The sequence below is a fragment of the Xiphias gladius genome, chromosome 22 (assembly GCF_016859285.1).
Source record: "Xiphias gladius isolate SHS-SW01 ecotype Sanya breed wild chromosome 22, ASM1685928v1, whole genome shotgun sequence".
Taxonomy (NCBI): Eukaryota; Metazoa; Chordata; class Actinopteri; order Istiophoriformes; family Xiphiidae; genus Xiphias; species Xiphias gladius.
In genome coordinates, this window is record NC_053421.1 from 25632571 (window position 1) to 25920928 (window position 288358).

Here is a 288358-nt window from a genome sequence, read left to right on the forward strand (position 1 = left end):
CTGATTATTTTCAAAGTGCCTTCTGCCAAGTTATATTTGTGACCTTTTATTCCCTTATGTTTAAAAATAATAATAATAATAATTCAGTGGTTTTAACTGTTAATATATCCTGGTTATTATAATAATATAATCATTCTTACATCCGGCAACACTCTTCAAATGTGCATAATCCAAAACTTAAATCGCTGTTTTTTCCATTTTTCCTTCAACTTCCTTCAACTAATTTCAACAACAATGTTGTAAAACAATAACAGTGGATTCGGGTGTATAAAGGCCTCAAGCCTGGGTGGTAATAAGCCGTGTCAGAGGTCTTGGCTTCTTTGTACTTTTAACATCCCACCCAGCTCGGTTTAAAAAATTAACCGTAGCCAGTGGCGGTAATGAAATGAGTACATCTACTAAAGAACCGTACCTAAGTACAATTTTGAGCTGGTTGTTCTCTACCTGAGTATTTCCATCTCTGTCATACACTTCTACGCCACTACATTTCCGAGGCAAATACTTTATACTCCGCTGCACTTATTTGACAGCTGTAATTGACAGTTCCAGATGAAGATTTTACATACAACACATAAATTGTATAAACTCCTAAAAAAAAACCACACACACTGTTAAGGATTAAACCAGAAATTCCCCAAACTTTTTGGCCGTTGACGCTAAAATGATCCAACGTAGCTAAAATTAGAGAAAGATGGCGCACTTTTATTTTTTGCTACTTTAGGCGGGCTACATTTTGCCGATGGTAGTTATGTGCTTTTTACTCAAACAGGGTTCTGAACGGAGGACTCTTCCTGTGGTGGAGTATTTTTTCATGGAGGATTTTACAACTGAAACGATCGGAATAACTCGACCGCCGCCGCCACCACCACTGGCCGGAGGCCATTTAACCGGATTTAACCGATTTAAAACACGAGAAACGAGAAAGGCCGCCACCTGTTTTTCCGGAAGTGGTGCATCACCGTCTGTCCCTTCGGCGACGGGACGAAACGAACGATTCTCGACCGCGCTTTACGTGCAGCTCGCGCGCCGCGACACGAGTCGTCTTTAATGACTCGGGTCGTGACGCGACGCGACGCGACGCGACGCGACAGAAATCGCGCCTCGCGGCACCTTCGATAATAACGCGGAGGGACGCTGCGACGCCGGTGCGCCCGCTCCGGACGCGTGTGGAAACGGCCGCAACACGTCCGGATAAAAACGACGCCTGACTCACTGCAGTGTGCGGACACGAAGCAGCGTTTGCCCCCCCCCAAATGAGCGGAGAAAAAAAGGGGTGGGGGAGCGGAAACAAAAAGGCTCCTTAGATCCCCCTCATCGTTACACGGACGGCAGCTCTGGCTGAAGGACGGGCCCGGCTGGTGCCGTACGCGTGTGTACACACAGCTGCTTTTTCAGCCCGGCGCATCGAGCAGGAAACGGCGGCGACGTCATCCCCCCCCCCCCCCCCCCACCCCGGCCGTAATTGGACGGATGCTCGGCACGCGTCGCGGTCAAATGTTTGTCTCGTGCGAACAGAGCGACGCCTTCGTACGCGTACACGAGCGCCGACCGTGCCGCGCGTCGCCCCGTCGGTTGGTCTGCCGCCCCCCCCCCCCGTGCAGACCGGTTTAGGTGGCTTAAGGCCAGGGGACAATATGGTTCCGGTAAGTTTTTATCGAAATGCTGTAGGTTAAATGAAATGTTTCGGGCTCCTCGGCAGATAGTAATCATATAATCAGGACTGGTTTAACCTGCTAGGTGGCCTCGTATGCCTCGGAGCCAAAATCGGCTCTTTGGCCCCTTTCGACCCCCCCACCTCTCACCTTCTGGCCCCTCTGCGCTTTGGACATGTGTTTCCTGTCACGTCCAAGTTCCCAATCGTAGAAAGCAGACCGTTTTAATTAACAATGGATCAAAACACGGTGTATGTGAAAAGGTGTCACTTGCAACGAAGAGCGCAGCGAATTATCGCCCGGCGCTGCAGCTCCCCCCTCAGCTCTGAGGAGAGTTTTGGCGTCTTTCAGCTCTTTGTTTTGGTTTTATGGCCCACAACTTGTTTTTTTTTTTTTTTTTTTCTCTTCCCCATATTATCCTATGTTTCCATGACAATAAAACAAACAAACAAAAAAATGCACTCCTAACCATGTCACGAGAAAAAAATGAAAGAGAAGATTAAAACAAAGAAATAAAATTCCAGACAGTCGCTATCGCCATTTAGGAGAAGAGAAAAAATAAGGGAAATACTGCTAAGACACTAAACACTCTGCAAAAGGAGGAATAGCCACTGTGCAGTGAGAAGACTCACGATGAGGCCTCAGTCTTACTGTTTCGTTTCATTCTTACCGCTCTCGCGGCGTCGTTGTCGGCTGGAGCAAGGGGGCTGCTGTCGGCGAGGGAGCTCTAACGATCCTTCGTATGCTGCCAGCCCAGCACAGTCCCCGAGAGACAAAGTTGGTGACCCGGCGGTGAACGCAGCGTGGCAGGTGGCGGCTAAAGAGACCGGAGGGACTTACATCGGTCGGGGGGGAACGAGACTGCAAATGAATGGGGATGTAGCGCCGTGTCTGCTGGGTGTGTTAACGAGCATCAGTTTACCTACACTTTGCTAAGTTTAAAAGGTAATGTCAGTATTGTGTTTGCAGCCTGCAAGACTGCCCCCCCCCCCTTTTTAAAAAGGAAAAAGAAAGAAAAAGAGAAAAATCAATCGATGCATAATGCACACAGCAAACAGGGCACAGATTCAGTATTTGCCCAGACACCCAGGAAGCAACCGGTGAGCAAACCCCAGGTTCTCTTGTGTGTGACTTCGGGTCTTAAAGCCAGATTTTGATGCACGGGTTCCCCTCTACAGGACGGGGTCTCCAGATTTTGTGAAAATGGAGCCACATAGTCGATATTGTGCCTTAGCATCCTCAAATTCCTAAACAAAGTTAATTAAATCACATACAACCAGCTGACACGAATTCAACTTGAGGCTTTTGGGGAATCAGTCTGGGGCAGTTTCCTACTTTGCCCGGTTGGTAATCCGGCCTTGAGTAATTATATATAATTTCAATGTGCTTCAGCACATGGTGTTCAAATCTTTGTCTCTGATGTGATGGTTACAGACTGGAAAAAATGTTTTGCCTTTTTTTTTTTTTTTAACCACATATATAATTTAAGAGTTTACCGATGACAAAAAAAAATCTAAATAGTTTTTGCTTCTCTTTTGCAGATCATGTTTTTCACCCCGTGTTTACGAGAGCACTGGTGTAAACAAACGCAGGAAGCGTCAGCGAACAGGAATCTCTAGTGTTGTGGGTTGCCTTTTTGTTTAAATCCGGATCACTGATTGTGCCTTTGAAGCAGACTTACTGTCAGGTTCCATGTGATTTCAACATGTTTCCGCTCTTCCTTTTTTTTTTTTTCTGTCCGCTCCATGATTTTCCTCAGTATTTCTCTTTGGCACATTACATACTGTAATTTTCCGGCGCTTTTCACAGATGCCCCTGCAGTCTGGAAAACACATGATGTGAGCTCTTTGGCTCCATTTTCTGTGTCATGTCACTTTGATTGTTAGATCTCTTTTACAGCCGACACATGTTGCTACTGACATTCAAGACGCTATGATTGACATTTGTAGAATTATTTATTGTTGGTTAAGTCCTTCACCGTGAGTTTATTCCTGTTGTCTTGTCTGGTGGTGGAAGAAATATTCAAATCCTTTACTTAGGTAAAGGTTAAGTAACATTAAGTAAAAATAATAATATCAATGTAAAAACACTCAATTACAAGTAAAAATAATGCTTATTTCCACTATTTTCTATACTAATAGGTAGGCTAATATATAACAACTTGTCATATATCATAACTTTGTCTTACGTTTTGTGTCAAAAGTCCTAATCAGCTCCAAAACAAATAAATATAGCTCTCACATAAATGTAATGAAGTACGATATTTCCCTCTGAAATTTAGCAGAGTAGTAGTACAGGTACGAGTACCTCAAATTTTTCCTTACATATCTTACCGAAGTAAATAATACGTCGATTTATAGACCTTTCAAGCAAGGTGCAAAGTTGGGGACGACAAGGTATAAGCAGCATGTAAGACACGGTAGAAAACAGTCATCAGTTGACAAAAAAATGTAGGTAAACACCGTATAGAGGACGTATATAAAGGGAAAACTCTCAGTGAAAGAAATAAAATGTTTACAGTACAAAAGCAGAAATGTATTATAAAAAAGGCCATCTTACAATAAGAGAGAAAAAATGTTATTTCTTCACATTCTGTTGATAATCTGTTAATTTTTGAATGTTTTAAACTAAAAATACTTACATATATATACCCCATTAAGAAGAAAAGAGCAAAATGCAAATATACAAGCCTTAGAAAATTCCTTTTAGAGCGAAACATCGTATGACAGGAATCGTATTGGAGGCAAATGCACAGCCACGAAGTTATCTGCTTTAGATTTCCTTGTGTTAAACGTGTACCTGCCTACTTCCCCTCTCTCCGCAGCCTTCACAGGCCAGTCACCCTGCACGTGAAACATTTACCAGTGTTTCGTTGTGTGTTCGTCCAAAGGGTGGCAGTACAACATAAAGGAAGGGCAGTGCACCTTAATAGTCTCCTCTGCTGTTTGGGGCCCCCGAGCTTTCATCTGCTGGCTTCAGTTCATTTCATCACGCTATACCGGAGCTGATCTAATAGCATGTACATTTTGTTGTCACCTAAAGGGAAATTCTTGTCATGCTCCAAATTGATGTACCTGTTTGTAGCCTTGGACAGTATTTGTGCTGCACAGTCACAGGCAGTGTGGGAGCAGCATACGGCTCAGACGGTTTTACCCAACAAGCCCAGCGAGGTACATTTAAACAGTAGATAACGGATTCATATTTGGAAAGTGTGTTGTACATAGACCATAATTTGATTATCACCAAGGGAACATTGAACCCTTTGATCCTTGAACACCTTGAGGTCAGTCTCTGCACAATACAGTTCATTTTCATCCTCGATTCAATATGTAAACAAGCATGTTGTGTTTGTTGGGTTATTTTGCCTCTTCGGTATCATAATACCATCTGATTTCCCAGAGGAAGTCCTCCGGCGTGCCTCGGTGCCCTTCCAAACCCTGACCCCTGACACCATCCCAAGGCTTTTGATATGAGCAGATAGACACGTGGAGAGGATGTAAATCTCCGTGAAGACTGGCGTCCTTCACCCCATCTGATCCTCCTCCTGCACTTACCCACCTTATCTTCAGGTCCATGATGGTATCGAAGCAACTTGAGTCCACTTAAATAAGACAGGCAAACAATCAGGGCCTTAATTTAAGTGATTCTGTCGGGGGTTTAACTCAATCAGGACAGAGTCCGAGAAATTCCTCTCCCGATATTGATCAGGGACGTGCGTCGCTATTGATTTTCTCTGACATTTCTGTACTCCAACACATTCGTGAGATTTTTCTTTTGTACTTATGAGCCATTTCTTTCATATTCCACCGTCAGCAACTGTTCGAGAGCTGCTGTCAGAATGCCCAGCAAACTGAGTCTCCCCTTTTCTGGGACGCAGTCTAAACCAGACTTGAGCGTGCCCTCGTTGTGGGGGTTTGCAACCCCCCGAGAGGGCCTGACCTGACCCCAAAAATTGCTCAATTGACTTTTTCCGTCCGCAGTTATGTGTGGCGATGGGGAACCATGACATTTACATTCGCACTACTCCAATATGATCCCTTGCTCGGCGCGAGTTTCTGACACAGACCATAGCTCAAAACAGGTCACAGGATCAAAAGTGTCTCTTGCCCGAAGGAAACACTGAGTCGATCCTTTCCATTTCTGCACCAAACGGTGTTTTCTCCCTCCCCCTCTCTCATTTTCTCTCTCTCTTCTCTCTCACCAGTAACTTGCTGGAACACATTTAGATCCTGAGTAGAACTCCTCAGTGCCCACTCATCACTCTGCGTGGTGTTTGAAGATTACTACGCTCAGAGACATCCTCACTGGGCATCCAGGCAGCTTAGAGGCCAAAATCCATAATCCCTTACCCTTCATGGGAATTCTCCATGCACTTCAACATGCTGAAATACAGCCCTGCTGCAGCAGCCGCTCATGGTCGAGGAACTGCTGCAGCCGGAGGCCGAGATAGATGGATGACATGTCTCAATGAATGTGGGAGAAGCGGAGGAAGTTAGATTTAAAAATAAGTTATATACCTGAGATAGCTTTCTGCCCAGAAACCTAATATGAAGGGATGCCTCTTGCAAGTTATTTTTATTTCTATATTATGCGCACTACCTCAGTCAGTCCGCATGCACTGGTAACTGTTTTATGTGTACCAGAACAGCCCAGAAGACATTATTTACTGAAAATGTGGGTAATGTGGTGGGACTCGGCAGCTGCACAGCCTTTCCACTAGTCGTCTCAATAAAGAATTTCCTCTGAGGCTTCGGTGCCTTATTAAAAAGCATAAATAAGTGTAGTTCCTTGATTTAGTAATCTGCATGAACAAGTAATTTGTAAAGTTCAGCCTTTATAGCTGAAGGGCCAGTGGGGTTTAATTTTTCCTCCTCCAGGCTACACTCTGATGCTTTGTTAGTCTGCTGTGCTAAAACCCTTGTAATAGCTCGGGGAGTTGATCTTGCAGCAAACAAGAGTCGTAAAAATAATCTAATTTTCACATTTGATATTTTATCATTATGAAACTGTTTCTTGACCGTAGACCCTCCCCACTTCGTTTTCCTTGAAATACACGCAAAAGTACGGGGGCGACCTGAGAGAGAAAATCCGAGCCGGTTTTAGTTCAACATCAGGTAGCGGGATCACATATGTTGAACCAGTGGTCTCTAACTCTCTGCACCATCTGCTGACACATTTTTTGATTAGCACTAAGCCCAAGTGGTCAACAGGGATTTTTACATTTTTTGACTTTTTTTTTTTCCATGGCAGCTTGCAAGGACATCTCAGTTCCCCAGACTCCATATGTTTTGTCCACAACATGTCGAGCTCTAACTTGGACAAAATGTCAGCACAAATGCCCTTGGTGAGCGAGGAGCTGGACCGTTACCAGGCACCACTGGCCTAACCTGTATCAGAGCGTTGCAGTTGTCTCTCCCTGCTGTTTGGCATGCTCCGTGGCACCGAGCGCTGAGGGCAGAGCGTGTCACCGAGCTGGCACCGGCCTGAACTCGTTCAAGGTTACTCTTTGATTTAATGGTGATACATTTTTTAAAACGGCATCATCCCTCTCTCTCTTGCCACCGCGCCTAGTCCATCTCTGTCACAAACACTGGCTGTGCGTCTCACCTTTAGCAGTGGAAGCACCGGGAGAGGTTGTTTAAGATATAAATCAATGGCTAATGAAGCCCCGGCTCCTGTGCAAGTTGGCCCTGATTGTTTTACCTGCCGGCTTGTTTTAAAGGCAGGACAGCGAAGGAAAACGGTACTATATATTTAGACTATGACACGGGAAAACGGTCCAGTCCTCAAGTAGAGAGCTCCTTGTGTGGGCACCAACAATTAACACTGACTTCAGTGCGTTGTTGTTTTGATACCTAACCATGTTCTGTGGTAAAATGTAAAACCTTAGGGATTTTTTCTCTGCCCTTCCAAAGATGATGGAGAAAAGGTTTTTCTTCATTCCGTCTTTGTCTTGTATAAATAGTATCACCTAGCTCCATAGGTAGTGATGTTTTTGACAAGTTGAAATGTGGTAATTACCACCTCCCCCTGCTGTTTTTTTCAGGAAATATACACTGACAGCATTGTGTACCATAAAAATAGATCATCAACCAGTTGCTTTTTTTCTCTGAGGTGCAGTTGCTCGCGAACGGGTCTAATTGTCGGGGGTTAGCATCGGTGCACATGTGCAGACAGACATTTTCAGCTGATCAGACACACATTTAACTTTTTTTTTTTTTTTTTCTTAACTGAAATTAAATCTGAGCTATTCAGGCATGAGAACATCGGCATTTGTGTTGTGTGGCAGCCTGTTATGGATGGAGATGAGGATTTCAGATAGCTAAAAAAAAAGAAAAAGTGATAAATCAGAGGATAGAAAAAGGCCATATTCATGATCCATGTAATCCTCTTATATCGCATGTCATTTTGAAAAAACAAAACAAAACACATTTGCCATCAATACTTCTGTGTCTGGTTTGATAAAGCTACCTCTTACAATAATTGGGCAACTGCATACGAGAAACTTGATGAGCACAGATCATTTTAACAATTACAACTAAGATGCTATAGTCAGTGGAGGGACACGTATGTGCTGCTGGGATGATTTTTAAAAAAAAAACCCATTTGCAGCTCTTTTGATCAGCTGTATCGAGGAAAGAATCAGCTTTCACTATTTTTGTAAATTAAATTCTTTAATTTAATCATTATAGTGACATTGCAATGCATCTCTTCTCTCAGATAATGAGGACATGAAGATTTGAAGGACGTTGCTCAAAACAACCCACCTATTTCTCAGATTTCCGCCTTTATGTCCTGTAAAGCTGATAAAATCCCACATTAACTTTTCGAATCATCCTTTTCACGAAACATAAAGTATAAATCCTGTCAGAAATTCAGCCTGCCCGTTGCTCTTGAAAGGATAAACCATAGACTGTATATAAAGTTACAGGGGATAGCACCAGATACCCTTGTATTCTGACTGACACGGGGCTGGAACTCTTCGTATGTTTTAATTATTATTTGCTTCATTATTTAGTCTATAAGAGGCCAGAAAATATTGAAAAATGCCCATCACAATTTCCCATAGCCCCTGGTGACATGTTAAAACTGCTTGTTTTGTCCAAAAAAACAGTTGATAAACCAAAGATAATAAATTTACAAGGATGTAAAACAGAAAGGTGCAAATTTTCACATTTGAGATGCTGAAACCCTACAATGTTTAACAACTGTTCCTGATAAATGCCTTTTTGTACATATGTGCATTGCATATCTGTCCGTCCTGGAAGAGGGATCCTTCCTCTGTTGCTTTTCCTGAGGTTTGTTCTGTTTTTTTTTTGTTTTTTTTTAACCCTTCTTTACCTTATTTGAATGGAGGGTCTGAGTATAGTTGGTGTTGTCTTCTAAGAAAATTGTAAAGCCCTCGGAAGAAAATTTACATTCCGCAAACTCTACTACTAATACTGCCACTACTATCAACTATAAGTTGACTTGAGCTGACTGATGTTGAAACAATTGACCACGGACGGAAAATTAAAGATTTTGATAGTTTGTGGGTCAAAATGGGTTAATTTAAGTAATGTATTTAGCAAAATGCCAAGCATTTACTTGTTCGAGCTTGTCAAATACCAGACATTTCTGATTTTCCCTGCTTTATATCATTATGAATTGAATATCTTTGTATTCTGGACTGTTGGTCGGACAAAACAAGCAATCTGAAGACGTCTCCGTGGGCTCTGAGAACTTGTGATTGGCATTTTTCACAATTACCTGATGTTTTTTGGACTAAACAATTTAGTGATTAATGAAAAAATAATCAGCTAATTAATTGATAATGAAATGAGCTGTTAGTTGCAGCCTTATAAACGATTCACTGACGATCAGTATCCTTGCCAATTAATATTCTTTCAATTGATTAATAGCTTAATTGGCTTTTTGTTTCAGCACTAGATTGATATACTGACAGATAGTATAATCAAAATCAATCCAATCAAATCAAAATTGATTCAGTGATTGGGTCTGTACGATGCAGACGGAATGATGGGTTAAGTTTTCCCAGTACCCATGGGTAGAAAACCATTGGGTCACCAATCAAAACTGAGACGATGGGTTGTTTTGATCCAGTGTTAGTCTTGTTTTTTTTATGTTGCTTCTGCGTTATTTACCCAAAATAAAATGTGGGTCCTTTGACCCAGTGTTAGACAAAAGTTTTACCTTAAAATTGTCCCAAATGAATTGTTAGATGTAGAAGAGGTAGAGTAGAATATGACAGTTCATAACTATGGTAATTAATATTTTATACAGCCTTTGTAAATAACCCAACTTTAGTATAAAAAATAACACCGACACTAAAGATTCTCTACTCACAGGTCTTAGATAAAGTTGAGCCATTGTTGTGTCTGTGCTATAGTGACTCAATCCCTGTATCTTTAGCAGTTGCACTCATTACTATTTCCTGTGATGTTGGGCTTCTGTGACTTCAGCAATCTGAGAATTTCACCTCAGAATTCAATTTCGGATTAAATCTGAGAATATACAATTCATTACAATGAACCCGTTACATTCATTGTAAATTTATAAGAGCGGTCCTGATGCTCCGCACGCAAGAGTGTGAAAATCCTCACGGTGGAAAAAAAGGCAGAGCAGCCGTGAAAACGACTCTTGTCTTCATATAATGTGGTAAACGGGGGAGACATTTGGTGTTGAGAGCAGCCGAGACATCCAGCTGGCAGATATTTGAAAGCAGCCTAAATTTCTTTCAGATTCATGGTGAGCTGAGTAGCATTAGATCATAGATGTGCAAACAGCAAAATGGGAGAATTAGACAGTCAGCCATTATCCAGTGGAGTAAGAATTGGCAGCGTGACGACGCTAAACATCCATTAGAGCAGTTGGCTGCAGTACACAGGTGACCTCTGTTTCAGTCTTTCAGAGACCTTTTGTTAAAAGCCTCCCAATATTTTTTTAATTTCCACACCCCTCGGAAGAAAAATCTGTATACCAAATGCAAAATAAGAAGCGGGACAGAATTAAATAGAGCGTAAACTTAATTTCATGTTGCCACAATTCATTCGATTCATATGGGCTTAATAGTATTGTTCATTTTCCTGCATATTTAGAGGCGAAGTGTTCGTACCTGGTTATGTCTAGGGGGCATTAAGTCTGACTAATGAAATGACTCTGTCCTCTGTGGTGTTTTAATCTATTCACTGCGAAAGTAATTGACAAGCCCACAGTATGTGTATTAGGATAGCTCCAGCACCAAAGGACAGCTGTCACTAAAGCAATTAAAATGACAAAGGTTAATTAATTCTCTCCAGTTTTTACCTGATATGAGACATTCACAATGAGTGAGTTTTCATTTCCAGAGGAGTAATAGTGTTTTGAGGAGAGTAATTTATTTGTGATAAAAAAAAAAAAAAACAAAAAAAAACACCGGCCATTGTCTGATAGAACCTTTAATATGTCAATACCTCACACAAAACTGTGCCTCAGGACAGCTTCAGCCCCAGATTTGAAATAAATTCTGCAGCAGGACATGATCTGAAATGACAATTGGTTGTTGTTTTTTAAAGTACGATACCTATTATTTCTTCCGTAGTAGCCATACAAAATGGGATTTTTTTTATAAATGAGGCATGTGAGGATGTCGCACACTTAAACATTTCATTTGAACCAACGTCTGCAAGTGGAAAAATGAAGCTCTACATCGTCCCCGTGGCTGGGGGTCAAGCGGAAGAAAACCAAGACGCAAATAATTACTATGCCTACCACCTCTGACACCACGAGAACAGAACCCAAGAACTTTCTAATCCACCTAAATGTCAAAGCAATGTTCGCAGCACTCCCTCTGTGTGAATCTCCACAGGCTGCCAAAAGGCCAGTGGTTAGTCATCTGTTTACTCCTGCAGCTGCTGGGTGTCATTGGGACTCTGAAGGAGAAATCCCATGATTCTCTCTGCCATTTCTGACAGCTCCCGCCCAGACCACATTAATCAGGGATTGTGGGTGAGCTAGGGGATGGGCGGCAGGCATGGATGGCTCCGGCCCAGGACAACTGAACCGAGGGAGAAGATCTGGGCCCGAAGATAACTTAGACGTCCAGACACTGCTGGTTTGTAATGCTATCGGTTTCATTCATACACAGAGAGCTTGTTAAATAGACGGCACTCAAAGGAAAAAGGCTAGTTTGTCGCTTTGGAATTAACATATTTTAAGAAATACTGGCTTTAAAGAAGAGTCAAATAAGCCCCCAACCTCTCCCAGTTGTGCAAATTATTCTCCAAGAAAGAGATTAGCTGAATTGAGGTTATTAGATATTTGAGATTGTTTTGAATTTAATTTCTGCCGAAACATGATTGACAGGCCATTCAAAATGGGAACTAAAACTACAGTAAAAAAACTGAAGTAGTAATAGTAAAATTTCCAGATGCTACGGATGCTCCAGTACGTTCACCAGCTGGTCTAATCTGCGGCCGCTACGAACAACGCCGGTGAGACCCGTGAGACGGAACCAAAGCTGTAAAGCTGTGGGCCATGAAACCAAAACAATGAGCCGAAAGAGGCTAAAACCCTCCGTAGAGCTCGGGGAACTGAAGAGTCGGGCACTAACTCTCTTTGATCGTCACAACAAGTGACACCTTTCACATCACAAGCAGTCATTTGATACATTGTTAATGTTAAAATATTGATTAGGGCAGCTTTAAGTTATATTTGTGAATACATCTGCATAATGTATCGTTATGCGGGCCTTGAACAGTACATATTATAATACGTTGCATTTACCCTCAGACGACATCAGTCAGGGAACAGATCCATCTCTTAGCAGCTCTCACACCGAATGTGTTTTCTCTTGTAAGATTATGTGCATAATGAGGCTACATTGTCTCGGCAAAGTGCTGCCTTAATTCTTTGAAGCTGAACAAACTGTCCCTGGCACATTCGGTGCGGGTGGAGAGATATCAAAGTCACTTTATTGAGATGAAAGAACCGGTCCAAAACAGCAATCTGAGACATTAGTCATTACTTTTTCTCGGTGACAGAAACACGCTCTCAATTTACGAGTCAGGTGCTTCCAGTGATTTCTGCCAGCCTTGTTCCTCCACATCATAAATTCCTCCACTCCTTTATGCTCACTCATCCCACAGGCAAACCCCTATTCTCTGGCCCGCCTTGTCAGAAAATACACCCCATGTTGGCATATTGGATGTCGTCCAGGCTGCCATTAGCAGTTACTGTGTTGCGTATACTATAGCGTACAATATTAAAGAGCTCTGAATTTAAATAGACAGCAGTGATTGCGCCCCTAGGTGCACATTTGTACTTTTTTACAGGTTTTCTATCGGCACTTTAATTCATTCTTTCTGTGGTGTTGACTCTGCAGAGCTCCCACTTACACTGTGTTCATTTCCTCTAAATGCTTCATGTGGAGACACTGGCTCCCAATTTATGTAATGAAGGTTTAATAGCCAATTGGAACATCCAATATCATTAACAGCCAGTGTTAGTCTCATCCAGAATTTGCCTTTTTTTTTTTTTTTTTTTGATAACCAGAGGTGCAAATGTTTGATAGGTGGAATGTGTGATTAGCACCTGCTGTTCAATGTACATGTACAAGTCCTGTCTCCTCTGGAGCAAAAAAACAAAAAAAAAACCAAAACAAAACACATTTTACCACATTTTATCACGGTGTTTGTTCTCTTTCAACCGTTGTTAAACGAACTTCAGGAAATCAGTATCTCTATAAATTCCATGTTTTCCTCTTTCACCTCTTTTAATATATATATATTTTTAAACATTTCAAAGAATTATGACCTTGTTTTTTTTTCTCAATACCGTGCGCTTTTTCTATATAAATGATTATTCCAGCGTGTACAGATAGTTATTTTTGGATAATGTGGGGCCACCGTGGCTCTGACACTTCTTACTACTGGCTGCCTGTCACGTTAGTCATGCAGCAGTTGACATTTATTACACGGGACTTGTAAGTTCACAAAAATAAGAGCAGTGTCTAAATGTCTCAAATGGAAACGCAGGACTGACAAAACAGCAGAATTAGAGCAGTGTGTAATGTTTGATTTTTTTTAAAGAAGCAGTGCAGACAAAGTGATCTGTATCTCTGTCACCGTTTGTGTCTTCTGCAAGTTTTTTATTTATTTATTGCGACATTTACTTGCTTATGTTTGATCTGACGGGAGCCTTCCATTGGTTTCATTTCCTGTGCGCCACCCGTGGCCTTAAAACTGCTATCACATACCAGCATTAAAATAGAAGTAACTTTTTTTCTCTTTGTCTCCTGTAACAGTCGTGACTTGATGAAGATTATTTTTGACAGCTGCAATAACATGAAAATATAGATGGACGTTGTTCAGTTGTTTATCATATTTGGTTCATGCATGGACATGGACGAGATTCCAACAACAATATCAGAGGGGTATATTCACTCTAACAATCACACTGCAGAAAACAACACCACTCAAAATATGTTTGCTTTTTCCATTATGCCCTCTAATGCATACTGACAGATTCTTCTTATTTGCATTGACATTTACGTGTTTGCAATGACTACCAGAGAATGATTGGAAAAGACAGAAAGCATGATTGAGAAGGAAATACAATATCAACATAAACAACGAAATTAGCAGGAGAAAACATTAATTAAATTGTATTCTGGTCTTTGTGTGGAATCCACAATATTTACATAAATATAATCAGTACATTTTTACAGTTGGCTTGAGAATTTCCTTTCGATGTAAGCAGCTATGCATATAATATGAGTATTGCAAGCCTATAAATGCTTCCCTAAATGCTCTCGTAACGACCTCAGGGAAGGTCTGTTCATTGGAGCAATATCAGTCTTGCGACAAGGATATGTTAGCTGTAATAATGCCTGTAAACATTTCAGGTTTGAAGTGTCTTGACTCCATTTTCGTTCAAATAATCTGACATCGCTCAGGACCCGACAGCCTGTCTGTATGTCTTTTTTTTTAAATTTTTTTTTTATATGTTTTTCCTCGTCTGGCTACACGATCACCCAGTGGGGAGGTAGGGGGTGTCACTGTGGTAGTTGTAGTCTGGACACACCTTCTGCACCAGCTTGTAGTCGGTGCTGTAGAAGGTGATGAAGATGCAGATGACTTTGAAGGGCTTGGAGCACAGCCAGGACACGTGGCTCTGGGTCTGCTCCTGCGGGCAGCTCTGCGAGGGGTCGTGGGCACACAGTGAGTTCCTGGTGCCCTTCTCCACCTTCTCGTACTCCACCCTGCAGTTGAACAGCTTGGTGTCCTTGGTCTCAAGAGCCGTCTGCTGCTGCTGCTGGTGGTGATGGTGGTGGTACTGCTGGTGCTGCTGGTGGACCTGGAACTCCACAGCCTTGGTCGGAGGAACAAGTCCCACAGACACGTTGCCCTGACCGGTCGAGTTATGGCGGAAGTAGACGCTGAATGTCCCGTTACCGTGATCAACGATTTTACCAGTGATCAGAAGGTTGAGCTTCACAGTCTTGATGTTAGAATGAAAGTCGCCCCAACCGAACATCTTCTTGAACTTGCCGGTCTTGACGATGGGCCTCCTTTTTGTCCTGGATCGAGGGTCGCGGGGGTTTGAAGCGTTGTAAAGCCAGTTCCACTGCTCCTGTTTAGAGAAGGAGTCTGCCTCATCATAGTTCAGGTCCAGAGAGGTGAAGTTGTCTTTGCCATAGAGTGTCTGGGACAGCAGACGGCTGATTGAGAAGGCCTTGCTGCTTTCGGTCCAGTAGGTCTTCACTTTGGATTTTGAACTCTCCCTTAAGTTCGAATTTCCTGAACTTGGGGAATTGGCACTGGTAACCTGGAAGAAAAAAACAAACAAAGAAACAAACAAAAAAAATTGTGAAAATTTGCCAAATTTTTCAACTGGAAAACACTCAAGCTGCACAATACTCTAAATGCATCAAAGTACATGCGGTGACAGACAATCATGCAGATTAGCTGATGGTTGCCATATTTTTTGGAGCTTGTATAAATTTTGTCTGGGAACATTAGAGCATGGTATAAGGATGAAATGTGCATGTCTGTCAGAGGTATGCCCATGTGAATTGGACTGTCCTCCAAAATAAAAAATCACAGCGTCAGTCATTTCAGCACACTGCCAAAAAACGACATATGTTTACGTTCAAGTGACATTAGGGCAGTTTATCTCAAATAGGCCATGCTTCCAAGAATTCGGCAATCAAGTTTGTCGATACACTGTTTGTGTGTGGAGATTGGGTGGTGGATGTTGGTGGATACGGCTATAGCACGTCCAACTTTCACGCCAGATATCAGAGAAGTGTCTTGTAGCAGTCCAACTATTAATGTTGGTTGTATTGTGTTAGGTTTCGTTAGTTTATTTGCCGGAACAATGACTTTTCCCTTACGTTAACCATACTGTAGTTGCTGTGCAAGGACGTTGTAGAAAATAAGGAAATAAACGAACATTTTCATTGAACGTAATCTGAGTTTTTGCAGAATTGTACAACGTCAGTGTTCTGTCTGGTATTAGTGTTTGGTGAACATGTGCTTGCTTAGTGTTTCCTCAAAATCTGACGAAATCCTTCTAAGTAGCAAACAGGACCAATCTCCGTAGTAACGAAAAAACCAAAAAAATCAGATTTATCCATCCACAAGCATGTTAGCACCGATAACAAACGGTGTTAATGTTGTACCTAAGTCTTACAGTGTGTGAAACGTCTTGTGCGGGGGTGTCCTAATTAAGATTAAGGGTATTCCTGCCATACATCGAGATGAATGAAGCCCTTTTTGGGTGCAGACGTGATGCAACGGCAGACTATTACCTGCTGAATGTGCCCTGAATGGATGATTGATGATTCATTCTGAGTCTCTCCTCTGACAATCACACAGATGAGAGAGCGAAGACACCCCGCACACCCCACCGAGGCCTGTGACAGCGATGTCCAAACCCCGGCTGAGGAACGTGACAGCAGATCTATCTGGTCGACGCGTTCACATTTTGTACCTTCACCCTGCGATCGATACTCTGAAAATAAGGTCTTCTCTCATTCAGAAAGTTCCCTGAATGACATTGTAGTACTGTAGGCCAGAGTGTGAGAGGAGCTCTCACTGTGGAAGCCGTTGCCGGAGTTGTGATCTTTCCCTGACGCGCGCGTTCATTTTATGCACTTGGCTTCAGAGTGGAGGATTTTGAAAAGATGGCCTCCAGCTGTTTTGAAGAGACCTCGGTGATGAATTACCAGATGTGAACAAACCGTTAGTGGCGTTGTGGAGACTTTGGCTTAGTAGCTCTCTGAATAGAGGAAGATAGCCTGAGCCTTCTTTAGAGGCAACGTATGATACACGGTGATTGCAGCGTTTCAAACTGATAAAAAAGTTTTGAAATAGCAAGATCTTTGCAGCCAGTTGCTTTTGTAAAAGAAAAGGAAGCTGCAGGACCTTCAAAGGGGAATGTTTGCAGTGACAAGGTGAAGAGAAATATGAATTTCAGCAGTTTCCTTGTGCAGTGGGGCAGTTAAACTGTATTAATGAACACCTCTTTTGCCTTCCATTGCTGGAAACAAAAGTCTATCATGTTGCCTCTCTGGTGATGTATTGTAAAAAGATAAAGTGGGTGAGAGGATGAGGGCGGCTTCCTGTTCAGGATTTATTGGCGCCATTATAGTCAAACATAAAGCTCCTTAGGATGTAAAAGTTCAGTGAAATAGTATCTTATAGACTGTCAGCCAAGGAGCTATAAAGTCGATTATGACATTATATTTCAGTCATTTTTTTTTTTCTTTTTTTTTTTTTGGTTGAAGAATATTTCACGTTTGGTCATGTTCCAGTTATTTCTGTGAAAAGTGTGAAAAATGACAATGGTACAAATGAATGCATTTTATAGGTTAATACAGCAGCTGAGTTAAGTTGATGGGGGCAGAGCTTTAAGTCCTCCTATTCCCACACAGATGTGTAAGTATTCCTTAATTTATTTGTTAACATTTCCAACTCCTCCCCTGGGCGACAATAACTGTTGTGCTGGACAGATAAGGAACGAAAAATATAGTAAAACACAGCTGTAATGATATAAAATAAGTCTTCATAGGAGAAGTGATAATTGCTGACAAATACTGTGCATTAATAAACACTTAAAATGTGCTCATAGCTGCTTTACAGCAACATTATAGAGTGTTATAAACCATTTCTTAAGATGTTTGTGTACTGCTGATAAATGCTAAAGAGGGGGGCTTAAAGTGTTACAGTTGCTGCTGACAAAGCATTAAGATAACATCACATTTTCACACACTTTGTATGTCACAAGGTGAAAAATTATGTTGAGGAAAAACTGATGAACTTCTTTCCAAATGCAAGTATAGGGTTTGGTCAAATGGATTTCTAACACTTGATCCTTTGCAATTTTGAATGTGAATTCAATCTAAGATGTTTCCAGTGACTCTAGAAGAATAAATCGTCTCTAAACGACCTTTGACCGGTAATGCAAACTCTAAGCCCCATTTATTTTTCATTATTTTGTCTATTCTGACTTGTTCAAGGACTGTAGTCTCTAGTGAGACGATGAAATATCACTTTCGTGGTGCGGTAATTACCGATGCTTCTCAGTAACTGGGTTTCAATCTCAGCGGAGTCCTGAAACCAGATCAAGGGATGTTAGGAAACTGCTTTGGGCTTCGACAAGTGTCTGTCAGGCTAATATAAGTGACAGCGTACCGCATGTGTGGATACAGCATTTTAAGGTGTAAATGGGGGGAAATGTTTCCTAAACAGCACAGATCCAAGCGAGTTTAAGAGAGATACTGGTTCAAGTTTTATCATTTTGTCCACTGAGAAATTAGACTGCCTACAACACCATGCTTTGGAAAAGCGGCGTGAGTTTCTGCAACTTCATGTGATGACTCATTTTGTAAGAGGAGGTGTCAGTGGAATCAAATTTTTTAGAGGGGGATTTCTTCACTATTTTCCTTCCAAGATTATCAAAATTACACAGCACATCTGAAGTGCGTGCCCAGTCATCGTCAGACCTAATTCCTTGTTGTGGCAACTCGCTCTGTTGTCACCGGCGCTATGCATGGTCCCCAAACTGTGACATGCAATTAGCTTTCATCTAAAGCACCTGACAGTCTCTGGATTAGAGCACTCGGAGGCACATTCACAGAGACCCCACTTCACGGATTAGAGCCCAACCTGTAATCCAGCCCGGGGAGATTAGGCAGATCAGAGGCAGTCCTGACTAAAGCAATGTTTATATCCAGAACACCCCGACTGACTGCACCAACACTCAGTGGGCCAAGATTTACCTCTCGCTGGCTTCAAAAACATGCAAGCGAGGCACAAAGAGAGAGTGCTAGTGTTAGATGCATTAATGCGTCTGAAAGAGATACTGCAGAGAGAGAAGATGGAAAGAGCTGTTGGATAAAGGACCAGGGAAAAAACAAAACAAACATGCCAGCGTAAAAGGTCAACAGTCACACTTTGATAACTTTGGGTGTAACAGATATTGGATTGTCAATATTGGATTTTATTAAATATCAAGTAAGGGACAAACGTTATTGTTGACAGGTAAAGGTGAATTCTGCTTTGCATTTGATTGGCTTGATTTAATAATGAGGTATTTTATGAGTTTGATTGGATTTCAGTAGTCGTCTTTAAAACGGCATCACCCAATGTTTTTGGTTGGGATGTGACCTTAAAAGGAAGCAGCAGCTGCCACTTGCGACCATTCGTCACAGGTTGTGCGCGTCCGTGAATCGTGAGCGGTTCAACCAAAGAGTGAATCTCCCATCTAATCTTCTCAGATTGTTCCATTTTAAATACTTTCTACTGACCAGTACACGTAAAACAATCCGGCATTTCACGAGAAGAAAGCAAAGATTAGAGAAAAAAATGATAAGATTAAATACATTTTCTCATTAATAGTCTACCCAAAGAAGGGGTCCGCACCCTGCGGTCGGAGACTACCACCTTAAGGAATCTTACCAGAGGTTTCAGCCCATTTACTATAAATCATGAATACTTTGTAAAATATTATCAGTAATGTAAAAGTCAGAAAAACGTTTTGCACACTGAACAGATAGCTCTCAATAAATTTAATTTAACAGAGCAATATCTTTGTCATGCAACATTTAAAGCCGAAATGATTAGTCAGTTAATCATAAAAAATCTATCTGAAACTATTTAGAATAATTGATTAATTGTTAAAATCGTTTTCCGGGTTTTTCTTTTTTGTCCTATGTCATAGTAACTTAAATATGTTTGGGTTTTGGACTGTTGGTTGGTCAGTCAACTCGAACTTTAAGAAACTGCGATGGGCATTTTTCACCATTTTCTGACATTTTATAGACCAAACAGTTCATCTATTAATCAAGAAAATAATCTGCAGATCAATCAATAATGAAAATAATTGTTAGAGGTATGTCTGATTTAGACATAAATAAACCCATCACTCAGGTGGTTGTGAGTCGGTGTTCCTGGCTGAACCTGTTATTCCCTAAGGGGACAAAGTAAAGTAAGATTTACAATAAAAGATGGAAAAGATATAGAAAAAAAAATGAAGTTGTAAGATGTAGAATCTACTACATCACAACAATTTGGTAAAATACAATACATGGATCATAAATTAACCAACAAAGAAACAATTATCAGAGAAGCTACTACATAGAAAAAAAGGAAATCAATAATAAAATAATAATACATATCTACAGTAATTATGTGCCCAAAAAAAGGGTTTGAATAGAAATAGAAAGTACAAACTAGCAGTTGGCCTGAATTAATATTAATGTCTGCAACAAAGAAATAAAGCAAAAAAGAGGATACATCATGTTCACTGCTGGGAGAAACATAAATTATTCAAAAAGGAAACAATTAGCTTTCATAGAAACTCCTGCACAAAAGAAATAGTAAGGCAGCTATTTATTTCCATTCATTTCTCCATATGAAAAAACTCTTGAAGGATAAGTTTGGCGATATTCTACATTTTTCCTGCCGTCAACATTTGCCAAACAACCAGTGGGTCAGTCCTGCTGACAAGTGTTGACTCTGCAGCCAAAGTCAGATCTATCTTATTCCCCTGTTCCATAGACCTCCGTCGCTAAAACACTGAAATGAACCGCGGTGTCGCACTGGGTGACATGTTCCATCAATGCCGCGAACGTGGGCACATACGCCGTCCTGCTGCTGTAAATACTCACCTGTGCTCCAAATGCATATTAATCCGCAACTGAAAAAATGGCTCCCAACAAATGCACTTTGAGACAACAGCTGCTAGTAACTACAGTGCCCAGGTGGTTTTAGGAAATTATGTAGCCTTAAAAAAAAAACAAAAAAAAAAAAGAAGAAGAAAGTACATGTTTTTGAGCTGGTTTTAAGGATTTACATCTTTAGTAGCAACCAATGAACTTGGGGCTGAGAGCCGCAGACACAAGTTTTGAGAGACAGACTAACACATTGTTGGGTTTTTTTTTTTCTCCAGGGGATTTGTTGACAATGAGAAATAAAGAATAACACCAGCCTTCCCCTTTAAAACCTGCTTGAGTTGTGTAATCCCTCACAGTGGATGTTAAGTCTGACGGGCACTCTAATACATCCCCAAAGTCAAGCAAGTTTCCAGGGTCTGCTGATAGATTTTCCGCTCGTCCAGGAACAAAAGGAAAACCAATGGCTGCCGCTCCAAAAATCCCAAACTTTCTACTCCGCGTTTGAAAATTGTCAGCGAAAATGTGACATTTACACAATTTTCTAGTTTGGGAACTATAACGCACAAATGAACGGGTGTAGCCGTTACAGGAGCGGCTGATCCCCGTGTCATTTCATTAGTTGGGTCCTGAAAACGTATTTTCTAAATCAGCTTTTACCGTGAGCGATGGGATCCTCTGTGAGGTTCAAACAAATTTTGGGGATATCACGTGAGAGGTTGCCTGTGTTCCTCGCTTTCCTCTCACTGGTTTAAGATGGGCCGGGCTCACTCAGTGTAACGTGACGTCAAGGACTTCCGCACTCCTGCATCAGTCAGGATTTAGCGACATTTGCACCAAAACGTAACGACAGTCGTTGGGCTGTGCGCTCATGGTGCCTCTGTCCAAATTATACCCACGCAATCCCGAAGAAGCAGACTAGATGAGTTTTAAGTGTCAAACTATTAATAAGTAATAACTACATGTAAGGATGAGCTTTAACCTTGATGGTTGCATATTTGACAATGAATATATAGTGTTTTGCAAGATGAAATAGTTATGATTTGAAGCCATATTTTCGGGGGCTTTATATGATATTACATTAAAGTAAAATATATTTTTGATCAGCAGCGTTTAATGGGTACTCCAGTGATGTAGTATTGCACTTCTTCATACGTCTGGGGACTCACGAAGCGGCAGAGGCTGAGATATCCTGATTTTTTTATTTTATTTTTTTGAATCCATAGCATCGGTGGAGCCAATGCGTTTACCCAGAAACAGACAAAGGCACCTTTTTGTTCGACCCTGACAACCGTTCTTTCAGACTCCATGCGTGCAGTTTGTGACACAGACTCTGTCAAAGCCTTGTGCAAATGCAGTCGTATAAAAACTTAATTCACAGTATATATTAAATGTAGGTGGTTTTTTTTTTTATTGAAAGATATTCAAACATATCTTCCAATCATATTTAGAGGCTTTCATTTGAATGGCTCAGAGTTTTCCAACTTTTTCGACCTGCGGTTTGTTATGCAAGCGTCTCCCACCCCCAAACCCCATTTAACTGTCTGTTAATATTGTTCCCAAGTTTGGTTTGTGAGGCAAAGATCCCTTGACAAGATAACACAAACGGCGTCGGTATGCAGAAGTCCTTTAGGAAACCACTCTCAGATTGCCAGATGCGGCAGGCGGGCAGGCTGTTGGACGAACCTAAATGCTATCTGCTCTTGGCGAGGCTGTGATAAGGCGCAGGCGTCCGCTCTTTGAAACAGGAAGATAAACAACCCCGGCTTCCCTCGGGAGCTCGAGGGATATTCTATGGGCTGGTCCTCCGAAACAGCCAACAAATTCCACCTTTAATAGAACCACCGGAGGAGCCAGATGACTCGGCGGTGGGCCGCACACAAAACCGTGCGAGGAAGAATGAGAGTGTGTGTCACTTTTCATTTACCTGAATGCTGCGGCCGCTGTGACGGCTGCGCGGGGAGGACTGGTGAATGCGACGCTTCTCGTTTAACAGAGTAAGAATAGAGTGGGACCGGGCTGACGGCAGATTCCGGCTGCCACTTTGCAATCTTGATTGGGTGCCGCGTGTTCAGAGTTCGGCTGCAACATTCAGAAGTGAATAGAGTTGTTGTCCTGTAATAGTTTTCGTGCGCAGACACCGCACCGCACCGCAACCTGTGGAAAGGAGTTGTGTGGACTTATTTAGTTTTTAAATTTTTAGGCATTACACCGATGCTCTTATCCGGAGAGGCTTAAAGTGTGAGGAGCTATTAGAGTTTGGATCCCGGGCATGTGGCTGTTGTGGGATCAAACCTGCGACCTCTGGGCTATAAGACAGCCACCGACCTCTGGCCTCATCTCCCGGTAAAAGCTTATTTTAATCTAATTCTCCGCTTTCGGTAGCCATGAAACTTCTATCAGAAGACTCTCAGCAAGAAGAGTTCAAGAGGAAAAGGAGAAATATATCGCTTTATGAAATATCATCAATTTAGAGCCACCTTCCCGTGTTTGAAAGAAAGGTGGTTTAAGAGCCCTTAGCGTGTTGATGCCGTCTTTTAGAGTATCTTCCGTCCGAGCACTCGGGCTATGATCGTCACACTCATTTACAGTGAGCTTGTCTCGCCTGGTGAGGTCCCCCCTGTAGTTGAGCTGATGGATCAACCACGGGGGCATTTCGACGCCAGCTAAGAGTTTAGGTCTGCATTCTCCCAGTGGTATCAAAGTGTTACCTGAGGGGGGTCAGAGATGACGACAAATCAGAAAGTGTGTCAAGACATCACAGGAAGCTGTGGATGGAGCCGAGTCCTATCACTGAGAGGCCGGGGCACAATTATTACCATGACTTCTGAGGAGGATAAGTGCTGTATGTGGACAGACTGCGGGATATTAGAGCGGGGCAGTTTTGAAGAAGGAGGAGGAGGAGGAAGAGGAGGGGGGGGGGAGAAAAAAAACCCCTAGCCACCAGTTTTCCAACTTACCCAGAGGAAAAATGCATAATCATATTATTTCACACACGACTTGGTTCAAAGGCGGCCAAAATAAGTTTGTGCGGTTCCCATGGGTCTGTCAATCTGTTGAAGGAGCTGCAGGCGAAAGCTTAGGATGCAGCGAGTACGAAACAATTATGATCATCCCATTAAAGCATAGCAAAGCAATTTGGCAGCCCAGTCTGGGAAAAAAAAAAAAAAACACTCCCATCAAGTGATGCTCTGAGATCAGCTCGCACTACTGTGATGCTCTCGTGCTTATAACTCACATCTTTAACGATTAATGTTTGTCTCTATATTGTGACAATATGGGAGTCCGTGGTAGTTAATGTTACCGCTTCGGAAATCGAAGAATCCTCTTGTCCTTTCAGAGCAGGAGGAAGGGGTTCGTAAAGTTTAAAAAAAAAAAAAAAAAAAAAGGTGGTGGGGGGGGGTGAAACGATTAGTGTGCTTAGTCAGCTGTGAAATTGAGTTTATGGTTTTCGAGACGGTGAATTCAATTCGATAATGGGTATTAAGTTGTAGAGAATAATTAATAGTAATTGACTTCTTTCCATCACTATGCAAATTAAACACAGATAACACCACAGGAGCTTTTTAAGGCCAGTCAAGTTTGTGGGGATTAAGTTTATGGAATTTTTGTTGGAGAGAGGAGTGGCTCCTGTTCTGCTTTGATTGCTTTGTTGACAGATTTATCAGTGGGTGAGGGGTTACTGTCTCTCCGAGGATTAAAGGAATTGGGTTGTCACAAACTGTCAGGGCATTGAGTTAGAAGCATCCTGGTATGTTTGTCATAATGGGCTCAGGCTGTTCGCCGCCGCGCTGTCAAATGTATTCTTATTGAACTGCATCTGGAAATGCGAGAACGGAGGGGGAAAATTGCAAAGGAAGGATTGGATTGATAGCGTTGAAGGGGAAACATCCAGCGGGCGTGTGTGTGTGTGTGTGTGTGTGCGCGGGTGGATTTGTCAAGATGCGGATTTGGATTTGGGAAGCTCGCGTTCACACTAACGTTCGTTAATTCACGAAGATGGGAATGAATCATTAGATGGAGCAGTTAAAAATCCGGTGCGTGGATGTTAAATTTATCATCATAGGCTTCCAATTTAAGGAAAACAGTGCAAAAAATGCCTTTAACTCTACTATAACAGGTAGAATGACCCCGAGAAAGGAAGAAAAACGACACCAGAACGACACCATGCTTGACATTATTCCAGATGTCCACATTATCAGACTGCAACTAACAAGATCTTAAAATGATGCATTTCTGCTTGTTTGCACATCGTGAGGTCTTTGCACCGCCTGAAACTCACTTGTCAAAATGTCTCTTTGCAGACACTCCTTGACATTCCTGCCCCTAGATGAGGGCACACGTTAATCACAGAAAACATAGAGATATTAGAGGATGAGAAAATAAAGAAAGGTCAAATCGAAATGACATTTAACTCACCAGGGAGACGACTGACAGCAGCGCGGCGGCCCACAGACATGTGGTCTTCATGCCTCTTTGTGGAGTGTCTCCCCTCATGTCAAACTGTCCTTGATCTTCTCAACAGCCCCCCAAAAAAAAAAAAAAAGGTGGTGGGGGGTGAAACGATTAGTGTGCTTAGTCAGCTGTGAAATTGAGTTTATGGTTTTCGAGACGGTGAATTCAATTCGATAATGGGTATTAAGTTGTAGAGAATAATTAATAGTAATTGACTTCTTTCCATCACTATGCAAATTAAACACAGATAACACCACAGGAGCTTTTTAAGGCCAGTCAAGTTTGTGGGGATTAAGTTTATGGAATTTTTGTTGGAGAGAGGAGTGGCTCCTGTTCTGCTTTGATTGCTTTGTTGACAGATTTATCAGTGGGTGAGGGGTTACTGTCTCTCCGAGGATTAAAGGAATTGGGTTGTCACAAACTGTCAGGGCATTGAGTTAGAAGCATCCTGGTATGTTTGTCATAATGGGCTCAGGCTGTTCGCCGCCGCGCTGTCAAATGTATTCTTATTGAACTGCATCTGGAAATGCGAGAACGGAGGGGGAAAATTGCAAAGGAAGGATTGGATTGATAGCGTTGAAGGGGAAACATCCAGCGGGCGTGTGTGTGTGTGTGTGTGCACGGGTGGATTTGTCAAGATGCGGATTTGGATTTGGGAAGCTCGCGTTCACACTAACGTTCGTTAATTCACGAAGATGGGAATGAATCATTAGATCATAGGCTTCGAATTTAAGGAAAACAGTGCAAAAAATGCCTTTAACTCTACTATAACAGGTAGAATGACCCCGAGAAAGGAAGAAAAACGACACCAGAACGACACCATGCTTGACATTATTCCAGATGTCCACATTATCAGACTGCAACTAACAAGATCTTAAAATGATGCATTTCTGCTTGTTTGCACATCGTGAGGTCTTTGCACCGCCTGAAACTCACTTGTCAAAATGTCTCTTTGCAGACACTCCTTGACATTCCTGCCCCTAGATGAGTGCACACGTTAATCACAGAAAACGTAGAGATATTAGAGGATGAGAAAATAAAGAAAGGTCAAATCGAAATGACATTTAACTCACCAGGGAGACGACTGACAGCAGCGCGGCGGCGGCCCACAGACATGTGGTCTTCATGCCTCTTTGTGGAGTGTCTCCCCTCATGTCAAACTGTCCTTGATCTTCTCAACAGCCCCCCCCCCCAAAAAAAAAAAAAAAAAAAAAAGAAAAAGAAAAAGAAAAAAAAATCTCCTCTTGGCTGAAGCGGTATCAGCTGCCGAACTTGAGGAGAAATAAAGAGTGGGCAAGGCGGTCCTGAGGCGAGAGAGCAGGGACCGGTCCTCTCAGGCTCATTCAGGAGGGTCAGATGTCTGATGCTTAGGACGGTTCAAGTGACCACCGGGGTGCTTGTGGAGGCGGCGTTTTGGAGGCGCTGTGGCGAGAACGGAGGTGTTTGTAGATCTGACTGTCAGTGTGGAGGGATCTTTTATATAGTGCGCTCCGAGGTTGAGGAGGAGGAGGGGGGGAGTGGAGAGAGAAATAGAGTGAGTGAGGAAGGGGGAGGGAGACAGGAGAAAGGGGGGAGCAGAGAAGGAGGTCCACATTATAGACTTTTTAGAGGCAACTTTTCTTTTAACCACGTCAGGGCCTGACATCTAGTGGCCGTCAGCTGCAGTGGCTTTGCTTTTTTTTTAGTTTTTTTTGAGATACATTAGATTTATGTACATTTGGTTTATTCAAGTGTTAAAAAAGCATATTACAAGACTGTTGGTGCTTGTTATTGACATATTGACATGTTGCAGCTTATTCTCATCATGTCTATGAATTACATCAGTCGCAACCTGTGGAAGTAAGTCACCTGTCATTAAAAAAAATTTAAAGGCTATTTAAGTTTTTATACCTCATGACATATCTAATATATTTTATGTTTATTTTTTCTTGAAAACAGATTTGAGTGTAAATTTTTTACGACACAAACAAAAATAAACTACTTTAATAATTTCTTTCAATACTTTCAGACATTTTTTGGTTTTTCTATTTTACCAAAACCAACAACCAAAAGTGCAGAATGCAAACTTCAAATACAATCTGCCCGACAGCGAGATACAAGAAGAAAATGTCATCCTCTTTATCTCTAAAGCAGTGTATTCTGTATGTTGTGCCCCAATCAGGTCGCAAGCCTTTAATAATAACATCAATAACATATAAAATAATAATATTATGATGCCGATAAACGCTTATTCTCATCATGTTCATGAATTACTCATCACTGATAACATGAAAATGAGTGACCTGAAATTACAAAAATTATTTTTAGGTTTTCATGCCAAATACAGTTTTCTTTTTCTGTGAAAATCGGATTCAAGTGTAAAGTTTTTTGCCACACAAACAAAAAACAAACAAACAAATTTCCTTCAAAACTTAGAGTTTTTATTTTTTTTTAACCAACAATTGAGCAGGCAAACTCCAAAACCCTTTACGTCCAACAAAGCCACTCGACAGCATCTTGTGCCCGACGCTCCCTGTCCGGTAAACGCCCACGTTTCTAAAGCTCCACGGCCACAGTTTGTAACGCAGGCTTTCCATTTGGTCTTCAACAGTCTTCAATCCCAAGCCGTGACTGCTCAGGTGTCGTCACTTTCGAGTAGTACAGTGACTAGTAAACTGTAAGATCAGTGGAGCGCCCCTTTAAAAAAAAACAACAAAAAGCTCAAAAAACGACCTAATCAACTCATGATCTACACATACAAATTTAATGCGTCAGATTAATCTTAGTTTTTAATCGTAGTGGAAATTTTTCGGAAGGAAACCTTAGATTAAAGGATGGGTCCACAATTTTTTAAAGTCTGCCTTGTATCGGCAGTTGAGCGCGAACCGGTTTTTACCCGTCGTAATCATTCCCCCCGTTCGTACCGGTCATGAGAAGATGTGGCGCGCTAACACGCTCCCGGCTGACGTGGCGCGGAGCGGTCCTCGTTCCGGAGCTGAAGCGAGGCCTCAGCGGTCTGAGTTGATGGAATCTAGCGGGAATCTTCCAAAGTTATAGGCTTTTTCAGTGCAAAAACTCCTTCTGCCCTTTCCCACAGAGAATGTTTCCGCGTTGAGCTGCAGTGGGACGACAGTCGCGCAGAGGGAATCTTGCACCGCACCACACAGTAGCTTGGAAGCTCCCCAGCTGCCTTGATTGACTCAGACTGCGGAAGCCTCAAACCGGCTCCAGATGAACCTTTTGAAGACATTTTTGCGCAGAACGAGGACTGTGGATTTCCTCTCTCCCACTGGACGTCTATAAGGAAGAGCTCTGTTAAATTCCACTTTGAACAGGAGGAACGTTTACAGCAAGTGAAACCTATTTCGGTGTAATGACGAGCACGTGACTGTTGCTTTAAGTCAGCCTTTAAAAATTTGTGGAGCTCACCTTTAAATGGTTAAAGCCACTGACTGTTATTGTAAGTGCAGACCGAGCTGCATTTAAGGACTCACTTTGGTCTTTGAAGCATCGTAGTTAGTTGTTACAATCCATTTCCTCTGCTATTCCACCTTACAGGATAAGTCCGGTAATATTCTTTATTTTTCCTATCGTCACCAAATCTCAAGAAAAGATCCAAACCGACAATGAACTGATCCTGCTAACACAGTGTTGCCCGCGTATCCAAAGCCTCATATACCCTGTGTAAACTCCTCTGTGCCATAGAGCTCCATTGTTGCCCCAAAAACTGTTAAACTGTCCTGCCGTCGCTGGATGTGGGATATTTGCTAGCTTACACCAAACGTGTATTAATCCACAGCTGAAAATAGTCCCGAACGGATGCATGTTTGAGTAACTTTGGCTGAAAACCACAGTGCTCAGCTGTGTTAGAAATTTAATGAGCCTTAAAATAAAAAACAAATAAACTATATTTGTGAGCCGTTTTTTACAGGTATATGTTTTCAGTAGGAACAAAACGACTTTTGGCTGAGAACCACAGACGGGGTAGGGAAGTTGAAAAATACTGAATAGAGCTACAACGATTTATTGGCTGTTAATATCTTACTGCAGATATATTAGTGTTTATGGCGTAAAATAGTCCGGTCACGATTCCTCAAAAAACAAATCTGATCAAGATTTTTTATGTTTAAAAAGTTACTACTGGTCGATATATAGCTGGGATTTCTTGGTAACGCTTCATTTTATAGGTCCGTAAATTTTCAAATTAATCTCCTAAAATGATTTCTGGAAAGAGCCATATAATTTGGTATTAATTATTGGTCAAATATAAAGTGATCGGTTGGTGCACTTCCAGTTATTTCTAAATGCTACGCTTAGCACAACCTTGGGACGTTTATTCAGAGGATAGCAGGTGAGCTCATCATGGAAAGTGTGAAATGTGTCTGCAAACAAACAGACAACTCAGCAGAAATGCAGGATAAAGTTTCCAATAGTAAACAAAATGAGTAAGAAAATACTCACTGATGTTTAAATGGAGCATTTTCTTTCATGGAAATCCATCAACTAAGTCTCAGAACCTTGTCTCCGTTTTTCCCGCTGTTAGTTCCAAAGTACATGGTTCTTTCAAGAAGTTATTAGTAAATAATGGACCTGTAAATGAAGCATTACCAATTTCTCGGTGTGTCCAAATATCGATACCGGCGTTGGTTTCCGAAGTCGAACAAATTCTTGGTTCTGCTCTTCTCGTGGGATCGGTTGACGAAAAGAAAAATGCATAAGAAGAAACCAGCCTTACCCGTTGATGTTCTGTTCTACAGCGAACATATGACAGTAGACAGAAATGACTTCAGACTTCATGACTTTACCACTGTGTGTTCACAACCATGTCCTCGTTTATTTTCAGAAGACTTCCCATACATATAAACAACCTGTACAAAACAGCTGAGCCTTCCTCTTTTTCTGCATCTTTTTTCATTCCTTTTTTTTTTTTTTTTTTCCACAACATACAACTTGCATCATGATAACAACAATCAGCAATATCATACACCCACTTTGCATTAGTCAAACTAAACATTTTCTGTCGAATACAAAATAAATGTCCACGTACTTTGATTTGTTTTTTTTTCCAAAAAAATAAAAAAATCGGTTATTTATAAATCCCACAACAAAAAAAAGTAAACATTCTCCACACCAGTTTTGCTTTTACGTTGAACTCAGCGGAAGCGCCTTCTCTTGTTGTTAATATGTTGTATATTTTTTGTTTGTACAGATATTTTAATTTTTTTTTTTTAATATTTCACCTCATGTAGTATGGCTGAAAAACAATAGAGGACCTATGATACAGTTACTACATGAAAAAGTTTTTAAAAACTCAGAATCGTACTTTCCTCAAAAGAAAAGCAAGTTTAGTCTTTCTATGTCTATATGTACGGCAGAGTATAATGTATGCTGGATGCCCCATTCAAGTACTGAAAACTGTGTTACAGGACTGTTAGTATTTCGTTATTGTCAGTAAGGCAGAAATGACATTTGCATGATGTGAACGGATTCATTTATTGGTCTTTCTTTTTCTTTAATCACTGCAAAATTTCAGCTGTTCCACAATGTGTTCCTGTAGGTAAAATAAAAAAAAAAAGTAAAAAACTCCAAATGAATCTGAACTTTTATGGTTAAAAAGAACTTTAAAGCAGGCGGTTCATTAAAGGAAGTCACCTGCTGATATAGCAGTTAAATCTTCAGTTGCATCTGGGCAGAAATACAGTGATAACACCAGACAAAATCTACAAACCACAAAAGGTACTTTACTACAACTAAAAAAATCAGCTGTGAGAAATAAAATCTATACATATTATATTTACTTGGGATTCACACCTGTTTTGTAGAATGTGACACCTCTAAACATCTTTTTCGTTTTCCTTTGAATGTTGTCTCGCGCCGACCTTAGCTGTTCCTCCGCTGCACGTTTTTTTTTTTTTTTGTCTGTGGAAGAGGCAGTGTTTTATGGCAATAGAAGGTAGAAGTCACATGTGCATATCATGCTGCACTAATATAGTGCAATGTAGTGCCTGAAACAAAGCAAGGGTGGAGGCAGGCAGGCAGTAGTTTCCATGAGCAACTGATTGCAGGCTACTCCTTCCATCAGCATCGTACAGATCAGTTCATCGCACAAACGCGGGCCTGTGTGCCTCTGAATCGAGCGAAAAGAAGTAAAAAAAAAGAAAGAAAGAAAGAAGAGAAGAAATGCCTCCCTTTTGTTCGAGACGTTAAAAGAGATTTGAGTCAAAACCCAGTTGAGGATTGAGAAAAAGGAATCCAAACCTTTTTATGGAGATTTTCCTATCCCTCCTCCTCTTCCCTGCTGTGACTTTTGGCAACGTACGAATCGTTAGAGCATCCTAAGCCTCCAGCTACTCAGCATTTTTAGGGACAAGCAGGGAAAAGCGCGGGGGAAGAGTTGGAGCTCGTGCTGCCGCGTTCAGAGACAGCAGGAGAGGGCTGGGCCTGTCTTCTGCACCCAGCCTTTCCTGCATCTGAAACGAGTCTGTCTCTTTGCAGAGACGTGGACTCTAGGGGGGCGACAACAACAACAACAACAACAACAACAACAGAAAAAGGCATTTAATTGAACACGGTGGGGGTCACAAAGGCTCGTGGAAGAGAAAATATAAAAAAAACAGAACAAAAACAAAAGGGGGACTGAGTAGAGCTCTACTGGAAATGCTGAAACCCCACCAGTGTCTCTGCTAAGAGGATTTTCTGTAATTTCTCCGCTCGCTGACGTGTCCGTTCACGCTGTAAAACATCCATGTCCTTCGCTGTAATGGCATGATGAAGTGGGTTTCTATGACAGGTGAGTGCTCGGTGAAGCGTCTCCCGGAGGACTACATGTCCGTGTCCCCGTCGTAGGCGAGAGTCAGAGGTTTTAGTCGGTTGTTTTGTTGCCTCTGTCTCTGAGGTCTCTTTGGCTTTTTGCTGTGTGGAAAAAAAAAAGATTGAAACAGTGTCAGAGGGGCACTGGAAACATTCTCCAAAAAACTAGCCTAGCCTTGAACTACCGCACTAGCCACGCAATTACGTATGACGGCGGTCGTAATGGGAAACAAAATGCAGGTGGCAAGGTCCACGTCACATGTGGTTTTCTGTTGATAACTTATTGGCTCCCAATTCCGTTTGGTTGGTTCCAGCTTTATTTGGACACATCTAGATACATTCTCCATCCTAAATATATACTTTCTATCCAAGACTCTGCTCTGACCTGCTGTTAAAACCGGGTTTTGATTGAAACGTCTGCTTCGTTGAAGTACGCGATAACTCTAGAGACTATCACACTTAAAAGCTTTTTAATGGCGAAACTTCCCACTGGCCCCCGTCCCCAAGGAAATGATGACCTCCACAAATAAATCACCAACCTTTTAAAAGAATAAGGCTGTCGTCATTCTACGTTTTTCTTATCGTCAACAAATCTCATGAAAAGACCAAACTAAAGTTTGTGTCCACCTCTCTACCCTGTCTGCCTCTCAGCTTTAAGCTCATCGGTTTCCCACTGAAGACGTAAATGTTTAACAACAGGTCACAAATTTATACTTTCGTTTTTAAAGTAGGCTACATAATTCCCTAAAAAAGCTGAACACTGTAGTTTTTAGCAGAAATTACTCCAACAGGCGTAATTGGTGCCTTTTTTTGGGGGGGGCTGTGGGTTAATACACATTTAGTGACGGCAGGACGGTTTATGTGGGGAAAAAAAAAATCTGATCTTTGCGGAGCGATGAGGAGATTGTAAACTTCCTCAAATGAAAACATGAAACAAACATAAACCAGACATTTCCATGATGTTTTCTCCATTGCTTTTCACTGTTTGAGGTTTGAGTGGGGCTCTTTTGATTGCATCACCTTGTGGCGTCCTCTTCTTCTGCGAAGGTTTAATGGCACTCGATGGGGAGAATTAGCAAAACACGCCATTTATCCCAATGAATCAACTCCCAGCATTTGCATAATGGTAATGGATGGAAAAATGAATTCATTTAGATATTGTTTTTGCCAATTTCCTCGAAATTTGTTTAAAATTGTACAAAATTTGGATGGAAACCTAACTACTGTCACTCAGTGCGAACTATGTGGCCCATTGTTTTTAATAGCTATGGACAACAATTAAGCTCTATGCAACAGACAAATAAGCTATATCTGGGTTTGGATACACAGACAACATTTGTATGAAGGATCAGGTCCTTCAGGGTTTTGGTCTTTTCATAGCTTTGTGGACCATAAACAAAAATACAGATAATCACAAGACTCATCGCTTAAGAAATAGTCAGTCGGCTGTTTTGAAAAATAATCAGAACAACCAACTGACCTTGAGACTCCACAAACTACTTTAGCAAATGAAGAAGAAAAACAAAAATGGCCAATTTCTCTATTAAATATAAATCTACACAGACTGACTCTAATCTGTATAGGGAGAAATCTGTCCAGAGTCTAGACCACGATCACTGCAGAGAGGGTACTAAAAGTGTAGAAGCAGACTGATCTACATTAACCATACTAGTTGACAGGTTTCACACAAACATGGTTTGTTTTCAGGGAAAAAAAAAAAAGGTTTCGCTAGATCTGAAAGCATTAAAGGTATTAGTCGGTTAATTTGCATGCAAACTCTGCGCACATGCCAGACGTTTTATACTTTGCCTCCGGGGGGGGGGGGCACCTTTAGAGGAAGACGGACTGATTTCTACCTTTCTACTTTGCACTCTGAGCTATCAGTGCTGCCTTAAATGCAAGATCACAGATTCACGTCTCAAAGTAAAAAGCTGCATAATGTGAGCAATATTCAGAAATATAGTATTTTAGACCCTCTAGAGAACGGCAATAAAGAGAGTAAACGACAGTAAAGCTAATATTTAGCTGTGTTTTCTCTTGTATTATCAAATCAGAATTATCTCAATGCTGTAACAATGTCTTCAGCTACTTATCCGAGCAGGACAGTCCAATTAAACATGAAAACATGAAAAACTTTTCCCCAAACTTCCTCCCAAAGCCAGAGAACAGAGACATGTGTAGTAATGGTCTCTGGGGACTTGAGATGCTTAAACAAGAGCGTTTCAGAAAGTTTCTCTAGATGGTTTCTGTGATGAGGGAGCTGACAAAATCGCAACAGCTTAAACATGAAACGTGAGCACATTCAAACAAACAGCTAAAAAAAAAAAAACGTGATTTCTGCCACAAGAATCAGCATGGCTCTTTCATCTGTGGCTTTGGCAAAGTTATTCATGTTCACACATATCGCCTGGAAAACCACTCAGGCTGCAACTAATGATCGTTTTCGTAAGCAGTCAATCTGCCGATTGTTTTCTTGTCTAATCAATGAATTGTTTTGTCCATAAAATTTCAGAAAATAGTTCTAAAGGCCTATCGCAATTCCCCAGAACTGAAAGTGACATATTGTACACAGCTTGTTTTGTCCAAACGAAAGTCCAAAACCTACACACATAAAGTTTAATGTCAGAGAAGTCAAGAAAAGCAGCAAATGCTCAGTATTTTGGCTTAGAAAAAAAACGATTAAAAAAACAGCTGCTGATTAATGTTGATCGGCTGATACTTTAGGCTCTGAGTTTTCCTACAGATACTAAAGTATAGCTCCAAATCCAATTCAGGCCACTTTTATACACTATGTTTGTTCAAAGCTGAACACAGAGAAATGACATCAATACATGTAATGGGGGGAAAAAGGATAATGAGCTCTTATTATGAAAGGACATGACATGGGAGGGGAATGTGTTGCCCTACTTCCTCTTTCGGCCACCAGAGGGCAGTGTGAGCTCATGCTAGTGAAGCACAATCAAGGAGAGACCTCAGTGTCTGCGGATTTAGATTTGATTTGTGGTATAAAAACAGCTCCCTGCAGTAATATTCATGTATTTCCTTTATCTCATCATCTCCATGAGTCTGTTATAGATCTGTTGAGACGTCTGTACTTTCTACCACGGCTTTAGCAACGCTGTAAATCACATTTGCATCGACCCACGGACAGTTTAAGTAAGCCGACGCACTGAGCACGTACCAGCACAATGTCAGCGCGAGTGGGTACGTTTGGACCAACACTGTGTCACTGCGCCCTCGTCCGGAGACACCGGCGTCACTTTCCACAGGCTGACGCTCCGGGTGGCAGAAAGTGTTGCCAAGGGACATGCTATGCTAATATGCTAATTCCCCATGTTTACACCTCCTCGTGAAAAGGGACCCGTCACTGATCGTTTTGCTCACGTGTGGCACAAATAAGACGTATTTTATAATGTGTGACAGGGAACTATGATACGGACGTTTTTTGGGCTGCATCTAATGATTATTTTCATTATCGATTGATCCGCAGACCATATCAAAAAATAGCGGCAAGTGCCCGTTGTAATGTAGGTGAAGTCTTCAAATGTCTTGCTGAATCCAACTAACAGTCCAAAACCCAAAGATATAAAGTTCACAATTATCTATGATTAAAAAAAAAAAAAAAACAAAACATCAAATTCTGCCATTTGAGAAACGGCAACCAGCGAATGTTTGGCATTTGTGTTTTGAAAAAACAAAATACCCAAAACAACTATTTGTTTATCGCAATAGTTGCCAATTCATTTTCTGTCGATGAATTGACTCCTCGCTGCAGCTCTAATATTTTCAGATCTCTGTCAGAACACATTTACCGCGTTCATGTGTCAAACATAAATATGGTAAAAAAAATAGTTATTTGCCAGTTGGAATTTCCTGTGAACAAACTGAGAGTAACTTTTACCTGAACTTGTACATCGGTCTTGAGTTTTGTTGTAACATAAAGCGGCTCCACAAACACTTGAATAAAATAAAGCCTAAATGTTCGCTGTCAATCGGGAAATATCTGTTCCAACAGTAGGAATCTGACCAAGCATTTAATGCCAGTCTGTGGTGCTGCTGGGTTTTTGATACTCCCGGCTGCGGGTACGTTTTGGTCAGCGGGGGCGGAGAGTAACTAATTACACGTACTTAAGTGAAGTAGTGGTACATGACTTGAGCATTTCCATTTTTACATTACTTTATATTTCTACTTCACTACATTTGAGAGGAAAATAGGAAACCCGATCAGTTCAGAAAATACGAGGCATTGTTATGTATATATAAACTACCCAAACAGTGTAAAAAGTAGTTAAAATGTTTTCTACCTCAACCAGCTACTACATGTAAATGCCATGTACTTATATTAATGTGTCCGATACTTAATGTATAATTACTCGCTCAAAGGACTCATTCTCTATAACGAGTACTTCTACTTTTGATATGTAAAAAATTTGAATGCAGGACTTTTACTTGAAATGGAGTATTTCATTTTTGGGAAATACACTTAGTTGCTCTCTCGCCTAGATGTAATTGAGAAGATGATTAGGAAAGTTTATCATAAAGAGTGGAAGCAGAGTATTTTTTTTTTTTTTCCCCAATGGATTTATAAAACAAGATACCACGTGTTAATTAGTGAACTTTAGAGGTGTTGATTGTTCTATTTTTGAAGAGAGCCAGGCCAGCTGTTTCCCCCTGTTTACCGAGCTAAGAGTCTAGACACTTAAGTGGTATCGATCTCCTCCTCCAAACATATCTCTAAATGTCGACTGATGATGTCCTCAAGTATAAAAAAACCTCAGTACCTCCTCCGCCGCTGTTGGTCGGTACTCAGAGAGTCTTGTTACACCAGCTCTAAACACATCACTGAAAGTAATAAGCATTTGTGCCCTGTTTGCGTCCAATTATGATGATGATTTGGCCGTGAGCGCTGCAAGGACTCTGCCACCACAGAGATTTTTGTACGTGTGGGTTGTTTAAAGCATACATCAAACTGCCGTGGCGTCCCCACATTAAGCAGATATGAGTCGATTTTAAAAGCAGGTATAAACAGGAGGTGAAATACTCAGAAATGGGCAAATCTCAACTAAAGATCGAAGATCTTTCATCTAAACAGGTGTAAAATCATCAGGTAAACGCCATCTATTCGGTCTACAAGCTCTACAAAAATCTACCAGGACTAAACAAAGTCAAAAGTATTCCTGGGTGGTTTGTCCTCACCTGCACCGGCCCCTTCACTCAGCTAGTCAGGCAGAACATGTGACACTTTTCAGAGAGGTCACAGGGAAAGGTCAAGGACTGCAGGTGCTTATACTGGAGGATGTGTCGGGGGTGGGGGTGTGGGGGGGGGGCTGGGGTCAGGGGCGAAACCCTCCGCATCCTCATTAGCTGCTGCTGCTGCTTTGAGCCAGCTCTTGGCAATCGGGACAGGTGTAAATCATCTCATGTGCATTTTGGCCCATCCAGACTGCTGTCCCGTTGGCGTCAGACTCTTGGGCTTTAAGAGAGCGATGCACCCTGGCACAGTAGCTGCTGCTCTCACATGGGGGTGACATGAAGGAAGCGGAAGAGAAATAAAAAAAAAGACAGAACAAAAACTGTGACGTGAGGGAGGGGATGCTTGACTCAAAGCGGACGGGGGAAAATAAGGAGGGGATCGGTTTCATGAATGAGGACGATGATAAATGGGAGAGATTAAATTGGTCAACTCACCAAGCTAGGTATATCATAGACACTATGAATATGAGGAGCACAAAGGCTCCGGCTGCTACACCATACACCCACATCTTCAGCTTCCCATCTGTGGAGGAGGAGGCTTGTCAGTTTGTCCATTTACACTTCAACGTGGCACCGAACAGCCATTAAGAACTGAAACAATTCATTCTGTGAAAGCTTCAGAAAACTTCAACACATTTTTTTTTCCTTTGGTAGCACTTTATAATAATAATAATAATAATACAGCCCCTGATTTACAGTGTAATTTCATTGTATGAATCCAGTACCAAGGAAATACTCACCGGTTCCTAATGGTACTTGAATGAAGGTACAGTGGAGTAAAACAAGACCACGGGGAACACGGGGGGTAACCGGGCATTTTCGAGAAAGCAGAAATACATTTTACCAGAAGGTACCCAGTATTTATTCATTTTTGTAAATACTGGGTACCATTAAGGCTGGTCCGCGTTCTCCTCTATAACAACTACTGTGGTATGCAAAAGTTTAAAATGAAAAAATTGAAGAATTTAACGGATTGTGGCATGTACAGAAGTTCGGGCCCCCTACTAAGTCAGCACATAGTGCCCCCCGTTTGCGAACTGTTAAGCACCCGGGTGGAAATGTTATGCTTTGGGTCTGTGTGGCAGCCAATGGCACAGGAAACGCTGGACGGCAAAACAGTTGCAGATTAATCGCCAATTGACAATAAGACGTTACACCATGATTATTTTTTCCAGACTTCAGTTTTGTTTCCCAGAAGTGTAGCTACTTAGTATTTACAAAAACGCTTAAGAGTATAATGTATTTCAACTTTGCTCTAAAATTGCCAGATTGTTACTCCTTTGTTCCACATACTTTTGTTTCCTTCCACTGTACCTACAGTTAAGAACCCATCAGTATTTTATCGGTACTTGATTCATACAATGAAATTACACTGGGCTGTATTATAAACTGTTTCCATTGTATTCTTTCTTTCTCAAAAGGCAAAAACATGTTTCAAATCTTATTGCAACTCAGTCTATTATAGCAGAGAGTGTGCAGGGAAAAAGAAGAAGAAAAAAAAAAGCCAACATTTGGAAGATAAACGATACAAGGGTTGCTGGAAGTGTTTGCTCCTGACAGACGTTAACTCAATCTGTTCTGCACGCTTGCATCCTAAATGTTTATTTTGCTGTCATGCACCATCAGTCACACCGCTCTGTGCTGACGCGGTTTTCTCAAATGTTAATGTACCGGCAGTTCGGAGAAGGCGGCCACGTTCATACATGCATCTCTTGCATTGGTGAAAACATGCCTGATGCAATTATCGGTCAGTTTTATGTCATGCACGGTTGTGAGTACAAACATGTTAAACCTAACGTTAACACTACCTGTCAACACTATGTCCACCTGACACAACCTGAAAGTAAAGCCCAGTCTGCCGCTGACATGTGGAAACCGCGCAGCTTTAGGTTGTAACTTCACCTCAAGGATTACATGGAGCTCTGCAGGTTGAGAAAATTCTACAAACTCTGGGCTTTTCTGAAAACCTTTTCAGTACAGATAAACTTAAAAAGACAGAGTGGGCACTCAAATAACACGGAGGCTGTTTTTCTTATCCAGAAGTGCAAGTGGAAATATTTTAAATACAAGTTCCCAGCTTAAAACTTTCACATACACGTGATTTCAGGTGGGAGCTTTGGAAATGATGTGTGATGTTTTACTGACCTTTGCACTCTTTATCTTGAGAGAATGACTGTTCTATCACCAAGTAATTGCATCTTTCTCGTCAATAAAGACCCGATTTACGGTCATCACTGGGTGGTTGTTTTATTTCTACTTTTTTTGGTGTAATATAAACCATCCATGTCTGTATCCATCTGACTTGCTTCACATTTCTGACTCGGGAGCATTCTCATGTGGTGGTTTTTGTAATTACGACTTGACAACTGGAAAATAAGAGCTTCTGAAGAGTACATTAAGGCAGGGTTAGTTCCCCCGAACATGACAGTTAAGAGATTAAATGTTTTCACTTGACAGCAACAAAATGATTCTTCAATTTTTGTGAATACTGTGAAAACAAGCTAAAAAAAAACTAGTGTGGATTTAAACTAAGCATAAAGAGTGGTATGTGGTCAGACCTGGTCCGTAGGGCTGCAGGTACCAGGTCCGCCCGGTGCGTCCCGGCTGGATGGTGCTGGGCAGGGTGGGGTTAATGGCACGGCTGGTCTTCACATCGCCCTTCTTGTCACCCGCCGTGGGGATCTCCAGGACTGGGATGGGGGCGCACTGGTCCAGCTGCCCGGTGGGCGACAGCACCTCTGTGAAGCCCTCCTCGCACATGCAAATGCCAGCCTGCAGGGGGCAGCGCACAATCATGATTGAGCCGCGGCTACAGTACAGAACAAGGAAGTGTTGAGCAGGGTCAGAATGGAAGAGAAATAACCTGTGGGGGGGGAGCTTTTGGAAGAGGCTCTGGACTTTAGTACAGTGGGTTGGCCGTTACTACTGTTTGGTCACATGTCCAATCCCCTGTAAGTCCCCAGGAGCTGTGTGTGCTGTTGACATGTCTCTACCTTATTCATTCAATCTAGATAAAAGCTTCCATGTCTATCAGCTTCCATGAAAACCAAAACCATTAGGAGCATGTTGGTGACCTGTTGGCCTCATTCCCATATACTGTATTTTCTACTAATACCTGTTTCCAATTCAGCTAGAAATCTAGACAGTATTAACCTGCACTGTATTATCCACAATAGGTTGGCTGGCCACGAATGCTATTTTAAGTGACGCCTTGCGCACAAAGTTACGCACAGTTACCTTAAATCTCCTCTCTAAGTCTGATCTGCAAAAGAGCAGCACCGCCGGAGCCGCTGGGGATTAAATGCCTTGCTCAAGAGCAACAGTAGTAATGAAGGAGAGGCCGGGGGGGGGGCCTTCAGGGACTTCCCAGCCTACAACCGGCTGCCAGTTTATTGGGTACCCCCAGCTGAAGCTAATGCAGTCTAACAGAATTTTCAGTTTTTGCTGAAATTGCTCTGGAGAAGCCTATAGTCAATGATGTAAGTGGGATGGACAAAATATTAGAAACATCTGTCAGTAGAACACAATATAGTTCGACAGCAACGCAAACTGATCATACGGTTGAACTGTATGATCATTTTGAGTTGTATTAGACTGCATTAGTTTGAGCTGGGCGTTCCTAATAAACTGGCAACCGAATGTAGATTTATCTCCCTGGTCCGGGGATTTAACCAGTGACCTCGGAGGTCTTAAGGCCACGTCTCATCAGATCGTTCTGACCTCCTTCCTCTGTGGTTAGAAAGTCTGTTGGCACCGCCATACGACACGGCTGATAACCAGCTTTTATTGCTGAATCCAGACTTGTTTTTAAAAAACATACCAGGCATTGAAATGGATCAACTTTGAGATTTACCAGCTGCCGTATCTGCTGGACAAAAACGTATTTGCCTTAGTTGGATGCAGCACAGCTGAGTGACACTACGGAGAAATGGGTTTTACATCTCCATGCTGCCATTATTTCGTTCCCTGCTGCATTCAAATTCAATTCTGGCAGCAGAGTGTCACATAGAGTACAGAGGCTGCCATTCATCCACAGGACGTGTGCTTTCAGGTTTATGTCTTTTTTGTTGTTGTTGTTGTTGTTTTTTTTTTTTTAAATTTGTTTTTTTTTTATGATTCTCTTACTGAGTTTTCATTGTGCATTTTTGTCACCAAACCAAATTTTCTCCACGGTATTTTCTTTTTGTTGTTTTTCATTGTCACTTAAACTGGTTATGTGAGAACAAGGAGACGCTTACCTCGCTGCAGAAAGACTTTGGCATGAGACAGGGAGGGTCACAGGAGCTGTTGTCCATTGGAGGGTTCATAGGAGGACAACCTCCTGTGGGTAAATAGGCAATCAAACCAAATAGGTTACACGTTTTTAAAGGAAAACAGTGAACGTCAGTATCATCTGCGGATCCTCTGCTCTCTGTTGCTAAATACTGCTGTTGTTTCAAGTAAGAGGACTGACATTTTCATATCTTTAAAGTTACATCTGTGTTTTATTACGCAGCTTGTACATTCATCCATTTTTGCCTCAAAGAAGTGTATCTATAAGTCAGTACAGCTGATGTAGCCAGGTTTATATTTGAAACTACTGAGTAACCACGTGTTCATGTTTTATGCAGCGCTGAATAGCTGTATGGGCTGCCATCGCCCACCACCCTCGCTTCTTATAGAAATAAGTCCCCCTAGTTTTTCAATTTTTTAACAGTGTGTTATACTTTTGACATATTTAATCTAAATTTTACCACCGACATAAAACTGCCACCAACGGTTTAGACTTACCGTTGAGCTATAGTTGTGCTTCTCACTTTAAACCGAATATCTTGGGTTTCTGTAGCGCTGCTCAGGCAAAACGAGCAATCTCAGTATGGCGACGTGGTCTTTGGGAAGTTGTGAGGGTAATTTTTTACTATTACATTGACCAAAGTGATTAATCGATTATTCAAGAAAATATCAGGCAGAATAATAAGTAAAGTAATCCACTTATTGAAAAGAAAAAAAGCAAACATTAAAAGAAAAAGTCTATTTAAGCATAATTTTTTGTGGCAGAAATATGTTTTTTCGGCTTTTCTATCCTGTTAAACATCTTGTGTCCCACCAGATTTATTTAATGACCCGCTGTTGGGTTCTCGGCCTGAGTTTGGTAACCCCTGATACAGATGGTATGTCTCCTGGACCTAACAAGTTAGTCGACCAAAAGAAAAGTCTTCCAAAAATGGTGTAAATGTGCTACTGTATGGTGCGAGCGCCACTGTAAGACTACGAGTTCCTTACCGGTGACGTTGAGTCCATCGGAGCGCTGACACCAGATAGAAGGGCGGGTGGAGTTCGGACGAATGCTGCTGAACCATTTGTACTCGTAACATTCGCCCCCTGAAAGCAAGATAAAAAAACAACCAAGAGCTATAAAGACTGTACAGTGGGAACCTGCAGTAAGAGACCATTAATCATACGAATGATGGATTAATAAAGCAGCTGCTAAATTATGGTTGTATAATAGGCTGCTGTCATATAATTTCACTATCAGTGTCTTCACAGAAGGGTCCAGTTCAATGTTTTAATTTTCAGTAAGAGCTTTTGCTTAATGACTTTCTATCAGTGCTATTACGACTTTATCAATATCTCCATCAGCTCAGTAAATGACCATATTTCCCTACAGAGTCATCATCAGTATAGCCCATTCGACTACCCCAAATGAACAATTTAACCTTGAACAAAGGAAAGCTCTATTCTCCACGGGCCTGGGCACAGTATCACTGCTCCAGTCGATGGCACAGCTCTATCTGCAGCTTTCACAGGAACCATTTGTCTGCGGCTGAGGCAACTTCTCCCTTTATGTTTTGCACTTTTCTCATTTCTTGGTACAGCTGAGGTTGTTTTTCAGATGTGTTGAGTTATCATTGAATCCCTCACTTCAGTCGGGACTACCCACAATCTTTTACAAGCAGATTGGAGTTTCACTACTATAAATACATTTCTCAGAGGAGGAGCTGTTCTGGAAACAGATATAATGTTCGTAGTTGTTTTAAACCCCCCCCCTCCCTTTACAGAGACTCTCAGTCTCTGTACAGAAACTCTTAGTCTCTGTAGGGGCTAAAAGACGAATCAGCCGATTTTCTCGCCCGTTACCTGAAAAATGAGTCATTGTAAGCATGTTGTTGTAAGCCTATACAGCACTTTTATACCAAAATGGTTCACAATGTGCCTGTCACACACACTAACACACAGCAACGGTGGTAGAGCTGCCACGATGCGAGGCCTAGACATCCGGAGGGGTTCAGTGTCTCGCTCAAGGACACCTGGACTGGAGAAGTCAGGGATGAAATGACCCGTTCTACCATTTGAGCTACTGGGCTAGCTACTTGGCTAACCGGCTGAGCTTCAAACATCATGATTCCGTGGTCACGAGTGAAAGCGAAAAGTCATTCTGCCATTCATACGTCGGCGTACAGTTTGAGCTCTTAGCCAAGCGAGCGTCGCGGCTCTGGGGGCAGTAACATCAGTCTGTTGGTCCCTCGGTCCACTGCTTTAGACTCGAATCTCCACAACTGTTGGACGGGTTGCCATGAAATTTGGTGCAGACATTCATGTTCCCACAGAATGACTTCTAACGATCGTCCTTCTCATCTAGCGCCATCATCGGGTCAAAATTTCCATTTGATTCCAACAGTTTGATTAATTGACAAGAGACCTGCACAACTAATCACATTCCCACCAGCTTCAGCTGTATTTTACTGTGTTAAATGCTGATTAGCAAATGTCAGCATGCTAACAGGCCAAACTAAGATGGAGAACATGCTAAAGATTATATTTGTTCGACATCAGCGTGTTTCACCGTCATTAAGAGCATGTTAGCATGCTGATGTTAGCATTTAGTTCAAAGCACCGCCGTGGCCAACTACAGCCTCACAGAGCTGCTATCATGCCTGGGGGGTCTAGGTCTTATTAAAAAAAGCAAGGCCCGCCCTATTGTCGGACCCTCACCTTGACTTGACTGGAATGTACCTCGATGATCCATGGTGCGTACAAAAGTCATTTTTGACCTAGTTTCTTATATAATAAATCTCACAGGGTAAGTCTGGGCTATAAAACACTGGCCCCTGGTCAATACCCACTCCCCTTTCTGACCCCCCTCCACCTCTCCACCTTTCTTTTCTTTTTATTTTTTTTTTGTGTAGTCCCTTATTCTTATTATACGTGTACTCACAGGTCTTTACATAAACCAATAGCATAACATCTGCTTCCAGAGCATCTGTGCTCAAAATAACAAAGCTGGGTCCCAATGCTATATGATATACCAGTACTACTGCATGTGAAACCGATTTTGTATTACAAGGAAATGATGATATTGAGTATGCCAAGAGATGTCGATCCCACCTGCATTAATTTTTTGCCACCTTGGCAGCATTATCATTTTTTTAGTTGTGCTTCCTGATGAAGGAATGTTTCTCCAATAGTCACTGTTCTTTAAGCTCTGCTTTGGTCTTAACAAATATTGATTAGTGCAGCTTTCAACTACTGCCAGTCTCAAATTTGAAAACTTCAAAAACAGCAAGAAGAGTGTTTCATTAAGGATTTACTTTTATGTCCCTGAAGCTGTTAGGCAACTGTCTACAATTTTTATATTTCTTTCAGCTGTGAGCAGCTCTGTTATTGCTTTTTTTCGGGTTGTACTTAAGTAAAACAGTGGAGTTTGCAGACCAAAAATCTAGCAATTTTAGTCTGTGTGCTGTCGTTTTTTATTTTTTCATTGTGAATGTACTGTAGACACAGAGCATGGTAAGAGTTAGTAAATTGTGCAACTGGGACACAGCTTTTGTTTTGTTTTTCTCAAGCGAGCCTCATGACAAACCGATCCCTCCCTCCTTGCCCAACCTCCCTGTCTCCATCGCCGCCCTCCCTCTTCCCCTGCCTCCACTCCCTCGTCCTCCTCCGCCTTCGCTGGTCTCGGTTGGGCCACTCCTCCCCCCTGTGGCTTGAGTGATGCTGTGAAACCAGGTCAGGGTGGAGAAGACTGCTCTGGGCCTGTGTACAGTAGCCAGGGCAGGCGGAGAGGAAGAGTGGGAGGCAAGGGAGAGAGGAGGGGTTGGGTGGTGGTGGCCGCTCTACTGACTGAGCCTATGGCTACTGCATAGTTGATTAATGTCCCTGGGGAGCTGTAGAGATCGCCACAGTAAATGAGCGTGGGGGCATTCTCCGTTTGGAGACCTGACTCAAGATTTGCATCTGGGAGAGCGCCAATTGACCCGATGTACAGAGGGAAAAACAGAGTGATAGTAGCAGTGTAGCGCTTTAGTTTCTCTCTGTCATGTTTTGGACTGGGTACCAAGGTGGCTCGGTGGTTTGCCCTGTCTCCGCGTCGCAAGAAAAAAATCTTCATCTGATTCCTGTCACCGATCCCTTCTCTCCAACCTCAACACGTTTTCCTCTCTTTGGTTTTTCCCCTCGTGTTCCTGGTTTTCTCCGACAGTCCAGACGCACAAGTTCCAGGTGGATAGAAGCTATTACCTTGAATGTACGTGTCTTTCTGTGTTAGCCCTCTGATGCACTGGAAAGCAGTCCATCGTGTTTCCCTGGCTTCCACCCAATACAAACTGAGACTGAAGCTGAGCTTCTGTTCATTTTTCAAATTTTCTGCCTGTGAGATAGTTGAATCTGTCACTCACCGGTGCAGGGCTGAGATTCCCACGTCTGGTCCGGACAGAGCTGCAGGTTTTCGGGCTCCTGAGCCAAAACAGCTCGCGAACGGACCTGAACCGAACCAAAGTCCACGCCTGCCCCCTTGACGCAGATGCTCACGCATGAGCTCCAGTCTGACCACTCCATCAGGTAGCATTCACCTGCAGCAGAGAAGAGACAGAATTATCAGACGATCAAAACGTCTCAACCGAAGCGATACTGGATCACAGTGACATTACACCCGTCATACGTGTCAAATGACAGTAATGAGCGTTTTCTATTGAAAAATGTTAAAGGTTGATTTTCCGAATAATCAATTAGTCAATCAACAGAAAAAAAGCCTCCAAACTATTTTGACAGTCGACTTACTGTTCCAATTATTTTTCAAGCAAAAATAGTGAAACATTTCCAGTTTCTCCAGTGTGAGGATTTACAGCTTTTCTCTGTTTTAAATCACAGTAAACCGAATATCTTCGGGTTTCAGACATCACCTTAGACTCTCACAAAATCCTATTGTTCAATTAGCCAATAAAATCTAATAAGTACTCGGCAGATTAATGGATAATGAAAATAATTGTTCGTTTCAGCTCTATTTAGAAGCAGTCCCAATATAGAGAGGTTATTCTATACGAACTTTGTTTTCAACATATGAGTTTATGATTTACAAAACAACAAAAAACTAATTTTATTCTGAATAATAATAAGGCAATTTCTCTATGAAAATTAATTTTAAATTGATGAATAAATAAATAAAATTGTGCAAACACCAAAGTTGTCACTTAAATTGAACTAAAAGGCAAAAATATGTAATTTTAACTGAACGAGAATTAACACTCAATTACCGTAACACATAAAAATGAACTGCAATAGCAACCAAGGGTGATTCTTAAACACTGAAAAGTCTAAAGGCCTAACATCGCAGCCACAGGGTCAAGTTTGTTAGTAGGTAGAAAATCAATTAGTAGTACAACCAAACTAATGTTTTCTGAATGTTCTAAATAAAGAGGCTAAAAATTAAACAACAACAGAGAAATTATATTACTTCACTCTGTCAAACAGGTACGTGTTTAGTCTGGAATTTTTGAAAGAACTGACCAATGATCTGCTTGCTCTTGCCTTGAGCCATATCACAATTTTTTTTAAATTTCCTGTAAGTCAGCATGCAGCCTCCGGGAGGGTGGTCCTTCCGGCTCTGGACTTTAAGACTAAAACGTGACCAGGTTTTTGCCATCAGGGGCCCTTCTGCTGTTGAAACCTGCCTGACCAGCTCTGGCTGACAGGATTAGCATTATCTCAGAATTCACATCTAGATTTACTAGATTAGATGTATTTTATTGCATTTTCTCTGTTACTTTATTTCCATCCTCTTATCTCTTCTGCTACCTTCTTGTTTTTACTCATTTTCATTGCTTTTATTTGACTGTTAAACAAGTGTTTATGCAATGCAAAAAAATCTGTATCGCAGCTTTAGTGTGGGTGTCCCCGGTAGAAATCAGATCTTCGACTCTGGCAGTATTAAATCAATGTTTTATGGAAGTTTTTATTGGATTTTAATAGCTGCAACCCACAGAAGACAATCCACAAATGTGTTCCATGATTCACAAATGTCCACGAACGTGTATTTTTTTATTTGTGTTGTGTGAAGCCGTATCCACAAAAATATGGCCTGACGTGCAAAATATACATAACTTACTCTGTAAAAACCTTTTTTAATTTCACAGAAAAAATGATAAAGGTTTTACAAATGTAAAATGGACGGACAGACGGAAAACATAGTGCCTCCGGCCACGGCTGTCGCCGGCGCGGAGGCAATGTGGTGGATAGTGAAATATTTGCGAATCACGGCCACATCTGTGGGTCGGGTTACAACTATTAAAGTCCAATAAAAACCTTCATCATGTTTTACCAATTTATCTATGGATGAGAGCAGTTAAATTTGGGTGAGACTTTAAGGTAGGCAACAGAGATGCATACAGACTATGGATTTACATATCGTGTCATATGATGGTTGAGATGCTTTGAAGAGCTTCAGGAGGAGAAAGGTGTAAGTTCGAGATGCAGGGTGGGTTGGTTTTGATCACAGCTGACAGCTGCAACTCGTCAAACAGCAGGGGAAATAGAACACAGGTCAAGGGTTGTGCAGTGCATGAAAGTGTGTGTGATCGTGTGTGCGTGCACGTGTGTGGATGCGACCTGCCAGAATTCCCAAGCTGTCCCCGTCCCTGCGCAAACAGCCCTTGAATTCCCTCCCAAATCACACCACACTCTACCTCCCTGCACAGAAAGCAGTCTGGGCTTCTGATTGCTGTTTGATACTTCAGTGCTCCTGCAGTTTGGCAAAACGGGTTGGACCGACTTGTTATCTAGGGCAGTGTTTCTCAGTGTTTTCCATCTCAGGGACCAGCGGACATGGGATGAGTTTTTCCTTTTTTCTTTTTTTTGCCTCCAAAATGAGATATATGCCTTCGGAAACACATGCCACACACTGTTATGATATAAAGTGAATTCAAACTGTGGTACTTTTAAACGAGTTATGGGCTGAAGAAAGGATAACATTCTTCATCATCTATATTTTAGAGATATTAAATGATGAACGATCAACGATGAACCAAAATAGATACATGGCACTTTGAAAATGAACTCCACATTTGTATTTCTTCTTTTGGCAGAAGTAAGGAACAATAATTCCCCCCTCAGGGACTGCTAACACTGAAAATACCAGATTTCTATTTAAGAGGCACTGTGTGAAAATACACTGTTGTTATCAGGCTGAATCATACAGTAAACTGTGGGTTCAGTCTTCCATCTTTTCTTATATAAATGTTGTAGATATGCCCTATTTCCCCAAAGCAGACACTTCCGTTCGTATCTGTATGTGCAGCACAATGTCGAGGCTGCATCTTCGCTATATGAACAGCGATGTTGTGGTCGTGGGAGGGGCAGTAAAGTGCCGGAGCTGCAGAACTGACTGGACAACTAGAGTCGAGCAGCTGTTGGGCAGAGCTCACTTGTCTGATCTGCTCTGTGCCGCAAGGCTCCATCAAACCCGGCAACTGACAAGCCTCCATCACAAAACCTGACAACAACTCATCAAGCCCAGCCTCTGAAGTGACAATCCCATCTGAGATTTTTTTTTTTTTCCTTTCAGGAGGGGGTTGACATCCTCGGTGCTAAGATGATATTGTGCTGTTTTTGTGCTGCAGTGCTGAGATACCACTTGTCAACCAAAGTTTCATCCATAGGCTGCGCCTTCTGCCTTACATTTAGTATTGACGAAGGCTTCAGTAACCACAATGATTCCTCCGGTTATTGGTAAATACCCATTTTTTCTGCTCCAAGTGCTGCTACAAGTGCTGCTGGAAAGGATCCATCACTGTTAATACTCAATACTGGCTATTAAAACAACACTATAAAAAGTTTAAAGTGAGTTATGTATGTCCTAAAACTGTGTTCTCAACTACTTGCAAAACTATTTTCCCCTCTTCTTCATAATTCATTGTTATATCCAACCTGAAAATATTTAAAACATTTTTTCCCCATTTCCTTTTTTTTCCAGTCTGTTATTTGAGATAAATTATCCTATTTGCTGCAAAATATGATCTTAAATACGATGTTCTTTCATTATTCTTGTTCATTCATGCTGACATAAACACCTTAGCTATGGCCAAGAGCGGACTTGATTTACCAAGGCACAAAAAAAATGTCTCTTTTTGAACCTAAATCAAAGGTTGACCTGGAGCACAGACAGTGTCCAGAGAGGTGGACAATGTATCTTTTTTTTTTTTTTGTGGAGTTTAACATGGCCGCTTCCTGTCTCATCTGCTCGCAGAGCAGTGTTATACACACTGTGAGGAAGATGCGACGGAAAAACAAGTTTCTCGGCCTTGGATTGTTTATAGTTGGACATTTTTTTTGTTGAAACACTGAAGTATGTTTTCCGTTAAGTCTGTGAGTGGGCCGCAGGTAATTTGAATTTGAGATCCCTGCCCTAAATTATTGTTATTCAAATGTAAGAGTTTTAAAAGCAGTGTGAACAAGTAAAAATGGAGCTGCTAACAAACACTGGTTAAATTATTTGGGAAATTAACCAGTACTGTAATGGCTTGCATGGTAAATAAGGACAAAGTACATTCCCACAGCACTCAGGCCATCATTACAACAATAAATGTAATCATCAATCTGCTGTTCTGAATTTCTCACTTATTACTTCTAACTGCTCCTACTTTGCCATTTTTTTGAGCGGTGTGTTGTGGAAGATTTTTCTACAAAAGACTGAACACAATTCAACACAATTAAACACCGACCGGGTTAAAGTGAAATATATTGTAAGTTACAATATAGGAGACAAACAAACCTTATCACAAGAAGTCGAAGGAGAGTCTCTCAACAGAAAGATTTTTAAAATCATCTTTATAGTGTTTCTTGAGACAAAGAACTTAGTCCCAATTGGACATCTTTACTTCAACCCAAACACATCATCCAATAAGATAGAAACATATATAATGTTCACGCGCTGCCCATGCACTGGCTATAAATTAAACCTCAGACAGGCTGTAATGCGACAGGCTGCTCCATAGGCAGGCCCACCTGGACTCATAAAACATCTGTCTGAGTTCCCTGGGAGAGACCTTGAAACTCGCATAGGAGCATCACCGGAAGTGGATAAATGATAAACCAACTTTTCCTTCACAGCTGTTAAGCTACTGTGAGCGAAACACAACGCTTCCTGCAGGTATGTCCCATTAAAAGCCTACCAGGTAAGGAAAGGACAGTGGAAAAACCAAAAAAATGGCAAAGTACAACAGAGTGGAATCCATCAGTGAGTGTAAATGGATTTCTGTTAAAGAGAGAAACAGAGTGGTGTGTTTGACATTGTTATATTGTTGTACTGGTTATGATACTGCTGTGGAAATGTGTGTTATCCTGAATTTATCCAGACAACATATAAATATGTAAAAGTTGAGTCTGATGTGAAAATATACCTATAAATCGGGGAAAATAAGGAATAAAGGCCCAGTTATCTCTGCAGTTGAGGTAAATAAAGAATTTAAGTTCAGACGAATCACTGCTATCATTAATCAGTGACAAAAAGCACCCAAAAAGGTAATCATATGAAAATGTTATGGATTGTGACTGTAAAGAGGACATATTATGCTCATTTTCAAGTTCATACCTTTATCTGGGAGTCCTACTAGAACAGGGGTACATGCTTTAATGTATAAAAAACACATTATTTCTCTCATACTGTACATTTCTGCACCCCCCCCATCGGAACACTCCGTTTCTCCTTTTGGCCCCCCTCCATTAAAGCCAAGCGTGCTCTGATTGGTCAGTTTCCACAGGTCTGAGCAGGCACCGTCTCTGTGCCAGGCAGAGCCTGCCGGTGTTTGGAAGTGGGAGAACCACTGTTAGTGGGTTTAGCTGCCCTTCGAATGTTTTACAACATTAACCGCATCCAAATCAAAAACGTCACCACTGCACACGTTCGGGCAGGAATCTGAACATCTCAGCATCTGAAAAATGCATTTTCCATAATATGTCCCCTTTAAAGCCAGTTCACTGGTCTCCTCAGTCTGAGGAGTGATGTTTTGGAAGGTGTAGGATGGAGGGAGATGACACCTGGAAGTCAACTGAAGGGAAAGTCTGATACGCTCCTGATTTTAAGATTCTTTTTGTTTTATGTGAAGAAAGTAGAAGTTAAATTAAATCTGCCAGACTGTTCGGTTAGTTTGCTCACCAGATTGCAATAAACCTTAATAGGGCTTATAGTAATTAAATAAAACTGCGCGTCTGTGCCGTGTGATACTTTTGCAGGATTCGCTTTGTATGGTCATGTGTCAGGTAAATCACAACAGATGTCCAGCTCAGCGTAAAGACTGTGCCGAGACCTAATCACTCACCGAAATAAAAAAGTCATCCTGTGCAGGTCGATCCCGGAATCCCACTGCCAGTTTAGAGGGTTTGTTACCCACTGGGGCTACCCATGCTGAAAATGTGTGCACACATGGCACACTAACAAGCTCTGGGTGGAAGTATCGACCAAATGGCGCAAGGCATCCGTCTAGTTTTAGGTTTTTGTTCTACACTTAAACTGAGCCTGCTTAACAATCATGCATGTATAGTTTAGGTGGCACATATTACATAAGCCTTTAAAAAATCTTGTAACAAAAAAACAAAAAAACAAAACAGTGCAACCTAGAAGTACAGTCAATTCACTATTCACTAAAACCCTCCCCTGAACAGTGACTGTCCAATTATCTTTTAGCTGTAACTGGTACCTTTTAGCTGTAACTGGTCACAGTAGGCCTGTGACATCGTCTTGTTTTTCCAGTCGCCTTTCAAAAGCCAAAAACACAACAGCGAAAATATAAGGAATGTATTAAATAGTGTGTATATCCGGCTAAATAACTTACTACCTACAGAAGTAATGCTAACATAGTGTTATTTCCACAGTCAAGGAGCGTTTAATTAGCTAATGCTGGGTTACAGGTCACGTTGGGAAGCGATCTTTACGGGACTGGAACAACGACTGTGTGGTTTTTCCCCCACTGAGTGAGAGCTGGTCTTGGATGCTACCATATCAAGGTTTAGGCTGACGCCAGAAGCTGCATCCTGCCGTATTGGATCTGGGGAATTTCACACTTCAGCAACTCCAGCCACCGTTACACAAGATAGTGTTACATTTGCCAACCGCCTTGGCTGGTTGTAATCCTGAAAGTCTTTGCTCTTGAAACGTTAAAAGTGAAACGATGCTGTTTGAAAACACGAACAAGCAGCTAAACGGGTTTATGGGAAAACAAGATAACAGCCTGATCTTATATTTCGCCTTAATATACCAGGACTAACTAGCTCTACACCGCAATATCAGAACAATGCTTCTTCTTTATGTCTTCCACATGGATCATTTCACTGGTGAAGTTGCTGGCTTTTTTTTACCGGGACCTGTTAGCCTTAGCTTTGGTCATGATCCTCCTTTTAAGGAGGATCATACATTATAGACCAATTGTTTTAGACCAATTCACGTGGCTACAGTTACTGACTTCCACGCGAGCCGTGTCTGTAATCAACACTGAGAAATGCTCCTTCAGTCTGGTCTCTTAACCATACGGGAGGTGAATGAATGCCACAAATCTACACTTAATTGTCATTTGCAGCACAGCGGATTGTTTTTCAATGCGGTTGTGTCTCAGTTTACCATCTTGTCTTTTTTAAAAGCACTTATTATTTGTCATCTCACCCACACATATTCCAGATTTCACCCCTTTTTTGTGTTATTTTATCTCGGCCTCTCTGTACGTGTGTGTGTGTGTTGTAGCCACTTCGCTTCTTTGTTTCTTCACTGTAAAAAATTGAATAAATTGATTGTAGGGGTCACAGCTTTCATTTGAATTCGCCTCAGTCTATTTCACTGAAAGAGTACGTGGTCCAAATAGTCTGTGCATTTCAAATTTAACAAAATATTTTCTGACAGCAGTGCCTCTGGCTTCGTCGGGAGCTTCACAAACACGACTAACAATGTTCGCTGGTGGGAGGCCTGCCAGGGATCGTCTTTTGACTGCTACACTGGTGAAAACCTCAGTGTGGTTTACTCTCTTCATGTGGGACTCCTCCCTGTGAGGTGAAAAGTAGAGGCTGCAGACTCATGCATTTTCTCAGCTGCTTTGTGGTAAGAACCGGGGATAGATATCAAGTCAACTGGGAGAAAATGTGGAAAAACTGGAGCTAAAAGGACCAAAATATGAGACGCAACTCTGCAAGTAGACTACAGTGGAACATCTATCATGATTTAGACTACTTACTACTCTACTCTGGCAGAAGAGAGAAGAGTGCTCTCTGAGTTGCTGCAGGGAATGAGATATGGAAGCCACCAGTAAATTTAATTCACATAAAACAGCCCCAGTTATACAAAACATCTGCCATAATGTAGTCCATTTATTCTGCCTTCAGGTAAGCTCCTACCTCTGATTTTAGAGGTCATGAACAGATACTGAGTGGTACTGGCCAGAGATAATACAATCTACCCTGGAACAAAAGTGTTTTAAAACCGCTTTGTGATATAAATCAAACTGCTGAAAAGTGTCGACTGTGTTATGTATTGCAGAGTGACTTCTTTGTTCTCCTGGTTCAACTTGAAAGCTGCTCTACAATGCAAAATAAATTTGCATCGGGTCTTTTTGCTAATACCTTTGTTTAATTCAGAAGGATGACACCAACCCAGGAGCGGAGGTAAACAACACCCAGTCAGCAGCATTGCAATGAAACAGTCCCCCACCTCCAGCTAAAAGGTTACCCAGTGTATCACTGCCATTGTTTACTATTGTTTGTGTGGCAGACATAGTAGTCTGGGTATTTTTTATTGTTTAAAGCTGAGAAAATTATTTAATTATTATTTTTTTTTTTTGCGTAAACATACCAAATCCCAATCGCAGCTGAATCTTATCAGCTTCGACTCACAGTGTATCATGTCATTACAAATGTATCTGCATCGTATTCGTATCGGATCGTGGACCATGCATCTAAATACGAACTGAATCATCGGAGTGGGAGAGATACACGTCCCTAATGCAGACATACCTGCCAGACCTATGACAATGATGCACAGATTGTGAAAACATCCTTACTATAATACTGCTTCTACTCTATCCAGTGTTTGGACCTCACTTTGCAGGGTTGCTCATGCAGCACACGAGGCTCCGAATGTCAATTTTGAGCCCTCTCACCTGGGCAGGGAAGGGTACAGGCTTCTTTCAGCCTGATCTGCTTGTCTCCGTCGACGGCAAGCTCCAGGGCGCCGCACAGCTCCTCGTCCACCAGGCTGCGCTCGCCGTCGCCGGAGCCGTCCGACACGAAGCAGGACAGGTTTCTGTAGCGCATGCCGTGTCCACACACCACGCTCTGACGGGCCAGGAACACCATAGAGGAAGAGGATGAGTTACCATAGTCAGGGAGAGAGGTCACATGAACCTACAGCAACTTGGGGACAGATGATTACTGGTTAATTATAGCCTTGGCCGGAAGTTGTATCTATAGTCATTTTAATAGCTAAGCCAAAGTCATATTAAGGTTCCAAAGTGACGCTGCTCGAGTGGCTTCTACAGCCACTAATAAAAAGATTGCCTTCATGTCTAAATTACAATGAACGGAGTGGATGATAGATAAATGATGTTGCTTTGAAAGTACATATCCCTGTTATTAATGCTGCTGCCTTTTACAAAGTGCATGTAAACATTAACGGCATAAAACATTAATGACACTTTAAAGCTCTTAAAAGCTGCGGTCTGCGACCGATGCACACGTCTGCCCGACCATTTATGGTGTTAAAGGTGAAGAAGGTCAAAGCTACAATCCCTTATCGATTTTCCATTATTAAATCAATACCCAAACACCAAGGGCAGGTGTAGATGAAGAGACCAAAGCGGCCACTTCTTCATTAATTAGCTGATGGACACTAAGCTCTCTGAACAGACAGGAGTTGTGAGTTATGAGTTCAGGTTCTGAAAACCAAAGGAAACCAGAATTACCATCTTGCGGTTGTATGCCTCCACCCACCAGTTAAGTTGCAGTTTATATCCATGTCTCTCCAGACTCACATACAATATGTAGTGCAGACTTCGAAGGAATTTAAGAAAAAGGAATTAAGTGTATTTCATCGTAATTAGTGTGTGAATTCTTGAGTTATGGCCAAAAACATGTTTTGTGAGGTCACAGTGACCTTGACCTTTGACCTTTGGCCACCAAATTGCCTCCCGCCATGGCTGTCGGCGGCGTGGAGGCATAAAAACAAACTCCTTGAATGTGTTCACACGCTTGGCCAAATACGCATTTTTTTTTTTTCAGCAATAACCATTCAATGTATTTACGTTCTGTAATTAACCCTTCACACACAAACGATGCATGAATGAGATCCAGCATTACCGCTTTTAATTTAACTGTAGTAAGTTACTGCGAATGCACACCAAACATTTCCTACAGATGCTGCTTCACAGTAAAAGTACTTCACCGGTTAAACATGGGGCGGCTTTTATTGTGAAGCTCGGTCATTGTGTGGACAACTACTCGTGCCATGTGCAGCATGAAATCAGATCGCGGCTCCAATTCTTTCTGACTCACTTCCTCATTACAACAACGTGAATTTGTTTGGCAGCATCGTAAACAGATAGACCAGTTGCTCTCCCGTTGTATTTCCGACAGAGTAGGCGCTCAGGTGGTGTTTTGCTGTGGCATCAAACATCACCTGCTGTCATCATGGTAACCACGGGGTGTGGCCAGATTAACCAGGACCGAAATCTTAAGGATTTCAACCTTCAAAGACCCGCAGACACTGTGTGTAATGACAACTCAGTAACACGAGACTTCACTATTAGTTGTGTAACATCTCAGAAGAAAAGAAGAAATATTTAGCTAGTGGTTTACGTGTATCATGGGTGCTGGCTGATCTCTTGGAAATTGCTGACTATCTGCCTCTTGTCTCTCATTTGTTCAAGGAAGGCTGAGGTTATTAGACACTTGACAGAGTTAAGTGAGAGGCATAGATGATATAAATTATTTATTAGGGGTGACATGTCTCCCTGTGGTCCCATAACACTACACCCGTGCTTTCACAGTTTGGTTTTATGTCGTACGGCAATGCAGCAGACTTCTTTAATAATCTGACCTGGTGGCACGTGATGCAAAATGAAGCATACAGGCTGCCAAATTTTTTGGCGAACGTATTAGTTTGCAGTAATGTGTCCACATTAAAGGTGCATTAGATTGATTTTCACTGTCCATCTCTTAAAATAACTGTATAAGCATGGATTTGAGGAGGCTGTTCATCAATACTAAAGACTCCATTATTTTTTGCCAGATGCTGAGATTTCTGTCTTTCAAAATCCACTTTTTGGCTCAGGCCCGTATGCGTATTGATTTCGCCTGAGCTGGGCGCCTGTCAAAGTTGCATTTCTTGCAGCTGACAGACGTCGATGCAGTTATGAATATTTAATGTCCCTGGACCATGGCATAGCGTTGCGATTTATTGACCTACCTCCACCCGACACTCGGACCAGGGGCTGTACTGCCAGCGGTAGCAGGGCCGGACAGGACAGGGCTTCCACTGCTCCGTCTGGGAAGGGCAGGGCCGGCCGTCGCCCTGAGAGGCCTGAACCACCGACCGCCGCCGCCACATCTTACCTGGAGAAAGCCCACAAGAGGTGACACCATCAGTATAGTATTTTTATTATCTATTTTCCCTTAAATTTCATTTCAAGAAGAAATTTTCTAAATGCAAACAAATCTGACCCACGCAGTGACTGTTGCGGTTTACCACACAGCAGTCTCTCACTCCCTCTGTAAACAACTCATTTTAAATGCATGTTTGTTTTGAATGATTTAAAAGAATTTTACTGTGCACAAAAGCACTTCGCCTAAGAGAGCAGGATTTCCTAGATAGCCTGAAATACGGCACTTTATCTCTGCCATCTTGATTGGTTCTTGGCCCGCTTGACTAAAATCGCTTTTTCTTCCACATTGATCAGAAAACTCTCTTTAAATGCTGTAAGTCCAATACATTACAGCAGCTAACAACTCAGAGACTGTTTAAGTGCAGAACTGATGCTATGAATTAAATTAAAAAAAAAAAAAAACGGAAAAAAATAAACTCAACACATGAGCCCATGCACTCACACACACACACACACACACACACACACACACACACACACACACACACACACACACACACACACACACACACACACACACACTTCAAAATGCAGCCTCCCTGTCTACCTGTTTGAAATCGCCCACTCTGAAATCTCAGAACCCTTCATTTGTTGCATATCCCACTTTCCTTTTCACACAGCCTAGCCAGCAATCTGCTCACCTCACAATGCACCTGTTCCAACCTACGACATATTTCACATATTTCAACACGTAAAACACAAACCAGCCTTCCCACACACAAACTCTACAATCTCATATCCTGTTCCAACAAGAGAACACCCCCCCGACCACACACACACACACACACACACACACACACACACACACACACACACACACACACACACACAGAAACACATCAAACGAGATCCCCTTGCTCCTTTAAACTTTCGTAAACTTTTATCGTATTCCATGTGATTTACCAACTATTGCTGTAGTGCCCCTTCTTCAAAGTTCTCCTCACAGCCCCAGAGGAGCAGGAGGATGTAATGGGACAGAATCAATTGTGTGAAATGCTGGAACAACAGCCAGGAAAGCAGGAGAACAAATTTGGCAAGTCATTTGGCAGGACTGTAGCACAATCACTCTCTCTTAAATAAATACTTCCTCCCTTTTGTTTTTGTGAATATTTCTGGCCAAATGCTTCCAGTGGGAGCAGGAAGTATCTGGTATGCCACTTTCTTTAGATACCCAAGAATGTGTTGCTGAGGGTGCATGGGTCTTTTTTTTTTTTTTTCAGCCGCACCATGCTTGGTATGTGGAGTTACAGACATGCACGGAAAACCGCTGATGCAAAATACTCCACACAAACACGCCTGGGACAAATGGTATCCCAGAATGCTTTTTACACTTTATATATACGCAGGCTCCTCCAGAGCTTCGTGTTTTTACTTGCATCTTCCTGCTTTACATTCATACATGGATGGATAATTAGAAAATGGGTCCCTGGGTACGGATTACTGTGAAAGTTCCCCCACCCCCTCCTACAGAGGAGCAAGACCCCCCCAGACCAAAAGAGGTACAAAAGGGACTCAACAGGATTATGAGCTGCATCGTTTGTGTAGGGGTGTAGTCTCCTGGTCGACTGTAATATGAAGGAAAATAAATTACTCTGAATAGGCTGACATCCCTGCTTTTACATGTTTACATTGACAACTTGGAGCTGCCAAGTCAACCCGTGGTCGTCCGGTGCTGGCCGCTGAGCATCATGGAGTCGACTCATGTTGTGAATTAGCAGCACAGACACTGTCAATAGAAGTCAGACGGAGGAACAAGCTTATTTTAGTTGGAGGTTTTTGTTTCTCGATTGGACACTAATGCAGCTAAAAATGTCGTTTGTGTAAGAAACATATACATATTTAGAGTTTTGGTTGGGAGTTGAACCCACTACTCTCTGAGGGCTACATCAGCTCTCATGCCAATAATAATTAGCAGCTGGATCCTGATGAGAAGCCCGATAAGAAAAGTCAAGTCTGCCTCCTCACATTAGCTATGTAATTATCGTCTGCTTGATGACATGCCCACCTGGGTAGACGTAATCATTGCAGGTAGACATATTCACCAACACTGTTGATGTGGCTTGCTCTTGTGTGTTTACCGGAGGTTGCAGACCTTTCAACCTCTTAACATACAGTTTCTCCTGAAAATCATCTAACTTTACACTGTGACAGTATCATGTTTTTAATGGCTGCACCATTTAACCGAATGGAAATATTCTTGTTGTCGTGTGCATCATTTTATCCACATTTCGCCGAAATTCAGCCTGAAATATTTGGTATCTTCAGTAGCTTTATGATCTCTTTTAGAATTATAATAGGTTTCTGTTTGAGTAATGTTTGGTTGCACAGCATGAGTTTGTAATGACTGCACCGACGGCAGATCAGCAAGGAGCTGGATCACAGGTCCTTGTTGTCTGTTATAATTGTTTGGCCATTTGCCATCGAGACTAGGATGTAATCAAGCTCAGTCTGGCTAATCTGGCATCACCTTTTATACCATATCTCAAAAAACTAGCTTTAATGTAAATACGTTTTATTATTTGTCACTGAGCTTCTACTCTAAGTGCTCGTTTTTTTCTTTGCTTTCGCTTTTATTGTGATTTTATCTCATGATTGTACATGAAAGGTGCAGCATGAATACATTCCAGTTTAACTGATGACGAAAATGTGACCTAGTGTTTAAAGATGCCTTGTTAGTAAAAGGTCACAGATTTTCTTCCTGTTACCAGGGAGTCCTGTCGGTTCTTTGATCACACTTCAAATTGCTCAAGAGAAAAACGCTAAATGCTCAATGTCAACAACGTTTGCACAATTTTAGCTGATCAGAGTGTGGAGCAACATCTTACCCTCTAGTCCGCAGGTCTGCGAACACTCTGACCAGGGCGACCACTCTGACATCTGACAGTTGACGGGACACTCCACCACGCAGGAGATGTTCATCTGCCACTTCTTCTCCAAATTCAACTGCGGGACATTTAGGAAATGAAGGGGGTTGATTCATGACACGTCGTCGAGCCATTCGAAACACAGACAAACAGCCCTGGCAACACTCGATCTGTTTAAAGCCAGACGGGCAGCTTGACCTCTCAGCACTACAATTCCCAGAGGCCTCTGCTGTGGCAGCAGAAAGATTGTGCTGAGCGGGAGCAGGCCAGCAGATTAGGAATGTCGAAGCTGCTGCGAAAGCCATCCTGACACAATGTGTTTTTGTGAATGAACCAGATGATGAAGTGGGCCAGGGGTTAAATAGCTGTGGGTACGGCTCTGCCACAGCCCACCGGCTAAATTACAGGGAGCCGATACACATTATGAATGAATAAAACACTCAGCCCGAAGCAACGACAACAATCTCTGCTTGGGAATACTTCTGAATATTTCATGTTGCTGTGGGCCTAATAGTACTGGAAGTGTACGATAATGTATTGTAATGAGTGATGTAACGAAGTCATTAAGAAAAATGAGTGTGTCAAACAGAAAGTAAAAACTAAACTGCCCAGGAAACAAAAGGGAAAGTAGAAAAAGAGACACTTGAGGAATTTCTGCAGGTCTCACCTCCTCGCAGAATTTCATATCGACTGACTTGCCGTCGCTGCGAACACAGTCGAGCAGCCGGGTCTTGATGCCGCTCCCACACACAGCGTTAGGACTCAGCTGACATGTGCTCCAGTCTGAGGAGAAACAAAATGTGTTCACATTAACATCTCTGGCATTTAACGTACATAAAACTGCCCACATAAATTTCACTCGGAGCGCTCGATATGACACCACAGAGGCCCGTTAATGCCAGGCTGAAATACCAACGACGCAGACAATCCCCTGCAACGCAGTCTGAGTAGTATTGCTTGTAAAGTAATGCTAAATAATGATGCCCATTACAACCACGGTCTTGTAGCGCCGGACACCGAGCATCATTAAGTTGACTCCGTTGCATGTTTTTGCTTTCAATTCTCAAGTCTCCGGAAAAGTCTTAATTCAGCCAAGTCCAAGATAAATTCTCACATTTGGGACTAAAACCTACATGAACTGATTTTTTTGGCCACTTGGGGGCAGCAGAAATGAGCCATAAGCACAACGGTGACATTTAAATGAATATGGGCAATGTGTTAGCATTTACTTGTTTAACATTCCAACAAATACGGAGCAACATTAGCATTTATTTGAAGTCGTGTTTGTGTCCACCTGATGGACTTAAATCCAATATATTCTGTCCTTTTATGTCTGCCTCTGGTCTCTACCAGCTCCTGGGGGAAACATACTTTATGGCTTGTGTGCTCCATGTGTTAACCAGCTTGGTGCTAACTGTGTCTGCCATGGGATGCTGGGCAGGTAGTGTACAGCTGGTGTAACAGCTTTATTCACTGAAAGCAGCTGCGTTCTGCGTGTGAACACGACGCTGGTGGTTAGAGTGAACCAAACCAGTAAAAGCTGCGGGCCTGAAAAACCGTAAACGCAAAACGCGCTAAATGCTCCCTAGACCTGAGGGGAACCGCAGAGTTGGGCGACAATTCTCTGTGGGCTCATCACTACAAGCGGCCACATAGTTATTTGATCCGTTGTTCATATGAAGACATCGATTATAGCAGCTTTAAGTAGGACTCGCAGCCAAGTCCTAACTCTACTGATGGATTGAACGTTACATGCATGTGCAAAGGACAAAAATAAAATGAGTGGATAAATACTCGTGATTGTCATTATTCACGTTTGATAGAGAAATGCAGGTACATCAATACAGACATTAAAAATTAGTTTTTAAATTTGTGCAACATGAGCTGCAAGAATTGTTGAAAACTTATCATCTACTAGCTGTAAAGTAGCTGTTAAATCCCGGAATTCAGCCATCACACGTTCGCCGACTGCATTTGATAGTAGTATGTTACCCTCACATGATAACTGCTACCTGCCAGCTTGAACAGCTTATAACTTTACCACACAGCAGATATTCGCTGGGGTTCAGAAGGTTCCCGCTTTTGATATTACCACCCTGGGTGATCGCAGAGTCGGAGGGCAGGCGAGAGGGAGTCATGATTTAGACGGGCGCGCGGGGGAAGGAGAACGAGGGGAACGTATTCCAAGTTACAAGCAAATAGCATTTCACTTGTGGTTCTGCCTCTGTAGTTGGATGTATTTTCAGTTTGGGCGGGAAGATGTGCCGGGACAAAACACGAGCAGGCGCTGTTCAAGGGGTTCAAATGCTTGTTGAATGAATAAATCCCAGACAGTGAGAAACGACTCAGTTTTTTAAGGCTGAACACGCAGAAATGCACTGTCGCACCATGTGGCCTCATGTTACTTTGAAAGTTGTTTAGCTGTAGTTTTTCAACATGCCGATGTACTGTATGTGTCCCAGAATGCACAAAGACCAAGTTTGTCATATAAAGTATAAATTAATTTGTAGATTTTTGATAAGGTGCATTGACACTGTGCAGCACTATCAAATTAATTACCAGCCACTTTGCTGACATAAACTGAAACTTTCGTTCCTTCGCTGCACCGTATCGGGATAGATCTCTTAGGATGGACGTGTCACGCATACAAACGAACCACTTTAGTCAACCAGATGACTCAGCAGAAATGGCGAGCATGCCTTGTACTGGCCACACTGCGAGTCTGACTTCAGCTCATTATCGTAGTTGCTTGACACACTTCTCCCTCTGCCATCATTTCCGTCTTCCACAGCCTTAAAATGATCAGTCTGTGTGTTTTTCGTTTGTCTGTTCGGAGTCGGGCTCTAAACAGCTTCTGGCTGGCAAAGATCACTGTCGATAACAGATGATTACTTTGTCAGCAAAGGGGTCATTGAGGGTTTTAAAACCGCTCACTTAAATCCAATAAATCTGGCTGCCGTCAGTGTCCTTTCATGCTAGCATCACAGGCGAGCTGTGTGGGCAGGAGGTCAGATTTAAGTTTCCTCTTCTGAAAAGTAAGCAGGATTTAAAAGCAACATCACAATAAGTTTTCCTCAGTAAACCTCCCCAGAAAATTTCGGAGCCGTAATAGGCTGAATCTTTGCCACCCCTCCAAAGAAAAAATGATTTCTGTGAAGTGAAAAGACAACATTTTATTCCAGACATAGGGTGTCAATGCCTTTAAAACCACAGTGTGCATCCTGTTCTTAAAAAAAAAAACACTCTGTAACAACAGGGGGGCTGAGGTATCACTGAAGTGTGCCATCCGCCGACAAAGATGAGTGGCTGTTTTTAGCTGCAGTGAGCTCGTTTGGAGGCTCAACTTGGGGAATTGGGTCTCGTTCTGCCGCGGAGCTTTGTGGCACTCCGGGGACTGAAAATAGGGAGATTGCAACAAGGGAGAGCGGCAGTAAGAGACGGAGAGAAAGGCGGCGAGAAAAGGCGAGAAACGCTGAAGGAGGGAGCAGCTTGGATGGTCTCGGCATCAACACTGACAAAAAAATGAAAAAAAAAAGAAAAAGGAAAAAAAGAGCACTTTACCCAATAATGATCTCTGCTTGTATATTACGTACACACACCCTGGGATGCGTGTATGCCACTGTGAAGCCAGCAGTATGGATTTATATGTCACATCTCCTGGTGTAACACCACGAAAGGAAGACAGGAGGGCGGGTTGGTTGAGAATGTGGGACAGCAGCAATGAAGGCAACACAATAAAAATTTCAACAGGTGAAATATAGGAATGCCGACAATCTCTCTTTTTTATTTTTATTGAAATACTTTGTTACGGCTTCCAGATTGAAATGTGAAAGAGTAGCCTTTGTGACACGCGACATGGAGGTGTGATATCCCGCGGATCGGAGAGGAGAGCTCGGGAAGGCTGCCAGCTTGAGTTTCAAGAACGTATTTTCTGTTCTCGGCAGTCGCCACAGAGGTGCCACTGGGCAAGGCACTGAACACGCAGCAGCCAACGCGATTTACTCGTCGTTGGCATCTTCCGGGCTTTAATGGTTGTAACTGCAGGGGTCTGCAGCAAAAAAAAAACAAACAACAATGTTTGCTCATTCAGCATTTCCCTGAAAAGCGGAGCTTAACTAATAAAACAACCAACAAACCAAAGAAAAATAACCCGTGATCAGAGAGGAGCTCTGCAAAGAGCAGCTGTGAGCAAGCCTCAGAAGAGCTCCATTAACATTACATCACCATTATACAACACGGGGTCTGATGAAACTTTGCAGGGTTGGCAATTATCTCACTTGAAGAAACAAAGTGATAATGTTGTCGAAAATAAAAAAACGATGAGTCAGTTATCGATTGCTTGTCTTGCTGTTAAACAGATGATGAGCTCATTCTGAAACGGAGGCTGCGATGTTCAGAGAGTTTTAAAGAGCTTCTTAAACTGCTGTTTTCCTATTGGTAATTTGGTGAGAGTCGAGGGATTGTTTAACCCGACACACTCGAGGCAGCGGCCCAAAACAAAATGTTGTCACGACCTTACAGAGAGAAGGAGACTCAGCTCAACCTCTGCCAAACGGCAAAAATACGAAGACACTGGAAGACCTTACATTCCTGGACACTTCCTCTACCTGTGATATTGTAGAAGTAGTTGAAACAGTTAAGGTTCAGGCTGCAGGCCTCCTTGTCCGTGGTGTCTGGACACTGCCTCCCCACGCTGGGCGACCGGAGGGTGTACGCCGTCCGCACTCGACTGTTGGTTCTGGTACAGGGCTGGAACAAAAGAAACTCCCCATCAAAATCTGGAGCCGTTAGAATGTGTAAATGGTGAGGCAGGGCATATTGCAGAGTGATAAGAGCTGAATACAGACATATCCCTGAATTGGAACAAAACCAAAGAGCTCCTGCCACACTGATGCCCATACCTGTCAAACATCAGAGCAGGTAACTGTGGATTCGCCTGCTTCTGGATTATTTCCCGGCTTATTGGGCAACGAGTCATTTAAGATTTCTCGCCAAGACATTCTGTAGTCAGTATAAGGCCTAAGGTCCCTAGGGATTCCCGGTAAAAAGAATTGGATTTTTTTTTCGAGCAGGAAATGACGGGACGGCTGAAACAGATATTCTACAGGAGTGGTAAACCACCAGATTCTACACAGTCATTGCTTGCACAGAAGAGAGTTGGGGGAGAAAATGACAGCCTTTTGAATAACTCCATCGCTGGCACGATGAATAAAACATGTGAGAGGCCCCGCTGGTGCCACTGCAGACTACATGTCGAGATTGGAATTGTGGGAAGTCTTTGTGTCAAGCTCTTTGGGAGAGAATGGGGTGTGATTAACAATGGCCAGGGTGCTGCTGCGAGAACAGCAGGTGAAACCGGAGCAGTTAAATGGCTTTTTACCACGAATCAGAGGTGGCAGGGACGGAGCGGGATTTTCTGACACCTGACACGTTTTTTTCAAAAGGGAGCATGAAGATTGCGTACACGCAATAGCCTGTAGGTGTTAGCTTTGCTGCTGTGATGAAATCAGGGTCGGTGTCTCTTTACAAATCTCAATTTGCTAAGCCTTATGTATTCATATATAATCTCCACGATGTAGTGGAAGATACCGTCTCGTCTCCTGCCCATTTTACCATCAACTCTAAGGCCGAAATGAACATTCATGAACTAAATTCCTGGTAGCAACGTGTATCTTATCATAACATAATTATTTTCACTGTTTGCGTCGTTTGCCGAATGATGATCACAAGCTAGGGGTAATATTTATAGCCAGCTTTATGTTTTCCAAAAATAACACTGCCGATGTGGAGAGTGTTGTGTGTGTGTGTGTGTGTGTGTGTGTGTGTGTGTGTGTGTGTGTGTGTCACTAAATGTTAATTTGAAAACCTGCTCAGGAGTTCTGAGTCTTTATCATTAATCATCTTCCTTCCCTGCTGAACAGACTAAAGAGTGTATTATAATATAGGTGATATATAAGCCATTTTTCTCCTGCTTCTCAGTTTATATATCTCTTTTATTTCACCTTGGTGGACAAGAAATAACCTGTTGACAAAGACCCAAACACGGCTCACAATATTACAGTGCAGATACGTTTCAACTTCCTTGAGCCTCAGAGAAAATATTTCTGACAAGAAAAAGATATCAAGATAAATCTCAGTGGGCTTCACAGAAGTGTGACGTTCTCATATCTCCTCTGTGCCAGACAGCCGAGCTGCTGCTTCCTGATCTGGGTTCAGCTCTCACCAGGCCGCAGCGGCTCCAGGGCCCCCAGTCGTTGAGAACGCAGTCCTCCGGGCAGGGCAGCCGGCTCTCCCTGGCCCCCAGGGGCATCTCCTCTGGGTCACATAGGTAGTCCTCCACGGGCTCTGATGGGCCATCTATGGTGTTCAGCATGCACCTGTTGGATTGGTCGAAAAAAACACACCGAATATGACCTTACTCCTGGGTATGTGGGGTCAATGTAAACAGCCTGAACAGGCTGTCTACATATATATATGTACACACACACACACACACACACACACACACACACACACACACACACACACACACACACACACACACACACACACACACACACACACACACACGATGTAAACATGGTCACAAATAGAAGGACAGAAGACCAGGTTGACAGATACCTGACTTTTCTGGTCTGGACGCCTTCGCCGCAGTTCTCTTTTAGGTCCACGTTGCTGACTTTCCACACACTCCACGGCTCGGCCACCCACACATACTGATTACAGTCGCTCTGACATGGTACCACCTCATACACCTGAGGACAGAATAACCTTATTCTTGCGCTTAACACTGGATAAAATGGATTAAGTGGCAAATGGAGTTTTGGTTTAACATTTTCCTACGGCAAGATAAACCTTGAGGGGTTGGGGCTAAGTGCCAATCGTGATCATCGAGTCATGAAAAAAAAGGAAAAAAAGTGGCCTCTACAAAATACATTTTTATAACTATTTTGTCTTAGCCATGCAAGTTTGTCAGTTAAGTTTTGACTGATACGTAGTGATTCAGCTCTCTAAGGTTTGACTCAGCCAACAAGATTATTTCTGCCCCTAGAGCATCTCTGCCTCTGAGAAATGTCTTTATAAATAAAACTCCCATCTGCCACAGTGCCTTCTTTACTTACAGTGAGGATATTGTGACTGTGTATCTGTCTGTCAGTGACCCACTGACACCAGTGACACTCAACATCTGCGACTACATAGCAAATAGCTGAGAAAAGCAGCTCTTACCTGGGCCTGTAGCAATGAGTCATATCCAGTGAGCATCGGGGCGGATTAAAAGGAGACAGATGGATTAATGAGCACATGCCAACTGTTCATATAGTGCAGAACCTATGATTAATGCAACATTCGAGAGGACATTATCAGAAAAGCCTCTGGCATAAATACCTGTGTGAACTTAGCAGATACACACACTGCCAGGCAAACATCACAACCTTAATCTGCATCTGCTGATACCCACAGGCCCGGAAAGCATTTCATTTTTTGCAAACATGGAAACCTTAAGGAATCAACTGGGACACGTTGGGGCATTAATATGGTGGACAGGATCCATTTATAGCAGCCTTTGCTTTTTGTGCTGTTGCTACTCAGCAAAAAAATGAGTGCAGCAATAATGAGGGGAAGGTAAAGGAAGGTTCTGCAGACTCATGCTAATTATTCATTAATAATTGATTTCTTTCCCCCTATCTCCTGTGTTGGATATACATAATGTGTATCAGGCTTTTAATAAGTGTAAATATACTGTTGCACAGTCCATAAATATTCAAGAGACAAGGCTGAGCACTAAACCAGCTTCAGGTTTTATCTCAATCTCCCGCTCAGGCTTCACGCTCCAAGCTCCAGAAGGTTTCGGTGTCTTTACCTGGTTGATGTGGTCCAGTTTCGGACACGGGCGGCCGCCATTGTAAGGTTTCTCTCGAAGCCATTTCGAGCGAACCTTGACGCCGCTGCCACAGGACTTGCTGCAGCGCGACCAGTTGGACCATTCACTAAGTTTACAGTCCGAAGGACAGGGGATGATGCACGCCTCCTCGATATAGCCTGAAAGGAGGACAATAAAAAAAGGTTGCTTCGCAGAAATCAAACACACCTTTCCGGTGGTGATTCGGGTTTTTAGCTGGTGACCTGTAAACTGAAAGGGATGATTTATTGTGAGCCATGAGGTGCATACACCCAGCAAAGGAAACACTGAAAGACGAAACGAGAACACTTTTCAGGCTATTTCAATAAATTATTAGACAATGTACTATAGTCTATTATTAATTAATTCAGAAGGAAAAAGCATTAACCAGAAAATTAATTCATAAGAAATTAGCTTTGAAATAAAACCTTAGTTCCATCCTACTAGCGGGATCTTGGCCTTATAGGTTGAGAATGACTGATGTAGAGAAAAACGGCTGGTTCTTGAATCCCTTAGAAGACTCTTGTTTTCTTTCTCCTTTATGAAACTACATTTGTCCCAATTCCCCAAACTCAGTTCTTTCTTTTCAATCTTACAAGCAACCATTAAAGTTCAAGAACTCTTTAAATGCTAGATGCGGAAAATGCCCAGCTGTAAGAGCACAGCAAAACTATTAACTGATACTTCACAAACCCATCTAAATGCACTTATTGATTTTCGGCCCAGTGGAATGAAAACGGGGGCTAACTTTAAAGGCCCAATTTTTATGGTCTGCTATATAAAAGTCAAAAAAATCTTGCAAAGCAGTGGTTAATGCTGGCGACATGCTTCAATATTTGACTCTATTTTTACTCAGCTCATACGGTCATGACCCACTCAACGGGGGTAGTTTTAACCATCTCACTCTGCTTGTTACTCCTGTGTTTTTTTTGTTTGTTTGTTTGTTTTTTTGTTTTTTATCTTTCTCCATCTCTGGGCTGTGATTTCCTCTGTTTTTGCCAGTACACACAGGTCAGTTGTGTTAAAAGGGATTACTCTTCTGAACCTTCGGCCTTCTGCATTACCATATTTTCCAAAGATCTTTTTCACTTGCTCAGAAAAAGCAAGAGAAAAGAGAGAGAGAGAGAGATCAGAACCTGAAACATTTTTTCAGGCTTATGTAACAGCACTTGTCTGTAAATCAGTTTAGCCTTTTATTAAGAAAATCGATAAGGCGAATGAGCCGGGAAAGTGGAGTGTCACACTGGTGCCTAACCACTTCCTCTTTCTGATGTGGCTCTTTTAGACTGTTTTGCTTTTTACTGAGAGACATGTGGTGCTACATTGACTGACGGGTTCGCTGAAAAACACACGATTCCCACGAATTTGGAGGAATCCCGCATGGGCTGGTCAAGACCTTACATCCGGTGCTGGCCACTCAGCTCTGCTGGAGCAAACGGAGGATAGTTAGAGGGGAGGGTGGCAGTCGTTTTGATTCTTTATTCAGAATTTCAGTTTGTCCCATAAATGATTGGAACAAGCGACGTCTCAGCCTCAAAGCCATGTCAGGCCATGTTCAGACCCAAAATAGCACTGGAAAAAAATAAATAAATAACCTCTGCAGCTTTGTTGTTGTGGTTGTGGTGCCAGAGGTACTACTGAAAAGATGGAATAGTAATAACAAAGTCTAGTTTATCTATTTTCTAATCTAGTTTTTAATAAAGCCACACGTTTTAAGGCTTATCAGACACCAAGACATTTCACAACAGCTAATAATACAATGGAACTGGATCTTAAAGCTCTGGAAAGACCATAACTTTATCCTTCTTAACTGCAACACTAGAATTAAGCCATTTTGGTTCAAAAGTAATCCGTCCAGTATGTGCACTTAGTAGTTTGACCAAGTTCGTCAGAAGTTGCAAAAAAAGTTGAGCTCAGTTCATCATTTTTTTCCTGATGATTTAATCCAGTCCCGTGTTGTGGTTGAACTAAAATCAAAGGGGTGGTGATGTAGTGTGAATTCTGTAAATAGAATATTTATTTCCTGTGGTGTGAGTGTTTCTTTCAGCCACTATCAGCCCTCAAGCGGAGTGATGACTCCATAAAAAGGAAATGACTGTGAAGCACAAAAGAAAAAGCTAGCCAAAACAGTGCACAAAAAGCAGTCAAAACAGAGGACTGGATGTTTGCCATTCTTCTCCAGCCACACACATTATTACCAGGGGCTTTTGTGATTTAGTGCAAACGTTGGACCGAACGCAGCCTTAGCATAGCTTAGGATGGTGGTTGTTTGTCATTTAAGACAATGTATGCATGAGACTAACCCTCAATCAAACTGGTGACCGAAAACCAAAAAACCCAGAGTTTCCTTCGGCACAAAATAATGTCACACTCCTACTTGTCCCTTCATTTTTCTTTTCTCTTACCCTCTTTCAGTACATCTACAGACAACTGTTCCCAAAGGTGGTAGCATCTTGCTCAAAGACACTTTAGCAAGATGGATGGTAGGAGCTTAAGCACAGGGTTTCAACTTGGCTCAGCTTAAGAGGACAGTTGAAGGGTGATCTTGTCACCCACTCCGCTGGACCATAACTAAGCAGTAGGATGCATTGCAACCTAATGTGATTAGAAAATAAAAAGTCACTTAATCAGTCAAGACCAGAGTCCTGGCAGCACTTTGGCATCAACTAAATACGCAGTGACATCCGTACAGATGCACGCACGCACGCACACACACACACACACACACACACACACACACACACACACTTCTGCCTAAACTCCTTATGCTCCGGCGCCCCTAAGTACAGATCAACATCTCTACATCAACACCTTGCTGAGTTCAGCATAGGCTCTGAAATAAGATTCACCACCTTTGACCTCCCACTGTAGGTCCTAAAGTCAAGTCCAGTCATTCTAAATCACTGAACCTGTCACTTTAAGTTCACTCAGTGCAAATGCTGCGGCACCTCAGCCTGCGGTTCACTTGTAGTTCAGCTGACATAAACTTGTTTTGTGTCTTGCCAAGCTCCCTGGGAGGTTTTTTGGACTGAGTCCACGTAGGAGATCATTCCTGTTGCCCTTAGAAGTCATCCAGCAACCTGACACAAGCTCCTGCCGTACTTCCTACAGCGGTTGTCACTGCTGTAGGAAGCTTTCCTAACTGCTGTCCCACTTCACCTGAAATATTAACAATTTCACTGCCCAGCCAATTCGTCAACCTCCCAGTGATAAATGGGATATCCGCTTAAGTAAACAAGCTTAACAGTAACAACCAAAATCAATCAACATTTTGCTTATAGCATAATAAACACTATATTAAAGTAATTAGGCATAAGGTACCGGTACAGGTACGTATCTGTACTTCAACCATCATTAATAATGATTGTGTATCCTTCCTTTTTTTCTTTTTGCATATGCAAGAACCCACTGGTATTTCTGGCATGTTGGCACAATGTTTAAACTTTAAGGGGATAAATTGATGCAGGAATAGAAGACAAACACTTATTGTGGCAAATACAAAAAGTACAAAAGATTAATCACCCGCACAGAAGTTTTCCAAACTCTGTCATATTCTTGGTTTTTCATTTTTTTAAAGGTTGTTTTGACAAGTAAGATAATCAAAATGTGGTTGCTTTAGGCATGGCTGGTTTAGGAACTGGATGGGCCCCAAAATGAGACCGTGCTGTTTATCACACAAATCTGCATTTTTCACTGTCATTGTATTTAACCCATGTTTTTGTTTTGGCTTCAAACTGTGCAAAATATTCATATGTGTAATGCTACAGAGAGCAAAATGCTTCTGTAAAATAATCACACATGCTTTTGGCGGCACCAGTATCAATTAAACCAATCACAAGAGATTTTTTATTAAATACAGTATGCCAGTGGGAATGCACATGAGGTTGTACACCGCTGGACTAATGTTTATACCCACAGCAGTTAATAATGCCACTTTTCCAAATATTTTCTTACCCTCTTCTTGCACTTCCAAGGATCAACTAGGAAGCCGGGCCCTTGGGTGCACTCTGAGGGTACCTTTATTGTATATCTAGCCACATTTTGGACTGAGCCACCATAGTGTTGGCCTCTGAAAAAATATTACATCCAATCGACGAGTGGATGGCCTGAGAAGCTTTTCGTGGACCTTTTGGCTAAGAATCCAATTTTATTGTCTGAATCATCTCCATGGTAATGGGGACAGTGTAATCCCTGAGAACTCTGAAAATAACTGTGGGGGCTCAATGCTCAGGTTGGGGAATAGAAGAAAAAGAAAGCGACACCAAAGGCAAGAGGGACCCTTTCATGTACATGACTAGCCTTATCGGACACTGACCTTAGTCCTCAAACCTTGACAGCACACTCCTAACATGTGGTAACACTCAAAACAGAATAAACTCAATTATACGGCACAGGCTCTTACTGTGTCTCTCTTGTTATCACAAATATGGGTCATCATGCACCAACAAATCTGTTCTCTGCAGTTCTGCTCAAGTTCACAGGTCCTCAGCAAGATGTTTGGCTACAAGCTTTACTGTTTATGGCTTCCAACCATCAATCTCTTTGACGCAAACCCAACTAAGCTGCTTAAGGACATTTTACCCTTAGTTAGCACTTCTTCACTAAATTCGATCAACCTGTCTTTATTAACAGACTATGAACCGGAGTCCTTTAAAGTAGGTGTAAGTAAACCTTTTGTTAAAAAGCCTACTCTTGATCCAGGTGAATAGGCAAATACAGACATATATCTAACCTTCCCTTTCTTTCTAAGATCCTTAAGAAAGCTGTTGCCAATCTGCTGCGTGACTCTCTACAGTTCAGTATCTTATTTGAGGATTTTCAGGCAGGATTAGGAGTGCATCATAGCACAGAGACAGCACCGGCGAAAGTTACAAATGACATTGTAATTGCATTGGACAAAGAACTTGTCTCTGTACTCGTCTTGTTAGATCTCAGTGCTGCATTTGACATCACCGACCATCACAACCTATTACAGAGGCTGGAACATTTAACTGGCATTAAAGGAACCGCTCTAAACCGGTTTAAGTCCTATTTATCAGATCGATTTCAATTTGTACACATTAACGATGAATCCGCCATATACACAGAAGTTAGACACAGGGTTCCCCAAGGTTCTGTGCTTGGAACAATTCTATTCACCTTATATATGCTTCCTTTAGGCAAAATTATTAGGAAACACTCCACAAACTGTTATGCAGACGATACCCAATTACGGTATATTTATCAATGAAGCCAGATGAAACCGAACAGTCGGCCAAACGTCAACCATGACTTAAGGACCTAAAGACCTGGATGACCAACGACTCTCTGCTATTAAACTCAAGCAAAACCGAAGTTAGTGCACTTGGTCCCAAACACCTCAGAAACACATTATTTAATGATAAAGACTTTAGATGGCATTGCCCTGGCCTCCAGCACTACAGTATGAAAACTCTGAGGTTATCTTTGATCAGGATATGTCCTTTACCCCCCACATAAAATAAACTTCAAGGGCTGCCTTTTTTTTACAAAACGTTACAAAAATCCAGCGTATCGTATCTCAAGAAGATGCAGAAAAACGAGTCCATGCTTTTGTAACTTCTAGGCGGGATAATTGTAATTCCTTATTATCAGGCTGCCCCAACAAGTCTCTAAAGACCTTCCAATTTATCCAAACTGCTGCCGTGTGACCACTGACAGGAACTAGGAAAAGAGGTCACATTTCTCCTGTGTTACCCTCACAGCGTTGGCCCCCTCTATAATCCAGGATACAATTTAAAATCCTCATCCTTAACTACAAAGCCCTTATTGGTCAGGCACCATCATATCTCAAGAGCTCATAGTACCCTATCACCCCACTAGAACACTGCACTCCCAGAACGCAGGCTTGCTTGTGGTTCCTAGAGTCTCCAGAAGTAGAATGGGGGCCAGAGCCTTCAGCTATCAGACTCCTCTACCGTGGAACCATCTTCCAGTTTGGGTCCGGGAGGCAGACGCCCTCTCCACGTTTAAGAGCAGGCTTAAAACTTTCCTTTTTGATAAAGCTCACAGTTAGGTCCGGCTCAGGCTTGGCTTGAACCACCCCCTAGTTATGCTGCTATAGGCCTAGACTGCCAGGGGACGTCCCATGATGCACCAAGCTCCTTTCTCCTCCTCTCCCTAGTCATCCGTAGTCATTCATATCTCATTAATGCTCGTTACTAACTCAGCGTCTTCTCTCTCCCGTGGTTTTGTGCTTCCTCGTCTCTCTCCTCTCTCCTCCTGTCGCTTTCTGAAGGTGTTTGTACCTCCGGAGCTGCAGAGTCTGAATCTTTGACTCAAAGACCCCTATTGCCCCCATGATCCTGCTGAACACCCGCTGCTACAATTATTTATATTAGTTTTATCATTATTATTATTATCATTATTATTATTATTATTATTATTATTATATATCTCTATGTTGAACCTGCATTATGCTACATTCTCTTTCCTCCTGCTCTCTCTCTCCTTCTGTTGAGCAGTTACATGAATTTGTCGAGCAGTTGCGTTATTTGTTAAGTAGTTACTTTGTTTAGCACTTACATAGTTTTGTTAAGTAGTTACGTTATTTTGTTGATTATTTTTTATAGTTAGTTTACCTTTAACAGTCATATTTTGTTGAGTAGTTATTTCTTTTGCATGGTTACAATTTTATTGTTAGGTAGTTATTCTTTCGTGCTGAATAGTTATTTTTCTGTGAGTTAAGTCGTGACATTGTTTTGAGTATCTGCATTGTGCATTTACCTCTTGTGGGACAAATAAGATCTGAACTGAACTGTTTTACTGGTAGTTATATTGTTTTGCTGAGTACAGTTCACTGTCATACATTGATACATATGTGCAGAGACATCATTATACCCCGTTTTTCATTTGATATTTTTGCCAGATGAGAAAAAACATGACTGGTGGAAATTGTGGTATGTTAGATTGACTTTATGTTGGCAGACCAACATAATTTCCTGCAATCTTGAGCTACCACTGTAGGCCTGTTGATTGGTCTTGAGTTCCGACCCCCTCCGTTTCAGTTTTGACTCTGCCTTGATTATAGTCAACATGACAGCACACTAATTAGATCTTCTCGTGGCTGACTGCAATTAATGCTGGGAACCAACAGAACCAGGAATTTGTCACTTGGTTGTCTGTCGCTTCTTGTGCTGCTGATATTACATCCCTGCAGTCAAGCTTAACTTTGACCATTTAGATGGTTAAAAAAAATACATGATATACAAGTTTCCGAAATCCTTTTTTAATGCATTATTCTCGGAAGTTCGATATCCTCAAATTGTTTCTTGCGGAAACTCTGCTAACTCAGAATGGTACACAAGAACACTCAGTGTTATAATATTCATTCCGTCTCATAGGGGAATGAGGCAGTCTGAAAAATGAGCAATACCGCAAAGTTTGGATCAACGTGCAGTTTTAATGATAATCCCCTTTTTTTCTGTTGATGTCTGTGGAATACACAGATAACAGTGGCACAGTTTGCCTGATCGACATCATAGCCGAGGGCATTGTGTCAGCTGCAGAGTCGTGGAAGGACCATGTCTCCTCTTCTATCGAGATTAAAAGTGATGATGGCTGCAATGGAGACAATGGCAGAGAAAATGAAGGAGAGAGGGGCAGAGAAAACTGGGGAAGAGCGACTGAATGAAGGGGATAAAAGAGAGATTTAATGATAGCTTTGAGAGTCACATGTACTAACGCCAAGCCGCATGAATGTGGTTTTGTTTTTGTGTGCTCCTCAAGGAACATTTCTTTTTTCTAAGCTCAGTGATGCTTGAAGATGAAAGCATTAATGCACACACACACTTACTCACTCACAAACATTCACATAGGTGTAAAAATACACAGAAGCTGACAAACACAAACACACACAACCCCGTCTTTACGACGTGCACTTGTCACACCCACACTCAGATTAACTGACGCATATCTCAATCTGTGACTCACACAAGGAGACTAAAACCATGTTTATATATGCACAACAGTGATGTATTCATTTGAACATCTCCCGCATTCTATTTCACAGCAATTTCACAACGTGTTTCTGAGCCCGGATCCTTTGCTTGATGTATTTTGGATCTAAGATAAGACCTTACAACGAGGAGACAAATGGTTCTGACAGGAATGTGCGGGGAAAAAGGCCTCCTTATGTGAAATTCGGTATTCAAAATGAGTCGCTAGCCTCCATGGGAGGAGCTCTCATATGTGCACAAACAATATCATTCCCTTCAGATGAATATTTAACAGAACACAAAGTTATTCTTGCATCTACAGCATTCCAATGTGCCACAGTGTAAGGAGAGGGGGAAAAAATCTGATTCGCCATCACATCATGTGCTACACCTAGGACTTCTATTTCTGTGCTCTGATGCAGATTTCTGTCTGCTTCCATCATCAGGGGCTACAGGCCAATATTAAAAGGTCAGTTCAGCCAAATAACGAAAACAAACAAACAGACAAGCAAACGAACAAACAAACAAATGAGTCACAGCAACTAATGATTTATGAGATACTGTCTTTCAGCCTGTCCTCATCTTCGGCTCACATGTGTAGATCAAGCCAAGTGGGGTGGGGGAAAACGAGGGGGTGTCAGAGGGCGTGGCTCCGTGCTAATCTAGCTCAGTGGCACCTCCAGTTACCGCAACCGGAATTTGGACTCTCTGAACCACCTAATTTTATTACATCGGTGAGTTCAATATATTAAATATTTCACACATGCTGCTATGTACCTCTTAAAAGAACAACAACAACAAATCTGTGTGCTTTCTGGGTCCTTTTCAAGAGTAAGTTCTACAGCTGCAATACATGAGGTCATGCTGCTCAACATTAGGGCCAACTACCTTAAATCTTTAGTAAGATGTGATTTTTGCAGCAGCGGTTGACTCCCCAAACCAAGAGAGGGTGTTAAACTTCATTTCTAAGCAACAATTTATACCATATACCCTTTCTAGTATTGATGAACTTCTCCAGTGTGTATGAATGTTTGTGTGTGTACATATTTTTGTGTTTAATTTTCCAATGCTGTGAGCACCACAAACAAAAATCCATTTACCTCCCTGCTAATAGAGCGGTGGCTCAGAGGGGGAAAAACTCGAACAAATAAAAATAAAACGATCTGCATGGCTAGATATTTCTTGATGTTTGTAACTGGGGCGAACCATCCCTTCAACAAATCAACAAACTTTGATTAAACCTCCGCAGTGACAAACACACACATATGCACGTGTACTCACCGTGACTGTTGCATCGTGAGGTCTCCACCAGCCTGTTGTCCTGGTCGTAACACACCATGGCCTGATAGCGGTAGCCCTGTCCACACTCCTTGATGTCTCCCTGGACCTTCAATCCCAGGATGCTCTCCACTCTGCCTCCCTCGGGCAGGATGCAGTCTGACCAGTACCCCACCGGCTGGGCGTTGTACTTGTCACAGGGACAGTACTGGGTCTCACTCAGAGGGTACATTTGCGTGTTCTTGCACTTGTCTTTCTTCTTGCTCCTCCCTAGGGAGTGGAGAGCAACAGGGATGAGCCAAACTGCCCTAGGAGAGGTGACTCTGCATGTTTGCTGGTGGATTTCTGTCTCCGTAAGTCTCATCCATGATGTTCTGAGGCATGGTGTTCTGAGACTACTTTCCTACTTTTCCCTACTTTCCTTCTTTGGAATAGTGCATTCACTGACAGCAACAGCAGCTCCTGACGATGGATTACGCTGACAAAATGGTTTCAAGCAGAGTGATCTTTTACTGAAACAGCTTGACATCTTTTATCCTCAGACATGTCAAGCATCGTTGACTGATGGAAAAAATTAGTTTTCTTGCGGTAGTCTATCACTAGGAGTTGTTTCCCATACAAATAAGGAGATACAGCCTCTTTACCTGCGTGTTCCAGTGTCTCCATCAAGCTGGTTTGACTGACTTCTTGTTTTTTACAATAAAATCATTGCAGCTAAGGTTTTACAAATTTATCCAGCATTAGAACCAAGCATCTAAGCGGCCTACTGCTGTGTAGCAGGCTATAATCTGTCTGTAAAGGTCACATTGATCAACAGGCAGCAGAGGAATATATATACATACATATATATATCTATATATATGTATATGTATATGTGTATGTATGTATACACACACACACACACACACACACACACATATATATATATATATATATATACACACATTTACATACACATACACACACACACACATATACATATACATATACATACATATACATACTCCATTTTTACCATCCCATTAAAGGAAAGTAAATTTGTGTTGTCTTGGTACTGTTGTGGATTGAGCTACGATTACTAAGCTCAATACGAGGACACAGGCTTGTCACTAGTAAAAGGATCTGTGAGGGACTGGCCAACATCTAACATAATGCCGATAATGTTTCCCAGATATTGCTGTAGGACTCTGGATAAAACTACAAATTCCATACTCTCTCCTTTCTGATTTAAACTGAAGAACAATTTAACCACCTCTTCAAAGAGTCTTAATATGCATTACATGACGTCTCTGCTCTTTTGCACTCAGGTGAATGGGTCAACAGATACTCAACTCTCACATCGAAGATAAAAGCCATTGAAAAACAACTTTCTCACAGTGTAAAGTTGACTTGTCACCCCCCAGGAACGTCTGGTGGAGGTGCATTAATGCATCGCACCGCTTTTGTCATTTTGCTTTTATTGCTGTGATGCACAAGGCAACTCTCTGGGGACACGCTGATGGATGACAAAGGCTGAGGAGTTATATCAGATTTGTTGCTTTAATCCCAGTGCGGCATTTAGCGGGTAAAAATAATCTCAGCAGATTTATTACTGCTAGTCTCTTGGAGTGTTGCCAGTCAACATTAGCCCTCGAACTGCCTTGTACCTCATCAAACACTTAAACTGCAGCGCAAATAAGCTCGTCTGAAAAGGGTTCACAACAACAGCCCATCGCGTGCGCTGTGCCACTCTCTGTTCTCACCTATCAATGCTCTCTTTCTGGTGCGGACCCCCACACAGTCAGCCGTGCAGGACGAGAACTTGGACCAGTTGGTCAGCTGGCAGTCATCCTGGCAGGGGAGCTGACAGTGCTGAGTGATGGCAGGCATGGCCTTGGCGAATTTCAGACACTCGCTGATGTCGGCCTGCGTCCCGTCCAGCTGGCGACAGGACACAGCTGGAAGAGTTAGAGGAAGTTGTGTCAAAAAGGCTCCATTAGAACGCGTAGGCCGTTACATAGTTTGATGTTTGATTGTTTCATCAGGCAGATTGATAGTCACAGCAGGTAGCGAAAAGTGCAAGAACAAGCTGTATGGTAATGAAGGAGAAAATGAGTGGACTACAGTGATGGAAAGTACATTTACTCAAGTTCTGGACGTACTGCGAATACAGCTTTGAGGTACTTGTAATTTATTTGCATTTATTTCCGTTCATGCTACTTTGATACTTCTACTCCAATACAGTTCAGAAGAACTTATGGTACTTTTTATTCAAAGTACCAAATCTTGCAGTTTTAGTTACTAAGAACATCGCAGATTCGGATTATATGGACAAAATATACAATCAGCTTGTAAGATGTGGTGCATAATTTAAAGTTTGATTTATGACAATGTTTCATATTTATGAAGTAGTTGAAATTCGTTCTACCCTGGGAAACTACAACATTTAAATTCTGTTTAAGCATCTACTCTATGTTTAATAATAATAATAAGATGAGCCATTCTATAAAAAATAAAATAATAAATAAATAAAATCAAAATAGTTTGACTTTTGAGAAATTTGCTTTCATATAGAGTTAGATGAGAAGATTGACACCACTCTCATATCGATCTGATTGATATAGTATATAGCTCAGGCCAGCAGCCAGTTAGCCAAGGTCAGAAGGCCAGAGGATGACTAATGTAATAGTCCAGCGCATACGCCCCTATAAAACCACAAACTGCAAGATATAAGATGGTACTTGGTGAGCTTTAGTGGCGCTGGTAGGTGGATTTTTTGACACCTTCGGACAGAGCCAGGCTAGCTGTTTCCCCTGGCCTCCAGTCTTTATGCTAAGCTAAGCTAACCGGCTACTGGCTACAGCTTAATTCTGTATTTATTGGACAGATATGAGAGCAATATTCCCCCTTTAATACATTTTTTTAATGTAACTGAGTATTTTTACATCACGGTGTTGCTACTTGCAAAAGGATCCTACAGTAATTTCGTATTACACTTCCACAAATGAAGTGATGGCACTTGAGTCCTTTTCTCAGAGTAGATGAAGCTCGTCCGGAGCCGCACAAGACATTATAAAACTGTTTTCACAGGCTGAGAGGTGATCCCTGTGACCAATAAAATTACTTTCATATGTAAAATCGGTGAAGTGCTCCTTTATGTAAACGACCCTGCCACTTCTTCCCCCGCCGGTGAGAGACAGAACATCAAATATAGATTTAAAGAGGGGAACTAAAGAGTAAATGAAAAATAAATCGGGACTGTACTAGCTATATTGGATCTCATGAGGGGCTAAATGACAATTACGAGCATGGCATACACAAATGCATTTGGTTTGAAGCCCTCAATTCAGTTCGTCTTGGCTTGATTCATCCCATTCTTTGTTCTTTCAATTAAGGGTATTACTTGTGTTGCTGCAATATTTCATTTTCTTGTTATGCAGACGTTCTGCAGGGCTGTACCTTCATAGAGTGATCGTTCTAAGTACATTTTTGCTGAGCCCCCGTGGGCACTGCCATTGGTTTGGAAAGCCTCTGTCTGATGGTGCGCGCGGTCAGGCCTCGTCTCGCACGAGAGTGTGTGCATACGTGGGTTTGTGCAAGGGGGAGATAGAGTAGCGCATGCTCCCAGTTGTTCTGTGTGTTTAATAGTCTGCTGCTTACCTTAGAGGAAAGCGTCCAGATGCTTTCCTCAACAAACTCTCAGAAAAATCACAGAGCAGAAAAGACAGTGTGTTTCATTTGGTTTAAGTTGATGACAAAAAAGATTTCTGCCATTTGCCAGTGTCAGAGGTGTGAAAACAGGCGCAGGAGGGCCTGGACATCAGGTGTCACATGGTATCGAATCAGTGAAAAGCTGAACAGAATCTGGAACAGTGCGGTGAGTAAGTCTAAAGTGGACCTTAAAGAATTTCCATGAATGGATTCTCCCATCCTTTAAGTTAGCGAAGAAGAAACAGAAATATAAGCACTAATAATTGTTTCATATAGGAGCTGGAACATAATGAAACTGATCATTCTGCGTGACCTCCTGAAATTGGATTTTTCTGAAAGCCTTCCAGGACTACATGGTACATCCATCTTCAATAAAAAGGCGAGAGGAAATATGCTTTTAAAGAGCGAGAGCCACATATCCTTTAAAGCACTTGTCACTTACGCGTGGAGCCCATATGAACAGGAGGTTGAGCTGTCGAGGCTATAGGCGAGGTGCAGCATCTTCTCCCAAATTTCAACAAAAGAAATTCTATTAAAATTGCACGACAAGAGCCTGAGGTGAAAAAAAGCCTGCAGTGAAACAACCTGAACTGTCAAACGAGTCTCAAGAGGCAACGTGATGAATTGTGACACATTTCCTTCCCAAACTTGGGGGGATTGCAAAAAATAAAAATAAAATAAAAGTAAACAGAGAGAGAGAGAAAAAAAAAGCCTCTTGTTGATGTTTTTAGGGGTGTCAGCCTCGGTTTGTGTTGTCTCTTGTAAGCAGGAGGATTTGATGTGTGCTCCAAGTAAATTGGCCTTTTCTCTTAACCTCGGCACATCCATCCGCTGCCTTGTGGCCGGGCTCCAGGTGCACCGCAACGGGCAGAAATGTAATTTAGAGTGAGGAGGAATGGTTCGCTGAAGATGAAGAGGGAAATGGGAGATGAGGAGATTGGTTTCTATACCTCTTGTTTGAAGTCCTGGTCCACAGGTCTCCTGAGCACCGGGACTGTCCTGTCTGAGAAACCACGGGACTAGCTGGCACTTCCTCCATTTGTGGGTTTTCCACCTGAAAAACATCAGGGCGTTACAGCCATATCAACGCACCCAACATCTTGCACTGCAGCATGTAAGTTTGTAATAGAGCACTGTATATACTGTAGGGCTAAACTATTACTTATGAGTAAAATATCGATTTTCCAGACCAATATTGCGACTATTTGATTTAAACTACAGGCCTGTGTTTGTGGTTTGTATAGTATTAAACGAGATATGACTGTACCAAGAAACAGATGAAATAATGCAGTTGTGTGTTGTATAGCATTCCCTTTTTTTAATCAATCAGAGATTAGTCAACTTGTCCAGTTTTCTACAGAAGATTTGACCAATTTAGCTCACATTTATTCAGATATTACTCTAGTACTCTAACTGACATTACTCAGTAACTTTCAAATACAATCATGATTTTCCAAAGTGGCGTGAAACTCATACCTGGACAAATTCATAGCTTCATCCTGCGCTATGAATATGTCTGTTCAAGTATAATCCCCACGTCACAAAGTCACATCTAACATACCGCCGACCCCTGACGATCCTGTTGACCGCTTTGCACCAGCTTTAAGTCATTTGAGGTAGGAGGACAGGGTTTAGGTCAAAAACTGCTACATACTATAGGCCTTAAAATCTTAAACATTTCTCCAACCTCTTATACTCTGTCAATTCAAGTAAAAAAAAAAAAAAAACCACATGTAATTCGCCAAAATTTGGAGAAACCTCAAGCCGGCATCAGTATAATGGGATAACGTCCATGCCTTTACCTGAAACCCGGGCAGATTTTGGGGACCTCACAGTCCCTCTCCTCCTCCAGCAACTCTGGACAGTCCTGTCCTCCGTTGGATGGCAGCTGGATGATTAGACGTTTCCTTGACTGCTTTCTCTTCACAGCATTACCAGCTGTACAGACACAGACAATTATTGAATTAGAATAAGGAATGTCTGCGTCGTGAACTGATGAGAAAAATGTCAAAGTGATATGCTGGGCTGCTCGGCTAATAGTCCTTGAAGGGTCTTGGAGGCTACCATTGCCAAACCTAATTGATAGTTATCGTAGACAACACGCATGTCTGTTTACATGGGATATCAAGCCCACAACGATGATGTAGAAAAATCCCATTAGACCTTGGAATTGACTCAGATTAGATTTACGGTATTTACATGTGTGGAGATGCCCGAGAGTAGTTCATTAAGATGAAACGAGCCTCTGGGCAGCCCTGAACCCGGCTTTAAACCTTTGTATGTGGGTGGTGTGTAATTCTCTGCACAAGGTGAAGATATCACCAGCATGACATTAAAATGCGCAGCCACTGGTACGGCATGCTCAGAATGAAGGGATTTATGCCAGAGTGTCACATGAAGAGGTAATCAAAATATGGACGATAATGATTTCCAATCGTAAATCGTTATAACGTGTTTGCCACTGCCCAGCGGCTCGGGCAATGGCTGCCTGACAAAAGTGACCTCATCCGAGCAGGGTTTTTCTTTCACGGCATGAAAGCAACAACAACACTTGCTGACACTTTCGGCCATGGGCGATTCGGCTTGCCAGGCGCACTAAAAGAGGTCAGCCGAAGATTGTCGTACATGCCAATCTGTCGAGTTAATTATGTGTAACAAGATGTGAGCGCATGTGTTTGTGTGGTAGTTAATGTGTCTCGCACTGTGCAGAGGGTCCCACCTCTGTAGTCTTTCTACACAATTTATTTCAATTGAATTCTGTGTATAAACTGGGTTAGATTCATAACAGCGCGTTTATTTGATTATTGTTGTCTATTATCATATTATAGTTATAGCTATAGTTATATATTATATACACTATTGTGACCTGAAACTCCCATAAACACCAAATGCCAGACTTAAAACTACATAAAATTAATCAAAACACACACACACACACACACACACACACACACACACACACACACACACACACACACACATATATATATATATATGACTCCTTTTCCAGTCATCAGTATGAGGGAGTATTACCTCACATCAGCTGGGTCATCTTTCCTTGCAGGTGATTAACTTTTTTTTTTTTTTTCACTGTACCTGCGTCGCAAGTAACAGGACATGCTGTCCAGTCGCTGAATGGGGTCACGATACAGTCCTTCTTACAGGGCAGCTGACATGGTCGCACCGTGCTGGGGCGAGGGCCGTCTGGGCACCTAGGCAACCAAAGACACACACAGAGGGGCTGTAGAGCAACACTGCGAACGCGACTGTGAGAGGTCCGAGGCTTAAAAAAAACAAAAAATCATGTCGATGTACAGCTGTGGCTTCTTGCTCAGCAGTTTTCTGGGAGACACTCGCCCCTCAGAAAACAGTCCTATTATGACCGAATCTAAACTATGATAAAAACCACCTGAGGTAGGTATCAGATTCCCGTCTCTGGGTGCTGAACAAGAGCAGTGGTTAGAAAGCGCCTGCTCTTTGGCCTCTGAGTCATCTGAGAACCAGAATTTCTGCTCATTTTATAAACTGCAGTACGATTTTGCTTTGACCGTTTCATCATAAAAAATCACAATAATATAATATGGCAGTGAGAGCTCGTAAATTCACTCTGTATACCAAAAAGAAATCCCACATCTTGCTTAAGGGCATATTTTTATCCAGCATTCAGCTTTGCACACAACTGCAGGATGAACATATAGTCGGAAATATGAACCACAAGTGTTTCTCTAAGTCACCACACACTGAGCCCATAAAACTCGATGGTCAAGGATCTTTTATTAACACTGGTACGACCAACGTGCTTCGGTCAGCGCTTCACCCGGCTCATGAAAAGGCACCTTTTCACAGTGAAACATCATCGAACGCTGAACGAGAGCGCGGTCACTACTGCAGGAGGCGATGGTTTATTTTCTTCTGGCGACAATACAGAACCTGGAACTGTCTCCTTGACCAAAGTTAAGGAGCACTCTGTCCAGACAAAGCTGAGCTGAGTAACTTTTATCAAATGTTGTCTCTTGCATTCTTGGCATCTGTTGGTGCAGCATTTAACTGTAATTTAAGTGGGCTGGTAAACGTGTGATTCTTTCTATGCCGCCGTGATTTCTGGTTACTGAGGGTCGACACGTTCGGGGCATTTTTTTGAGAAAGCAAATTTGTCTGGTGCAGCTTTGAGCGAAATATTGATGCTTTACTCAGACTGTATTACATCACCCGATCCCCGGTGAATTTCCCATAGCGCGTACTCAACTGACATTTAAAATGTTGACTGCGAGAAATATAAACCACGCATTCAAGGTTTCATAAATACCACTGTGGAGGTTTGGCACACCAACCATCTGGGTATTGCTTGAATACAGAATGTAATTATTCTAGGCACAATTTAGGGCAATAAAAACTGATGAAAACCTTCGTAATCAAATCCAGTTTATGACTGATATATGCCATCTGGCTGACAGCACTTGAAAGGTATAAAGAAGAGATGGTCATATCCCCCAACAGACCACTGTAGGCATTACAGAAAATGTTTAGCCGGTCTATATGGGGATGCTTTACATTAATTTCTCTCTGCTGGGGAAACTGTGGCACATAGAGCTCCCTAAGGCAAAGCCAGCGGACTAGCAGACTGGCATCAGCATAGAAACTCCCTTGTTCTAACTGGATTCTGCTATCAGTAACTGATAATCCTCCCGAAGTCAGAGAATACAGGGTCAAGCCGAGGTTTTTTTAACAAGGGTTATGTTTAATCTTCAGTCATTTAAGCACCTAAGGTCGCCTGTGCATACTACCGGACCAGGATAAATAGGTCGAGACAGACCTGCTGGAAGACATCTTGTAATCTGATCTCTTTAACGCTGTGTCCCTGATGTTGTCGCTCTGTTTCCTCATCCTATGGCTGACACAACGATCATCTGGGTCAGGTTTTAATGTTGCTAAGAACGAGTGTTCTCCTCTGGGCGTTCCATTCTCGTTAGCATGGTGTTATCAGGGAAGCGATAGGGAGCCTCACAGGCAAAATGTAATAATGTAACAGCGACACAAGGAGAGATTTATTTTTAATACCAATAGACAGAGCTAAATCCCTCTCGAGCGGAACAAATCCTCTGGTGTCTTCATACAAGTGAATGGACCCCGGGAAAAAAAAAACAGCTGCCGAATGCAGCAGGGGGAGGATACATTTACATTTTCTGTATTCAGCTGATGCTCACGTCCGTAAAGAAGTGAATGAACAGCTGTCTCGCTCGAGGACACTTCAGCAGAACGCGAGGCTGTTGAAATCCAACCTGTGAACCGAGACTGGAGAACCGTTTCTACACTAGACCCCGGCGCTAACCTGGATTTGATCAGTCTATATATAAATCTGTTTTAACTCTAGAGTCTGTTGAGATCATGAACCTCTTTATGAAGGGAAACCTAGCATAGAATGCAGTGCAGAAGACAAAAATAAACAGCGCAAAGACATCCACATCAAAATACAATCAACATTTATACTGAACAGAGAGAGAAGCAGTTTATTATATAAGCAGGAGACCAATATCAAACTTGCAGGTTCACGAACCAAACCTATTAAGAAAAAAAAACAAAACTTTTCATTTTGTCATAAGTCCATTCTTCAACAGTTTCAATTCACATGAATAAACCAGTTACTGTATAATCAAACTATCCTGCTGCGAGTTCACCAGGAGGAAGCAGAGAACAGAAGGAAGGATCTACACACACACACACACACATTTCTAAAAGAAATACAAATGCATTTATTATTTATTAGTTCTTGATTCCTTCAAAATTCACGTCGGAAACACAAACATCTCTCCATGTCATGAGGGATCAGAGAACTGGTGTAGTGCTATAAGATGCTGCGACTCCAGGATCTGTTGAATAAAGAGGGGATTAAACTTTTGACCTTATTATTACACTCTTCTACATTTCCCTGTGTCTGATGGTGAGCTACAATTTAATACTCATGTGAGATCTGGAACGGACCTGAGCAATAAAACTATATTCCTATTTAGATAAAACACTGATATACTGAAAATACAGCTTGACTTTTGCCTTTGATCCCGGCAGAACACGCTCTGAATACCATACTAAACCTTAAGGGACTGTTTTAGATTTTTGCCTTTTCAGTCTTTCCTTCCCCGTGTCTACGCTTACACACAAACACCAGCAAATGTTCTGGCGAGGCTGTCTTCACCAGAGCAGCAGCAAATGTCTCACACAAAAAAAGCTTCTCCTGGTTTTGATTGAATAATTACTGGTGTCCCCCAGAGGTGAGGGTGGAAACGGGGCGGAAGGTTGGGCATACAAAGTGTGTGACCGCAACTTGGGAGACCACTGTTCACGTCTTGTCTCCTACCGGCAGTCAACACTGAGTTTTCCTCCAGGCATCACTACGATGCCTTCAACCGCTGGTCTTGTCCCCCGTCTCTCTCTGTCTGTGTGTGTTTCCTCTGGGGGCTCCAATTGTCTCACATAACTTGAGACATGCTGGTGTTGTGAGCTGGAGAATTAAAATATCCGTAGGTGTAAATATGAAGAGTGGCTGTGTTTCTCTAAGCTTTAGCCTGGCTGCAGGCTGGTGAGCTGCATGCTGAGGGTGGCCCGAGGCCCTGGAGAGTCTAAGTAAGATCAGTTGGGGCAAAAAAAAAAAAAAAAAAAAAATGGCAGCAATCTTTCCTAATTTTGTTTTTTACAGTCCCTTCTGTAACCAACCTGTGTGTTTTAAGTGTTTTACAGATAGGGCATTGAGTTCATTGCACCATATGCACTCCTAGCAGGTTCACCTCTACAGACAGAACCATCCCTTTGGCTCCCCTTTTGGTCTAATTATATTGTGGCCCCACTAATGACGGGTATTATCCAAATTTCGATGATAAAAATCCAATTATATTCCGGTTTTAAGGGAAAAAAAAAAAAAAAAAACAGGCCATATTTGCTGGCATAATATAAGACCAGCCAGAATACTTACAGCACAATGCTTGGCTGGAGGAATGTTCGTGGGGGTGCGAAAGCTAGTTGTAATGCTGTATTGTCATTTATGCATTTTTTATTATGTATATATTGTGTTTTTCCACTGCTTTCCTCCTTTATTTCTCCTGCTGTCAATTTTGTCTGTAATATTAAATTGTTTTATCTTTGCTTGTCACACTGTTTTCATCGTTTGTCTGAAGAAAAAATGTTTATTTACAAGGTGCTCTGGGTATTTTATCCCAACACGTTTGCCTTTTTCAATGTCTTACTGGTTCACTCGCCTGTTTCTCGCTGTGGAAATGCACTACACTGTAATGAATGAAGCCATCCCCTAATGGCATCTGGTTTTAACTGACTCAATGGTTCCTGTCAGTGTCACAATCTCATAATGATCTCTGAATGTCATGATTTGTGGTGAGTCAAAGACATAGGCAACATGGCACTGGGAGCTTGTCCCAAAGCACGACATTAAGACGAGCAGCCAGGCTAACGCTCACGTTTTGCTTGCTGCTATTAGCGCGTTGAGTAATCTGTTCAGTGAGGGGATGTTTTTCGAAAAATGAGCAGATGGTTGAGCAGGGTGAAGAGAGGAGATTCAAAGCAAAGAACTGTCAGTAGTTTTAAGAGTGTACACACACACAGACACACACACAAAAAACCAAGGTCTGGTGGGAAAAGATAAGGCCTAATTAATTTCATTATCAAAATTACAGACTACAAAACAAGAACATCATTTGTTTAATTTAGCATAAAACAGTTGCAGTTGTTCAAGGACCCTTTCGGTGGTGTCTTTGGCCTCCATCTCAAGGCCTTCTAGCGATCAATCATAGTCAAAAACAAGGAGTCAACACAGCCTCCATTAGAAAACACGGGCAGGGAGATGATTGACTGGGCTTAATACAGCTCCTGTTGAACATCATAACCATGAATCATTCAGTTTCCTTTTCCACAAATTCCACAGCATCAATGTGATTATACAAACACACACTTGGTACTATTCAGCACACAGGCTGACAGAATCAATAAGCAGACGTTGTTGTTTTTTCCTCACACCACAACAACTTTCTCGATATATGATGATAGCAGCCCAAGCCTGAGGCACTGACATATTTGTCTCTGTTGTGTTTCTGGTTTCTATTGGGCTCTGACAGTCGGTGTTTACATGTGCGCGCGTGGTTTGCGTGTGTGTGTGTGTGTGTATGCGTGACATGCACTCTGGGAGGTTCACCGCCCGAGGCTGCGGGAGAAAGACAGCTCAGATCCATCTGTGAATGAGACAGGGCACATCTGCATATGCAGGGCGCAGGCAGCCATCATTGTTTGTTCTGTTGGGATCCCATGGGTGCACTGATCAAGAATACCTGCCAGCTGGATTGTGCCAGATGAAGACATGCAGGTCGGGAAAAAAACCAAAAAAAAACCAACCGTATCAAGTCACTCTTGAGTGCAGGCTATGAAACACTGCCTCTGAGCATCAGATGGCCAGGAGACCAGAGCTGTTGCATCTTTATGCCATTGCTTTGGTCAAGAAATGAACAAACCCAGGGCTTCAAAAACACACGAGTTCGTTTAATCCCGGAGCCGGAGACACATGCCATGAAGGTCTGTCATGTCTACAGACAGGGTATCGAACACTTTCATGAAAGAAGGATCACATCAATAACAGAACTACAGATGGGTGAAAGATAAAAGAAAAACCCAAATAAACATAATGGATGCAGACGCTTTCATAGAGGGGTACAGGGGATTAGTGAGGGGTGTGATTAGTATGAAAATGATAAATCATATGCTATGGTCTACCAGACCTCAACCCAGCTGAACACCTATGGGAATCTTTGAAGCGACTTTTTAGACAGTGCTCTCCACTGCCATCGTCAAAAAAAACAAAAGGGTAAATGTCTTTGGGAAGAAAAACACTGCTTTATATGTGTTACTAAACTTTGTCAGTTGATCTGCTGATTGTTCTCTTCACTTTTCGGTCCTTAAGAAATGTCAGAAATGTATATATATATATATATATATATATATATATATACACATACATACATAAATAAATATATACATATACATATATATATATATATATATATATATATATATATATATATATATACTGGCAAGAGCATCTGGAAAAAAAAAAAAAAAAAAAAATATATATATATATATATGTGTGTATATGCATTTTCCTGATGCTCTTGCCAGTTAAGAACAGATGATGTGGCCTTTTTGGAGGTTTTTTATTGAGGTTTCTTATTAAAGTGCTGACTGCCAGGTGCCAAAAAGTAAGAAAAAGTAAGCATCAGCTTCATCCAAATGTTTTTTGATTCTGCTGAGTCTGGGACACATGCGGTTGTGGTCTGTCAAATATGTCAATAAGACGCATTTTCAGCATTCATATTGCGTATGTCCTTTGTTACTGTCAGCTCTCGACGTAAATCAGTGCAGTCTGTGTATGTTGCATGTTGTCATGATATTTTCTAAACCGTTCCTCTCGATATATTGCATAAGTTTTATTTGTTTTTGCTTTTTTTCTCTTCAGAGCAATGCTCATGCATGCTGAGTACAGATGATTTGGCCTCTTCCGGCTCTGTTAATTTTCTCATGTTGCTTTGAAAACGTGCTTATCAAAGTGTTGATTGCCAAACCTCTTTCATAGCTGACAAATGCAGCTAATTGGCAATCAACCTAATAGGGCCCATCTCGGTTCCAACATTTATCATTGCGAGTTGAAGAGTCAAAGTCATTTCCTCATGAGGTGTCTGTATGTGTGTGTGTGTGTGTGTGTGTGATAGTTCTGGGCAAGAAACAAAACTTTTGTGTTCACAGCTGCAATTAAAGAGCAATGTCCTACACCCAAAGATCTTCTTTCTGTTGTGGTGCAATGAAAGTCTACATGCTGGCTTCCAGCCTGTTACTGGACCCCTGCCAGTGACAGTGGCTTGATGAAAACTAACCTCAAGACTTTGAACAAACGTCTTTGAAAGTTTGCAACAGTCAGTGATTGCCCAAACGTGAGTGAGGACCACAAGTGAAAGTCCAAGAACAATTTTCCCATTCCTTAAAACGCTGAAACAACATGCCAAAATGGTTGCATGCAAAAAATGATTTTCTCCGCCACTCCAGATAGTGTAACCTGAGGACACTACTAACGTTCTACTATATGGATGGATTAAAACGAGTAATGTCAACTGACTGACATCTGAATGGCTGCCAGTGTGTTTTTTCCACCTCACAGGTAGTTCGCTTTTAAGCGGAATTGTTGTTCCAGTAAAAATATTCATCAAAATCAAAACTCTTCGATCAACTGTTCTCCAGTACACCATGCTTTATTCACCAAATGCTTTTGGATATCTTGCCTTCATCAGGGTGGTGTCTGAGGCTGATTCCGGTATCCGGTGAACAAAGCATGGTGTACCGGAGAAACACGTTTTCATTTTGATGGACACTGAGGCCCGAACTGGTCGACGCCTGGCCTGCAATCGCCAACTGCACTGGATTAAAAGTCTACAGTCATGCTACCAGCACTGTGAGGCTGTACTTAGTCACTGCAGTGATTTGAGCTACAGTAAATGCTAACTTCGCATGGTAACATGCTAAGAATGACATATTCATCGGGTATAATGTTTTCAGCTTAGTGTGTTAGCATGCTAACATTTGCTAATGAACAAACTCAAAATAGAGCTAACGATGATTGGAATATTGTTACTTCTGCAGCTATGTGGTCATTAAAAAAAAACGGAGATTTTGTATTTCATGATGGCACTAGATTAACCAAACTTATTACAATTCATCCAAAAGGGGTAATGAAAGTTTGTATAAATTTTAAGGAAACAGATCCAAAAGTTATTGAGACATTTCACCAAAAACAACAAATGTCAACTTGCTGGTGGCGCTAGAGGAATTATTTGGGATTCACTTGAGAAGACGTAACTTTGACCTGCTCCTGACACAAGATAAAATGTCCAGAGATCACTAATGTCAGTAGGATTTCTCCTCTGGGGACCATGAATGTCTGTACAAAATTTGATGGCAATCCATCGAAGAGCCGTTGCGCTATTTCAGCCAGCGGGTCAAAGGTAATTCGTGAAGTAACTCTTCAAATTCCAGCATGTTTAAAAATAAACAGTAGTGTGATAGAGTGACTATTTGTGTTGTTTGGCCTAAAGGACTCTATTTTAATTTCTGTTGCCACACAGTAGGTCTCAACAATTCCACACCGATTCATCTATTACAAGCAGAAAAATGAAGCGATAGTAACAACAACATGTAAGACCTAAGAGATGTTCTGTGGTAACTGCATGTCAGAGAAGTGGCCCAGAAAACATTTCTCTATTAATTGGTACACAGGCTGAAAATGCCACACAACCACTGACATATTTTAAGTCAGGCACGTGACCTTCACTACACCCAGAGCCTCAGTCCATCTCTGCTAAGGTCAATAACAATAACCACCTACTGAGTGGGTGAGTGGCTGCTTGATGGGAGTCCACTTTGGTAAAATATCTTCTTTTCACTCCTCATTAGCGATATTGTAACATGTTGTTCTTTTGCCCTTATTACAAAAGATTATATATCGATATTCACCAGCAAAAACAAAAGGAAGGCAGATTGACTAAAAGCTCTTTTTGTCACTCAACGCCCTTCCACGTGACGCCTCTACCGCTACTACTTTCCAAGCCACTGAGCTTCTGCCTGTCTATTGCTCCAGCTCTGCCAGTTTAAAAAGTAAAACCTCTCTTCTGCAACCCGATAAGTGCAGCTGCTGTGTCTGGGACAGCCGCTGAACCAGCCACCAATGAACTGGACATTAATCTTTATTTTATCCAGAAGCGTTCTCTTTGAATCACAATTGCCTTGTATTCACAACGCATCATGAACCATTAAATAATTTATGTTCCCATCCTCTCCTCATTGATAACTACGCTATGGAGGTGTAGCATCTACTTTTATCTACTTTTATTTTTTGCAAAGAATAAACCAGTCCAGTCTGGGTTTCTTTTGCACAAAATCTGACATAAGCAGATCTGCTCCTTTACCTAATGTTGTCGAGTGGATCAGTCAAGCATAGCAGACATCACACTAGGGCTGAGCTTTCTGGCGGATGCTAAAGTAAACTCGACAGTATGTTTGGAATCCGCCTCGTGCAGTGTGGTCTTCGGAGGTAACCACAAACATCTTGTCTCTCATCTGCCTCATGATTAAAATGCCTTAAAGTATCAATCCCATTTAATTACGTTCATTATCATCAATGAGAAATTACCAGCGCCCAAAATGGCAGGGTTAATTAGGCTTTCGGGGACGGAGAGATTATTTATTTATCTGTGGTCGCCTGCGAAGGGAAGATATGAATTGGGAGTTAACTTCACGTACAGTCTGCTCAGCTTACTTACCCAACTCTGTCAGCGTCTCCTTGTTTGTTTCTCTCACTCACTTTACTCTCCTGCTGTCACTTTGCTTCCGACCACCGCCGCTTCTCTCATCTGTCTCTCCCTTCCCGACTCTTCTTTTGTTTTTTTTAATCTCGCTTGCTCTCAATGTCACGCACACATCTGCGTGTACTATTCAGTCTTACCACAGACAGTTTATCACTGATGTCCTTTCAAATAAACAAGCAAAAAATACTTGTGTTCATGGCTTACTCATCGTAAAAAATGCTCGCAGATCACTGTTTGACTTAGCAATGCGAGAGGGGATTTTTAAATTTTCGCTTGAAGAATGGCTCTCACCTTTTTCTGTCTTCATCAAGCCAGAGGTTCTCCAACAAACTTATTTCACACATCAAAAGGCAACCGAAGCCCTCCTTGTCTTCTATTTGTCTAATCGCACCTCTAGATTTCACCGATTACATTCTTCCATTCGGATAAAAGCGTCCAAATCAGTAAAATCAGCTGTTGTAGAGATTTGTTTGAAATGAAAGCGTGCCTACTCTTGGATCGCGATCACACAAGATTGAGAACCACTGCTCAAAGCCAGTGGATTTTACCTCTAAGAACTGAGCAATTTGCACTCTAACACAATATTCCAGAATCTTATTTCACAGTTATATACATCTACAAATCAGAGGGACTAGAAATAACCACTATGTCTAAATAAGACTGCTGCAGGATGAAACAACCTGCATCCATATTTATGGCACAGGCAGAGGCACAGGCTGGTTAAGAGCAAACATTTACGTGTTAGAAAGATAAATGAGACAGAGTAATAGACAGAAAATGTGAAAAATAGCTCACTTCTTGGGAGGCACCTGTCCCACATTGACCCGCACGCAGATGACCTTGCGAGTCTGCATTCCCATGGAGCAGGGACCCTGACCGTCGCTGCTGGCACGGGCACTCGTGGAGGTGTTGAGGGACGAAGAAGAAGGGTCTTCAGTACAAGGGCCCCACGGTCCGGTCTGCCAGTGGTAAACTGTGCAGGCGTGTTCGTTACAGTTCCGCACCTCCTGAAGGGCACTGCTGTTGGGGCACAGGGAACCCCCTGAGAATACCAAAACATAGTGAGCTCAGCATTTCAAAGTGCGATACAACAACATTGTTCTTACGTATGGGAGAAATTAAAACTAAACCAATCAATATTTTTATTTATACAATGGAAAAAATGATGCGTAATGTGAAATGAGTAACGCAATGTGACAAACCTCACGGACAATTACCAACTCTGGAGCTCTTTTTAGCTCTATGGGGCTACTTAGCGTCTTTGGTTTCGGTTCACTCTTGGTGCTCTCATCGACCTTGTTTTGGGTAGCCATTTCTAGAAGAAAAACCTCAGATAAACCCACTTCACACTACCCGCCCAAATGGCAGATTTCAAAGTTAGCAACTAGGCGATGGACATAGCGGAACATTTAGCTGCTGAAGAGCCACATATTTTCCCATATTTTTAAGTTGGTGGAGAACAAAACAAGCGCTAACAGGAGGTTGGATATTTGACGAGTCAAAATAAATGCTACTGTTGTTCCATGTCTCTGTAAATAGGCAACTATTTACTAAAAAAAAAAAAATGGCATAATAGCCTTGTGAGGAGATAATATGTGAATGCTGTGATTACTACTGGCTCCACTGCCACCAAGTGGCCACAAAGAAACAATTAATACTGCTTTACTGCCACATTTGTATGAAGACTCCGCTGTCACTACTTTACCAGCCAACCAGGTGCTCAAGCAGCAATAGACCGAATGTGAAAAAAAAGAACTCAGCATCACTAGCTGACTAACTTTTAGAGTCTTCGTTATTTGACCAACATGTTTCAGCAAAGGACCTACATCAGAGCGGTTTGCAGAAGCTAAAAAACATAAATAGCCTCATCACCTGTAAATATATTGCGTGGACAACTAGTGTTGCCAAGTTGTTTGTACACATTTATTTACGAAAATTGGGCACAGTGATAATCATACTTGAGATATATCAGGACTCAAGACCAGAGTCCCGATACAGTATGTCTAGAGTTATCTGCTACTCAGACTTGGGGCTTAGGCACATTTTCCCTGCGTGACGCACACCCCAGTAAGGAGCTCTATTAAATCCAGCACACCTGTCTGGCAATTGTTGTTAACCTATTTTTCTCCCTGAAACTCCCAAATCTGTTGAACATATTGAATAAAGCCTACACTCTCACACATGAAAGCACCTTTATAGTAAGTTTCCTTCAACAGCCTTTCGACCTTATATGTAATTTGACAGTGCAGAGCAAAATGATAATAGCTGTGTTTGCAAAAGCACACCAGGGTTTTTTCTGCGTAAGTCGAAATTAGCCATACGTTGTTTCCAACCTGAGCACTTATATTCAATTGCAGTTTAATTTAAACAAAAAAAACTGTAGCCAGCTTTTAATGCTCCGCAACAGCCTAAAATCCAAGATGAATTTATTCTAAAAAAAATTATATTCTTATGCACGATAAGAAGGAAGTTGTTAAATAGTAACTTTGAAAAGAAACTTTGATGAGGCAGTTTCGGGTTTCAAGAGATGTGAGCCTGTTTCAATGAGGTTACGCGCTGAGGCTCAGGTTGATTGATTTGTATGTGGCTGCTAGATTTTATGTGCTTAACTGTGAGATGTAATTTTGCCCTCTTTTGGTTCCGCAATCTCCTTCTTTTTTTTAAATCATTATTATTACAACTGATTAATTCTTAATGTCCACGTATTTTGTGTATTTCTGATTCACGTTTTCACTCGTAGCTTCATCCGTCCTCTTCATCTGTTGCCCAGTGTCTTTGGGATTGAGGCAAGTACATGTTTTGAAGGGCATATTGGAAACTATTATTCCCAACCTCAACTCAAGATAATCATGGAAACTTTGGAGGTGTGTGCTGGACATCTGTGTTTTTAATATTCTGAAGGTGCTTCCCACAAATCAATTTAAGCCCCTGAAAAGCACCAGTCTGAATACAGATAACTTTCCCCACAAATTTTTTGAAAAGACTGTTTATCTTAACCCAACTCTGAATACACCCAGCATGTTCCTATCAGTGCATACGCCTATTGTGTTCTCTGCCAAAATAAAGTATCTGTTTAAAAAGTTATATGCGTTATCATCAAAAAATGTTTATACCATTAATTCTGTTCGGCAACCCAGAGCACAGCTTATTTAAAATTGTGTGTAACTGAGTTGGACTTCAAGTAGAAACACATCGATTGGCTGCCGCCATTCCTGGTTAAAAAAACCAAACCTTTGCTAAAAAACAAACAAACCAACCAACACACAAACAAACAAACATTTTAGCAGAGGTACAGAGTTACTTTATATATTTCTGTTTGATTTTAGTTTTTTGTATTTTTGTTTTTTGCTAAAAGAGAAATCAAACAATACCACAGACATATCGGTGTGTTCAAAAACTGTATGACCTGGCTCCTTTCATCCATTGTTTTCCCCATTGCCCTTTACTATCCCCTTGTTTGTGGCTGTCTCCCTCTCATTTCTCCTCTGTGGCGCCAGTCAGTCAGTTGTTGGATCGATGGACCGAGAGAGCCCTCACCTGTTAAGAGTAATTGCCAACACTTAGGGCTTTCAGCAAAGATTGAGAGGCATCGCGGGACTGTGAGTCTTCCACACCTGTATTTTGTGGCCTGAGTTGACGGAAAGCCAGCTCCATATTAAGCGGAGGTCTACACACAGTTGGGCCTGAATTACAGACTGCCAACTCGGACAAATCTCAGCCTGGTGTTCACTGAGAATGACTCCCTTTCTGCTGACTGCATCATGCCAGCTCAGCTGACTAACAACATGGCGATGCTAGTCCCAACACTAGCATGACACGGTGCCTCGAATGAGCATGAGCTGTTGCAGAACAATGACCTTGAAAAGGCTGTATGTTGGACGATAGGGAAAATGTGAAGCAGCCTTAGGTACAAGAAACATAAACCACAGGATGGGGTATTAAAGCCAGCAAGAAATTTTCAGCTAATCAATGATAGTGATCACCAGAAAACTGACGCTGAAAAAGAGTCATAAAGTCTTATTTTGAAAGTCAAAACAGGTGGTTTTGCATTACCTGGCGTGAGTTGTGGTTATTATGTTCAAAATTCCAGGTAAACTTTGAAATTAACACCCGTGTTTCCAGGTAGCTCAAAGTTTTGTAACCAAAAGTTTTATGCTGAAAGCCGAAACCGGGTTTTTGCATTTGATTTGTGGTTATTACTTTCAAAATTCTGTGTTAGTTATTTAAATGCATTCATATTTGCAGGATAGATCACAATTTACTGGCTTATTCACGAAGAGCTGTAGCAATTGCCAGTTGGCATGCGTCTTGAATATCATTCAAACGATGAGTGTCAAATAGTAAGAGGCACTTGGGATTCATAAAGTCCCATCACAATCGCCATGGAATTCAACATAAGCAGTTATGCTAAACAGGTCAGTTTATTAATGTATTAATTGGTACGTGATTCTCTGCCAACATATTGATTGCATATTAATACGAGCCCTGTATCTTAAAGCTTTGAGTAGTTCCTGTAGTTTCAACAATTTTATTTCTTCATTAATATGCAATGGAGGAGCTGCAAAATCTGCCGAGAAACTCAAAATCACATCACATAATCTATTCTATAGGGGGGAACCTGTGGTGAAGAGGCAAAGCTTCCTTTCAGGTATTATTCTTGAGTATGTCTGTTCAAAGAAATTTGTGACTGAATAGACAGAAGAATATACTTGAATATAGTTTTCTTTTGCATTTTCTCGTTCTAAAGCTACTTTAACTACAACTACTATATTTCTGGTCTAAAGTCAAGGATTTACCAAAAAGTTCGGGAAACTTCGGCACTCGTGAAAGACCTTTGATAAATACAGATGTTAGATATGTTAATGTCACAGGTGAGATACGCAGTACATAAACTGATACTACTGCAGGGTTTTCCCCAGCATAGAAAGGCTTAGGCGCTGCGCATTAATGTTTTTGCGGAGGGCCTTACGCCGAACGGATGTAAAAAGGCATTTAGGCGGCATAGCAAAATGAATGTAAAAACAACGGTGAGAGTTCTATACGCTGACAAAAAAAAAAAAAAAAAAAGAAACAAACAAAAGAAAAGCCGGAGAGGTGGCTTGACCTCAAAAGGAAAGGCAAGCTGGCATCAGGAATGACCTGCCAATCAAGGTAAGCCTCAACCAAGAATAAATGAAGTATAAACTTTCTTTTTTTGGGGGAGTAATCTTGTGGATGCTAACAACAGTGATAGCAGATAGAGAGAAGACGTAACTAGCTTATTTTACAACTAAAGAAATTGCCAACCTAGCTAACTTCCATAGATATTCATGTCCCGAATTACGTTACGTTAGCCAGCGAAGCTAGTAAGCTGACGTTACGTAAAGATACCTTGACTGAACTAAAGTTAGCAACTAACGTGGCTATATAGCTAAACAAAGTTGGGTCGTGTTCACACGTAATGTCTTTTTTCCTGATGAAAACGCCTTTCCAAAATGCAGCCGAGCGCATCCTCAAGTTACCATAACTTATACTAACCTAGAGTTAACGTTAGGTAACAGGCTTGTTTTGCTACCGACTGAAATAAACACTAACACCAACAAGACACTGTTAGGACCCGTCCAGTTCTACTCCACAAACGAATAGTGGTGATACAGTTTATTTTTATTTTTTCAAAATAATTACATAGGTATTTCAGCATAATTATTCTTCCTATGTGTAAAAGTTAAGGTAAACCACATATATTTTCGTTAAATCTCATTTCAATCAATCGTGTTTTGTTGAAAGGAATAGACTTTTGTAAGTACAATAAGTGTTGCCAGCTTCCTTTCACTAATATGGTAAGGATAGTGGTCGATAAATTCGATTAAATAATTTCAAACCCCCCCAGCCACCGCCGCCCCTCCGGAACCCAGACAGCACCTAAGCCCTCTGAAAACCTAGGGAAAATCTGCTACTGCAGAACAACAACTAACAATATCAAGCTATTTCACACGTGGCCAACAAGCCTGACTATATTACGACTGGTTGAATAAGTTCTAAATCAATTATAAGTTACCCTAAAGCTGTTATGATAATGTACATAGTTTTTAGAACTCAAAAGCTAACAATTTTCATTTTGCTACGTGTAGACACATAGCTAGAGGTTTAAAACAGCTACCAGCAAACTTTAATTACAAACGTTACCCTCCATGACTGTGATCCACGCTACAACCATCGCAGTGACTGAGAGGGAAACACACACCCAGATAAGATACAGGGAAATGTTTGGTGACATGACAAAAAGAAAGACACACAGACGAGCAGACGCACACAGAGAGATTCAAGCCAGAGAGACAAGCATACGCAGAGAAATGATCTTAGAAACAGATAAAAAGTGAGTGTCAGGCGAGGAGACAGACCAACAGAAATAATCACCAGGACAGATAAGCAGACTGTTTGAGATAAGGACAAATGCACATGCAGACAAGTGTGAAATCCAGACATTCAGTGAGTGACAGCAAAGGACGACTTGAAAGGCCATGACTAAGCCAATATCCAGGCCTCATCTGCATATATTTCCATACACAATGGTGCGGAAGACTGTCGGCAGGTTGAGACTCACCTTCCCCGGCGTTGTAAGCCAGAATGGAGCGGGTCCTCATCTGCTTCCCCTCGATGGTCTTACTGGAGCAGGTCTGAGAGCAAGTGGACCAGGGGGTCCAGTCACTGAGCACGCAGTCTCTTGAGCAAGGCACCTCACAGGGCACAGGCTCAGGAGCCGGGGAAGACGAGCAGAGGTTTCCGTTCACCACCTCCCCTGAGGAAAACAGAATCAACGGCAGGATCAAAGTTGGGAGGTAGGACGGCGGGACAGACTGAAGCTGCATTTTAAAGTGAAAATCCATCCACACTGTCAACTTACATTGTTAAACTCGGTGATAACAAAACAACAGTGGGGTGGTATTTTGGTAATGACAACACAATAATGGATTTTAACTTTTGTTACAAGGCAACAATGGAGCAAACATGACGGCTTAACAATATGTTAATGTGCTTACGATAATAAGTATATATTAGGGTAAAAGTCCCTCAGTAATAATGGGGTAATATTAGTGTAGAATCTTAAACTGTGGTACTGTCGTAATGATGAGCACATAATATTACAACAATGCTAAATACTAATGGGGTCATGTCGGTGTTATAGCATCACTATTACGAGAGATTTTCAGGAAATCGAAATCAGTCATTAGCTGAAATTGAATTTTGATGGCATCAAATAAAAGGAAAGGAGGAATTATTTGACAAATGAGGGAAGTGGAATTTCAGCACTCCTTTTGGCAGTTACTGATGGTCATTTCAGGGAATAATGTGACGACAGCAAAACCACTGCGCTGACATAACCCCATTAATACTGTGAAAAAATTCAAATCATATTCCCTTTATATCAAAAATGAAACCCGAATATTACTGCGCAATCCTCATCAGTATTACCTCTGTAACTGCCACATCATTGCCCCTTCATTACCCTGCTTTTACCGCCGAGTTGCAGTGTAAACTGAAGTTGCAAAGTGAGGAGTCACCTTTTTCCTGCTTGGTACGTTGGTCTTTTTAAGCCAAATTAAATCCAGGTGTCGTTCACAGTGTGCAATGCTGTGTCCCTCTTGAAACATTTGTGAGAATATCTAATGACCAAAGAATAAATCTAAAACCAACCACTCTAAGGAAGGAGATCATTAAAGGTACTAATCGAAAAAAAAAAAAAAATGAGCCTGATGAAGTGCTGCGTTAAACAGTTTGCCTTTATTAAAGTCAATAAAGGAACCTTGATTATATTTTTGAGTGTGGGCTTATTTTTTTCTGATTATGTGATAACCATTTACTTGCCAATTTTGGATACACCGGGTAGTAACTAGGGAAATGAAAATAAATTCAAAGGATCAAAGATTCACTGCAAGAATTAAATTATCACCCACAAACTAGACTTTCAGTGCGGAGACAGCTAGAGCAGCTGGGAGAACGAACAGCTGTATGTCTTAATTGATAGCACAATGTCAAGCACACAGCCCATTTCAAATTGCAGGGACGTGCCTGTTTTCTTAAGGCGCCTGCTCTCCCTAAAACAGCTCGGGAGGGACATTCTCCGAACTGGCACAAGTATCAACTTGGCATTCTTTGCTCGCCTCGCGTGTCTGGTACAGAAACTAGAAGGAATTCTGACAGACAAGAAGTGCAGAGTTGAAACATACAGTAAAAGAATAATACACACGGTTTCCTAAACAGCATCTAATGGGTATTCTGTTCAGGGGAAGCTGGATTTATTCTACCAGCGATTCATCTTAAGTGGCGGAAATTGACAAAGTAGATTTATTCAAGTGTTATACTTATGTGTAATTTGAGATACTTGTACTTTACTCGAGTGTTTCTATTTCATGCTACTTCAAACTTCTACTCCACAAAATTCCATTGTACATTTTGCTTTCTTACATTTATTTGAGAGATTTTACTGGTTACTTTTCAGGAAAACAGATTTGTGTAGCAGACCTTTGTTTTTTTCTTCTCTCCTCTCATCTCTTGACCAATCAGATTAACTTGTTACCTTATGGATGGGCCCGACCCCCAAAGTTGGCAACCACTGGATCACTACCTACCTGTATAAAAATAGTTATAAGTAGCTTTGATACTTAAAGTACATCTTGCACATAATACTTGAGCGCTTTTGAACGAAGGACCGTTGCCTGTAATTGAGTATTGGTACTTTTACTTACAGTGGGTAAAGGATCTGATTGGTTCTTCCACCACTTTGACTTTCTGCTCTCTTGACATTGTTTGGCATAAAGCAAATCCTTGACCAGGCCGGGTTTTCGAACGTAAGGATGATCTGTGGAGATTACTGGCAACTGATTTAAAGATCTCTGGGGGATGTAACCATAATTTGATGAATTGTTAATCACAAACTACATCGATGAACCTGTAAAGCATCAAAAATCTCCAAACTAAGATCAGCAAATAGCCAATAGGATTCTTACCCGTGACACGTCTGATAGTTCTGGGTTGATCCACTATTCCTGGATATACCTAAGATGTGCTTCACCACAGAAATAATCCAAAACATTTCACTTTTGTTTTTCACATTGACATGACAGTTGATTTTGACCCTTTTCGTGGATTATCCGTAGAATATTCATTCTGTATTAATGCACTTTTGACTCTGACCTATCTCCATACTTAAGTGGCACTGAACATGCAGAGAAAATTCACATGGGATTCCCTCATTTTTACAATATTCTTCATGTTTTATTAATGACCTCCTAGAATCAGCCATAAGTGGATTATATTAACCCACATATTTGTCTAGGTTGCTTCATGTGCTGCGATAAAACAAGCGGAGAATATTTTCTCCTGTAAGCGATCCATACATCCAGAAAAATGTAAAGCTTTCAACGGCCGAGCTGAAGTTTTAAGAATCGCTTGAGCTTCAAAAGTCAGACTGGGCCTGACTTTGCATGAAGATGTCACTTTTGAACGGAGAAGGCATGAAAGTATAAAGTGAAAGGAACCCAAGCGGTTTTTTTAGGCCCACCCACAAAAAACAAGAATGAAGAGAATACCCACTATGAGGGGATAAACTCCACGCTTGGTGTGCAGAGAAGAAACAGCTCTCTGCCTTAGTAGGCAGGCAGTCAGCATGGGGAATATCAATAGCCAGTTTCAATAACATTTGTATCGACCTTCGCCTGTTGTCGGGGGCCCGACTGTGTGGCCTTTTCTTTTATGACTGGGACACACTCAGAGAAAATGTACTGCCGACATTGCAGTGAAAAATCTCTGAGGCGAAAAGCAGAGCGAAAATCCAAACAGAACAAATCAATTTTCATCAGATGAGGGAGTGAAGGTGGGAGGGATCAATCAACTGAAGTCAGGGGGAGAAAGAACAGTGCAGCGTTTCTGTTACTCCTGCTGTACATGGGGTCGTATCCACCGGACCAACTTCACTGAATGCCTGCGGTTGATGCGTGAACTGTGATTTGTGGCAGACGTTAGAAGGACAAATCAAGTTCTCTAGTGGGGAAAACGTGAACAGAGTCACTGCGCTGGATCAAAAAATAAAGATTTACTGAGTACATTTGGAAGTGAATAACATTCCTAGTGCTGCAGCACAGTCTTACTTTACATGCTGGATCAATAAACATGGTATGTAATCCACAGTTTACCAGAAAAAAAAAGAAAATGAATTAAAATCAATAATGTGTTGTACCTTATTTTGTCTAAAACTTGTGCATAACTTGAAGGCAACAGGAAGTCTGGAAAGCATCTCTGCACCACTGGGCCTTGTATGAAACATTTACAGTAATAAAGAGTAGCAGTAAACATCAGGAGCAGCAAAGGGCACAGGATACTCCAAGACCCAGAGCCACGAAGGATTGATTTGATTTAGTGCGAGAGGGGTTTAATTGTGCATGCGGAGAGGAAGATCGTAATGACAGAGACAGCGTGAGAGCGGCGGCGACGCCGACTCAAGCAAGCGTTAAAGTAGGAGAGGCTTGACGGGGAGAGAGGAGGGGAGGAATGGAGGGAGGGGAGTCCGGAGAGAAATCCTCACAAAGTTGATGAATGGCAACCGGGGGTCTAGTGGAGGAAATCTCCTCACGTACAGAGCTGTGCCGCGGGACTTGGGGGGTCAGTGGAAAGGTGACTTTGAAAATGTAGGACTGTTCCCACAAGGTCAGACGTGCACTTCTTAATTGAAAGTGCAGGTGGGTCAAAAGGCACAACACGCTTTCTGGATGAGTAATTAGCAAGTAGGAGTTTGGTTTTTAATGTCAATCAACAAATCAAAAACTAATTAATCACTCAGTTTTGAAACTGTGGGGCATGAGGCACCATTGGCAGCGAATTAAGCTTCAGTTAAAATCTCGTCCTCCACTTGAACATTGGGACTGAATTCAGCCATCTCACCGTTGCTGTTGACACACCGGACCTGTGCGAGCTGAGCGCCGGGGCCACATGGCTTCTCGTCGTCGGGAGTACACTGAGCCAGGCTGACCAGTTGCCAGTCGTAACAACTGGGCTCGTCACACGGCACCGCCTCCACCAGGTGTGGGCAGTTTCCGGGCCCTCCTGTTGGCTCGTTGGCGATTTGCCGCTTCCTCAGTTTAAACCCTGCAGCGTGGCAAAGCGTAAAAAGACAGTCCTCAGCTGCTCTACGTTTAGAATTACACCAAATCTATTGAAAATATATTTACAGAACATTTTCCCTCATATGAATGAGAGCCAGTGATGCAAAGCAACTGAGTACATTTACTCAAGTACATATGGACGTAGTACATTTTGTGGTACTTTATACAGTACTTCCTCTCCACTACGTATCAGAGAGAAATATTGTACTTTTATACTCCACTACATTTATTTGACAGCTTTAGCTACTAGTTACTTTTCAGAATATTAATTTAAAATTAAGATTTGTAGGATTTTACATAAAAACACATGATGAACTCATAGTTCATTTCTCCAACCATTTTGACTTGCGACACCATACTCTCAATGTTCCACTTAAGAGACATTTCCCCTCTAAACTTCTCAGATGGTTTCATTTGAGCAACTGTTCAAGGAGGTCAAATTATCCAATGTTTCACCCGAATCCCAAAAATGAATATAAATGTGTATAATAGAAATGACTTTTCTCTTCTTTTCTACCCCATCAATCATCTCATGATCCTTCAGAATTATCTTGAGACCCTCTGGAGGGGGCCGACCCAAACACTGGGCGCCACCGGACTAAACTGCCTGAATGTATCTAAAGTATCCAAAGTAGCTGAAACGAGCTACAACAGTAGAGGGCTGCCTACACTTTGATGCATCGGTATTAACAATCCAACACTGTCATATAATAATAAATCAGTCACAGGGGCCATTTTCTGCAAAATGAGTCCTTGTACTTTTGACACTCTAAGTAAATTTGCTGATAATTCTTTGGTACTTTTACCTGAGTAGGATTTTGAATCCAGGACCTTTACTTGCAATGGAGTATGTTTAATCTGTGGTATCGCTACTTTTACTCAAGTAAATGATCAAAGCGCTTCTTCCAGCGCTGATGATAGATGCTCATGATTAGCTTGGTTTGGTTTGACGGCTGACTTGTTAAGACAACTCATTAATACTAATGGGAATCTGAGAAAAACCCTCATGATTTCCCCACATGGACAGAGCTCCGGGCTACCAGAAATCTTACCCTGACCGTACTGTTCCAGTGAGTTTTAACTTCCAGTAATGTCAAAGATGAACAGTTACAATGCACATGTGACCCATGAAAGAAAAGTCGTGCGGAAGTCAGCCTATGGCATTATTTTTTTTTTATGGTACAGTGGTCACGTTAGATTTATGTATGATTTTGACATTTTACTTACCCAAACTATGAATGCACTGATTGAACAACTGCCAAATACTGTTACAACGAAGGTACATTTTATAATGAAAATGTTATTCTAACGTGGCCGCATTACCCCTCTACAGAAATGGTACGCTTCCTATGTATTTCTAACAAGACGACCTGCTCTGCCCAGAGTGATTCAATAATGAACCATGCCTGAATCTACTGTATAAGGTAAGGTTATATCTGGTATAAAAATGATAATATTATGTAGTAAAAACTATAATGAAGATTGCAGATTCATTAATGCTTTCAGATGTAATAGTGTATACACAGTACTGTATAATAATTATATTGCTCTCTTGAAAAAAACATAATTTGAAGTGTTGCATGGAGCATGGGCAGCACTTACTACACTGTAAAAAGAAAATTGTTTTGTTCACCGCAGTGGAAGTTACTAAAATAAGATATGCATGATGATACACTGTATTACTTCCACATTAAATTCAATACATTGGTATTATTACTGGAAACAAGAACAAGGGACGAGTTAAGAGGTCATTGCTTTTTCATCACAACGTAAAACTGTTTGAATTTAGCTCAGTGTCAGAAGGAAGAAGGGATGACAGATAATGGACAGATGACTCCAAACGTGTTTACAGTCTTTAATAAAGGATAATGATTACGTACAAGGGGAGGAGTGTAGGTGGGTGAGTTTATTTAGATGAATGTCAAACATTGCAACTGGCCTGAGACAGTGGCAGTTATTGTCTTAAACCAATGTGATAAATCATAATTACATTTAAAACGCGGAACATGACACCTTTAAACCATGATGTTATCTATTTGCACCATGTCTTTGTACCTTTCTTTCCAGCTTGATCATCACAGTTTTCAAAGGTGCACGGCCCCCAGGCGCCCCACGGCGACACCTCACAGTCGATGGGGCAGGAGATTTGGCACAACTGGGACCTGTTGGGGATCGGCCCCTCGCACAGCTTGTTCTCCACCGGGCGGGAGGCTGCACAGATAAAGAAAAGGCAACACAAAATGAGCAGCAGATAAAACGAGCCTGCCTTACTTTGATCTTATTCTGGTTTGTCTTTACGTGAGGCATTTTTACCAGCATTCCAATCAACAGGGACAAGGGACACGAAAATTCTTATTTACTTTTATTCCTGGCATTAAAATCCCTATAGAAAGCAGAGGAGAACCAGAGTGAAAAAAAAACAAAACAAAGCATGCCTGTGGAGTAGACACTATTATCCCTTTGTTTTGTTTATCGCCTCCCTGTTAGCATGTCAGAATGATAAATTAGCAGTGATTATCTCGTACAGTGCCTTGCTAGCAACATAAAACATTGTGGAGTCCTGCCCACCAACTCTCAATGGAGGGAGGAGAAAGGATTCAACAATACAACTCTAAAGGTGTGAGAGAACAGTGACAATGTCTTGGCTCATGTTTATTCAATGAGGTGTAATTTGGCATCTACTTTCCCTCTTCGTGCCATATTGGATTTAGAAAGTCCTTTCCATGATGCAACTGGTGAGTGAATGCCTGTCTGAACTCCCACTGAGGAACTTTGTCAAAATAAAAAGGGGAGATGCTATCGCCACGCACGGCACAGCTGACAACTGTGCAGATCGCATTTCTCTGCTGAACCGTGGCACAATAAATACATCCGCTGTGTGGGGTTTCGGGAGATACTGAGTTTATGCATTTATGCATCCGCATTTTGTATGTATGTTGGTGTCAGTGTCATTTCAAAGTAATGCTATTGTGTGTGCAGGTTTTTGTTTTTCTTTTTAGTCTTTATTTGATAGTACTTAGTGGACATGGACAGAAAATATGAGGACAGAGACGGAAAATCCCAAAGAGTGGTTGGCAGGTAGGTATGGGTCTTAAGGGATAGTTTGACTTTTAAGCTTAGCTTATCGTGCGGACTGGAAGCAGAGGGAACCAGCTGGCTTGGCTCCGTCCAAAAGTAACAACATCCACCCACCAGCACCTTAAATGTTATAGCTTATTTGTTTAATCCCGACAAAAACAAGTTATAATGGAGGAGTTGTGGTTTTACAGGAGGTCTAGGCTGGGAGCAGCGAAGCCTCGGTGAGACAAGATGATAAGTAGTGTTAATTAGTGAGCTTTGGCTTTAGTAGGCAGATTCTTTTACCTTTACCTACGGAGCCTGGCTTCCTGTTTTCTTCCCGTTTCCAGTCTTTATACTAAGCTAAGCTGACTGGCTGCTGACCGTCTCCTCATAATTAGTGAGGAGATATGAGAACGGTGTCCATCTTCTCATCTAACTCTCATCAAGAAAGCAAATATTATATTCCCAAGATGTCGAAATGTTCCCTTAAACCACCAGGCCAGCTTCCAGATTGTCGGTGGTGATAAGAGTGAGTCCTGCTCACTTAGCAGACAGGTTCCACCCCCTGCCTGGAGCTCCACGCTCTGACTGACACTTCTGAGCCTTGTTGGCTTTACAGCCACACACATTACAGAGCAAACACGTCCAGCTGTGCATATACATCAGATTTCATTCTTAAAGGCTCCTGGAAAAAAAAAAAAAAAAGTTAAACTCTGAAGTGATCATCAAAGATACAGCAGATATCTGTATTGATATTGATATCTATATCAGATATTGTCTGATTTTCATTTGATGCTGCTAGAGAATAATGAAAGACTGAATTGCTACTATCTGCTTTGGTATCTGTTACTTTTCACATTACAAAATTTTTCCCTCACAAAAGGAACTTCCCCTGTGTGAAAACTGACGCTTAGCCCTATGGTATCAGTGGTGGCATAAAAGTTAAAAAAAAAAAATATGCCTACCGTATATAAGACTTTTGTAAGACTTCTGTCTACAAAGTATGAGGATGGATTGATTTCTACTTTACAGGTATTGTGAGATAAATTTCAAATATGTTTTTATAGTGGATATTTAGTGATTCCCCGGAAAGAAAAAAAAAAAAAAAATCTCTTCACACGTTCAACCTGAGGCACTTTATTTCCTGTATTCCAATTGCTCCTACAAGACATCTAAGAGCTTAAAGTCTCACATAGTCAGGAGAGCTGAATCATAATTCTCTCAGAACTGTACAGGGAAGGCAAGTGGGGCTTTTGAAATGCAAAATTGCTAATTCCTCTTACAAATACACTGAAAGTCAAATACTGAGTTTGCTGAGCCACTGTTAATCCACATCTTATTGGGGAACTACACTGACTTCAGTCTTTTAACATCAATCCATTTGTGAATACAAAATTGAGGACCAACAGAGTATCGGTCTCTGTGTGACAATGAGGAGAAAAAAAAAAACAAAAAACGACAAAAAAAAAAACTTTCTCTATATCCTGCTTCTCTGTTAGTTCATTTTAGAGTGTGTTCTCCAGCGAGTTCATTTTCCTATTGTGCTGAACTGACAACGGCAGAAAGAAAAATCCCTCAAGTGAGTGTGGCTTACTGTCTGCAGTGGGGGAAAACGTCTCACGTCTCACGTTCCATATTCTGTTTGTGGGGGAACAGAGTTTTTCTTACAGTCCCTTCAAAGTTTCATTTCCTCTGCCCGGCTTTTTATGAGAGAACGCAGAATGTTGTTGTAACACTATTTACCCCTTTTCTTGGATTTGGAAACAACCCTGAACACACTGAATAAAGAGCAGCCGTGCGGGCTTGAAACTTGTTAAGTGTACACTTAACGTCGTCATAAATCTGGAGCATCATAGTAGCGGGGAGAACCTTCAAAGTGTTGTTAAAAATCAATAATTGAATTATTTTGTCTTCTTTTCCCTTTATAATCCATCGTTATGATCAGGGGAGGAGAGGAGAGGAGAGACGAGTGGGGGAGAGGAGAGGGAACAAGGATGGAGGTCAGGAGAGGAGAGTAGACAAGGAGAAATGTAAGAGAAGGGGAGAGGAAACAAGGGGGAGAGAGGATAGAAGAAGAAAGGAAATGAAATGAGTGGAGAGGAAGGGAATAGAAAAAATTAGAGAGGAGAGGCAACAAGGAGAGGGAAAGGGGAGGGGAGAGGAGAGAAAATAGCACGATATAGGAGAGGAGAGGAGGACAGAGCAGAGGAGGCTGTTAATGAAAAAGACCTGGGAGGCACAAAGCACGGGGAGAGGCTGGGGCTTCGTTATCAGCGAGACTAAAAACACCTACCTGTAATCTGGAAGGTGATGGAGAGGAGAGGGGGGACACTAGGCTTCTGCTGTCTTTGGGTCTGACCCGCTGCAATTACAGGGGAGATAGCGCTATTAGCTACACACACATCGGGGAGACGGAGGCATTATCAAACAAACACAGAGAGGGAGGGGAAACAGCTCGCCAGAGACGGGCAGAGACTAATGCAACAGCAACAGCAGGAGAGGCCACAGAGAGCTGAGCCTCATAACCCAGGCTTGTTTACAATTAAATGCCTAAAGAACAAGATTAAATCTGTATGTCTTTATTTATTTATTTTTTTAACTTTTGCTCTAAGCAACGGTGCGAGATCATCGTTGTTTGTGGTTCTCTTATTTTCGTTATGGCCGGATCCGACCCATGGTTTATGAACAAAAGCCACACAGACTTTTGGTGACCATGTATTCTCACCAGGTTGGAGACGCTGGCGTTGGGGGATCAAAAGAAATGTGATCACAGTCTTTTTAACTTCAGAGTGACAGACTTCTCTGCGTTCTTTGGCATGATTCAACTTCTTTGTTTCATGGCGGCTAATTAACTCCTGGTTGTCCTGGTTCTGCATTGCCTTTTAAGGCTTTCCAAGGCTTTCAACCATTTTGGCAAATGTGCTTATTTAGTGTCTTTCCAAGAATGAGATGAAAAGACCGACATCCCTCTATGTGTTAAGCACAGAGCAGCAGTCGGCACGTGTTTAGCCTAGCTTAGCATAAATACTGGCGTCAGGAGAAACACCTAGCCTGGCTCCGTCCAAAATATGCTCACTGACACATCTATGCGCTGACCAATAAAAAAAACGTTTCACCTGGACAAAAAATTGAAAAGGTCAAACAACAGTTTTTGGTTTTACAAGGCGTTATGAGCTGGAACTGTCTAGACAGGCGCAGTGATTGTGCATTGTATCCCAAAGTCTTGCCATCACAGCTTTTTCCAGGTTTGGTAGCACTGTGATTGTACAGACGACCAAAACTAAAACCTGTGCTCCATAATATAATGTAGAAACCCTTTATTACAGCTGGAGAAGCTGCACAGAAGTGCTGGGCATATGGATACACTGTTCCAGCAGCTTTCTCCTGCCAGGAGCATTATCCTTGTTTTTTGTTTTTTTTCTTTAAGGGGAACTGTATTAGCAATGAGCTGTGCCTCAACCACTGCCTTAGCATTCAGATAGCTTATTCCTGACACTTTTTTTCGTCATCTTATTGTGTCTCTATGTAAGAGTTCTTGATATGTACGTTCTTTGTTTCAAAATACAATCAATAACTGGTCAGAAGAAAGAAAAAAGAAAATAACTCAAGCGTGTAACTCTGCCTAAAATCCCAAACTGTTGTTTTTGATTTTCTGTTCATGTACAGATACAACAAACCACACACTGTATAAATAAGACAACTGAGAAGATATTTGAAGGCATATTTTTTTCACTTTGGAAAGAGCCAGGCTAGCTTTCCCCTTGTTTCCAGTCTTTATGCTAAGCTAGGCTGGTTGTCGTGACTCCAGCTCATTATTTAACGTACAGACATGATCGATATTGATTTTCCTATCCTGCTCTCGGAAAGAAAGCAAATAACCATATTTCTCTTTCATGTGGAACTATTTCTTTTAAGTCTACTGTCACTCCAGTCGCCCACACTTTTTGATGAGCATGTGATTCCGGTTCCTACTGAGTTCTCAAAGGGCAAAGTTCTCCGCTAAACTGCATTTACAGTACGTACTTAAGAATTTAAATAAACCTTTGCTGGATTTTTAAGTCAGTCTTCTGTTCATATACTGGGAAATGTGACCAAAAAGTCAACTCCCACAAGGTTGGAAGCAGTGCTTTAGGGATCCATATGCTCCGGAGGCCGAGCATACCCGAACCCCAAGTTATACAGTCTTAGCTGAGGAAATAATGGATGAAGTTACTTGCTATTTGCTATGATCCAGATCTGGGGTCAGATCGGCGCCACTCCCCCGTAAAGATTAAGGTTAAGATTTAGGAGGTGGTAAGCCGATTCCACATCTCGGACTGAGGGTAGCTTGCGCCCTTTTTGCATGGTGATATTTATGCATCCGACAGGGGAGAAAGAGAGCGCTGGGTGCAGCAAACTTCACCGAGCCACCGCCTGCCTCTCTGTGTCAGTGGTATGCTGGGAGATTACCCCCCCAGTGGAAGCAAAAGAAATCCTGCGCCAGGAAGATAAGAACTCTGAGCACGTGTGCGTGAGTGTGCGCGTGTGTTTTCGTGCAAACTCTCACGCACGAGTCACGCGCATTTCTGCACAGCCAGCCCTAGCAACACCACTCTCAGCATGCTTTTATATATGAATCTTTTAACTGTATCTTAACAGAGGTTAAAGCCGCCTCAACGTTTATGATCACTCCGGTTTCTTTGCAGGCACATGTAGCTGTATGCTCTCGCTCGCCCTATGGTCCCTGTAGCACTTTAGCTTGAAGGGAGAAAGAAGGAGACAGACAGACGAAGGACACACATTGTCACAAGGTACACATTATACATTCGTCCTTACATTATACAATACACTTTGTCTGCCGGTGGATTTAATCTTTGCTACCAGACTCATTATTCTTTAATTAGGGCAGATACACGGTGAACCAAAGGGCCGTCGATCAATTCAAGCTCAGAGAAACATTGCCTCAGATTAACAAATGCACCGCCAGCTCTTGCTTCACAAGTCGTTCATCAAAACTTTATTCAACATCACACAAGATAGTTTTAGATTAATATTACAACCCTTGCAGAAATATTAAAAAGAGGTCTAAAAACACCTGGACTGGGTTGCGTCAGCTATTCCTAAATCCATTTCCTAGAATTTTAGCGTAAAGTCCTTCCTCAGTTCATAGTAACTACTGGCTAATTTTGATTTCAAGCGTCAGCTCAGATGTGTTCATCATATCATATATTAGGTCTGACAGTCTTCATTCTAAACAGGTTATATATTAGCAGGCTGACGTTAGTTTTGTCAGTTGCCCTCAGTTGGCTGCAAAACAGTTACACCTGCCAGTTAATGGGTGAAATTATTAAACTATTAACAACTAATGTCTATGTAAGGACTAGTTTGGGACATACAACCTGATTTATTTTGATTATGTGTAGATCTCCACTTAGTAAACACTTGGCTCCCGATCACTGGTAAGTCTTTCTCAGGGAAAAAAAAAATTGATGCACATGATGGGATGTGTTTTACAGTTTTCTTAACAGCATGAAGTCTCTGGCTCATGAATAACCAGGTAAGAAAATCTGGAAAAAAAACCAAAAAAAATAAAATCTTGCTGTCAAGTCTTTGATTAGCTATATATTCCGTTTCCAGACCTCTGAATTTAAATCTCAGATTTTTTTCAGAAATGCAAATCCCCAAGTCTGCCGATGTGCCCACTGACGGCTATTTCCCTGGTCGGAAAAATAACCGAGCCAATGAGGGCTTTGTAAGCAGGACTAAGAACTGCAGTGCCGCCGTCACGTGAAAGAACCAGAAAAACGGCGAAAGGAAAATGAGCACAAAAATTGGCCAAAATCATAGAGCTCAGTGCGGCAGCACAGGCTGTTGCAGGTCGACTTACAGAGATGAGCCCTAACCTCTTTCGCTGGCATGTTTCGTGACTTGACAAACAAGAAGTCAGGTGCTCCTTGCACCTGCTACCTCAGCTTACGTGCTTTCAAATGCCTTCTTAACTCATCTTCATCTTAACTGAGGATAAATGGCTGTGAAAGTTGTAACTGATTTATCATTTTATGTCATTCCATCTTTTCTTTATTTCTTCGACTTCATTTACTTTCTTATTTCTTGTTTTACCGTAAACACTTTGTTTTTGAAAAGTGCTATACAAATAAAGTCATCAATATTATTTCCAGCGACTGGGTAGGGCACAATTTTATACCCTGCCAAGAAAACGGCTAACACGATCAGAATGTCAGGCTGAATAATGGGTCGAAAACAAAATAACACCTGAGTCTGATTTTCAGGCTGTTAGCTACAGCTGATATCTCCCAACATCCGCAAATCAAACGACAAACCAGAGTTTGAAGGTAATCACCCAAAACATTTGGAAAAGTAAACGTTATTGTCCCTGAAATATTATTCCAAACTCGATGACTTCCTTTTTCCCGGTGGCGTGAGAGGGGCATCTCTCCACGTTTGGCACAAGTGTCGACTGGCATCTCACCTCCGCTTAGACCTTGTCAGTCTCCCTCACGTGATCGGTGCGGTTGGTCTCCATAAGCTTAGTCTCAGCTAATGTCTTTAACACCCTCTTTAACAGGGCAGCTTTGACTCTAAGCTGGCTTGACAAGTGTCAGAAATGGAGGCTTTTGCACTTGTGACCACCGACAAGTCACAGCAGGACACACCATCACGATTCGGTTTAAAAGGTAGTGAATGGCAGCGGGTAACAGGCTGTTTAAATGTTCAAACAGAAAGCCAGAAGCTGACAGTGTGGCCACAGTGGGACATTTGAGGACAGAAGATTAAAGGAAATACTACAGTGACTATTAATGCAAAGGCAGCATTGTATGTCATTGTATATTTATGCATGAACTGAGAGAACATGCAGGCTTATGTCTGTTGCGAGCATTTGATATGCAATTGTTTGCTACAACTCCACCAAGGGACTGCAGTTCTTTTACACTGTGTGTGTGTTTGTGTGTGTGTGTGTGTGTGTGTGTGTGTGTGTGTGTGTCTGTGTGTCTGAGTCTTTGGCTTACACTTGTGAATTCAAGTGATTTGTTTCAGGCTACGCGGTGTGATGCTGCATGCATGCAACTGTGCTGCTGGCCTCAGTTGCAGTGCGGAACGAACATGGCTGACAGCGTCCTGAGATCAAGACAACTAAAATGTACAGCCGACGAAAAAAGGGATTTCTTTAACGAACTAAGAGTATTAGAAAAATCACAGAGGACAGCTGAGATATAGGGGAGAGAACAGTGGACACAGAAACAGAGACTGGAATAAAAACACGTGAAAGGGGAGAAGGACCGGAGTAGTGGAGTGAGCCATTTTCATTGTTCACGCCATAATGAAGAGCAGCGTTCTGAGTGAGTTCAGAGCATATTTCGATAAATGAAGAATCTGAACCTTTGACCTGCAGCAACAAGAAGCTGGTCTGCATGATGATGCTTCCACGAACATAAATAACACATATAGGACCATGTATTGAGTTAGAGAAAGTACTGTCGGTATAATCCAAGGCTTACGGTCGCTTTTATCCTTTAAGGTCCACTTATTGCTTTTTACCATGAACGATATAGATGCTTCTAAACGTGTGTTCAGAATGGACACTAAGCGAAGTCTGGAAATGGTGCGACTGCAAATTAAAAAGCAAGCGAGTGGCAAGAACCGATGCAAATCCGCTGTATAGGATGCGAAGAGTAAATGCAGGCAAATAAAAAGCAACATTTTCAGGTTCTTCATTCTATAAAACAATCTTGCATCATTTTCTTTTTTTCCTTTTTTTTTTACCTTTGTCTTTTTCTCGGAGGGTGTTGATGTATTTCAGAAGCTCAGCATTGGCCTGGACACAGTAAACCTCTCTGGTCTGCAGGCCTCCTCCACAAAGCCCCGTCAGGTTGCTACGTCGACGGTCCTGCTGGCTTAGCAACAAGTCGACCCGGCAGTCGCTCCACTCTGTGGTTCTCCAGGTGTACCTGCAGGGATGGGTGGAGAAGAGTGTGACCGAGTTCTGTGTGGGTGTAGTGAGGTGTAGAAGTGCAGCACATTTATCAGCTTGCAAACCTAACTTTGGCTCATAAAGATGTGTTGCATACATGTGTTACAACCAATATAGTCCTGTTTTTCTCAAAACATTATGAACTGCACTTTTTATTTTACTGTAGTTCAGTATGCATAGTGTGCAAGTCCTTCCCTAGATGTGGAAAGTCAGTGCACAGTTCAAATGCACCTCATTCAGCTTCTTCACCACTGCTCAACCATCAGTTTATCCCCATTTATTTACACAACGGATGAAGGCTTGTGATTTGTGTTTATAATGCCGAATGTCTGAAAACATAATCGTGATCTGGAGGTCACAGTTTACCAATCCTATTATTTATCACAGTAAGGCCATAAAGTGGCTGGAGAGTAATAAGTGTCAGTGGACACAAAAGAAACGGAAAAATAAACTTTGCAAATGTGTCTAAAATGTTGGTCATACGAGTTTAATTTCTGGCAGAGATGATGATTTCTAAAAATAAAATAAAATAAGCAGTCCTACAGAATCAAATGCTCCACGATGAGAGCAGGAATAAGTAACTTGGCAGCATGTGTGTAAAGATGGTATAGGATGAAATTGAGGGAATAAAGGCCATCTGTGAGCCTACGCTTCGAATTTGTGCGTGTCAGATGTACTAATATATCTCCATATGCTGTCTCCTACACACACACACACACACACACACACACACACACACATGCACAAACGCACACACGCAGACACACACACACACGCACACACGCACACACACACACACACACACACATGCACAAACGCACACACGCACACACACACACACGGGCCATCCAGCAGAGCAAATTAACTTGGTGATATGAGTAAAAGGAAGTCAACAGGAAGCATGTGCAGCCTCAGTTAGGTCGACTAGCAAGCACTTTGATTTGACTGTGTTTCAGCCTGAGCTCTACTGGAGGACAGAGGGAATTCCTGGTGTGTGTCGCACTGTGGCAGGGTCTTAACAGCAATGTAACCAAGGAGGAGGACATTATTACAACTTAAAATGCAGTTGCATCCCTGTGAGACATGAGCGCCTGTCAAGTGCTAAGCTAAGAAACCCACATCTACACTTCCACTCAAATTTAAAAAGCCTCTGCCCCCCCCCCAATCATCAGGAGGAACTCACGTGGCACAGGGCGGAACTCCGTCCCCCTGAGGCTCACAAGACTCTGACTCCTCCAGCGGTGGGCACTCCGCCCCCCCATCCACAGGGAACTGGAGCACCTGTCTGCTCCGAGTGCGATTTCCTCTGGGGGACTCTGGGTCCGCGCAGGTTTTGGAGCAAGGGCCCCATTCCGCCCAGTCGGTCAACTGGCAGTCCTTGGGGAGGATGCAGGACTGGACGGTCAGTGGCAGGTCCCTGAGTGTGCAGAGGCTGGAGAAGGACAAAGAGGAGGGGGTATGGTTATGAGATTGATCTTGGAAGAGTGAGACGTGCATTCATGTTACACAAAGCAGGATGTTTATTTAAACATACACCGGTTTCCTCTGCTTGGAACCCAAATAAAACTACAAAATGTCTCATACTTTTAATTGAGACCTTGTAGACTGGAGAATTATCCAAGAAACAGTCCAGCACATAACCCCCTGCAAAAACCACAACTTGTCATTTTTACATCGCGATTGTTTTACGGATTAAACAAACGAGATATAACGTGTTAATTAGTGAGCGTTGGAGAAAATGCTAGGCTGGTTATTTTCAGTTCCAGCCTGCTAAGCTAAGCTAAGCTAAGCGGGGGGGGGCCTCATATATAGCGTGCAGATAAGAGGGTGGAATCGATCTTCTCATCAATCTCCAACTCTTGGAAAGAAAGCAAATAAAGCGTATTCCCCAAAATTTCAAATGATTTCTTGAACTAACCATGATGTAAAACAAAGAAAGACAGTAAATCCTAACATTTTAGAAGCTGAAACCAGTAAATTTTTGGCATTTTTTTCTTCCTACATGATTTAAACGATGATTGTTTATCAATATTGTTGATGATGAATTTTCTCTAGATTGACTAATTTATTGATCGATTCAATTGTTTCACCACAGCCCTTCCCCACCTGCGCTAAGTGACAACTCTAAGCTCTAGAATGAAATGAAAAGTATGCGAAGAAGCCTCACAACTCTCCAGAGGCAGATCTTTTTATCCCTTTGTTATGTTCTTGCATCAACTGGTCACACAGCACATTTGCGCCAAACAGAGCTGTGCAGTGTGCAGCTTATGCCGCCTCATTACAGTGAGGTTTAACTCTTTCGGTTTCCTCTCTCTGCTATCTTAATGTCAATGTGCCAGGATGCCTTAAAGCCATCGTTTATGGTCTTTGAACACCTCGAAGCAACAGATATGCGACGCTACTACGAATGCACAAAGCTTCACTTCAAGCTCTCTGCCCTTGACTGGTGCCGCGTTTTGTCATTAGCTGCTCTCATTACCATACACGCTGCATAATCAGTTTTACATTAAGAGTAAAATAGGAGTGGCGTGGCATGGCGTGTATACCCGTCAGTCTTAAGTGTTAAGAATGCCAAAACAACCTCTGATCAACTGTTCACACGCATCTTTTGATCATCTAAATAGCATTTAGACGTAATGAATAACGCGTCCTCCTTGGGCCCCTTTCGAATCATTAGAAATTTGTTCTAACTAAAGCCGACTGCTTTCTGCTACTCAGTCTGGATGTCTTTCCCCTTGAGGCGATGCAGCTGACGAGCTATTAGTGCTAATTACAGCTCTGCTTCATTTAGAAACCTCTCATTTAGACGTTGCCACCACAGTTCACCTCCAGCAACTCAGACTTTTGGTATAAATGAGGAAATGTATGAGGTGAGTAAGAGCTGTGTTTTTTTCCCCCTTTTTTTTCTTTAACTGCTGCATCTTTGCAGATTAAAACACCTCTGCAGTCTTTGAAGTGGTACTGAAGCGACACTGTGAAAAATCTTAGTTTTGTTTTTCTGCCAAACACGGTCGGTGTGCCGGCTCGTTTTGCATCAGAGAAAAACAATGAGGAATATAAACAGTGAATGAGATGCACTGAGGGTGATGGCTCAGATGGAACTTCTTGTGTTTTAAAAAGCCCCTAATGCAGCCAATGACCCATTTTCGCTGCAGATGGATCTGTTGAGTCTTTGCCGTTTGTTGTGTGTATGCCCGCGTATTTTTTGTGGAGATTTCAAAGTTGCAGAAAGAAGTCATTATTTCTTCATCTCAGTCATTGAGACAGAATGAGGACACAATCATTCTCTATTTAAATAAGTGAGATGATGTCTGAAAAATGTTTAAGCCTTTAGGTTTTACACAGCAACTTGCAACAATGGACTCCAAGGGCTTTCAGACAAAATTCAGGCAGTCAGAGAGTTTTCATATTTAAACACTTGGATGCTCGTTACTTGAACTGTATTAATCAAAATAGTGTGCCGCCGAAATGGTCTAAAAACATAATTCTATGTGGGTCAAGTGATTAAGGAAGCCTTTTTACAGCTTTAGACCCTTGGAGGGGGAAAAAAAAAACAAAACGTTGAGCAGAGAAGTTGTGCCAAAAAAGATGAGAGTCAAAATTACAGCACCACATGGGACCCTCAGCATTAAATGCAGTGATGTAATGTGACTAACCCCCCTCAGTGGGACAAAAATTTGAAAAATGCTCATGATGCAAGCCTGACTAAGAGGACAGACACAGGCAGAAGAGTGAGTTGTAAGAAAGTGGCCTGTTTGGAACGAGCCGAGGACTGTGGAGAAAGTAAAAGCCCAAAGACAGATGTTCATCAAACAAAATTGGAAATGAAGTGAGCAAGATGTTCAGAGAGTGTCTGGCTAGGAGATGACTGGGTTATTGCTTCACTGGGAAGTTTGTTCCACTTTTCCGAAAGTGGCATAAACAACTATGAATATTTCAGAACAAGAAATAAACAAGTCAAGGATTAATATTTATGCTCCTAAGGGCATGTGAGTTGTTTTCACGGTTCCTTTGAAATATTTGATCCCAGTCACTGCTGAGAGCTTGGCGCCAACAAAGCATTAATGAATAGACTTAGTACATAATTAATCAAATCTTAGAGTACAGTGGCTTGTGACAGATTTGTGATGTGAATGGAGGCTCGCTCTACTGACACTGTCACTGATTCTTTCCTGGAGATCAGAGACCCTACGAAAGACCCGAATGCAAGTTTCTAGGGAGCGGGGATGACATTTTAAGTTACTGTCAAGGCGAGGAACAGAAAAAGAGATGTTAGATCCACAATAACACTTCTTTAGAAAAATTACTGACTGAGTTACAGTCATGTAATGTAGAAATCAGAGGGCTATTACGAATAACATCAATACATGTTGTCACAAAACAACCATAAATCACTAATTACCATTTAATGTTCTATAATTTTTTTTCGCCGAATCAATGAAGCAATTTTGAAATTCCTCCACAATTACGTTTAAGTAGTATCTAATTAGAATTTGAGAAAGGGATCAATCCGTGGAGACTCTGGAGGGCTAAAAGACTTCTTTTGACAGCCAAATAGTGCAATCTGGGTTTAGGAGTCAATATAGTAGACGTGCTCGACAATAGGCATTACAGATCTGATTTCATTCTTTATTTGTTTTCCTGGGCCCCATGCAAATGAGGGTCAGCCCTTCTCTAGATCAGAAGGTGGTGATGGAAGCTGAAGCTGTTCGGTACCTTCCTAAAAACCAAAAACATTCACCACAACATCTGTTTAGCTATCTAGCTAACAACAGCTGTCTCCACGAACTGACTTGACTGGACTATGAGTGAGGCAAAAAGTGCACGGGCTCTCACTTATGCCGCTCCTTACCCTGCACAGCTCTCACAGTCGCAGGAACCTGATAAACGCTAAGAAAACATTTTAATGTCATCTGCAAGACCGCATGTGTTGAAATCACTGGAGCTGGTTTTTCTTCCCGTTGCTTTAATCAGCCGTGGGGAAAACCGAGCAATTTCGCTGTCATTTTCAGTGTCACGTCAGCTGCAATTATCACGGGGAGCGCTACCTGCTTTTTCCTCAGTCACCGCAGGACTGGACCCAGACAGCAGTAATGACTGGATGGCAAATTACTGCCGGGAATTGGCACAGGGAGAGAGCGTTAGGAAAAGTTGCTGCGTATGAAGGAATGTCATATAGGATGTGTGTCAGAACAGAAAAACACTTCCTCAAGCGGGACGTGTGTATTCCTGTTATAAATGCACAAGTGAAAGGATGAGATGGAAGCACGTGGATGATGATGGTGATTTCCTGTTTATTCTCCCTTAGGATTGTATTGTCTCTCTTGTTTTGAACCTTTGTTGCTTTATTTTTCAGATAGCCACTGTATTTCCGTTCGCCCCTCTTGTTTCTGTATTTGGGAGGGGTGGGCTTGGGTATTCCGCTTGGGAAAAGGCTGTATTTTTTTTGTGATGCGCAGTACCGATGCTATGTTTCCAAAAGGAAAAAAGAAACCATATGTGGTTACCTCCATGTTTACTGACACAGTTATAGCTAGTAGGAGAATGATGTGTCATGGAGAGATGGATGCATTTACACCTTTTCGATTCTGGATTTCAGTCTGTCTCTAACACTTCTTGGTTGCATCCACACTTGGACTTTTCGATGTTGGATAGCGATCCGATCCTACAAGAGTCATGTGTAAATGCGGTAATAAAATAATGAATGATAACAACACTAACAAGTCAGTGACAATATTTTTGCTTGACTGATTCTGTGGGAGAGACTTTCGACATCGGCCCAGCCTGACACTTACAGTGTAACAATTAGACCGTCGTGTATTTACCAAATGCACTTTCCAAACAGAATATATTGTTGATATCTACACGCCTACGGTAAGACTTTGCGTTAATGGCGCCTTCCTCTCTGCGGACTGGTGGCAGATTCGTTTCCTGGGTGTAAATGTTTGATGTGCATGTCAGGCAGACTTCTGCTGAGAAATGGGTGGGAATTGAGAGCCATTTGATCTGTCTTATTATCAGTCAGAGAGTGTGACTTTGTAGCTCGCAGCAATAATAATGTCAGGGCAAGAGGTTAGATCCCACTTGGGTTTACCAAGTGGGATCTGCACTCATACAGTTACAGCTTGTGTTCTGGATAGTAGGCCCACTGAAGGCATAATTCAATTACCTATTCAAGTAATTATTTGTTTGACGGAGCTCCAGTTTTGTACGTCACGATACTGCTTAAAGTTGACGACTTGTTTTATCTCTCACAGACAAGGGATGCTTCTTACACACTTGATTCCTAAATCATAAACACATTTTTTCACTTACTCCTAGTTTTGGTTTTGAAATATCCATCACTTGCATCTCAAAATGTTGGCAACTTAAACGGAAACTACATTATCTGCGTGACTTGGTATGTGACAAAACATCTGTCTTGTTATTTGGGTGAAGTGAGCGTTTAATATCCCTAGCAGTTGTATGCCTAAAACCTTTAAACACAGAAAACAAACCTTCCCTTTACTGTTCCCTTCGGAAGTTTTACTGTAGCAATTTGACTTTATGCCTTAGCAAGAAAAGCATTTTACACGTGACATTTTGAGTGATACTTGATTCGTTCACTTTTTCATGAAACACATCATTACACATCCACTCAAAACCAGAAAACAGAACCCAGAAAATTGCCTTATTTTAAAAAGTATCACACAAAGTTGTGGCTAAGATTGATTTCACGTCATAAAATGAGCTGCTTTGTCGCATTCATCCTTGGAAGTTGACATCAAATACACTGTGGTAGTTGTGCTTTGAGGAAAGCAAATTTGGCATCATGTACAGCTATTAGAAACCCGGTTAAATAAGGACCAGTACACCTAAACATCAAAGCTACACAGAAATATGAGAAAAATAAGCTAGATGGATAGAAACACAGAAAGGAATATTTAGTAAATGAATAAATACTCATATGAAAAAGGACAAACATATAGATGAAATTAATACACTGTATGAATGCATCACCTCTGTTAAAGGCCTGTAAGGTAGGAGGTGATTGTCTTAAAGTTAAACAAATAACATCAGTGTTCATTCTGCTTTTAAGATATAATTTTGGTGGATTTCTCATCATTGCTCTTGCAAGAAAATTAAAGGTCTATACAATTTAAGAGTGCTGCAGGAAAAAAACAAACAAACATATTACCTTGAATGTCACATTAACATAAAAATATTGCCACTCACTTGCGTGCCACAGCGCTCCCATTCCTATGTATGCAGGTCACATCCCGAGTCTGGTAGCCCACCTGGATGTCCCAGAATGGACTCTCTTGCCGGTTGAGGCGGTTTCTGGTTCGTTTCTTCTGGATAAGCTCTCTGGTCTCTGGATCTTTCACTCCTGCCCGCTCCCTGAGCCCCTGGCCTTTACCTTTCCTGCGCTTGGCTTGTCGTGCTGTCCGAGTCTGCGGGAGGGCGCAAGGGCTCCACGTTCCAACCCTGAGACTGTACATGCCCTCTGGACCCGTGCAAGGCCCTGGTTTACAGGACTGGAACTCAGTTAGGTTGGGGCAAACAGCGCCTCCAAAAAGTGGAGGAACCAGCACACTGCGGACTCTGTTCCTGAGGCCTGTTCCACACGTTTTCGAGCAGGATGTCCATGGCGAATACTCAGAAACCACACAATCCTGGGGGCAAGGGATCAAACATGCCTGCTCCAGGCGAGGCTTGGGCTCAAAGTATTCACAGATGGCATCCTCTGCTGGAGAGCTGTCAGACTTGAGTATGCAGCCCACCTCCCGGGTCTGAATGCCCTCTTCGCCTCCACTGCATGTGAATGGCCGTGGGGCCCCAAAGGTCCTTGCCGACACTGGCACGCACTCATTCCAGGCACCCAGTTTCCAGTCATAAAGGTCCTTGTGCCAGTCACACACACGGAAACAGTTTCTCTGGTTGGAGGGACGCTGGCCCTGGTCACAGTTGGTGTGGAGCGTTGTCCAGCCTTCCACATGGGCACACCAGACTGCCCGGCTTTGGCTGCCACCCGGGCCACAGTCACTACCCATGCACCTTCCCCAAGGACCTGGGAAACAAATGGACAGGCTCAAAATTACAATGGCGTAACATATGAAACAATAAACCATTCGGCTTCAGATGTAACTCCAAGCAAGAAAGTCTGGTGCACTGTAAGAAACCTCTAGAGTAAATAGCTTTAACACATAACAAAGCACAAGCAAAACAGACTGAAGAGGAAACATCCTAGCCCTTATATCAGTTCTACTTTACGCTTGAAAATCAGAAGAATAATGCTCCTCAGATTGGGAAAGTTGAGAGATTGCATCAAGGCGTATTGTTGGGTTATGGATCATTTTAAAATAAAACAAGACATAATTACACAGGTTGCGAATTGACTGGAAGTGTAGAATTATCAAACATCCTGTAGTTAAAGTAGTAACGATCAATGGAGATCAATGATGCCATTTGAAAACTCTTATGTTCTTTTAAAACAGAAATCCATATTATGCAAGCACCAATTAGTCAAACACTTCAAACGTCTAATACCAAAGAAAAACGGAGGCAGTTTACTTTAGTTTGTTGCAAACTAAGGAAAAGCATATAATGCATCTTCAAGGATGACACAGTAAATTCACAGGCTCTTGTAAAATGTGTTGAAAAGCTGTTGGCAACCCACAGCAGGTGCTGTGTGAGTGAAGAAAATATGTCAAAGTCAATTGAAATAATCTGTCACATTCTTTTGTGCTACATTTAGGCCAGACTCCACATTTCTTGGTGCACGGTAAAACCTGTCTGAGTGCTACCGTGCTACAGGAAAGGGGAGGGATGATTAGGCAATGCAAATACGACGTGCAACTGTGGGGATTATAGGTGATCAAAGACAAGTGTCTGAAAGCCTTTTTACAGGGGCCATGAGTAATCTGTGGCATTTATCAAACTCTATTGGCAACTAACAGGAACTGCCACAAATATCAATAAAATGTATTTGTCTGTACACAAGTCTCTGGCAAAGCCTCCCCTTATCCCCTCTTGCTAATTGCAGTAGGGATTCAACAAACCAAGAACAGGACTGGGGTAGTAAAGAGGTACTCATACAATCACACCCAATCACATATTTGTTTTAAGTAGAAAATACTAGCAATTCTTGGCTCACGAAGAAAGCTTTTTAGCCTTAAAGGATGAAGCTGACACTATTCAATAATTTTTCTTACTGTCAACGAATCCAATGAAAAGACCAAAACAATAGCCACATGTTCTTTCACTACAATGAACATTGGCACCGTGGTTAATTTTGAATCAATCCCACATAGACCGTAAATTCTGCGGTAAATACCCACTAGTGCACCAAATGTGTATTAATCCATCACTGAAAATAATCTCCAACAAATGCACTATTAATTCCGGTTTGATCTGTAACGCGTGCTAAAAACCACAATGACCATTACCTAGCCTTTTTAACACTGAAACTATACATTTGGAACCCATTTTTAAATAATTACATCTTCATTAGAAACCAGTTGCCTTTGGACCGAGTTCCACAGACTGGGTAGGGGGGTCAGAAAGTACTGAAACTAAATAACACAGTGTTTTCGTGGGATTTGTTATCAATTAGAGAAATATAGAACAACACCAGCTTTATCCTTTAACACCTGAAATGTTTTGTGATGCTGATTGCCTTCTCATGGTATTGTCCTAAAATCATTTACTGATATGTTGCTCAACAACCCTATCAACCCAAGGCAGATGCACAGTATTATGTTTGCTTTGTGTTTATCTATTGCTCCTCTACAGAAGGTAAATATCTCTTGTGTCAAATACTAGAAAGCTCATAAACAGATATTTGCACTGCTCACGTGACTAAAAGACTTAGCTACTATTTTATTACATTTAAGCTTTTAATCACAGGCCTTCTGGTGGTTTTGCCTTTGGTGGTTTAACTTTTCAGTTTTGACTTTAAGCCTGCATGGAGTAAAGTCGAGAAGAAAGGGCCTATTTTTGTTTTTCTCCCCAAAGAAAACTTAGCTCTCACCATGAGAACTGTCTTAACCCAACACAGCTGCTACTCCAAGCAAGTTGAAAAACACCAATTAACACAGGGTGGCTGCACTCACCCTGTTATCCAAAGGCTATTGATACTACAACGGAGTGGAAATGAGACTAATAGCGTAGCTTCAAATTTCACCTCACATTAACCTCTTAGGTAATCAATTGTTTTAGCATGTGGCCTGGGGCTGATTGGACCCTTGGTGGGCAATTGGGCAACAAGGGTGAGGGCAGCTCACACTGACCCACGGCCATGCAGAGTTAAAAATCAGAACGGGGCAGACAATCTGGAGCACATTTCTGGCGATCATTTCCTCTGATGGGGCTGACTGGAGCCTTGTTGCTGATCTCAGCTGCTGATAGTGTTGACAGGATCTATCCTCAGTCAACACGATGCTGCGTTCACAGGAGCCTCAAACCATGATCTAAATGACTCACTGCTGTATCAACACACTAGATCAATGTCCTACGATTAATTGATTTGTAGGTTTTCTGGTCATCTATAGCTCCAGATCATATCATGCTACTTTGTACTTAGTGGTTTTTAGAAACTGTGGTTAAGAACAAGAGTATGAGGGTAAAATACATTCAGCATTCCCCAGACGAATCCTATCAGGTGTTTGTCTGACGCCATATACTCTATGTGATGTTTATTTTTTTAATCCAATAACAGAAAAAGGTGTCTTGGAAGTTTTTTCTTCACAACACAAACTGACAAAGACACACAATGTTATTTCGAGGCCTGATATTGACTTTTAAGGAGGAGAAGAGAAAATGCAGTGGAGAAAAACACTCATCCAAAATCTAAAATGCAGTAGAATTAGACAGGTTGTCTGGTACCAAAATATAACCCCTCCCATCCAAATCTAAGCCATCCAAGATAGAAGTTATCTTCATCAGTACAATTCTCCAGTCCAGCCCTTATGCTCAACACTCGCAGCTCGGGAATGTGGAATGAAACAAACCCCAACAAATATGGGTCACAATACTTGACCCTATTCAACCCTGATCTAAGGTAGCAAAGTAAGAGACCGGTGTGTTTTGTGTCTTGTCCTCTTATAGATGAATCCTATTCTGTTTCTGATATCCTATATGACATGTTTTGTTATGTTAGATCTTTGCAGCTGTCTCCAAGTTTTGTCCCACTGTTTAAACAGAAAACTCGACATTTGCAAGCATGCGCACGTTCTTGCAGGGGCTTGCATAGATTGCGTGTAGAGAGCTCAGACCTGTGCAATCTAAATGTAAATTTAGTTTTATTTTTCGGCGACAAAAATATCCTTTCTCAGAGTGTTCATTATTATAGCTGATAGTGAATTGACTGATAACCTCTGAAGGCTTTGCATTGCTTTCAGATTTTATGTTGAACAGGAGGCACAATCACATCAATGCTGTGTGTAACTCAATCAAAAGTTAGTAAGGTAAGCAGGCATTACTCAGCTCTATAAATACTGTATAGAGAGACAAAAAACTCCACAAAAGTGTAATATGTATGTAAATGTAATAATATTTCAGAGAATATATGGTTCCTTTTGTGTGTGTGCGTGTGTTTAGGGTGTGCCCCATCGTCTAACAGTAGTGTGCTGGGACAGGCTACGGACCCAGGAGCCCTGGATGATCACAGGATTAGTGGTTAGGATAAATGCAATAAAGCCTCCAAATGAAACGACAAAAATGTAAGCTTCTGTCCAGAACGTCAGGTGCAAGTGTTTTCTGATTTGACACCCCTATTGGCGGGACAATATGATTTGCCACTGCCTGCCAAAACCATTACAAATGACTATTGAAAAAATAAAGTCAGTTTTATGATGTAACAATGCTACGGCTCTGATTTGGTTAAGTTTACGCACAGAAAACAACTTGGTTAGGGCCGAGGTAAAGATCATGGTTTTGTTAAAATAACTACACACTTACGATTACGAAAGCATCTGGGTTTGGATTAAAATGAATACTTCGTTAAGGTTAGGAGACCTTCGTCATGGTTAAAAGAGCCTTTCGGGCATTTTCTTAACTGACTGATGCTGTTATTTCTCTTGGGAGAATTGTGTTAATTAAAAAAGGAAGGATCCTTTTTACATTATTAATATCTTTGATACCAGGTGTGACAATGGTTAATCAATGCCTTTTGATTGACGGGTGTCAATCGCAGTCATGAGTCATTGTTTTTCTCTCCTGAGCATATATGTACACTTCCGGCACAGTGCACATCCACCTTTTCCATCATGTGCTGAAATTCAAATTAAAACATGACCTAACAGATTCTCCATTCTCTCCAATGCTATTTAAAGTAAAACCTCAATTTGTTCATTCTTTGGAATGTACCGTATGTCCTTCTTTGATCAATGTGATACTGGGACTTGTGATAGGTGGAGAGTACAAATGCTGTGATCAAAACGCTCTTGGTTTGTGATATCTACGTACTATGATTGGATCCTAGGTAGAATAATCTGACTCGGTATTTAAACTCAGCACCCTGGCAATACATCTGAAAACTAGACAGTTCAACTTGAACTTGTGTATCTGGAACACTAAATAATAGTAGAGCATAAAAGTGGCTACAGCTTTGCAAGTTGGAAACTTGTTTTGTAGTTGTTGGAAGTGTCTGCTCAGCCTAATACCTCCTGTTCATAATATTTGCTTCAGAAGGCAAATTAGAGATCCGTGCATGTCTGGAGCAGCGACCTCTGTCAATGCGTTTGTGTTTGTGCTGTATTTGCTGTCACCGCAGCACAGTAAGAGATGAGCAGCACACTGGAAACAAGAGGATAGTGGCCAGAGGACCTGTTCTGATGGTAAATTCATGAATGAGGAGGAACATGTGCTGACATTATAATATAAAATAGAAAAATGTTTAATTTAGGAATTTATAGTAATGAAACGTGCTGATAATTACAGTGTAGTTCGAATGAATCAATTGTTAAACAATCATGAAAAAACCTTTAAATGGTATATTATGATTATATATACAGTATATAAATATAGTTCTAAACATTGGCCTCTAATTATAAAACCCAATGGCCATATTGACACTATATTCCTACCCATACCTCTGCTTTTATTTCATCTTTCCTCTTATAATGGGATAACTTAACTGCAATGACCATAGAAAAATAACTCCTTCTTTTCAAATACATGCAAAAGAAGTGACCTTCACACACACTTTAAAACCAGGGAGCCTTAAGGCCCTATTGAAGTTTAAAAAACTGAAAAGTCACCAAAAAGAATATGAAAAGTTCTGCAGTTACTTTTGGCTAACTCAACTTCAATTATAATAAAATTAGCTGTCTTCTGTTTAACTCTGGGCCCCATGGATCCCTCAAACAGGTCCCCTGGTAGTCCCCGGGCCCCATAATGAGGACCCTTGCTTTGAACAATATATATGGACTGTAATGTCCTCACTGTCGGGCTGAGAGACTGATCTCTGACTGGGCCTCGGGTGTCTATTTAATGAACAGCTTCTTTGTCCCCACAGGGCCAGCTTCACTAATGAATGGCTCACTGTGTAGCTCTCTCTCTGTTTCTGCTTGTGTTTGTTTATTATTTCTCAAATCCACAGCATCTCAGTCTCGCCCTTGAAGACAGGACCCTTTTCTTGACGGGGTCAGGGTTCATCTCAGGATCATCTCGCCCGTCTGGCTGGCACTTCTCTACAATCCTGCAGCCAGTAGTTGTGTCTTGACTTCAAATTAGTCAGCCTGTCATTTATAGCTTCATGAATAATGTGGAATGAGATACAAGGTGGTTTGCTCAATCAGTAAAATGAAGTTTTCGTAAAGCACGGTGCAATGTTGAGTATACAATACCTTTCCACTTTTAGTGGAAACATAGCTGCAGCTGAACACTGTCAAAATCCTATATATAGTAAATGTGTATCCACTGTTTTAGCACCATCAAAATTGGCCAGAAATGAGGTTCAATTATTCCTTCTAAAAAACACATAGGTTCGAACCATTCGAACATCTACCTTTGTGCATTATGTTCATCAGAGGGCAAAAAAAATACAACGAGAGACATAACAACTAGGCTGCACATTTTCAAGATGTGCCTTCAGGTTGCTAGTACTGGAATTGTGGGGCCAACTGTACCTTACATAGCTCGCATACACCGTTAACCTAGAGGTTCCACAATTTTGCCGTCTACTGACCAAAATCCGAAGTATTTCCAAATGGGGCTTTTTAGATTGAATCACACCCTCCGCAGCTTAGTTGGGTTGTGAGCTCTCTGCCATAACTACCACACGGTTGCTGCCGAATTATTTGCTTGTTTGCTTGCTTGACCCACATTTCATTTTCAGTCCACCAATGTGACACTGTGTGACTCCTGTCCATCAGGCAGTGCATTCAGTGCAGCGGCTCAGGCCCACGAGAAAAATCACAAAGACGACAGCTGCCCCCCCCCCCCCCCCACAATTGAATATAAATTTTCACCATGAAATGGCTGTTTTGTTTTTTTTAAATTATATAATCTGACATAGAATATTCGTTGACTGACCTACACAGTATAATGATGCACAGTGTGAAGAAGCAGCAGTCTGAAGTTAAAGGTAATGTATATGTTGGTTAAGCCTCAGGTCTCTAAGGATTGGCTCTCCCACACAGTTCCAGTAAATGAAAATCAGTTCCGTCAACTTGTCAGATTACATCAAAGCTTAGAGAGATGATTTGACAGAGGTCTGATTTTACAGATGACAATATTTAGTTAATGCATACAGCTGCGTACAAAAAAAGCCTCCTTTTGGTGTTTTTATAGTGTTTTAAAGGTTTCGTAAGAGCCGGAGCGAATCATCCGAACGCTCCAGTGAAGCTTTTTTAATGAATTACAGAATGTTAATGGTGTTTTCAATCTCATTCAAACATGCCTGAATTGATATATCAGTTCCAGTTACACTGCAAGATGTCAGTTTGATGACATAACCTTTTTTGGTTTCAAAGCGTGACTGCGGTGTTTCAATCTACTGTATTCCTGCCGTTTTTATGTTGTTAAAAAAGGCGACCTCAAATCAAGTTTCGGAATGCTCAACTCTCTTTGTAGCTTCACAGTTTAGACAGAGTTAACCATATGAACTACAATGTGATAATTGCATGTTTGCATAGCCTTTGGGAGACGTACCGCATTGAACTTGCCATGTTGAGTCACATTGAACTCAGCAGAGCATTTGTTCGCCAACAGCTACAAAACAAATCTGTTTTGCATGAGGCTAGGGCTAACTGTGCATTGTTATTGTGTTTAAAGAGCACAGCCAGCCATAAATACTGTTCTCAGACAGATAGTGTTGCCATTCACAACATCCTATTCCTTATGGAGCACGGTCAAAAAGTCACTATTCAGCACCAGTTGATCAATAGCCTTTTGGTCTTTATGGGCCAAAGTGCTCATCAAACGTTAGCGTGGAAAAGAGCAAAAGTTAAAGGAGAAAGGAAAAGGACCAGAGGCTAATACTTAACATCTGAAGGAATACTTTGAGCAGCTTAGCATTCATGGATGATTGTTAACCCTGGCCTGCATTCAGTGTGATCAGCGCCCTGGGCTATGCGGCACTAAGCCACATTAACTAAGGCACACTTGATCTAAATTTCATTAGCTGTAATACCGTGATTGTGCTTGCATGGCTTGAAGGAGCTTCTTTGATGACTCTTTACTCATCATGTCCAGCACCTAACTGCGAGGCAGGCATTTCAACAAGTCACACAATGTTAAATAGGTTCCTTTTTTAAATCTTTGCTCCTCTCCACATATGGTATATTCCATATTTACACATTACAATAGCAACAGTTTGCTATTGACAGTAGTACAATCCCTGACAGCAGTAGCCTTTGTTAAAGTACATGAATCCTTTGAATGAAATACTGAATATTATATGAAGCTAATTTAATTGAAGTGGCTCAGTGTATCCATGTCATTCAACCATCATGTTGATCTTGATATGGTGTTTACTCATATGTCACTAGGTAACCTGCTGCACCAGTCAGAATTTGCTCATCATTCAGCTTTAAAGGATAGGTCTACATTTTTTAAATCTGTCTTAACACAATACTCAAAGGGTAAACGGACTGCACTTATATAGCGCTTTTCTAGTCTTATCAACCACTCAAAGTGCTTTACGCCGCTGCCACATTCTCACAGCGCTTTTCTATACAAACAAACACATTCTCAGCCGCGGATCGAACCACCTCCCTTCTGGTTAGCGGATGACCCGCTCTACCTCCTGAGCCACAGCCGACCCGTATGTACATGGAGTTACTGGTCATTTGATATAATCATTCCTCCTGTTCATACTGACTGTGGGGAGATCTATTCCCAATGCTATTGCAATGTTTCTTCGAAACAAGACTATGTCAATACCTAGTATATCGCTGGACTGTCCTTCATCTGTTTGCTTCTCTTCTACTCTCTGCGCTCACATGTACAGTATTTTAATGCAGCCAAATTCCTAATAAAGCTGTTCTCATTTACATGTTTTCCTTTTCCTGTTGTCAGACAATGGAACAAGTATGAAATAGTAACTGATGTCAACCGGCAGTCACTTCTAAGCCATTTCCAAGCTGCTGCCCTGCCCTGTTCAAATCATAATTTTATAACAGCAACGTCGTCTGACAAAATCACCACACACATAAGTTAGAGACAACGGCTATTTTTACTTGTAACATGATCACTCAGATTGAAAGTTAGAAGCTCATTCACGTCTACGCAGCTATCGTGCCTTCAGTTGAAAGAGATGCATAGAGAGGTGCACCTTGCACTCGTGGGGCAATGCTGACAACTCCCTTCTACAGAAAGTAGCTAAGGTTTGTCCAAAGAAAAGTCACTAAAAGGGAGTGAATAGTTGCAAAAAATCTTGCGACAAAGGCTCTAAGTTGTCAACACTGCCTGTAAACGCCCCCCTGATGACGCAATAGAAACCGTTCGCATCTGTTCATTTTGAAAGAGCAACAACCAATGGTGTAACTTCAGCACTTAGTCACGCGGCATTCGGCCGACCAGTGGTGTAACTTTATCACGTTCTCCGTCAAGTCAGTCGCGAGCATTCGCGTTTACAGGGCTGGCCCCGCCATTGGGATGCATTGGGCTAATCACGGACACCCAAACTCACTTTCTCAGACAGGTAACAAGTGAAGAAGAGCAGTATGGAGGTAATCCAGTTTGTGGACATGATGCCATGTTTCATTCTCTGGGATTCTGCATTGACCGCCAAAAATGCATCTCCAAATTTGACCAAAGTTAACATGGGGCTCACTTCAGCAGTCAAATCAAGTGGGTATCCTCAGCAGTTACAGTCTTTTCAGTAAAAAAAAAAAATCACATTCAGGTAATGGTAAGCTGCATTATTAAATTTCTAAGCACCTGGAATGTAGCTGAGGCAGAAAGGCATGACAAACAGTGGAAGAAGCCAAAAGTGAGCATCAAAAACTGGAAGACTAGCTTGTTGTTCTGATGTTTCTCTGTTAGCTCATAAACACCCCCAGAGGATGGAGGAGTGACAAGATAAATTTGGGAGAACACGCTCCAAACCAAGCAACACCCACATGCAACATCAAAGAAATGTACCATATTCTTTGAGTCAAAGGGTCAGAACCGGGCATCGAGCCAAAGTGAAACACCTGCAGCCTGTAACACCGCTTCCCCCATTTGTCACCACAACAACAGCGACAAATAAGTGTGTGACTTCAAATGAGCCATTCTTGCTTCGCAATTTAAACACACACAGCTTCCCAACAAGTCAAAAGCAATGGTTTGTGCAGAGGTCTGTCAGAAAAAATATCAGATGCTTTAAAATTCAGCAAATTTCATCAATACACTACATACTTTCCCATTATGCACTTCCTTATTCCGCATCAGCCTAATAAATGACACACATGACTGTTAGATCGACATGCATACAAACCTTAAGCAGCAAAAGTTAACACAACACATCATTGCACACAACATGTTCCAGGAAAGAAGCCTGGTTTCCTTCCAAAACGAATCCGGTAACCTTGACATTCCTGAGAAGAAACAAAACAGCAATAAAAATAATTATCTTGGAAACATCAGTCTTCTAACATATGGATGTATCCTCAACTCTTTTGCCCTACTTCACTGAGATCACAGCCACTAGAACTTCATTGTTCACACTGTATTGGTATTGTCAATATGAGTAATAGACTGTCATGGCTCCCACCGAAGTTAACCTTCACACCACCTTGCTAATCTCCATGAGGAAGGCTAGATTTCAGGTATACCTAACTATTTGTCACCCCCTTTCAAATACACTGGCCAAACACATCCTGTGCATCAGTGGGTCCCAAACTGGTTGGTGTAGTTAAGATTGAATAATAAATGCTTTGGCAGTACACTCTAGCAAAGTAAGGAGAAATTTACTTTACAGAGGGACTGTAAAGCAAATGGTACGGAGACGACGGACCAACTCTGTCTGCTCCAAATGAAGAGGATATATAATGTATCACGGTGCAGAATCTGTTGGGTAGCACATGCGTCCAGCTGCCGATTAGCCTGGTGTTTGACTAGCAGTGCTGTCTGAGCTCGTCTGTGCAGTGGGCGGTGACTGATTTAACCGCCTGTCTCTAATAGTCCCACCTGGTAAAAACTCTAACTTTTTTGTTTTGTTTTTTTCCCCCTAACACCCCAGCTGTTTTGATAAATTACTGTGAAGCAAGCATAGGCAAACACAAAGGTGATGGATGGATGGATCAATCAATCAATCATTACCACCCACTGAGCTGAATCAGACAGATCATGATGTGTCTTGTCCTTTTATGGTTTCGTGACTACATAACGGCGTTAACCATTCACTCATTCAATAAATGGCCTTGACTTTGTGTAAATATAACTTTATCTGAAAAAAGAGCCGAAAAACAGAATATAAAAAGTCTGAGAACCACTGCTGTATATATCCCTCTCAGGTAAAAAATTGCTCAACTCTCCTGGGCCCAAAACCAACAGTTTAAAACACAGTCAGAGCTTCTACAGAATGTTACCAAACAACATCAGAGAACTAACTACTAATATTTTTAAGAAAACAAAAGATGCACTTAAAACCGGGTTGATATTACTAACTACACTTAGTTTTCCTGAATGATATCAATATAAAGATATTTATAAAGTATCGTTCCTATATTGATTTATCACAATATGGCAAATGTCTGGAAAATCAAATGTAAAATAATCAAATGGATGTTCGAAGCAATGAAGTACGTTACACAGACATAACTCAAATATCAAAACTTCAAATGTAATACGATCCTCGACACAATCGAAAAACTCTTAAAGTTACTTTTTAATTACAGTTTGCTTGGAATTTAGAGGTGCAATAATGAATTGATTAATCGATTATTAGTGTATTAAATTCTCTTTTGGGGTTTGGACGGTTGGTCAAGCAAAGCAGGACATTTAATGACATCACCTTATGCGCTAGGATATTGAGATGGGGATTTTTCACTGTTTTCTGACGTTTTAATAAACGATTAAGTGAGAAAATAATCTACAGATCGACTGATAATGAAGTTGCAGCTCTGTTGGAACTATTTATTATATTGATAGCAGAATATTTTAAAACAATTACATAAACCGATCATATCATCATGATGCCACTGCCAATATAACAATGTGTCACTTTTTACAATATCTGTGCATGGCAAATACAGTATCGTTAGTAATGTTGGTAATAGTTAATAAAACACAAACATTAATTGCAAGTCTGTGACAGAACGCAGAGTTGGGTAAACCTCCGCATCCTTACTTCCAACCTTCTTACATTAAGTACAGTGCACACTACCTTCTGCATTGGCACTGAGCCTGACTTTTAAATCACGAAGCCTGGAAACTCTGGGTGCACCGATTGTACAGCTTACTCTCAGTTATTTGGTATTTGTTGATGGTTGCCCTGTAATAATCATTACTTGTCATGCAACTGTTGCCTTTTAGTTTTTAGTTTGGATTTTCTATTCATGTTTTACAACTGTGTTACGAGCTGATGGGGAATAAAATGATTTACCGTGTGGACCACAGGAAGCTTAGCAACCGCTACTGTGGAGGCTAATAAACTAAACACTGGTCTTAAGTAAAAGAAAAAGGGGTAGGAGTTTCTCACGCTGTGTTCTTGTACTCAACATGCCAAGTTTGTTGAAGAAAATGATGTCTAACCACCCTCAACAGCAACAACGCCGGCGTTTGTGATGATGCACAGTAGCAAGGCTCACTAATGAGCGAGTTTTTTTTCCTCCTTAAAAGGCCAGTGTGGTACACAGGAAATTGTTGATGATATTATGACAGGAAGCATGACTGACAAGAGTTTTTTTCTTGTTCTCTTTGGAAGAGATGTCTGTTGACTGGACTGAAAACAAATTGCTTCTATCACACTTAATAGTTTTGATGCTTGAATATGTAACAAATTCAGAGAGCTGATCTTTGTTACACAAATTAGTGACACGGTGTTTTTCTTCAAATCATCTTAATGTCATAGTAAAAAAAAAGAAATATCAAGACACATTAGTAATAAAGTCCCCAGAAACTTCTTTAAGGCTGTAGCCAGGAAAAGTACCCTCTGAATTTTAAGTAGAGACACTGAAGAGAAAGCAGAATAAATAACAGTGACCATACCTGTCACTGTCAGGGTAAAAATAAATATGAGTGGGCTCTGCAGTGGACTGTTTTATCTTTATTTACCAAGAAATGAATGTTCTTGTTGTGTAGTGACTCAGTACAAACATTATAAACACGTTTATACACAGGAGCTGCCCAGTACAACCTGATTCCTCCACCACTGGCCACAGAGCCGTTTCACATGTCTGGTTTTCTTGACTTCTTGACTCAAATCTGAGCTGACAGGCCTGTGGATGTCTTCCCTAAAGGGGAGTGATAGTTTGGCAAAGGGTATTGGGTTAGGGAAATTGGGGTGAAGGAAGTTTCAGTGCCACACAGGGAGTGTCAGAGGCTCAGTGAATCTGCCCCGTGGATGAAAGCCTCTGGGCCGTGGTATACTGTACTGGCAGGTTTTACAAGAGCAGCAGTGACACAAACTGGTCACGGCGTTTTACTGTGGGCAAGAAAAACCAGAGAAAGAACGAGGAGTGCACCCAGCAGGGATGCTTGTTTTCCCAGTGGCTGGTATTCTTCTAGTCAGGGTGTGGTAATTCCTCTCCATTTCAGCCTCACAAACATACAATATGTATGCGACCCGTTGCAGCCATTTGGGGACAGATACAACCACAAAGGCATGACGACGTGCACTGAGCTCAAACTAGGTGTCAGCCAGGCAGCCTCCCTAAACCAGACTTACAATCTGATTCATTCATCCATGTTTAAGTGTTTCTTGATATCTTGTCCACCCTTGGTGCGCAGGGGGTGGACACAATGCCATGAACCCCTGTACCATGAAAAAGCATCCAACGCAAGTTTGCTGGAAAAAATATCCCCTTTGTGAAGCGTTGTGATTTTTGGTGAAGCACTGATTCAAATACATGGGCATTTTTTGAGGCATTTATTTGTGGTGTGGGACTGAATTTCCGCTGCATTGCAAAGTGTTAATGATATTTTATAACCCCTGACTGCCCACCTTTACGTATATGGAGTGGTGACGGGTCTCTGTGGTCAGAGTAAATACACACAGCCAAAAGCTTTGATTACATGTGCTTCCAACTCATTGCTGCTGTTTTTGGTCGTGCTTAGGACCAGGGTCGACCAGGGCCGACCAGCCGAAGGTCTCCCCCCGAAAACGAAAAGCCGCATATGTCCCTAAACAGCTTGACTCAACAATGTGTGGCTGTGATGACAACTGGAGAGAAAGTACTGTTTTTAAAAGTCCTCATACGTCAGCTCTCAGTACATTTGTAGCTTCCAACTGAGTCTTTTGGTTTGGAGTTTACATTCACTCCTACGTTGCTACGTTGTACTTCAGATATCAGTCTAATTTTCTGTTTACTGATCACATTTACAGCTACACCGGAGGTGTATATACAACCCTCTCTCCTACAAATTACATTTAAATACAACTAACTTGCAAAAGCCCGTATTTTTTGAAGGAAACATAATGGTGACCAGATCACATTTTCCTCAACACAATGACAAAATGTTGTCAATCTGGCCAGTCTTGAAAAATGTTTGGTACTGAACGGACGCCCAGCATCCAACCTGACCAACTCCCATGTGACTCCAGTACGGTGCATAAATGTAGTACTTCATTCATTAAAAGAAAAACACTGTCTCTCAACATAATCTAGGCAGCGATTACGTTTGCCACCACAGTGTAACAGGGAGAGCGATTTAATAACATAAAAACTTGATTTTTACAAACATTTCCTGCCGATTTACATCAGAAAAATGTTCCACGTGGGAGGCGTTCATTGTGAAGCAGCTTGAGGAAATGCAGCCTATTTATCGCAGGGTCAGTGGAACATTGTCAGCGGTGTTATGGTCGAATAAGTAGTGATCCACACAGCAAGATATAAAAATATTCACTATTTGCTTGTTTGCAGATAAATTTTAAAAATTGCATGGAGGAACAGTACAAGAGAAAAAACACCCACAGTGAACTAGTTAGATGAAAAATGGCAGAGGAGGCTCTACTGTGGTTTGTGTAAAATCAGCAAACCTCCAGCCTGTCATCGTGGTAAACAAAGCATTTACCTTGCTGTGGAAAATCATTGACTTTGTACCAGTGGGGCTTAAATAGTCAGGGTTGGAAAAAATGGCCACCGTAGTTGAACTAAAGACCTTTCTGTGACTAATCTCATCATAAATTGAACAAACTTATTCTCTCTTCTCTTTATCTAGCCCTACAAATATTTTCCGTATCTCTGAGATTTCTGTGTACAATGACGGTGCAAGGAGTCTGTCAAAGCTTTGAAAAAATTACATTTAAAAAAAATTCAACACAAATGTGTCTTTCCAGATCCAATAATCCACGGACCTCGCTGTCAATTGATTTCATTGGAACTACTTTCAGAGTCGCTGTGAAAACTGCTGACAGATTAACTGGGACACTCTTTCTGGAAACACCCGTTGCTGTTGAATGTTTTAAATGTAATTGTTCAGTTCCACGCACCTCTGTTGTATTGGGTGAGGGCAGAATGATCAGACCCATTTGGAGCACTATGACTCTAAAGCACAGTGCGAAAAGTATCTGCATGGATAGATCCCACTAGAGGTAAGTGAGAAAATCCTGTCATTCAAAAACATCTAACATAAATTTAATATACTATAAACCGAGTTAGTACAGTATGTTGCATGGTTATTGAATTATATTCTGCAGGTGTTGATATTATTGTGTCAAACCGCTGCATTTAATGTTTCCTATAATGTGCATCCACATTTTCTAATCTGCTGTTACAAATCCCCATTTGACAGTAATATCCAGCCATGTGCATGTAGTAGTTGGATAATCTTTTGTATATTGTGGATTAAGCTCATGCTGTGTGGATTTTTTCTTGACGGTGGATGCATAGGAAGTGACAATCTGTGAATGAATTTACGTGAGGGGAAAGTGCAAGCAGAATGAAAAAAGGGCTGTGGGCTTTAATATTTCTGCACTTGTTAGAAATCACAGGTTACAGGTGTGTTTTTTTTTTTTTTTCCTGCGTATCTGGGCACCTGTGCCGCAGTATATCTGCATGTGTTGTTCTGTGCAGGTGCCACAGTTGCCCTGGGGGGGGGGAGACGGGGGGACGGGGGGGGGCTTGATGATGTAGCTGTCACTTTATTAAGATAAATTTTCCAATCACATGGTGAGATCTCCCACCCTCAGGAGTGCCAGCATTGGGGATTGGATTATCACCTCCCACAATGCATCACACTTTACATCACAATCCAATAGACAAGCAGTGCTAGAGCGAGGATAGTGTGCAGCCTCCCCTTCTAAAACAAGGGGTTTAAAATTAGCTCTGGGGACGTGCAGTAAATCACAACAACAATGAGAATCATCGTGACAACACTATTAGGAATCAGCTAATTTAAAAATACTACATGTAGGATCTGCTTCAACAATATATTGCTGTGAAATTAGGGGGTGTTCATGGACTTAAATGTTCGAAAACAAACAACTGTGCAAATAAAAGCATTACAGACAATTGCTATTTGCTTCATGCTCTGATTCGGACTGTTTATAACAAATAAAAACTATTTCTGGCAAACTGGTATAGTCGCATATATAGAACAAGAAGAGAAAATAATGTAATATGGCAATAAGAATAAGCTCACACGGGATATGCAGCGGAACATGACACCAATAGTAATTATTAGTGTTCACTCCAGACTGATACTGTTAGAGAAAAGCTTACACAAGCTGCTTTTTAGAAAATCTACCCGCAATTTCATTATTTCAGCGTTAAGCTCAGCTACAAGGACATTCAAGTATTCCCAAACAGGCACTTCATATCAAACCATGTGTTAGGACTGGAACATTTTCATTTCTCTGCTTCAACAAAGCTTGGAATTACACAACAATACAATTACAATCATCTCATAATCCTATAACAATCACCTCTAGTAACGCGGAAGACAGTTGGAGTAAATGGGAGCGATACCAAAGAAGCATTCCCCAACGTCAAAAATTGACATCTAAATTGACAAATAAAAGATAAAAGAAGGCCCATAATAATTCAGCTTTATAGCTGAACAAGAAATAATGTAACAAGACGAAAGCTGGATTTATAGTCGACACAAGGGGTTAACGGGAGTCCTTCCACCGGTGCCTACAGCGTAGGTTTTGATTTATAGTCGAGCGTTCGGCGGTTGGTATCATCACGGCAACATCAGACGCATGTTTCTGGATATGATCAGTCCGTATCCTGCCTTAAAATCCCCACAGTAACTATGTTTAAATGCTGTCGTTTACTTTGTGATACAGAGCGACAGTGAGCCACACACACAGATCTACAGAACCTGAGTATACATTATACGTAATGTATAATGATATTTCGCTGAGTCTCGTTACTGAATAAGAGACTACCGCCATGCGTGTTCAAGTTCATTCATTCATACAGAATGGCGATCGCGGTGACCAGGCTTGCAGAGCAATCGCTTTGTTATTGTTACTGAGAAGTCTTTAACTTGCTTAATGTTGTCTTCCCCCTCAAAAAACGTCCACTGGTATCAGGAAAACGATGAATGGAAAACATAAGCAGCCAATTACAGTTTTTGCCGGCACCAGCAGCCTATGTATGTAGGCACTGTAGATACGGTGTAGTGCCTTAATGCACAAGTATAAATCCGGCATAGTGGATTGGATTTGGCTATTGGGCTCTGTGAGACTGCATGTACTTGGTTACAATGGTGCTTTGACCTGAATGCTAATGTCAGCACGTATGCTTACAATGACAGTGCTAACATGCTAACCAGGTGTAATGTTAGCCATGTTCATCATCTCAAGTTAGGATGCTAGCATGCTAACATCTGCCAATTATCAGTATATTCAATGTACAGATTAGGCTAATGGGAATGTCATTAGTTTTGCTGGTATTTAGTCATAAACCAAACAAGTCCAATGTTGCCCTGGTGATGGGGTAGATGTAAAGTTAATTGTCTGTGCCACATTTCATGCCGACCCATCCAGCAATGGAGATAATTTAGCCTGGACCAAAGTGGTGAACCGACCGACCGACCGACATTGCTGCCCCTAGAGCCATGCTGCTAGTGTGGCTAAAAGCACGTCCATCCTATCAGTCTAACGCACAAAATATCACAGCACGTGTAATAAAAAACATGTAATGTAAACGTGACATGTTAACAGTCATTCCTCAACAGTAAGGCTTTGAATGTTTGTCATTTATTAAAGTTCAAGAAATTAATTTTGCTACATTATTTTGTTTCCGTTAATTAAAGCCCTGGTGATGCAACATTTATGGAAAATTACCACCTGTCAGGTTATTAATTCAAGCAACACTGGGGTTTCGTGTTTTACCAATCAGCTAAACATACCGGATTTAAGAAAACCAACACTTCTAGGCCAGTTGCTGCTGAACTTATCGAGGTGCAGGCCCACTTTTCAGGGCCTACAGGGGATCCTTCTTGGACTCCAATTTGGCAGCAGTAGGGAGGTGGGAGGTGTTGGACAGAGAATATGGATGTCAGAGCCAAGCTTGATTTTAAGCACGCACACATATGCATACGTGCACACACTCAAACGTTCAAACGCACACACGCATGCATGTATGCTTGTACGCACACATACACATGCACACAGCAGGCCAAAGCAGACAGACTGTGATCGTACCACCACATCGACCCACCGCCTTCTGTTAGTTCTTTTCATGCTTGCCTTCATTTCATGTCACACTGAAGTGTATGATGAAAACAGAGAATAAGAAGGTGAAATCAGGGTGAAACGTTTGAATTTCATAATTAGGCCTCCAAATTACAATCAGAAACACTCTTCTGTTTCATCTCTGTTACATTTGATTGTCTCTGTAGTAAAGTAAAATAGGTCATATGTTTGCGAACAGATGCTGCATTTAAACGACTGTATTACTAAAATTGAAAGGACGGCTCTGTGATCTGACGGAGAATGCACACCTGGTCATTTTTTAAAACTTACGAACCAACCAGAGGACAGAAAGCGCTGGCAGCAACAAGAGTGAACCTTCCCCGACCCTCCTCACCTGTTCTTTCAGCAAAAACGCAGTGTAATTTATTCATTCTGGAGACTAAGGTCAGGTGGAGGTGGCTGCTGATCCCTTGGGTTATTCCTTTATAATGACTTTTTTGGGCAGGACTGTTCACACAGAATTAGCTGTGCTTCATTGAGAGGAGTTTCTGCTGCTTGTGCTCAGCAGAGTAATGAGACATTTCCAGCCATCACAGCTATCAAATTGACAGCGTCACTGACTGGCGGTCCACTGGGACGTCTTGTTAGGATGTTGAGCTATAATTGCATGATATGTTGGCAAGGGGCACATAAAGAGAAAGGGCAGAAGGGATACATTTTAGCATCTTTAGCATCATCCAGGTCTGGATTGCCTATATTCCTGGTATCTGCTATCAACGGTTAACCATGTGACGATTTATATTTTGTCATGTTATGGACAGTGATTCCTTTTAATCCTTTGAGGACACGAACACAAAACTTGCCTTTGATACCTTCAAATAATGGGCTCCTTTTATTTCTCTTTGTCGTCGCCCATATCAAATTCCGAAACAGCTTTGGAACAAATGATTGATTACTATAAAACCTGTCAGGCTCCTTCAATCCCCCAGTTGTGTTAAGACTCCCACAGCCAAGAATAGATCTAAAGACTGACAGCTGCCTGTCCCATAGGACACCAACCCCGTGCTTGTGCTAATTTGTGCCAGTGCCTACGCATGTGGAGGTGTGAGCATATAATACCAAAGAGGTTTGGGCGCACTTGTCAGAATCAGTCAGTCTGCCTTGATTGAGAGTAGGTTTCTGGTGCGGCTGCTTTTCATACAGTTTACAATGCAGCATGTATGCATCTCTGTATGTATATTGTGTACAGTACAGAAGCCTCTGTTCTGAACCTCAGTTTTGCATACAGAAATTTAGTATAAGATGCTGCCTCTCCATCTTACAGAATACAGTAGTGTATTCTCCGTGGGGGATCCCATACTTAAAGAAATGACACGCAGCCAACTCAATGTCAACTCTGCAACTATAAGAACAAAACGTTTGAATAATTCATGTGAGCTGCCGCATGTATAGTCAAGAAATGGGAGTCCCACCGTGGAATCGCTGCAAGATAAAAGTGCAGGGTATAGAGCACTGATGTTATTGTCTGCCTTTCTCAGAAGTGGTGAATAACTGTCAAACTGTGGAGGCAGATGAAGGCCGTCTCCATGATGGGGTGAATTTGATCCAGTGCGTACCTGAACGATTCTGCCAGATGAGGGCGGATCCAACAATCCTACTGTGAACATTAGCTTTCAGCAGGAAGCTTTTCCTCAGTCAATTCGAATTTAGCTCATTTAAGGAAACTCGAGCTGTGCCCTTGCTCGATACATTACAGGCGTATGCAGTGGTTAACCTTGCTAGTGGGGCTATTTCGGTTTTTATCGTATCAATGTACAGCTGCTAAGATTGAACCAGCTTAACTGCGGGCAGGTGGCCAGAGCTCAGTGGCTACCCGTTCTACACGACACCTGACAAGTGGCGTTGCACCTAATCAAATCAAGAGGAAGAAATGAACATGGCGAGAAAGATGCCACCTGGGCACCACAGAAATATCTGGGGTGTGGGGTGCGAGTGATGAAGCTGTGATCTCAGTCTCAAGCCTTTCCATCCAGAGTATGAAGCCCAGATCCCAGTCTCTGCTCCTCTGACTCCCCTCTCCCACCCTCCCCAGATGTTAACTGGCTAGATGGAGAGATTATAGAGCCCCTGGGAGATGGTTGCTAGGATATTGATGACAGTCACAGGACAGACATGGCTGTGGACATTTGTTGCCTCTCCTTGGTTTAAAGGTCTCTCCGTTCGATTTTTGAAAGGACATTGATGGATATTAAACATTATTAAATATCATGTTTATTTCAAAGAACAGTAGTAACAGCTGAATAATTACAGCTGCATAAAAGCTAATTTCGCTGAAAATCATTTTTGAAGTCTAAAAAAATCAACGTCCACAATTGCTACTTAATATATACAACCTTTTAAAATATCATCCTGCAACCCCCAGGGTTAATTATCATATTCAAAAGAGGAGATCTTCTAAAAAGCTCCCCAAAGACATAGTTTACTTTAGGTGACAGATTGACCAGAGGGCAAATCAATAACAGCAAGTGACTGTTTGTACACTTCAGCAAAAGCACAAATGCCTGTCCTACAACATGAAGTGCCAACGTGCAGTTACACAGCAGCAGGTTTGGTGTGCCTTCGGAGCTACTCAACTGCATGAGTGGTGGGGAAGCTGCCATCACTTCCATATGGCAGTTACAGCCATGTGCTTGGACACATATGCTTACCGTAAGCAAGGGCAGAATGGATTGGCTGAGAATACTGTATGTTCTTCTATTACTAATGTTTACTGTAAGCACGAAAAAAGAAACACTGCCAATGTGAAAAAGGTCAACCAAACAATGAAGTGGTTTGAAGCACTTTAATTAGTGAGGAAACAAGCAGAGAAGACCTACAGTTAGAGCTAGTCCTGCATTTATTTTGGTCTCCTCAATTTAGGGGTTCAATTCGTACGGTTATGAGCTTTCAATTTTTGCATTTATACAACCTCAAACCTGTTCATGTTTTTATTGAACTTTATGGCAATTTGACAGATACCTGTCCACTGTGGATACAAGCTTTCGCAGGTGCAATATTTAACGTAACATACCGTATGATGGGGTTTCTGCATGACATCTGCTTTACCAGCTGCTGAGGTTTATGGCTTTCAAGACCCACTTCCCAGGCTATGCTCTAGTACTTTTCGCAAAATTTGGAGTTTCAGTTCACTTTAAACCCTTTTGCTGCTCACACTGTCAACAGTTCAGTGCTGGAGCATGGTGCCATGAACGAGTTTCCGGCATTGCAAAATATTTCATTCTCAGGCAAGCAGATCAATAGAAAAAGAAGCAGACTAGTTTTATGCCTGTATTTCATGGTAATATTTTATGACTTTCAGCTTCTCCTCATCACTTCAATAATTTAGGTTTAGTGTGTCAATTACTGTTTGCAACCTTTAAAATGTTAGGATACCTTCAGATTTGATTTAATTTGAAACATAAGTTGACCTCACAGAAAAGCAAATAAGTATGGTACATGTGAAAATACATTTGCATACTATCATAAACAGCCTATACAGTCCACAAACCTGCAAATGTGAATTCTCTCTTTCAAAGGTCTCTCCACACTGTTTTGAGACCAAATTTGCTTTTTGTCAGGTAAAAAGATGAATCAGACTCAGATGGGTCATTGAAAACAGTATTATATTACTAAAGGTGTGGATACAACCTAACTGGTAGAGTGCACACCTCCAAGCCTTCGAAATATAGAAACGGAACATCACAAACAAACGTTGTCTATGGAGGGAATCATTTAAAGCCATTCCCAAAACTCCAAATGTACTGAAAATGTATTGAAAATATTCATATGTGAGGAAATAAAGTCATAAAATGCCAACCCGATCGCCTGATAAGAACATTGATATTAGATGATTACAAACACCCCATATTACATCCAATGCTAATATTTTTTTTATGCCCAACGTTTAAAAATTCATATTTTCTATAATATCTGTGAATGGCAACTATGTTATGGTTAAGATTGGGGAAACATTAGGGTTATGCCAAATAAATCACAGTCTGGACCAGAAGTGTTTTGGTTACCCACACCTTAGGCAACTGAAGGCTGCAAACACTTGCTCATACAAAGGTAAATAAAAAGGCAAAAGTCGAATGCAAGTCCTCGGCAAGACGTGAATTGTGGTCTCCAGCAATAAAAGCAGACATGCCCATCCACCACCCTGACCTCCAAACCTTCCTTTTTTTCTTTTTACTACATGTTCTGATGGCCAGCTCATTGAAACTTTCGAAATTTTCAAATATCTTCTCCGAAAATACTAACTTTACTTTCATGAAATGCACACAAAGGCTTCATCTCCTTTGTAGACTTAACAGTTTTCAAGTATATCCGCCAGTCTTAAGAATTGTTTACAAGACCCTGATTTCAAATTGACTTCATGGCTTGGTCACCTGAACTGCAGATTTATGAATAATCTGGCCATACCAGGTAGCATTGCCCGCAAAATAATTGGGAAGCCGCCCAATGAAAATGAGTGAACCGTATATCATCAGATATAGATAGGACGGGAGCACCGCTTCCTGTCTTGACACTGAATGTTGGTGTTGGACACAAATCTTGAGGTACAGAATTGTACAACACAGATGTAAATCCTAGGGAAACTGGCCTGAAAAATACATAAATAACGCTAAAAAGACAATCAACCGGGATAAGAGAACGAAATCTGAGCCAATCTGAGTTTTTGATGAGCCAAAGACATTTTTCCACTCTGGTGGACAAAAACGTATTTTGTGCTATTCTATTCTATTCTATTCTAAAGGGAGAACTGCTTCCGGTCTTGGCACTGAATGTTGGTGTTGGATGCAAATCTTGAGGTGCGCAATCGACCAATACAGCTCTAAATCCATGGGATACTAGCCTGAAAAATACATAGAGTACATATCACTAAAAAAACAATCAACTGGGAAAAGGGAACCAAATCTGAGCCAATCTGAGTTTTGATGAGCCAAAGACATTTTTCCACTCTGGTGGACAATAACGTATTTTGGGCTATTCTATTCTATTCTATTCTAAAGGGAGCACTGCTTCCGGTCTTGGCACTGAATGTTGGTGTTGAATGCAAATCTTGAGATGCACAGTCATCCTATACAGATGTAATTCAATTGGATACTGGCCTGAAAAATATATACATAACACCAAGAAGACAATCAACTGGGAAAAGGGAACCAAATCTGGGCCAATTTGAGTTTCGATGAGCCAAAGAAAATTTTCCGCGCTGGTGGACGATAACGTATTCTATTGTAAAGGGAGCACTACTTCCTGTCTTGACACTGAATGTTGGTGTTGGGCGAAAAATCTTGAGTTGCACAGTTGTCCAGCTCAGATGTAATTCCTTGGAATACTGGCCTGAAAAATGCATGCAGTACATATCACTAAGAAGACAATCACCTGGGAAAAGTAAATTATAGACAGCTCAGAATAGGGTACACTGGGGCGCGAATGAATAAGAAAACAACAACAATAATGATGATAATAATAATAATAGCAAACTTGGTAAGACTGAGAATGTATTGTTAAATTTAAGACAAGGGACAAGTTTCCTGAACAGTAAAGATAAAGATGAAGCAATCCAGGTAAGAGGATGTGAGACTGAATTGCATTTCAGTTCAACCAAATCTCTTTAAAAGCACCCACTGTATAGATTACAGGCTTGCCCTGGGAATTGCTATACCTGTACAGTACGCGCATTTCATCATGAAGCTCGCGTCTGATCTTCCTCACTTTCGGCCTGTCTTCCCAGTCAGGGATATAACAAGAAGTGACATCACAAGGAATATCATTATGTATAAATGAGCCACCCACTGCCTCAGTTTCCTCCATAAATTAGCAGACAAAAAAGAACAAAGCTTTCAAGGAATAGCAACATGCTATTAAAATCCTTCCTGCTTTCTGCAGTGTGAGAGGAGCTAATGGACCGCTCATAGTGAGGTGCGAGAAGAATATCGCTGTCGGATAGATCAGGTAGAGCAGGAGGTCCAAGGTGAGGGAGAACTCACACACACACACCCACACCCACACACACACACACACACACAGGCGCGCTCAGTACTATGATCGTATCAGGGGGTGTGAGCTGTAAAAAAAATGCCACCCTCCATCTGAAGGCACTGAGATAAATGAGCACACAACTCTCTGTTTCTGCCCTTTGATTTCACTGCCGCGCTGCTCCGAGTAAACATGAGAGGAGAGAGAGAGAGGAGATGGGGCCACTGAGCATGTGATCTCACACACACACACACACACACACACACACACACACACACACACACACACACACACACGCACGCAAGGACAGAGATGGGAGCTTTGAGCTTATGCACTTTCTCGTGCAATTCACGCATGCATGCAAATACTTTCTATACGCACACACTCTGCAAACATCTACCCAAATACAAGCTGCTTTGTGTAAGCCTCTGATATTTTGTTTCCTCAAATGGACACTTCAACCTATTCTGTATTTCACACCATCATCATCAATAAACATAAATCTCATCTTCCTCCTCCCCGTTTGTCGTCAATCCTCAGTTGGCGACAGAGGAGCAATCAAACAGTTTTCTTCACAGTCCGTGTAAGTGGAGACAACACAATCGGATTAAACACATACTAGATAATAGCTTCTCTGTAACTGTGATTGAACAAGCTGCTCGGGGAGCCAATCGATTCTCTCAACTCGAACCGGAAAAGTCTGGGCTTCGACTCATATAACGTAGACACCTTTGCCTCTTCCTCAATCCAGTTGTAACATCTGGATTATAACACAGTGGAGGTTTAATCAGGGGCAAGCATCGGGACAGGAAGAGAGTGTGCTGAATCCATTAAACATGGATTAGAGTGGTAATCGCCAGAGAGTGGGACAGGAGGGCAGAGGGGTGTGGGAGGACAGCCAGGTGGGCGAGCTGGTGTGACATGACCCACAATGGGGGACAGAGAGGAAGAGACAGAGTCAGCATGGGTGAAGCAGTGCGCGCCCTTAACATGCAGATTCGGTGTGCTAGCATGCTAACTGGTGGCTTCCCCTGTTCAAGAGCAAACATGGGAGCAAAGGAGCGGGCAAATGTGAATGGATGAAGCATCTGAGCTCCGATAGCAGCAGGATGGAGTGGGTGTTTGGGATTTGTTTGTTTGTGTCCATGTGCCTGTACGTGTAGCCCGCGGAGGGCACTCGCTGTGAAAACACTTTGCAATCTGGGAATATATGTGGGTTAATGATGCTGCAGACCAGATGTGTCTCACTCACATGTTGGACGCCATGCAGATGCTGCTGAAAAGTGAATGGCTACACCACAACTGCATATTTTCACACTGACTGCTCAATGTGTTACGGACCAGCAAGTAGGCCGGCGATTACAGATCAGCCATGCGGTGCTGACATGAAAATTGTGTATTAAACGTACATTTTAAATGCAACACATTGTGAATTAAAACAGCAGCGCAGTGCAAGTCTTTAAAGGAACTATTTTTAGGTCTTGCTACTGCTGCATAGCCAGAATTAGTATTAACAGCTGTTTACTTGCCAGAATGTTGCAAAATCAGCATCAAGCTTCATTCCCTTACCTGCCAAGAGCTGTCCCCAGTGGTGGAAAGCAACGCCAATGTTTACTCTTGTTTTAACATTGGCGGGACCGTCTTGTCACTTTTGGATACCAAGTCACTGTAGCGTCCAGTCTTCCTTGAAAATGTAGCGCTGTTCAGAGGGCGTATTATAACCTCTTGTATTGTAAATGCACCGATGGCCGAAGCTCTTGGCAGGAGGAAAGTAAACAGCTGTTAATGCTAGCGTTGGCTATGTAGCAATAGCAAAATTTACAAATAGCTCCTTTAATGCAGATTTAAATGAGATTCCAGCAGATTTGTAGTTTGCGTGTCTGTCTGCAGAATATATGAAAACCTCTATATAGATTTGCGTGTTAGCAGATTTCAGGATTTTGGGGGGTTATAAGGATTTTCACAACAAGTTGGCGCTCAGGACAAAAATAGCTCTGTGTAAAGAAAAAAAAAAGGGGGGGGGGGCGTGCTGGTGTTGGCTTATTGTTACAGGTGGCACTGAGAAAACATAGTATGATCCTTGAGGGCCAGTGTGAATCAGAGCTGTTACGATTAGTCAATCGACAGAAAATAAACTCAGTTACTATTTTGATCATCAGTTAATCATTTCGATTGTTTCTTAAGCACAAATGCCAAACATTCACATGTTCCAGCTTCTCAAATGTGAGGATTTAATTTTCCTTGTCATATCTGATTGTAAACTGAATATCTTTGGGTTGATTTTTGACTGATGCAGGGCTGCAACAAGTGATTATTTTCATTATCAACTAATCTGTCAATTGTTTTATCATTTAATCAATTCATTGTTTGGTCTATAAATAAAAAATTGTGTATCACAATTTCTCAAAGCCCGTGGTAACTTCAAAGGTCTTGTTTTGTCCGATCAACAGTCCAAAACGCAAAGTTAATCAGTTTCAACAAGAAAGAGGCTGCAACCACAGAAGTTGGGCATTTTCTCTAAAGCAGTGACTGAAAATGACCAAACAATTATCAAAATTGTTGTCAACTGAGTCTCTGTTGCTGAATAATCAATTAACCGACTTTTTGTTTTAGTCCAAGTCTGGGGTTGAAAATAAAACAAGTAATTGAAGATACCACCTTGGTTTTTAGGAAATCTTAATGGACATTTTTTTTTTTTTTTACTATTTTCTAACATTTTATAGACAAAATGATTGATTGAGAAAATACTCAGCAGATGAAAATGAGTGTTAGTTCTAGCACTACTTTGAATGATACATCCCTAAGTTATTGTTTTTAATCAGACATTAAGACACTGCAGCAGGAGAATATTTTTATCCTCCGTCGCGGCAATCATGAAGTTAACAGAGGAATTACACTCTTCATGTTACAAAGTTAAACACCAGGAATTTGAACTTTTACAGACTGGATTGTCTCATGCTTAGCCGATAGGCACAGCAAAAGTTGACTTAGGTCCAACTTCTTTGTCCGCCAAAGAACTCCTTTGTTTTTTTTTTGCCAGAGCTCTATGCGCCAGAAGGCTAGCCCCAAACACAATGATCAACCCTCAGCCATAGCTTTAAATCTAATATAGACAGAGACTTGATTCAAGAGTACGGTCTAGACCTGCTCTACATGAAAAGTGCCCTGAGATAACCTCTGTTATGATTTGGCGCTTAGTAAAAAAAATTGAATGGAATTGAATTGAATTCGCGGTCAGTAGTTATGTTTGCAGAATCAAGAAGCACATTTTATTTGAAATTTGGCTTCGGGTGTAGAAGCTTTTCTGACGAAAGCCAACTCACATGAAATCCTCCATATCTGAGATGGTAAAAACTAAATTCCATATGAAAGAGTTTCTGTTGGATTTGGCAAAGAATGTCCTGGTGTGTTTCGCTTCAAGCACAGTCCTCGGCAGAGTTGTATTTTGTAGACGAGACCCTTGACAGAGTGTTCTTCACTCCAAAGAGTCACTTTCAAAGGCACCCCAGTAGGTGGAGGATCAAAGCAACTCAATAGCTGCCTTGGACCATCATCTTAGACACCAGGCTTTTTGGAGAATCAAACACTGTAATACTTCCCCCATACTCAGCAATGAGACTGAGCAAAGAAATCTGCAGAAACGATTGGGCGATATGAGCTTCTGCTTTTGATATAGGATTTGGAGAGAACATAAAGTAAAGCTATTTTCTGAAGAAAATGGCTTTTTGAGCTATTATTGCTCATATTCTTCAGCTGATTCAGGCTGTATTTACTTTAGCTTGATATCTACGGTGGAAACAAAGTTCTAGATTTTAGATCCCAGACCTAATTGACAAAGAAACGATCAAACTTAACCAGTGCGAAACAGCCTAAAAGTCAACCGATTCGTTTGACAAGCAGACTTTGACAGACATATTGGGGTATACCAGCAATATGGTAGATAAATTGAGCCTGACAGATGGAAAGAGTGCTCTTCCTTCTCATCCTTAGAGCCATGTAGGAACACCCTGCTGCTGGCAATATATGATCAGCGTTAATAAAGAGAGGAGCTCTGACTTGATCAATCATAGCATTTGGCAGCGTATACCAAGGGAAGTCGTATTATTTCTCTCCCTTGAGCATGCTGCTCCATCCTGAGAGGCTGCATTCATTTTCACAGTGGGTCTCTGTTGTCTCTGCTGCTCTCTTCCTCTTTCACGCCCATTCCATCATCTCTATTCTCTTAGGCGTTTCCCCCCCAACCCCCCCTCTCATATTCCTACCACTTTCCCTTTATAAACAGAAGTATCCCAGTGGGGTCAACCCCTGCATAAGAGGCATTTGAAATCTACTCTGACAAGAGAGCATTATAGTGTCAAGCACCACTAAAGGTTAATGCCGTCAATTTCCATGCTACAGACTAAAGCCTTTGATGATAGCCTATTCCTGTTTTTTAGAGATGGTCATGCTGTTGAGAGGAACGGATGGCACCAGGAGTGGCTTGTCCAGTCTGAATCTTCCTCTCTGTTAGTGTCGTCGTCATCTTCATGCGTTTTCATTTTCTCTTTTCTCAGTTTCTCTTTCTTTGAAGAGTGATTATCTGCGTATTCCCACAGTTATGGAAGGTCAAACTACTCTGCCGGAGGACAACGTGTGAAAAACATTAAAATAACTAATTGAGTGTTCAAATAATACAAAAGTGGATGGAGAGTAAATCAAGACGGGAGAGGTGATCATTTTCTGCTCTTGCTATGTCCCTTCTACCATTTCAACTGCTCTTAAAAACCTTTCACAAACATGCTTTTTTCCCCCCTTTCGCTTTCTGTTTGCTTATAACAGGGCTTCACTTAAACCTCTTCCCTTCACCTTTTTCAATTTTTTGTGTTTTGCTCTTCGTTTTACTTTATTCATGCCAGTCCAGTCATACCAAAGCCATGCCAGCGGCAGTGCAGGCAGAAGATTGCTTCAGAAAGAAAACGAGAACAAAAACATATCATACAGTGATTGATTCATCCTGCATCAGTTATGTGCATAAAAAAACATGCTTCTCTGGATGTTAACAGAAACAGCACAAAATAATGAGGTCTGGGTTCACTGGCTGATGTAAAACTCTCCGAATTAACTAAAGAATGAATTGTGTCAATCCATAAATGTCGTGTCATGCTGTAAACTCTGTCTGAGTTGACTCCCCAAATTAATGAAGTGCAGCTATTGTTTATTTTTTCTGAGTTGGGAAATTTCTGGTGTCAGTTGTTTGAAAGCAACAAAGCCATACTTATGCACCAGTGACTCCTGTCTCATAGCTGTTTACCTGTTTCCATCAGGGTTTATTATAGGCGGACGGTGCAACACGGCTGTTAAGCTGTGATAGAGTCCTCCATTTTGGACTCTGCAGCTCTCTGTCCGATAAAAGGTCAGCACACTGTGCAGAAGGCTTGCTGCTGGGCAGCAGCGCAAATCTGCATGTCAAAGTTTCACCCAAGTTGAACTGAAAGGGAGAAACAGAGGCAGATTTACTTTATCCCAGCAAGCTAAACTTAAGTCACAAGCCATAAACTCTAGAGAGTTTTAGTTAAAACTGCAACGCCTCCTTGTGACTGTCAATCGAGAGTTTGTTAGTGCGCTGTGAATGCTGGCTTCTGCAGCATCCTGTATTACCGTATACAGTGAAGTCCCAAATAATTACGTCTGGGTCAAATCCTCGCTCTGTTAGTGCTGCACACGATTCTCTTCCTCAACGTTTTTCCGTGCAGTAAAGTCCCACCGTGAGGCTGCAACATAAAACGCTCGTCTGTCAGGAGGGGACACCATGGAGACAGTCCTCGTACGACCCTCAGTGACAGTGAAAGAAGCAATATGACATATTGATAGTGTGCAGTGAACCATAAAGATGCGGAGGTCAGGGCGGCGGATGGGAGGAGATGAGTTTGTCTTTGACACTGCCGGCCCCAGTCTGTGCCCCACCTCATACTAGTGGCGGGTATAGATATTATTATTATAATTTACCGCAAGCATGATGTCTTCCAAACCTTAAAGGATAGGCGCAGATTTTTCAAGTCGATCTTATACAATACTCACATGTCAATATGTACACTGAGAGAGTTACGGCCACTCCCAGTCGTCGGTCCCCTCCACGCTGGCCCCCCACAGAAATGCCTTCCCAGCTTGACTCCCATGTAATGGAGTCAATGAAATGGAAAATGACGAGGGAGACAAGATCCACAGTCCTGGTGTGAAAATGTATTCTTCAGTTCAGCTGAGGCTCATATGGGATGTGTTTCTACAGACTCTGTTTTCATCCTGAGCCGTACAAGGAGACACTAACGCGATACATTTTTTTGTACAAATTTTGCACTAAGGCTATCACTCTGGAAAATTCCCATCTTATTTGGCTAATTCAGAATAATCGAGCCTTATATTTACCTCGGCTAAGATAGATAGATAGATAGATAGATAGATAGATGGATGATGAAGAAACACTTTTTAGCAGAAGCTGGTAGAACAGGGGAAGAGAGCAGAAGATTCTTCACAGAGTCAAAGTGCTGCAGCAGTTTACTGAGCCTGCAGTAACAGTAGATGGACGTCTATAATGCTACATATTTGATAACTGTGGACAATCTTCAAGAAGCAGAGGGAAAAAGTAATCTCCCCTCCTTCTCCCACGGCTTCGCTCAATTTAATTCATCCACGGATCACACCAACACTACCTCTCTCTCTCCCTCACTGTCTCTTTCTGTTCATCCACTCCCCCTTCATTTCTTTCCTCATCTGCGGTGTCCAATCACGTAAACAGCAGGGTCTCCAGGCTACAGTTTTGCTCACTGGGGACCTGACAGTCAACGAGAGAGGCCATGAGCGATGGACGAGTGGGCTTTAATATTAATCCTCTGTAAATTAACAGTGGACTAAAGGAAGATAGCATCAGAAATGATCCTCTCTTAAATAGTGTCCAAGAGGCGTGCGGAGCTGACCCACTGCTGCCGGCGCTACTTATACTCTTCCCACACTGGCTCTTCCTACTATGATTTAGATATTTTATAACTGGGCTGCAGCATTTTTTTTTTTTTCCAAGTATACTGAAAAATAAAAAAGCAGATGCGGAGGATCGTTGGAGGGTAGGGTCCGCATAAAACCGCATGCCCATGTATGCGCGCACACATGCCAGTTCAGATTGTCCACACTGGAGGGTTCACCAGCAGGCTACAACAGCAGGACTGACCTACATTTCACACACACACACACACACACACACACACTGACGCATACACATGTACCACACACATACACGTGTATTTCCGCTACAGTTTTATTCTTGTTGGGGTAGAAAAAGCCTCTGATACAACATTTGGATCAACAGGGGATACTAAAATTCCCAGCTTTAACCGAGAGTGAGAAAATTTGTTCGGGGGGTGCCAACTCTTCCGAGCCAGTGTTTTGCCTACCGTAGAAAGGCTTAGGCGCTGTGCCTAAGTGTTTTTGCTGAGCACCTTAAGCTGAATGAATATAAAAAGGGCATTTAGGCAACATATCAGAATGAATGCTAAAACAGCGGTGACATTCTATGTGCTGAAAAAAAAAAAAAGAGAGAAGGAGCGGCGGCTTGATCTAACACAGGAAGGCAAGCTGGCAACAGGAATGGCCGCCCAATCAACAATCAGTGTTTGGACAAACGTTTGTGTGATCGGTGTGTGACGGATGCTCATTGCCAACCTAATCAAATCGAGATGGTAAGCCTCAACCAAGAATAAATGAAGTGCGAGCTGTTTTTGTTGTGGAGTACTTCTGGTGGATGTCAACGATAGCGATTACAACTAAAGAAATTGCCAACCTAGCTAACTTCCATAGATATTCATGTCCTGAATTACGTTACGTTAGCCAGCGACGCTAGTTAGCTGACGTTACCTAAAGATACCTTGACTGAACTAAAGTTAGCAACTAACGTGGCTATATAGCTAAACAAAGTTGGGTCGTGTTCACACGTAATGTCTTTTTTTCCTGATGAAAACGCCGTTCCAAAATGCAGCTGAGCGCGTCCTTACGTTACCATAACTTATACTAACCTAGAGTTAACGTTAGGTAACAGGCTTGTTTTGCTACCGACTGAAATAAACACTAACACCAACCAGAAACTGTTAGGACCCGTCCGGTTCTACTCCACAAATGAATAGTGGTGATACAGTTCATTTTTATTTTTTCAAAGTAATTACGTATGTATTTCAACATGTTTATTCTTCCTACGTGTAAAAGTTAAGGTAATCCACATATATTTTCGTTAAATCTTATTTCAATAAATCGTTTTTTGTTGAAATGAATAGACTTAGTACAATAAGTGTTGCCAGCTTCCTTTCACTAATATGGTAAGGATGGTGGTCGAAAACAATGTGAAAAAAACCTTAAATAACCTAAAATTTCCTTCAAAGTATTTCAACCCCCCCCCCCAAAACCAACCCCATTCCCCGGAACCCAGGCAGCACCTAAGCCCCCTGAAAACCTAGGGGAAACCCTGAAAGCACATACACATACTAAATGGCATAATGAAAACAGGTTCAGGCACACAACTGAAAGCAAATGTGGGACACTGCAGTGTATGTCATGGGAGATAGGTTTACCCCAGAACTCTGAGGTACTACTGTTTTATTTGCACGACTTTTTACTTTTCACTTTCACACGACATAAGCTCAGCGGATATCACTGTCAGCTCTTCAGGAATTCTGAAAAACAGCCTTCTTTCAGCTTGAGGGCAAAGAATTTCAGATATCTTATAGAGTTCTGAAAAGGGGCAGCCTTACAAGATTTTTCTCAAAATGCAGAAAAGTGTGATCTCCTTCGCCTTAGCTGAAAGCATGAAAACGACCTAAATTGGAGATTCCAGGCTTTCGATCAACAGCCACAATATAACTCAAACCCCGAATCTGAACCTAAACCTGATAACGTGAAAAACTGCCAACCATAAACCTTAAAAACACCTCGATATTATTATGACATACAGTGCGGTGGTGGGATTGAGCTCCACTTGGACCATTATAGCAATAAAACACTGTTTATAGACTAAGGCATCAACAAGGAAAAGAACCTTTTCTTCATAATGATTTCTTTGACTTTAATACTCAGGTGCATTTTTAGAGCTAATACTTCTCTACTTTTAATTAAACAAAAATTAGAGTACAGAATTTTCAATCACTTAAAGGAGAAGTCTGGTTTTATTCTATATTTTTCTTACTGTCAACAAATCCCAATCTTAATACTCCCCTACAGTGTCTGCAGCATTCCACCCCAAGTCCATTCATTCACACTGAAGACTTCAATCTTCAAAAACGGGTCACAGATGTGTACTTTATTTTTCAAAATTACTGTTTTTAGAGAAATATTTTCCTAAAACAAGTGGGCACAGACGTTTTCAGCAAAATGGAGATTACTTAGCCACGGATTAATTAGTGAGTTTTAACTAGTTTTGATAGAAAATTTTAATATTAGTGGGGTTTTTTGTTGTTGTTTTCTTTATGGCGGCAGGATGGTGCTCATGGCTATGAAGGAACATGTCACCCTGTGTCATGGTGTGGCTCACTGATGTGTTATGACTCATTTTTAGACTCCAGTGAAGCTTTATGGTACCGGGGAATAAGCTATATAAGGCTTGGGTATACAGGCAATACTCATCAGTAAGATCTAGAGTTGAAACTAACCATTATTTTCATCATCGATTAATCTGTTAATTATTTTCTCGATTAATGGATTTATTGTTTGGTGTAGGAAAATTTCTCACCAACACTTTAAAGCCCAAAGATATTTATAGAAAAAAAAAAAATCAAAATAGTTGATGATTACTTTTCTGTGGATCGACTAAATAACTGATTGACTAAGCGTTGCAGCTCTGGTAAGATCACTACGTTGTTGTCTTTGGTGTTTTCCTCAGAAAAATATAGAATTTCTTTGTTTTCCTACTGTGGTACTGCTGCTTTTACTTAAGTAGAAAACAAGACTAAAACGTACTATACAAACCCAATTTCTTATCTGTCACAACAGGTGCAGCAAAATCTCTTGTCAAACAATTACAAAATCAGAAAAAAATAATGAAAAATAAGACTTCGCTGACAACAACACATTATTCTCGACACGACTTCTAGAAACTGAGTCGATAAGAACCAGACCGTCAAATGTCCAGTCAAATGAGTGAGCGAGGCTTGGTCGCAGGTAGCAGGGCAGAGGCGAAGACATATACACAGTCATCATGTTATCTCTGTTGCCATGACTACCGCTGTCAGCAGTTCAGATGGTGAAGTGCGGGGGTGTGGGGACGGGGTGGGTTGGGGGGGTTGCGGAGTCGGAGGGGGCAGCTCGAGCCCTTGACTGACAGCTGTGACAGCTATATAATCCCGCCGGTCGTGCTTTCGGAGGCACACACGAGCCACACGAGAAACACACGTACAGTACGCACACACTATTCACTGCGGCAGGTGTGTCTGAAGGAGGGCTGGGTCGCCCCGCTCGCTCTGCGGCCGCTGACAGCTGATGAGAACTTCTAATGACACACTATACCGGAGAGGCGAGGGGGCGTGCGCAGAGGGGGTGTGGGTCGTGTTATTTCTCTGCTCCTATTTCACTTGCCCTCGGTGGAGCAGGAATTCCGACCGGCTAAGTGATGGAGAATGCGGCTAATACTCAACAGAGATAAGATATAAGCTGCAGGTTGAAGTCAAAAAAGCCGTCCAATAAAATAATGCCATTGCATTTGTCTGACTACTTTGAATAACAGCTTCAAACTACAGGAATGAATGATTTCTGGAGAGTTGGCTCGAATGAAATCCTGGTCTGCTAATAACTGTGCAATGTCATTCATGTTTCTACAGCTGCACGCTGGTGTGCAGCAATCATACAGAGAGCAAAGCGTCTAAGAGGCGACGGTACCAATTTATTAACTGACAGCAGCCGCTAACAAATGCACGACATCTTAGGTTTTCAGGCAAGGGTGGGGCTCATGCCTTTTGTCACCTATAAAAACTCTTGCTCTGTCAACATTTCTTCTCTCCGCCAACTCAGAAAGACCCTTGTTCCCCGGGGGGTTTATGGAAAGCCTTCTGGGCAACAGGAAATTACTAACTGAAGTAGAAGAAAACGAGGCAAATTGAAGGAAGGCAGATAACCCAGAAAACCCTCAATCCCAAAAAACTAAAATAAAACGAAACCTCCACAGACTGGCGGCACCTAACAGTGTGCGATCATCATAGGTTGATTTTTTTTTCCTTTAAAAGAAAGGAGGTCTGGAGCGCACAGCGGCATTCTCTCCTAGAACATCTGGCGCGGCTGTAATTCCACAAAACTTAGATCTCATCCTGAGTGCGAGAGCGTGCCAGAGAAATGGGTGAAAGCCCGGAGCAAAGTGGCAATTTTTCAGTGCTTCCAGGAGGAGGCGACCCTATTCTTCCCCTTCCTCTGTGTGACCACAGGGTTTTCAACAAGGGCCCTTTCAGAAAAATGAACTTGGGGGAATGTAAACATGGAGGTGATGGATGACATTTCCCCGAAGCTTTGTCTTGTAATTAGTTGTGGTTCAAGTGCTCCAAGGCCCTTCAACATCTTTCTGACATTTTTTCTTTGATGAGAAAGATTTCCTACTGTGGAGTTTCCGGATTACACACAGGTAAGCGTCTCCACAAATTTTCTGTGTAGCTCCCATTTTTCATCAAGATCAAAGTGCCAAAAACATGTTTCACTAAAGATTCGGCTGCGTTCCACCTTCCCTGGCCGGTTTATATGTGAAAACCTTCAAACGTTACGCATTTGTGAAATAAGCTTTGGTTACAAGAAGTAAGCAAGGGAATCAAGGTTCAAATAATAGTCATACTTCTTCTGAGCAAATGTCAAAATGAACATAGATGACGGTGGCGTGCAAACACTTCAGGATTCTCCCGAGACACATAAAGTAGGTGCCTGCAGTAAAGGCAGGGGTCAAGATAAACATGTGCCACTTCTGATCACACATGCCTCCGGTGACATGCAACGACGTCACTATTGCAGCGACTGGTTTGCTTCTGGCCACGAGTCCTGTGTATGTGCGATGTATGGAAAGAGCAGCAGCAGAGCAGTGCCTATCACTGCGCGTTTATGGGATCGAAAAACGTTCCATTTGCTCAGAATTGCTAGAGTGATGGAGCAAGTGGTGAAAGCCAGGGGGACAACACAGCTCGCACATTAAAAACAAAAAGGGAACATTTTAAAAAGGCGGCCAACATAGGACGACAGAAACTGAAGATCTTAAGCCAGAGTAGACAGTGCTGCAGGCCTTAAGTATCTAGCACATTCCCGTGTGCCTATAGAGGGTGAAGAAGGGCACATTGACAACATCCAGTGGAGGAGAGAGGTCACACGTGCCATGATGAATTACAGTAGCCGGGCTTGTCTCGGCTGCTTGTTCATTAATGAGGCCTCTTAGGGGCGTGCGCTGCGACAACACAAAGGGACACATCAGCACTGCATCAGTCTTAATCTGCTCTTTACAGTGTGTCTGTAGTGTGCCGTTCGCGTTGGATCCAACTGTGTGCCCTCGTAATCGAATACGGTTTGTCTAATCTTAAAATGACAAAAGCTCATTTGCATATGTTGTGGTTGCACTCAATTTCACACACACAGTTTCATCACAGCGCTTAGGACTGGAAAACCACTGACAAATATTGCAGGCACTATCAAAGACTGCTTCATTCTATCTTGAAAAAGAGGCGAATTAAAATTCATGCTCATAAATACCTCACACACAGCATATGAAATACTTAATTGCCCCTAATCAATCATTTTGTTGGTCATACTGGTGAGACGGCATTTTGACAGCTTACAAAGACTCATACCGTCCAAACGGACACTCCAAAAGATACGATGCAATATTAAATTGAACATCTCCCCGTGAGTATACCACGTGTTTGTCTTCACGATTTAGCTACATTTGTAGAATATGGCTGTCAAACTTGAAGCACCGATTCTAATAAATGTTTAATGTATTAATGCAAAAATAATTCAGTACCACACACACACACACATCATCCAACAGCTACCCACCGACTTGATAAATACTGTGAAAGGTTGACTCGTGGTCCTGCAAACCAACTCCCTGGCAATACTCCATGTGGTCTATATTTAAAAAAAAAAAAAAATCACAAAAACAAGACTAGGTCAAAACCTAGTATACGGCTGGCACCCGTTATCCATGTGCTTCTTTCCTACTTGCTTCTCTCTGCCCAGATATTGTATTTTACTGCAGCCAAATTCCCAATGAAGCTGTTCTCATTTACATGTTTTTTCTGTTTCTTCTGTCAGACGACGGAACAAGTATGATATAGCGACTGAAACCCGGCTTATTAAGACCACACGTTAACCAGCAGTCATTTCAAAGCCATTTCCAAGCTGCTGCTCTGCCCCGCTGAAATCCTGATTTTTGTAACAGCAACGTCGTCTGACAAAATCACCGCACACATAAGTTAGAGACAACGGCCGTGCTGTGATTTCGGCTTTATTTACTTGTAAAATTATCACTCAGAGTGAACGCTAGAAGCTCGTTTCACATCTGTTTCAGCTGCCGTACAGTCAGTTGAATGAGACGCATAGAGAGGTGTGCCTGCGGAGGGAAAGCCCGACCTCGTGCTCGCAGGGCAACACGGGACTCTCCTCCACGGAGAGTAGCAAAGGTTTGTCCAAAACGTCGCTAGATTTGTCGCCAATTGCTTTTATGTTCAGCGACAACGGCGCTAAGTTGGCAGCACTGTTTGTAAACGCCCCCCTGAGGACACAATAGAAACTGTTTGCGCCAATTCATTTTAGAAGAGCAACGACCGATGGTGTAACGTCAGCCCTTCAGTCACCAACATTCAAGTTCATAGGGCTGGCTATGCCGTTGCAGTCCAGCCAAACATACCGTCAGTTTGTTAAAGATTCGGGGTCCCTTTATTGATCATAGATGCGTTTCCAATCAATACCACAGAAACACAATAGATGAAAAAAAACAAAAACAAAATTTGATTAGAAGAGTTTGCACTTCATTTCTCATTCAGAATTCACTTGTCAAAAATTGTTTTAATTAGACACTAAAACATAATTTGGGCATATATGCAGCATCTGCAATAGTTCTGATGGGACACCTCTCACTGCTGTACTCTAACTTTTTATATTTAAGTTGATAAGACATGGGTATACTGGATACAAATGATTGTGATTTCATGCAGCCAATGTTGTGACAATGGCTTAAGTCAGAAATGATCGAATATCTAATGTATTCTCACTTAAACATAAACCACATCCAACCTAGTGACACTGACTGACTTCCTCCCGGACATGACATGAGACAGGAATGGATGAGAATCAGCCTCTCCCACAATCTGTCAAATACTAGCACTGAGCTACATATAACCGGAGGTGTGACCGCTGAAGAATTCTCTTCCCTGGCTGCAACTGCTGAAACACATAAAAAGCTGCTTGGTTATTGACACCGTGTTACAGTGAAATGCCAACTTTCTCTCTATGGATTACAAGGGTGGTCGTACTGGGATTCACTGTGTGTATGCGTTTGTGTGTGTGTGTGTGTGTGTGTGAGTGTGTGTCTTTGGGAAGTGCCAGTGCATTGTCATTGCCATGCTGTTTACCATTTTTAAAGTGGCTGTAAGCTATATTTTTATAGCTTTTCTATTTAACAAAGCATCAAATGTGAATGTGAAAACAATGTGACAACATGAAAGGAGTTTCAGCTCCTCTCGGCTTTAAAGAGCTTCATATCAAACTGTTTTCAGGGAACGATCTCCCAAAACCCACCTGGTCCGAGACCAAAAACAGAAGTAGAAGAGATTATATATTTGATTTACACTCGCCAGGCTGCCACGAACACAACTTCAAATGTAGTTAGTAAAAAGTTTGACTTATCAACTGAAATCACGATGATATGCCAATGATGTGTTCACAAAGCGTTTCTGCTGCCCCCTAGTGGCAGCAGGCTATTGCAAGTTGAGAATTCCTGTTCCCCACCATCAGGTGTTGATGTTACCGGCGGCTGTGTCTTAGAGCCACAACCTGGGGCTTTTTCACAGTTGGTGCGGCAACACTTGCTGGGGTCAACTAACGAGATTCACGCCAGAGTCTTGCCCGTTGCGTCACAGTGAGGGAGGGGACAGAGGATTCAGACTGAACTGTCAAATCCATGACATGTGCAAGCTGACCTATATCAACATAATATGCCAACAAGAATCTATGTGATTATGTGTACTGTGCACAAAATGTATTAATCACTGAATAAATAAATACATGTTTATAATTAATTTGAATATAAACGTGCTGCTGAACATAGTCCAGTGGTAGTTATTCATGTTTACTCTATATTCAGTATTTCCTCTCTGAGCTACATCCACAATCAGTCTGTACTATACATGGATATAGCATTTGCTCCTCTTCTGTTGCAATTCAGACAGGGTTTTTGTGGCCGTACATACAGAGAGGTGTAACATCTCGTTAGGTAAAGCAGCTAGCACCCTGAAAGTGGTCTCTGTTGTATGACTTGCAGATTAAAGTTTGTAGAGCTGAAACATTTAGTTGATTATTCGGCAAACTGATCGACAGAATCGACTAATTGTTAAGGTGGATTTTCAAGAAGTGTCAGTAGGTCAGACGACTAAATGACAGCGTAAACATTTCTCTTTGATTCTATGACTGGTCAGCTCTGGAAGTAAATAAATGTACGGGTGGGCAGTGACCACCACAGCACTGACTAATACTCTACACGCAGCATGCTTGTCTGGTGTTGGCACGAGGGGTTAGTGAGTCTTACCAACCTACTGGGATGTTCGTATACGGTGAGCCCTGCCCTGCCTGGGGCCATCTGCTGCCCCCCCCCCCAATCCGGGGGCTTGTCGCTGGTGATTAGGCAGCCACTCTGTCAATCTCTCTCCCTCCACCATTATTTATTTCTAACGTATTATTTTGATACCAGTGTTAAAGCATGCCATGGTGAGTTCTCTCACTCTAAACACCTTTGTATGGATTGTAATGCCAAAAAAATCCTCTAAGTTTCCCCTCCCCATCTCTCTCTCCCTCCCTCATTATTATTTCAGGCCTATTATGCTGATGTTAGGGCTTAAATGAAGTGTGCTCTCTCGAACTATTTTCTTCTCTATGCATGTTTTAGTTGGCAAATGAACCACCTTGTCCAATTTCTGTTGGCATGTGCACCTTTAACAGGTTAAGTGTTTCTTGGCACAAAAAAACTCGAAATGCAGATAAACTTCAGCAGCGCTTTCAAGAATAGAGCACACACTGTACTGTATAACAGCCTGAATGCAAATGAGGTCCATTTATCAATCAAATGTATAACTGATGGGTTTACAACCAACTCTACTTTTAATATGTGTTCAAAATCTTTATTTCTTTTGAACTATGCCTGAGTGAGTAATAACTACTGCCTGTAATTGTGCAGGCTAATTCTTTGGAGAGTGGTGGGTAACTTATAGAGTAATAAATAGGTAGGATTAATAAATTACGACGACGACTCTGGGAAACACTATGTCATCTTGCACTATCAATGTACCTTGTGTTTACATGCACAAATTAGCTTGTTTATAGTCAAACTAGCAGCGTGGCACTGCGGATGGCAACGTCAGTCAGTCCCACCATTTTGGTCCAAACTTATCTACAGTATGTCAACAACTATTGGATATGTTGTCTTTAAATTTCGTGCTGACTTTCATGGTGCCCAGAGGATGTATCCTACTGACTATTGAGATCCTCTGATTTTTTTTCTCTAGTGCCACCATGAGGTTGATATTTGACATTTTGAGTGAAATTATCTCAACAACAGTTGGATGGGTTATCGTGAAATTTGCTTCAGACAATTATGCCCCCCTAAGAATGAACTATCATAACTTTGGCGATCCCTCAAGTTTTAATGAAGCTCCAGCCTCTGGTCAAAATTTTTTATTTGACCAATACTGTGGTTTATGAAGAAATACCTGCAAAAGTAACGCCATTACCATCAGTGTCAGCTGTACTTTGAGTTTAGTGCTAATTAGCAAATATTAGGATGCTAATTGATGGTTAATATGTTAAGCAATATTCCTACTAAACATCTGGATGTTAGCACTAAGTGCGCTTACATGTGCAGTAGTATCCTGGTTATGATCTCGTTTTTGAAGTATTCTCGGCTATGTTTTTCCCATGTAAACATCTCTTCCCGGTTGCGGAACTTGGATTTTCCCAATTTCGAAGAATCTGAATATGCTACCAGGAGTACTCCGACAGAAACCAGGATACTGTGGCATACGAACACAGTATGCAGGTGAAAAATCAAGACACACCTGCACACGGATGATAAAAAAAAAAACCTGGACACTCTCAAAATCATGTATACAGAGATATAAATGACCAGGTTTCTTATGTTTCATGTAAACGCTATATGCCAAATATGATCAAAACCAGGATAAGACCCAGAAGTGGTGCACATGCAAACGCACTCACTGTCATTTTGAGCATGTTAGCAAGCTGACGCTAGCATTTAACTCAAAGCACCACTGTGCTTACTCAACGTATATCCTCACAGAGCTGCTAGCATGACTCCGGGTCTTAGTAGTGACTGTACTTTCATCACTTCACGTCTGTATTTTGTTATTGCACTGTCAAAATAAAATGAAACCAAAGCACAACACGCATTAGCCAGAAAACAAATGGGTCAACATTATCCCACAGACCAACACCATCAAATCAGGGATTGGCAAACACTGTCACAACAATTACCTAAAGCAACTCTACTGTCACTGTTGCTTAGGGCACTCTGAGGAATTACTGTACCATTTTTACTCAACAAGCCAAGAACACATGGTCCAAAAACATGCAGAAAATCATTCAGAAATGGGGTCGAAACTGCAGCAGTACAATGTGACTTTCAATAACAAAAGCAATGTGGTTATATAAGATTCAAAGCAGCAGCAGCTCGGTATTGTAATGTAATGTTCTCATGATATTCAGATAGATTTAAAAGGTTTGATATGTGACTCCTTAACCACAGGGTAGATTACAGCAGTCTGTGTTTACAGTTCATGATCTAATGATGAATTAATCTTCTTGCCGCACAACAGTGAGTGCTTTCTAGAGCATCCAGTTCTCCATCAGCTTATCCACTAGAAAGCAAAGACACAACACCCAAACTGCTGTGAAACAAGGAGCTCTTATGTTCAAAAACAACAATCCCAGAGCCGAGCAAAAACAATGGATGGCCAGTGGGAGGAATGAAGGATTAACGACAGGGCTAGTGGATGGACGGGAGGATATTTACTCCTGAGCATCCTCCATCTCTTCGGATTTATTAGAATAGCATCGGAGGAGGCAGTACAGGCTCTTTTCAGGTAAATGTCACTGCTTTCTTCAATGACGCCGCTATTCCTCTCAAACCACTGGAGCTGCCTTGTTGCCTCTCGTGGGAGTCGAGGGCCTGTTTTGAATGCCACTCCCTGACCACGAAAGTGCTTGATTTTCCCAATATGGGCAAGGGATTGGTTTGTGTTTCAGCTTGCGGCTGAGCGCAGATGCAAGTCCTTGTTTGTTAAGAGACACGACCTCTGTGAAACAGAAAAATACAAACCCTCCTTTTATTTCAAATAATACATAAAACAGGGAAAATTAAGGAGCAGCTGTTTTCCAGATTGAGCTGTGAGGCAAGAGTAGGAAAATCCATGGGGAACATGAATGAAAATGGCAACTACCCTCAAAGAGCCCTTGATTAAGGCACCTAACCATTACCTTTAAGACAACTCTTGGACATTAACAGGCAAAGCTAGGTTTAACAGTGTCCAGGTGAGAGTATGACTAAATATTAATTGCGATGCTGCTAAAATTGAGTGTAGGTCAGACTTTTCTATCATATACCAATCTTTTTACAGCGACACGTGTCACTTTGACATGTCAGCCCAAGGCTGATAATCAGAGCAAAAACATCCCTAGATAACATAAATCTATCACTGATCTGCTTACTCACGCCATGACCATCCACAAAGCACACTGGTAGGGTAGCAGAATGACACAGTGCCCCATAAAAAATATGTTATGAGCCATTTGAATATGGTGAAACCAAGCAGTGGAAATCCTCTTATGTCACTCTAAATAAAGTTTTTTGGATGAAGTGTAATCTCTAATCCTGCCATCTCTCCTATATCAGTAATAGCCAGGTCTTAGTGTAAGCTCTGCCATTTAGATTAAACAAACTCTGGCATCTCTTTGGCATCTTGCTCTGTTGGATGGATTGGCTATTTCAAAAACACAGCAGTTTGGAGTGGAGAGCGGTAGGGTAATATCTTTAAAGCCACAAATCAGATCAATCTGGGTCAAATGTGACGTACTGTGCTGCAAATAATTTTAAAATCAAGTGCAATGTCATGGTACGGCGTTGCCTAGCTCGGTATCATTTCTGCTGCAGTGACACTGAACCCCAGACTGCTGGAGCCTGAGCCGCACTCGTTTTCTTTTTTCTCCACAGAGACAAAAAAGTAACATTGAAAAATAGCTTCCTTCCTCTTTCCGACAGAAAGATGCTGAGGCCACATGGCTACTGCTGTTTGTTGCATTTCCCGAGCAAGGCTTCACAGGCTGCTGAGTGCTCACTTTCCGATGGTTGTAGGGCGAGGACCACACAACACAATTAGTCTCCATTTCCACTCTTAGTGAACTAAAAATGAAAACAAAAACATAGGCATACTGAATTAGAATAAAACCCACTGGCATACTCTGTAATGAAAAATGAAAATCCCAAGGAAATTGTCTTAATTTATATGCATGGCCTAAATTTGTTGCCTGTTGCTAAGGAATTTAAACAGTGGCTAGCCAATTACCTACCGGTCTCTTGCTTGTCCTCTGGTGCTATGCTAATTTGGGTCATAAAGGGTCACGTTGTAATGGACTCGCTTAAATGCGGCAGGAATCTCCGAGGGATATTCGCATTTGGGAGGATGCCAGTCACATTCCTGCTGCTTTCAAAGCTACTTCCACTCAGGCAGACGTGCGTTTGTTTCTGGCTCAGTTCAAGACAACTGTCGGACATAATGCAGGTACACAGCTATACAGGTATTAGCACACAGCTATTTAAGGCAAAGGATTTTCAGGGCGTACAGACACAGGAGGTTCTAATTTGAACCTGGGACAATAATTGAGGCCGGTGCTCAGGTCAGGCGAGGTTGCGAATCAATCAAGTACGCTGACGAAGAAACCAATTTGTAGAATGAGAAGCTATAAAGGAGAACATTAAATCAAAGTCATTCCACATACATTTAGATGATCAGGCAAAACTATCTGTTCTCAGACTTCTCATGTGGTTCTTTAACCATAAATAAGGCTAGAGGAGCAACTTTCATGCTTAATTAGTCGGAGGCACCTCTATGAGATCAATAGTCTACCTTTGTTTCTCTCTATCTCAAAGCTCTATGTTTGATCTCTGCTTGTATTTTGTTCGGTTACTACATCTTGTTTGACTGAGGGTGTTCTGCCATATTAATGTCCTTGGTTTTCTGTATTGAACTTGTGAACCCGTCACACCCTCTCCCTCAATCTCCTGGACGGCCTCTTCAGCGGGTCCGCCATAATACCAGGTGATTGTGATAGAGCCACTAACAACCCCCTCAGCAAGGGTGACATCCCTCACTGCTAGTGCCTCCTTGAAGGAAGGAGTGTATACGGCTAACAACGGCCTGTCAGCTTTAGTCGCACTGTAACCGTGCAATGAAAGGTGACATCAGCGAAACGTCGAGACACACGACAGCGTTTTGAGAGCGCTAAAAGCTGTGCAGGGCTGAAACTCCATTGTTTCTGTGGAGTGACGGATCGTTACAGATGCAGACCTGACAAATGTAAAGACCTACACATGCAAACACACTCACATACGTACATACACATACTGTGGATATACAGTGCAACCAAATGAACTGGAATCATCTCTTTATGTCATCTGATAAAACTAAAAAAAATATCTGCCAGGAATATTTTTACCAGACTCAGTGAGTTTTAAGTCTAAAAATCTTACTTATTCACATAGTCGATTGATAACGTATACAGTAGAAGTGTTCAAGTTTGTGATTCTGTTCGTTAACCATCCAGGAAGCGCTGAAACAAAAGTTTAGATGCGACCGCTCTGTGAAAAGAGTGGAACAGGTGGTTAATCAGGAAACTGTTTGATAAAAAAGTAATTTGTTTGCTTTTATCTTTCGAAATTCTGTCAGCTCAAAAGGTCTCAACATGTTACCTGCCAACGAGGTGGTTGAAACTTATTGATTTATCCATCAAACACAAATTTTACCAGCACTTTGCTGGGTGTTAACATCCGACAACACACGCACTCGTAGACAAACACACACATGGACGGTAAGTAAGCAAGTTGAAGCAATTAGTTTAATAGCCCGTGCATGACTCAGCTGACTTAATAGGACTACAGCAGAGAGACACGTGCTGGGATGTGTGCTTTGACCCTATGAGACGAGACGGCAGGTGAAACGAGCCTGGCTTGATCAGAGGCAAGAGGCGACTCATGCGTAATCTGAATGACAGATAATCTGGATCCCAGGACAGATTACTGGCCCAAACTCAGGGAGGGTGGGAGTTGATAAACAGTTTTCAAATCAGGATGTCAAATCAGACTGATAAACGCTTTGGCACCTCGACATTTTAAAAAGGCTATTATAATGTTGATTTTCACAAAATAAAAGTTCACCTTCTTTTTCTGTTGTTTTATATATTTCAAGATTCAGAGGGAAAAAAAAGTCAACCCGCATGATCATCAAACTGAGAATGCCGAGATATGGAGATGTTACAGCGTGTGTTTTCTTGAATACACCATCACCTGCTCCACTACCTGTAATTGCTTTGTCCTCAGGCAGACGTGTGAGGTCTTGACAGCTGAAACCTGGCAACCTTGTCGCTCCAACAACAGACTCTAATGAAGCCTGCACACAGAACCAGAATGGGAAAGATACACCTGCTGTATACGTGTGTATATGAATGCATGTGCCTCTGCATTTGGCACTTTGTTCTCTATCACACATGAATTTGCAGGATACAGCAGTATTTGTTAGATCCATTGTCATTCTGCTTTTGCCTCTTGACTACTGGCAACAAGAAAAGGTTTCTCCGGAATTTTACCGCTGCGGTAATTGGAAAAAAGATGTGGATCTTAAAACGGCGATGAAAAATATAGTATGAGTGCCAGACAGGGAAACAGAGTGATGGAGATGCAGAAGGAGAAGTGTATAGGGAGTGCACCGTTAGGAGGAAGCGAACAAGAAGAAAAACGGTGTGAAAATAGCATCTGAGAGTGAGACGTAATCCCAGCAATCTCTCAAAGGCCCCAGAAAAGCCGTGGCATGCCATTATCAACATCATCATCACCATCACCATCGTCCTCACGGTGGCTATGATCATTCTTGTTTTTTTCTCCAGTTATCCTCACCGCCACCTTCTGAAATGTCACTTGCAGTGTCAGGCGGAGCCTGTTGTCTCTATCTGTCTCATTTGAATAGTATTTTCAGAGTAAAAAAAATAAAATAAAATAAAAAATAAAAAAAATATAAAAAGCTCTGAACGGTCTCACCTTCCAAAACAGATACATCATATTTCCACAGAAGGCAGTAAAAGCGATGCAGGCCCAATTCCCCACAGTTTCGAAGACAGGGGCTGTATTTCAGCTAGACTCATCAATATGCAAAACATCAGAGCAATGCTTGCCACAAGAATATTCCCTCCACTGCACACTCTGCAAATGTGCACAAACATCTTCGCATTTTGTGTTGTTTTTTTTTAAACAAGCTTCGATTGGCAAGAAAAAGTATGCAAATCTTGTGCAAACATAATCACATTTTGATGAAAAGCATTGGGATTCAAAGCGCTAAATTGCCCTATGTGATTTTAATACTCTGTAGGCAATTGTCAAACCAAAGAAGCACAGAAAAAAAGAAGACTCCAGGACTGAAATCAATGAGCTACCTTTTATTTGGGAAGAAGTGAACAAACTCCCAACACTGGATTACATTTCAAAGCACAGAGCCTAGGGCTTTCCAGTTAAGGAGCATGTATAGTGTGGGAGAAAGGTGCCGTAGCGTGGGAGAGAGGCGTAATCACTATGACCTACAGTAGGGTAGATGTAGGTTAAGTTAGTCCCTCTCTCTGCCTGCAGAGCTCACTCTGCCTTTCTCTTTCTCAAGTCTGTTCCCTGGGCTGTCTTTCCTGGGTTGTTAAATCCCTGCTCCTTTAATCTCCTTACTCAGCTACATCCTCTTTAAAGATGCAGAACCACAGGAGAGACGTGGGATACGTCAGTTGGGGACTGGTACTGGGCAAGGCGGGGCAGGACAAGTGGAGTGGGGGTGTTTGAGTTGGGGTTAGCGAGAGAGAAGTTGTGCTGGTATTGAAAAAAAATATCGTTTTTGGTAAAATGTGTTTGTGTAAGCGAAGAGCAGACCTTAACCCCCTACGCATTCTGTGTAATTGAGGATTAAATCAAGTCAAGGGAGATGGCCATTTAATTTATGCCTTAAAGAACTTCCCAGGCTGCAGAGATTATTTTATTAATTTTCCCAGTGTCCATTAGCAATCATCATAGTGATAATCAGGGCTCACTATGCTCTAGAACCTTAAAGTAGTGCTCAGCATCCATTATCGGCAGTGTGCTTCCCATGCACGTCAACAGCGATAACGTAATTGGATGGATCCCACTGTGAGACTGGACTGACTCCACGCGATTCTTGTTCTTGGCAGTTTAACAGGGGTACGTTCAGTGCAGAAAACAAGCATGTGCACAGAATCAGATACTGTAACCATCAGCATGTGTGAGTTTTCGCACACAACTCCCACTATTCGGCACTGATTTTCTATCAATACCATCAAAAACCATTCCACTCCGCTTCCCTCGCCAAGCACTGTCGAGCAGCAGTGCCCATCAATCACCTGCATGCTGTAACACACGGCAGCAAAATTTCAATAATGGTACATCACCTGAGACTCGGGGAGATGAAAGTAATCCTTTCAAAAAATGGATCACAGTTGTCCTGCATGCCACATGCCATTTAGTATGAGTAGACAGCTCTACTGTAGATTTCTGGGTCATCTTCAAGTCTATGTATCTTTGAAGTTCAGCTGCGCAGAGTTGTATACGTCAAATAACAAATTTATGAGACAACCAAAGTGTGTCATCTGGAAGCATTGTAGAGCCGTGCAAGTCAGTTAAGCATGAGAATATATCTGTTTCTGTAGTAGATCAAAGAAGCTTTGTTGGATGCAACACCGTTGGATGCACTGATTTCAAATGTTCCCTAAAATCACCATTCGGTCTTCATTTTCCATAAATAATGAACTAAAACCACACGTGTGATTACGTCGGACCGATTATTGTTTCTGAGTGTGAGTGAGTTCACATAGCACAGCAGCACCAACAGCGCACACTAATTCACCACCAGCCATCATAAATGCTCCATGTGTAAAACAAGGGATCAGATACTGTGTGATCTCAAATGAGTGGTTTAGCGGTACCTGTTTCCCAGAAGTAGACAGATTTCCCATCGTCTGTCTGTGTTCGAGCCTTCCAGAAACCACAGAACAGCAGCAATGTCACCAGAAGGTACCAGCTCCCCTCTGTCCTTTTTCGGAGGGTCCCTGCTGCACCCCTCCACCCCAGCCCCATGGTCCGCCACAGGATAAAAGTAAATCCACTCAGCTCAGAAGGTCAGCGAAGGCAGTGAAGAAAAAAAAGAAGAAAAAAAAAACCCAACAACAACAAAAAACACACTAGTCCAGATGGCAACGAGAAGTGAAGTGTGCTGTGAGTGAGGCTGTGAGTAAGTATATGGGAGTGTAACAGGGGGAGAAACTATGAGCTGTGTGTGTAGTGTGTGTTATCAGTCCTGCAGGAGTTGAGGTCCAGTGCTTGGCCCTATAAAGGGCAGAGAAAGTAGTTTTCTCCCTTTTTTCGTTTTGCTCCCAACTTCGCAGGATGGTCCCAGAGGGGGGCCGTCAGTGTCGGGGTCTGAGCTGCAGATGGATGGCACAGTCTTCCTCCTCCATCGTTTCCGCTTCCACTGTTGCCGTTGCTGCCTCTGTCCTCTGGCTGTGGAGCAGTGACAGTGGGCGAGTGTCTGCAGTGTTGTTCGCCTCCCTCCCTCTCGCTTGCTCTCCCGCACTCTCTCTCTCCGCCTCCTATTCGCTCACTCATTTGCTCTTCTCCCTGTGCTACCCGGCTCTTGCTCTCTCTTTTTCTACTCCTGGCTTTTTTCTATTTTTCTCTTCTGCCCTCATCCTATCTTGTCTCCCTCTCTCTCTGTCTCTCTTTATCAATTTCCCTTTTTTATTACACTCTGCATATCTCACATGCTCACTTCTTACTTTCTCTCCCTCTATCTACCCTGTCCTCTCCGCTTTTTCTTTTCTCCTGCCCAGGGCATGAGGAAGGATACCCCCCCCCCCCCTCCTCCTCCTCCTGCACTCGTCCTCCACTTGCAGTGCTGAGAAGACAACTGGAGACCAGCAGTGCTCAAACTGGTCTGAGGAGCTCCCATAAGCACTGCTTCCAGGATCAGAGAGGCAGACAGACAAGCAGGGCTTAATGCAGAGCGAGAGAGAAAGGGGGGTTGATGGGGGAAGCAAAGGAGGAGCAAAACACTAATGCAGAGAAGGAGAGAGCGCGGGAGAAGGGGTGTTGATGCTGGTGAGAAAGGGGTGTGAAAGTGAAATGGTGGAACAGAAGAAGTGAAAATGAGCGCTTACAGTAATAGTATAACATTTCAGAGAAGAAAATGTATAAGGCATATAATATTCTAGTTTACTTATTCCAGTAACAAAACTGTGAGCCAACCTTTAGCAGGAACATTGAAATAGGCATACATTTTGCCTGTTTACCCGTTTGCGTCTAGGAATGAGCTTAAGAGTGTTCAACTTCATGGTGAGTAGCTGATATGCCTCTTATTCCAGCACCAATCGTTGACCTTCAGTATTGAATCTATTTCAAAACCCTGCAGGATGTGGAAGAAGGGCTTAGTATTTAGCGTCAGCAGGGATATCCACCATGGCTGGACAGATAAAGAGGAGAGCGCCACCATGAGGAAGCACTTCAACAAAACAATCCGAGTAAAGATATCTTAGTATACTGCTTGACTGATGTGGTTTTTAACAGAGAAAAAATGCTACAGACGTGGCTGCGCAGTGCCAAATATGTCCTTGGATCTCACAGGTTACCAGTTAAAGAAAAGTCAGGGGAAGTCTGGATTTGTTGATTTAAAGGACAAGGCTGCCATTATAATATTCCGACCTCCCTAACCTGTCCGTGGCACTCTACGCTACGCCCATTTGTTTTCCCAATGAGAATGTTAATCTTTAAAGACAGAGATTTTTTTTCCTATAATAGCCGGAGTTTTTAGTAAACGCAACTGAGACACAAGTAATGGTGCGTTTGGTGGAGACTATTTTCTGTCATGGATTAATAACCATATGGTGCACTAGTGTGTGTACTAGTGTGGCAGCAGGAAGGTGATTTTGAGATCGACTCAAAATAAACAATAGTTCCCATGTTCATAGGAATGAAGGGACCAGTACGACCGTTTGGCAAACTGATGTGATTTAAACAGCTTTTGGACAACAGTGGAGCTCTACGGCACAGTGGACTAAGCAATATCAGGCTCTGGCTACATAAACAATACTTGTTAGTAGGATCAATTCTTTGCTGATTTGGTGTTTTCGTGGGATTTGTGGACAATAATGAAAAATATAGATTGCTGCCAGGCTTACTCTGCTGGCAGGGTTAACGTAACATGGGCTATAAGGCATTAAATCAGAAAAAAGGTTTCAGCAGCTGAGTGTGTGACAGTGGCAACATAACGACAATAAGTTGAGAGCGACTGGTAAATGGCATAACGTGTGGATGAGACTGCCGTCAAATCTCGAGCATGACCAGCACACGGATTTCAATCAAGCTGACAGCTGGGTTAGAGGAGGGACAACGCAGGTGGAATTCATTTGCCTGAGTTTAATGTTCCTGTTCTGTCTGAGTTGTTCTGTCCGCAGTCCTGACGGAGCAGCCAGCCTAAGGTCGTGTCGGGGCATCTGACTGGCAGGCTTTGAGGTTGGCAGAGTCAGCCTGTCATACCTCGTTTTAGTTTGGCTTTTCTTGGACAGGGCACTTGAAGGGATTCCGATTTACAAAAGACTGAAGGAAGCCAACTCTTGTGTTAGTTATTCTAATTTGTTTTTTTGCAATAATTTGAGGATGATCATTGAATTAGAATAAACAATTAAAGATAACAAATTAAAGCCAGTGTCCCTCCCTGGTTGAAGTTTTGTTTATTTAAGGCTATCATACTCAATTATTGTTCAGCTGCCTCCCGCATCTTTGCTCAAATGTGAACATATTTAATGAGAGTAAACCCAAATGAAGACTTGAAACATTCCTCTTCAGAAATGTAGAGCCACATCACTAACACTGTCTCCATATTTTTTCTTGTACCATCAATACCAAGAAAACATTATCAGGCAACTGCTCACAGCAAAGAGTCCATCGACCCAGCCAGTCTGTAACACTTCATCTAACAGGTAGAATTTTCCCAACTTTGCAGTGATGAACAGGAAAGTATTAGTTATTCATATTTTTACTGGCATAAGCCTTTCTGGGAAAGCTTATGACAAGGCAGCACTGACCGATTTTTCAAACAGTCAACCGGGTCTCAAAATCATACTAGATGGGTATTGGGGGTTTGTCCATCCATTCTACATGTGTTTTGTGGACTGTTCTGGACTTTTGGGGATGTCTCGTTTGGGGGTATTGCAGGAATATCTTGTACCGGACCTTTGCTACAACAGGTTCTAGCTGTGTCTCGCATTTTAAGTGTTTTTTCTTTGGGTCGTAGGCTCTGCCAAGGTTTTTCCTGGAAACAGATTTCATGGTTTTCATGGACAGGATCTTAAGTCATAGACAAGGAGCAGAGAGTGTACAGTTTGGTGACGTCAATATCGCAACTCTGCTTTTTGCCAAGGATCTAATTCAGTTCACTTAATTGGAATGTAACCTCAAGAGTGCACTGGGGCTGTTAAGAACTGGGATAAGGGTCAGCTCCGGCAAATCTGAGGCCATGGTCACCTGCCGGAAAATGATTCAATTGCGAATGAGTTCCTGCTTCAATTGAAGGAGCGTAAGGGTCACGTTGTGCTCGATCAAAACTAGTTTGCAAGACGTGTTGTCCAACCGCATCAGCACTCAAAAGTGTTTGTAGTGTTCTGAACGGCCACACTCAAAGGCGGGGTGAAAAGCCAGCTGTCATCGAGAGTGGAGGAGATGTGATATTGTTGAAATTTAGGGATGACGGTGCACAACTGTGTCTCCTGGAGCACAATCACACAGTTGTACATATGAAAAGTGAAAGAAATAGTTATGTCAAAAATTAAAAAGAGTTTGAGAGAGAAGTTCAGAATCCCGGCTCCTTTCTCACCTCCACACAGCTGGTCAGTCACTGCGTGAAGGCGGTACGAATGTCAGACGGGCGTTTTTTTCTGAAAGTTACAGAAATGGTCGGACACGGCCGTCGCCTGGAAAGGTGTGGGGGAGGGAGTTTCAGAAGTTATCCCAGCATCAAATAAGCAGTTCTGACAGAGTATACTGGCCCCCTGAATATGTCTGAGTCTTGTTCACAAGTGAGCGTACGATGATACTGACAGGCTGATAGATGCAGAATCTGCCACGTAGTGAAGTGATGCAGGCATTGTAGAGGACTGTCATGGTAAAGAAAAAGCTGAGTGATCCAAGGCCAGTTGATCTACATTCTTACCTTCCCCTGTGGACATGAGTTCTGGATAGTGACTGAAAGAATGAGATCATGAACACAAGCGTCTGAAATTACTTTCCCTCGCAGGGCGTCTGGGCAGGAGGACGGGGTAAGGTACTCGGGAATTTGGAGGAAGCTTGAGATAGAGTGACTGAGGAAAGCCAGCTGAGATAGTGCAGGCACTTGTGCAATCCGTCCTTTGCCAGATGTCTCCTCTCCCCGTGGAGGTAATTCCAGGCACATCAGAAACAACTTGGAAGGGACCGAGAGCAGTCCTGGAACATGCTAGAGGGTTAAATATCTAACCTGGCTTAGCAGGAACTCCTTAGGATCACCCAGGAGAAGCCGGGGGATGTAGTCGAGGAGAAGGAACTTCAGGGTAACTTAGCCTGCTGCCTCAACGCCTGTTTTGCCACTATCCCTGCTGACCTCGTCTAGAATAGTCACGAGGCTTCTACTGCTTCAGTAATCTGAAAATAATGTACACCAAATTAAAATCAGGTATTCTTTGTTGAAGTTATGCAGAAATTATATCACAGGGATGAAAGGCAAAAAGATATTACGAGAAACCATAACTGATGATATCATGTTTATAACTTGTGATTTAAACTGATAAAATGGTCTTCCCTTGACTTCTCTGACTAAAGGATGTATCTACTCAACAGCTGTTTTTCATTGGGTCCACATGTTCACGTTATCATATAATGTACTGTAATATGATAAGAACTGGAGCAGAAAAACAGTTTAGTCAACTGGCTGACTCAACTGCTTTCGGCTAAGAATTACAACTTTGATCCTGTATGCTGTGTAAAGTGCAGCGATCTGCTCAGTTTCTTTAAAAAAAAAACTCCTTCATTTTTTCAGTCACTCTATACTACATGATTTGACAGCATAACAATAGTGTTAAAGTGTCAGCTAATGATGTAGTGTCTGGATGTCACTGTCTTTGCCATTAAATGTCAACTGTGAGCAGCGCACGGGAATCAGCTATATAGACGGAGAAAAGCAGATAAGAAGGTCGAAACTGGCAGGATGAAAAGTCAACACCGGCCGCCACCTAAATACTGGCGGGCTGATCTTTATCAGCAGATGACAAATGAGTCTACTCTACAAATCAGCTCCGCCATTTACCTAATCACCAATTGAACATCGCTCGATCAAAAAAAAAAACGTAATTCGTAAAATAGCGAAAGGAGCAGCCATTATGTCCCGTGGAGAAAAACCCCGCCCGCAGCGAGGAGTCACATATAGTGCGAAGACGGCAGCCGAGCAGTCTGACAACACCCATCCCTGATCCGTATCAAAACACAATCAGCACTTAGCAACAGTGAGCTGGCAAGAACAAATTAAATTTGAATGGGACGTAAGACCATTATCTGGCTGCCAACTTGAAGTGAGGCCTGCTTTTAAAAAACGAGAGGTCTCTCCTTTCATTAACATTGGCCGTCCTTCTGTTACATATTTGAAACGACTGACGTACATAAAGCATTGTCAAGAGTAACTACCGGCAATTAGATGTCAAAATTTGTTTGTCTCCTAATATCCAGATGTCTCTATGCTGTGGGTCAATCTTCTGAGAAAATAAGCTACAACAGAGGTAAAAGTTTTCAACAGGCAGAGTGGAAGACTTAGTTTTTATTTAGCTGTTCTTTTCATTTTGCAAGGATCATTTTGCAAGAGGTGGAATTTGACACTAGTAGGCTTTTTTTTTTCCCCCCACATTCGGCTGCTGAAAGGGGAAAGTGCTCAGCCTGAAATCTGAGTTTAAGATGTGGACGTATGCGCAGGACTTGTAACATTACAGTGGTTCGATGTGAAACTTGCTGAGGTGCAGTGTGAAAACCTGAAACCTCCATTGCACATACGCAGAGATTGGACTTTCAGTGAAGTAGGACACATCGGATATCCAGCTGTTAAACTTTTGAAATGAAAGATATTTGCATATTTGTAGATTCTAGACCGCGATGAGGGAGAAAGAGTAGATGTCCTGAATGTGTATGCTAATGTGTGTTTAAATTTAATATAATTTTTAACTAATCAATTTAACTTTTTGTGGAAAAACCGTGTCTGACAAAAATTAGTATTCTAAGCAGAGTTTTTAATATGTCTTAAAACATGTCCGGGGGGAATCTTTGACTCACTACTAATTCTGTTGCTGCAATTAGAATTATTATGAATATTATTTCTGTGACTTCTGAAATAATTGCTTTTCTGTCTCCTACTCCTAGTCCTACATTGTACTTCATCATTGAGATGTATCTAGCCCAACTGAACAGACGGCTGGAGACTGAGGAACATTGTGCTGTTGAAGCGGTTTGAGTTGATTCTACGGACGTCGGGACTTTTTTTTTTTTTTCCTGCTGCGAAAACTCAAACTCTAATTCAAACTGACCAGAGCCTCAGGTGTCCGTGACGGACATAAACTTTTCAAAGCCACCTTAAAATCCTACGGGGGTTTTTTTTGACCCACAAATGATCAATTTTGAGCAGAATATCAGTTTAAGTAAAGCTCAAGAGCACATACTGTACTTAAACGTTGTTCCAAACCAAAATGATACTGAGGGGAAAAGCAATAACAGAAATAAATAATTAAGACGCGAAGGCTAGGATGTATAAATATTGTACTCACAATAATTCCCTTATGAATCAGAAATGATATTTTATTCATTTCATCAATGTTGATACACCCCTCAGACTGTTCGCTGTGTGCTCTGGACGTATCTGTACATGTAGTACATTTACTACAGTGATTTTCTTATTGAAACTCTGCTAATCATTCAGCACAAATGACACTTTTTCCGTACAGTTCTTAGGACAGTAAAGTGTGGCCAATGCTCTCATGATGACACTCATATTGGACAATAATTTGCACAAACCTGGTTTTAGTTACGCGGTAACGAGCGTTTTTAAGTGTCCATACCCAACCAATTCAGCTCATTCGGTACATCCATACTATTTTGACTTGCTACATGTTATTCTATTCAATGCATCTGGCCATCTGTAGGCTTGTTATAAGCACATATTTTCACCTCATGTACTTTGCTGCAGATTCACATGACAGCATAAATCCGTGAATAATTTAGACTCTGCCGTAGAATACAGAACATCCAGGTCACACATTGTAAGTTTTCGCTCTGAGGTTTGTTTGTTTTCTTCTGCAACAAACTACTTCTCCGCTGGGTTCCATTCACGCCTCGTTGTGCCTTATCTCAGGTGCTATAAGTTACCGTTTTTCAGTTCATAATTAACCCATAGTTTGTTAGGGTTATGTTTAATTATTCGAAAGTGTTGGCCCTATGTTGCTGTGTTCCTCTGAGTGGTTGCTTATCTAGGATTTGGGGTTTCTTGACTAATTATTAAAGAAAGAGCAGGACAATCTACCAGCTGGCCTGAAGCACTGAGGTCACATTATACTATCTCCGCCTCTGCGTGTGTGTGCGTGTGAGTGATTGTAATCTATACACTTTCTACTGTTAAAAACCTCAAATGCAAGTATTATCACTTTATATAATCTTTCGTATACAATATAAATAACACAAATGGGGAGCAAAACATGTTTACTGATGGGTGTTATGTCACAGTATGTAAAACATTTTGCATCTTTTATGGTTTAATGGAGGCAATTACTTATACTTATTCTACCAGGTTAATTTCTATTGTTTTACATGGCCATGTTTGCCCATTGACGTAAAGCCGCACAAGCCGCATGTCAATATGACATAGCAAGCAGTTTGATTAAATGCAGACTAGGCAGCTGTGGAGATAGGAGAAGATGATTGATATCATGAGAGAGAAAAACACAATCACTCCGCAAGAGATTGCAACGATTGAACCTGATTAATGAAACACAATGAATCAACAAAAAACATTATTGCACTCCGTAATCAGAGGAGAGCAACGCCAAGATCAGGTTTCTAAGGCAGGATTGAGACGCCTGCCATCTTCATATTTGGCTTGTACATTTTATTTGCAACTGTTTTTCTCCTTTACTGAAGGAGAGCAAGTCAGTCGTCATTAAGCAATTCAGATATGTCAACCTGATTGATTAGAATGTTTCAGCCAATAAACAAGCAGAAGACCACATTTGTAATGAATCAAAACGTCATTTTGTGATGATTTTGTTTTCTAAATGAAAAATCCACCATTCAATAAATCTGACGCTGTCGCGCTTCGAAAATGCCCAACACGGCTTGTTCAAATCCCTTCGTTTATCTGACCATTAGTCAGTCACATATTCATTTCATTATTATATTTTATATGAAAAAGAAAAGCAAAAAATGCTCCAAATGGAAAGGGGAAAAAAAAGAGAGTATATGATATTTTGGCAAGAAAATAACAGGAACAAATATTTGATAATCAAAATAGTTGGCAATTAACAAATAAAAGCCCATACCTGTAACAAATTAAAACCTAATTTTGTGATTACTTTGTTTCTAAAATTAAAAATCCGCCATTTGATAAATCTGCCACTGTCATGGTTTGAAAATGATTGATGGTAGGACATTACGAAAAAATTACAGTCCTTTTAAAATGACAGCAGATGAAAGGCAGTGCGCCTAAGTTTTTGTTGTCTTGGAGATGCTGCATATCAAAAATGTCAAGAGTTGATATCAGAGATATTAATATCACCTTGTGATATTTTTTCCAACATAGGTAAGCTTTTTAGAACTGATGATTACAGCCGATTCTCCTGCTGGATTTCTCGAAGGTTACTGGTTTAATACACATGCTCTGCACTTGTGCAGATGACTGACATCAGAACGTTATTATTGTGAATTTGGGTTTGTTTACATGCGCAGACAGGGTATAGCTATTAGCCAACAAAAGTTTTATTCAGGCCTCGCAAATAAGTCTTCCTGCTGCAAAGAATTGTGCTGTCTGTCGGTGGCGTTTCATCCACCGACTCAACGGTTTACAAGCGAGCAGTTGTGAAAACAGCCACCACTGAGCAAAAACTAAAGGGCACAGAAAATGGTGTTTCCAAAAATATAGCAATTACTGATCGCCTCCGTGTTTTGCTGACACTAAAATGTGCCTGTAATGCTGCGCTAAGCAAGTGTTCGCAGACTTGTAGTCAGATATAAATCTTTTTTTTTTAATTGTCATTATATTTGAGTGGGAAGGGTGTACCACAAGATGGAGAAGGAGAAAGATGACGACAAGAGTGTAAGCAGCAATGCAAAAGAGTTGGGGTTTTTTTCTGGACACTGTCAGACATTGGTTCACTGTTGCAGTTTAACAGATGATTTGTGGTGTTTTCTTTTTCCAAAGTTGACCTATTTCAATTCTGCCTCTGCCTCGCGCCCCTTGAAATACAGAATAGGGAGTTCAAAATTGTTTCTATTAAACTGCATGATTCCTAGTGAAAGGGACATAAATCAAGTTTGATCCTTCTAATTTATGCAATAAACCATTCAATAAACCATCCAGCTTATGCAGGCAGACTTTTTATGATAATGATATAGTTATTTATTCATAACTTACTGAACTGCAGTACCATAATAATCAGCAACTACGGCTGCAGCCAAAGATTACTGTCATCATATTGATGATTATTTTCTCCATTAATTGATGAATTGTTTCATCTATACACTATCAGAGAATAGTGAAAAATGCCCGTCCCAACTTCCCAGAACCCATGGTGGCTGGTTCAGATCCATTATTTTATCCAACCGCTTGTCGTGAACCCAAAGATATTTAGTTTACTGTCGTAGGTAGAAATGAAAACAAGCAAATCCTTTCATTTCAGTAGCTAAAACGATACAAGTGCATTTCCAGCAAGCTGTGTTTATCTGCGTTTTCAATTTTTGCAAATGCTGACAATAAATCTTAAAAAAAGCTTTGAATATTGCCTAAAAAGTTTTTACCCTTGACTGAGCTGGAAAAGGTGGTGTATCAATAAAGGCAAAATCCGACAAAGTGCATTGGAAGCACATCTGGCGAATAAATCATGACGTATATGAAACTTTAGATCTGCGAGGAGCGATGAGGAACGTTTCTCTAATTAATACATGAAACAGACATACAGTAAATGCCATATTTCATCACCTTGTTTTCTAAGCTGTTTCTATCATTTGAGGTTTGACTGGTGCTCTTTTGATAAGTAATCTTTTTTGCAACCCTCGTCTTCAGTGGTTTAATGCAACAAAAAAAGTGTTTGATAAGAGTAGGACTGGATTTTTTATTTGGTACTTGCCAGTGTTGTTACATGTTGTTCTATTAAAAATAAGAAATTGTTTGTAAATAAAGAAAATGTGCAGACAGTAAAAAAACCAGATCAGCAAGAGCACGTCACCAATGCTCATTATGTGTCGGTGAGAGCAGAGTATCCTCATTAGGTGTGTTACAATGAACATATCAGTTTTTTCATCAATGTTCAAAATAAGTGCTGACATTCATACTCACTGACCATAAATCAAGTACAGTGGAAATCGGGGTCAGAACAGCTTTCTACAGTGCATGTAGTCATAACCACAGACATCAGCGGGTATTTCTGACTAGAATGAAACTCAAAAAAGTGTAGTGAGATGGCGACTTAGCCAAAACATGACCCGCACTGCACCATGGACGTTTTGCACTTGGGGTGTGAAGGACCTACAGTGGCACACATAAGAAATCTGTCATGCTCTGTACACTTTGTACAAACAATGTCAGACCTAATCGCTTATTCTTTGACTTAATTAACTGTTTAAATCAGTGGCACACACGTTTAAAGTCAATCGTACTGTATCACAGCATCGGTGAGAGTAAATGAGAGAGACTGTGCCAGGTGCAACCGCCGTATTCTGCTGTATTGATCAGAGCTGTAGAGGAGGATTGAAGAGTGAAGCCATCAAAGTAATCTCACAGTGGGCCAAACACCATTTCAAGGTAAACTGACCGTAATCACTTTGTTGGAAAGAAATACACAACTTGTTTCTCACACAACAAATGGGGGTAGATTGCAGGCTGAAATGTCCTGTTACGAGATGAAAAATAGCAGATCTCTCAGGAAAAAAAATATCTATTTGTGGAATTAGCAAAGCGTTCTTGAGTGGGTGCAGAGTAATTCAAATGTGGAGAGAAAATCTTATTTTGTTTTTGGACAACAAATGATGGTTTAACCTGCAACACCTGATTAGCTGGCCACTTGGGGGCATTCGAAACAAGTTATGAACACCACACAGACATAGCATCACTTTAAAAGGTTAATATGGTGTTTACATGTGAGCAAACTGTTGCTTACTTACACGTCCAGCAGTTACGGAGCAGCATTATCATTCATTTAGAGTCATCTTTCTGGTCACCTGGTGAATTTAAGTCTGGTGTTCACGGAATTTTAGCCATTTTTGGTCTCTAGCATCTCCTCAGAAAAATATCTGGCTATTTAACTGCTAAAAGCTCCACTATGTTCATCAGATAATCGCTAACTGTGTTTGTCTATTGTTTGGTGCTGAGCAGGTAGTGTGCACTGCGTTTTTAGTGCCGGAGAGTGGTGAGAGTGAACCAATATAATTGTGAAGTTGTAAAGTTTTGGTCCGAACAGCTAAACACTGAGTTCAAACCTGCTGTAAGGCCCCATAAAGCCAAAGGGAGCTGCAGATCATGGAGATAATTCTCAGTGGGTTCATCGGTATGAGCGACCCCTTTCGCATTGTCACATTGTTTTCAAACTGATAGTTTTATAATAACAGTGTACACGGATCAGCCACAACATTAAGACCAGTAGCTGGTTTTAATGTTGTGGCTGATGGGTGTATCAAATATCAATTATAGCCACTTTAAGCATACACATTTAAGGATAAATTATTGACGCTCTTGGGAAACAGTAAGCCGTGACCTGTCGTTTTATGGAACTGTACAAAGTTAACTTCTACTGTAGTAGTGATCGATACTCTTCTTCTTATTGTTATTATTATGTTTTCCAGTTCAGGGTTGATTTCCTGTAGATGACATGACTCGGAAAGCACGGGACAATGCCAGTGACATAAATGCTCAGGTCAAACAGAGCAGCAAGCCCAGGATTCCCTTGAAACTAGGTCTCGGTGGGATGACTCATGTGATGGTGAGGGGATATGATGCTACAGCGGCACTTTGAGCACCCAAGTCAAAACATGCCCCTACACCGGTGGCTCGCAGAAGTGTTGACCATGCTACAGTATATGCCACAGCGCGTGAATGCACCTCTTGTGACAAAGGAGATCAGTGTGTTTTACCGACGGTGCAGAAGAGAATAGAGCCCTGGGATCGGTCGAGAGGGATTCGCCATGACAATCCAAAACTTAGCCTGTTTGAGCCGATTTACTTCGCACAGTGATAAGACGTTGAGGTGAAGCGTTAGAAACACAATAATGAAACAGAATAACAAATAATCTATGAGAGTTTATATCACATACCACCTCTGGCAGTGTACTACGCACCACCACTATATTTCCCCCTTCATAAAACTTGCTGCAATATGATTAACAGCTGAACGAGCTTGTCTGTCTTGGCAAGTTTAAACAAATAATGAATTTTATGGCATATGCAATAAAAACTGTCTGTGCTTTGTTTAGTCAAGATTTAATAGGTTTGTGAATGTGCTGGTTTGGTAGAAGACTGGTGCATATATTTAGTGTTCATAAGATTTCATTTCGTTCTCAATAGCATGTCAGTTTGATTGGGTTTATATAGGTGAGGACCTTGCTTCTACACTACACTGCACTACACAGTTATGTCCCAGAAGAGATGAGATGGTTAAATCTGTAGGCATTTAGGGCAAAAAACCATTTTTTGGGACAGTGGTTTTGGCTGCTGACGGGGTCTTGATAATTGGATTTATTCCCATCGTATCTGAAGTCAGGTTCACTTGACTGGACTGGACTGGTCTTGTTGTGAGAAGGGTTATGCTATCATCTAACCACATCAAATATCAATGTACTAACCCACAAGATGTTGTGAGGGTATTTGGGTAATGCCACTAAGACTCAAGTTTGTTGCTCAGGAACATTCGGAATTCTGTACATTCATGTACAGTTCCCATTTTTTCCTTGTTATTATTTAGTCTTTTGTCTGCTTGTTATTAGTAATTGTTATTTTTCTTATTATTTTAGTCTTTGTTTGCTTGTTATTAGTTATTATTGCCTTTGTAATGCCTTTGATATACACTTGTTTTTAATGTCTGTACAGAGCGAGCTAATGGATGCCTACATTTCATTCAGTAATTAATAAAGTATCTGTCTATCTGTCTGTCGGTAAGGGAAAGGGTTGATTTGGAGTGACTCTCACCTCCAAATGAGTCTCCAATCTATCCCAGAGGAGACAGGGGTGCAAATTTGAGATGGACCCAGTTCAGAAATCTCTGTCAGAGATATGGCTGTTTGGAGCTGTAGCCAGTGTGTTTGCTGTTTGTCATACCTGTCCAAAAAAGTCACCAGCCTTCACCCTACTCAGGTGTGTTGCACATGCAAAGAAGTAGCCAGGAGCTGTTTTTGTCATTTCTCATTGGTTCTAACAGAACCTGAGAGGAAGGTATAATCCTCTCTTAGTTTTGTAGACTAAAGTTTGCTCTACTGCTCCAGATCTCATATTCAAACCACGTAGGCTGACAAAGAATAACTGAGCACAGTTCTGCAACGATTAATTTCAGAAACCATACGATACTGACTTTTTAAGGACTGTTAAACTGCGGTTCGTCACTTGTAAGTCTCACATGTTGCCTCGCGCTCCGTTGTCAACATGACCCTGACCTGTGGAAGAAGCAGGAATATGGATGGATGGTTGGATAATATTACATTTCATTTATACAGCTATTTTTAGGATTTATAAGCACAAAAAGCATAAAATTAAGATGTACTTTAAATTCCAGCCCTGTACATTTAACAGTTTTTCTGAACATAGAAAGCATAGCCTGTATACGGAACCTGAACAACGGTGCTATAACTGAAGGCTCAACATCAATCATCAGACATCCCACAATTTCAACACAAAGATTGCAAATAATTTACAATTACAGTATAACAGCTGCAAGTCCCCTCCAGTAACAGAGAGGGGATTCTGAACCAAACAGATTCAAGTTACACACCAACGAACCACTAAATAGATCTAATACTGCAATGGTCAGGGGGAGGGGGGATCGCTAGTTTTGATTCGCTGACCACAACGTTATGGAATTGATTAAATGCCACAGTCTGTGAAACGCTCCCCTTACATCTTTGCTCAGACAAAGCTGCTGCACTGACTGCCTGGGGTAAAAGTAAGCACCAAATTCACGGGGGACAGTTTAACAGAAGCATCCCACATTAAGATTAGCACAAACTGCTGTATTATCCTTTGAGCCTGAGATGATTCAGCAGACCTGGGCTGAGTAATATTTGCAAGTAAGGCATAATTGTGTGTGCTTGGAGGACCAAAGATGAAGGATTAGCCACACAAGATAAAGCTATGAATACCAGAAACTTCAGAAAAATCGGAAACCTGTCTTAACTATACTGTTTCTCTCTTATCTACAGGGTGCAGAGTTGTGCCTTACAGCCCCAGCTGCTGAAGGTACAACTCCAAAGTACGACTCTGTACATTGTTTTTCTCCAAATGGTATTTAATGTAATTAAACCCCACACTGCCCCACCTGCTTGCAAATGCTTGCCAGTTCTACCTGGTCTATGTCTAGTATTCACCTCAAAAAGCCAGAAAAGAATGGACTTTCAGTAGATATACTCCATATCAGCTTGTAAACTTTATCCATTATTGGTTGACTTAAGCTACGATCTGATTAACAAACATTTGGATGCCAAACTCTCTCTGCAAGCCTCATCAAAGTAATCCGGTCTCTGAGTATGTGACCTGTAATCCATCCTAAAGAATCTTTACAATCTTTAGGGAAGGTAATGGCTTAATGAGATCAACCCCGAGGTCAGAGTACTTCTAAGTCTTTTCCAGGACTCTTCTGCAACGTGGATTACAGATCTTGGCATGCCAACGGGGAAAAGAGCTGCAGGCATTTCTAAACATTTGACTAAAAGTCATATGGTAAGAAAAATATTTACTCTGAGTTCAAATGGATGCACAGAAACCATAAGAGTCTGCTGTAATATGCATGGACAGAGATCAGGATGATGGGAGCACTAATTCTCTCTCACTCTGAGTGCAATATGTACCCATGTTATGGCAGTTAATGTCTACCCATCTTTCCATCTCTCTCTGTCACCCTCTTTCTCACACACACACACACACACACACACACACCCACACACACACACACAAAGACACACAAACACAGACACACGAGTCTGCTTATACTTGAGGAGGAACCCAGATCTGTGTGTGTGTGCGTGCGGCTCAGTGAAACACAGAGTCACCGGCGACATTCGTATCATAATCTGTGAGGAGCTAGGTGAGTCCACTTTGTGCTGTAACCATTTATAGCCATTTTAAAGTGCTTTGAATTAAATTTCGTATCGTATTTCCACAGAGGAGAAGCACTCACAAGGGACAGATTAAATCAAGACTAAGGGTCTACAGCCTAATTGCAAAGAAAACTATTCAACAAGATAGATAAACCAAAGGATTGGATGAATTGAAATTTTGACGTCATGATAGGGTTGAATGAAAAATCAGAAGTTCACAAAGACCATGAAAGTCTGCAGATCTTTTCATACTAATCCATCCAATAGCTGTAGAGACATGTGTCTGAAAAAAAGAATGGGGGAAAGTATATACTGTAAAGGTCAAGCTCTAAAAACGCTGGATCATACATTTCCCATAATGCAACCAGTAGCATCTTTTCATGACATAACATCTCTCACAATCCACACCTCCAGTGTGTGAGTCAGATTCTCTGATGTTATCCTAACTTGGTTTTGTCCATTTCCATAAAAGTTACCAATGGTCTTCTAAATTATATTTTCAACTTTCTAGCTGTAATATCTGCGATCTAAAAACTTCTCCAATGTTCAGTCCTCTCTGTTCTCTGTTCTGATATATCAACAAATATCATCCCGTCTTGTGTTTCACTCACATGAGTACAACTCTTTTAAATATTAACATGTGTTAATATTTAAATGTATTTAAATGTTTCCTGAGACCATCTCAAGTGTGGTCTGTTTCGTGCACACACAGGACACCCGAGCTGTGTCCCAACTGCATACTACATAACGTCTTTAACCATGTTATAACTATGTAGTACACTCCGATTGGAAAAAATTCAGGAATGGAGTATACTTAAAAATGTCTGCATAAAAGCACTTGAATTTTGAGTGAGATGTTGGACACCATGGAGCCAAAATACAACCCACAATGGAAATAAAGGAGCTACTTATGCCTGTAAAAATGTGCAAAAAGCTCTGGAGACAACTGAGAAAATGAAGAATTAAAATAATAACTTTGACATCCACTGGCTCACATCGTATAATTTTGAAGTAGTACATAATTGTGAAGTACATTAATTTTCTGGTTTGCCAACTGGCCCAAGAATCTGCTTTCAACATTAGCCCACGGTGTATGCTTTAACGTCTAAGACTGGGACCTGGATCTAGACCCTTGTGGGGGAGAGAAATCCATAAGATAAAGGGTTTACTCTTTCCAGCTGACCACTCCCAGTTGACCTCATCAAGTGGTCACCAGCCAACGCCAATTAGTCTGATGACACGCAGGAACGTCATCCATTAGCATCACCCGGTTTCCTCAGGTAAAAAGGGTTCTACTTTATTTAGCCTACCACTGATTAATTGTAGTGTTCAACTCAGACTTGATTTTGACCCTCCACTATGGGATACAGCAGATTAATCAACTGATGAACTCCTTGATTAATATGTTAAAATGTGTATGAAAGCCTTTCTGGATATTAATACAATCATTATTTTGAAGACATTTACTTCATACTCTTTTTTGAAAACCAAGCACATCACTTTATACGGACTTACTGAATTATAAACATGAGACAGGCCAGGCTAATATGGTTGTATCTATTATGTATATACAGTATATAATTTCTGTAGGATTAGGCCATGGATTTCCATATATATACCTAAACACCAAAGTATCTGTCTCTTCTAGTCAAAATTAAATAAGTGAGCGCTATAATTCACTGCTTGTTGTCATTACCAAGGTTGCTGAGCCTATACTGCCATGAACTACAGTAGAGATGGGTCTGTAAATGCACTATGGCCCAGACCTCTAGGGGCACCCTATTAGTACTTGTCCTTTCCACCACAACGTAGATCATTCACTCACCACGTGGGAGATCTGTTTGTTTGTTACCTGACCAATGTGAGGAATGCAATCCCAACAAATAACCTGCACCAGAGCCAGTGACAGATATATAATGAAGCAAACAAATATTTAATGCTCTGATGGGAGGCAGAGGCTTCAACCATTAACGGAAAAAAGCATAGCCCTAGGTGGTAAACTGGATCGCGCTGGTTTGCTAACATCAGGTCACTTGACTTATGGGTTTTCACACAGTAAGCATGAATTTTGGAGGTGAAAAGAGATCTGTAAAACCTGCTAAATTTGGTTGCAAAGTTTGACTGTAATTTAATAGTTACAAGACTGTCCTCCTGTAATAAAACATGAGCCCTTGGTCATCTGCGCAAGCCGCTTACTCCAACCCACGGCTACATTTTCTTGATGGCGACCTCTGGTTGCCATAGTAATTATGACAAGAGCAAAAGAGGAAGTTAGGTGACATTGTATATAGAGCCTGTGGCTGGTAGGCTCCTATGGGTTGGATCCGTGGATAGAGACAAACAACCTATATGGTCATTTAGGTGGGAGGACTTTACACATAACCGTTGTTTCGAGAGTCTTTCAGTGAACACATTCAACAGTGTAGTTAGGACCTGCTATATATTGAGGAATTGAAGTTTTCAGTGCTGTGGGAACAGTCATTAGATGTAACCTAGATGTCTAAAAGACGAGAACTTTTCAAAAAATTCAGTAAAACTTTACTCCCCCTTTGTTAAATTTGACAAAAGTGTGACATTAAAAGGTAGGACATGAGAGAATATGATAAGAAAAACATGAAAAAGAAGGAAGAAAAGAAAGGAGAAACAAAAAAGGAAAAAATTCTTCATTGGATAGTTAAGACGTGTTTGTATGTGTCAGTGTGCATGAAAGCGTGCTGATATGAATGACTGTGTGAGGAGGGATGTGTATGACGTACAGTGAAGAGGTAAAATTTAGTCGCCTAGCTGTTGTTAACCTGCAAAATAAGCAAGTGCTTTATTGGGTTACTTTGAACTGCAGTCAATGACTGCAAAACTGGCAAGTGCAGCTTCAAACACCCCTTGGTATTAGGAATATAGTCTCAAAAGGGCAAATAAATGTTTCTGCATTAGCAATATCTCCCGTGATTAATTTGATTACATTCAAATATGCTCATTCTGGTGTTTCAATTTAGTGTGAGATTTTTTGACACTCCAAAACTGCTTGATGTGGGTGTAAATTAAATCCACATGACCTGCCGTCAAGCATGCTGCTGTCTCTGACAATCACAAAGCACATCTAATCAATTTCATGAGTTACCTGCCCTCTGAAATTACAGCCTGCGAGCTGTTGCGTTTTTTCCCCCCATTTCACCAGTCAAACGATTAACAAGAGCTCGTAGGGCTGACCTGAATGCCTCGAAGCTTCGAAGCTTCAACTGTTGCCATGGCAATCGAGGTCCAAATCAGTATTCAAATGCTGCAGTTTTTAAAAAAAAAAATTATTATTATATATGCATTGCCACAAAAATTCCACATAACCCATGAAATAAGAAATCGTAACCCAACGTTATTCATTACGCATCAACATTAATTATTATTAGTTATTCTGAAACGAGGACATTTGATCTTAGTGATAGTTTTGTGCCCCACAGCTCTCATCTAACGCTACCAGCACTGACACTGGGACAGGGACACACGATCACGCAACAGGCTTACAAGTTACAACTAAGCTAACAAGATGTCAAAAAAGTCTGGAATGACTTCCAAATTTTCCAAGATGACCCCCAAAGAGTCAAGTGTTAGATATGCCAAAGGAATCTGGCACCCAAATCTACAACGAGTTCAGCTTGGTTGTCTTGCAGAATTTCCTTTTTTCTTTTATGGCTGATGCCGAAAAAAGAATAACGTTGAAGTCCAATTTTTGCCCTTGTCTCAACCCTCCCACCCCACCCCAAAAGCCCTAAAACTTGACATCGATTTTCAACTTCTTTAGCCTAACACGCAGCTAGAACACGTTTTAGCATATCTAGATAACTTTATACAATAACACGTTGTTTTCATAAGTGGTGGTGTGGAAAAAGTGCTCGTAGAGACGCTGTCCACACAATGACATTTACAATCTCCCAAGTTTTTATTAGTGCAAGGTATTGACCTGCACGGCCTTCATCAGGCAAATACATCCATGTGAACAAAACACAGGCTATGTAAAAAGTTCCACCTAAAGTTAGGAGATCACATGATACTCTTTTCTCTCTCTTTAAAAAGTAAAGGAAAAATAATAATATATAGCATAACAAGGTTTAAACAATGTGTGGATTACGTGTTTTTTGTGGGCTACACTGTACAGTGTAAATTGAAAGGAGTGATTTTTTTTTTTGTATCATGTGATCTCCTTATTGCAGGCGGAGTTGTCATTTCCAATCAAAACGTGAGAGCTTGGAAATTTCAGTGTGAGGAGACAGCCTCTCTCTCTGGGGTTGGATGTGCACACTCTTCACATTCTTTGCGTAAAAGGTTCATAAACCTTTTTATAAACCTTCTACACAAAAAAGAGTCGTAAGTGAGTTTCTTTATCAATCACTTTAAATAAATTCATTGTTAATTTTGCGAATTAAGAAAAAATGTTTTGTGAGGTTTGTTAAATCCTAAAATGTAGTCATAAAGTTAGAGACTAAATTATCATTATAACTTTTTTCTCTTATTTTTATCCAGCTTGAAATGTAGGGATGTGTGCGTGGTGGCAGTTTTTTTTCTTCAATCTCATTTGGTTCCCTTTGAACACATTTAGATAAAAATTTCATTTTGAAAAACAAACAAACTTGTTTTGTCCTAAAGAAACTGGCCATGAATAGTCACAGCAAATATGGGTCAGTGTCATTATCAGAAGCGACCAAAAAGGGGCTGAAGCAGAACGAGGTCAAATAGGGCTGGTTTTTTTAGTGGCTACTCTGCCAAGCCCCTGAAAATAAGAGGAGGAAAAAAAAAAAAAAACGGACCCACAATGCCAAATCTCTGCCTCCACATCATGCCAGCATACGCAGCACCTTCCTGTCTGCTGACAGTAAAGCTTCCACAGCACAGTCAGAATCACACCTATTGGGAATCACATACTAAACAGAGTGCAACTGTGAGGAGGAGGAGTTATATGCCAGCACCTGCTAAAGGTTGCCACGAGAACCTTACATCTACCTGGGATTTGTTCAACACTTGTTTACAGGATGCTTTTGACGGAGAGTGTAGTGGTAGCACTAACACACGATGCATACATGTTTATTGTGCTTGATTACAGGGGATTTTAATGTCTGACTCTGCTCGTGCTCACTTTGCTGTTAACATCTTGTGCTTCCAAGGTATGACAGAAAGTCTTGGCGCACTGCAGTTCACTTCAACTAGACCACGATTTTTTGACATCTGCCAGATGAAACTAATGTAATTACACTGGAGGATTTCTGAGGGCATATTTTAGGTACGGGACACTACGTGTAACTTAAGAAAGCTAAGACACAACACTGATTTTGATTTGATTGGAGCCAAAAGTCAAGAAATTAGCATGTGCATAGTGATCGTTATGCAAGTGTGGATTATTACTACCTGATCATCTTTTAAAAACATTTTTATATGAGATTTAATAGGAAAAACATCCACATTAACAACACAATGAACTAAAGGAAAGAGAAAAGGGATAAAGAGAGGAAACAATGATTCATGAGGAAGAAGAAGAAGAAGGAGGAAAAGAATGAGAGAGAGAAGAAAAAGAAGAAGTAGAAGGAAAATCCTTTATTGTCCAAGTATGTTTTCACACACGAGAAATTTGACCTTTGCAATTAACCCATCTGTGAGTAATGAACACACACACACACACACACACACACACACACACACACACACACACACACACACACACACACACACACACACACACACACACACACCAGGAGCAGTGAGCACAGTCACCCGTAGTAGTGGACAGCCACGCTCTAGCGCCCTCTTTCTGATGACAAATTGCGGTCATTTCATACATATATCAACAGCACTTCAGTTATTCATGCATTTTTAAATCTCTAGTAGTTACACAAGTCTTACTGCTGCAGCAGACGCCTGTAGGAACGGCCCATAGACGGCCATTTTCCTCTCGCTGCTGCCATAGCAACCAGCTAAAAAAAAAACAGCCTGACCTGATGTTAATATGATTTGACAAGCAAGAATGTGCATGGGTGGGTGTTTTATTGAGAGTATATACTTTTCTTGTGTGTGCATGTTGCACAGCTACAGTCTGCGTGTATCAGTGTGCATGCGTGTCTGTGTTTGTATGTAAAGCTCATTAACTCCTCAATGTGCCATTGCTATGCTTCTTAACTGAGACTCAACCAAAAATGAGAGTGGAGACAGCCCTTAGCTCCACACTCACCCACGAGGTTATAAGGATTGTGTACGCGTGGCACTGAAGCTAATCTCTGCTTTCGTGGAAAAACCTCATCGCTGCAATTTAGGATATTTTATAGCATATTTTATCCAGCCCCAAAGCACAAAATGACCCTAATACATCTGTGGGGGATTGATAGTGATGTTGATCAATAATTACCCCCAACCCATTCATGTGCTCTCTTTTTTTTTTTTACTTCTAATCAATGGAGGACAAACCACAAGCAAGTTGCCAGTGTTACAATACTTTCTAGGGCCTGTATCACAAAATTAGTTTAAGTTAGTCAGGCTGTCTTTGAGCTGTCTGATTTCACTAAGGCTAACACTTGTGATTCTATATAACCAGTTTCGAGCTTATTTATTAACTGGCTCTAAAACTAGTTAAAGGTACATTCCAATGTTTTCCAACCTGGGTCTTTTTCTCGCAATTGTGAAGATTCTGACAACGGGTGATTCCAGCTTTGCACTCACTGCCCCCGCCGTAGAGGTTCAGGGGGGCGAAATTCTGTGTTTACTTTCAGTCTGACTCAGAGACAAGCGACATAAAATCTGTGAAACAGCAGTTTATTTGAAAAGCTTTAGGAGGCTAGCGACGCCTGCCCCAATAAATGTTGTTTTGCCAGAGCCGAATTGCCCTAATTTTTACAATGGCGGCGGCAAGTGCAAAGTTAGAATGACCCATAGTCACACCAGAAAAAACTATGAGAATTAGAGACAGGTTGGAAAATGCCATCATTTCCCTTTAACTGGCTCTGTTAACCCCATAATTTCCAATCTATTCATTAGCTTGCTCTTGTAAAAACATTGGGGTTTTTATCAATTAGCCAACCGCATATCACAGCAACAGATCACAAGCAGTGAAAGAAAAAAAATTATGAGATAGAAATTAAACCGTTGATTGAACATCAGCTGTAGTACCAGATTTATTTGGACATATAGAGTATTTCACTCAGTTTTAGTTAGACAGTTGATTTTTCATCCATGGAAACGATTACTGGTCTTAGCTTCAATCCCACCAAACTGCTGCCACGGTAAAACTTACCCTGGTCTAATTTTACATGCAATCCTCTAAAAGCTCCTTTAGAAACCAGGTTGAGCGAATAAATGGCCAAGAAATCAGGTTTATCCAGCAAAATTCTAGCTTTTCTAATTAAGGAAACTAGGATTCTCCTTTAGATGATGTTTAAGTTCAGTTCACAGCAACAATTATAGTTAGGTTAATTAAATACACGTAAACGCTGTGTGTTTGAGAGACCATTCAGACATCCTCTGACCCCTACAGCCATTGTCGTGCACACAGCCCGTATGCCCCAAGCACCAAGACTTTTCTTGGTTCAGGTATGGACTGATAATTACCCAGCCAGCTCTGTGTCAATGCTGTGTCCTGTTTTTGTCCTGCTCCTGTCCTCTCCTGTTCCCTGATCGAGCTGCAATTTGGTAAATTAAAAGGTGATCAAGGAGATTAGAGTAACTGCAGACTGTCACATCCCATTTTCCTATTTTGCTAACACCAAAATAGCCTCTCAGACAGAGCAAAGAGCCTTTTTTGAACGTTACCAGTGGCTGTAGTCAACAGTGGTATTTTAAGATACACCTTAATCTTATAGCTCTTTTTTCTTGTATATTCTGCACATCTCAACACTCAACACTCAAAATCTGATTTGTGTCAAAACATCCGCAGAGATGTTACCACTACCTGTGTGATAATCAAGATCAAATGAGATGTACATCCCATTTTTATCAAGTTTTTAAGTGGTAACCTGCAAGATTTTGCTAAAACTAAGACAGAAGCAACAAGATTTTGTTTAAAAAAAAGATTTTGTTTAGTTCAACAAGCGGGAAAGACTACTGGAAAGAAAATGCCTTCATGAAGTAGCTATAGTTTTTATTATTATTTAACTATATCAACTAATAACAAACTGCTTTATAACTATAATTAATGAAAAAAATTTAAATTAGAATAGTTAAGACTTATAATTATGAATATTTGTTAAATTTGGTTAGTTTATCTATTCAAGTAAAATTGTTGACAAGGTTGGCAGAGCTCTCCAAGCCATCTTCCCCGCAACTAAACAGTTGTGTAGAAACCTGAAACAACTGCAAGTGTTTGGGGTTTCTACATGGCATCCCAATCTCCTCCATTCCTGACTTGAATACCACTAATGACTGGAGGATAATGAAGTCTTTAGCCAGGGCCTAGCGCCACTAAGGGTATTATTTCAGTGAGCAATGAACTTTCATGGATGCCACATATTCAGCTTGTTGCGATTTTCTCCATGACCACAATTTGCAGTGTAGCTTAAGTCCGCAGTTCAAATTAAGACTTTCCCATATCATTCTCCCAGTGATAAGTGCAGCTTCTGATGCTCCAAAGCGAGATTAATGCAATGTACTCCAGATGACTGGATAGGTAATGGACCTTGACCCGTGTGGGAATCCAATTAGACCACCAGTCTGCATACCACTGAGAATTTAAGAAGACAAGTAAATGATCTACACCACTGGCAACTTCCAAATGTACTGAAAAACAGCTGAAGACAGAGGAATCATATCATACAGTGGCCAGTGCTCCCCTACACTAACTTCTAGCTGTTAACCCAGTACATAAAATAACTCTATATGCATACATAATTACTGATACTACATTATGGCCCTTTTATTTTAGACGTACATCCCGACTAGCGTATTATCCAGTAGACATGAGAACATACGAGTCGATTTAATGGGATACTTCTTCCATCTTCCCCTTCCTTATCTATGATCTAACCCTCTTTGTAAATTCCTGTGATACATTTTTTTTTTTGCTGTGTTTCAACCAGAGTGCTCTCCATTAAAATGGAGCATCAGATTGGATTCCAGCAGGAGTTAATCAGAAATGCTGCCTGGTGCTCAAAGATGACATGCTTTATAAGCAGGGTGCAAAATAACCATCAGCCTCCAGCCTCCAGACGAAAGGCTGGCAAATTTTGACAGAAACTGGTACGTGCATCAACCGGCCCCTTTGGCCAGCGCCCAACCACTGAGTGATACAATTTTTGATTCTAAAAATCCTTAACGGTGTAAGTGGATAATACATCGGAGATCCAAAAAAAGGTTATTCGCTCGTGATCTATTAGTCAAAATGTGTTTCTAAGGTGCCAACCACCATCATGCAGCTAATACCAAACGTTGCAGGATCTGTCCCTTCAGTCGGCGTAAGGAGGATGTTTCTTTAGACAGAGCTAGACAGATGTGAACACCGCTGGCTGAGCCGGCCGGAGTTGAATCACAGGTCAGCTGCACAAGACAACAATAACCAAAGAATACTGTAAACTGCCCGAGCATGGTAGCTCTGCGTGGAATTATTTGACAGACTCCCTGCTGGGGTCTATCCAGTCTCTAAAGTGTCACAGCTCTGCCAGTGATGAGTGTTGGTTATGTGCCTGGAAGCAAACTGTAGCCCTGCTGGATCCCATCCCTCTGATTCTTTTCTGCCGCATATAACATACACTTTTTTTGCTGTTGTTGTTTCGTTTTTTCTCCCGTCTCATGATAAAGAAACCATTCAAAGAATGTTTCTGGTTTGAAAAGAAAAACAGTTTCTTAGTTCGCTACTATGAATTATTGATTTTTTTTTTATTGATACTATGAAAGGCAGTTCTTCCATTTGATGATACATCATCACAAAACAAAAAGAGCAAAAGCATCGACGGTGGAACAAACTGAACGCAGCAAGCGTCTGTTTAAATATAATCCCATACAAAAATTTACTTTCAGGTTTTCACATTAGCTCTGTAACCATTTTCTTCGCATGTACATGCAGTGAATGTGCTTGTAGTTGAGGTAACCAAAAAAAAAAAAAAAAAAAAAAAAAGGGGAAATAAGCCGTCAAATTCCTCAAAACTCAAAAACAGGAAACATTATTATCACGATTTCTGCTCATTTAATTCCCTTAACAGCAAACATCACTTATTTACAAATTGGGGATTCAATTTGTTCTACATATTTAGCACAATCAAACATCATGTGCAGTAGCATGGCTGATTTTTTGATCCTTTTCTCAACGCTTGCTTCTTCCCTCCACTGCGTAAAATGTTTGGTGAGCCCTGTGCCAAATAAATCCTTCTACTGCTGGGTCAGACCATGATGAATCCCTGTTAAATTTAAGTTTAATATGCTATTTTCCATGCTGCAGTTATTTTATGTTGTCTCCATTTGGTGCCTAGTGTTCCTACTGAGAATCCGTTTCAAAATGGTAGGATTTTGTGTTGTGTAATCCAACTTCGTGATAATTATCCACTCTGGCTGTATATCTGAACCCAGACAATTGCCCATGATGAATGATATTTATGCCGTCACCAGCCCAGGCACGCTGATTATCATCTATTTATTTTTATATAAGATTATTATTATTACTTTTTTAAAAGATCAGAAAATCATATGGGCTAGTTTCATCCCTCTTAACCACGCTTAGAATTTTTTTACAAAGCAATGAAGTACATAGCAATTTACTTAAGACGTTGTTAATATTGTACTTAAGAGCTAAGTCACTGCTGTTTGTCTTCACTGTGGCTGCTCAGTTTATCACCGTTCCAACATTTTACGACTGGGTCTCTGATACATGTACGTGTGCCCCTCACATTGATGCTCAGTAATTTCTCAATACATCAAACAGGCTTGGTGTTATAAGCTATCATACGTTTGGTCATGTCTAATAACTCAAGTGGCCTCACACTGCAAAGCTGTAAATTGCAGTACTATACCATGAGAGGCTTGTCAATTAAATATAAAGCGTGTGCTTTACACTATATTAAGGCAACAGTGGCAGAAAGCCTTTAAGAGCAGAAATCCAGTGAGTCACCACTCCAAGGATTCACATTTCTTTTTTCTTTTTTTCATCAAATATTACAAACCCAGAATATCTTCCACTTCACCTCTGCAATATGGAGTTTTACGCATTCCCTCTGAAGCCACGCTTCTGGTTTGAAGTGCTGACACCTGAAGTAGGCTGACGTGTCCTCGCCGCTCACTCCCTCTTATCGGGGACACACAGGCGGCTTCCTCGCACAGCGGACTGGACCAGCACTGTCACTTTTTACCTTGCCTCCCCGGACTAGCGCAGAGGTGTTTTCATGTGCCTCATGGTGACTCGAAATGAATTGGTCCCCTGTGTGCCACACGGCTGTGTTGGTACTGTGAGTTGCATTGACAGGGGGGAGGATTCTGAGATTAGGGAACGCAGACTACTGCACGAATGAACAGAGCGGGAGGCTAACCAATTTGCCCATTGGCGAGCATTAAGTTTATAACAAGCGCGTTGACAGCACTCTTTCTTCCCAGGTTAGATTCTTTGACGGCGGTGGCATCAAATCTCCTCACTATGACGCCTGAAAATACAGATGTCACTCTTCTCTTACGCAAACTGCAGCGGGGTTAGTTAAAAGTCAGAACGCAACCCAACTCCAAGAAACTCAAAACAAAAGGTTTAATGGCTTCATGGTAAGAAATGTTGACACCTGAAAGCCATGAGTTAGCCACGCTTGGAAAACAGACTATAACAAAATGAAACGACAGAAAATGTATCTTCGATTTCAACTTGTTTTTTAAGAGTTCTTAACTGGAATGAACACCAGAGAAGGTAGGAGTGCAGTCTATCAGGTCTGGGTGAGACATCAGGGAAGGGAAATTAAAGTTTAAAAATCTAGAAGCCGGTATGAGGAAAGATTACCCCAAACAAGAAACCTTTTCCACAATGGCTCAGATCAGTCAGGGCTTCCTTTACATGCGACTGGAGCTCTGAACAATGGCTGGTTTCTCTGCAAAGTGCCCAGCGAGTCGACGAATCCACCACCACCTAACTTGGACATACTATAGCTGGTGGTGGTTTTCAGTCCAGTAATTAATAGAAGAGGAAGTACTCTGATCCCAAACACTCGTATCAGCAGCGGCAGATCTGCACACTAAATCTTTCCCGGGAAACATTTTCCGGTCCTCCAGGTTGAACAATAAGTTAATGTTGTTTCTTGTTGCACAGTCGCCATTTCATTATAGTGAAACCTAAGGAAATTCACAGTCTCGATGGTTCATTAAACATTTAGAAAATAGTGTGAATCCACATAATTAAAAACATATTTTCTCTAAAGTAGCAAATCCGTATTTAAGGGGCTATTCAGGGCCGCTGTTGATGCTGATTTCTGTCATTTAGCATTGGCATCAGGACAAACTTGTTGACGATGCCAAGTAGGTCATGTTAAAGCCAACCTGTGTCAAATAGCTTTGGCTATTTATTTTTAGTACATTTTTAATGTGACTACCAGATGGTTGCTGCACACAGCGCTGTACAATGACTCAGAAGTGTCACTGTGTTTAACAATCGCAGGAAAGTATAAAAAAAAAAGAAAGAAAAAAAAGGATAATTATTAAATCTATTAATTAAACCAGATCCATCTGCTACTCAAAACAAACACTAATTGATATTTGCAAATATTATCTTGACCCAGGACAGTTTTCAGGCATTACAGGTTATTATTTTCATTAGCTATTTTCTAAGTGTACTTTTCCTTCAGCTCGCCAGGTTATGCATTATTCAGAGTGGTTGATCCGAAGTCACAGAGATATTAAACCGATTAAAATAAATCTATTATCAGCGTAATTTGATGTTTGCTTTTGGGCATTAATGACCATGTTGTTGTCGACGAGAGGATTCGTTGGCTCCGTGCCGGTGAGTGATACATTCACACATGGCGGCACACTGCCATCGTCTGGCTGATGGAGAGCACATCCAGACACTCGAGTAGTTGTGCGAGCGGAGTCTGAGGAAATACTGTGTTCTGGATATAACTCATTGAATTTTTTTGGTATTTAAAACTGCAGAACGGAGAGAAAAGGTGGGCTTTTAACTTTGCACCACTCTTTTAGTTTCCCAACTTATCATCTAAACAAGTGTGTATACTTCAACTGCCTTGAGTAAATTCTGATTCACATAACCTTGAGTAAAATGTTTAATATTCCTAATACCTTTAAATGCAGTCAGTATTTTAGTTGAGTTAAGTGATTCATGTGAGAAAAATACACTGCTCCTCACATGTATAGACTGTTTGTTTAAAATAGTATTGGCAGAACAATAAACTTTCGAAATTAAATGTAAACTATACTATACTGTAAACCTCTTGCGGTCTGTTTTTCAGTCTTCTGAGATGCCGTTTCCACAGAGAAACGTCTGTTTTAAGCAGCTTAATGGAATAACGAGGCAAAATCTAGCTGATTAAGAGTGACAATGGTGATGCTTGTGGCAAAACTTGCTCACCCCAAGAACTTCTCGGACATGTTTCTCTCAGCTGACAAGATTTTCCAGGAACTGCAGCCAACCTACATCGTGGCTGTTGTCTGGATCACAGTATGTGGGACAGAGTTTCCGAACGCTGGCCGTGATGCCTTTAAGTCGGAGGATAAGGCTAATTTTGGAACCCCGCACCGTTTTCAGAGTCTGCCGAATATCCTGGCCCACTGTCCAAAACGTTTTGTCTTGTTTATGATGCTCTTCTGATTCTTGTCACTTTAAAATTAGATAGCCTAAATTAATTTGTTAACTAATTTAATTTAGATCAGTATCTCAATTTGATTTCATTACAAAAGTAAACGTTTTTATAATCGAGTAGTAAAGCTGTATTTTCTAAGCTATCAGTGATGGACTTTGCCACTGGTGCTAATTAAAAAAAGAATGTACGAACATGCCGACGGTATAATGACCCTACAGACTTGACCTAATGTACGTCTGTATTCACTGGCACCGTTTCGCAGTCTTGGCATCGGGACACCTTGTGGGGCTGTTACATAAGCAGACAGGGTCGAGGCGGATTGTTCAGTCAACGAAACAAAAATGCAAGAACCTACTGTGTGTAATAACAGGTCTAATTTTTCCCTCCTGATTAATTTTTCTTTTTTTTTTTCCACGACAGTGATCTCAGTTAAGGTTGACTGATTTCCACACGGGCGAGCGGTTACACAATATTCCTTACAGGGGTTCTGCATCGGTGGGCCCGTGACAGGGCGCTCACAGTGATGTGATCAGCTTTTATGCTAATTTGAGTCTTCGGTGGGATCACTGTAACTTCCATATTCTATGCAGACATGTATGATTTTAATCTCTTTCAATCTATCAAGCATCCATTAAGTTTGGCCCTATTAGACTGTTCTTTTGTAAGTCGTGGTGTTGACAGTATTTCCCCGGGGTCGGAGTATTGGACTTAGTACAGTTTTGAGGTACTTGAGTGTTCCTACTTTATTCTACTTTATACTTCCACTTCATATAGATTATTTTTACTTGAGCAAATCTTTGTACTTCTTCATGTTACACTCTGAAAGAAGTGACTCTGCCTAACGAGAACACTGATCACACTTTTCACCTAACTCAGCACTTTCAGTTGTAAAGCAGTATCTTTACCTAGGTGAAAATATCTGAGTACTTCTCTCACCACTGGCATCTCTGCAGTCATTATTAGGACATTGCATCGTAGGTTCACAGTGATCTCTGTTCGTACATCGGTTCGTCGTGCGTTCCTCCAGGGCCCGCCGTTGCCGTGCCATCCGGTTCACATGTCCGTGCGTGCCGCCCTGGTGGCGTGTGCAAGGTTGGGACTGACATAACACCCCCCCACCCCCGCGCCCCAACACGAGTCCGTCCAATGGGGAGAGGCAGGGGGCGTTCCCGTCGCCTTCGTTCCTCATCGGCGTGAGAACCACAACAAAGCGGCGACGACGCAGCGGATGGCAAGCGAGCCTGAATAAAACGCGAAGCAGGTAAGACGTCCGGCGACGGGGAGAACGGCGTGTACCGAAAGGGGCCCCGGGGACGTATCGATGCGGTGCATAAACGCCGCAGATAGAAAGAAAAAAACAAACCGCTGATTCTCGCGATTTTCCAATTAAATGTCAGATTAACGCGACGACCTGAAATACTACGAAGGTTTTGCCGATTATGTCGTAGAAACGTGACAGAAATCTAAAGCCAGTTATCGCTCTCCCTGGTGAGAGTGAATGCGAATCGGCTGCAATCGCTTTCCTCCGGCCGGCGCGCGGTGCTCTTGGCCGAGCCTCAGCTGCTCGGCTGCGCGGCGGCATGGCGGACCGGGCTGCGTCGTTGCGGCCGAGTCCGGGACGGCGGCTCTGCGCGGCAGCCTGCGGTCCGGCCGCCGCGTCCGCTCCGCTTTTTCCGCGGCGTTGTCCTGCGCCCACCGGCCCTGCAACGTTGGCAGTTATCGCCAACAGCTGCTGTGGCCTAACGCCAGCGGTGGAGCAGGCGGCCGGGTCCTGAAAATACTCCATTACAACTACAAGTACTGCATTCACAATCCCACTTAAGTAAAAGTACTATAATGTACTTGAAGTATCAAAAGTAAAAATGCTTATTATGTAATTTTGCATTATGCAGGTTTAAATGAAACCGTCTGAGAAGTGGAACTGCCAACAGCTCGTAGACATCTGGGACCAACTAGACCCTGCTTTTTGTTTTGTTTTGTTTTTTTTGTAACTTAAATGTCAAATCAACCATTTAATTGAAGTTTATTCTATTTTATGATCTCATCCTATGTTTTTTTAATGTAAAATCTTAACGTTAAAGTCTTGATCTAAAAAGTAACTAGTAGCTAAAAATGTCAAATCAGTGTAGTGGAGTAAAAAGTAAAATATCTCCCAAAGAAATGTTGTGCAAAAGAAGTGCACAGCAGCATAAAATAGAAACACTCAATAATGTTCAAATACATGGAAGTTGTGCATTGAAAAGTACAGTACTAGAGTAAAGTACCTGATTACTTTCCACCACTGCCTAAGGTACAGTGGATAACCTGACTATTCTCATGACTACCAGTATATGATACATATTAGAATAGACCTACTTTACAATTATCGGTGAATAGCCATGATCCAGACATTCAGTAGTATTAGGTTTTAGAAATATTTATGATACACTTGCTGTCAGTGGTGGAAGAAGTACTCAGATCATTTACTCAAAATAAAGTAGCAAAACCACATTGAAGAAATAATCAACTAAAAGTCCTGCAATCGAAATTTAACTCAAGTAAAAGTATTAGCAGCGACAACAGGGCAGCAAATAATGAATATTTTCATTATTGATTAATGTGCCTATTATTTTCTCAATCGATTTTTGTTTTGGTGTTTTCGATTTGTTTTGTTTACGTCAGAAAACAGTGAAAACTGCCTGGTTATACTTTCCCACAGCCTAAGGCAACATCTTCACATGTCTTGTTCACTCCGACCAACACTCCAAAACCCATAGATACTCATTTTACTATCATATACTACAAAGAGAAGCATCAAATCATCACATTTGACAGGCTGGGAACAGCAAATGTTTGTCATTTTTGCTTAGAAAATTACTAACACGATCATTCTACTATCAAAATAGTTGCAGAGAAATTTTCTGTCGATTGGCTAATCGACTAATCATTGCAGCTCTACACCAAAATATACTTAAGTAAACTAAAAGTAAAGAATGGCCCATTTCGTAATATTGCATGGTACTGTATTATAATTAGATACATTAATGTGTAACTCGCTCTAATGTTGCTCAAATAAAGTACAAGCACCTCAGAATTGTACTTAAAAATTGAGTAAATGTTGAGTATATTGTACTTAGTACTTTTGTCAATGTAATTAGTTAATAAGTAACTACTTAGTACAGAAGTATTATTAGAAAAATGTACTTAAAGTTTAAAAAATAAGTACTCATTGTGCAGAATGGCCCATGTCCGTGTTATATTATTATATTACTGGATCATTATTATTCGTGCATTAACATGTTATCAGTACTTTAACGTTTTAAGTAGTTGAGCTGAGGATAAGATACATATACAGTGTTGGGAAGTTAAATCTATGATAGTTCGTCATATTATAGAAGCTGATCATATATTTAATATGTAAAGATCATAATCTACAAACTAACTAGTAACTAAATCAGTCAAAAAAGTAAAAAGTACAATACTGCCTTCTGAAATATAGTGAAGTATAAACTAAAAGAAATAAGAAAAAAAAAAACTTGTACAAGTACTTTAAAACTGTCCTTACATACAATACATAAGTAAACGTGCTTGGTTAGTAGCCACTTAGCTTGGTTGACGAAATACTAATAACACCATATGATATACAAAAACAACAGCACTCAATGGATACTTTGTAGATACACCATCCACTATAGCTTTCCACTGGCCACTAGTCTTGAAAAGTGCTATATAAATAAAGATTTGCTTACTCCCAAGGAATCCAAGCAGGTATACTATGATTATACACACTATTATTGACTGTAGACATATCATAGGAAAGTTCACTCATAGCAAAGTAGTAAAAATAGTTAAAAAAAAAAAAAAGGTTACTTCACTAAAACAACTGTACTACTGAAAATGTGTTGAGAACATTAGGTCTGTTCACAGATTGTCCCTGTCCAAATGGTTATATGCACAGAGAAGAGTCTCTTTAAACCTTGCGCTTACAAAAGACTTAAGCATATTAATGAATATTATACTTACGCCAGAGATGCAACCATCAATTTCCAGTATTCACTAATGACTAACAGCTCATTCACCAGCAAAGGACACACAATGTCTTAACTAAGGCCTCAATGATCAAGAAGCGGCCCAATCGACTAGGCTGCAGCCCTAGAGAATATGCGACGGTAGAAAAATAATATAAAGTGTCCCCGTATAATCATAAAAGAATTAATGCTGCGATCACTTCTCAAGGATACTACACATGTACAAGGATACAACCTCATGTTTAACATACCTTATAGAACCTGAAAAATAGAGAAATTACAAATTAAGCAAAAGCCACAGTCTTAGCATCTATTCAGCAGCACACTTCCAAATTCCAACAGAAGTATATCTGAGGTATTACAAGAGATTATGTTTATCATGGACGGGGCACCAGTTGAAGTTTCTTTTCTAGGGAAATGTTTCCTGGAATCTGTCCAAGTCCAATTTCACATTCAAGTGGCTGTGTGGCATGTGGTTAGTCAGCACATCCTGCTGCATCTAACTGCAGTTTCTCTCTCCTCCTCTCTATTCATGTTATCTTTTGTGTTGTGTAGACAGCTACAGCCATGGGCAAGTCCCAGTCACACTTGGCCAAGCAAAAAGACGAGAGCCAGGACGCGCTGACGGCTGCTGGCGAGTACAGAGATGGTCAGGCAGAAGAGGAGGGAAAGAATGGAGATGTATCTGAGTTCCCCTACGTGGAGTTCACCGGACGGGACAGCATAACATGCCCCACGTGTCAGGGCACCGGGAGAATCCCACGGGGTAAAACGTTCGACATATTAGCAGTTATTACTCAATGACCATTATGAGTATGAAATTCAAGTCTGTATGAAGAGCAGTGTCCTTAAAGCCCCCGAAAACTTAGCTTCTCTATCACATTGAACATTCACGACCAAAAAAGCAACAACCAATGTTTAAGTTCAGAAAAAAACATCCGTAGATATAATTTATTAGGAGCTTAAGTCAGAAATTTCTTCGGGTCTGTGTAGGTATGGCAATTGACTGACGTTGACAGCGTTACAAGCAACCAACCACATAACTGCCATCAAAATGTTGCTGAACAGAAAAACATCTGACATCACCCTTTGCCTACCTCGCCTCGCTCACTTTAAACAACTGAGAAAAGCCAGGACAAAAAACACAAAATACAGAAATGTCTCGGAAAATAACCAGAACTGTTCTAACCTTGGCAAAAAAAACTGAGTGTACATGCACCTGTTACTTATAATAAAAACGTGTAGCTTTAAAGGCTCTGAAAATACGTTTTCAGGGCCACAGGGAGCACCTTAACATTGACTCATCAAGATGCTGAGATCCTGTAACATGATGGTAGAAAACTACAAGAAACGTGTTTGTGTTTACCAACCAAGACAGTGTGTGATGCCTTATGCTAAAGTTGTTCCAGGGGCAAAAGATCTCATGTTTTTAAGTCCAGCTTTTTATGGATAGAGGGATGACTCCCTGCTGTTTAGGAGACAGTTTGTGTTTCAGGCAAGTTGAGGTTTCATTTGCACAAGTGTTGAGGCCTCTACCAGGATTTTATTGTGGTGAAGGGCAACCACATAAGGATAACAAACTGTTTCAGCCCCACTCTAAGTTAGCTATGTTTTTACATTTAAAAAAAATCAGGCATATTGCAGTAAGATAAGTGAAGGTTTCTGTAGTTTTATTTATTCAGATATGTTCATATGTCCCACTCAAATATGCTCACAAAAAAACCTAGTTTATGTAAATCAGATCCAAAATACTAGTGCATACATTTCCAAATATAATACTACAAAAGTCCAAATATAAAGAATACAAGTTTCACACAAATTCAATCAGATCATCAGACTTTAATAAAAACATTTTTACATATCAGATACAGCAAGTGCAGAATAATAATAAAATTAACAAGAAGAAAAAGAAGAAATCAAGAGACAACACAATTAAACATCCATTTCCAATTATCTCTGCACCAAATATGTTTTCTTCCTGCAGTTGTACCAGTATTACAAATCATCTTATTATAGCAAAGGAACTAATTAATCAGTGCATAAAAATATACTCCATTACTTATTCAGTTGCTTTTTTTGTTGGGGTTGAGAATGAACTCATCATTGATAAGATTATCTATAATCTGAAAGTGGGAAAAGTCAACTTCACAATATGGCTAAGATTCTTCTCTGGACTGAGTTCCACAGCAGTGTTACATCGTGCAAAACTTAAAACCTGCTCCTTACTCAGTCCAACAGTAAAATGACAGCTTTCCCTTCCTTTTTTGAATAACTCAACAGGTCAAGAGAATCAGCTTGTGGCTCTGATTCCGTACAGCGACCAAAGGCTCAGGCCAAGCAGGACGTAAGTCTGCACTCTGTCTGCACAATGAAACTAACTGAACACACAGTAGCATGCCAGACTTTGAAGTCATCAGCTGCTTTCAGGGTCTCACTTCTCTTTTCCATCACCTGCAGAAAACTCTATGTCACGATATCAGTGGCTCTTTGCCTGCTGCTTTCTGGCCTGGCTGTTTTCTTCCTGTTCCCTCGCTCCATTGACGTCTCCTATGTGGGAGTGAAGTCTGCCTACGTCTCCTACGATCTGGACAAACGAATTGTCTATCTCAACATTACAGTAAGACTGTGTGGCTATACTCCTCTCACTTAAAATGAAAGTGTAGCTTTACGTCTTAGGAGAATTTGAGTGTGAATACTGGGGAGCATTTAGCAGCTAAAGAGTCAAGACGTTTCCCTCAAGGCTTTGTGGAGACCAAAAACAGAGCTAAAAGACAGTTACTATTGGACGTAGATACAGTAGGTGGCCAGAAACATGACTGCAAATGAATGCTAATGTTCCTCTTTGTCTGCTGGATGTGTATGTGTGTTTGCTAACAAGTTCACAATATTAATTTAACATGTGATATGTCAGTTTTTATTGCTGCCCCCAAGGGGCCAAAAAAATCAGTTACCCCAGGTTTAAAATGCTACCGCTTTGTAAATTACTAATAACCCCACGCACTGTATCAGAATCTCACACCTTTTATCCTCTTCCATCCAGAACACTCTGAACATCACCAATAATAACTACTACGCCATATCTGTGACCAATATCACAGCACAAGTGCAGTTCTCCAAGACAGTGATAGGCAAGGCCAAGTTTAACAACAGCACAGTGATCATACCACTGGATGAACAGCAGGTAGGTCGAAATACTTCTTATCGTACACACACAAAGAAAAAAAATCCATGGCTGGTAAGAAAATGAAATCATTATTCTAGGTTACAGAGAAGTGAATGTACTGAGCTTCTGATCCACCTCTGTGATGATAGCATCTTGCACAGCCCACACAACAGCTCAGTGTTATGCCCACAGTCACGATACCAAGCAACCTCATCCGACTTAACTCACAGACTTGTCATGTGACTGCTCAAAAATAGTATCAGTTATATTTCTGCAAAATCCAGGCTTCAGACAGATGTTTTCTAGCACCATTAAAGCCTCATTGTTTTCAAGTCTTGTCACATTACAAATCTTCATACCAGCTCTCATTCTGCTATTGATTAAACAGAATTTAGGACAAAACTTTACCAGACTACATTAGGTTTTCTTTAAATGCTTTATAAATTGTGGTATTGCAGATTGACTACACAGTTCCCACCACCATTGCTGATGAGATGAGTTATATGTTGTAAGTATCTTACTTAAACTCCTAAAAACATACTATTGACAGTTGGATCATTATCATTTTTAATCTTAAATCACTTCTTGTTTTACAGCGACTACTGCACTCTGCCAACCATTAAAGTTCACAACATAGTGGTCATGATGCAGTAAGTATGGCTTGATGTACAGTATTTTAAACTTTATTTTTACATTTTACTTTTTAATACTGTCATTAGTTATTGTGATTTTCACCAGCCGTGAGAATGGGGCTGATATTGTTTTCACCTTGTGAGTCTTTGTGTGTGTGTGTGTGTGTGTGTGTGTGTGTGTGTGTGTGTGTGTGTGTGTGTGTGTGTGTGTCATCGTGGCAAAATGTGGTCCTGGAGACACATCAGTTAAGTCTGTGTCTAGATATTTAGGGAGGATGAGTCAAACAGCTGGCTTTGCCAGGAGAACAGAAAAAAATAACTATAGCATGAATATAATTTAAAAATTGTGTAAATAAGTATTAAGTTATAAACATTATCTAATTATTTATATGTGGGCAGACTAATCATTTCAGTGCTAACTAGACCAAGCCACTGCAAAGTATCTTGTGGTCAATGAAAATGCATTCTTGTCATTAGCAAAGTAGACTTTCCAACTTCGAACTAGCCATATTAAGCTCACATACCTACACAAACCAAACAGTCTGTTGACTTTTCAAGATGGATGTCATGATCATGAATGAATGTGAAAAAACTATTAACATTTTAGGTAATTATTCGTAGTCATCCCCTGTGGTATTCGAGATAATCAAATTTTAGAGTTAAGTCAAACAAACAGTTCTGCCCCACAGAAATATTTACAATCTACTGAAGCTCAAATCTTAGCCTGTTAAGGAAGGGTAGTTTCTCATCTGCTGAGGTTTTCCACATCATTGCAGGATTTAGAACTAAAAAATCTTCCTGAACAACTCAGCTTGTCTCAACTTGTTGTTTGATTTTCAGTAGTTGACTCTGTGGTTATTTTTTCAGGGTGATGGTGACAACATCGTACTTCGGACACGCGGAGCAGGTCTCCCAGGAGATGTACCAGTATGTGGACTGTGGGGGGAACACCACCTCCTTGCATGGGCACGTGCAGGTCTACCAGTAAGACCCAGGGCATCAGATACTGCTGTAACTGAGGTTCTCAACAGAGGTTGACTGGGCTGACTTCCATGTAGGAAATCTCTGCTCACTGACAATGGAATAATGGACAGGGACATATAATTTCTTAAATTAGTCACAGTGGCTCATCCATTTTCATAATTCCTCGACCAATTTTTTCCCCCATTTACAGGCCAGACATGACATTAAAAAGTTGTATTCTGCAATAAATACCTCCAAATGACGGTTGGTTACTTGTCAAACAGGCTGTCAAGTTCTGCCACAGCCAAAATTTTTGCCTCAATGTTTGTAGTCATTTCCTACCCTATTGCCAAAAAATAAACGGATATACTTTAATATTCAAGTTATTGGAAGGCATTCCTTTAATGTTTACACTGTCACTCCTGAACCATTCAATGATTGGAAGCAGTAGTTTCAGATATGATGCACTTTAGCCTGGTCCTTATCTACAGAGAGTACTAAGAATGCTGTAACTGCTGCCCCCCCCCCACTATTCTATACCACTTTTAAGTACTTTAAATGAAAATTCAACAACTACGTTGTGAGAGGTACTTCATTTTTTTTTTTTTTTTATAAAAACACAGTGAAAACCACTGAGCAGTTCCTAACCATTTCTTTCTGCACCAGTTTCATTCCTACTTTATTTTGTTTCATAAAACATAGTTCTTGATATTATATAGTTCAATATGTATGATGTATTATCTTACGTCTTTTTTGTTTGGTCCAAAGTTCTTTTTTCTCAGCTTGAGTAAAGGGTGGTAGTATCATTCTTTTCTTATCATTCACTTGGGTGATTTAAAAGCAAATGTGACTACTGTGAAGACTATGACATCAGCATATTTTTAATGAATAACTGAAACCATTTTTTTGCCATTTAAGAAGAAAAAATAACTTTTTAAAAGGGATAATATTTTCAATTTCATAGCAAATGTGGGCTATTACAGTGGGTTATTAAATACAGGAATGTGTAAATAAAAAATATGTACCTTCCTTCTGGTTTGCTTCAAAACACATTATATCAAGAATAATGTCTGGTTTGGAAGTAACTTTTTCCCATTAATGAGATTGTCCTATTTTGTGGGTTATAGGGATATTTGTTATATTAATCCACTCGGCGTCTTTAACTTGTATTTTGAGTTTTCTGTTAAGTTTTGAAATGATAATGACTTCTGTCAGTTTTATCACATGGAATCATTTTGGATTGACGGATGATTTCCAGAAGTGAAACACGATGTGTATTTGAATGCTTTGAAAATATTTTACAGTTTTACAGCAGCACAGATTGTAGAAGTTACTAAATTACTTTTTTCTGATAGTAGATGCTCATAACACATAAATGCCCTATACTTGAATTATTTCAAAGTTCTGATCATTTCTGATCTGAGTTATTTTGTGATCTCCCAGTAAATACAATTTCTAAACTGTAACCCTAGATCCAACCCTTCTTGATATTTGATGACAGACAGTGTAGATGTGAAGACCTTTCTGTTACTGCCTAACATCTCGAAAATGGTTTTTTGTGTTTATTAATGCATGACGCTGAAAATAAAATCATGATTCATTTTGAAAGTGTTTTCAATCTCTTGTGTGTGCTTGTAATATTTTCTGTCCACACTGGGCAGAGTTCTGCTAAACTAAAGGATCATTCACTTCTGCTGAAGATCCCAAAACTGTTAAAGTTATTTCACTTTTATTTAATTACATTAATTATTTACTTTCATATTTATCAGATAATTAAAATCATGTTCACATCCACAGGATTCACTGTTGATATATGTCAACCAAGCAAAAATTCAACTAGGTCCCACACCATTATGTTTTTTGTGGCAAAAATCCTTCAGCAGAATTGTATTTGTCAGTTGTTTTACCCATAATTAGAATAAAACAACCTAGAGGAGAACAATTGGTTGTGTCTCAATCGCACTAAGGACCATCTCCATCAAAATTTTGTTCACACTATTAATTGCCATTAATTTAGTGTACAAAAGTACTCATCAATTCTGATATTTGCATTTTCATTGTAAGGCTACAACAAACTATTAGTTTCATTTTCAATTAATCAGCTAATCATTTTCTCAAACACTCACTGGGTCTATAAACTGTCAAAAAACAGTGAAACAGGTCAATCACAGTTTCGCAGACCCAAAGCAACATCTTCAATTTTCTTATTTTGATCGACCAACAGTCCAAAACCCACAGATACATAGTTTACTATACAACAAATTGTCTATTATTGTCTACACATGCAGCCAAATGTATTTAAAATTAATACAAATTTCATGCAGACTGAAGAAACGAGATTCGTGGAACCTTAGTAGTAGTGCGGCTAAAATGGAAATTTGTCATGAAGCTGGCACGAGAGGAAACGCCATAAGTGCCATAAAACCAATGTCAGTTTGGATTTTTTGAGACTATAAATGTGATTAACACATTTCATGGCAATTTGGTGATTACATTTTGATATTTATAGTGAACAAATGTCTATTTAGTTTTAATTGTGGCACTGAAGGAAGGTCAGGGGGTCATCTTACACTTAGCAGCGGTGGAAGAAGAATTCAGATCCTTTACTTCGGTAAAAGTATCAATACTACCATGTATAAAAATACTCCATTACAAGTGAAGGTCCTGCAGTCAAAATCCTACTTAAACAGCACAGAAGTATAATCAGGAAAATCTACTTCAATCATCAAAAGTAAAAGTACTCGCTGTGCAGAAAAATGTCCCCCGAGACTAACAGATTATTGTAATGAGGTTATGAGATTGTAATTTATGCAAGCTAATTTTACAGCAACTATTATATACAGTTAGGTTATTTAATCCAGTGGTTCCCACCCTAGGGGTCAGGGCCCTCCAAAGGGTCACGAGATAAATGACAATGGGGCCACTTATTGTCCAAATAGGCTGCTCTGGACCAAACAGCTGAATGACTGAACAAATCGGCTGACTGACCAACAATGACCACCACAAAAAAAAAAAAAAGCCTGCCTCCAATGCAGAAGCATAAAGAGCCCACCACTAGCTAGCTATGTAGCCCAAAGCAATAACAAACAAATAAGCCATATCTGTTTAGTTTAGACTCTTTGGTCGGATTATATTTAAGACTATAGTTGGATAGTTTGTGTCATAGCTATTGTTTAAACATCGAGAAAAAAAAAGTTGCCACCCATATTTTAAAAGTTGCTCTTTTTTGTTGTTTACTTCTTGTACATTGTTATGGTTGTCTTGTACTGTACGTCTCTGTGTTAGTCAGCACAGGCCTCTTACTGCAGCTACAAGCACACAATGTCTCCAGTGTTCACGGTATGTTCACATCTGTTGCACTCATTAAAGCGCCAGTTCACTTCCTCGCTGAGATCCAGGTCAGTGGTTTGGACCAGAGCTACACTGGAATACAATCTTCCATTATGCTATGTGACCAGGGTCTGTCCTTGCCTTCAACTACAGGCTGGGAATTAAGAGAGCCTGCCCTTGACCATTGCTAATGGTAAGAGTCAAGTGCAGTGCATCAATGAACATACCACGATGTGTTATCACTGTGCAAAAAAACTAAATACAGTCAAATAATTATGGCCCCTAGATTCTGTACTAGTTCAGCTTCACCGCCCAGGCTTAAGTTCACCATTTGTTTGGATCTAAACTGAGAAGTCGCAAAGTAGGACTATCTCAGTCCAAGCTGTCTGGAAAATGAGAATCACTAAGAGTTTCAAAGTTTTGTCTCTCTGCCAAGACCGGACTCAGCAATGTACAACAAACCAATTCTGTTGCAGTCATTCAGAGAGATGAATTGTCTGATTTTTATTTCAGCCTGTGGAGCTGCTTAATCAGACTGACTTGTAATGAATGAGGAGCATCAAGTCTTGATAATTGACTCTTTGTGGAAGTTTAACGTGCAACTATAAAGTTAGAGGATGATCCCTCTGACTACTTTGCCATCTGGTAGCCAACATACAGAACTGTGATTGTAGGTTATGGCACATAAGCAGCTATAGTGTACTGGCTTTTCAATGGAAAAAATGGCAAATATTTAGAGTTTAAAAGATTAATGGCAGGTTTAGAAGCCTGGTAGAGAAGACAGCCACATCCGCTACTGATTTGGTTGTGTTATTCCCATTACAGCAGTGTTATTCCCTTACCCCACAGTTCATATAGGTCCAGCACTAACTCTCACGAGGTAAAAGGAAATGGCTTTTCCACATGTGCTATACTTGAACACACATCTTAAAACAGGTCTCACTTACTGAAAATAACACGCTGTCACAGTCCACTGGACGTAGTCTCCCATCACATGAAAGTAAACATACAGTATGTCCACTGGAGATTAACAATGTCATGACTGTTTTTTTACATTATGAATTATTAAAACCTTTTGACAATACTATACCTTCGATGTTACAGATCAGCTGGAGATGTTGGCAAAATCATCCAGGCAGGAAAAAGACTAGTGCTTATCTAAGGTCATTTTTTTCCAAATTACAAAACAGCATATTCTCTCTCTAGTGGTATCTACCTATGCAGATAGTTTTAATTTAAATTGCACAGATTTTGAATCTGTCGTCATTCCAATACAATAGAAGTGAATGAAGTTTTGTTTATGGAGCACACAGCACTTAAAAATTACATTTAAAACATTCAAAGTGTGTCTTTCCAGACAACAGTGTCACTGTTACGATGAATAGGCAACATAGACTGATCCAGTGAAACTATGTCCAAGTTCAATTCAAATGAAAGAATTTATACATCCATATGTTACCATATATTCTGTTTTCTTGTTTTTTTTGGACTGGATTATCATTGTCAGTGATAACAAAAGGGCTCAGTAAGGTAACACACTATAACCATACCACAATTTTATATATACATTAAGAATTTGAACTGAATGTTTGTTGTCCATTTGTTGTTTATATATCTATCTATATTTAAGTACTTAGGCATCACAGTTGATTCAAATCTGTCTTTAACACTACATATCAAAAAAGTTACATAGAATGTTAGGTTTAATTTGGCCAATTTCAAATTCACAGGGAACTGCATGTACCAGTAACGCAGCTAAAATTTTCATTGATACAATGATCCTCACACACATCGTGTACTGACTGTTAAGTTGGGGACATATCAAAAAAACCACACCAACAGAATCCCTGTAGAAACAAACAATAAAAACCCTCGACAAGAAGTCACAAGGATACCGCCATTGTAATGTTCTGAAAAAGCAGCTGGGAAACCATGGTTAAATCCAGTAGTACACCACTCTGTACTTTCATTACATCAAAAACAAGCCCGACTACCAGAGCAGCAACTAGAGGATATTGTCTTACTCCTAGAAGACAAAGTAGTTTTGGACCATCTGCTTTTTCTGTCAGAGCCTATCCAGACCGGAACAACTCACTGCAACAAGTAGGAAACTGTCCCAAGAGCCTGGTTCATATGTGAACATTGAAAAAGTGAGGTGTTTTCAAGGTGTTCATTGTCTACTTATTTGTCGATTCATTGACTGTTGTCATGCTATTTGTTTTTGTTGATTGTTGTCATGCTATTGTTGATTTTGTGTGTCTTAGGAGCTGTCTTTCTTGTCTCTATGTAGTGCAGGTTCTGTTTGTATTGGCATATTTACACTGCTTTTGTTGTTGCTTGTATTATCTATTCTATCCATTCTTAACGTGTGCGATTTTTAACTACTGCCTGCCCAGGGACTACAGATGAAAGTTGGCCTTTCTGGCTATTTTAACCCTGGCATATTTTCAGAAATGTTATCAATATGTACTGCTCCTCTCAAATAAAATAATAAAATGAAAAAATAAAAATTTGTTTTCATACCAAGTTGCCTATAGATTTTTGTTCGTTTTCTAGTTAGTTTTTTTTTTTTTTTGCTTTAGCTGTACACAAGTTAAAAAGTTTAAAGTACTGAAAGCAAAGTGAGGACGCTTTCAAAAATAATGCCATGAAGAGTTTTTAAATCAGTTGATATCATACAAAGCGCAGATAACGGAAAAAAAACCCCTAACCGAACAGTTCCCTTATGATTAGGGCTGTCTCAGTGTCTCCTGTTTCTGCATGTGATCCCAGACTGACTCCATGATGTTCAGATCAGGGCTCTGTGGGGTCCGGGCCAGACTCCTTGTTCTTCTTGTCTCTGGCTGTATGTTTGGGCTCGTTGTCCCGCTACAGATTGAATTTGGGACTGATCAGATGCCTCCCTAAAAGGTACTGTGTGATGGATAAGAATATAAACACCTATATTGCACGGTACTGTATATGTGAGTATACTTGGTGAGTTCTACTGAAAACTAGTCTCCTCAACGTCAGTTTTCCCCTTTTAGTACTTTTAGGGTTAATAAAATCTTCTGATTCCACTGAGGCTGACAGTATCATATATATTATGGGTCTTGTTTTTCCCAGCTCTTCATTGATGCTGTACGATGGGTGAAATATTCAGGCCCAGGACTCCATGTTTCATTGCCGCACTCTTCCAGTCCCCCAGCCGGACACATGTGGTTTCTTTGTAAAACTTTGGGATCTCTGCCAGGAGAGTAAGGCCCTGTGAGTTTTGACAAAGTTTGGCAGCACAGCATGAGTTTGTACTGACTGACCCACCAATGTGGTTTGGGACAAGATAAAAGAAACACCTGTCCGATACAGGCCAACGGCACCAAAAAAAAAAAAAAAAAACTGCTGCAGCCTCCAGTCGGACCAACTCATCTACAAAACACTTTCAGCACAAACCGAACATTAAAACTGTCATGAAGGGAGGATTTATTGCAGGACTGCTGTATCACACCGTGTTAGTTTTAGCCAGGTGTAGCTAATAAACTGCCAACTGATAGCATTTGGCCGCTAGCTACTTCATGTTTTGAGGCACTGCCAGATTACGGAGGGCTCTTCATTTAAGCTAGCGTTAGCGAAAAGGTTACAAAACTGCCTCGCAACCCCCACTGGACAAGCCCACGATTGGCTTTACAGCATCCTCATGCTTTATTTGTTAGTTTAACGATCCTCCTCTGGATAAAGAAGCGGAAGCTGTTGGCTAGCGAACGTAGCTAGGCGGCTGTAAAGCTAAGGTTACCCTTAGTTGAACTTCGAGACAGTTGCTGTGAGGAAAAACTTCTTGTGTTGTCTCCGACTTACCTCCGACTAATGATTGTGTACATGACGCCAGTTTCAAAACTTCCCTCCCATCCAGAGCCTTAAACTCAGCGGGCCCACACCCCCCGGACACTCTTCCCGCCCCGCCCCGTCCCGCCCCGCTCCCCCCCGGCACTAACTCGCCTGTGTTGTAGTTCCCCTGCGTGCGACAGCGGGGGCGACTTGTGGAGAAGTCTCGGTACTTTGCAGGGGACTTTCTCCTCCATCTCCGTCCACCGCACGGACCGTCTCTCCCTCCTTTCCACTCTCCAGTTCAGAGACCGACCATGGGCTTCTCGGGTCGCGGCGCAGCGCTTCTCCCTCTTGCCTCCTTGGCCGTTCTCGTCGGCGTTTGCTCCGCGGGCGCCGACGCGCCCCGGGGCGTCGCGGTCGGGTTCGTTTTCGACCCCAAAGCGAAGTGCGACCCGCCGTGCGAACACGCAGGAGTCTGCATCCGTAACAACACATGCTACTGCTCCAGGGGCTACGAAGGAGAGACCTGCCAGTATGGTGATGTTACAAACCTTTTGTCCACGTGTATTTTGAAGTGTATTAGGGCTGCACCTAACAACCGTTTTCATTATCGATCAATCTGCCGATTCTCTTATTAATTAACCGATTAATCGATTTCTTTGAAAATTGCCCCAAAAAAGTGGGGGAAAAAAGCCCCTCACAGTTTCCCAGAACAAAAGGTGGCATCTTCAAAATGCTTGTGTTGACTAACCAATGATCCAAAAACCCATATATTGATGATATTCGGTTTCCAATCATATAAAACAAAGAAAAGCAGAAAATCCCTTCACTTGAGAAGCTGGATCCAGCAAATGTTTGGCATTTTTGCTTGAAAACTGACTGAAACAATGAATTGGTTATCAAAATAGTTGCTTTTTTCCCCCCTTTGGTTCGATTAATCATCTAATCCTTGCATCTCTATGTTATATGCCCCCTTAAGGCGTGTTTTCATGTAATGTACATCAGCTTATTGCAGAACTTGCCTCGGAGAGATTCATTTCAGCATAGGCCCAACATAGCTCTCCCATGATGGGAAAAGCATATTCATTTTAAGACATAAAGGGCTCATTTCCAAAACAATATTGCAGAGCAAATTCCTTATGTTCATCTCTGCAAAATCAACCCAAGTGTCACTTTATAAACAGTTCTATAGCAAGTTATTTTGCTACCCATTTTTTTTTTTTTAATGTTTAACATAAATACTCTGTGGCTGCAACTTTGGCCCAAACTGTTACCAGTAATGTCAAAATCTTGTGTGTTATTGTGTGAATGCAGCCAACTGTTATCCCAAATGTAAGAATGGAGGAGAGTGTCTTCGCCCCGGAAAATGCAGATGTCCGCCCGGATTTGGAGGAAGATACTGTCACAAAGGTAAGATGGTTTGTTCGGAGGGAATCCTAAATTAAATATCCAGTTGGTCCAACAGTTGATGACCAGGATCAGTGGCTGTGTGATTTTTGAAGCCTGGATGATTCGGAGAAGATTCATTTTTCTTTTTCTGTACACTTAATGTTGTGCATTTATTCTAAATCTATCCTAAATGAACCACATATATCCTGTGTTTGCTTTCTTCCGTGTGATACAGTTGAACTATATCCACACATTCCAATACACAGCTGTCCCTCTTTTACCAGACACACGTCGGAGGCCCTTCTAAGCTCCAGTCAGAAAGTAGAGCAGCTAGATCTTTCCCAGAAACAAAACTGCAGAAGTAGTTCACAAAGCTTGCAGTAAAAAGATAAATAAAACTTTGGCTCAACCTTTATGTACTGTTATTGTAAGTTAACTTATGGGTTAGGATATCAGTATCAGGGCTGTAGCTGCCAATGAGGGCACTAAGGTCATGCCCTGAGTATTTTTCTTCTGTGAAGAATTTTATGTTATACAATTACAATCAAAGACATATAGTAGGTTTTTAAAAGATGATTCATTTAATTTAAAAAAAAAAAAAAATGTTAAGTCAAAATAAAATGAAGGCATTTTGTGTTTTCTTGAATCCTCTGCTTTTTCTAAAGAAATGCTGGATAATTTTACCTCCTCTTGCTTCTAAAAATAAAATTAAAACCTAATAACCACCGGTAGACATATGCAACTAGTGAGACAAGGGGCCATAAGTAGACATTGCTTCATTTAAGGGGTCACAAGTCAAAAAGGTGGGGATTGTCTTTAGGGTATGAGGAATCATGACCAAGTTCTATTTCTAAAATCAAGGCTGTCAAAAAATACTTGAGGACAGGAATGAGTGTGTCGTCATCATCACCGCTGACAGGTGTGATCTTTGTCTGTCTTTTGGCAGTGGCATGTGATGGAGGATGTTGGAACGGAGGGGAATGCATTGCTGTCAACGGAGTGGCCAAGTGCATCTGCCCCTCAAGCTGGACTGGCTCAAAATGCCAAGAGGGTCTGTTTATAGCCGTATTTAATTACCCTATTAACACCAAAGGTCAAAGTCTGCAAATGGAGCCAATCTCTCAACTGAAGCTACTCATCAGCACTGAAACATGTCAAAGGCTTTTCGCTGTGGGAAGCAACATTCAGTCTAGCCCTGCATAATTCAGTCTATCTTAGTTGTTTTGAATGACATATACAGTTAGGTACGTAAGTATTTGGACGGTGACACAAATTTTGGCCATCATTAGGCTGAAAAAAACAAGACAAACCTATCAGACAGATGGCAGAAACTTTAGAAGTGGTCAAATAGACAAATTTGGTGCATTCTTAAAAGGAAGGAATATAATGGTGAGCTCAGGAACACCAACAGGCCTGGAAGACCACAGAAGACAACTAAACTGGATGATTGCAGAATTCTTTCCTTGGTGAAGAAAAATGCTTCACAACAGCTAGCCAGGTCAAGAACACTCTTTAGGAAGTAGGTGTATCATTGTTAAAGTCTACAATCAAGAGACGCCTTCGTGAATGTGACTACAGAGGGTTTACCACAAGGTGCAAACCACTGGTAACACTCAAGGCCAGAGAGGCCAGATTAGATTTTGCCCTGAAATAATATGAAAAAACCGGCTCAGGTCTGGAACCAGATTGCTTTGGGCAGATGAAACCAAGATGAACTTGTACCGGAATGATGGGAAGAGAAGTGTTTGGAGAGGGAAAGAAAAGGCTCATGATCCAAAGCCACCGCATCATCTATCAAACATGGTGGACGCAGTGTTATGGCATGGGCACGTATGGTCTGCCAATGCAACTGGCTCACTGGTGTTTATTGATGCTGTGACTGCCGATAGAAGTAGCAGGATGAATTCTGAAGTGTGTAGGGCTTTACTATCAGCTCAGATTCAGCCAAATGCTGCAGAACGGATAGGACGGAATGGAATATTCTTCAGTGACCAAGTCAGTCACTTGACCTCAACCCAATTGAACATGCTTTTCACTTACTGAAGACAAAAGAAAGACCCGACAACAAGCAGCAACTGAATCCATTGTGGTGGTGTACAGCGGCTAAATTCAGAAAATTGTGGCACTGTCCAAATATGTATGAACTTAACTGTAAGTTTTACGGCTTGTTCATGATGATTAAGACATTCTTGGCAGTAAATTAAAGTTTAATTTCAGCAACTGACATCACACATTTTATATAATTCCCTGTTACTATAAGTTAAAATAGTAAAGTATGTTTGTCTTTTTGTACACTAACTGCTAAAACAGTATACTGTGGCAACTAGCACGTGGCATATACTGTATAAAATTAGTATGTAGTAGGGATTTAGAACACAGCTTCATTATAGTCCACAGCCACGCTAGCAGCTCTGTGAGGCTGTACTTAGGCACAGCACTGCTTCAAGTTGAATGCTAATGTCAGCATGCTAACATAGTCACAATAACGGCATTAACATGCTGATGTTTAGCAGGTATGTTTACAATGTTCACCACCTCAGTTTAGCACTTTAGCATTGCTAACATTTGAGGCTGATGGGAATGTCATTAGTTTTGCATGCGTTTGGTCATAAAACAAAGTAATGGACACACTAAAATTATGGCCTGATGATGGCAGTAGATAAAAAAGTTATGGGATCACTGAAGTGATTACAATTTATTGTGAGGGGGAGGTGAATTTCTGTACCAGATTTCATGGCAGCCCATTCAATAGTTGCTGAGAGATACGCACTCTGGACCAAAGTGGTGACCCAACCAGAGCCATTGCTAAAAATTTGGGATTTAGCTTAAATCAGTGTACTGTATTTTGTGTTGTCTAGGTTAGCAAGCCTCTAGAGCAGCTCTGCCTCGATCAAATACGTGTAACTTATGGCTAAAGCGCAGATCTGCTTCCTGGGATGCTGAGAACGTCTCTCTATGGTTTGTCCCCCACGCAGCAATTTGTCCTCAAGGCTGTAGGAATGGGGGAATCTGTGTGGCTCCAGGAATCTGCAGCTGTCCGGAGGGATGGCTGGGCGGTGCCTGCCACAATGGTGAGTTCAAACCCGTCCCAAAGACCAAGCACTTTCACACGCATCAGTGCACTTCACAAGCATGATTTCTTTTGTCTCTCTTCTTCCTCTCAACCTCCTTAAGAGTTTTTTTCAGTTTGGTCGTGCATTCCTTAGATCCCCGTAAACTGTCTACCGCTTACTGAGAATAATAATGGTAAAGATACATCAGTCGGCCAAACCAACGAGAATGATATAAAGTGTATGGAGGTGTTTACTGAACGAAATTTTTTAAAACTCAGCGTTTTTCCAAATGTGACCAAACCCAGACAGTGAAACACTTCTCACCTCTGTGACCACTTGTTGGATTTGTGGCATTGGGATTTACAACATCAGTTGTAAATCCCAATTTCCACAGTCCCTTCCACTTTCTCAAGTTATACAAATGACTGACGACTTTGTTTTCGTTGTTTCTCTTGTGTGTAGCTGTGTGCACCCAACCCTGCCTGAATGGAGGGAAGTGCATCTCTCCCGACAAATGCCGCTGTCGTCCCCCTTATTCTGGCCCTCGCTGTGAGGAGAGGAAAAAGTCTAACTAGTGTGACCCAGCTGGGGTCACAGGTCAATGGGGCCCAATCAGGGACTTTACTGTTATGAGGACAGTTACATTTTTTTTAGCTGAACATTGGTAGTTTTTACATTTTTTACCATGTGATATGTAAATCCTTTTCTTGAAAGAAACATTGGACTTGTCTAATGTTGTGATGTGACTGTACAAATGTGCCATGTACTATACTGTAATTTGTGTCAATAAATGAATAAAAGAATGAATTGCATGCATTATCAAAGCTCATTTAACAAAACAAAAGCATAGAAACAGTAACAGTACATTTCTTTTTATTTTGTCACGTTACTTGTACCACAGTGTAATCTGGTGCTGATAAAACATTTTTAAGAAAACATAAATCCAACAGGCGGTCATTACTTTAATACATATGTTTAGTATCAGTGTAAATGTATAAAAGTCTATAACTTAAATGAGCCTGATCGAACAATATATTAAAGAAAGCAATAAAGAAAAAAAAAGAGGCAATTTTTGTGAAATTGCAACATATCCATATCGATGTCTTCAGTCTAAAACAAGTTACTGATGTTTACCATCTAAGTCAGGCAGAATTGATGAAGTGGACTTTTTCTATTGTTTTTTTATGCTGTGTTTTAAGTTTTCTCTTACACAAGCAGCGAACAGTGCACATCAGTTTGATAAAAGTTACACCAGGTTATAATTTGGCTAAATTTGAAAAACGCTTAAAACTAAAAGCTTGCGGGTAAAAGCATACAGCTTATGAATGAGCCATCACTGAAACGGATTAATTTGTCGGGTACTTATTTTACATTATACTGTGCCTGTAACACTCACATATCCGTATAAAATCTCTGCGTAAGCACTGCCGATGAATTTAATAGACGTGTGTTACTTTTAGCCTTGAGGTAGTGATACACAGGGACGAAAAGACAAGTGCAACACGTCAAGTCCCTCTTTTAGCGTTCATATGTGCACAGAGCCTCGCATTCAGCCACATGCCAATATCCATCAACACACACACACTCACACACACACAAAGACACACTCATACATACAACAACTTCTGGTGCTCTCCTCTTCCTTTTTGCATTTTTTGGTTTCTTTCGCCCCAGTTCTCATTCCTTTTTCCGTCATGCTTGAGATGCCTGTGAAGGTGTAAAATGAATTCAATTAAATTACATCTGACATACTACATTTTTCAACATATTCAAGGTGACGCATGTCTTTTGAGCCATAGTGTATTAAAGTACCTTGAGTACATTTTAGTGGCCCCAATTTGCGCCTCATGTAACAGTGTTACATTCAAATCACAGAGCCAAGCATCCATTTCTCTGAGAGATAAACACCCAGCGATGTTTGAAAACCCAAAAACTCGTTTAACATCATGTAAAGATATGAACATGGAAAAATATTCCATCCGTTGCACGGTGAAAAATATTTTTAAGCCCATTCCCAAGCTGCAATTCTGTTAAACAAGCCTCTGGGTTTCTCAAACATCAGCAGGTATTTGTCTTTCAGAGAAAGTGATTCTTGGATGCAAGTGTAATGCCAACACATGAGAGGCACACGCGGGGGTATGGCGAGCCTGAAACCCTAGAATTATCAGCACTGTGAAGCACTTTTCCCTCTGAGCTACACAGAGCCATGTACTGTATCTGAAGTGTCACCCCGATGCCCACCTTCACTGTGCAGGTGAGGCCCTTGTAGCCTTTTCGACAGTGGCAGTAGTCAGGTAGGACACACCTCCCTCCGTTCAGGCACCGCTGTTTACAGACCGCTGAGGAGGGATTCAATATTAGAGGATTTTTTTTTTTTAAACAGAGTAAACACGCATGTGATTAAATTACTCAAAAATAAAGCAAAGCAATATATCCTGGTAAAATACCGTATATTTGTCTGCTTATTCTAACAACAAACTGCAGAAAATGGTAAAAATAACAATAAAAAAATCAGCAAGAGTGGGTTAACTGTTGTAGCATCTCCAGAAACTCTATGTTACTACATTGTTTTATCATGAATAAACTCACGTGTTTGACACTGAAGGCCTTCCCAGCCAATGGGACAGTGGCAGGTGTTTGGTCCAACGCATTCGCCACCATTTTTACACTTTTGCAGACAGACGGCTACAGGCAGGACAGAGAGGAAGACAGCAACACAGTCTTCAGCAGCTTGGCCAATGATTTGGGCACAAAACCTACCACACTGCATCTTTGACTCGGCGTCAGGGGCATCCAAAGCCAAAGATGTTGTAAATGATAGCTGAAGTCCTTCGTAACAACAAAAACAACGTTGAAATAACAGTTTCACATTTGATGTAGTGTAATTTTCATATTCTTCGGGGAGAAAAATGGAATCGAAAACAGTCAAAAAATACGAATTTTCGGAAGCACAAAAGGCCAATGACGTGGCTTATGGAGAGTGATTGGTCGTTAAAGAACTTTTGTCAGCTACCACTCACAGCTAGAGAAAGTCTGAAATGCAATGTGATATCAGTTCACTACGAATTGCTTTGACCTAAACTGAGTCTTTTTCACTGCAATGCTCACCTTCTGCTGTGATAGAAAACATTGTATTTTGCAAAAATAAAGTCACCGTGAAACATTTGCGTAGTGAGCAACACACTAATTTTTCCCCAAACCGAGGCCCTGAGTCTGTGCACAAGCTCTTCCACGTCCTGCGGCCAATGCTTTGCTTTATACTACACTTGGTAAAGCTAAAGTTAAGACTATGGTTAGGTTCGGGGTCTTTTAATCATAGCAAAAGAGGGTAATTTTGTATTCTCTAACATATATATTTAAATAAATGTGTATATTTATGACATACAAAATTGCCACATTGAAAAAAAAGTAATTTATTTTTAATTATTTGAGTCACTGAAAAAAAAATTAAGATGTGGGAAGAGCCTAGGAGGTCTGGAACCCGGCTAAAATGAACCTACCCTGAGCCTAAACTAGCCTGTGCAGATCTAATACTTGACGTTAAAGCTAAACATGCAAAGATCCCATACCCCTCTGTGATCTTTATATTACCTGTGATGTAATTGGTGGGTATGAAACAAAACACGGAGTCACTCACGTAAGTTACACCTCCTCCCTCTCCATCCTGAGGCACATGAGCACGTGTTGGGTCCCACGCACTTGCCTTTGTTCATGCACATCGGCTCGCACACACCTGGAACACATTATTTTTTTCCACCATATCTTGAACCGTGAGCTGCCAGAGGCAAGGATCACTTCAAACAAGCCTGCATTCAACCGCGCAGGCAGCAAGCCTACTTACTCTTTTGACACCTTTTTCCTGTGTAGCCTTCGGGGCAGGAGCACACGTTGTTCCTCATACACTGACCCCCGTTCTTACAGGGAGGGCTGCATACGGCTGAAACGCACAACAATATTCAGCTGCAGGGATTTCAGGGCGCAATTCTGCACTCGGGGAACTAGAAATTTAAATCAGGCATGGTTAACACTGACCCCATTTAAAAAAAAATACTGACATAACCTCCAACCCCGATGCTTAACTATTTCATACTTCAAAAGCTGAAATGGAAGGAATACCAAAGGAATACTACAGTAGTTGCAACGAGAAGGCATCACATCTCTCAGCCATCCTGACCTGGTGTTGTTAGCTGGTGCATTAAATAGAAAGAAAGCCCCTAAGCTAGGTCTAGGTCTGTGTGACCTGGCCCTGACCCCTGACCTCTTCGCGCCGAGGGGAAGTGAAGTCCGCCTGCAAGGATATCTTCATATTATTACGAGTGAAAATAAACCCTTCAGCACTGCAGCCTCTTTTAAAATCTTTTTAAAAGATAAGTATGCTGGTATTTTTTTATTAAAAGTGCTGATATTTCTGGCAATATTCACTCTTTAAATCTGATATTTTTTACACCAAAAGCAAGAATTCATTTTTCCCATAATTTAATTCTTGCCTGTGAAACAGCTGTTTGATCATTATGGGACACTCTCCATAAACTCTTCATTTGTGAGATTAAATTGATGAATTTACGAAGAGTAATAAGTTCTCCTAGGTTTGGAAGCTATTTAAGCCTCGGTTGCCTGACGTATTATTAAATGTTCAGGGAAACCCCGTGAAAACACGATGCTCTCAAATGAATAATTAATTTACCAAAAACTGACTGACTGAAAAAAAAAAAAGATAAAATAGCCACATGCAATTTACAATCTGTTTCATGCAGCGGCGAGCAGAGAGTGACCGCCATCTTATCAGAGTTGAAGTGATAGTATCAGAGTTTTAATAAGAAGCAATACATGACTTCAACCCTGATTGTTAGTGTGTTGAAGAGTCTTGACTTTTAACCAACCGTAATAAAAAGATCCTTCCTTGATCTTAAAGTAGTGGAAATGGAAGGTTGAAATGGTGGAGGTGGAACAGCAGAGCAGTTAAACGTGTCACTGTGATAGTTAGTCATGGGCGTCTCACCAATTTGACACTGGGAGCCATAGAAGCCGCTGGGACAGACGCAGACGTTGGGCTTGATGCACGTTCCTCCGTTCAGACAGACAGGGTTACAGAGAGCTGGAGTGGGTACAAGAGGCTACATTTAGATCCAACGTATTTGGAGTTCCACCTGGAAATGCGGTCTGTGAAATATTAGGTTTTTATTACATGTTAAGAAAAAGCTTCAAGTGGAGACACCGCGTGGCTGCGGTGCGAGCGCACGCATGACGTACCTGAGTTACACGTTGGTCCGTACCAGCCGGGTTTGCATCGACAGACATCAGGCGAAACGCACTCGCCCCCATTTTCGCAGTGCCTGTTGCACACCACTGGGACAGATAAACGTTAGTGTGCACACTCCTAAAGGAAACTACAGAAACCTAATCGAATGAAACCAAAGAAACTGGCGTCACAGCATCACGCACGCTGATGATTTACCGGTGCTCTTTGAGTTGTGTGAGCACTTGTTTTCATCTTTGTGCTTTGGATTTGAAATTCAAGCAGTGACACCGAGATTTTGGCGCTGACATTGAGCTTTGAGTAAATTTGCTCACATCCATATTTGGGTGAACGGCGTAGGACATGTAGCCCTTTTTACACATAGAGTTAACTTAACCTAACCTGCGTGTCTTTGGACCGCGGCAGGAAGCCGGAGTACTCGGAGGAAGCCCACGCAGGCACAGGGAGAGCATGCAAACTCCACATAACGGAAATAACATTTAACACATAGCCACAACTGGTCACTGTTACATTTTAAACTTTGGACAGAGCCAGGCTAGCTCTTTCCCCCTGATGTCAGGCTTTGCGCCAAGCTAAGCCCATCGGCTGCTGGTTGTAGCTTCATATGTCACCGTACGTAACATGACATGCCATCTAACTCTCAGGGAAGAAAGCAAATTAGTCCTTTAAAGTCAGCACTTTCAACTCGTAGTCGCTGTTTAATGTCGATTCCGTCGTACTGGAATGATGCAGAGTCAGTGTCGCACTGTTCGCAGACTGCACTGTAGCGACAGGCTGCCACTTTAACACAAATCATAAACACATCACGAAAATGTTTCACCAAATGTTTGAAAGTAGTCTGAGCAACATCTCACTGATTTGGCATCTGGGTCCCACGTAGCCGTAGGGGCAGGTGCACAGGTTTCTGGCCAGACAGGTGCCTCCATGCCGACAAGGCGGCTCGCAGCTCGCTGCACGCACCGACACAGGGTGGTCAACAGCGAGAAGAAGCTCATCAGTATCTTTATTAGCGACGGGTGTTTCAGCATGTTGGACAGGTGTGGATATGAGTCCAGATTACCTTCCTCGCAGGTGGGCCCACTGTAGCCCGCGGGACATTGGCACACATTAGGTTTCACGCATTTCCCCTGGTTCTTGCAGTCAGGTCGGCACACGGCTGAGAGAGAAAGCAAAGTGTCAGTTTCATCGGTTTCCGATGAACAGTATGAGTCGCTGAGCTAAGCGAGCTGAATCTTCAGATGTGGTTTGATAGCAACGCGTCAAGACAGCGTGCAGGGTACTCCCGAGGTTGACTTTCTGGAAAGCTTGTGTGGGTTGCAGGGGTTCACTCAAGCGGGATATGATTTAATGAACTGGGTTTTCATCAGTCAAATCGCACTCTGAGAAATCTCTCCCCTTCTCACCTATGTGACAGTTGTATCCCGTGTAACCCTCTTTGCAGGTGCAAGTGTTGGGCAGAGAGCACTCCATGTTCCTCCCGCACTGATACCTGCACACGGCTGAAATAAATAACAAGTTTATCTGAAGGTATCCATCCATCATGGGACGACCATAAACTGCTTCAATGTGCACAACTTCTGTATGTGCGACTGTGACTAGAGAAAAAGAAGTCAGGTAGCTTGGCCTGACGCTTTTTACCAGTCTTTCAACTTCAAATGAGTCTTTAATCAAAGACAAAGACAAAGACCTGTTTGAATCACTGACTGCGTGTTTAAGTCATTTATCCTGAGGTTAATATACCAAACATTTGGAGGCTACAAATTCCCAATTCTGAGAATTTGCTGCTTTCCCCTGTTTCATATTATCAAACTTTGTACCTTTCGTGTTTTCTTGTTAGTGCAACAAAAACAAGCAGGTTGAAGGACTAATTTTGGAGCCTGCAGACCTGCAGTAGGAATTTGCCATTATTATTAATAGTATTTAATTTGATACCAAATAATTAATTGACTGAAAACAATTATCAACAGATTGTTTGAAAATGAAATAAGTATTACTTGAAACCCTAATGTAACCCTAATATATATCTATATATATATATATATATAGATATATATATATATATCTATATATATATATATATATAGATATATAGCCTTGTGCAAACAAGGCCACAAAAAGAGCACCGTGCACCTAACTGACCTGCCCAGATATGCCAATTACAGAGTCCGCTCATCTCATCGAAAACAACATGATATTCTTTTCTTCTCTGCCAACACATGGTTTTATTAAAAAGCGCCAAAATACATTATATTATATCGAGATGTTTAACCCTCCTTTTTAATTGAACTGTACAGCATTATGACCTGTGACTCTAGGATAGGCCTGCGGCAGGGTTTCCTGCCTTTGGCTGCCTTTACAAAACGTCTCAGAGCCGCCATATTACCAGGATCTGATTTGCACTTAGATAATTTCAAGGTGTTGGTAAGTGTTGGTGAATTGGGAACAATCTTGATAAAAAAAAATGGTGTTACTTACTAATAATATTGTGTAGATGAAATGATGAGATTTGCTTTTAATTTACATAAAAGTGACAGACTGACAGGCACAAAGAACTACGAAAACTGGCCTGTCCCAAACGAATGGGCATCTGAGCAGCCATTTTATGCTTCATAATGTACTTTCTTTCCTTTAGGCTTGAGCGTACATACGGAAAATAATATGAGTGGTCCATTACTTTTGTTTTACCTGGCACTGCTTCTTCGCTCTATACTGAATCTCAATAAGTCTATATATATGTAATTTGTACTGAATACCTGTCCTGAACATTTACGTTCCTGCAGGAAGCTAATACAAGAATCGCTACCTTTACACGCGACTCCATCCCCGTTGTAACCGTGTGGGCAGCGTCCACACCTAAAGGACCCGGTGGCGGTGGGCTCACAGGGAACACCCGGGAAGCAGGGGGAGTCGACACAGGTCACTCGGTGAGGTGGTGGCCCCCATTTGACACCGGTGTTCAGGTCAGGGGTCAGCTCCACCCCACTCGGCTGACCTCTGCGGACAGTGGGAGCAAACACCCTGGCTGCAGTTTGATTCCGCGGGGTCGTCGCGGTCTTTCTGTCGGTGGAGGACACCCTTCTGCTGTTAGAGATGGTGGCTTCCGGTCTCGATCTCCTGTCAGAGGTCTGTCTGGGTGAGGTGGGAGACGATGAAGAGGAGGAAGAGGAGGAGCCGGGAGTCATGTCCTTGCTGGAATTTGATTTGGCAATGTGAATATGACCATCTGCTCCGTTGGCGACTGTTCCCAGACCTGTAAAACACTGGAAGTTAGAGGATATGACTTAAAAAAATAACACATATATAGCTGCAGTTTGTCAGTATTAAAACATTTAACATCCAACACACAGGTAATAAAACTACTTGATTAGTTAGGCAAAGGAATATTTTGGTTTTATTTTTTTGTTTTTTGTTTTTTTTACTGTATGAAATCATATAATGATGTGTAAAGACATGTATGTGATGCGCCACTTTTTACTTACCGTCAGAATTTTCTACTTGAGAAGGAAATTGAAAGACTCTTTTGCTCTGTTAGAGTATCTGGACGACGCCTGGTCATCGAGACAGGTATAGGTAGCTTTGGCTCTGTGTGTGTGTCTGTGTGTTTTCTTTGCTTTTAGAAAAACGCCAGGAGTCTTGATGTTTACACGTGACATTGTCGTGTGTCATGTAATGTAATTCGTGATTCATAATTCATTCACTCAAATACTGTAAGTAACACGTGACACATGGCAGAAAAACAAGTGTTCAACTATTTTGCAGTTTTAATTTACATGCAGGTTTTTCAGATATAACATTGCGGCCGTTGTAGCCACTGCTGTCCTTACGCCAACATCAGCTTCATATTAAAAGAACTGCATCACTCTCACCCGCTGTTGAGCACGTTCGTCCGTTTCCATGGAGACCGGGAGGGCAGGGTCCGCAGACGAAGCCTGCAGAGACGTGGGTGCTCTCAAAACACTGAACCCCCGGGTGGCATGGCCTCCTGCTGCACGGCGACGGGCCCCAGGGTTTGGGCCTCAGTGAAACCTGCTGTACTCTCGCTGGTGTGGCCACCACTTTGGCCGTCGCGTCTGTGTCACCTTTGGAGACAGAAGGATGAGAGTACAACAAGGGTTTTCCTGTCCCACGGGTAGAGTTACGCAGATGTAGAACGTCAGAGATGAGAGGATATGGCTTAAACATGAGCCAACAACTCAACATACCGCATTCTTCAGATTCCCCTGGAAGCATTAGATGAGCGTCATATGACGGATAAGTGTGGTGATGGGCTTCACCGTCTCACCGTCACCAAATCCCATAAAAAGACCAAAACCAACAGTGAATTTCCAGTGTTGCCGGTGTAGTCAAAACCTGACGTATCTTATTCCTCTGTGCCACCGAGCTCCATTGTTGCCCATAACCTTTTAAAAAACTAATCAGCGAGCCACACTGTTGCACCGGGTGACATGTTCTTCACTGCCACGAACACACACCGAAGTTTAATTTGAGTGAATCCCACATAAATGGTTCTGTTGCCGTAAATACTGACTAAAGGACCGTGTCCACTGCTGAAAATAGTCCCCGACAAACACAGTATTTAAATAACGTTTGCTAAAAACTTCAGTGCCCAGGAAATAACTTCTTTTTTTTTTTTTTTTTTTAAATGAAACTTTATTTTTAGGATTTACATCTTCAGTAGGAAACAATTTGCTTGGAGCTGAGAGCCAGAGACAGGCTAAGGAAGTCGGAAAAGTGTTGGGACGCGCACCAATGCGTCGTCGGTTTTGGTCTTTTTATGGTATTGTCCGTAGTAACCAAAGTATGGAATATCACCGCCTTATCCTTTAGCAAATGAATATATTGATTTTTAAAATAAAAGTGGAGGAAGAGGGCTTACTACTGCATATTCTTCCATCACCGCTGTGTCCTTGTGGGCAGACTCCACAGATGAAGGAGCCCAGCGTGTTGTTACAGCTTACTCCAGGGAAACAAGGCTGAGCGACGCACTCGTCTACATCTTCTCTACACGTTCGGCCTGAAAAGACAGAAAACGCCAAGTGGTAATACTCCACAACTTCCAAAAAAAAAAAAAAAACTATACACCAAAATTCACGTTACAAATTAATCACGTGACAATAGGTGAATCAACATTGAAGAATCAATGTTGTTGTAATTCCTCTGGCCACCACTTAAAGCTATAATATGTGACTTTTCTGCATGAAAATGTCAAAAAAATAACTGAGCTATGTCTGTTTTTTTGAATTGTGTAATTTTCCCAGCAATTCGTCATCCTAATCAAGGTAACGGTCCGTCTCGTCAGTGGCGTCATATCCCCTCTGTGCATGCGTCGGGGGGTTGTGGTTTTCTGCTAAAATTGACTTTTTTAATTGAGGTTTAAGCCGCATTTTTTATGATATGCTTGTTAGAGCTTGGTCGTTTTTAACCATATATTCTAACCGGATGAAGGATTTTGGTCATGGGATGTCTGGATCTGAAGTTGTCAGAGAAAACAAGCTTAGCAAACGCTACCGGTGGCTAACGTTAGCCCCCCCCTCCCCTCCGAAGACGTCCTGTGTCCGCCCAACATAGAAAATAAATACTGACTTGTAAGGAGAGACTGCTTTATTCAGTGTTTTTACCGGATCTAATTACCCGGTCCATTTGGTTTGGAGAGTAGGAGGCCGGTAAAAACCCCCTGCACATCTGGATCATAAGTTATCACAGCAGCTCGACTCCCGGCCCCTCCGGGATGATTTTTAACAGGAAACTGCTTTATTCAGTGTTTTTACCAGTTGTATTCACCAGGACCTGCCCCCGCAGCAGAAAAAGACACACTGTGTGTTTAAGGTCAATAAGGGTCTCTGAACGCTTGATTCCCCTTTGACGTGCAGCCCTGCAGGAAGGAATCCTCTGCTGAAAGTTAAACATCCTTAAGCCTTTCGCTCCAGTTGTCTGAAGGGCACGGTTCCGCAGGCGGATCCCTACCTGTCATCCCAGGTGGGCAGACACAGGAGAAGGAGTTGGGGCCGTCAATGCAGCGGCCCAGTCGGCAGGGGTTGGGTTTACAGTCATCGAGGTCCACCTCACACCTTTCCCCTCCGAACCCGTCGAGACACACGCACAGGTATTCCCCGCTGCCGACGGGGAGGTTGACGTTGGTTACACAGGAGGCTCCGTTCAGACATTCACAGGAGTGCACGGACACCTGGGAGGGACAGACACAAACTCTCCTATTCGCACTGCGTTAGTCTGAGTCCTGGTTCGGACCTCGGTCGCCCGGGTTTTGTGACCTGAAAGTAAAGTTTTGGGCAGATCGGCGTATCACACGTCTGTGGCGCTAAGACTTTCTGCGCGCCCGCTTTACTCCACAGCAGCCACTCGAAGAGGTGTACGGGCGTACGGCGGTGGACAGCAGCACCTGTTGCACCGTCAGTGAAATCCCACCCAAGAGCAAATACAATACAGCAATGAACGAAATAAGTGAAGGAATGAACAAATAAGCGAACAAGCACAATGGCAAAAAGGAGATAGTTACTTAGAAGAAAAAATTTTAATACATTTAGTGAGATGGGTTGAACAAATCCTACAGGAACTCGCCGAACTAGTCCGTTTCTGTCATTATAAAAACCCGGGAGAAAACCAGTTTGCGGCCTGATGATACTCGTCGCCCTCAGTTACCGTCGAGCATAGAGTGCACGGATTTGGGGGAGAAAAAAAAACAAAAAACACGCTGGCAGGCACCGGCTGCCGCACTTGAAATTTCCAGGGATTGGCTCTGTACGTAGAAGTAAAAGGACGACAGCTGTTCATATAACAACACCCACGACTAAAAGTGGGTTTTGAGGGAAAAACATCCTACCTCACATGTATCATTTACTGTTGCTAAAACAGAGAGGGTCCCGTCTGTTAAAAGACTCTGTCAACCCTGTCCCCCTGTCCAAGGTTCTTTCTGCCTTCTGCCAGGAGCAGTGTCCCAGCTGCACAAACAACTACTCTACGGTGAATCCTGTGTTCTAATGCTCGTGGTTTACTTCTACATAGCGTTTGCAGTTAGTAGTATACAGGGTGTCGGCGTACAACTTTGTACAAGCGCAGGAAATGAGGCAAGACGTCCATGATGATGCATGTCAATAAAACTCTGACTTTACGTTGCCGCTGCTAAAAAAAAAGGAAATTCATAAAAATAAAGGAAATCCTCATTTTAAGTTCTGACACGTCCCTGGAGCTGTTCTACCACCGACGGCAACTCGTTTGAATGTTTCGCGGCTTCGAGCAGCTCCTCTGTTTCCTGTGTGCATTGCATTGTGGGACAACAGTGTCCATCAACACCAAACTAAAATTAAAAATAAAAAAAAACCAGGTGGGCTGATGTCCGAACGCTTCTGTCACATTTCGAGTGCGTGCACGCCACCGACTCCAAACCTGCTTGGAAGCGGTCTGCAGTGTGGAACGGTGACACAGGACCTGCAGTAGAAGAGTTACGTGTCCTCAGCCCCCTCTAGTGGGGGGAGGGCAGCAGAGGCTGTCTACTCAGAGCCAAAGGCCCTCGGTAGCCTCTTGACCAGAAGCTTGCTGCTTTTGAACACCCCCCCCCCCCAAAAAAAAAAGAATGTACTGCCCTGCCAAAAATAACTGACACTTAACCCTCCCTCCAAAATACATAGCTGAGGAGCTGTTGAAGGAGCACTTACCCCCCCCACCGCTGCATGGGGGCTGCTCGGTGACTGTGGTTGCACGGGGCAGCACGTGTGTGGAAACAAGCTGGTGCAAAACAAACCAATCCCGGGTCCACAAGGCAGTTTTAACCTGAAGAAAATGTGTTTTGGGCCCCTTGGTACAACCTTAACGTGTCTCATCAGGCAAACCAGACGGGTCTCAGGGAACAGCATCTCACAATGTCACCTCCACTTGCAGCATTTATTTTTGAAAAAGGCTGAAATGTTGAAATCATTCCTAATGTATTCATTCTTATTCATGTTATTTTGTTTACAGGAATCACTATACTTACCTATACTAATCACCACATTATATATGTAGGAAAACATACATACATTTTATGTGTCACAACCCGACACATAAAAGATGAAGAAAACAAAAAAACCCAGTGCTACCTGTACAGAGGCACTGGTCTCAGCGTTACAGTCGTCCATCACGGCGAAGTGGAAAGTGTGCGTGTCTGTAGCTTGGGCCGTGGCCTTCCACACCAGCAGGCCCGCCGGAGACAGGGATGCACCTTCGGGACCCGACGTCAGGGTGAAGAGAACCGCCGAGCCCTCGGGGTCCCGAGCTTGGAGCTGGTAGAGGAAGTTCTCCCCCTGGAAGGACCGGAGACGAAATGGCAGCGCCTGCGGCACCGGGGGCGCGTTCCCTGGCGGGAAATGCGGCGGAGGGGAAAAAGCAAGAGACGGAATAAACCTAGAAGTGAGTCAACATGTGGTGGGTGACTGACTGGAGGAGAAGGTGGGCATCGCGGGTCTAAAATGTGGATTTGCTGGTTTTTGATCAGTTGTTCGTTGACATTGTCTCATGTGAAGTAAACCACACTCTGGTCGGAACAAAATGACCACAGTATAACAGAGACAAGCGGAACGAATCCACCTACTCTACATTACTTAGTTGGCCTGTTGTGCTTTTCTGCATTTCTGCTATAAGCTGAAAAAAAACGTATGCATGTGATGCTCATAATAGAGTCTTACCTGCACTGCACGGAGCCTACTTTGCTGTTTACTATAGTTCAGAACTTTCACAATAGCTCTAATCCTTTTTTTTTTTCTTTATCAGCTGCATTTTTTATATATTTGAGTCTTTATTTTTCTAATCTCAACTTCAGGATATTTTTTGGGGCATATATTTTGTTGTATATATTTCTTATTGATACTGTGTTTTTCGGGAGCGATTTAGCGATATTTCAAAAAAGCCGGGGGGAGAGCTTACAGTAAAGGATATGAGAGAGAGGGGGGGGGGGTGACAGGAAACAGTGTGTGTGGGTCTTAACCACTAGGGCACCATGACACCCTGGTTATTGACACTACTTCAGTTTCAACCAACAGTAACAAACTGTTTTTTAATTTACAATATTTGCTGTAAGTTTTACTTTTTTTTTCAGTACGTACCTTGATTAAAAACTCATGTTGAAGAAAAAAATCTTTTCTTATGTTAGTTGTCAATGTTAAAAAATGGCTGATAAATTGTTATTCTTCTCATATTTTTTTTAAATCTCAAATATCAGTATTAGCCTCAAAAATCCAGGACAGATCAGACTGTACCATTTAAAATGTAAATGAATAACTGATTAAATACACTCTTGATCAAATGAGTGAATGACAGCATATTTAGGAGTAGATATAATCAGTCTAATCAATAATCACCGCCTTGGCCTGTCATTATTACCCTTTAACTGCTGTCGAGTTAATGCCACATATCTTGCCATTTCTCCTGGACGTAGCAGAGCAGCGCCTGACCTACTTTAAGCTGAAAAAGTAAAGTTGGTCTCTCCTCGTGTCAGCGCCGGGGGGGGCTCAACCAACTTCTGTGGGCTCCACTCTGCACACAGCTGCTGACAAGTGATCAAAACAGCCCCTGGGCCACTACCAACCACAAAAACCCAGCGATGGTTGTCCAGCCTCTGCTCTACTGTGACACATTCAAAAGCGTTTTCAATCTTACACGGTGAATGCGTCAGTTCAGACTTTCTCTGTGCTCTTTCTGAGAATATGAACGAGCTGTGAAAAAAAACAAAAACAGATTGGAGTCTTTGACTTGATTTCGTGTACATACTCTCCGCTATGGACCAGGTGTGTTTGGAGGACTGCGGTCGGCATGTGAGGCAAGGGCTGCTGGGATTGGACTCTCCCTCACTGTAACACAGACCATCAATGTTGCAGGTTTTCTCCTGGGAAGACAATCAAATAAGTTTCAGTGTTTATTTCTCTCCGAAACAAACTGCCTTTCACAACACGAACCATGCTGTTTGGTGGCCACTTAGGAAAAAATGCAAACCCCCGGCCCACCTCAGCGAGCTACGCAGGTTAGGTGAAACATGCGCAGGACATGGCGCGGAGGGGAACACTCGACACATTTGGTCCGAGGAAAACAAACGTAATTGTTTCCTGCGTTGAAGGATACCTCACACATTCAGAAACACTAAATCACAAGCAGAGCAGTGATTGTACCGTTAGAATTCGCAGTTGCATGATGAATGTTCACCCTGCTGCAGAAAACATGGTTTTAATTAAAAATGACATTTGTTCAAAAAATAAACGCATATTCAAAAACACATTATTGTACCAAATAATAAAAAACCAAGTCATTTAATCGTAAATATCTAGTTGATATAATGAGTTGGATTTGGAAATATTCTACACTAAACACATTACAAATATTCAACTGACATTGGGTTTTTGATGCAGTCCTTCAAATCTGTTTTTTCCTCAAACCAATACAGAGAATTCAGAGTCTCATTTCTTCGCAAGGGGCCTGAACATATTTTTTTTATTCATGCGAATCTGCCTTTGAGCTACATGTCCTGCGGCAAATTTTCACCCTTCTGTCGGAAGTTATTTCCCCAAAACGCCCATCACCGGGCCCGTCAGTGAATATTGTACTCGAGGGTTGCGCAACAGCCATGGGAAATAAATACACATAGTCTAAAAAAAAAAAAATTCCAGTGATACATGAAGATTACACAGAGTTTTGCCTCTTTCAGTCGGATTAGATTCAGATCAGATCAGTTCATGAATGAGTTAGTCAATCAACAAAAAAGGTACTGCCAGTTATTCTGATAATTTATTAATCATTTAAGTTGCTCCGAGCAAAAATGCAAAACATTTGCTGTTTCCTGCTTGAGTTGCTGTTTTTCTCTGTTTTGTATCATTGTGAATTTGAAATCTTCTTGGCTTCTTGGCTTTTGGACTTAAAAAAAAACAAAAACAAACTTATTTCAAGTCATCACCTTTGAATGTGGGAAGTCATGGTGGAATATTTTTTATTTTCTGACATTTTCTTGGACTAAACTACTAAACGATTAACTGCCAAAATACTTTACAGAGTAGGCGATAATGAAAATAGCTGTTTGTTGCGGCCCGGCTTTGACACATACTGTGTTTCAGGGCATTTGAATGCCACTCTAAATGCACATCTTGATGCCTTAAGGCATAGTTTGTACTGGGTTAATTAATGGCTGATATCCCAACTGCTGAGTAATGTAGAAAGCAATTTATTTTCAGTGGATTAAATGGCTGCAGTGATCATACAACAGCAGGCACGTGCTCTGCATTCGCAATCCTAAATTTTTTGGGTGAGTTATGCTCGGCTTGCACAGATGTGTCCAAGGGTGCCGCGCAGGCTAGAACTGGCACTGGCTCTGAGCTCTGCTAAATGATCTTAATTCTACATCACTGAATTCACCAAGCACAGAAGGCAATGGAGGTGCAAAACCGCAGGCGGACGTTTCGGGCTGAGAGTGTGATTAAAGATGCTGCAGTTAAAGGATGAAGGAAGGCGGGCTGAGAGGAAAATCTATCTTTGGAGATATTAATACTTTTTGATCCATATATTGAACTAAAATCACTTTCAAGAAAGACGTTTTACCCTCAAGGTACAAAGGACTTCGGTGTTGAGGCTGCAGATCTGGCAGGCTCCATCGAACAGAGTCAGTATCTTGGCGTTGCTGTAGCTGTAGCCGTCATTGGATACCTGCCGTCAGAGGAGACGTGATTACTGCGGATCACTGGGAAAAAGGCATTAAACAAATAAACTGAGCGAGGCAAACTACACTGAGGGTGCTGTGGTCCTGGAAAGGTCCTCCTCAGTGATAAATGCTCTTATTTTCACCCAAAAAAAAACTGCAGGGAAGAAGGATTCCCACACACCACTTTGTTTGATGCACTTGGCTGTCGGGTAAATCCACCAGTTTGCACCGTTTCAAAGTGCTGAGTCCATTTTCCTCCTAAACCAACTTGAAACAGAAGAAAACCTCCAGGTGCACTCTGTGGACCCTTTCCACAACTGTAGCCAAAAAGTAAAAACTAGCAAACTTCCACATCTGTCTGCTTCCAATTACTCCAGTGCAGATTTCCTGTGGTAGCATTCTGACATTATTACATTATTAACCTGGGCATAGAGTTTCATTTATCCTTGATTTTGAGAATAAAAGCGAAAGAGAATGAGTCAAAGGATTTATAATTTAACGGTAGTTTCACCAGTGTGCGTTACAGAAACTGGCGGAGACGGGACTAACTTTGATCTGCCAGCGGGCCAGTGGTCCGTTTGTCACCGTTTCCCGGTCCAGTCCTGCAGAAGTCCAGCTGTCCTCCAGGGGGAGCTGGCACTCCAGAGCGGTCACATCCAGAAAGGTGGCCAGGACAAACCGGGGCTCGTCCAGGACCCAGTCCCCATCCACAAACTTGACAACAGACACAGAAGGGAGAGGGGGAGGGAGGGCATTAGGGCATTAGAGATGAGAGCAGAGGAGGGGTAAAGTAGGGGCACAGCAGCGAGACAGAGAAACAGACAAAGGAGGGAGAGAAGTCAACTGGGAATAATGCATAAATCACATGCTGACAATAGTAATTAATGCTAACCAGAAGATTATATTAAGAAAGGGGCATCTTGGCTGTAAGTCCGATTTATACAGTGACGCACAAGGTCGTCAGAACAGGCAAGTTTGTCACTGATGGTTGATCCAACAGTATCAAATGCATGAATAAACAAATAAATAAAGCTGCACAATCCATCTTAAACCTCTCAATATTTTCATATTACCATCGGATCAAATGATGTGCCATGATCCAAAATATGTGTAACGTGAAAGACCTTTCTCGTAGCGACAAGCTCACTGCAACGCTTTACAGCTTCATAGAGCTTCACAGCTTTCAGCTCATGCCAGTGTTGCTCTACGTCTGCTGGATGCATCAGTGTCGGTGTTGTGTTTACAGCTCGTTGCGCTGCTACATTTACGGTATAAATTTAGTGCTGAACATAGATGTCTAGTAATTAGTGGAGCTTTCGGTGTCACACAAGAACATGGAAGTTTCTTGTTTCTTATTTGGACTCGAATTCGATGAAACAAATTAAATATTTAAAGACCATGACATTGATTGATTGATTGAACCAATAACCTCCTTGTAACCAAACCTGCTTCGGCTCCAGTTGCGCTATCAGAACTTTGTGAGCTGCAGCAGCTCTCACACAGAGAATGTCTGGATATGGAGCTTAGATGAGATAATCCGCTAGAACAGAATATTCATAAAAATCATGGCACAAAACATGAAGTCTGAATCTCTACATTATCTACAAAGTTATTGTCTGCATATTTATGTCTTTTGGCCAGTAAAGAAGGAGTCCTCTGATCAGATGCTTTGTGATCTGGGTGGAACAATCTGGGCAGAGCAGCTCATTGGCCAACTGTAGGAGAAGAAGTTGACAACTCCTAGGTATAATGTCATTTTTAACTTTTGAGGAAGTGCCAAAGAGGAGAAAAAAAAGAAACAGAAACCAGAAAAAAAGGCAGAAAAACTAAGTACCTTTTCTTTAACAAACTCACACTTGAGCTCGTAGGAGTCCTTGAAGCCTTGACCGTAGACCTGGATGGTGGAGCAGTCTCCCTGTCGGACGTCACACAGACCCTCCTTCTCCAACTCAGTGATCTCTGGGATCTGGTCTTCACAACATCAACAACAAAAAAGTACAGAGGAGCAGGGACTATTAGACCTGGGAATTCAGTCACAATCACGTACCATGTGCCTAAAAATCATTCATCTGTCATCACAGAGGTCCAGTGGAAGCTGGATGAATGCAGGCAATTGCTAAATGCAATTGAACTTGGCTAGAAACAGAGATATCTTAAAATGTTTGGGCCTTTTCTTTTACTCCAATCCACTATGAGCTGTAACTTTAACCTGCTCTATGCACAAAAAATACAGCTGGTTTTTGGTTTGTTGGATATTTTTCTAGCTAGTTGGCAAGTTTAGCAAAAGAACAAACATTGATGTCATACGTCCTGTGATGTCCCAGTTTGGAATCGTTAAAAAAACAATCACAACACTGTTTCTAAATGACCTGAGACATATCTTGGGCTTTTCTGTGCCAAAAATGCCAAAATACATCTGCAATAAGCTAAAATTTACTGATATATCGGCTTTACCAAAGACCTCTATAAGACTAGTAGAGTGTTTGTGTTGGTCTTTGTTTAGTATGTTACCAGAAAGTACACCGCAGTCATAGGACCCAAATCCTGGGAAGCACACACAACCCCACTCCGAGCACTGGCCGTTCCCATTGCACAGATTCGGACACTTGAGGACGGCCAGGACGTCCTGGTGCTCTTCTTCTCTCCTCGTCTCCTCCACCAGCCTCCTCTCACACTCGTTCTCCAGCAGCGGCAACGTTGCATTCAGCCACGACTGCTCATCCTTCAGCTGCAGGTCAACGACACACATAGCCACCGCGTGGCTAACTAGCGACTCCTCCAGTAGGCGCTCGCAACCTACTGCAATGCCCGAGTGTGCCACGGCCTGCTGGCACTGAGCGCGGGCCTGCTGCTCGGTGAGGCCAGAAGGTGTGGGCCATGTTGGGGAAGAGTCCTGTCGAACTGCCTGTTCATGGTCCTCTGGGAAGAAATAGGTAAAGCCCTCTAAATCAGACTGACTGAGGCTTTGGTGCGGGGAGTTAGGAATGTAACGGTGGGTCTGCCGCCTGCCCCTGCGCCGCTGGTGCTGGGCTGAGGTTACGGCCTCATCCCTGGAGGCTCTCAAGCCGAAGCCTTTTTCACGCGGCTGAGCGGTAATACCTTGATCCCCGGTGTTTTGGCTGGAGTGACCCGGAGGCAGCGACTGTCCTTCATTTCCTTTGAGTAGCTCCACTGAGCCGATGTACTCAGCTGTGACGTCCAAAGTGGGAATGACACCGAGGAGCTGCACGTTGCCATAATGAGAGCAGGTGGAGTCAGAGGAGGTGGCTGGTCGAGATCGAGTTCTGGGAGATGCAGGGCGGGGCTCTGTCTTACAGGTACAGTGCCTGCGGGGGCTCAGTGAACTCGGATGGGATGGCATGGTGTCAAACAAGCTGGTGCCTGGAGGGAGTCTGACAGAGGGATAAAAGGAAAAGATGTCAGTGAAGAGGCAAGAGGGTTTGACTGTGCAAAATTCTTGAAGAAATTTGCATGTAATTAAATCATATACATCCAATTGACACACATTGAACCTTTGTGGCCCAGATGCAGGTGTAGGTCCCCAGTTTGCCAGGTTAGAAATCAAACCCTTAAGTTCAGTACATTTAGAAAACATTGACAACATCAAAGATCATACCCAAACACATTACGCATATCCAAAGCGTCAATTGTTGTCTCCTGCTCAGGACGTCTTAAAAAACACTGACCTCCATTCAGAGATAAAAGTGTGCAGATCCTCCATCGTGGCGCCCCCTGCTGAGTGGAAGTCATTGTCTGACTGTCCATCGTAGGTCCCACACAGACCCTCGGTGTGACTCCAATCCGAACTGGGGGCTCTCAGCGTCAGACTCATTCCCCAGTCAGACACGTCCGCGCGGACAAACGATCCAGATGAGAAGGTCACCTGCAGACATTCAAATGGAGACGAAAGAATCTCTTACCGTCAGCAACAAGCAGCCAACTAAATTTTTCAATGAATTTGTCACATGTTTGGAGCAAGACAGTCTTGTCAATCGTTGTGTACAGATTTCGACGGGGTAGGTAAAGTTAGGTGACCTGGCCTTTCTTTAGAGAAACAGATGGGCTTTTTTTTTTTAGCTTAGCATTAAGACTGGCAGCAGCTAGCAAACTGCTAGCTTGACTCTCTCCAAAGCTCAAGAGGGAGGGAGTACTTTTTCTTTGTTGCTCCCAGCCATAGGCTAAGCTAAGACTAATCGCCTCCTGGCTATAGCTCCGTACTAAATGCACAGACATGAGAGCGGTACAATCTTCTCGTCTACCTCGTGGCAAGAAAATTATTTCCCACATTATTTTCTTTCTTCTCTTTTTTTACACTCAACTAAACTCAACTAATGGTTTGAAGAAGTGTAAATCAAGGACCCCTACTCATGTAAAACACTTTAGTGATGTGATTGATTTTTTGTCTTAGTTTGGGTTTTAATAAATCAGTCTTCACATTTCCATATTTTATATATAAAAAAGTTTAAGACTTTCTGGACGTGCTCTGTAAGTTGGTGGGGATGTAAGTGGGTACGAAGGTGCGTGCGGTATGAAAAACAAACAAAAACGCAATGATAACGATGACTGACTGATGACGAAGGATATCATAATGTCAAAAATATAAATGTGGACTAAAGCGCTGTCAAAATCGAACAGTTTGATAAAATTAATGATATTTATCAGTTTATTCCACTGATTTTTGAGTTGTGTCCGACTCGTCCTCACTCACAGTGACCTTGCGTCCCTGGTAGGACTCCGTGATCCGAATGCCGCTCTTGCTCAGGTCTCTGTTCTTCACAGACAGTCGAGGCCTGGTTTCACCCGTTTCCCCACCGCACATGTCAAAGGCAATAACATCGCCGCCGTCCCTCGCCACGAAGCCGCACGCGCACGAGGCAGGATGCACCACGCTGCCGCACTCCCACTGACGGACGTGGACCTCAAACGGCCAGAGAGTGCTCCTATACAGGACAAAGGTGCCTAGTTGGTAGTTCTCATAGTGCCTGTAAGTAACCAAAGAAAAATATTAATGGATTTTTTTTCCCCTTCTGGTTCCAGTCATTAGATCATTAGATATTTGCTATTATAGTCCAAAAAAATAACAGAGAAGCCATAATTCACTATGGACAGTTTAAAATTTCCACGAGTAATGAAATCTGTTAAATTGCAATTAAATATAATTACATTGTGATTAAATATAGTACAGTGCATGATACATGTTTCCTGATTAACTGAATAAGAGGCCGAAGTACCTGCCGTCAAATGTGATGATGTGAGGGTCAGTGAAGGAGTAGCAGTAGGCTGAGGGAACATCCTTAACTGTTATCTGAGAGTGAGAGATCAGTTCAAATAAGATACTCAGGATACAGGTTTTCAGTATGGGCATGTACAACCAACAAATTCATTAAAAATGATGATGCAGCAACTACTAATATATAGCCATTGAAACCTCGTGAAACCATCGACAAAATATCACTTTCCGAGTTCCCCCCGGGACAGTTTGACCTGTTTACCTCGAGAGGTTCTGGTGAGTATCCGTTCCAGAGAAAACTTTGTGTGACGATGGGTTTGACAGAGACCCGAGTTGTCCTGTTGCCGTCTCTGACAAAGTCAGTGACGGGGCTGAAGTGGATCCGAGCTCGGCTACAAACCCCGTCCCCGCAGGGCTTCCGGGACAGGTTCACCACGCAGGAGGACAGGGACAGATCGGCACCCAACAAGCCCTCGTCTGCAGCACCAGGATTTAGATTCAGTTTATGCACATGATGAAAGCTACAAAAGACAGCGCCCCTGGACAACTTTGTAAAGACACAGTAAAATAAAATGACTTCCTCTCCACCGCCCTCCTTTTATTTATTTCTGTGCAGATCGGATAAAAAAATTTAAAGGTGGTGAATTCTCTATGAAAAACTGACCAAATTGCACGATGGTTATTAAATCCAATGCAATCTGCAACCAGTCACACTTGTATCTCCTCCCATCCTTTGCACAAATATCCCTTATATGCGTGTGTACAAAGGAGAGATGAGAACTTTTAATGATCACATGTGAGTTGCATATAGTGGCTGGTCTAACAGGCCCTAGAACAGGGAGCGAAAGCTTTAACGGAGCACGGGTTTAGACAACGTCACTACCCAGCGAATAACAATTCTAAAAGGAAAATATTGTTCTTTGTTTCTCAGCCCCTCTTTACCTACAGTTACTGCCGCAAGTAAAGAGAGGCAGAGAAATACTAAGGATGAACAGCTCTACCTTTCCAAGGCCAAAGAGTTGGTATATCATTAGCTCACGACATTCTTATGCGGCGTTGCAGGTTCTGCTGAAAAAAGCCCTGTTCAGGATTGACCCATTCATCGCGTGGGAGCCGGTGGAATGTCAGGCCCGGATGCTACCGATTGCTAAACTCAGGGTAACGGTAGCGAATGACTACAGCTTACGTGGTGACTTTGCCAAACTCATTTTGTTCCTCATCCTAAAAACCTTTTCTCGTGTCAATGTGAAAGCTACTGCTTGAAAATACTTGAAATTAAGCGTAAATCTAACCTTTGTGTTGTTTGTCCAAGTAACTTAACGTGTATTTCTGTAGTAAACACCTGAACAGTGTTTCGTTACAAAGAAATAAAAGCATGGTGTTACAGTTTTTTCTTGAAATACTGTACTATTATACTACAGCCAACTAGCTCGAGCCTACAATACAAGAACAGTGCTGCTCTTTATTTTCATGCCCTCAACAGCTTTCATCAACCGGTCAGGGTGCCGATTATTCACGTGGGACCCGCAAGAGCGAGGCTCACGGCAAGGCACTGAATTGGCATATCACATACAGGTATGTAGCAATCACAAGCGCACACAGGTTTCTCGGTTTCACACAAGTCAGCTGGAAACGAAAAAAACAAAACAAAACAAAAAAAAGTCACCCAGAGACAGTTTTCAACCGACTGGTGGTGGTGCCAGCGTTGCCAGTGATCAGTTGCCATTTCAGCTGGCACAATGAATGGTCTCTGGACAAAACATGCAAAGACGCTATGCCATCCCCGCTCTCACAGGGACAACAACCAGTTATTGGGCCACCGTCTCGCTGTGAGTCCTCACCTTCACTGCTTGTGCTAAGCTGCAGGGACAGCGTGCACTGTTCTGTAGAGGAGGAGGACTCTGGCAGACACGGGACAGGAACTGTGCTCTCAACCACCAACTCATACGGTCTCCCATCCTCGGACACACTGCTCACCTCCGGTCTTAGCTGCACATAGCAGTTATAAAGGAAGACCGGTCAGCCGTTTTATACATCAAAACTTCATCACCGACACATGATATTCAGAAGGGAGAGGTTTTAGACAGATATTTCTCGGGGGAAAAAGCAAAACCAGCGACCAGCTTTTGAGAAAGCACCGGGGAACAGGCTTAAATGACAAAGAGGAAACTTCTAAGTAAATACACTGTAGTCTGAGTAGGGTTGTTACTTGGGAGGATCAAAGAAATCGGGGGTTTTTCAAACGTCCTGTCTCTAGTGACCAGTAGGTGAGTCTAAATCCATATTGCGGACCAAAAAAAAATAATTTTTACATCTCTGTTGGAGGTGGCAGACTTCTCATGGGTCACGGTAGTTTAACATTATTCAAAGACAGCATATATATATATATATATGTATATATATATATCTACTGTACAGTATAGTAAATAGTGAGCTATGTAGTTGAGAGATAATTTAATGAGTGGCAGTTTTCATTTCGTCCTTATATTTCTCTCTCTCTTTGTCTGTTGACATGGACAGAAAACTATAACTTAGCAGTCGAAAAACACCACTTTCTATTCTAAAGACCAATAAGAAACTGAATTGGCAGTAACTTTTATGTTCTCTCATCCATGATGATGGAAAGCAAGATATCATCTCTCCACTCCATAATATTAAAATTACATTTTGGGAAATATGCATTTTTTATTTTTTTTTATACTTTGGACAGCACCAGACTAGCTTTTCCCCTTGTTTCCAGTCTTTATGCTAAACCAAGTTAATTGCTAATGGCTCTAGCTGAATACCTAACGCACCGACATGAGATTTGTATTAATCTTCTCATCTAAATGTTGGCAGGAAAGTTAATAAGCATATTTCCCAAAATGCTGAACTGTTCCATAAAAATAGTTAGTACTCAAAAGTACTAATAGTTAGAACAGTCACTTATACAGGAAAATAGTAAAAATCTACACACATAACCACAGAGACGTACATGAAAAACAGACACACACACACAGGTGTAAAACGTCAGATTACTGTGATGTACCCTAATCCCAGCAAAGAACTCCTGACTTTCCGCTGAAGCACCACGGACGTCGGGTGAATCCAAGAAGAAACTGGAGCTGGAACAGTAAATCTGTGAGAGGGAGGGAGAGAGAGAGATTTGTTTTCTTTCTTTTATTAATGTGCACGCCCATTCGTTGTCTTTTCTTTATCATTATACCCACGTTGTAAACCTTGCACAACCTGCTTCGGCAATGTGGAACTTAGTTAAAATCGTGGCAATAAAGCAAATTTTTATATAAATTTGAGAGAAAGGGAGAGAGAGAGAGAAGAAGGAACCCCATTGCACATAAATGGCGAAATAATCCTGGATGTATTAAAGTTTAATAGGTAAGGTTTTAGTGCCAGGTCACACACATGACCAGCACACAGTAAAACGAAACGACATGTTGACAGATTTCAGTAACAGCGTTGGTCTCCGCCACATATTTGATTTATACAGTAGGTCTTATTTCCAGAAGAGTGGAAAGGCAATTGTCGTAGGAATGCTGTACTGAGTTACTAACAAATTACTCACTGAAATTAGTTTTTTTCTTTTTTTTTCCAGACCTGGATTTATCCCGGAGTGGTTTCTTCCAGATGTGGGGGTATCTTAGACCCTCATTATTCCTGGGATAGCTATATGTAACACTCCCCTATCTGTCCAGGACATGGGTAATAGTTAGGCCTGAGTCAACCTAATTTAATAAAAACAAGCCTGAGATGAGGTTAGCTTTAGTCCTGACTGTTAGCTATTTTTAGCTCGTATATAGCTCCTCCTTATATATCTAAATGTTAGTTTTTCTTAAAAAAAAAAAAATTATATCTGCACATTTGAAAGAAATGACACTGGTTTTTTTTGGCAATTTTTTCTTGTCTTTTGCAGAAGGAAACTTGATTTGTTTTGTTCTTGCTCTTGTTTTGGGCTCATCCCTCTTTAGTTCTTCCCGACTAAAACTCAAACAAGAACTCATCAAGTTGGACTCAACAACGATCGCGTTAAACCACTGCAGCCCCGCACCGGACCTTGTCCCCCAGACGGAGGTTGAAGCCGTCCAGCTCGATGAGGGCGGAGGTCTGGATGGTGGTCTCGTGCTTGAGCTCCTCCCTCCTGCCCTCGGCTGAGAGACGAGACCACGCCACCACATAACCCAGGGAGCCGTTGGAGCTGCTGTCAAAGCTGCACTTCAGGTAGACGGTGTTACCTGTCACCTCGGAGACGATCACTGGTACAGACGGAGTGGGAGGCAGCGTGGCTGACAGGGGACAGGCAGAAAGGATATGTGGATTAGTGGGGTCTAAGAACAGATGGTATTCATGCATTGTTCTCTGCATGTTGGTAGTGTAAAAACCACGACTGAGGTGGAAATGGAAGCTAATACACCTGTTACGAAATCAAGGCCATGCCCTGTACTAAATGTACGTCAGTGTCTTGTGTCTTAAGTGTAATTAAATAAGTGTCTGCAAAACCCCCACGTACAAGGGTTTGATCACATCCGAAAACACTGTCTTTACGACCCCATTCATGGTTTGAGTATCGGTATATAGCCAAAAGTATGCGGACACCCAGTTTGGGGAAAGTTCTTCTCTGGTCGCAAAGCCCCCCCTGCCAAAAGCCATGCCCATAAAGAAATGGGTGTCCGAGTTTGGCGTGGAAGAACTTGACGGGCTTGCACAGAGCCCTGACCTCAACCTCATCGAACACCTGTGGGCCGAGCTGGAACGCTGACCGGAAGCCGTATTAGACTAGCGGAGGCTGTTGGAGGCGGCATGTTGATGCCCAGGGTTTGACGTTGAGGCGTCTTCAAGGACGCGGTTTCCACCGGGTGTGGCGACGACATCCCGCCCCGACTTTGACAGCTTCGGTTCGACTTATTGTCTAAACAGTATCTTCTTACTGTCCAGCCACCGGTTTTCAGATGAGAGAAGAAAGGAGCTGTTAAAAGTGTTCATACGCTCATCCAGGCTGCTTTCGGTTATTACTGCATTCAAAGAAATTAAGCTTTGGGAGCTGTAGTAAATGCTGACTTCGTTTACGCTGTGATTTGCTCACAGGCTACAAAGAGGCTACTTTTTATCGTGGGCTCCGTATGTTCTGTCACTTACTTTTTGTTTGGTTTCTGCCTCTATCAAATGAATGACCATAAACACATAATTTACTAACATTCGGCTGGAGACTGGTGCTAATTTTCCATTTCCAGTTAGATTTCATAACAAAAAAAGGTTCCCCTCTCTGGGAAAGCAACGCCACTGCTACTTCTAAATAAATCCTCTGCATAACTGACGCGTGCAGCAAACGGCTATGCAGAGGATTTTAACTTAGGCTGAGGAACAGTAACTCATTTATATGAGCAGCTCAGGCCAGAAAATATCCAGCAGGGTCCGCAAGCAGAACAGTGACCTCGGGAATCGCAGCAACCTGGATTCCATTACTTAAAACAAGTTAATGAACATGTTCAGTGGTCTTTCATCTATCGCTAATTAAACCTCCCTCCTCCTCCTCCTTTCCACCACTGCCAGCTTCCTAAAACCTGCCCCGGCGTAATTCACGTCCTGGCCGAGGGGCCGTCGCCATGGAGACAGGGCGCAGTGGACGCCGGGACACATGCTCAGCTCATTAAGAGGAGCGGTGAGGGGGCCGGCGGTGCATTCCTGACCGCATGGCAACTCCCTGACCCCCTGATTGTTTTGCTGTTTGACCTAACATGAGGAGACAAGCGGAGGCCATAAACACGGCAGCGGCATCCTCACTTTCACATGTTCCATCGACGTTCACCTGGTCGGGGCCGCAGGTCAGCGGCGCCGCGGGCGAGGCGTCCGACATCTCTGTCAGATAGACAGGGCAACAGAGCAACAACAACAACAGTCAACTGCAAATCGACATTCATTAACATACTGGATAACACGTGGCAGAGAGGAGACTGGGAGTTTGTTTCAAAGATCTTATTTGGGAAGCGGTTTAGTTCAAGCAAGTGCCTCCTGATGCAGAGTGCAGTTCTTCTGCAAGGCTGCGGTTCTGTTCTCACTTTTAATCTGTCTCAACGTTTTGAGCCAGCTCTGCTGTCAGGATAAACAAATGGCTTGACACTGTACCCAAGAGACCAGGGGAAAACCACACACTCATAACTCCAATGTAATCTTTTCCTTGATTTGAAGTTTTAAGTTCTTTTTTCATTCTGAATCCATTTACAAAATGTTCCCAGACAATTTATATAAATATATTAATTTGTCTTCCCTCCAGTAACCACTCTGGGAAAGCAGCATCATAGCAACTTCAGAATGATCAACTTTTTTTTTAATGGTTTTGTTTAGGCCTTCGCAGCACCCGGTTGAGTTTAGGGCGAGATTGTCGCATTCCAGACAGGGCGTGTCTGCTTTGTGAGATCCGACCAAAAACCTCACTCTTTCCGTAACCTTAACCAAAGCGGGTTTCGTTGCCTTAATCTAATCATACGCGAGACTCGGGTTACAAACCCTGGCACGTACCTACTCTTGGGCTGACCGAGACACCAACAGAGAGACTGATAAACTGTACTAGCTGCTGGTCGGAGCTACAACGTGGAAAGTCTCCAATGACATGCTGCGCGTCTAAACCTCAACCGGTTGTCTTATATCTCAGTGTTCGTATAATATATTAGGAGCATTACGCACATCAGATCAGAGTGGGATCCTCTGCGCAGACGTACCTTGAGCGCAGTATCCCATGCATCCTTGTGTGGGCTGGAGCAGGTAAACATAGAAGTCTCCACAGTTGCGGACGGTGACCGGGATGCGGAACAAGCAGCAGTCTTTGCTGCTGCTCGGGAAGAACTGCCAGGCAGCGCAGGCTGTCAAGTGCCTGACCTCCAGCGGCCCAGGCAAGGACTCGCCGTCACCCAGGGACAGCCACACCGGGGACTGGGTCCCACAGTGGTTCACCTGGATGTTTAGAAAGAGACAGAGAAATGCTAAAAAAAAAAAAAATCGGGATATGTATTTGACAAAGCTACAGTTTGACGAAGATAATTCCCCTTGGAAAAAAATCCTTGGCCTGACAAATCTGGCCATTTAACCGCCATCATCGTTACGACATCGCCTTATCATCTAACACATGTTCACAGCGATCCTCTCCTCCCTCCTCCGGCCGCTCCTGTGGACATCCATCACCCAGGGGGAGCAGCGATGCCCTGGGAAGGCAGAGAGAGGCGGACACCTCAGATGGATCCTGCAGGCTCCTCACAGCAGGCCGCCCGCAGGAAATGAGACGCATTCCAGCTCTCCTTGCACTCTCCGTCATATATACGTACACACACACACACACAACCCGACAACTGCGTGACACACAAGACAATCATACTCAAGTGTCGACAGAGAGGCCACGTCAGAGTTTCTCCACACGAGGTCACGGATGGATCCTCGAGAGATTTCACAGACCGCTGTGTTGATATTTGTAATTATAAGAACCACACATCAACACTAATACCGCTGGACCCCACTACACGCTAGTAAAAGTGACTGACGTGATAAAAGGAAAGGTCCCTAATTTCAGGGGTCATGAGAATTTTACGACCTTCGATTGAGGTCGTAACACTGGCCTTCCCGAAGCATGACTTGAGCGATACGAAATTTCTGGAGACCAGCGGCGATATTTTGTGACTCTGGCGTCTCAAATCTAAAGCTGTATCAAACTTTGAACTGTAAATCAAAATTCGACCATTACTCTGTCAGTATCTGCCAATGGAGAAGGCCGGGAGCCCCTCGACTACAAATCATGTATACTCGACATTTTTGCCAAACACTTTCAAATGCAGCCTACACAAACATTTTTGCGCTGTTGTTTTCCAATTTCTGTTCAACATCAATTAGGAGAGCACCGCTGATTGATGCGAATAGTCTACGCTGCATTACATTTACAACCCTGGTGTAACTTTAACAAACGTTGCAAGACCGCCATATCAGTGTAGACTTGTGTTCCCTGTGATGGATTACACAACTCAGGCAATGTTAAGAGTCTGCTAATCGTAATTTTCAGTACATTACAGCTGAAACGATCCGTTGATTAATCCGTTATTTGATCGACAAAGGAGTAAGTGGCAACGAATCTGACAATCAATTAATCAGTAGAGCCACTGAGTTGAGCAAATATGCTAAAAGATTCACCGGCTACAGCTTCTGTTCTGGTTCCAAATGTGAAAACTGGCTCTCACTAGGTCCTCAATAATTATAAAGTGAATATCTTTGGGATTTGGGCTTTCGATCAAACAAAACAAGAGATTTCAAGACGTCACCTTGGAACCGTGGAAACGGTCCCGAACATTTCGTCTGGCATTTCTTTGACATTTTTCACACCAAAAGAAAATAATGTTTAGATTAACTGATAATGAGAAAAGTATTTAATTGCAACCCTACGTAACATAATAAAACGAGTGGAAATGGTTATGCATAGCAAAGCATAGAAATCACCAAATATTGTTCCTCCAGTCTGTGTCTTAGCAGGATATTTTTTACGGAAAAGGTCAGTTACCTCCACACACTGAGTGGGCATGCTGGCCGGCTTGTCAAAAATCTGAAACTGGTACCAGCCCGGAGTGAGGGAATGGTCGCAGATGAAGTCCTGCAGGGCCGACTGCTGCAGCCAGCTGGAGCTGAAGGTGGTGCTGCGGTAGGGGTTCTGGAGGACGGAGTGGCCGCCCGGCGCGCATTCAGGAGGGAGCACTGCGGGCACAGCCAGAGAGACAAGAGTATCACTGGATGTTCACCGAGACTGTCCACACCAATGATCAAATACAGGAAGGGCTTCCTGCAGGCCAAAATCAGTGGATTGAGGATGTTCATTGTCCAGCTGGTCTACAGTATTTACAAGGTAAACATTTCCAATTTGAATTTCAAAACCCGACAGAAAGGTGCAGCGCTGCCCGGTGCAGAGGTTTGCACACAGACCGTGAAAACGCACTGACACTGGGGAGGTAGCATGATGTTACCATTTAGGATACGAAGTCATCTGAGAAACAGTTCTGCAAAACTCGACTCGTAGCATTAAATAACACTATGCAACAAAGAAAAACATGGTGGTGACACAGACAGCAAGACATAATATGGAAAAAAGTGTAACTCACTGTCAGGAACAGTGGATGTAAATATTCACACAAAAGAGATACAGAAATAACAGCTAGTTTATTATTTATAAATGATTAAAACACCAACATTTCCAACACAGCCTTGATTGGCGTCTGAGGGAAACCTACTCTACGTACATAGATGTCCTCGCACACATTGATGAGAGTTCAAAAATAAATGAAAATAAAAAAACAAACAAATAAATAAATAAAAAACCAAACCGCATATTCAAGATTTGGTTTTACTTTTAGAAGACGGAGACTCTTACCTAAAAACCCAAGCACAAGGAAAACAACCTCTGTAATAATGATGAAGACCTGAGCTGGAGCCAAACCTAACAACATTATTATTAATGGATTTTCCCAGCAGGAAGTGACTGCTGATGTCCATATGGTCCATTTTAAGATATGGTTTCGCATGAGCTGTATCATGAAGGGAGGAAGTACTTGGTATTCATCAGCTCGTGGTATCACTGTTGGAAACATCATTCTTTTTTTGCTTACGATGAGCACATCAGGAAGACTTCAAAGAATCTTGTACTTGTCGGTTTGAGATCAAATGTGAATTTCATGCATTAGGGCAACTATTTTTCTGGACCGTACCAAAGTAAATCCCGAGGGTGTTTCAAAATAAAATAAAATCTAAACGAAAGGCGTGCTCTTTCAAGCTTTGCCGAGTGGAAGGAAGTACGAAAACTGGTCCAGAGAAAGGAGAGGTCAGCAGGCCAAAGGCTAAAGGAGGAGTCCTATACACACAGTTTGAGTGTTTGCTCTGGGATAATCAGAAAAGCCAATAAAATAAAAATAAAAAGGACATTATACATCTGTGTAAAAAACATTTCACCAAGGGTGATGAAAATGATGTCAAGGCATACTCTGGACTACAGGCTGCTATGTTGCGCTGTGACCACATGACCATGTGTGAAGCTGAGATTGGACAGTGGCTACAAGAACTAAAGACATGGTCAAGACTTTAGGATAAAATCTCATTAACATGGTTGAATTGCCCCGGTAGAGGGCCCCAGGCCAAAAACGAGCTGCTCGGATCCTCTTAACTAGCCCGGTTCCAAACCTCTGAATAATCGCCCGCATCTAAGATTTCTTTAGCCATTCAAAAAAAGATGGCAGTTTCCAACGTTTGGTGGAACAACTGACCAATCAGAATTTAATTAGATCAAAAACTGGGTCTTCATCTTCCTATATAGCTAGCAAGCTATCGAGCCACATCCACGAAAAATAGCGACAGAGGAATGGCCGCAAGCGTGTACGAGATCGATGCAGCTGCACAGGGAGTTGTAAGTCAAGTCAAAAACAAAAAAACAAAAACAAATGTTAAATCAACATGAGAAGAACCCCCGTTCGTCAACAGAAAACCCAAGGTGTCACAAACTGGCTGCGCTGTCAGATGGACCGTAGAACTCTGGGAAATGAAGACTCACTAAGAACTCAACACCAAATATGAACTACAAAATGCCGTCAGTGGCGCGCAGACCTCTGCCAAGGCCAATGTCAAAAAACGTACACCAGACTTCAGAGAAAAAAAAATCATGGTCTAAGCCCCATCCCTCCACCAAGTGCGGTGCAAGTCGGTTCAGTACTTTTCAGTAATCCTGCTTACAAGTAAACAAACAAACAAACTAACCAACAGACACGAGTGAAAAACTTTAGCAAACAGCTGCTAATTTAGACATCTAACAGATACGAAGCAACATTGCATACTCATTTGGAGTTGATGATGAATACCTGATGAATACAAGTCAAATATTTACTCCCCTTTTGGCTCTGTTTTGGTCTCCACCAACCCTTGAGGGAAATATCTGGTTCTTCGGCTTCTATAAATGCTCCACTGTGTTCACCAGGTAGTTGTTCACTCTGTCTGCCTGCCGTTTGGTGCTGAGCAGTTAGTTAATTAGAGCCGCTTTAAGTGTATATTAACCCTTTGATGGGAGATGACTTAGAACGACAGGAGCCCAATTTCTGATTTTATAAAATGATGCAATTTACCGTGGCAGCTGTGTATTGTTAATTTCGCTGTAGCCTCTCATACAGTGTCTTTTATGTCATCTTCGTATTTGCTGTCGTTGAACCCCCCGACATACATGGGCTCTGCTTAAATACAGAATAAACTGGACACCTCAGATATTTATTTGCTCCATTAACAAACCTCCGATATATGCCCCAAAACCATGCCATCCAAAAACATCACACCCACGAGTGTCTTTTGGCCGTTTGAGAGTTAGATGCAAAGCCAGAAGAACCGCTTTATGCGTTACGATCGACCAAGGCTTGCCTGGTTTCAGACCTTATATTCACTGCCCACATTTTTCATCAATTCTAGTTAGATAAAGTGAATACAAAGCGGTAATCCAGTCTGATTATTAGGCTGGTGGCTCAACGTAAGGCTTGGAGTGGGAAATCAGGGAAGGATGCTCTTTTAAACTCCAGATCAGGAAGAAGACAGGTGATTAAGGTGGTCAGAGGATGGGGAGAGGCTGGAAGTTTGTGATTTTTGACCACAGAAGTTCAAAAATGACCATAAAAGCGAGAGCAGAGAGAAAGACAAAGCTCGCCAGAGCTGTCACCAAGACGTGCCGGCCTCTGCTCCTGTGCGCTGCGTGAGGAGTTTTCCGGCCGTGACCTCAGAGGTCAAGTGAAAGGTGATATCCTGACTTAGTCGGCCACAGTGGTGACGCCCAGACAAGCCGCTGAGGGAGAGGACAGGAGCTGTCAGAGCTGCCAGGACATCCTTCACCCATTCATCCTTCAGCGCCCGGTCACTTCGGTCCTCACCATCTGAGCAGGGAGTCCCAGAGTCCACATCCTGTCCGAGGGGGTGTGGGGGGGAGGCCGTGAAGCAAAGGCCCATGTGGGTGGAAGGAAAAGTGAACTGTTTCGTCTTTGCTTTCCATTACAGCACAACACCCCACACTCTGACCTTGAGACCAGGAGCTATGTGACCTTGGATGACAGCCACATGACGGATGAGAAAGGGGTCAGATCCTGTTCGGCAGAGGCACAAAAGCTGCCCGAGGAATCGTGATGCTCTTTGATGAAGGCCCGATTAAATCCCGTTTTTTGTTTTTTTGTTTTTTGGTCTGCAAATCGCGAGTTTTCCAACCATCACCGCCGACGAATAATTTAACAACCCGTGAAAACAGCCGCGCGGGCAGCTCCCGTGGCGCATTTAAACCGGCGCAGCCCAGAGTTCGGGAATTGCCGCAAGGAGCGAGCTTACCTGTTTGCGCGTGCATTGCGTTGGGAAGTAAGAACGCGACGCAGGGCAGAAGTTTCAGAAGGGTCTCGAGTCTCATCGTCCCTGCCGCCGGAGCACTGGCACCGATCTGCCGAACGCCCGGTGTCTGCTCGGAGCCACAGGAGCGCAGCCGTGGGGTTTTTTTTGTTTTGTTTTGTCCGTTTTCTGAACCAGAATCCAACGAGGCAGACGGAAATCCGGGGGCCACTCGTTCAAGCCGCTCCTTGTCGGAGGATCGCAGAGGCTGTCGGCTGCTCCGAGACGCCGGACTGCAGCGGCTGACCACAGACTGCTGCGGGCTGCAGCATCACAGTGTGTTAGGAGGGGCGTCGGCGGTACACCTTCTCGTGACCCAGACCCCCCGAAACTGCTGCGCACATCTGCCTCCGAGCTGCGGAATTCCTCAGTCGGGGAACATATGACAGTTCGCCGTGGCTAGAAAAATCCTCAAAGTTCAGTTATGAGAGGTCTAAGAAGGTTCTTGGGAATCAGAACTTGACCATCCTGGACTCTCGCTGTGCTTTGACTTGAGACTTTTTCTCTGCTGTTACTTGCGGTTGTGCGTCGGGGAAGCGGAATATTTTTGCCTCTGTAAGAGCCACACGCATAAAACGGTGCAGAAAGTCGTGGAAAAGTCCCAAATTTAAAAAGGCAAATAAACAAAATTAATATTTTTATTAAATATATGTAGCATTTAAAATAATCTTCCCGTACAAGTGTTTCATCTATATTTGACCTTTTTATACAATGAAAAGAAGAATGATAAGACAGGTCACCTGCACATAAAGGCCACATTTATACTTTTTAATATTTATATTCGACTGCATAGATTCGTTACTTATGATCCTTTTTTAATTACTGTTTTTAATCTTAACATAATCGTCCTTCTTCCTTGCACACTTGGATTTTTAGCACACCTTCAGGAGCCTGCCGCGGATCATTACACACACAGTACTGTGCAAAAGTTTCAGGCACTAACAGTAAAGTGAGGATTCTTTCAAAAATGATGCCAAGAGCAGTTTTACTTTTATCAGTTAACTTCATACTAAGTGCAGCAAAGAGAAAACACCTGAATCAAGTCAATATGTGCTGTGAACCACCATTTGCCTTTAAATCAGCCCCAGTTCTCCTCGGTACGCTTGCGCGCAGTTTTTCAAGGTACTTGGCAGGTAGGTCCAGTACCAAGCATCTCGGAGAACTTGCCACAGTTCCCCTGTGATTTAGTCTTGTCACAGCGTCTCCCGTCTCTGCATGTGATCCCGGACCGACTCCGTGACGTCCAGATCAGGGCTCTGTGGGATCCGGACCATCTGTCGCAGGACTCCCTCGTTCTTCTTGTCTCTGAAGATAGTTCTTTATGACTCCGGCCGTATGTCTGGGCTCCTTGTCCTGCTGCAGAATGAATGTGGGACCAATCGGACGCCTCCCTGATGGCATCACGTGATGGTTAAGAATCTAAACATCTAAGTTGTCTAAATCTTTTGCACAGTTCTGTATTAAATGAGCACGTGACCAGTGACACCTTTGAATCTCGAAGTGAAAACTTGCCATTCAGAGCGTTGTGCTGACATCCGGATTTATTGTGGGCGGTCAAAATGACCTCTAGCCATGTGTTGCCTAGTTCAAAGTTTGCAGGGAGATTAATCAGGGTTGGGCGTCACAAACCTGATGACAATCCAAGCAATGGGGATGTTCAAAAAATGATTTATTCGTCCAGGCTTTTACGGACACAGCTTCGTCGCTCTGATCACACTGGGCGATACTGGGAGCAAATTAAAACATTTGATTCAACACAAACGCTGTGAATCAGCTTAAAGCTTCTCTGCACCAAGATTTGTTCTCTCTCTTTCTAAAGAGGGGGAGAAAGAGTAGACCGATGGTCTAATCACAGAGGTTCACCACTGGCCAGCCAGTGATATTTCATTAGTCACCACTCCAAACCACTAAAACAGATGGCCCACATGCTGCATTTTTCAGGGAAGCGGCCCCAGCCAAAGAGTGGGATTTTTGGATAAGCCAGATATCGCATTCACGTCCTTCCAAGCTGCTTCTTTCTATTCTCACGCTTTAAAACTGCGGCCGTGCTACTCAGACGTGGAGTTTCACTGGGCAGGAGCTGAGGAGCTGGAGCTGATTGCTCTGTCAAAGACCCGACACTGATCTCTTCGGAGGAGGAAAGAGGATACGGAGGAAGTGATGGCTCAATTCTAATTGTAAAAAAAATACATACATTCATGAAAAAAAGCTTTTTTTTTGCAGTGACTGAAGATTATAAGATGCAGGAAATTAAATTTGTGTTATTTTGGTCAGTTAAACGTTGATATGTTAACAGCTACAAGAACAGATGAGAGGCTGCGATTCCCCCATGCATCCATCAAATTATTAACAATATACAGTCAATTATTAACAGGAGTCCAGATTCCATTTCTCATTTATGCGACGATACTACATTTTCGGGCTGCAGCTAACCATTATTTTTCACGATCAATTATTTTCTCAATTAATTCCTTAACCTATTGCCTATTAAGCAAAATAAAATGAGGAAAAATGTCAATCGCTGTTTCCCAGACCCCAAGGCGACGTTTTCAGATGTCTCGTTCCGTCTGACCAAAAGTCCTAAACCCAAAGATACTCAATTTACTATGATATCGAAGCGAAAAGAAGCAGAAAATTCCCATGTTTAAGAGGCTGCTGCGAGCAAACGTTTGGCATTTTGGCTTGAAAAGTTACTCAAACAGTTAAGGAATTGTTTGATAGAAGTCGCAGACGGATTTTCTGTCTGAGTGTTTCAGCTCTAGAACAGTTTTACGAAGTAAGAGCTGTTTGAGACGATGGCGCTCTGTTCAAAAGGGGTTATTAACTCTGCGGGACTGCTGCAGAACCACACAAGTTTTGTTCTTTCAAAGTCAGGCTGATGATTTTTGCTAAGTATCAGCGGGAGGTCTATGTTTGAAACGAAATGGACGGTTCAAGTAAACTGTCCTCAAAAAGTTTTCCGTAAAGTCAGCAAGACCACGTTCTGTGATTAATGATGAATAAACCTTCTGCACATCTAACGGGGACCAAATGGGAGGCTGACAGCTGTGCAGGTCGTAGACCGCCCCTCCTGTCTTCTCCCAGTGCAACACGGAGGTGCCTGACTGTCTTGGTGAGACACTCATCTGTTTGACTCCCAGGCGGAGGAGGGATACAACCCCTCCCTCATAAATCTCCCGGACCCTCAAACCTGGTAAGAGCCTGGAATAGCCATCAGGTACAGACCCGCTCTCCTCCCGTCTGCCCGCTCCTCCTCTTCTTACACAGCCAGCAGTTAAATCTCAGTCGGCCCCTTGAATGGAAAACATGAATCTGTGTCAAGCGAGCGTCTACGTACATGACATGTATGAGTTCCTACCTTTCGAGCTATATGCAGGGAGCAAAAAAAAAAAAGCTAAACAAAGAGGGATAATTGCCTCGTTTAATACTTTAGCTCGTTTTGTGCAATTTTCTCTCATTATAATCAGTTATGCAGATGTGGGAGAAATGGCAGCACTGCAGTGTCCCCTGGGAAATGTGATATCAGCTAAATGATGCAAGGAACGAAGGAATGCAAACTGTACATAATTACCTTAACCTGCACCGCTGACAGGAAAACTGACTGCTCAACGTGAATGTCTTTGAGTGTACATAAGGAGAACACAAGAGCAGAAAGGAAGAGGAAAATTAGTCAAGCCCCCGTCCAAAACCTTGCTCTGAAGGTCTGAACATAAACACAACTTCCACAGTTTTACCCCTTTGTCTTTCTCACTGCCGTTTCTCTCTCCATCGGCTGCGTGAAAGTACCTGCACAGGACAAAAAAAATCACGGCTCGGATTTACAGCCCACCTGAGGCTGCCCACTTCCAGAAAAGGGTGAAAGTGACGGGCTTCGCTACTGCCTCTGGTGGGCCCCTGTGGAGAAGATTTGGTCAACGACATGTAATGTTTTGTCAGCTTGTGTCTTGGCTGACGAGTGCAGCTCGTTTTGGCAACAACAGTGGTGGAGGAAGTCGGAGATCCATATTAATTATCCAGGTGGTAAGACGTCTGGAGAAAGTTCAACCCGAATCGCTGTGATTTGGCCTCGACTCTATCGAGACTGGTGCTTAAAACCGTATCTTTACACGGTTTTTGGAGCATTGTGTGATTACACGGTTAGCGCGTCAACCCGCGGGCCGCCAGGATGCTGCCGCTCTCAGAGCAGCTGAAAAAGGAAAGAAGTTAGAGCAAAATCAGGGGGGGAGAAGGACGAGCAGAAGAAAGGAGACAGCGAAAGACAGACGGGAAGGAGAAAGACGGGATGTGAAAATGAAGAATGAAAGAAAGAGGAAAGGAAAAAACTAAGATGATTGTAGACATTTACGTATTTCATGTTTCGAATGTAAAATCTCATTCCTCAGAGCAATTACTAATTACAGCTTTCAGGTAAATATATTTTCTTCTGAATCGCCGTTGGGAGAAAGTAGAAAGTCTCTCCGAATGAAAATACTCGGCAAAAAACACCAACACATTTCTACTAAGGCGCAAAACTTGAGTAAATACTTAGTTGCTTTACTTTCCACGTCTGGAGAGCACAGCTCAGAGCTGCCGGACGTGGGTTTGTTTTGTAGTCGGCCCATGCTGCGGGGGGTGGGGTGGTGGGGGGGGCTGCTTTGTGCTTGGTTACTATGGAGGACAAATGCGACCTCGGAGCAGCCGGGTCACGACGCGAGCTATTCCTGCCTCCGCCCCCGACATCCAGCCTCCGTCACATACCGAGGACCCGGGCCGCCGCTCGACGCAGTCCGCCAACAATGCAAACGCCGTCGGTTGTCTCTCCGTGTCTGAAAAGTTCAAGGTGCTGAAGCAATGACAACGTCAGGTCTTGGTGCCAGCACCTTGGATTCAGAGAGCAGGAACTTCTCTTTTAATTTAAGATTCAACTGTTCTTTTAACTGATACTCAACGATTTTACACGCAGAAACCTACAGAGTGGGATTTGGAGAGATAAAAATGCATATACAGACGGAAGCGTCAGTAGACTTTAATGATTTGTTTCCTTGCAGGCCTGTTGTGCGTTGCGGGTGAATTACAAATACCTCCTCAGAATGTGTCCCAACAATCATCAGATTTTCCTAGATGGAAAACGATACCAAAAAACAAAACATATTTGGGCTTTCTGTTCTGGTCCCAGTCAAACCTTGGAGGGGTTTAGAACAGTTTTAGTTCAAATATCCAATATTTGTCTTTGATGAGTCTTCCTTGCTGCAGCAACATTTCATCAAAACGACCTAAATTCAAATCGGTTTGACAGCGAAATGTCTCTGCTTTGAGAGAACCTGCATCTCAGGTTGCGGATAATGTTTCGTATGCTGTGCTGCAGCATAATATCTGCGCAGGCAAGCGTCTGTTGTGGATATGGCTTCGGAGAGGCGTCAGACAGCCCCACTTCAACAACTGCAACAACTGGAGATGCTGAAGTTCGGGTGCAGTTGTTGAACCAGCGGTTTAAAGGTGGTGCTTTCAACAAATTGAAAGACGTTCTCTTGTCTTTATCGACATCTTCACAATTCTATTTTTTCGCATTTTGCATTGGAAGGCGATGTGACAGTTTGAGGAAAAGGGGTTGTAGTAAAACTGTAAATTCTTCAGCATCGCAAATTCATAACTGACAGCGTAAGAGTGTTCGGTGTGTCCATATTCGTCCCGTTTCATCCTTGAGTTAGAGTATACCCCCCCTCCTCTGTCTGAACCAGGGTGAAGGTGAAGAGGGAAAGGAAGGAGGAGCGTCTGATCGGATGGGATGCAGGGAAACCGAGAATCCCTTCTTCCCTCAGTGACGATGCTCGAACAACAGTAAAAAACAGATGGAGGTCCTCACACACAGTCAGACGTTGGAAAGGGATGTAAAGAAGTCCAGAAATGAGACCCCTAGTTTCCTCAGTTCAGCCTTGGGTAATGTTTCAGCTTGTGTCTATTTCCTGCAGCGGTTGCAGAACCGTAATTTACAAGCTCCTCTGCGGTACCGCGTGGTTTATGTTCGGGACGTTTTCCTTTTAGCGGTCAAACAACAATGCAATGCGTCAGATCGACACGGAGACGTCACTGAAAGGCAGGGTCATCCGCAGCATCTCTGGCTGTCACATCCGACAACCGGCCCCCGTAACTGCTTCAGCCGGGCCAGCGATTCCACGGTGGCTGTAAATGTCACCGGGCACAATGGCGGAGCTTTTTCAGACACAGAGCTGAGGGGCCGGAGGTTGACAGGAGCCCCTGAAGGTGGTGGCTCCTGGTTTTACAGGGGCAGTGAGGTCAGCTCCTTCACAGGCGCTGTTTGGTCTCAGCTCAGGTTTCCTGTTGCCTTTGCCCCCTCGTGTCAGCTGTCTTGAGTTGGTACAAACAAAGACGACCTCTCCTTGTCTGGCTCTCGTAAATCTCAGCTACGACCTCTGATGTTGCAGTTTTTCTGCCATTATGACCTTAAACGTAAGAAAAACTCCTTTCCTCTGATAAGTTACGACAGCGTACAATTTACTGACGAAACAAAAATGAAAAAAAAAAAAGTTGAAATATTTATTACATCATATTATCACCTCATCACAGAGTCAGAAAAATTACTGAGGTATTGGCTGTTTTCAAACACTTTAATTAATAGTTGCCTATTTCTGGGTGGTGAGAGCTTCGCTGATCCAAATTTAAGAATCAGGATGGAGGGATTTTTATTATTTATTCATTATATTTAGGATTTAAGAGGCCATGGTTCCTTTTTTTTTAACATTCATTATTTATTTGTTCCATACTGAGACATTACATTATGTAAATTTGAGTAACAACTGAAAAAACTGCGGTGTTCTTAAACTTTTGATTGGTAGTGTGTGTATGTGTGTATACATACACTTAAACACACACACACACACACACACACACATATATATATATATATATATATATATATATATATATATATATATATATATATATACACATACATATATATGTGCACATATGTTGCTAGCTAATGCTAGTGCGGCTTTGTCTACAGTTTATCGTGTCATAGTTACGTATGAACTTTATTTAAACATTTATATATATATATATATATATATATATATATATATATTTATTAATTTATTGGTCACTTAGGGGCAGAGGGACAAGCCAAGCAAACCCAAACACAAAATTTACAATTTTTCACCTTGTAAATTTGACATGACTAATGTGTTCACAAACAGCTGCCTATTCACACATCCAGAAGACAAAGAGGCTCATTACCAACCATTAGGCGTCGTGCGTCTGTCCATCCAATGAATTTAAGGCCAAGGTTTACTCTCCTTTTAGCTCTGTTTTGGTCACTACTGCTCCCGAGGGAAATCGATGTTACTAGATCTAGATGTTTGGTCCTGAGGAGGTACAGTCTGCTGTGGGTTTATCAGAGCTTCTACGCTGAAGACGGCTGCCTGGCGAGAGTGAGCGAGAGCGAAGCAAAACCATAAAGCAGCGGCCCCCCGCAACCAAAACGAACGAGCTGAAAGACGCTGAAAAGCTCTGCAGAGCTGAGCAGTCCTGCAGAGTCAGCTCACCATTCTCGGTGGGTTCGTCGCAAGAATCGACCAAAAAAACGGAACAAGATGATGACAATATTAGAACGGCAGGCATTTTGATAAAGCCCTCAGCGGCGTATAAAGACTGGATCGCCGTTTCTAAAACTCAAAAGACGAGTCATGAACAGCCCCCAGGGACTTACACATAGTGGGAGATGCATGTCACATATCCCCGTAGTCCAAGAAGAAAGAAAGTTTGCTTCAACAGCATCTTGAGAATCAAGATGATCGATCACTGAAGCACTTGGCATCCACTGAAAAACAACGGCCTCCTTTTTCCCGCCAGCTCATTTCCGGGACGACTTTCCCGACTTTTTCTGGGAGGTTTCCGTCTGCGAAAAACATCGCACGTAGCGACGGCAGACATCGAGACGGCCTTCTCGTCCGGAGCGAGTGCAGCACGAAATCTGGAAGAGGAAGAGGCGCCATCTCCTCGTGCCTTCCTCCCGAGACTCTCTACGTACTGCAAGCATCCGCGATTTCGGCACCTAGACACCTGCTAAAAAAAAAAGAAAAGTTAAAATAGCACTTCATACCATCACATAGTGCAACGGCTCTTTCTCTGACTGCTACAAGCTGCAGGACTCTGGTGTCTGCTGCCATCTAGTGGAGTCATAACAACACACACACACACACACACACACACACAGTTATTTTGGTTAGGACACTGTACAGACTTTACCTTAACTCCTTGGAGTTTCACGCACCTTTGTGCAGAGTTGTGTGTGATTGCCGGATCTTCCGAATTAATTGCGCTCCAACAGGTGGAGAGTGCGCGGACGGACTAGAAATTTTCACCGGGGGGGGGGATACTTCCGATGAATTCACTTCCGTGTTATTGCATCTTGAAAACAACGCCCCCGGTCAATGTGCTTGGCCCTCTGGACGTAATATTTTCCACTTGATTATGCGTCTTAACTGGACTCAGCGAGACAAGAGGGCCGATGAAAACAATCTCGGCTAACACACGGTGGCCTCAATCGGCGGCCACTTGCCCGTACCGGACCCTGGCAGGGTTTGTCCCCGGGGTCACGACTTGACATGGAGAAGAAGCATTCAGGTTCTAGGCACCACATGTCTGGAACAAACCCCCAGAAAAGCTTGAGGCCTGCTCCAACTCTCGGCCGTTTTAAATCACATCTTAAGACTTTTTGGTTTGCCAGTGTTGTTGTTGTTGTTTGTTTGTTTTTTAATTCAATTAAATGAATTCATATCTTGTACTGGACTGTATTTTTTATTCTCCTGTTAAATCTGTTTTATTCCTCTTTGATCTTCTATTTTATTTCACCCTTCTAAAATCCTATTTATACGAAGCACTTTGAATTACTGAAAGGTGCCTTATGAATAAACTTGCCTCGCTTACACTTAATTTTAAACCACGACCGCAAACCAAATATTAAACCCCTCAGACTCGATTTATTTCCGTCCCCAGGTGGAGGATGACTCCCCACAGCGTGACTGCGAGAGACTTTCATCACTGCGACTCCGGAAAATCGGGAGTCGCGGTAAAACGTCAGAGTTCCTGCACACACACACACAAAAAGTCTCAATTTACGACCCAAACCCCCAGAGGGAAGCAGAACCGGTCCCCGTCCCAGCCTCGGGGGGCGAGAATCCGTCGCCGAGTAACTGCATGTACTTTCGGGTTTGTTAGTCCACCAGGACACAGGTTTACCACGTCCTTCATAATCAGCTGGGCCCTGGCCAACGTCCGCCCTGCCTTGATACCGGAAGGTGCCGTCCTCGGGTTGGCGGAGGCGTCCCCCTCTCGCTGGAGCTTAAAGTACCGATACGACAGTGTAGAACCCCCCCCCGTTACAAAACAAAAAGCCCGGGATTCGATACTTTACCCGGGTACAGAAGTACTAAAGTGTCGACAGCACACATGCAGTGTACTGAGCGACCCGTTTCAGAATGACCACCTTTGCTGCCTATCGACGCATTAATGTCTCAGCGTCGCTTCGACTGTTGCAGCTGCTAAATGCGGGGATACTTTTTAAATACTTCAGTTGCTGCTGGGTACCTTAAAATACATATATATATATAAAACATGCAGATTTATTTGTCAGTATTTCCCCCCGAATTGTGGGAGGTATAAGAGTATGAAACAGCGTAAAATGGAAATGCTCAGGTAAAGTACGAGTGCTTCAGAACGGTACCCGAACACTTCCGCCACCGGTTTAGTCCGAATCGTGAACAGTGAGCAACACCTGTAAATGCCGGATTTGTAGGTGTGAAACTAAACGTTAAGGTTTTTCTTCTCTTCAAGAGAGAAAAAGCCTATGGATACACGTGATCGACTGTATCTGTAAATGAATATTCGACCGGCCGCAGTACGTCCCTGAGTGGACCGGTAGAAAAGACGAGGAGGTGCCGTGATTTCTGCTTTTCGGGGGGGGGCACTTCGTTGCTACTGAGCTCGGCGCCTCTTCACTTAACTCTGTTTGTTAGGAGGGGGGTCGTTACCAGGCAGCACTCTGTATGTGTTGTGTCCGTGAATCGAGCCTTGTGCCGCTGTCGGCTTCCTTCCCCATGGGGCTTCCCCCGTGTCCCAGCGGGACAGCTTCGGGGAAGCTTCGGCCGCTGCGGGTTTTGAGGCTCGTACGTCTCGGGACGCCGATCGAGGAGGCTCCATGCGGCTTTGTTGCATCCACCGCCCCCAGACTGCTCCGAGGGAAGGATGCCAGTTCTCTGCCGGTCAAGCCTCCGGAGAAACTGTCAAACCGAAAACTGTCAGTTCCTCGAAAGACAGAGAGAAAGACACGTGCAAATCTAGCGGCCCCACAAACACCCGACACAAAGAGGAGAACCGGAACATTTCTGCCCAACGTTTCACGCGAGAGCTGCAAGACGAAAGACCCCCCCTCCCCCCGAAGGTTCACCGTGCTGTCCAGGGCCTCCGGACGCTCGGGGGTCTGAGCTGATGTTTGTCAGGGCAGGGAAGTGTCCGTCTGAGCCTCACAAGAACCCCCCAGAAAACCTCATAACCTCAGGCCGGTGAGTGCCTGTAGAACCGAAGTAGGCTTTGACGATGGTAAGGACGCAGTCACAGCGCGAGAAAGGGCAAGCGGGGGTCACACACACACACACACACACACACACTGCGCCTGTCTTAAGTTAAGCTCGCAACACTTGATTTGACCACAAGGTGGTGATAAACGCATGCGGACCAACCGGAGGGAACCCTCGACGTTGACCTTTTTGCTTCTCAGTCACTCGCCTCAGCTTGACGAGGACCCTCCAGACACAGTGACCCCACACAAAGGGAGACCCCGGTAACCTGGACTTAAAATGAAACCACTCGGACTCGTGCAAGTGGGTCAAATGATCCTTTTCTTTGTTTTACGTCGTGCTCTGAGTTCACCTGCGCCGAATCTTTCGTCTCGGGATTCAGCGCCCTGAGTGTGACAGTTTAGCATCCAAACTTCACCGCCGCGGTTTCCTGACACAAATGCACCTTGGGAACAAATGCCTGTTATTTGAGCAGGAGTTGAGCGTCTCTGGGGAGAACGTGTTCTCCTTCAGTCAAAACCCCCCGTTTGCCTAAACTACTGAATACAGTTCATGCACCTGATTAATGATTTAAACGTCTTTCTTTTCTGGTGCCGACGACCAGATCTGACATAGACTTTGGCTCAAGGGGGGACGCCAGGACGAGGCCGGACGCGTGTAGCCCCGCAGAGCCTCAACGGGGTGCCAGGCCCCCGGTCCCTCGTGCACCGCCAGTGGGCGGCGTTTTGGCATCGAACCGGCGTAAAGGGTCGCGCCCGATGTCGCAGTTTGTCACATTTGGCCAACGATAAATGGCGCCACGTGCTGTACGAACGACGTCTGAAGGGACATCGTTTATTGTGATTACACTGGCCACGCGAGAGCCGACCTTTCGCGCAGATGATGATCACACACATGATGATCCTGTAAAAACGCGATGCACCGTTGTGCATGTAACTACCCGCCAGCACGTGAAGCGGTTGAAGTACGCCCCGGCTCAGCCGACCACAGCACGAGGGCACCACTTACAAATTGACTCCCGAATAACAATGACCCAGTGACGATAAGCACTTGCTCTTTTCACTCCTCCTTCAGTTCTCTTCAGAATACAGGACTTCCGCTTGTTGTGGTCTTGCCAGTTTTACTTGAGGAGACTATTTGAATGCTTCTCCCAGCATCTACTTACATGTGATCACAGAAACGTGTTGTCAGGCGTTACTGGTTTCGAACTCTACATGCGCAATGGCTGAAAGTTAGTGGAGGCATCACACGTGCGTCAGATTATATACTAAGAGAAAACAAGGATCTGCTCTGTAGCTAAATTATTATTATAACAAGCAAACAACGAGGTTTCCGGTGCATTGTGTTACATTTTCTCACTACTTACAGTTCTGGAAGTCAACCCAACGGAAACAGTAATACTTATCATTTATCGGCTTGGATTTACACCGACATCAATACTGCACCCATCAATACCGACAGTGTGCGTTTCACAGGGACACCGGCGAAGGAGGAGAAAACGGACCGGCCGGAAGAGAAAACTCTCAAGATCCTGCCAAAATAGACCATGACTCCCTGTCTTTGTAAATCCACGGTTCACCAGCTTTACACGTGTATGTTTGCATTCTTTAATGTAACGTGGTAAATTAAATCAATATGATAAATGTGTTGAATGGGCACAAGATTCCAGACAGAACAAATGCGTTTACAGTTAATTGTTCGTAAAAAAAAACGCATGAGTGGAAACACTGGGAATTTGAGGTGGAGAAGTTTGTTTATAAGTAAAAATGATAATGTGACAAGGTGCAATGGAGACATTTTGACCGGCACTCTTTCGAGTGAGACACCACTGGTAAAAACATTGATTTTGAGCTATTTTGCTTCCTTAACACGCCTTGGTTCTGTCTATTGGAAAGAAAAATGTCTAACGTATTCATTTAGGTGTTTATTTTACCTCACTTTGTCTATTAGCGTCTGGAGATTCCGATAACATTACATATCTTTAAAGGCCGTTGTCTCAAAAAAATGAGTTGTTTTTTTTTCTCATATAATGAGCCAGAGGTCGCCCCTTTTTGTGTGTGTGTGTGTGTGTGTGTGAGTGGGGGGGGGAGTTTTGACAGTATTTACAGAGTTTTGACTCTGTAAAAACCTTTGGCTCGAATCTGTTTACAAAATAAACAAGAATTTTGAACCCGGCTTTATCCAACGTTCAGATTTCTGTTCTAGAAATGTGTGCGAGTTACTGCATATTTAATTAGATAATTCATCATTTGCACATTTAAAAATGATCTTTCAGAAAACCAGTAATTTCGTGGTTATATCTGTTACTTAAATTTTTACCCCATTCACCTGCATTGCCTCAACCTAACGATGTAACTGAGCCCTTCTCTCATCCAGTGGTGTAACGGCACTGGACCGGAGGGCGGTCAAAACATTTCGCACGCCATTTGGGCGGATATTTGACTCCTAACAACAGGCAATGACGGCGTTAAAGCAAGATAAACTTGACAGGATACGGTTGTGATGATGGGACAAAGCAAAGCAGTGGAGCTTTGGGAAAGAAATAAAAAGGGTGTGAGAATGACTAAGGATCACATCAGTGATTACACGTTTTTTGTTCGTTCACTACTATTCAGATCCACTTTATAGTTACAGCACGTTTCACTTATTATTGTTATTATTGGGTCGGGACGATAAACCGAAGGACTTGGCAGAGACGGCAGGGACAGCATGAAACTTATGGCAGAAAACGCGCAGCGAGCGGCGTCGCGAAGGTCGTAGCGCGCCGCACAATGAGGCAAGCTGGTCCACTGGCAGCTGCTCGATCGATACCCCGAGAATGACAAGCACGCGGAGCCTGCGCATGTTTGAGGCATATCTGTAACGGCTGCACGTATGTGTCCAGTGAGTCATCTGCGAATCTGTGCATAACTCAGGGACTAAATATAAAATGAAAGGAATCTCGCCCACTGCATTAAACCGCACGATCCACGGGCTGCCATGTGTTCTACTTATTTTAATCCCCTGTTATTCTTTCCAGTATCGAACGACGTTAGAAAAAAAAAAATCACCCGTCTCATGAAAAAAGGTGTATTTTCGGCATGAATTATGAAGCTCGTGTTTACCCGTGTCAATGTTTCTCTACAGTATGTTCAGAAGTCTACTGCCAACTGGGACCAACTTGTACAGGGAGAAATTAAAAGAAAACAGTAGAGTAAATCCTCTATAGGGGAGGCTGGAATAATTTAGGACAGGACAGAAGAAAAAGCTAATGTGTAAAAAAAAAAAAAAGAGGCACATTTTCAAAATAGTGAGGTGATTTTAGCTGCTTTTTGGAAACTGTCCGTCCTTTGTCCAAGCAGCTTTTCCACAACCGGTCGCGGTTCCTTTCATTTCAATACTTAGTGGTAACAGTACTTATCTGAACCCAAACGAGGATCTTCTCCTAAACTCAACCAAGCCGTTTCTGTGCCTAAAACCTAACCAAACCTTTACCAAAGCAATGTCCCTGTCACAAAAGGGTTACTTGATTTCCAGCTGTCATTTCTAACAGTTTATATGTGGCATATTTTTTTCTGCCGCCAGTGACGGTGCTAATTCATGAAAGTTCCTACGGGTTCTATCAGAGGGTAGAGACAGAAAAGCTATGTGGTGGTTTAGGTTGGAGAACTCCTCTCTCTTTTTGTTGTTACTTTTCATTTTAACGTTTCTGTAGTTTTTATGTAATTTTCACCAAATAATCTGTGGACAATATGAATTTGAAATGGACCATATATAACCTGTGGTATAAGCTACATAGCACGAATGGGAAAAATAGACCAACTTCCAGGATGAATGGATGAATGAATCAATGGATGGATGAATGGATGGATGGATGGATGAATGAATGAATGAATGAATGAATGGATGGATGGATTTAATGAATGGATGAATGGATCGATGGATTGATGAATAAATGGATGATGGATGAATGGATGAATGAATGAATGAATGAATGGATGAATGAATGGATGGATGGATGGATTAAATGAATGGATGAATGGATGAATGGACTGATGAATGAATGAATGGATGGATGGATGGATTAAATGAATGGATGAATGGATGATGGATGAATGAATGGATGGATGGATGGATGGATGGATGAATGAATGGATGAATGGATCGATGGATTGATGAATGAATGGATGGATGGATTAAATGGATGGATGATGGATGGATGGATGGAAAAATTGATGATGTCAAAGTCAAGTTTGCATTTTGTCCTATTTTTTATGTATTTTCTTGTTAAGTTTTGTGTATTTGTATAAAATGCCATTTTGGGCTGAGGCCATAAATGGAGTGGTATGTGCCATTGATCCATGGTGTAAAAATAAACATTAAATAATAAAGGATAATAATAACACTTTGAGTATTAATTGTTTTCGATCAAATATCTGACTAGTGCTTGATTATACTTGATGAAGTGAGTCTATTAAAGGAGAAATCTCTTGATCATACATGGTGGTGCTCCCCCTGTGCAAACTTGTTTGCGGCTGCCGTATCTCTGTGCGAAAAAAAATAAAATAAATAAATAAATGAATAAAGTGAAGATCAAACACACAAATGTGGCCTAAAATAGTTAAGAAAGAGAGGCGGGTTACGTAAGGAGGCCGGTGGCCGAGAGCCAGTTACTGTTTGTTATCCTTCATGCATGATGGGCCGCAGTGAATGCGGCGCTCGCTTCCTCCCCTCCGACCAATCGTTTCAAACAAAAACACGCGGTCGAATGGGGCGGCGCTGTTTCTGCACACACACCCACACACACACACACGGACGCTCACTCACTCACTCACTCACTCACTCACACACACACTCGCTCTCTCTCTGTCAACACAAGCACAGGCGCCGACTGGCCCGAGCCGAGCCGAGCCGAGTCAACGGTGAGTGAAATCTGGTTGGTTTTTTTTTTCATACTTTCAACGGTTACCGACGTTAATCAAACGGGGGGGGGGGGCTGTCTCTGAAAGGTCCCCGGTTTGTGGTTTAATATGGGCCGTGAAGTACCGAGAACGAAAGGAGGGGGGGGGGGGCTCGGATTGTAGAGCAGCTCCCCTGAACTGGGTTAGAAAGGGGATTTAGAAACGTTTGAAGCCTCTTGCACCGCAATTTCTTTCAAAAAAAAAAAAATAAAATAGCTCCACATCTGCAACTTGTAGTGCGAGAATTGTTGTCAGTGAAATTGTAAAAAAAGCGAGTTTAAAACGGGACACATGTTAGTGCTACTTTCATTTTTCAAGCCAAAATGCCAAATGTTTCCTGGCTCCGGCTTCACACATGTAAGAAAGGGATCATTTTCTTCAACGTATATGACAGTAAACGGAATATCGTTTTAATTATTTATTTATTTATTGGAAAAAGCCATTAATCGATTAATAAAGGAAACAAGAGTCAGAAACTAAAAATAATCGTCAGTTGCAGCCCCGTTTTACTCAAGTCACACGTTCAGATTTTTACTCGGGGCATTATTGCAGCGTGGTGTTAGTCCTCGTACTGAAGAAAACCCGACCCTTAAAAAACCAAAAACCAAAAACCGATCAAATACGGAGCAGAATGGCGTGACAGGCAGTCGAGCAACAGGTGATCCCGATGCCCCGGGCGGGAGGCGCGACTGACAGCCGCCTCAGCCAATCCGCTGAGAGCGAGCGGGGCCCGCGCACCAATCGCCGGCGCCCCGCAGTGTCCGCGATTGGTGCGTCGATCCGGACTGGGCTCGCCCTCACGGCGGCGGTGTCATCTGCGGTAGAGCCGCACGGGACACCGAGGACGGGCAGGCGGACAGACGAGACTGGGAAGGGACGGTGCCTCCGTCGTCTCCGGCGGGGGTTTTTTTCCGGTCGACGTCCACCGCAATAACGATAATAACAAGTAGTAATGATAAGAACAAGTGGGGGACACACCGGGAGTTGAATTTCAGGCCGCGTGGACGCCGGGGAGGACCGTGGTTGTGTCCAGAGAGGCTCGGGGTTTAATGTTGTCCCCCCGCAGATGGCTCAGACTGGTAGGTGAGCAGTTTTGTTCAGACTGGAGATTACAAAAAAAAAAAAAATGCATTTGTCCCCCTGTCAGTCCTCAGTAAATGTGGTGCAGTCCCGTATCCAAAGACAATCCGGAGGCGTTGGAGACTAAACTCATCTTTTAACCATCTGGCAATCCACTAAACTCAAAGTAAGGATTTACTGTTGCACTAGTGAAACTAGCCAGGCCACATGGGAATGTAACAGGGATACCATGCAAAAATAAATGAAATGTATTTACGACAATAGGAGGCACGATAAGGTCGCCGTAAACTCCCTGCTTCAGGTGTAAAATGAAGTATGTGACAGCAGTTTTCTGCCGTGGCGCTTTGGATAATGCCCTTTGCGCTGTCACAATAATGTCGACGTGACATTGACACTTTGATACCGGACTAGGTGCGGTACATCTGCACCTAAGGGGTTTTTCCTGGTCACAGAGGCTGCGTTGATTAAACCGTTTGTGGACTTGGACTGTTCTGGGTGAAACGGAAAGCGGAGGCCTCCATTTGTTTGGTCATCATGTCCACGTCAATAACCACTGTTCAGAGTTAATGCATGTGAAAAAATCTTCTGATACGCACCAGTGGTCATCCCTGAAATGTCGTCACATTTTTAGTATTTTTAGTATTCAGTCGAAAATACTATGATGTTTGTTTTTTGCATGCTGATGTAATGATACATGACTTTTCGCTGCTCACTTGACATTGCAATTTGAATGAATTTCTACCAAAGCAAATAGAAATAATTGTTTTTATTCTAATACTTAAGGCTGCATTAACAGTTTGTTTGGGGGGGCTGAACAAGCTGAAAACATCAAACCTGACATATTATCGTCTTATAAAGTTTTTACGGTGAATGTATCAGCAAACAGTCGCCTATTTAGACATCCAGCAGTCACAAAGCAGCGTTAGCATTCATTCTGGCCACGTGACAAAATGAAAATCTAACATTCACTCTTCCCTGAGCTTTGTTTTGGTCTCCAGCTACTCCTGGAAAAAAAAACACGTCTCTTTAGCTTGTTAGATTCTTCGCTGTGTTCACAGTCTAGTTGCTAACTTTGTCCATCTGCCTTTTGGTGCTCTGAAGGTATCATTCCATTCAGTTGCTTTATCAAAGTGCTTTTGCCGAAAACAACTGCCTCCCGAGGCTGGAACCAGGATGGGAAAATGTCGTTTGCGGGGGCAGGGAACCAAAATTTGAGCTAAAACGGGCTTAAAAGCTCACTTGAACTGAGGGGACCTGCGGTTTGGTGATGATTCTCTGATGGTTTGTCACCTGTGGGACACTCATCACATTACAAATCGTCACTTGAACCTTTGTTAATATAAAATTATTGTTTAGTCCAGATTTGAAGTGAGACGATGTAACTTTTGAAAGAGGACATATCACAATATTCCCCTCACAGATCCATTAAGGATTTTGCTGCTGCAGCTTGACTTGGTCTGGTATGACCAGAAGCTTATGGTGGCTACAAGCAAACTTTACACTGATATCGTGTAACTTGCGTCAGTGTGTTGACTTCATGACTCCTTTCTACATATGCTACGGTTTAACCGTGTTTTACTCATTCAAATCACGTAATGATGAGATCTTTAAAACAATGCACTTAAGAGAATCTTGGGAAATGTGGGGAAATTTAACGTAACTTGATCATGTAATTGCCAGCGGTTGCCACAGTGGCTGTTGTTCAGTAGAAGTTGCGTTGTCTCGCTTTAAGTGCCACTGCTCCTGTAAGCCTGTGTTTCACCCATAATAACAAGTGCAATATGCTTTCAGGTAATTGCTGCAGTCGTTTTGGGATATAAGCAACTCTTAGGCTTATTGCTGGACAGTTGGATCAAACCTCCCGCATCACAAATCCTTCCTCATGAGGAAAGATGGGGAATGGATTGTCGGAACAACCTGGCTTCCTTTCAAGCATCCCGTTCTTCCAGTCTTTTCACATCGCCATCCTCGGACTGGACTCCGCGGGGAAGACCACCGTTTTGTACAGACTGCAGTTCAATGAGTTTGTGAACACGGTGCCCACCAAAGGTTTCAATGCAGAGAAGGTCAAAGTGTCTCTGGGCAGCCACAGGACTGTGACATTCCACTTCTGGGACGTCGGTGGTCAGGAGAAGCTACGCCCCCTCTGGAAGTCGTACACACGATGCACGGATGGCATCATTTTTGTGGTGGACTCTGTGGATGCAGAGCGCATGGAGGAGGCCAAAACGGAGCTCCATAAAATCGCCAAGACATCTGAGAACCAGGGGGTGCCCCTGCTGGTGGTGGCCAACAAACAGGACTTGAGACACTCTCTGGGATTGGCTGAAATAGAGAAATTGCTGGCACTGAAAGAACTGGGCCCTGCGACTCCTTGGCATCTGCAGCCAGCCTGTGCCATCATAGGGGACGGACTCAGGGACGGCCTGGAGAGACTCCACGACATGATCCTGAAAAGGAGAAAGGTGCTCCGGCAGCAGAGGAAAAAGAGATAAACTAGTCATGAGTCTTGTCTGCTGTTTTATGTGAAGGAACCATAAAGGATTTTCTCCTGGGTGGATTCACGCTTCCACTGCAGGTCCAGATTCAACACGCTGAGTTTTATCAGTCCAAAATACAGCTTTAGGATTCCACCTCTTGGTGTTATAATGATGCTGTTGATCAGGAAGTGACACATAATGGAATACAGTATGAAGATGAGAAAGTTTAAGACATGTGTGGATATGTTATAAAGAGTTTATGGGTTAAAATGCACAGAGGGTTTGGGGTCTGGAAAGGTGATAGAAGTTGTTTTAAGGATGCTGTACGTTTCATGAATGGCTACTGGCTGTTCCAAACAATATTACCAAAAATAATTTTAAAAAAGGCTTTGACTCGTTGAAGGGTTATTTGGTAAAAGATTCAACATTGTTACACCAGAGGGGGCAATGAGATGATCATCAGTTTTATTTTACTGTTTTATATGTTGTTACCATAACTTGTTAATTTTTTTACACTGGACTCTCTTTGTGAAAGAAAAGTATTATCATGCATTATTGCATTATTATCGATTTGCTTGCTGTCTTATATCTTGATTTTTAAAAGCACTTTAGAGTATCACTTCTTTCGAAGTTTACAGTTTTTAAATAGAGCACATTGTGTTGGATTTTACAGAAATGTTTGGACAAAATACAACAGATTCTACTGTATAGTAGGTGACCCTCTTTGGCCATATTGTCATTAGAAAGGTATATGCATTATGTTTCGCTAAATAAAACATATTTAGAACAATGCTGACGATGGTATGGTAGCTATTATTATTTCCTACGTGATATTCAAGAACCTGTATTTAAAAATCAGGTACGCAGAGGTGTTCAGGATTGTAACCTTCAATTTGTTTGGGTGATAGCAGGTTTGAGCTTTGAGAAGCTTGTTTGAATCTGCAGAATGGCACCATTATTTAAACAGGCAATGTATAAGAACACCTCTTTTAACAAGGCACCAAACCACCAGTTCCCCCAGTGGAGCTGCCGAATTGCTGACATTACAGGACTAGTTGTTCTGTCAGCCTAGGTTTTTGAAAAACAAACCTGCTCAGTCAAACTAACCTCTAATTATCACTGTAAAAAGTCCTCCTGGGTTTTATTTTAAGCAACTTGCACAATGATTGTGCAGGCAGAGGAGCACACCCACAACTTGAAGGTCCATTTAAATGACTGTGCGTAGATGTAGAGCGCTGCACGGAAAGGTTGGACACGCCTTTGTGATAGCTCTTCTCACCTAATACATGTCACGTAGTGAACTAAATGTCTACAGGCAGAGGTAAAAGTGCTCAAAAGCAAAGTTGCTGCACACCATTGAAGCCTGATACTAAGATCCAAAAACCCAATCCGAAGCTCTCCACGATAAAAAAAAAAAAAGCTTAAATATCTTTCTACTATCGGCTGCTGCCGTGTAAAGGATTAAGAGATGCACTGATGCGTTACAGCACGGACGGGCTGTCCCCAGCACTTGAAAATGTTGTTCGGGCAGTCTGGAGGCCAAACCCAGCGTAACAGGCTGGGGCAGGAGACTGTGAATCCAGGGGCATTGCCGAGTATTTTTGGACTGAGTTGGGCGGATGTGTGTTTTTAACACCATTTGCTCTCCCATTCCTTTGAAACAATTAATGACTGTGAGCCCAGCCACCCAATGCAGCTGCTGGCCTTCTAAAATAAGTCTGTGATGCAGATTGGTAGTTTGCACTGCTCACTGGCTGAATCACCAAGCATTCTCACCATACAAATATCTGTTCCACTTCAGAGTGATAATTATGAGCTTGATGTGGGGTTTTGACGCTGAATCCCAAGGGATCTACTGCATTTAAAAATAGAAAGGAAAAAAAAAAAGGGTGTCCTTCGCTCTAGATTTCACACATTTCTATGACTTTAGGCCCTACAGCCGAATGTAATTGAGCTCAATGGAATACTGTCTGATTAATTTAGGTTTTTCTGTGGCTTTATCAGAGCAGAGGGGAACAGGGATTGCGGCGAGAGAGTGAGGAGGAATGACACGCAACGAGGGTCCTGGCTGGATTTGAACCCAGAGTGTTGTGGTCACATGGTCGCCCGGTTTTTGTCAGATGGTGATGAATCGTGTTTTTGTGTCGGGAAGCCCAGGTGCCTCTTCCCAGCTTGTTTGCCAAGGAAACTCAAAAGGGCAAAGGCATATTCACACTTTTCCTGATTCTGCTTCCTTTTTCTCTGCGAGCCAAGTTAGTTTCCAGCGTGTCTCTGTGTGCGTGTGAGTGTGTAAGTCAACTCGTATGTCCTGCGCTGCTGTCTGTTGTTGTATGTACCTCAGGTCATTTCCTTTCATCTGTTGAAGTATTCACCAGGGCATTACTGTTAGTTATTGGCTCTGTAAGTCATAAAGCTTATTCCTTGGCTCGTGCTTTATTTTCGCTGACTAAGACTAATACGCCTAAAACATCTGCAGAGACTATAACGACCGCAATCGCCTTTCTTGTTAACGCATTTCCCCCCTCTGCGTGGATGGGACTCCCTCTGTCCCGTCCTTTATCCCTCCTTGTCCTTGTAAAGTCATCAGTGAAAGGTGGATCAGGGTAAACAACGCTCTTGTCCGGGGGCCATCTATTAACCCATTAACATCAGATGTTGAGTTTGGCACAGAAACCCTCTTACCAGCATGAAATGAAAGCACACTGCGGTGCATGTGGTGTTTGGAGTAGCTCATCCATACAAGAATTCGCACCCATTTTTGCGTTCATACTGTACTGGAGCTATCTCAGCTGTTGTTGCTGAGAGTTATTTTTCAGGTTGGGCGGCCTGCGGCTGAATACTGTACAAAATGTTCTGCTGTGTGCGTGTTTGGTGAGAACATGTGCAAAGCAATGAGATTTCTGCTACATCATTTTAAAGCTGCGAAGTGGGAGGAGCTGCTGGCTCCGGGAGGACTTCTCCACACTGTAAATTCCCATGTCAATGTTAGTTTTCTTTTAATGACGATCCTGAGGGTTTCTCGACATAGACACGCCCCTGAAACACCCTCAACACACAAGTTACGGAGGAGTCTCATGGAGATCTGAACGCTACTATAACTTTAAGTTATGGCCACCAGAGATTCACAACATTTTCTTGTTTCGATTGAGAGCAGAATGCTACACCATGGTTGCAAAATTCACACTGATTCGGTCTCCTAAAGTGAACTGACTGAAACTGCTAAATGTGCAGGTTTCTACAAAGTACAACCTTTGGCTTCCACTTGCTGTTAGCAGTGCATGGAAAACAACATTAGGTTCCGTAACAGGATGTTTTTCGGAGTTTGAAGTGGACTGGAGTGGCTTCTACTTTTGACTTTTTGTTTTCAGACAACACTGATATTTTACAACGTGTTTTGCACTGGTGACTCAACCAGGAGAGTTTCCTGTTCATCCACCCTTGGAAGGCCTCCAGCTGCCAACTAACTAATACTGTCTATGCAGAAAATGAATTTCAGCTTTAATCATCGTCATTTTTTTCAGCTCAAATGACACCGTGGAAGTCTTGTGAGGCTGTCTTGTGAACTGTTCGAAACTAATGAATGATATAAAATGAACTTCTAAAACAAATAACACTGACGTGGCACAAGGGACATATAACAACTGATATCAATGTTAAGTGAATTAATATGGCCTATTTCTAGTCACTCAGAAAAAAAGAAGTTTCAGGGTATGTTGCACAAGAAAAACAATGAATAAAATGAAGTATGCTAACAGGTAAAATCAGCTTTCATTTGAGTTGTTTCGATGACAAAACAAACAAGAAAAACCTGACTTTAGTGAAGTTGTGAGAGTCTCTTATTTATTGTATCTTATTTTTCCAGCGTGCCAGGGGACGAGAAAGCCAGCTCGCACAGATATGATGTTGGGAACAGCGTCTAATTGTGAAGCAGAAGACGAACAAGGGGGATATTCTTGTAGCACAAGGTACCAGGACCTAGTCATGCCTCCTTCTTAAAGTAACCTTTGTTCAACCAGCCTTACTCAACATGTCATTCTTCACACAACCACTTCCGTAAACTAATCATTCTTTTATTGGCATTCATAAACAACATATCCCATTAGTCATAGGCACAGAGATGCTGTCAAAGACTGACCAGAGCTGTAGTTGTTGATCGCTAACAAAATGATTTGTCTCTTCAGTCGTCCTCCTTTGAGACGGAGTAAGGAAAGATACCCCATGACACACTGCACCGAGCAATAAAAGCTAGAAGCTATCCCGGAGGTACGGCGGGACCTCGAGCGCATGCATGTACTGTAGGGGTGTGAAGACAATATGTGAATGCCTTTTTTGAACCTGAACCCTGAGCTGGATATATATACGAGTTTTGGTGTAAAGAAAGTGCTGGTAGAAGGAGGAGCCATAATTTAAAATGCGTACCGCAGGGCTCTCGTTCTGCGTGGCCGTGGCACAGTAATGTTTCTGTCAAACTGCACGACTGCGCTTTCCCCCTAAACCCACCTCCAGAGGGTTCTCTTAATCTGCTGGGTTTTTGAGATTTGTCCCGTTGTGTACTTAAAAAAAGGAGACGCTGCAATATATGCATACCCGTAGCCTGCTTATTATGCAAGGTTATCGTGACGGGACTCATTTTTCTTCCCCGAGTCTATTGAGAGCGAGTGGCCTATTTACATGTGAATTCCTCCCGCAGCCCCGCAGCCTCGCTCAAAGTAGCGAACGGGGCCACCTGCAAGGGGAGAGGGGGGGAGGTGGAGGAGGGAGACGCTGTTTGAGGAGCTAGAGAAGTGTACTCCTGTTTTCTTTGGTGTGGAGAAGAGAAGCTGGTTTCATTAATCCTTAGGAACCAAGTAGAGAGAGAGAGCGAGCTGTGCCAAAGTGAACAGAAGCAAACCAGACGAAGGTTGTGTTTTATAACCCAAATACTCTTGTTAAGATACTTATTTAGTTAAGATTTAAAAATTCTGTGGTAATGTTGGGATTCCAGTGAAACATTTTTCTGTTAGCGATTCTCATTACATATTCTCATATGTCAGTCAGAGTGAAAATGAACAACCTTATCTCCTACCAAATATTTCAAATACTATAAATTGGCTTTGCTAAATGCATTTTGCCAGAAACATAATTTCTTCTTTGAATGCATTCAAGCCGTCATTATTCTTCAAATGTAGAACAGCGGATTGTCGAACAGCGTCTGAATCATTCTTCACAGCATGATATCACCCAATGATATCATGCAAAAGAAAACAAAAGTCCTGCACACCATCAAACACAACATTTCGGTCATGGACCGCCATCAGGCATCAAATGAAACCTTTTCTTTCACTTGAACTATCCACGAAGTCTGTTGGAGTGCATCGGCCATACAGTTGCTCAACCCTGCTAAATTCTAGCTCTACAATGCCCAGTTTATGTTTCTGTTGATGAGAAGGTAGAATCACACCGGCAACTTTGATGCACTCTTAATGAAAATACCAAAAACTCAACTTGTGTCCATGACAGGGTGAGGTGGTGTCATTATGCAAAATTTAATCCGCCTGAAATCTGCGACACTGTCGTATGTGTACAAATTGCAGCCTGCACCAAAACCCGATAAACTGTACCTTCAAGCAAAACCAAAACGAGCAGTTACTTGGACGACATGCACAGCTAAATGTTGTTTTATTTGAACAGTAATAAACTGTTAGGCACTGGCTGCGTGCCACTGATAGGTGACAGAGTTCGTGGGATGACATTCCTTGGTTCAGCCTGTGTGAAAGGCTCATTGTTGAGGTGACGACTGCTCTTTCACCTCTCAGTCTCTGTCTGAGAGAGCATGTCTGTCGGCAGCTGGAGCGGGAGTGGAGGAAATTTGTATGTGCGTGGGGGCTCGGACAAGTGGGGTTTTCATTCTCTCTTCCATTTTGACCTTGAACCTTGGGCTACACAGTTACACCCACTCAACATCCATAACCAACCCAAGTCCAGACACAAATTGGGTCCATAAAGAGCTGCGTCCCCTCCAGTCTGCGTATTGTGAGGCACAAGCCTGTGAAATCTGTCTTTGGTCCTGTTTGGGCATGAGGGATTATGGTGGGTTTAGGCTGTGGTCTCCAAAGCTTTATGTGCGCACACCGACTGATGTGGAAATGCATGGTGTGCAGTGGATACAGAGTTGTTGGGTGGCGTTTCATCATTCAACAGATGAGAGGCCCCCAAAATAGTTTGAAGAGTTAGGATTCAAGATTCGGTGCTTTGTCCAACCAGCAAGTGTTGTGTGGTTTTCAGAACCTGGCACTAAAAACTCAAGAAAAAGGAATAAAATAACACAACTTGCAGAAAGGGCACGTTTACAACCACAGACCTAGTAAAAACATCAACAACCATTAAAAGAAATACTCAGGTCTTTTCAACATAGCAACACTATGATGGAAAAAAGTTTAACGGGGATTGTCGTGGTTTCATATCAGTTGAAGGATCAAAGCAGAGTAGGAGAGAAGGAAGAGTAGAAAGAATGATACAATAATGAAAGGCACGATACTGTGTTACCCTCTGAATGGTGTGAAGTAAACATTAATGTCCGGCAAAGTCTAACAGAACAGAAACAATCAAGAAATGTACATGTACCTACAATTTGTACTTAAATACTACGAGTAACTGTACTGAGTTACTTTCGATCTCTTTGAAGAACCAAAACCAGTGGTGACACGGTCATAATCAGACCTCAGCTATAATCAGATTCAAGTATGGAGGCATCAATATCGTGTTGAATGGAGAGGTGTGGAAATAATCACATTTTTAAATGAACTGTAATGCAAGATATATGGTTGAAATGTCTCAATTGTCTGTTATCTTTGCCCCCTAAATTATTGAATGCATCTGTTGCAGGTTGATACGCTAGTCAGAAGCCTCTCAGTGAGAAAAGACCCGGGACTGTTGTTTTGTCTAGACGCTCTGCCCTCTGTGTGATAATTGAAATTCAAATCAGATACTGTCTGTGACTCACCTAAACCATTCTTAGCGGTGTCAGCCCTCAAATGAATTCCCAAACCAAAGAAAGAAGCCTTTGCAGGCTTTCGCACAGAGGTCACACGCTTTTCTTCTCTCTTAAGATATTTTAATTAGATGACTGCCTCATGAATTAGTGTACAGTCAACAGCAAGGCTGGCCTTAGAAATGCCAATGTCTGACGCTGACTGACTGATTGATGAAGTTACTCCACTGGTCAGTTGGCCAGGGTGTTGCAGTTTCCCCACTGGCCGTTGCTCTTTCAAAATTACTTGGTGCAAACGGTTTCCAAAATTTCATGGGGGGATGTTTACAGGCGGTGTTGCCAATTTAGTGCCTTTGCTGCTAGATTTACGGACTTTTCGGACCCCTATAGCAACCCTTTTTCACAAAAGCACATATGTGTAGAGTTAGTATTTTTAATGCAGTTCAGATTGGGTGGGAAATGGCCAGATACGATAACCTATTTGTTATTGGCATAAGGTTTTTTTTTTAATTTGAGGTATATTGTGTTATTTTGTAAAATGTAATTTCAAATCTTCCCAGTTTACATCATTAATTAAACAGAACTTTAAGTGTCAGGTCAGATGTGTCAAACCTACATTATATGTTGATAAGATCTCTTGTCCTCTCCTCTCGAGCCTTTTGTGACACCCAATACGATTGCTCTCAATGACCCACTTCACAATACCTCAAAATCAAATTGTTCTTATTGGAATCACACTGGACCATAATCTAATTTGCGGTGAAACCTAAACGCCACCATTTCATTCCACCTCTAAATGAGAGCCGCTGATGTCTCAACTAGTTTGTTGTTTTTCCCCTCTCCTTGTGTAATGAAGCTAGCTGCTGCTGACCTCCTCCTGGTATAAACAGCATGACTCCCCTGACATTAGCAATAACACTGACGGAGGTATTTAAACAGCCACAACATGAGGAGCCCTACTAGGAGTTCATTAACTGCAAAGAAAGGCAAGGCTGAATAATGAACTGGGCCCTTTTTAGCAGGGATGAGGAAGGGGCGGGGGGTGTTATATTGATGTTCCTCAATGATTAACACTCCCGACTTACTGGCCAGAGCTTCTCAGTCTGCACGGATTTCCATGGCAATCGGAGCTGGCCCGTCACCGCAGGCGTCTGTGGCTTTATAAAGCTACACCTTTCTGCCTGGTTACACTGATCAGAGATATTTTGAAGGGTGGTGCGCTTGTGGACTTGTGGTTTTCCCCCCGAGCTTAGTAGAAGTAGCAGATAAGAGCGGATTGATTGGGTTTTCAGGGAGTCTGGGTTTCACGGTTGTCTGTGCGCAGGCATGCGTCTTATCTGCATCACAGTCCCTGGGATGCCTGGGGATACCCATCTCCCTCTGAGCTCACCTCTGAAGGTGGAGAGGCTGCACTTTGTCTCAACAGCTGCGGAGTGTCAGAGCTCGTGACCTAGATTAAGCCATTATCTTTAAGAAGACCCAAAAAGTCAACATCTCAGTCCATCGGAAATCTTATCAATTGTCCCCTGCTGCTGTGTCAGACGCTGGATCCGGAGCGGAACAATCAGGGGACAGGTTTTCTATGAGAACCAGACTCCCAACTCCTACACAGAGCAAAGCCTCCGGGGAGGGGTGGCGGGGTGGACTGGTTTACGTCTCCTCACCCCCAGAGCCATAAATCAAAATAAATTAAAGGCAGGCACTCCCAGCACATATGGTGCCCTCACTAACACAACTTTTCTAAACCAGGACCGGATTGAACCAGCTATTTGTAATTCCATTACTAAACTAGGTTAAAATTTGAATTTACAAACTGATGTTGCAACCAGCTGGTGGATCTGATTTAGAAAACTTTCTTATGCACAAATTTAAAGCAGCGGTTATCGTGGTCAGAGGTCAGTTAGTGGAGATTTTTTCCAGTTCTGTCACTATGTAAAGTTAAAATTGAATTAGCACCTACAAGGTACCTGATTTATAAATACCGTATTCTGTAGACATGTTTTTTTTCTTTTTCTTTTTTATCATGTTCTGTGAAGTAGATAAATACATCCATTGTCTTAATCAGTCACTTTGTGTAGCACTTTGTGTCATCTGGTGCAACTCTCTGCAAAAACATAACAGGGACACGGCTAATGCTAATGTAGCCATTGTTGGACATTTTTTTGCTGTGTGCACCACTTCTGAGATTCCACGTTACTCTGGCTCTGAAAAGAAAGACGTGATGTACAGAAAATGAAGATGCATTTATGTACGATGACTTATTTTCCAAAAAGGGGCACAGGTATTTGATTTCCTCAATAAAACGTGTCCTTCATTTGGTAGAAAACCAAAGTACCCACAGTAGTAGGAACTTTGCAGAGCTTGCTCTGGAACAGTTTACTATTTTTTGACGACAGCTGATGCTTATCAGAGTAAAATACAGCAAGGGTTCCCTGCACCACCACCACCTCCCTTTTCTTTTTTTCTCCTCTCTCTCTCATATGGCAGTAAATTCACTGTACAGCGTGCGCACTGTCACTGAGCCAATGTTAAGCCTCTTATCGCTTCGCCTCCCACAGTGCTCTCTTGTTTGTGCTCCTTTAACTCCTAGTTAAACCTCGCATGTCTGATTTGTTTTTTTTTGAGTAATTTCCCTGCTTGAAGTGTAGACAGTGCTAACATGTGAAAGGCCTGTCAACATGTGGAATACAGTATAAGACAAAGCATGGTAAGTATTGTCAAACATTCTTTTTTTTTTTTAAATATCGGAGTCTTTTGATATCATTACTTCATCTGTCGGATGATTGGAGTTTTTCAGTAGTGTGCCGCTGTGAAGCATTCAGATTCCCGAAACAAACTCAAAGGTCTTCCTCCTAAATTCATCTGATCTCCTTAGAAAAGCCCAACAATCCAGTTAAGGCGGAGTAATCTTCCGTCCTCAACGTGCAATTAGCTCTGTCCTTCCTACCGCTGAGTGACCCACATGGATCTGTCATCACCTCCATTTGGCACTGACCGCCTTAATGGGTACATTTACACTGAAATCTCCCTCTGATGAAATGCTTTGTGACGATATACTTGTCCGGCGAGAAATGGTTAAAACGCTGGGTGCGTTTTGCAGGTAACTGCGTCGCCAGCACAGCTCCATTGTTGGGTAACACGTACCAAATGAAGCATGTGACATCTTCAGCACATTAAATAATCATATCGTGCAGAAATGAACCAGGGAGAAAATGTGACAAATAAACCTCTGAATCCATGACCTCTGAAAGGTCTGAAAGGTCTGAAAGCAGAGGAGAATAATATTAGCATTTCTTTTATCCCGAACAGCTGTACATGGTAAACACAGTCACTGTTATGAGACATCACAAGTGCTGTTTGATCATGTGATTGGGGGTCGGCATCACTCAGGTTGGAAGCCTTGCTCCACGCTGACTCAGTGCAGATCTGCTATAAGTCAACAAAGATATCTAGTTGGACTTGCGGCTGCTATGGGGAAAAAGGATTTCTTTATCAAGTGACGAGTGAGCTCTTAACCAACTGGCCTGCTTTTCGGTGTCTAAAAGCATGAACTGTGTGTGACGGCCACACACCTGTTCGCCACATATCAGGCATAAAAACCGCCCTGGGTTCGGTCTTTCTTACGACACAGACCATCAAATACGGTTTTAAAAATATGAACACCATTATAATATGCAATACAAACCAAACGTCCTATAATAAACTGACCTTTGAGGAGACCACTTTAACTATCTACACTTTAGTTAGGATTGTTTCCAGCATTTAATCAACACTGTAACTGTCTAAATTGACCAAAACAGAACTAGTATTTACTGCAGAAGCATTGTATCGATTGCATTTTACTGTTCAGATATCCACATGATTATTTCCAGCTCTCGTAATGTGTGCTGACTGTTCGCATTCGCAAACGTGTTTGTCACCACTGTCTTTATCATTTACAGATACGTTTCCTCCAAGATTAGCTCACTTCGCTTTGTTCTCGGTCACAAAACATGAGGCTATTCCCCTCTCTGTAGATGAACAGGTTGCTCCGGGGATTTTTATTTTGTTTGTTTGTTCCTGTGTTTAAGTTCGTCCAGCAAACATATTTAAATTCACATTTATGAATCTACGTTCAGATAAATCATTATGATTGTATACGGTAATACTATTTAATAGAAATGCACATATTTTCTCTGAATTATGATTTAAAAAAAATGGAAACTGAAACATCACTAGCCATCTATAATAAATGAACAATAAACACCATAACTAATTAAAGCCTGCTCATCAATATTCACCACACTAATCTGACTCCCAACAAAGAAATTAACATTCAGACTCTAAAATGATTGTAAAGAACTTAATATTTAAATAGAAATTTATAAAATACGTGTTCCTGTTTGTTTTTTTTAAACAATGAATGAGTGTTTCTGAAATAATGTGCAAAAACAAAGGCAAGCGAATTAGAGAAAAAGATCAAATTCAGCACTGATGCAGTCCCTCTCTTTAAATATATTCTGAGAAACCATGAACTAGTCAAAAAGAGGTTTAAAAATCCCTTTGAGCTGTACTTGAGTTGCAGAAAGAAGAGCAGACTGATTAAGTCTCTTTTTTTTTTTTGCAATGTGAGCTGAAACCAGAGACGAGAGTCCCAAAGCCAGATCTGAGCTTAGAGACTGGAGCCTCATTAGCAATGTATCTTTGTGGCAACGAGAAAAAAAAGAAAAAAACACAAAGTGGCTTTGTCTTTGGGCAGCGTTTGATATGCTGCAGTGGGGCCTCTGAGCTCAGAGACACAGCCGGGACTGAAAGCGGAGACTTCAGAAGTCACCAGTGTCCACCTCCACCTGCAGCTGAAACCGCACCAAAGACAGATGATGCCCTGTTCGGCGGGAGGAGGAATCGGTACGCTTCGGTGTCGCCTCCAGATTACCAGAGTGATCGCCCCGAAAAGCCTTAAAAAGGCATTATTTTGAAAATCTAGTATTTATGCGATGACTGGCAGGAGACCAATTTCTAAAAGCTTTTGACCTGCTTGTCGAACACGCTGCAGGAACTTCAATCTGGGGATTTCAGGGGAAGTTTTTCTTTCGCCCAGCTGCAGTTTTAGCGTCTGTCATGCAGGTTGACGGTGGAAAAACTTGAATGGAAGGAAAAGTGCCTGACTCAAAAAAAGGAAGTTAAATCAGGAGGACAGAAAGGAAGCGCGTGCTTGCCGGTACAGATAAATCACAGATATGTTTTGCGGCGCTATTGCTAATTTACAGCGCTGTTATTTTAGCATGAAGGCCGTTTTAGAAGGAGAGATTTGTAGCATGTCTAAGCATTGAAATCTTAGAATATCCCATAAACCAGATAGTCTGGCTCCAGACCTCTGAATTACCGGCGGCGTCTCCGATTTGTTTTTCAGAAAGGTCTGGTGTGTTGTGGCCATTGTTTCTCCGAGCAAGGGAGACAACAATCAACCAATCAGACTTCTGTGATGCTGGTCCCACACTGGAGGATAATGGGGGAGATTTTGGGTCTGATTCGCCCCCCCCCCACATCGCGAGGGCGTTCCCCATCTGAGGCTGGTCTGAGCCAAATGATCCTGTAGTGTGAGGGGTTTACAGACATAACCTCAATGTTAGCGACTGGACCGGAGTCTCTCCCCGATTTCAAATCTTGATGCTTTGCTACCCAGCAATTGACAGCGACCTTCGTACAAGCCCAGGGCACAGTGATCTTAATGTGCAATGGCATCTCCGTGGCAGTGGAAAGTCAGAGGATGAATATGGAAATGACCACATTTCTGATGATCACGGGTTTCACTCTGTTCTTCCACCTGTATACGAGTAACAGTAACGTTAGCCTGTAGCAGTAGCAGTAG

At 42.0% G+C, this 288358-nt stretch overlaps 6 protein-coding genes across 9 annotated transcripts; 3 read left to right on the forward strand and 3 right to left on the reverse strand.

The window, feature by feature from the left end:
• Positions 1–14660: 14660 nt before the first annotated feature.
• LOC120784034 (neurexophilin-1) lies at positions 14661–26417 on the reverse strand. Its single transcript, XM_040117451.1, has 2 exons — positions 26337–26417; positions 14661–15458 (listed from the first exon to the last, which is right to left on the reverse strand). Exons 1-2 carry the CDS (start codon positions 26415–26417, stop codon positions 14661–14663), a joined length of 879 nt encoding a protein of 292 aa, XP_039973385.1.
• A 10995-nt stretch (positions 26418–37412) lies between these two features.
• LOC120784035 (thrombospondin type-1 domain-containing protein 7A) lies at positions 37413–172337 on the reverse strand. Its single transcript, XM_040117452.1, has 32 exons — positions 172187–172337; positions 122662–123496; positions 116630–116878; positions 115239–115423; positions 109771–109839; positions 106473–106628; positions 104197–104400; positions 99863–100057; positions 99445–99483; positions 98076–98111; positions 94075–94321; positions 83975–84090; positions 82681–82816; positions 81829–81932; positions 78931–79125; positions 77192–77458; positions 67917–68095; positions 67283–67288; positions 66677–66810; positions 66279–66432; positions 64663–64804; positions 60723–60838; positions 60017–60134; positions 56996–57141; positions 54693–54867; positions 45956–46133; positions 43623–43627; positions 42568–42666; positions 41544–41626; positions 39864–40077; positions 37741–37828; positions 37413–37563 (listed from the first exon to the last, which is right to left on the reverse strand). Exons 1-32 carry the CDS (start codon positions 172335–172337, stop codon positions 37413–37415), a joined length of 5172 nt encoding a protein of 1723 aa, XP_039973386.1.
• A 30374-nt stretch (positions 172338–202711) lies between these two features.
• Positions 202712–211798, forward strand: tmem106ba (transmembrane protein 106Ba). The gene is made up of 8 exons (XM_040116777.1): positions 202712–202823; positions 206125–206335; positions 207850–207913; positions 208027–208186; positions 208610–208750; positions 209191–209240; positions 209329–209382; positions 210232–211798. Exons 2-8 carry the CDS (start codon positions 206137–206139, stop codon positions 210350–210352), a joined length of 789 nt encoding a protein of 262 aa, XP_039972711.1. The 5' UTR covers positions 202712–202823; positions 206125–206136; the 3' UTR covers positions 210353–211798.
• Positions 211799–217021: 5223 nt separating this feature from the next.
• vwde (von Willebrand factor D and EGF domains) lies at positions 217022–222687 on the forward strand. Its single transcript, XM_040118779.1, has 5 exons — positions 217022–217995; positions 218773–218868; positions 219794–219898; positions 221823–221918; positions 222363–222687. The coding sequence occupies exons 1-5, from the start codon at positions 217773–217775 to the stop codon at positions 222473–222475; spliced, it is 633 nt and encodes a 210-aa protein (XP_039974713.1). The 5' UTR covers positions 217022–217772; the 3' UTR covers positions 222476–222687.
• A 125-nt stretch (positions 222688–222812) lies between these two features.
• vwdel (von Willebrand factor D and EGF domains-like) lies at positions 222813–256485 on the reverse strand. Its single transcript, XM_040118778.1, has 31 exons — positions 256410–256485; positions 252583–252773; positions 250766–250997; positions 249831–249905; positions 248106–248335; positions 247084–247173; positions 245897–246044; positions 244318–244532; positions 244057–244130; positions 243534–243807; positions 242512–242708; positions 241337–242217; positions 240660–240796; positions 239375–239539; positions 238726–238830; positions 236914–237028; positions 235248–235504; positions 233122–233341; positions 232034–232171; positions 231024–231236; positions 229961–230407; positions 228561–228656; positions 228218–228313; positions 228012–228107; positions 227151–227246; positions 226900–226995; positions 225742–225837; positions 225538–225633; positions 224490–224585; positions 224142–224239; positions 222813–223607 (listed from the first exon to the last, which is right to left on the reverse strand). The coding sequence occupies exons 1-31, from the start codon at positions 256483–256485 to the stop codon at positions 223593–223595; spliced, it is 5361 nt and encodes a 1786-aa protein (XP_039974712.1). The 3' UTR covers positions 222813–223592.
• Positions 256486–271850: 15365 nt separating this feature from the next.
• On the forward strand, positions 271851–276317 carry arl4aa (ADP-ribosylation factor-like 4aa). Of its 4 annotated transcripts, none has more exons than XM_040118641.1 (2): positions 271851–271938; positions 274849–276317. In XM_040118641.1, the coding sequence occupies exon 2, from the start codon at positions 274950–274952 to the stop codon at positions 275550–275552; it is 603 nt and encodes a 200-aa protein (XP_039974575.1). In that variant the 5' UTR covers positions 271851–271938; positions 274849–274949; the 3' UTR covers positions 275553–276317. The 4 variants fall into 4 exon arrangements, with proteins under 4 accessions (XP_039974575.1, XP_039974576.1, XP_039974574.1 ...); XM_040118642.1 differs by lacking the exon at positions 271851–271938 and adding an exon at positions 272796–273060; XM_040118640.1 differs by lacking the exon at positions 271851–271938 and adding an exon at positions 272796–273056.
• The last annotated feature ends 12041 nt before the right edge of the window (positions 276318–288358 follow it).

What these genes read in the sequence shown, in the direction of transcription:
- vwde (XM_040118779.1), top strand. Translation starts at nt 217,773, where the DNA reads ATGGGCTTCTCGGGTCGCGGCGCAGCGCTTCTCCCTCTTGCCTCCTTG. An exon ending in AGGAGAGACCTGCCAGTATG is followed by an intron (nt 217,996 to 218,772) that starts GTGATGTTACAA and finishes GTGTGAATGCAG; the next exon opens with CCAACTGTTATCCCAAATGT. An exon ending in TGGCTCAAAATGCCAAGAGG is followed by an intron (nt 219,899 to 221,822) that starts GTCTGTTTATAG and finishes TCCCCCACGCAG; the next exon opens with CAATTTGTCCTCAAGGCTGT.
- vwdel (XM_040118778.1), bottom strand. Translation starts at nt 256,485, where the DNA reads ATGAGACTCGAGACCCTTCTGAAACTTCTGCCCTGCGTCGCGTTCTTA. An exon ending in GGATGGAGTCGCGTGTAAAG is followed by an intron (nt 228,657 to 229,960) that starts GTAGCGATTCTT and finishes TATTTATTTCAG; the next exon opens with CCGTGTGCAGGTATCAGTGC. An exon ending in TGGGCCCACCTGCGAGGAAG is followed by an intron (nt 228,108 to 228,217) that starts GTAATCTGGACT and finishes CGGTGCGTGCAG; the next exon opens with CGAGCTGCGAGCCGCCTTGT.
- tmem106ba (XM_040116777.1), top strand. Translation starts at nt 206,137, where the DNA reads ATGGGCAAGTCCCAGTCACACTTGGCCAAGCAAAAAGACGAGAGCCAG. An exon ending in AGGCTCAGGCCAAGCAGGAC is followed by an intron (nt 207,914 to 208,026) that starts GTAAGTCTGCAC and finishes CATCACCTGCAG; the next exon opens with AAAACTCTATGTCACGATAT. An exon ending in TTGTCTATCTCAACATTACA is followed by an intron (nt 208,187 to 208,609) that starts GTAAGACTGTGT and finishes TCTTCCATCCAG; the next exon opens with AACACTCTGAACATCACCAA.
- LOC120784034 (XM_040117451.1), bottom strand. Translation starts at nt 26,417, where the DNA reads ATGAGGGGAGACACTCCACAAAGAGGCATGAAGACCACATGTCTGTGG. An exon ending in TGCTGTCAGTCGTCTCCCTG is followed by an intron (nt 15,459 to 26,336) that starts GTGAGTTAAATG and finishes TTTTTCTTCCAG; the next exon opens with GTTACCAGTGCCAATTCCCC.
- arl4aa (XM_040118641.1), top strand. Translation starts at nt 274,950, where the DNA reads ATGGGGAATGGATTGTCGGAACAACCTGGCTTCCTTTCAAGCATCCCG.
- LOC120784035 (XM_040117452.1), bottom strand. Translation starts at nt 172,337, where the DNA reads ATGGGGCTGGGGTGGAGGGGTGCAGCAGGGACCCTCCGAAAAAGGACA. An exon ending in GAAGTTTCCCGAACTTTTTG is followed by an intron (nt 94,322 to 98,075) that starts GTAAATCCTTGA and finishes TGGTATTCTCAG; the next exon opens with GGGGTTCCCTGTGCCCCAAC. An exon ending in ATATGAAATTCTGCGAGGAG is followed by an intron (nt 60,135 to 60,722) that starts GTGAGACCTGCA and finishes AATGTCCCGCAG; the next exon opens with TTGAATTTGGAGAAGAAGTG.